Source organism: Cervus elaphus, chromosome 30, assembly GCF_910594005.1.
Source record: "Cervus elaphus chromosome 30, mCerEla1.1, whole genome shotgun sequence".
Classification (NCBI taxonomy): domain Eukaryota; kingdom Metazoa; phylum Chordata; class Mammalia; order Artiodactyla; family Cervidae; genus Cervus; species Cervus elaphus.
The window spans coordinates 30,414,868-30,703,225 of NC_057844.1; the positions used below are offsets into that span (position 1 = coordinate 30,414,868).

Sequence of the window (288,358 nt, forward strand, 5' to 3'; positions counted from 1 at the left end):
GGACCAGTGGTACAGACTAAGAAACAGCTTGACATCGTGGTATAAATTTGCTGCAGTTGAGACGTGCATAGGGTGCGATGGAGGGTCGGGGGCAACATTAGACCAATCTGGAGTTAGGGAAGACATCTTGGAAAAGGCAGTCTTCAGTTGTGTCCTGTTACTTTGTTTAGTGGTATTTATTTGCTCCTTAAAATTTTCCAAATAATATGCAAAAATATAAATAACAGAGTAAAAAACATATCCCAAATGTCTTCACCCAGAGATACTCCCAGTTGACCATTGGTGACCTTCCAGGAGCGTATGTATGTATGTGTGTGTGTGTGCGTGCGTGTGTGTGTGTGTGTGTGTGTGTGTGTGTGTAGATAGCATATTTTTTATTATCATCATTAAGGTTGAGGAAAACAGCCTAGTTATTCAACTGTAGCAATATACTCACCCAAAACTCAACCACCAGCCTCAAACATATGTCTGCATTTTATTTTAGGAAAACATAAACTGGGTCACAAAACTTCTCCAGAAAGCAGGATAAGTCACGAAACACACAGAAGGGATCTGCATTTGCAAATGTGGGGCCACAGCTGATGCGGGGCTGATGTGAACATTTCCTCTTCCAGGAAAAGTGAGGTTCACTCAAGCTGCAAAGCCCAGCAGGTCATTAGATTTACAGCCTCTTTTAAAGGGTTGAGTTATGATGGCTTCTAGGTATCGATTAGCTGAGCACACCCACCCGGAATTCAGCAGAGAGTCAAGGGATGAGAAGGAGAGGGGAGATGGTGGTGCTGATGGTCTTGATGTAGTTTTCAAAGTCACTTCCGAAAAGGGCGATGAGGAAATAGTTGAGTATCCCAGCGAGGGACATGACGAATAGGAACAGGATAATGCGTTTCCCGAATATGTAACCAGGCGTGCTGGAAAGGAAGCAGAGAGAAAACTGGAGAAGAGCACAAATGACACCAATTTAACAAAAAATATTATCGCTTTGAAATACATGGGGTTTAAAGGATACTTCCTCTGACTCAAGAATGCTCCATTTACTTCATATGAAGGATGGATGTGTCTTAGCTAGTGTTAGTCATTGAATCTAGTTCAGAACCAAGCAAAAAGAGCCTTAAACCCATCACCATCAGGGCTCTGCTCTCTGGCTTCTCTGCACCATGGGAATGCCAGCTCCCAGATGGCATGAAGGTGGTGCTTCCGCTGATAGCCGGGGTTCTGACCAGGGATTAGGAACCCATGGATTCACGAAGACCCTCTCAGGAGTGCCTGTAAGAGCCATGCTGGCAGCTGTGTGTAATGCAGGATTTTCAGGGCCTCTGTGTGAGAAAGGATGGTGTACATGAACCAAGAAGCCTGGTGGATTCTAAGAGATGCTCTTGCATCCGAGGGCTCAATCTAATCTCCTGAGGCTGGAGCTCAAGTTCCCACTAATGAGAGCTGGCCTCCAGGGCTGGAAGGCAGGCCTTTACATATGAAGCAAATCAAGGAAGGGAGACTTTTTAGTACTGGATGATTTTGTCTCCTTCTCTCACAGGCTCTAAATCCCATACTGCTTGCACAGAGCATCCACTGGGGTCAGGAGGCGTCTCTCCAGTGACACATGACCACACGGCTGTGCTTGGCAGCTGCCCTGGTTCCCCTCCTCTAGAACATCCTTCTGTGATGGCTCTGGATCGTCCACTCCTGCAGCACTGGTATGTTTTGAAAGTTCAGCCAAGTGGTCACCAAGTGAAAAGTGAAAGTGTTACTCACTCAGTCGTGTTGTACTCTTTGCAACCCGATGGACTGTAGCTCACCAGGCAAGAACACTGGAGTGGGTGCCATGCCCTCCTCCAGAGGATTCTTCCAGAACCAGGGATCAAACCCGGGTCTCCTGCATTTGCAGGCAGATTTTTTACTGTCTAAGCCACCAGGGAAGCCCCTTGGGTTGCCAAGGTTGTTAGTTGCTAAGGCTATTAGTAAAGACCCCAGCAAGGGGACTCCTTGGCACTCAGGAGGGCTCCCCAAGAACAGCCAACTCATCTAAACAGGTACCTTAAGGCTGCCAGGCCCTTGCTTGTTATAATCTAGAGAGTACAATGTGGTATCCATAGGTTCAATGTTAGAAATTTTATCTTATTGAAAGGGACCCCAAAGGTTCATGATGCAACTCCTAGCTTTCCAGTGTCAAGAGTTTGAAAATAGTTTCGCAGCTGAGTATCAACCTCCTCACTCCTCACAGTGATCCACGGACCAACAGCACCAGAGCTTGTTGGAAATGCAGACTCCCAGGTCCACTGGATCAGAACCCACACTGTGGACAAGCTCCCCATGGGACTCGCAGGCACAGCAGGATCTGAGAGGCACCCCCCAACTGACAGCTCCCTGCTCCTTGGCCAGTGTGTTCCTCTCTCCTTAGTTTCCTGCTCACAGTCCTGCTCACGAAGTGACCTATTCTAGCTCTTTGTTAGGAAAAAAAAGTATGGTCCCCAAAGAGAGCTTTCTGAGCTGAACTGCGCATGCGTCCCGCCCCCACATCCATATGGTGTAGTCCTAAACCCTGGTACCTTAGAATGACTGCATTTAGAAAGAGGGTCTTTAAAGAGGTGATAATGGTAAAATCAGAACACCAGGTAGACCCTAACTCACTATAACCGGAGTCCTTATAAAAAGAGAAGGTCAGGGACTCCCTGGTGGTCTAGTGGTTAAGACTTCGTGCTTTCCAATGAAGAAAACTATAAGCAAGGTGAAAAGACAGCCTTCAGAATGGGAGAAAATAATAGCAAATGAAGCAACTGACAAAGAATTAATCTCAAAAATATACAAGCAAATCCTGCAGCTCAATACCAGAAAAATAAGTGACCCAATTAAAAAATGGGCCAAAGAACTAAACAGACATTTCTCCAAAAAAGACATACAGATGGTTAGCAAACACGTGAAAAGATGCTCAACATCACTCATTATCAGAGAAATGCAAATCAAAACCACAATGAGGTACCATCTCATGCCGATCAGAATGGCTGCTATCAAAAAGTCTACAAACAATAAATGCTGGAGAAGGTGTAGAGAAAAGGGAACCCTCTTACACTGTTGGTGGGAATGCAAACTAGTACAGCCACTATGGAGAACAGTGTGGAGATTCCTTAAAAAACTGGAAATAGAACTGTCATATGACCCAGCAATGCCACTGCTGGGGATATACACTGAGGAAACCAGAATTTAAAGAGACATATGTACCCCAAAGTTCATCACAGCACTGTTTACAATAGCCAGGACATGGAAGCAACCTAGATGCCCATCAGCAGACAAATGGATAAGAAAGCTGTGGTACATATACACAATGGAATATTACTCAGCTATTAAAAAGAATGCATTTGAATCGGTTCTAATGAGGTGGATGAAACTGGAGCCCATTATACAGAGTGAAGTAAGTCAGAAAGAGAAACATCAATACAGTATATTAGCGCATATATATGGAATTTAGAAAGATTGTAACGATGACCCTATATGTGAGACAGCAAAAGAGACACAGATGTAAAGAACAGACTTTTGGACTCTGTGGGAGAAGGCGAGGGTGGGATGATTTGAGAGAATAGCATTGAAACATGTATATTATCAAGTGTGAAACAGATCGCCAGTCCAGGTTCGATGCATGAGACAGGGTGCTCAGGACTGGTGCACTGGGAAGACCCTGAGGGATGGGATGGGGAGGGAGGTGGGAGGGAGGGCCAGGATGGGGAACACATGTACACCCATGGCTGATTCATGTCAATGTATAGCAAAAACCACCACAATATTGTAAAGTAATTCACCTCCAATTAAAATAAATTAAAAAAAAAAAGACTTTGTGCTTTCAATGCAGGGGATGCAGGTTTGATCCCTGGTCAGGCGAGCTGGGATCTCACGCAGCCAAAAAAAGTTTTTTAAAATTTTTTTAAAGAGAAGGTTAGTGGGGTTTCCCTGGTAGCTCAGTGGTAAAGAATCCATCTGCCAGTGCAGGGGACATGGGTTCGATCCCTGATCTGGGAAGATCCCACACGCTGTGGCATAATTAACCCCATGTGTCACAACTATTGAAACCTGTGCTCTAGAGCCCAGGAGCCACAAGAACTGAGCCCAAGCACTGTACCTACTGAAGCCCACGCACCCCAGAGATGAACTGAGCTCCACAATAAGAGAAGGCATTGCAATGAGAAGCCCACGCACCACAGCTAGAGAGTAACCCCTGCTCCCTACAACTAGAGAAAAACCTGTGAAGCAACGAAGACTCAGCACAGCCAAAAATAAATAATGCATTTAAAAAAACATTTTACAGAGAAGGTTACGACATAGACACACACAGTGGGAAGACCCTTGAGGACAGACACAGGGAGAAGACGGCCAAGTACAAGCCAAGAAGAGAGGCCTCAGGAAAGAACAACCCTGCCATTGTCTTGATTTTGGACTGCCAGTCTCCAGAACGATAAGAAAATACATTCCTGTTATTTAAACCCCCTGGTCTGCATGGAGCACTTTGTTCCGGCAGCCTCAAAGACAAATACAGAGAATTACCTGCTAATGTTGGTAAAGAAGTGGAAAGAAAGTAAAGGAGTCTATTTTTTTTTCTGCCAGAGAATAGAGGCTTCAAAGAAATTAAATTGTTAAAAGTCAAATATTGTAGTGAGTCAGATTTATCACATGAATGAGGCCACCATATGCTCATTACAGAAAGGAGGGAAAGTGATTTGTGAAGCTATTTCAGAACCTGTTCAAGATAAATCTGTGGTGAAGGATGAAAGGAGTGCCTCCCAATGAAATAGTGGTGTTCTCGGTCTGGGCAGGATGTTTCTAAGGACTGGAGGTGTAGCGTCCCTCAAGGAGGTGGTTCTCTGGGGCTTTAAAGCTTCTCAGACAACTTCTCCAGGGAAGTCACTGCCTTTGTCGTCACTGAAGAGGGTTCTCTGATCACTTCTCAGCTTTCTGGCTAAGATCACGTGAAGGAGGAGCCTCTCTGAACTGGGCAGCCTTATCCACCAGAAAGTGAAAGTGTCTGACTCTTCTCAACCCCGTGGAATGCAGCCCACACGGCTCTTCTTCTGTCCGTGGGATTTTCTAGTCAAGAATACTGGAGTGGGTAGCCTTTCCCTTCTCCAGGGGATCTTCCCAACCCAGGGATCGAACCCAGGTCTCCCACATTGCAGGCAGATTCTTTACCAGCTGAGCCACAAGGGAAGCCCAAGAATCCGGGAGTGGGTAGCCTATCCCTTCTCCAGCAGATCTTTCCAATCCAGGAATCAAACGGGGAGTAGGGGGCGCTATTGTGAGACATGGAGAGGAACAAGAAGCAGAATGGGGGGGTGAGCGCGGGGGCAGCACGTGGGCAGCAGCCCCCACAGCATCTTCCCCACCCTTGGAACCCATCAGCGACTCTGATCGCTCCGGAACTGGCGGAAACTGCAACTCGAACCTTTCTTCTCTAAGTATCATCATTTACTTTACTAAAACCCGGCTTTCCCAACCCAGGACTAAGGAAAGGACACTTGTCGCCTACACTGTCTCTGTCTGCCACCGGTGATTGTGTTTGACTTTCTCAACATTCCTTCCGCGGGTCCCCGATGTCTGTTACTCAAGAGAACTTATCACAAGGCGCATGCTATAGTTCTCCTTCCCCCAGGCAGACAACAGCATGCTTCACTCTCGGCAGGCTTTGGGAAGCCAGAGAGGGGGACGTAATTCGAGGCCCAGATGCGGCAGGGTGGGAGTAGAGGCTGTGATTTTGCAAGGCATGCTTTTAAACATCCTTTTGGGAGCCCAGCACCACTTGGAGGAATGTTTTTTGTTTTTGTTTTTTTTTAATGGGAAAACTAGTCAAGGGCCCTGGCTGTATTTCCAGAACCAGCAAAGTTCAAGGAGGAAAAAGGATGAGGGACTGAGTCGCCCTCCCCCATCCGACACCTCGTGGTCTTGCCTGGTCAGTGGAATATCGTTGAATGACCGACCACTCTTCCTGCTGGAAAAGTGCCACTCCGTCCATGGTTCTTACACCGTCCCAGCGGCCTACCTCTGAGTTCTCTCCCCCAGGTAGCCAACGAAGTACTTCTGCCTCACGAACAGGTACATCAGTCCAGCAAAGGCAGCAGGAACTAAGAGGAGAAAGGACAATGCCCGTGTTAGTGTCCTAGACGCCAAAACTAAGTACTAAGTGAACCCAGTACTAACACAGCCATTAGGTAATCAGTGTTGGTCGCAAAATCAAGCAGAGGCCTCAGCTTCTGCCAGTCGGGGCTGACGTGAGTTCAGCAAAGAGCCGGGGACAGGAAGCCTCCTGAGCTCCTTAAGAATAGTCATGCTACCTTGCATTGGTATCACAGTGTCGTTTCATACAAAGTCTTTTCATACCCAGCATCTAATGGGAATCCTTTTCACATGACTGGTACCATCTTTTTCTGTTTTATGTATTTATTGTATTTTTGGCTGTGCTGGGTCTTCCTTGCTGTACCTGGACTTTCTCTAGTTGTGGCAAGTGGGGGCTACTCTCTGGTTGCAGTGAGTGGGCTTCTCATTGTGGTGACTTCTCATGTTTCAGGAGCACGGGTTCAGTAATTGAGGCACACAGTCTTACTTGTCCTGCAGCGTGCTGGATCTTCCTGGAACAGGGATCAAACCTGTGCCCCCTGCACTGGCAGGCGGATCCTTAGCCACTGAACCACCAGGGAAGTCTTGGTTTGGTCTTTTCTATTTCCAGATGCGGAAACATGGATTCCAGCAGTCAAGGGACTTGTGTAAGATTGTCAGCTGGTAGGTGCATGTACATGTGTCTGTGTTTGAGTGTGTGTGTATCTAGGAGGAAAGCTAGACTTGCTCCCGGAGCCCTACTCTGAAACTGGTCCTTACAAAGTACACCCTTCACCTGTGGATCTCCAGGAATCATGATGCTCAACCTTTTCTGAACAATTGCTATGGTTTAGGAAAGATCTCCAGGGAAAGAAATGCCCTTTGCATTCCAACCCTGTGAGGAAAACACACAAGCCAAACAACCCTATGGAGTCCTGAACGCTTGGAGCCAAGAGTTAGAAACCCAGCCCCATCAGGACTGTTACAATCAGGAGCTCATGCTTAACTCATTCTATTAATACATTTGACAAAGGGCTGATTACACTTTTTCTACCTATCAGGAATTACTATGAGGGTGAGACAGAATATGGGTATAAAAATTCTTCGAAACCCGCCCCCACCCCCAGCGTTATTCAAATACCAAATAAAGTGCATTAACAGAGCACTTGTTATGTGTCAGGTAGTGCTCCAGGCCCTCTGGGTACTCGGGTCTCCAATCCTCTCTTCTCTGATGGTTTCAAAGTTGTGACAATTCACAGCTGCCTTGGACAAGGTTTTTCCTGGTTGGTCCCTTTCAGATAGATGGCTTTGAACTAACTTACTGGCCCACCTTTCTGTTACCGGGAACTGAACTGAACACGAGCTGATAGAAATCAGGGGGCACAGTGACTGAACTCACTGTCCGTATTTGGGGATCGGTGCCTGCCTCTGGTGTGGACCTGAGCTGTTTGGAACACCAGGAGAGATGTCGTGTGTTCAAAACCAGGCTCTAAAATCCTCGGGTTTGAGCAGGTTCCCCTGAGGTTTGGGCTCCTGCTCTGTAATGTGATGGGTTTAGGCTGGTGTTCCTTTCACCTGAAAAATTACCCAATCTACCGTATTTATAGGAAATGACTATTACACCGAGCAGGAGTGACTGACAGTTTTGTCTCCCGGCAATGCCAACACTGGTTTTGGCAGAAAATGCTTACTTCCAGGCCCTGAAACCCTTTTCAACTCCCTTCATCCAACCAGAATAACTCCAGATTCATCTCTATCAAGTATCATCTAAGAAGACATAAAAGGAATCATAACTTCTACTCTAAGTGTAGTTTGACTTCATTTTTCAGGTGATGCCAGACATGTTTCTTATTTAACTGAGGATAGAAAGTGGGAGATTAAGACATGTTTCCTGACAGCCTTATGGATCATCTCGTGCTCCTGAAGTGGTTTCTGCTCCCGGCCTTCACCTCTCTCCTCTCTCATTGCACCTGATTCTCTTCCTTCATGGTGTGTCTCAGTCTTGGCAACGAATTAATCCATTCATTTATTTTCTGTGGTCCATCTTGCCAACTGCTGTGTGCTTCACCGCCATATCTGTCTTATTTACTGCTGTGTATTCAGGGAACAGGGCTTGGCACATAGTGGGTGTTCAGTGTATATTTTTATGGAAATGAATAAAGTAAGAGGACACATGAGAAAAACCCAGGATTTATCCTGAAACCCCTGGGAGTCCGTTCTGGCTCCGTGACCCACCAGCTGAGCAACCTTGAATAAGTTACTTATCTCCCTGAATCAAAAGATCCTCGAAAGTAACAACAGGGGGCAACAATGTCCACTTTACCTACTTTATTGCGTGAGTCACCACAATAAGGATGAAATCATCTATCACAGGACACTAGCAGCCTTTTCTCTCGCATGGCTGGGCCACAGCATGGAAGCCGGCCAGGTTACACCAAACCTTCACAGACACAAGGCCAGTCTCCAAAGTGGGCCAAAAATACCACTCGGTTTCCGTTTAATTTTAAATCAGTTTTGGGAATCCAACTTGCTGAAGTCAAGACTGTGGGCTGCTGAGGACCAGGGAGGCTGGAGACCTCGACCCGTGCCGGAAGGAGGAGCACCATGCAGAAGGCAATGAGCAAGCAGTCAGCCAGGTGACGGTCACCCAGAACAGACACCTCACGCTCTCATTCAGAATGCCCTTGTGTCTGAGCTCATGCTGCTTAAGGCTTCTGAGTCACATTTAGCCTGAAACCACCCTTGTCAGCGCAGCCGCTCTCAACCAGCCACCAGGGAGCCAGCATTAGCGATGCATTACCGCCGGGCCCACCCTGGCACCCCGCCCACCGGCAAACGACCTCTGGAGGGTCTCACCTCTCCGGGGCTTTGTGAATTGGAGCTGGAGAGCAGACAAAGTCTTTTCAACAAAAAAGCCTACACTCACACCTCCTGGTGACATACATTTTGGAGAGAGAACACACAAGGAGAAAAGCCCGGGTTACCTTGGCTGCAGAGAAGCCCGGCGCTCCAGAGCATGACAAGGAAGGTGGGGTAGGCATCCACACAATTCTGGCTGCAGAATAAATAAACAAGGGGAAAAAAATTAGAGGCCTCAGTTTAGTCTGAAAATTACCTGAAACCCTAAATAATAATCCCTGTCTTGCAAGGCGGGCTTCCCAGGTGGCCCCAGTGGTAAAGAACCCTCCTGCCAATGCGAGAGACATAAGAGATGTGGGTTCGATCCCTGGGAGGAAAGGCATGGCAACCCACTCTGGTATTCTTGCCTGGAGCCTGGTCGACATGGATAGAGGTGCCTGGTGGGCTGTAATCCATAGGGTCACACAGAGTCAGACACGACTGAGGCGACTTAGCACACACGCACGCACATCTCACAAGGCATGGACTCCATTCATAATTCCTCTGACCTCCAGAAACAGACAGCAGGGTAAAGCAGACACAAGCTTGGAATCCATCTACTGCCTTCCCCGGTGAAGCCATTTCTTGATGGATTCTCCTTGGCAGGGATCCTGCTCCTGGCTATGCCACAGCACTTCTTAGAATTGAAAAGTGAGTAACGCAGACAGCAGGGCTGGGTGGCAGTCAGGGTGGGGTCAAGAGAGGGACCTAAGTAGACCTTCAGGTCAGACATACAAGTCAGCTCAGACACGTGGGCCAAGCTGAGGAAGGACAGGCGAGCCCCCATGTTACAGGAGCCAGGGTGGCCCAGGCAAAGGCGGCACTTGGGGAGTTATCCTGCTGATGGCTTTGTCAGGGCGCAGTCCTGGCCCCCGCACTGGGGTCTGACACCCTTGGTCTCCTTTAAGCTCATGGCAATCCTGCCAGTGCATGTGGTGACTGCACGAGTTTCCTGTGGCTTCTGGGACAAGTAGCCACAAACTCAGAGGGTTAGGACAAATGTATTATATGCAGGTCAGAAGTCTGATGTCAGTCTCAATGGACCAAAATGAAGATGTCAGCATTGCTACATCCCTTCTGGAGATGCACTGCTTCTGTCTCTTTGCCTTTCCCAGCTTCTAGAGGCCACCTGTGTTCCTTAGCTCAAAGCCCCATCCAACCTGAAAGCCAGCCATGGCTGATGAAGTCTTTGCAACCTCAACTCTTCTGCCTTCTTCTTGCACATCTGATGGACCTTTGCAATGACATTGGGTCCCACCCAGATAACCCCAAATAGTCTCTTAATTTAAATTCATCTGCTTAGCAACCGTAATTGCCCCTTGCCACGTAACATAACCTATTCACGTGTTCCTGGGATCAGGATGTGAACATCTTTGGGGGTCATTCTTCTGCCTACCACAATTTTCTTATGTTTCAGATGAGAAACTGAATCTTGGAGAAGCTGAAGATAACTTACCCAGGGTCACCCAGATACAGAGTAGGAAAGCCAGAACTTAATACGACTCTAAAACCAGGACTATTACCTCTTCAACCCTACAGGCACACCTTGGAGATAGCGTGGGTTGAGCTCCAGACCACCACAATGAAGCAAACACTGCAATAACACAACTCACAGGAATGTTCTGGTTTCCCAGTGCACATAAAAGTTATGTTTATGCTACACTGCAGCCCAATAAGTGTGCCATAGCATGATGTCTAAAACACAAGGTACATTCCTTAATGAAAAATATTTTATTGCTAAAAAATGCTATCCATCATCTGATGATGCAGGGCCGCGACAAATTTTCAGCTGGTGAAAAACACAGTATCTGTGAAGTGTTATAAAACGAAGTCTGCCTGCACTCAATTAGTGAGTGTCCTCTTGAAAAGCTTCAGTTGAGATCAGGACAATCTATCCAGACATCCATGGAAACACAGCATAACAAGACACAGAAGGATGAACTGGGAAAGGTGATACAACACAGCGGGAGGGACACATGATGAGGATTGGTCCCCAACCTAACATTAACCAGCTGTTTGTCATTGGCAAAGCAATTTCTCTGGACTTGGTTTCCTTACTGGTAAAACCAAGAGACGAATGATGAATAACTCTGAGATCCACTTAAGCTCTAAGAGTCGATGGTCTAATGTACCAGTTCTCAAGGTGTGGTCCCTGGATCAGCTGTATCAGAATCACCAGGGACCTTCTTAAAAATGTAAATGTTAATGTCTTCCTTGGACCTACAGAATTTAAAATTCTGGGGGCTGCCCAGTAAGATTTTAAAGAGCCCTCCAGGTGATTCTGACACATGCTCAAGTTTGAGAACCACTGGTCTAAGGGAATTCAAACTACAGAGGTAAACTCAAAGATGCAATTTTCTTCAGACTTCCCTGGCAGTTCAGTGGTTAAAACTCTATGCTTCCAATACAAAGGTTGCAGATTCAAACCCTGGTCAGTCAACTAAGATCCCATGTGCTGTGCAGTGCAGCCAAAAAGGTATTTAAAAAATGCAGTCTTCAAAATACAGTTGGACTTTTATCCAAATTCCTTTCTTAGAGTCTTCCTCTGACAGCTTCTTGATGTGCTTCTCATGATTTTTCTCCTAAATATCAACCTTCAAATTGATGGGGTGTCATGATTCAGTTGGTACCACAGAGAACCCTGGAATAACCAGCCTTTAGTCTGTACCTTATAGAGCCCCCAAGGAGGCTGGGCTGTGTCCCTGGCCACAGCGGCCGTCATGTCTTTCTGATGGTCAGACATCCTTTACTGGAGAAGTTGACAAGTGGAAAAGACAAGAAACCAATGTATCCTGTCCTGGGATATGGGCATGGGGGAACCAACAAAGCCTGCTGACTCACTTGGTGTTCTGGACACCCAGAACTTCCACTGACCTATGGACACAGTAATAATTCCACAGGACAGGAGCCCCTTAAAGATCTACCATTTGGGGTGAAGCACTTACTGAATAAGAGCCTCTTGATTAGTGTGAAAGAAGAGAGTGAAAGAGTTGGCTTAAAGTTCAACATTCAAAAAACAAAAATCATGGCATCTGGTTGCATCACTTCATGGCAAGTAGATGGGGAAAAAGTGGAAATAGTGGCAGATTGTATTTTCTTGGGCACCAAAATCACTGTGGGTGGTGACTGCAGCTGTGAAATTAAAAGACGCTTGCTCCTTGGAAGAAAAGCTATGACAAACCTAGACAGTGTATTAAAAAGCAGAGACATCACTTTGCCAACAAAGGTCTGTCTAGTCAAACCTGTGGCTTTTCCAGTAGTCATGTGAGTTGGATGTGAGTTGGACCATAAAGAAGGCTGAGCACTGAAGAATTGATGTTTATGAACTGCAGTGCTAGAGAAAACTCTTGAAAGTCCCTTGGACAGCAAAGAAATCAAACCAGTCAATTCTAAAGGAAATCAACACTGAATATTCATTGGAAGGACTGATGTTGAAGCTGAAGCTCCAATACTTTGGCCACATGATGCAAAGAGCCAATTCACTGGAAAAGACCCCGAGGCTGGGAAAGAGTGAGGGCAAGAGGAGAAACGGGCAACAGAGGATGAAATGGCTAGATGGCATCGCAGACTCAATGGACATGAGTTTGAACAAACTCCAGGAGGTAGTGAAAGAAAAGTCTGATATGCTGCAGTCTACAGGGTCACAAAGAATCGGACACAACTTAGCAACTTAGAATGCATGCATGTAACTGAATCACTTTGCTGTATGCTTGAAACTAACACAACATTGTAAATCAACTCTGTCTCAATAAGACTTTAAATTAATTAATTAATGTAGCAAACATCATTAATAACAGTAATAGGATCAATACCAATCAATAGAACCAATGTAGATGGATCACGTTCAAATCATTGGACAAGTCCATGCCACTTAGAAGTGAGCCTAGGATGAGAGGTGCAAGGGAGGAGAAACCTTAGGGTGTCATTTACCAAAATGCATTTTTGTGAGACACCAAACCTTTGATACGCTTTTTTTTTTTTTAAGGAGGGTTTTCTGTAGTTCAATAAGACCTCCCCTTCTTGGAGAACCAAGCATCATAGTGTCTCTTAGCACTTTAAAGGGTCTCAAAAATCTTGCTGTGGGGAATCTGTTTCCCTGTCACACCTGTTAGTAGCCCACAAACTTGTAACCTAGGGGACCCATTTTGGAAAATTACACACCTCCAGAGACCCATCTTCTCTCCATAGTCTGTGCTCACCTGCACCCTTGGGGAAGAACCTTAGGTCCCTTAACTGAGACTTTTCTCCAAAAATCAAACTTTGACTCCTCTGCCTACACTCGCCAGCTGGGAACGGAGCTTCAACCTATGTGTGTTAAACACAAGATAAGACAGTCAAGGTCCTTTTCTCTCTCAAAATCAGACTCAGCTCTGCCCTCAAAGGAGATAGGAGGTAGAGCAGCTGATTAACTGAAGTCCAGTCTGAACTAATGGCATAACCTGGCTGGGATGTCTTGTTTATTGACAGCCCCCAAATCTTGAACGGTCTGTATCAGTCCACAGCCATATTTTATGCTGAAAAACATGCATTAGTCTTTTCAGTCCACCAGCATCATTTATTCTTTATGCTATCTTCCCTTTCTATGGTCTCTAAACATTTACGATCCCACACTCCATCAACCAAGACTTTTGATGGTATAAGCTTATGACAGGTACATTTATGTACAAATTATATACACATACTCTTCTCAATATGTATATTAAAACTGAGTGAAGCTTCATTTCCTATAGATAGCGACAGTAAATACATGTTCTCTTCTTCTTGCATCCCCATGGCTCATTTCACACCCCTCGAGTGCTTTTGGAGGCCCCCGGGGAAGCTCTCACTGGGGATGACTTTCTTCCCGGTGGTTTCCTGGCCGAGGCGCTCAGATTGGAGGCCCTGGGCGTGGCCAGTGGATGGTAACAACCACTGCGTTATCTGCAGAGCCTTCCACAACCCACCTCAGGCACACACAAGGTGCTGCAATCTGGCCAGGGAGGAAGTGGTTTTTGTAACAGAACCACGAGAGTGTCTGGATGACCTTTATCTTACAGAAAATTCTCCTCTACCCCCACCATAGATCCGAACTCTCCACAACTCACTGTCCTCCCCTCAGTCTCCTTCCCCTCTCTTGAAGGGTAAGTAGGAAAGTCAAGACCCCCAGGCAGCACTGATCACCCACCACTCTCCTCTAGCATCTTCTGACCTCAGGGACCGCATGCCATTGCAGAACTTCCAAACTGTCTTTCAAACGACAGCACAGCCAGCCGCATAAGGGCACTTCCACAATCCGGAGGCTGGCTGTGGGGACCAGGTCAGTGCGGTGGCTTCGCCATCTTCTTCTTTTTTTTAATTTTATTTTTATTTATTTGGTTGCTCCGGATCTTAGTTGCAGCATGTGGGATCTAGCTCCCTGACCAGGGACCGGATCCGGGCCCCTTGCATTGAGAGTGCCTAGTCTTAACCACCAGGGCAGTCCCATGGCAGCTTCTGAGAAGGAGAGCTGGTTCTCTCCTGGAAGAAAAGGCAGAAACCAGGCAGCCTGGCCTGCTGTGGCCCTTCCTCATTGCTGGCAAGATGGAAGCTTAGCTTCCCACTGGGTACAGAGAAATTCCCCTGCCCCCACTTCTCCAATACTGACCAGCTGTGTTCATGAGAGCACAGTGCTGCTGGTGAGAATGCAGTGATCTGGGTGGGAAGAAGCTTCCCATTCCAGTGGGTCTGCAGAACAGGATTCCTGGTTTTGGATTCCATTTTCAGGGAGGTTCTGGCATCATCCCAGATGGAGCACCCCATCTTTGCTCCTCTCCATCGCCCCCTGCACACAGCACAGAAGGGCTGGGGTTGCCCCACACACAGTTCCCCCCTCCTATAAGTGTGAACATCTTACATGGCTTAAAACCACATCTTTCGACATCTCCCTACCCTTCTAGAACTTTCCTTGTGTGGCCCTAAGCCCCGTTTTAGAAGGCTCTCTGGGGAACATCAAAGTCACCTCCAAGCCGAGACTGAAGGCCAGCTCCCTGTCAGCTTGGGGCTACAGCTGCCCTTCCTAACAAGCCTCCAGTCACAGGCATGGAGGAGCAGGTCACAGGCTGATAGCTGAACCCTGTGTCTAAATGCATTTGGCAGAGAGGAAAATGAGTGTTTGGATAACACTGTTCAGATTTGCATCCCAAATAGCATCCCTCCTCCTTCCCTGAGTTGTTCAGGTGTTTTCCAGCAATGTTTCCCTGCTAAAAGAAGTAAAGAAGGAGAGATAGAAAAGCAAGTGCATAGTACCCTCAATCTCTCTATCCTGGTCGCTCCAGGAGACCAGGCTTAGGTGCCCTCGGGGCAGCAGGCAGCCGCCTGCCAGTCCTGCTGGTTGCTTCTGATGCCAGCCGGTGAGTAATGGCTGGTTTGCATGGCGGCACCTGGGACTAACCCCCAGGAAATTGGTCAACTCCATGACCGAATGACTGGCTGAGAGCTTTCCTGACCGAGCAGGAGCTGTGAGGTCTACTCCCACACCCCCAACACCTTTGCTTCCTCTCTTCAAACACCAGCACCTTGCTAAGATGATGAAAAGTGTCCCCAAAGTCTCCCGGGTCAAGTTCAAGCTTCTCTGGAACCCACCCATCCCCCCGCCACACCCCAGCCTCCAGAAGGTTGTCCCAGGCACACTCTGGGTCAAGGAGCAGTGTCAGAGTTTGGACTCACTTGGCAGTGTAGACCCGCTCGAAGGCCAGCGTCCCCGTCCTCTGGAAGCTCCGCCCGTTGTGGGTCTTGCTTTCGTGCTCCACCTTGTGGGCAAAGAACCCTGCCAGAAGGAAAGGTTTGGATTTATAATGAGCACATATCCCAAGCCTGGCATCTTAATATTTTTCCTGGAATGTTAAATGTTTCCTTCTCTCGACCTCTAAACAGCCCTAACTGTCCTCCATCAAATGTCACTGAGCACAAAGGTATTCAGCAGCTACTCTCGACTAATTGCTACATTTGGTGTTGGTGAGGCAGTAGTGAGCAAGACACGCCCCCACTTTCAAGGATGCTACCACCAGAAGCAATAGACACTCAAGTAAAGAAAGACTCATGCTGAGACTGAGTGGGAACATGGAGCCATCGAGGGTCAAAGAGGGGCAACAATTCAGTGTTTGGGTCACAGAAGGATTCCTAGAGGGAGTGACGGGTATGATAAAACCTGAAGAACAAGCAGATGGAGGGGGCCGGGGACAGCTGAGGAGACCACTTCACTCTATCGGAATGGAATATGCAGAGGTCCAGCAGCAAGACCCTCTGGGGTTAGCACATCCAGTTTACTGGGAGATGGGAGGTGGGGAGAGCAGTAATGGGGAGCATTAACCTGGCAGAATTACAAATGAGGCTGAAGAGAGGCAGGCGGTGAATCGCTCTCTCAATGCCATTTCTCTGTTATCACTCGCCACGTTCCAGACACTCAGCTTGTATCAGAGAACAACATACATACACACAGCCTTGGCCTCAGGAGCTTATGTTCCAGCGAGGATACGAGGAGAGGAGACAGACCACACACAGCAAACAATATGTAAGAATTAAAATCACATGGTGTGCTGAGCTGTGGACAAACGCGAAGGCAGAGCAGGACAGGGGCCTCCAGGGGTGCTGGTCAGCGTGGCCAGAGGGAGCCTCAAGGAAAAGTGGTGAGTGAGCCAAGGCCGAGCAGATGGTGGCAGGGACGTAGCTCTCAAACCAGCAGCGTGACCATGACCTTGAGGAGAGCCACGTTAAGAACTTCTGCATTTATTGCCATCTTGAGGAAACTTGGAGAGACTGACAGGTGCAAGCTGATGAATGGCATAGCCAGAAAGCCACTCTGTCTTAGCGTGGTGAGGGCTTAGAGGGGTGAGACCCAGGACGGGAGCTGGTTAGGGTGATGGCTGTGGGATGAAGAGATGCTGGGGAGACAGAGTCTGTCTTGTCTACAGGCTGGATGGTGGGGAGGGGGGAACACGGTCTCTCCTTCCCTCTCTCTCTTTCCTCTTTTCTCTTTCTCACTCTCCCACCCCTCCTATTTTATTCCTTTCCTCCTATTTCAAGAGTGAAAAAAGAAAAGAAGGGTGACAGTCAGGGATCCCACTCACAGGATTTCTTTTTATCAACTTCACATTAGCCTCCTCGAAAAGAGCTGAAAAGGATGCCTGCCTCATCCATTGTGTCCGTGGATAAAAGCCTTTATGATTTGCTTTTTGGTGAAAGCACATTCTTCCCCTAGGACTGTACCCACACCAGGCAGAGCCTCAGGGCTGGCTTCATGATGGCACTCTGGCGGACGCTGGACACGTGCTCTATGAAGCGGGCGGTACATCTCCATGCATCGACAAGGGCACTGTGGATCAGAGAGGTTGAATAACCTTCTCAGTCCCTCCACTGGGGAGCAGGGAGGGGTGATGGGATTTGAGTCCAGCTGGGCATGCAAGAGTATGTTCATCCTCTTATTATCACATAGAAGCTCACTGCAGGGACTCCATCAGCAATTTGAGGTCTGAGTACCCAACTGTCTGCTCTGGACGTCTCTTCTCCCCACAGAACACAGTGGAAATTCTGATCACTGTCTTTCCAGAACCCAAGGTGACACCCGTGCCTCTGAACACAAAAGCAGGGACAGTATTAAGAAAGTCCGAGGTTACTTCTGCAACCAGCTGCATGGTGGGGCCCTTCTTCTCTCAGCCTGCCTCTCTTCTTCCTCTCCTTGCCCAAGAATAGCGCCTTCCTCTTTTTTAAGTCTTAGCCCTCTACCTGCGACCTTGACCCTGCTTTGGCCAGCCTCTTTGGGTTTTTGTTCATTGATGTTTGCCCTACTTTGTAAATCTTCGGTCTCTGTTTTTATCCTAATCTTTACCCTTGAAACATGCTCAAATCTCTCCTAACCTCAAAACAGAACAAAAACAAGCCTGCCTCTGTCCTGAACCCCCACTAGGGTCTACCTCTCTTTCCTTCCAAGCTAAACTTGAAAGAGTTGGGCCACGTTTGTCCACTCCTCCAAACACTGACACTCCATACTCCATATCCTTGACCATGTTACAGAAACTGTGCATGCAGAGAGCATTCACACACTGCTCTTGGCTGGCTGCTAACATCAGGCCAAACCAGAGGGACAGAGAGAGACCAGAGGAGAAGGCTGCAAACGGTCACCAAGAACCTACCACATGCTGGCCTCTGCCAGTGACTCGGGTATTATCTCAGGCAACACCTTCAGCCACCACATGTGGAAGGTTATTAGTAACTCCACCTCTCTCTTGAGGAAACTGTGGGTCAGAGAAGGTGAATAACTTTCTCAGGATCACATAAAAAGATTCTGAGATTTTCTTTTAGTATGAGTCAGCCCTGTGATACACAAGAATAGCTCACACCTCCATCATTTTAACAGAACTGGTGTCTGGATTTCGGGAACAGATTTCTTGCATGAAAAACACCCACCTGCATCTTAGAAAGAAGATGGCAAGTTGGTGGTGGGTGGGGTGGGAAGGAGTAATCCGATGACTAGGGACTTGAAACGAAGTCGGCTGAGAAATGATATGCTGAACCAGGGATGTTTCAGGTGACTTTGGAAACACAGATGCTGCAGGCACAGTCTAAGCTTTTCCAAAGAACAGACACACCAGTGGATAGAAATTAGAGGGCAGCAGTTTCAGTTCAATGTAACAGAGAACCCCAGCTGTGAGTGTTCGAATGAATGAATCCAAGACAACACACGTCATGTAAACTTCCACGTTTTGAAGTAGCTTTGAATCCCAGTTTCACCACTACTGACTCTGGAATCTCCAACTAACTCTCTAAGCTCTCTAAGCTCCACTTAGTTATTCTGTGAAATAAGAGTAATAAAGGTAGAATATTTCATAGGGGGCAAGGATTAAATGAGATCATGTTATGACCAGTGCAAAGCACCATACATGACACAAAGCAAATTCTCAATACATTTGACAATGGGAAGAGTGAGCCCAGTGCGTTGTGAGCTCTCCGTCCTGGGAGTGTTCAGTAGGGGCTGTTGAGGATGCGGTCTAGACTTCTGCTGTCACCATTCACAAGGTCTCCATGCACAAGGACCTGGGTCCCTCCCCTCAGCTCACTCTCCCCCCCTCCAACCTAATTAGTTTGGCTTCCCGTGGGAATCATTTTCTCCAAAGCCACGTTTCCCAGGTTTGCTCCATGTCAAAGCTGCTGGCACCCTGGCCGAGAAGTGGGAGGCCCTCTGGATGCTACGCAGAGGAAGTGCATCCGTCTACACGACCTGGGAAACCAGGCTTTGGTAGTTCTGGTGCAGGTCACTCAAACTTTAAATGTGGTCTGTGTTCCCAAACATGCATTATGCTGGATCAAGCTGGGAGGGGGCCTCAGGTTCAATGATCTTGATGACTCCAGAGCGTTTGGGAGGCAGGGGAGGAAATTCACTGGGCCGGTGGGCTCTGCCTCTCCTCTGGGGACTTGGGAGCCAGAGCGTGCCCCCCTCACCCCCAAACTGTCACAGACACAGGGCCCGAAACTCCTTGTCTTGGGACAAACACGAAGTACACAGTGCCTGGCAACAGCATGTAAATCATTCCTAAAGCTAACAGGAAGGGTTTCAAATGTAACTGGGGTGGGGGCAGAGTTTTTGTGTATTTTCTGCATTCAGTACGGTAGGTAGACCTTTGGCTGCAACCCCAAGGTTAATTAGAATTGCAAAGGGAGGTTCTGGACCTCGGTTGGACCTTTGCGTTTGCCTAAAAGCTCAAGGTTAAAACAGGTAGAGGTGTTATCTCCCGAGTCACTTGAATTTCTCTCATTCCCCTGCACCAGCACATTGAACAGAGTTAAAAGGTGGTCTCAGCATGACCAGCAAGCCTTGCTCTGTGCCTCAGAGATGAGCAGGGCTGATCCTAAGCCTTTGAAGGGAGCCAAGGACTCCTTCTGTGGCTTCAAAACTGCCCCAACCATTGCAAAATCACTCTGTCCACACGGTGCCCTTGCTGCTCAAGGGCCGGGGAAGGGGAGGAACAGAGGCCGTGACGTGGGTGCCGTGCTGTCCACACCGCCACAAATACAGCCCAATTGACAATGTGTCCAGGATGAAAAGTCTCCAGCCCAAAGCAGGAGCTGGTCCACTCCCGTCTCCCTCCCCCGCAGGAAGCATCATCAGCTCATGGGACTGTATCAGCAAGGCCACTGCGTCCCATTGTCACCTATCCAAGATGGCTGGCTGAAAGATTGCGGTTAGAGCTCAGACATGTGGCCATCGATCCTCTCTCCTCCTCACGACCTAATCTCATCTGCCAAAAATGATTAGAAATCTCATCGTCCACAATGAGCAAGTCTGCTCAGGGTTCCCTGTGCTTCTACAGAAAAGCCCAGGACTCACCGGACACTCCAGGGCCAGGTCCCGGGGCATCTCGGGGGAGGGGAAGAGACTCTGTTCTCACGGGGGGGTGGGACCACACAGCGTCCCCCTACTCAGCTCTGGACCCGGGGCCAGCAACTCAGGGTGGACGCGAACCTCTGCATGGGCAGCTGAGGGGACCCCGGCTCCCGTCCTGTCACCAATCCTGACGGGTGTCAGGGAGGGCCAGAGGGGGCACCCGAACAACCAGCACCCATGCAACTGCCTCCACGGGGACTCGAGGCTTCACAGCAGGCTTCCTGCTTCCTGCCCGCCATCATCTCTTGCTACCCTCCCGTTTCCTGGGGGCAGAAACCTGGTTTCCCTGTTTGCTGCTACATCCCCATGGATGCAGGACCCTTCCTGGACCAGGCAGAGTCCCTGTGGGAGCATGCAGGTTGAATAAATGGTCCTTTGGAGATTCACAGAGGCTGAGAGAGCCCCAACATGGCACCTGCATGAAACAGCAGTGGCCTGGGGCCACGGCAGCCTCACCCGGAGCCATTTGTCCCCTCTCAGAGCTGCGGCCCTGTTGTGTGACCCTTAACTATGAAAATGTTCGGGTCAGAAAGCTGCCAAGTGTTGTTCCACGGAGGAACCAGACTTGGAGTATGCAAAGTTGGTCTCTCTGATGCCAGGAGGCCATGGGGAGCCTTACTCTGTGCCCAGAAGGCTCATCACCAACCTAAGGCCACACTCAAGTTGGGGGAAAATATCGGGATATCTCAAATTGAGTGAATACCCACATTTCCAAAGTGTAACAGTATTTGAACATTCAGAAATTACCGTTAAGTTGCAGAGTAAGTCTTCCCCTTTTTCTCTCTGTCTTCATAAACTGCAAAGCCCAAAGACACTGGCCATGCTGATAAAAAGAGTCTGAGACAGTCCTGACTTAGGAATTTAAAGAGAAATTCCGCCCTGTCCTGCCTTTCTCAGTTCTAGGTCTTTTGCCTGGGTTAAGTGACAGCAGAGTTAATGGAAATCCCCTGGAAAAAGGATAGGCTACCCATTCCAGTATTCTTAGGCTTCGCTGGTGGCTCAGATGGTAAAGAATCCGCCTGCAATGCAGGAGAACTGGGTTTGATCCCTGGGTCAGGAAGACCCCCTGGAGGAGGGCACAACCCACTCCAGTATTCTTGCCTGGAGAATCCCCATGGACAGAGCAGCCTGGTGGGCTACAGTCCATGGGGTCGCAAAGAGTCAGACACGACTGAGCGACTAAGCACAGCACAGCACAGGGTTAATGGAAATGCAACCCGCAAACAAGGAAATCCTTCTGACCCTCTCTCCCTTTATGTAAGTACGTGATGTCTACCAAAGAATGCTTCAAAAATTACACATTGCTAGAGAAAAAGGAAGTATTGCAAAGAACATATTTCATCAAAAGAAATAAAAAAGCAATACAGAGGTAAAATAATGAAAAAGTAAAGTCCCCCCTCACACTGGCCAAATTTATTTTTTTTTTTTTAGCCTACAGGTAATAGGTAACTCCTACTGCACTGAAGTCAGCCTGCTGCACTGGGTATAACCCAGTGTCTGGGTGAACATATATCTGATTGTCACTTTCAGGCTTCCTGCCCTCCAACTGGCCACAGTAATTAATAGTTAAAGTGCTGATTGCAACACTTCAGTGATGGTTTCTATACAACCAACTTGCTGCTCCAGCTTTACAGACATGATTAATCATCCCCATTAAAGCCAAAGAAAGATGGGGAGAAGGAAAACTCCCAATTCACACAGAAGTGTATGCATCCCTATACAGTCAAATAAAGACACAAATACAGATAAGAAAAAAGTGTACACACATATACACACACAAACACACAAGTGTGTAAGCCTGACTCTCAAACACCGAGACATCAAGCCGACCCCGAGGGAGGGGCTTCCCTTACCATTTTGGACCACGCTGATGAGGGTGACAATGGCCAGCAGGACGATATTGCCCACGGCTTCTTGGTCCATGGCTGTTTCGGGTTCCTAGCAGGACCGCTCAGCTCCCTGGCACCCCACACCCGCACTGTACAGGAAGGGGAAGTAGGAGCCGGACTCTGCCTTTCATCATTAGCATTTCCGAAGGTCCCAGCACAATTACAGGCCTTCTTCTTCCTTTTTTTTTTTTTAAACTAGCCACCAAAGAGCCCTGGGCTCAGCCTCTCCTGCCAGAAGAAGCAGGGCTCAGGAGTAGAGAAGGAAGGGACTAAAAAGTGAAACTTGTTTTTATTCATGGAGCACCTAAAAGGTCTGTGTCCAGGAGTACCGTGTTTCTTTCTTTCTTTGAATTCCTAGGAAAATAAATAAATACTTGACACATGGCAGGGTTCAGAGTAGCAGCCGCATAAGCCCTGGATGAATGAATGAACGAGTGAAGGAATGATGATGTTTCTACAGGAAACAGGCAACAAGAGAATGAAAACTAAACCAAGGGGACCTCCCTGGTGGCTCAGTGATAAAGAGTCTGCCTGCTAATGCAGGAGACATGGGTTCGATCCCTGGTCTGGGAAGATTCCACATGCCACGGAGCAACAGAGCCTGTGCACCACAGCTACTGAGCTTGTGGTCTAGGGACCACTAGCCACAACTACTGAGCCCACACTCCCTAGATCTGTGTTCCACAAGAGAATCCACGGCAATGAGATGTCTGCACACCACAACTAGAGAGTAGCCCCTGCTCGCTGCAACTAGAGAAAAGCCCGAGCAGCAATGAAGACCCAGCACAGCTAAAAATAAAATAAGTAAACAAATAAAATTATTTTTAAAAAAATAAAAATAAGGAGCAGAAAGAGGGCCTGGTATTTTACAGGAGGTTTCTCCCTGTAAACAGCAACCACTCAGAAGTGATACAGAACATGTAAGATTCTGTGATCTTCATCCCAGATTCAACATCTATTTGGCAGCGCTGAAGAGAAGTGTTTATCAAAACCTCACTTTGACAGAGAATGCTAACCACTCTACTTGGTGGTGGTGGGGTTTTCATCCTGGTGAGGGAGAGGCCAGTGCAGGGAACAGATCACACAGGCCTTGTATTTGAGTGGCTGCAGCTGGTTGGAGGAAAGATGTCCTTGGAGGTGGTGTCTGGAGCTTGGATGCACAGAGGCCAATAACAAGGGCAGCCCTGAGCCAGTTTACAATGCTCCGAAGAACCAAGCGCCTGGAACACTTTGCACCATGTGGAGTCACTACATGATTGTCTAGGGGCTCAGCACTAGCAAGAGGCGTGTGTTCACCTCAATGGGATCTGATGTGTAAATTTCAGGGAACACGTGGGTCCCAGCCAACAAGGGGTCTGGCCCCCATAAAGTTGGCCCTTCTAAGACTCCTCCTATTTTAGTAACAGTGCATCAGAAGTGAAGGTCAGAGCCTTGAAAACTTCTCTAGTTGCAAACAATAGAAACTCAGCTTTAGCTAGCTTGAGCCAAAAGGGAAGTCTTTATTGACTTCAAAGACCCCACGGAACCGAACAGCCCAACATTGAAATGAGCAGAGATGAGACTGGGCCTCCCAGATGAAGTTTCCTGTCTCAGTCTCTCTCTCTCTCTCTCTCCACTTTCTTATACCTTACCAGCCTTCTTCGCTCTGCAAGACCAGTTTTCTCCACACAGTGGAAAATATCTCCACCTCCACCTCTGGAGTTTTATATCTTACAGCTCTGTCATCCGTAAAGGACTGACTTTTCTCAGTGAACCCACTCCAGTATTCTTGCTTGGAAAATCCCATGGACAGAGGAGCTTGGAAGGCTACAGTCCATGGGGTTGCTGGGACAACCAGCTGGCAGATAAATGAGAGAACCTGGGGGTTCCCACAGTCTCCTGTGGTTGAGGGAAACTGTTCCCTAAAGACAGACAGGCGTCGGTGAGGGGTGAGGAGTGCTGGGTATGTCTACTGTTCTGTTGAGACTGTTCAGGACTCATAATCCCACATTAAAATGGTCAGCTTTAAAGAAGTTTCTGTATCCTATAGTCTCCTGTATTTAAGACTTATTCTAATCTCCTTCCTGTTTGTGGTGGGTAAGTTTGCGCCAAGACCTGCAGGCACACAGACACGCTATCAACATAGTCCTACATGGTCTGCCCCGGGCGCTTGTGCAAACCTCATCAGACCCCAGGAATGCAGGAAGGAGCTGCCTCTGCCTCTGGTTTCCCAAGCCTCAGGAGCCCCACAAACAAGGTCAGGGCGGGGGATGCCCAGCCAGCCCCACTTTAGAAAGCTGAGAAGGCACCAGTAAGGAGGTTCCCTTGATGGGATCCCCCCCACCCCACATCTGAGCTCCTGGAGTTACCCTGCCTGGATGGGGCACACGCGTCCCTGGGGTGAGTCCACTTCACCCGGGAAGAGAGCGTTTGAACAGTCAGCCGAGATGGCCATTAAATTACAGCTGCACATTAGGATTCTGGCTGCAGCTGCAGAGGACCACTTACTCATCAGAGGTGAAGCCTCTGGAAATGCCATTCATCTCAATAGAGAGCTGCTGAGACAGAACAAAAAGGGAGGGGTGCCAGGGGCATGGGGTGGGGAGGGGGCGCGAGCCGGATTCTGGATTCCTAACAGGACAGTCTCCAGGCCTCCAGGGTGGGACAACAACCCGCCCTGGCCCAGCCAAAACCAGACCAGACCCAGTCCAGGACCCAAGGCACTGTGTAGCCATGTCCTGGGGACCTAGCTTGTGCATTTTCTCCTCAAAACACCCCTCTGGGGACAAACTATCCCTCCCATTGCCCAAAAGACGAGACAGAGGTGCAGGGGGGTTAAACCACAGGAAGTAAGGAACAGACCTGGGATTCAAATCCAGGCCTGTCTAGCTCCAACATCTGAGGTTCTAACCACCCTGAAATGCTGCTTCTGGAATAGTCTTCAAAGCTCAGGGCTCCTGGCCTTTCTGCATCCCTATTTGGCAACCCCTTCAGGGGTTAGTAAAGTGACCAACAGCTGCTCAATCCCTAAAGAGACGGTGTTTTTAAAGAAAAGAAAGGAAATCGTATACATTTTGCAGGAAATAGTGTATTACTTGGACACCTGACCGTTCAGTAAAGGTAATTTAACAGGAAACAGCCCTCCACTCCCCAGCTGTAAGCCCACCCCCTCTGCTCCCTGGACCCCTGTTCCCAGTGCCCTCAGCGCTCATGCAGATGCTGCACTTATCCTCGTGTGACAAGTTAGTTAGACAAATGTGCTCGGAGTAGGGAAGAATAATTAGCACGTTCATTAATTAGAGCATTGTTAGTAGTTTGACTGTGAAGGACAACCATTTGTCAACAGAGATCAGGACAGCCAGGGCCAAGCAGTGACTCAGGGGGGCAGCAATTCAGCGAAGGTGCTGGCACTGACCAGCTGCTATTAAAATCCACGGGAGCTGCTGCTCATCCACTTAGCGTCAGCGCCTCCGTCACCATGGCAACACGGGTCCACTACAGGCAAGAGCACTCTGGCATCCTTCATCTCACCTCGAGCGGCCTGTTGCCAGTTCATGACGTCTCTTCCTTTTGCTCTCTGGCCAAGGTTGCCTCAGCGTCCCTTAGGAGGAGGATTTCCCTGCATATAGATGTTGGGTGTGAGGGAGAGAATGAGGAATGCTCCCGGGGTGCGGGTCACCTCTAGACCAGCATGGAGATATAGCTCAGGTCTGTCTGTAGGCACACACTAGAAGTGGTTACAGAGCACTTCTTAAAAAACAGAAAGAAAGAAAGAAAGAAAACGCTTTTGTATTGGGTTGATTACAAAACAAGTGATAGTTTCAGATGAACATCAAAGGGACTCAGCCCTCTGTATACATGTACCCAACCCCCCACCCAGGCTGCCACATAACATTGAGCAGAGTTCCCAGTGCTCAACAGTAGGTCCTTCTTGGTCATCTATTTAAAATATAGCAATGTGTTCATGTTCATCCCAAATTCCCCGGCTACCTCTTTGTCCCATCCTTCCCCCAAGCAACCATAAGCCTATTCTCTAAGTCAAGCACCTTCTTTTAATTTCAGTTAATCTAAAGGATATCCAGACCAATATTGATCTGAACAATAAGTGATAGGAGCAAACACCAGACCACAGCCTGTTACAGATGTCATATGGCGATAGTTGCCAAGAGAACCAGCCAGCCTGGTCAAAGTGTCATGTCTTCTTCCCCAGCCACAACCTGACGGCCTTTCTTTACACGAACAGCCTGTGGTTCCACACTGAACTGAGATGGGTGGAGATGAACCCTCATGCCACTGAAAGGTGAGGAAACTGGGGGATGGTGCGTCTGCTGCAATCCCAGTGCTCCTGATGAAAGTCCACACGTTCTCAGGGCAACTGGGCGACATGGCTCACAAATCTAAATCACATGGACAGATATGATCTCAGTTCTCTAGAAGCTCAAGGTACAGGATGATAATATCAGTGCAAGGAAACAAGTAGAAGCAGAAGCTAAAAGTTAAAATTAAGCAAGTAACTCAGGACTGCCGCCATGAAATTAAAGACCCTTGCTCCTTGGAAGAAAAGCTATGACAAACCTAGACAGCATATTAAAAAGCAGAGATATCACTTTTCCAACAAAGGTCTGTATAGTCAAAGCTACGGTTTTCCCAGTAGTCACGTACAGATGTGAAAATTGGACCATAAAAAAGGCTGAGCACCAAATAATTGATGCTTTCAAGCTGTGGTGCTGGAGAAGATTCTTGACAGTCCCTTGGGCAGCAAGGAGATCAAACCAGTCAATCCTAAAGGAAATCAACCCTGAATATTCATTGGAAGGACTGATACTGAAGCTGAGGCTCTGATACTTCAGCCACCTAATGCAAAAAGGTGACTCATTGAAAAAGACCCTAATGCTGGGAAAGATTGAAGGCAGGAGGAGAAGGGGCAATAGAGGCTGAGATGGATGGATGGCATCACTGACTCAATGGACATGAGTTTGAGCAAGTTCCAGGAGATGGTGAAGGACAGGGAAGCCTGGCATGCTGCAGTCCATGGGGTCGCAAAGAGTCGGACACGACTGAGCTACTGAACAACAACCACCCATGAGAGCAGAAGATATGCTGTGTTCTGTGCACAAAAACAGATGTTAGACATAGGTTCTGCCACCCAAGCATCAGCTTGATCTGCCTTATAAACTCTCCAGGGAAAGGAGATCAAAAACAGTATGATCCAACTTGGAAATATTCAGTTCTAACTGCACTGAAAATTGTGATGCTCACATATGCTCAGCTGATTTTTGACAAAGTAATTCAATGAGGAAAGAAAAGTCTTTTCAACAAAGGGTACTAGAACAACTGGATATTCATATGTGGGGAAAAATGAACCCTGACCCCATCCCCAAATCACACAAAATATAACTAGAAATGAGTCTTTAACCTAAACATAAAAACTAAAATTATAAAACTTCTAAAAGAAAACATAGGAGAAAGTCTTTGTGACTGAGGAAGGCAAAGAATTTTTAGATAAAACAGAAAAATGGTGAACTAGATAAGGGGGGAAATAATCAGTAAATTAGATGTCATCAAGATTGAAAACTTCAGCACTTTAAAAGACCATTGAAGAAAATAAAAAGGCAAGCCACACAGAGACAGGGAGAAAATGTGTGTAATATATAAATCTGATGAAGGATCAGAATATATATTCAGAGTATTCAGAATATATAAGGAACTTATTTCAGTCAGTGATAAGAATATAAACAACTCATTTTTAAAAAGAGGAAATGACTCGAACAGATATATCACAGAGGAAGACAGACAAATAGTAAGTGCACGAAGAGGTGCTCAACACCATAGCCAGCAGGAGAGGTGGTGTGGAAGGTGCCTGGGGGACCACAAGGAAAAGGACCATGTCGGTGCCCTCAACAAGGTTTGAAATAATCCTGGAGGCAAAGAGAAGCCACTGGGGGATGTTAAAAAGACTGTCTCACGGCTGGATTTGCAGTTCGAATGATCACACTGGCCACAATGTAGAGAACAAGTTGGAGGAGCCAGCATTGACACGGGAAAGCAGCTGGGGTCCATTCCAGACATCTATGGAGAAGAGATGACGACCAGACTCCTGTGGTGGCAATGGAATCGGACATAAGTTGCTGGATTTGAGGGCTAATTATCAGATGGTAAAGGATTTGCCCGCATTGCAGGAGGCCTGGGTTCAATCCCTGGGTCAGGAAGATCCTCTGGAGAAAGGAATGACAATCCACTCCAGTATTCTTGCCCGGAGAATCCCATGGATAGAGGGGTCTGATGGGCTATAGTTCATGGGGTCGCAAAGAGTCAGACATGACTGAGTGACTAACACCGCTACTGCTATTAAACAGTATCTATAAGGTTTAGTGAGGGATGTGGGGGAGGGAAGAGAGGACAAGTGTGATTCGCAGATTTCTGACAACACTCTGGATCTGGACGAGTGGTGGACTCGACTCCTTGAGAAGTTCCTCTCGAGACCCTTTCACTATCATCATTCTTACGGTACCTCGTCAGGGGTCATTTGGGTGCATAGCTGAAGGCCCCAGTGCTTGGCTGACTTTGGCTATTTTTGAGTGAATTTTGATAAGCATCACAGCTCCCAAATGATCCACCTGACAGTATTATTGAGATGTAGCAAAAATTAGACTTGATGCAGATGTACATGTACTAAAAATGGATGCTCATCTCCTATGGTGTCCTGATAAAAGAAGGAGTGGGGGAGCTGTGCCCAGCTAGCAGAAGGAAGGCGTATGGAGTAGACTCAACAGAGTCCAAGAGCCTAGTGTGATGGCTGGAGAACTGAATTACAAGCTTCGTTTCCCCCCAGATACACAGCCACAGGGCATTCCTAGTTCTAGATTAGAGGTACAGCATCCACACCAAAATACACCCCCCATAACCAAACAGCATCTGTGCCAGCAGAGAAGTGGGGAGAGAAATCAGAAGATGTTTCTGCTCCCCGGAGGGGGCCCTCAGGATGCAGACACCCCCCTTCTATTAGGGAGCAGCAGACAGAAGAGAGAAAACCTCCTTTGTTTGTCGTTCTCTCTTTATTGACAGAATTATGCAACACACAAGTATATAGAACTCAAAATAAATGACTGGGTATTCAAAGATTCAAAAGTTAAGATTCTTCTTCTGGCAAAATTAGCCTGACCACATTAACAGAGTAGATATAGCATTAAAGTGTTTTTGTTCCTGTTTTTCTTTCTCATAAACTAGCTGAAAACATTACTGTTTGTGGTGTTAAATGGATTTCATAACTAATACAGGATGTGGCTAAATTCATATCACTGTGATCATTTTAATTGAATTTCCTGACTCCTACATGTTTAATTGTCAACTTTTAACACTGCATTAAACATAAGGTTCCAACATTATTGATAGAAAATGTTCACATTCCCCTACGACTGTGATTATATTTTGCTTATCATTCCTGAATGTTGCATTAAGTCTATTTAAAAGATATCCCAAGGGACCCCTTATATGTTTACTGCATTAGAAGAAAAACAGATGTTCTCACATATCCTGAGAGATATTACAATTTACATTGTAGATGAGGGGTAGATTGAGAACCACTTAGAAATCTTCTTAGGTGGCCAAGGCTTCAATAATCCTTAGCATCTGATTTTCTGTTGTATTATAAAGTTAGAAAAAAAATCTGTAATATAAAGTTAGAAAAAAATGCCAATCACATTTTGCAAGTGCAAGCACAAATTTTAAAAAGCATCCTTGAGAAAAATCAAAGCATCTGAACCACAGCGCTATTATTCTCTGACTGTGCTTGAATCACATTCTCAAGTTAGAACTGACAGGTGTTCATAAACAAAACATCCCAGTCACTCCTCACTAGCCTGGAACTTGCCCTTTAACCCCACAATGAACAACCCTGAGCCATTTGAGCAGGTTTAACAGAGAATACTCACTAAATGCCATTTGACTCTTTGAAATGCCCTAAAGAGCCTGGTCATTGTAATGCAGGATGGTAACACACTTCTTTTTCTCAAATCCACACCTACAGGGAGTGAACAGCCAGGAAGGAGTGTGAGGCTTTGGGAACAAAAGCGGCTAAGTGAAGCAATGGCAGCACATTGTCTAATCTTGACAAGAACCCTGTGAAGAGGCATTATTGTCCCATTTTAGAGCTGAGAACACTAAGGGTGAGAGAGGTCACACAAGCACATACTAAAGCTGAAATCCCAGCCTTAGGTTTCCTGGAGCCTAGAGAATCATGACAGTAATAACTGTCATTGCTAACATTTATTGGATGTTTTCTATGGGTGCCAGATACGGTCCCATGCACTTTATATCCATTATAACCCTTAATTCTTACAAGAGAACTTTAAGGGACCCTTCTTTATTGTAACCGTGTCACAGAGGAGGGAACGGAGGCTTGCAAAGTTTCAATCACTTTCCTACCATCACGCAAACAGTCAAGAGCAGAGATGGGCCTCAGATCCAGGACAACGTGACTCCAAGCCCATTGGGTTCCTGCACTGACCAGGAGGAGGGACAGCTGGAAGCAGTTACCATGGCAACAGTAAGGAGGGGCAACCTGATGGCAAGGGAGAATAAAGGAAAAAAAAAAAAAATCAAGAAGCAACCAGAACACAGAAATAAAGCTGCCCAGGCTGAGGGCTTCCAAAAAATGCTGCTGTCACTCAGGAAGAGGGCAGGAGCTTGGGGGAAGACAAGGCTGTGAAGCCCGTGGCCGCATGAGCAGTGAACTTGGGGGAGGAAGAGTTGGGAGGTCGGGGGCAGCCAGGAACATCGGAGGAGGGGACTGTCGTGACCTCAAAACCCAGGGATTTCACAGGAGGTCTGGAAGTTGCACTGGGAAGCCAGGGCCACCCTGACTCCCCCACCTCCTGTTGTGACTTCCAGCCCCCACTGTAGCCCCACAGGTCTACATATGGTTGGGAAACGTGAAAATGAGGCCAGGTCTTGTGAAACTGACCAAGGAGTGTGTCTCCATCTGGGGCTCCCCTGACCCCTGCCAACTGCTTGCCCCAGGCTGGTAGCTCCCATCACCCCAATGCCACACACCCAGTGACTCCGACCCCTGGAAGCACCTCGGCTTTGATGGGGCGGGGGGTTTGGGGGGAGAGGGCTCGATGTCATGAGTTGGTAGAAGTTGCTCCCAACTCAGCCTCACAGTGATGCTCAGGCCCTTTGATGCAGACATTCCTGTTTGACTGTGACCAAAGTTGTTTTTTGTTTTTTTTTTTTCTTATCACTGGATAAGAACATTGGATTTGATGGTCAGGAGGGGATCACCCTAGAAATCAAAGGGCCACTTGCCTGAGCCCTAGTTCCTGAAAAGAAGCCCAAGAGCAGAAAGGAATGCTAACGTCTGACAGAAGGAAGCTCGATGGGGAGCTTTTCAAATGTTCTGGGCTCTAAACACATCCTGATGGATGGGCCCTTCCCATTGTCAGGTGAGTGTATGCTCCTTGGTTTCTGTCTCATCACAACAAAGATTTGGAGTGATGGACATTAAAGCCCCCTTGGCGGGTCACAGCTCTTGGGCCTTGGACAGATCGTGTTATTGCTCTCAGGTCTCGAACGGACCATGTTATAGCTCTTAGACAAATCAGTGTTACAGCTCCGTGTTACAGCTCTATTTTATTTAGATAATAACAAGTAAATCCATCCTTGAGGCGTGAGGGTATGTCAACCCAAAGATGTGAAGAGAAGAGCGCCCCAGCACACTGGAGAGAGAGAGAGTATGCTTTGGCTCCTCTTTTTATATGTTTCTCCCCACCCCCACCCCGGGCCTGCCCTATGCAAATTGGCCCAGCCTGGAGAGCTGTTTGTTTTACCTGAGGTCCTCACTCTGGCCCTCAGACCTTCCTTTGTTCTATTTTCTCTTCCTTATCTTTTAGCCACCACCATTCTGGACTCCTTTTCCCTATTCTAACTACCTAACATTCCCCCTCAAGAGATGGGAGGCCCAATTCTTTGGGAATAGGGGCGTCGAGGTCTTTCTGGCTACTTTCTGCTGAGCTGGGATGGTGAGGGGCATTGGGCCTCCCCCTCTTGCTAATCTCAAACCTCAGAGTCCTTATAGCGGTGCCCATCTAAGGATGAGTGATACTTTTTGTGGTCGGCTGTAGTTTTATATCTTTGTTGAACTGGCACTGCATGTTGTAGCTTGTTGGCCTGGGCAGAGACAAAACAGGTTAGACAATGACAGTACATGGAACAATCATAAGCAGCATCAATATGGCATAACAAAGACTAGTAGGGGCATTAGTCAATTTCAAATTTACATCGCCAGGATGGCTCAAGTCCCTCCTTGTTTAGGGATCAGAAGATCTATCTCCTGTCTGTTTTGGAGTACTATCCCTGCCAAGCTGTGTTGGCTCTTTAGAGCTATCCTGAGAAAACTTATCCCCAGAAACCAGATTTTGGGGTTGTTCATTAGAATGGCACTCATTTGTAGTTCTGAATAGGTATCTGAGGTCTCCCAGGGGCTCACAGGTGTATTGAGTGTGAGTCCTCTTTTGTTTTCTTCCATGGCTTGACTCGTGAGTAGTGAATTCAGGAGTCATGTCCTGGTACCTTGACTGTTGTGGGGGTAGAAAGTATTACAGGGTAGGGGTCCTTTCATGTGGGCTAGAATTGAGTCTTTGTGGATCCATCTTTCCAGACTTTAATTAGGACTTGAGTCCCTGGAGCATATAGTGGTGACTCCTTAGAATCTTTTGGGTCCTGGTTCATATCCCACAAGCGTATATCCTGTTGGAATTGCCCAATGGCCATGGTATAAGACTGGAGGGTCTGAACCTCTGGATCTAGGAAGACGTCATTGACATAAACAAAAGGTCTCCCATATAGCATCTCATAAGGACTAAGACCAGCTTGTTCCTTAGGGGCAATACGGGTATGGAGGAGAGCTATTGGTAAAGCCTCCTTCCATCCCAGGGAGGTCTCCTGGGTTATCTTTTTTAACAGTGATTTTAAGAATTGGTTGGCTCTTTCTACTTTTCCTGAAGACTGAGGCCTCCAGGCACAATGGAGATAATAAGTAATGCCCAATGCTTTAGAGACCCCTTGGGTGACCTTAGAAGTAAATGATGTCCCATTGTCACTTTGTAATGACCTGGACAGGTCAAATCTTGGAATGATTTCATGGAGCGGGTTTTTTTTACCACCTCCTTAGCCTTCTCAGTCTGGGTGGGAAAGCCTTCAATCCATCCTGTGAATGTATCTATCATGAGTAATAGGTATTTATACCCTTGAGAAATTGGCATCTGGGTGAAGTCCATCTGCCAGTCCTCTCCTGGATAGGCACCACGTCTTTGGAGGCTGGGCCAGCTGGGGTCTTCGAGCTCCTTGGGGGTTGTTTAATTGGCAAGTGGGGCAAGAGGAGACCACTTGTCTTATAGTTGTTTGGAAGCCTGTTTCTCTGAAGGACCTTTCTAGTAATCTTTGGAGGGCCTTTTCCCCTAAATGAGTGGTGGCATGTCAGGAGTTAGCCAACTTCCATTGGAGGTTCCCAGGCAGAAAAAAAGGTCCCTCCTTTTGGAACCTCCCCATATGATCTTCTTGAAAGCCCTCACTCTAGCTTTAAGAGTCTCACCTTCAGTATATGAAGGTGTTTCTGGCAAATTAGTCTGTGGAACTAGGGTGGCAACCCCTATTAGGTCATTGTTCTGTAATGCTGCTCTCTTAGCTGCCTGGTCAGCTGCTTGGTTCCCTCGTGCCACTTCTGTGATCCCTTTTTGGTGTCCTTTACAATGGAGACTGAAACCTCAGTGGGCAGATGGACTGCCTCCAAGAGTCGAAGGATTTGATCACCATATTTGATTGGGGACCCTCGGGTGGTCAAGTGGCCCCTTTCTTTCCAAATAGCAGCATGTGCATGTAGCACCAGAAAGGCATACTTGGAGTCAGCGTAAATGGCTATTCTTTTTCCCTTTTCCAGCTCTAAAGCTCGAGTCAGGACTATGAGCTCAGCTAATTGGGCTGAAGTACCTGGTGGCAGAGGTTTAGCCTCTATGATCTCAAAATTGGAGACTACTGCATATCCAGCTCTTCTTTTTCCATCCAAGACAAACCTGCTTCCATCAGTGTACCAGATTTCCTCAGGATTTGTCAGAGGATCTTCTGACAATCCCGCTCGGGTTTTTGTCCAGTGGTCCAAAGTTTCTAGACAAGATTGAAAGGGGAGAGAGCCCTTGGGGGTAGGCAGGAGGGTGGCTGGGTTAAGAACCTCACAAGGGGATATAGCGAGGCCTGGATTTTCCATCAGCATTACTTGATATCTGAGGATTCTTTGATCAGACATCCATAAATGGCCTCTCCCATTTAGGAGTTGTTTTACTTGGTGGCTGGTAAAAAGAGTTAGTTTGCCCCCAAAGGAGAGTTTTAAAGCATCTTCTATCATGATTGCAATAGCTACAAGATTTCGAAGAAAGTGGGGCCAGCCTTGGGCGGTTGGATCAAGCCTCTTGGATAAGTAAGCTACAGGCTGGGGCTCAGATCCCAACCTTTGAGTTAATACTCCCAAGGCTATTCCCTCTCTTTCATGGACATAAAGTTGGAATGCTTTTTCTGGGTCTGGCAACCTCAAGGCAGGTGCCTGAGTTAAGGCCTGTTTTAGTGTAGCCTCTGTCTTCTTTTGAGGAGTTCCCCACATCAGTGGGATTGAATCAAGGAAGCTCAATGGGGAGCTTTTCAAATGTTCTGGCCTCTAAACACATCCTGATGGATGGGCCCTTCCCCTCATGAGGGCAGCTTCCACGGGGGCTCACACCAGGAGGGGACCCCAGGGCGGGGTGCCTGGACCACTTCTCACCCCATCAGCGTGACCCTGTCTCCCCGTTCTGCCGACAGGCCCAGGGGGTTCTGCTGCCTTTTCCTCTGTGTGTGCTGACAGGGAGGCCTTAGGCTCAGGAGATGTTCCCTGCCCTGAGTGCACACGGGGGCCTTTACCACCTTCGCTCTGGCCAGTGCCACGTGGGCAGCTATGTGGTCACAGGACACTCCTCATAATAACAGCTAACACACGCAAATGCACCAGATGCCTCACCGAGTGCTTTGCATCCAATGCCTCATTTAACACGGACAAAACCCTATTGTTACCGCCCTTTTTACAGAGGAGGAAATTAAGCTCAGAGAACCCGGTCACTTGGCTAGAGTGTGTTACTCGCTCAGTCCTGTCCAACTCTTCTGTCATCGCACTTCCTGTAGCTCCCCAGGCTCCTCTGTCCACGGGATTCTCCAGGCAAGAATACAGGAGTGGGTAGCCTGTCCCTTCTCCAGGGGATCTTCCAGTATGGGACGTGGCAACATCTTCTATGACCTACCTAGTGCGAGAGGCCATGTACTATCGCTTCTGCTATATTTAACTGGTCACACAGACCAACCTTCACACAGTGTTGGGGGGACTATTTAAGAGCATGAATGACTGTAAGCGAGGATCACTGGGAACCACCTTGGAGGCCGACTACCATGATCTCCCATCTTGACCCTCAGCCTCCGTCCTATGCACCCTGCATGGTAGCCACTCCAAATGACCCTCCTCCACTCCTGGCCGCCAAAATCATTCCGGTCCTGCCAGAACTCACTGTTCCATAAAGGCACCCAGAGCTCACCAGCTTTGATAAACTCCTGGTTCACGTGGCACTGTTCCTTCTGCTACAGGGCTTATCATGTTCTGCCTTGTATTACATGTGCTTGGATGTTCAGTTGCTCAGTCGTGTCCAACTCTTTGCGATCCCATGGACTGTAGCCCTCCAGGCTCCTCTGTCCATGGGATTCTCCAGGCAAGAACACTGGAGTGGGTTGCCATGCCCTCCTCCAGAGGATCTCCCCGACCCGGGGATCAAACCCACATCTCTTACAACTCCTGCATTGGCAGGCAGATTTTCTTTACCACTAGTGCTGCCCGGGAAGCTTCACCTTGTATTATAGTTGGGTACAAGTGTATCTACCGCCAAAAGATTGAAAACTCCTACAGAGAGAATCCATGACATTCACATTTTCACCTATCCTTGGCAAAACATCTGAAGAAGATGCTCCATACAAAACTGCGTGGCATTGAACTGAATGTGTCTTTCTTCCAGCAGGAAGAGACTATTTCATTTGACTTCGTACTATGTGCCTACGAGGTACCAGCTCTTGGGGACAGACATGGTTCTTGTTTCCTCAGAGTTTCCAGTCGAGTGGAATATTGATAAATTCTCACAAATGACCAGACAGGTGGCCCCACATTGGAAAATCTCTATTCTGTCCATTCAGTGCCTTAGAATATCACTGAAAGTATTTTAGAATAAGATTTTATAAAGATTTTATGCCCCAGTCCTTCCACTTTATTCTCAGGCTTTTTCTTTTTTTGGGGTGATGCTTCCTATTTGTTCATTCACTCATCCCTTCACCTACTTACCCATCTATGCACTCAAAAAGCGCTGAGAAAATCACTGTGGGGATTCAAAGATAAACAAGGGAGTTTCTCCTGTTAGGACCGTTGTAATCCAGCGGAGGAGACAAGAGTGTGCAGAGATGACCATGACACAGCCAGGAGCACCACAACAGCAAATTTCAGCAATGAGTCAAGAGATGGTCTTCTGCCAGCGTGCGCAAGGCAGGGCTCTGGCTTCGGCTATAGGAGCTGCTGAGAGCACAGTAACCTCCACAAACTCCGTCAGAGAGAAAGGCTGTGTCTTTTTCATCCAGCAAGATCTGGATCATTCCCTGATCCGCAGAACTAAATATCCGTGCCAATCTCTGCCTCTTTCTATGCAGGGAATTGAGAGCCAAGAAAGGAAATAGGATCAAAGATGCACTGAAGCTCTCTGGGTAAAAGTCAATCAGTGTGCTCTCTCTGGGAAAGCAAGCAGGCCAGTCCTCCCCTTGGATGGCCCACAGCTGGTTGTCCCCGCTCTGGACCATGCTGGCTGGCCTGGAGAGGACGGGCACACCAGTGATTCAATGCTAAGGGCTCCAAGGAATCTAGAACCTACCGATTTTCTAAGCAAAAAAAAAAAAAAAAGGAAAAAACAAAAACGTGCTCAAATTTATTCCCAGGGAATCAGGACTAATCTTATTGTTACCATATTTCTTTTGATCCCTGAATAAGAACACCTGGGCAGTCCTGCTGTTTGGCACATGGGTTAGTAATCAGGTGGAATATTTTCCTTCATAGCTGCCCTGGAACCCTGGGACGCATGATTGCTAAAGCAAACCTCATAAATGCTCATTTATTTTTAATGCGTGTGTTTTAATGTATGCAAAATATATGATACACATAAAAAGGATTCGTAAGATATATGCACAGTTTGAAGCTTAACAAAATGAACACCATGGACCCACTACCCTGCTGAAGAAATATATGTCAGATTATTAGTAATAAGAAGAGTTAATATTTCTGAGCCCTTATCATGTGCCAGGCGCTGCTCTAAGCACTTTACATATATTATCAGATGGGTCCTGACAATGGCCTCATCAGTCAGGTGGAGAGAGCAGTGTGGAGGAGGGGCAGGAGGAAATCCTCATTTCAGGCTCTGCAGCCGACAGAGAGAGGGATCTGGAGACGCATGGACACACCAGTGGTTAAACACAGGCTGAATCTCTTTCTCCCTTTCTTTTCATGGTCCCATCATAGATGCCAGAATTGTTTAGACTATGTCCTAATTCCCATGAAAAGGTAAGATCAGTATCTACTAGCTTGAAAAACCATCAAAATCATCCCCAGACCTTTCTGACTTCTGCCCCAAGAAATGCCCCCGACACCCTCCTCTTTGCACAGACGAGAGCATCACGCTGTCCTTCCCCAAGACATGTGAACAAGGGGCTTTCCAAGAGTCATAGGGTGAGTTGAAAGGAAATGAATTTTTGGCAACGTGGCCCATTCACCTCTGTATATTGGCGCCAACATACAATAGTTCAGTAAAACATCCATGCCAACATCTATTCTTTAACACATTCCCTTCCAGTAATTGGGTGGCATCCTGTGGGGGTAGTGGTAAAGAACCTGCCTGCCAGTGCAGGAGACCTAAGAGATGCAGGTTCGACCCCTGCATTGAGAAGATCCCCTGGAGAAGGAAATGGCAAAACACTCCAGTATTCCTGCCTGGAAAATCCCATGGACAAAGGAGCCTGGAGGACTATGGGTCCATAGGGTTACCAAGAGTCATGACTGAAGTGACGCAGGATGGATGGATTTCCAATAATTGAGCATAAAGATTAATTTTGGGGAACTTGGTCCTCTCTGTTCCCCCTTGCAGAAATCATCTTCACGGAAAAAGTCAAGTTCGAGTCCCTGGAATAGTTAACAGCATCCTTGGAATTAATGTCCACCCACTCTACGGCGTGGTGATGGGTTGTGAGAGCAAAGATTCATGACTTGGGTCTCATACCCCACCAGGGCCACTGGGGCAGCCTGAGGCAGGGAACTGGGAAGGGATCTCATCATTGAGCCCTGTTCAGTCTTCACGACAAGGATTTGGAGGGAAAGGTGCAATGTCTTGAGAACCCAGGGCCCAGCGGGAAGCCTTGTACAGGAAAGTGATGCCCTCCCTGTCACCAGGAGGTGGGACCCTCTTCTGTCACCAGGAGGTGGGACCAGACTGAGTGTCAGTGGAGCTGCATTCTTCTGTGACAGGACTCTCTGGATACGCAGAAGCCGCTGTCTGTCTGCAGGGATGATGAGCCTAGCACAAGAGGGAAGCTCTCCTCTGCAGCAGGGCACTGGAGAAGAGGAATGGCTGGCCAGTCAGGAAAGGAGGAAGGGATGATGAGAAATGGATGGGGATGGGGTGGCTGAGAGCCTTCCATCCAGGATCCAGGGGGTCGCAGAGAACTGTGTGTCTAGGGTCCTGGGCCATCTTTAGGAGAACTCAAAACACCTGCACATCTGATGGTGGAGGAGAGGGTGATAGAAGAGCTTATGGACTGTTTCCACTTTCAGAAAAATTTCCTTGGGGGCACATTTTGACAAATGAGGATCGGTGTTTAGGAAACATCCCAGAAAATCCTCATGTTTCTAGAGGGGGCTTGAACCAAGGGAAGAGCGGGTGGAGGTGATTCTTGCCCCAGGCAGGGCTGGTCCAGAGGTTACAACAGCAGCCTTCCCCTGAGCTGGCCCAGGGCCCCATCCCAGAGCCAAGAGCCAGTTCACTTCTCCCAGAAAACTCCTGGGAAACCAGATCCGGGCTGTGGTTGCCAAACACCAGCAAATGTAAAGGATGTGAAGGCAGAAACAACGGGGCAGAAGAAGATGTCAAAACTCAATACCCACGTGCGTGGCTGGGTAACGAGACAGGTACACACTCACGTGCATCATGGTGGCATGCTCAATCGCTCAGGTGTGTCTGACTCTTTGAGGCCCCATGGACTGAAGCCTGCCAGGCTCCTCGGTCCACTGGGGTGGGTTGCCATGTCCTCCAGGGGATCTTCCCAACCCAGGGATCAAACCCATGTCTCCTGGGTCTCCTGCATTGGCAGGCCAATTCCTTACCACTGTGCTACCCGGGAAGCCCTATGTCATGGTTATTTTGCATCAAATGGCAAACCTTATCCCTAAGAGTCAAAGATGATGTTAAAGTCAGAACAATCATGGGAATTTTTAATTCTACGAAAGAACTTTCAAGAAAGAAAAATTGTTCCCATTGATGTATTTATTTTCATCTTAGGGCCATGCAAGGGCCATGACCTCTTACTACCAAATATCGGAAGTCAGAGTATCGGTGGAACTCAAGCAAAAGATCTTCTTCAAGGACCCAGTGTTAGAATGACAGACCAAAGGCAGGATGGTCGGAGGCTAAGGTTTGCACGTCCACAGTAGGCGAGCTCGGGGTGGGGGTGGGGGGCGGGGGGAAGGGGTGAGTGTGGAGGCCGCTGCCCTGTGGTCTTGTGTCTCGGCTTCCTTCCCCTTTCTCTCCTCCCACTCGCTGTCCACCGGCTATATTTGTCATTCCTGCCACACCCATTCTTAGAATAACCTTCCATTGCCAACACCCAAGTCCCTCTTCTTTCCACCCTTTGGGACTCGAAGAGCTCATGGCAAACACTTCTGTGTTGACAGCTGTTTTCAAATTCCCAAGCATCCAATATCTGTGCCCTTACATAGGTGGGTGACATAAGGGTGTGAACGAGATGGGCACCTCCCAGCCTCGGAGAACGGCCAGGCCAGAGGAGGAAGCAGACAGAGGTCCGCATAACAGAAATCCAGGCTGAGCCCGCTAAGGTACTAGAAAGGTAGAGATAAAAATACTGGTGTGCAGGTGCAGTGAGGTGCCGAGATGAACTCTGCAAATAGACAGGGTGGTCCTGGAGCAGGCCTGGCGTGCTGCAGTCCATGGGGTCACAGAGAGTTGGACATGACTGAGCAACTAAACTGAAACTCCTGGGGAAGACAGAAACAGAGCAAAATGGCAGGGGTTGCATTTCCTAGCTCTGAGGTTCCCTGTGAGGATGCTAAACAGAAAAGTTAGAGAGCAGATGTGCGGATCTTCACAGAGGGTTGATGGAGAGTTTCAGCACCCACTTGCACAACTGCAGGGGCCCCAAGCTCTGCACACACCCCAGCTCACGCTCAGCTTCACGTTCTCCAGGATCTTCGTCTGGAGGTACAGCACCCAGCCCAAACATCCCCCTACAGCTCAGAGGGAGACGACCAGAAGGAGGGCAGAGATCTTAAAAGATCTCCCTTCCCTGACCTGGAATCGAGACTCGAACCTCACCTGGGAACCCTCCTGGGCTCTACGGCCACCCCAGGCCCATCGGGGTAGGGCTTCCAACCAGCCTGTCCATCAGAACTGACTCAGGACAGAAGGGGAGATGAGGAAGTGAAGAGAGAGAGAGAGAAGGGAGATGAGTCTTTCCAGGACCTGCCCTTGCACAAACCGCTTCCCCTCCCCGGGCCTCAGTTTCCTCATCGGTAAAATGAGAAAGGTGGCCCCTGCCGGCTCCCATGTGACAGCCTGAGTTCTGTTTCCTGCCCTCCCTCCTCCAGGATGTCCTTCTCTTCCGATAAGATGGGCTGTCTCCCAGTCTCTGGAGCCCTTCTCTCCATCTGCTGTCCTCCTCTCCACTCCTCCTCCCCTGCCCCCTCCTCTCCCACCTTCCCTTCCCTTTCGCTCCCTTCCTGGGGTCTCTGCTCTTTTCAATGCCCCCTCCTTTGCTCATTCTGTCTTGAAACACTGGCTTTTCTTCCCTTGCTTTGGCTTCACTGGGGAAGTAGCCACGACGGTGCACACAGCTGCTACTTTGGGGCCGGCTTTTCTGAGGTTTCCCTCCTTCCTCTCTGGCAGACTCGCGCGCGCGCACACACACACACACACACACACACACACACACACAGACACACACACACACACAAGACAGGAAGTGGGCCTTTCAAACTGTCTGCTCAGCACTTGCCAGACAGCCTTCGGATTTCTCAGTGGCGGCAAGCAAGAGCCATTAACCCCAGCCTGACTTGCAAAAGCGAATTTAGAACCTCTGAAAGCCCGGCAGACCTCGGTGGAGGAAAGAGCCTCCTTTCTTTAAAAAACAAAAACCACTCCTGGCAGAGACATGAGCCGTGCTTGTTGTGAGACGGAAGCCAGGAGGCACCTGGAACAGGGTCCGCTCAGCACATGCAGAGTGAGAGTTGCAGCCGTCTGCTGCAGAGCCCGCTTGCTCCCTTTTAGAACCGTTGTCAGAGAAATGGGCTTTTTTAGGAGACACTCCATCTGGGAAGACAGCGGAAACAATGCTATGCATGTAAAGTACATCTCCCTTTGGATCTTTTTGATCGGAGCTTTCTTCCTGCCGTCTTTGTCCTGGAGTGGATCCTGGAAGAATGCAGAATGAACCCTCACATTGGAAGGGCTCACACAAGAGAGGAGGTGGCCTGAGGTGACCATGTTCCCCTTCACTCCCACTGCCCTCCTCCCCATGACCACCCCCTCTTCTTCAGCCTCCCTGGAAACCAGTTTGAGGAGCCGCTGCTCCTCAGAGCCCCCATCTCCCATCCCCAGAGATATACCCCACCACACAGGAGTGGATGTTAAATGCATGCAATAAATTTAACTATTCATATCACTGAATAGATGATAGCTATGACAAACCTGCTTTAGCAGGCAGATTCTTTACCACTAGTGCCACCTAGCTCAGTGGTAAAGAAACCGCCTGCAATGCAGGAGATGAGGGTTTGATCCCTGGGTTGGGATGATCCCCTGGAGAAAGAAATGGCTACCGGCTCCAATATTCTTGCCTGGGAAATCCTATGGACAAAGGAACCTGGCAAAAGGAATTCATGGGATTGCAAGAGTTGGACACAACTTAGCTACTAAACCACAACCTTGACAAACCTAGGCAGAGTATTAAAAAGCAGAGACATAACTTTGCCAACAAAGATCCATACAAGCTATGGTTTTTCCAGTAGTCATGTGCAGACATGAGAATTGGATCCTAAAGAAGGCTGAGTACCAAAGAATTGATGATTTCGAACTGTGGTGGTGGAGAAGACTCTTGAGAGTCCATTGGATAGCAAGGAGATCAAACCAGTCAATCCTAAAGGAAATCAACCCTGAATAATCACTAAAAGGACTAATGCTGAAGCTGAAGCTCCAATACCTTCAATACTTGATGAGAAGAGCTGACTCATTGGAAAAGACCCTGATGCTGGGAAAGATTGAGGGCAGGAGGAGACAGGGACGACAGAGGATGAGATGGGTGGATGGCATCATCAACTCAATGGACATGAGTTTGAGTAAACTCCGGGAGATAATGAAGAACAGGGAAGCCTGGGGGACTATAGTCACAGGGTCACAAAGAGTCAGACACGACTGAGGGACTGAACAATAGTGACATTCCTATCACCTATGTTAGTCTTGAGTTCTCCCTGCAGGAAGCACCTTCAGCCTTTGTGCTCTGGGGCACTTACTCAGCATTTCATAAACACGTTTATTACTTTAATCCTTCTAAAGTGCACGTCCAGCCAAACTGCATACTGCTCAAGCCTGGGACTGCATCTCATCCACCTCTCTCATCCTGGTACCTATCAGCATGTCTAATTCATAGTCAGCGGATTCTGTGTTTATTTTTTATTTTGATCTATTACACAAATAAAACATGCTCACGGTAGGGTTGCATATTTATTGGCAGAGTAAATCATCACAGTACACAATTTGCAGGCTCCACAGCAATTAAAGAAATGCAAAGAGAAGATATTCTTATATGTGTATTGCATGGCTGTTGTTTAGTCGCTAAGTCATGTCTGACTCCTTGCGACCCCACAGACTGTAGCCTGCCAGGTTCCTTTGTCCATGGAATTCTCCAGGCAAGAATACTGGGGTGGGTTGCCATTTCCTTCTCCAGAGGATCTTCCTGACCCAGGGATCAAACCCGCATCTCCTGCAATGTCAGGGGGATTCTTTACCACAAGGCCAGCTGGGAAGCCTGTGTATTATATAAAGACAAATCAATAAAGGTGATAAAATACTATGTGGAGACGATCATAGGAAAGAAGTGTGCTTAGACAGCGTTGGAGGGATATTGTAATCTGGTTAAAGACTTTGGGTTACTACCTGGTGACATCTAACAGGATGTATAAAGCTCCTCGTGGTGAGACTTCCCTGGTGGTCTAGTGGTTAAGACTCCATGCTCTGAATGCAGGGGCCATGGGTTTGATCCCTAGTTGGAGAACTAAGATCCTACATGCCTTGTGAAACCAGCCACACTCCGGGAATCACCACCCGTGTCCAAGGCAAGGTGGCCGTCCGGTCCTCTTGGGAGTGAGCATGTGCAGCAAAACCCAGAGAGTCCTCACAGGCTGAGGCTGGCAGCTGCAGTGTAGACTACACCTTCCTACATAGTGAGGTGGTGCCAGGGAGGGCACCACTGGACGGCAGGAAGGGTGTGGCCTTGGGAGGAGAGACTTGGACTCAGTTTGTTAAATTAAAACTGATGTTTGCAATTTACTTTTCTGATAATGAAATTGTGCATGTTTATTACAGTAAAATTGGAAAGTAGATACAATCAATAAATAAACAAATCAACAAACACCTATCACACCCCTTGATTACCTCTGTTATTACCTCTGTTATCATCTCAGTATGGAGTTTCAGGATTTCTTCTGTATATATATAGGTGTTAGATGTGTGTGTCTCATACAACTCTACTAACCTGTACAATTAAAACTGGTTAAGATGGGGGACCTCCCTGGTGGTTCAGTGATTAAGACTCTATGCTCCCAATGCAGGGGGTGCAAGTTCGATCCCTGGTCAGGTAACTAGCTCCCACATGCCACAACTAAGAGTTTGCATGCTACAACTAAAGATCCTGAGGATCCTGTGTTCCACAATTAAGACTCGGTGCAGTCAAATAAATAAATACATATAAGTATTAAATATTGTTATGAAATATTTTAAACACAAAGATCAGTTAAAATAATAACAACCTACAGAATGGGAGAAGATATTAGAAAATCATATATCTGATAAAGGGCTAATATCCAGAATTTTTAAAGGGAACTCATACAGCTCAACAAAAACAATAAAGCACTGACATTACTTTGTCAACAAAGGTCCGTCTAGTCAAGGCTATGGTTTTTCCAGTGGTCATGTATGGATGTGAGAGTTGGACTATAAAGAAAGCTGAGCACAGAAGAATTGATCCTTTTGAACTGTGGTGTTGGAGAAGACTCTTGAGAGTCACTTGGACTGCAAGGAGATCCAACCAGTCCATCCTAAAGGATATCAGTCCTGGGTGTTCATTGGAAGGACTGATGTTGAAGCTGAAACTCCAATATTTTGGCCATCTGATGCAAAGAGCTGACTCACTTGAAAAGACCCTGATGTTGGGAAAGATTGAAAGCAGGAGGAGAAGGGGACAACAACAGAGGATGAGATGGTTAGATGACAAAACCGACTCAATGGACATGAGTTTGGGTAAACTCCAGAAGTTGGTGATGGACAGGGAGGCCTGGCGTGCTGCAGTTCATGGGGTCGCAAAGAGTCGGACACGACTGAGCAACTGAACTGAACTGAACTGAATGCAATTAAAAAGGGGGCAGGGACTTCCCTGATGGTGAAGTGGGTAAGAATCCACCTGGCCAGTGCAGGGGTCATGGGCTTGATCCCTAGTCCGGGAAGATTCCACATGCAGTGGAGCAACTAAGCCCATGGGCCACTACTACTGAGTCCAAGTTCTAGAGCCCGTGAGCTGCAACTACTGAAGCCTGAACACCTAGAGCCTGTGCTCTGCAACAAGAGAAGCCACCACAATGAGAAGCCCGTGCACCACATCTAGAGAGGAGCCCCCACTCACCGTAACTGGAGAAAACCTGCATGCGGCAACAAAGACCCCAGTGCAACCAAAAAAACCAAAATAACTAAATGAAAATTTCAAAGGGAGGGAGCAAAAGATTTCAGTAGACAGTTCTCCCAATGAGATATACAAATTGCCCAAAGAAGCATACGAAAAGATACTCAACATCATTAATTATCAGAGAAATGCAAATCAAAATCACAATGAGGTATTAGCTCACATTCAGGATGGTCACTATAAAAAGAACAAAAGATACCGAGTGTCTGCAAGGATGGAGAGAAATTGGAACCTTTGTACACTGTTGATAGGTACATAAAATGGTGCAGCCATTATGGAAAACAGTAGGGAACTTTCACAAAAAATTAAAAATAAAACTACCACATGACCCAACAACACCACTCCTGGGTATCTATCCAACAGAATTCAAAGCAGGATCTCAAAGAGATATCTGCACGTCCATTGCACATTATTCATTGCAGCACTATTCACAACAGCCAAGAAGTGGAAGCAAACTAAATATCTACTGACAGATGAATGGATAGAGAAAATGTGGTCTATACAGATATACATACATATATACATATAATGTGGCCTTAAAAAAAGAAGGAAACTCTGACATATGCTACAACATGGATGAATCTTGAGCACATTATGCTAAGTGAAATAAGCCAGTCACAGAAGGACAAATATTGTTATGATTCCACTCATATGAAGAGTCGGAAGCAAATTCATATAAACAGAAAGTAACGTGGTAGTTGCCAGGGATTGGGAGGGCTGGGGAATGAAGCGGTATTGTTTAATGGGTTTAGAGTTTGTTTTTCAAGATGAAAAAGTTTTGGAGCTGTTCACACAATAAGGCAAATATGCTTAACACTATTGAAAACAGAAATGGTTCAGATGATAAATTTTTTGTTGTATGTTTTTTCCCACAATAAAAAAGTAACAAAAATCTGTGTACCCATCCTGGAACATTATCAAATCCTAACATTTTACTATACATTCTTCAGACTTTATCCAGGAGCAAAAGGTGGCAGACAATGGTGTGTATGTGGGGCGGGGACTCCTGTCTCCATGACCTGTTTCCCTCTTCAGAGGTATCTGCTTTCCTGAACTTTTTTTTTTAATCTTTCCTGTGCATGTCTGATATTATGACCGCATGTAAATATATCTATAGACAATATATAGCATTGCTTTGTCTACGTACTACTTTTATATAAATGGTAACATAGATGGGAAGAAAATGGAAACAGTGACAGACTTTATTTTCTTGGGCTCCAAAATCACTGCGGACAGTAATAGCAGCTATGAAATTAGAAGACGCTTATCCTTGGAAGAAAAGCTATGACAAACCTAGAGAGCAGGTTAAAAAACAGACATCACTTTGCTGACAAAGGTCTGCATAGTCAAAGCTACAGTTTTTCCAGTAGTTGTGTACAGATATGAGAGTTGGACCGTAAAGAAGGCTAAGTTCTGAAGAATTGATGCTTCTAAACTGTGGTGCTGAAGAAGATTCTTGAGAGTTCCTTGGACTTCAAGAAGATCAAACCAGTCAATCCTAAAAGAAATCAACCCTGAATATTCATTGGAAGGACTGATGCCGAAGTTGAAGGTCCAATACTTTGGCCACCTGATGCGAAGAGCTGACTTATTAGAAAAGACCTTGATGTTGGGAAAGATTGAAGGCAGGAGGAGAAGGGGACAACAGAGGATGAGATGGTTGGATGGCATCACCGACTCAATGGACATGAGTTTGAGCAAACTCCAGGAGATAGTGAAGGACAGGGAAGCCTGGCGTGCTACAGCCCACAGGGTCACAAAGGGTCGGACACAACTGAGCAACGGAACAACAACCATGATGGACCTATCCTTTGTGCAACATCACATTTTAAAATTGATATACACTGATAAAGACCCAATTCATTATTAAAACTTCTGTACAGTATTGCAATGTTTAAATATACTGTGTTTACTTATCCACCATCCTTTTGGTGAGTAGTTGAGTCATTTCAAATGCTGCACTATTATGACAACTCAACAAAAAACAAACAACCCAATTGAAAAATGGGCAGAGGGTCTGAATAGACATGTTTCAAAAGAAGACATACAGATGGCCAACAAGCACATGAGAAGATGCTCAGTATCACTAATTACCAGGGAAATGCAAATCAAAATCACAGGTATCATCTTATACCTGCTAGAAGGACTGTTATCAAAAAGACAAGGAGGAACAGATGTTGCAGAAGATATGGAGAAAAGGGAACCCTCACGCATTGTTGGTAGGAATGTAAATTGGTGCAGCCACTATGGAAAACAGTATGGAGATTTCTCAAAGAATTAAAGATAGAACTACCATATGATCCAGATATTCTACCTCTGAGTATTTATACAAAGAACACAAAAACACTAGTTTGAAAAGATATATGCACCTCCGTGCATATATCCTCATTGCCACATTATTCACAACAGTCAAGATCCGGAAGCAACCTAAGTGTCCACTGATGGAAGAATAGACAAAGAAAATGTAAGACATATTCTCAGCAAAAGAAAAAAAAAAGAAAGAAAATGTAAGATATACACACACACGCACATACAACACAGCAGAAATACCACACAGCCATAAGAAGTAAAACCCTGCCATTTTCGACAACACAGGTTGACCTTGATGACATACGTGAAATACTAAGTGAAATAAGTCAGATGGAGAAAGATAAATACCTTATCATTTCTCATATGTAGATTTCACTCATATGTAGAATCTAAAATCATGAATAAATGAAATTAAATAAAAATAAACTCATAGAGAACAGATTCGGGGTTATCAGAGGGGAAGGGGTTGTGGGGTGGGCAAAATGGGTGAAGGGGGCCAAGCAAATGTGATGGAAGGTAACTAGACTCATGTGATCACTCTGGAGTGCATAGAGATGTTGAACTAAAATGATGTACACCAAGGAGTTATATGTACACCAAGGACTTATATGTATATCTTATATGTACACCTTATATGTACACTTATACATGCACTTGTACACCAAGGACTTATGTGATAAAATATTAATATTTAAATATATAAAATAATTTATTTAAATTTAAATTATTTAAATAAACAATAGTTTATTTAAACAAACAAAATTATTTAAATAAACAAAATAGTTCACTACTGTGAACAATACTGGATGGAGTTGTCTTGTGTACATCCTTGTCTATGCATCTCTAGGATGAAAAACTGTGCGCTGGAGGGAGTGAGTCTATCCAATATCACCAGGATACTGACAAACGGTTCTCCAGGACGTGTGCCCCCAACTTCCACCCACAGCAGACAAAAGCACCAAGCACTCCCACCACACCAACTGTGTCTGTCAGGCTCACTCAAGTCTGCCAATCTGCTGGGTGTGAAATAGCATCTCACTGTGATTCTATGTGTCCCAGGTCATTAGAAGAGCTGACTGTCTTCTCACAAGCTATTGATGATGGGTTTCCTCTCCACTGATGTTTTGCCTGTTTCTCTGTTTTGTTGTTTGTCTTATGCTAATTGGGAGGCATTTTTATGAATTCTGGATACTAAGGCTTTTCTAGTTACATGAGTTGCAAATTCTTTTCAGACCATGGTTTGTCTTTTACATTTATTTATTTTTTGCTTATTTGTTTAACAAAAGTTCTTCTGCATTTTAATCAGAATCAAATACATCAACTCTTTATTTTATGTTTATATTTATTGTGTTGTGTTAATGAAATCCTTTCTTACCCTAAGGAGACTTTTCTGTCTTCCCTGGGGAACACAGTAATGATTCAGTAAATATTGACTGAATAAGTGGATTATTTCTAGTTTCTTGGTCTCTAGAAAATTTCACAAATCCAACTTTTAATTTATTTTGTATAAGCCCTATGCTCATATAAGTAATCTTTTATTGCAAAATTGGGCTTACATGTAAAAGGTGGTGCTACCACTTGTCCTAATGAGGCCAAGTGGAAGCAAGCCTTTTTTTTTAACGGGCACAGAATCTGAATAAATATTTCCAAAGAATATAAACAAATGGCCAGCAGATATAGGAAAATGTGTTCCACATCACTTGTCATCAGGGAAATGCAAATCAAAAAGCACAATGGGATATCATTTCGAACCTATTAGAATGGCTATCATCAAAAAGATAAAACATAACAAGTGTTAGCAAAGATGTAGAGAAAAGAGAACCCTTGTGCACTGTTGGTGGGAACATACATTTGGGCAGTCACTTTGGAAAATAGTATGGAGATGCCTCAAAAAATTAAAAATACAAATACCATGAAAGTGAAAGTGTTAGTCACTCAGTTGTGTCTGACTCTTTGTGACCCCATGGACTGTAGTCCACCAGGCTTCTCTGTCCATGGGATTTTCCAGGCAAGAATACTGGAGTGGGTTGCCATGCCCTCCTCCAAGGGATCTTTCTGACCCAGGGGTTGAACCGGCGTCCCCTGTGTCTCCTGAACAGCAGGCAGATTCTTTACCAGCTGAGCCATCAAGGAAGCTACCATATAATCCAGCAAGTTCACTTCTAGGAATATATCCAAAGGATTTAAATACAGGGTCTCAAAGATATATCTACCCTCCCATGTTCACTGCAGCATTACTCCCAATAGACAAGTCATGAAAATAACTATGTGTCTGTCAACAGATGAATGGATATATATCTCTCTTATAGTTCAATAAAGCTAAAAATTTTTTTTAAATTTAACCAAAAAGTTTTTACTTCCTAGCTCCACTCCTGGAAGCTTGCCTTTTGTAATACACCAGCAAAAATAACCATTCTTCTTCACAAGAGATACAGTTGAGAAAGAGGATTCTTAAACATAGCAATATTTAGAAAGCAGAAAGTAAGCCTTGTTAGCGAGGGCTACAGCAATAGAACAAGGCACCTAGAACAGCCCACACAGTCAAAAATTGTGTTGAGCATCTATTATGTACATCAATTATGTAAGGAGAGTTGTAGAACTTCTTTCTTTAAAAAATGTAATCATTGGGTGTCGCGGCACAATAAAGTTCTTAACGCCAGAGTTATTGCCATCTATGGCACCAAGTCAATAACTCCAACTTATTAATGTCATCCCACTGCTTTCCCTTTGTAAAACCTTTATCGAGGAACTTCCCTGGTGGTCCAGGGATTAAGACTCCATGCTCCCAATTCAGGGGGCCTGGGTTGTATCCTTGCTTAGGGAACTAAGATCCTATATGCCACAACTAAGAGGTTGCATAATGCAAATGAAAGAAACTGCAGGCCACAAAGATCAAACATCCCACATGCCACGATGAAGACCTAGTGCACAGCCAAATAAATAAGTAATCAATATTTTAAAATCTCCTTTCCATTTTCCATCACCCCATCCCAACAAGGCCTCCTCATTTCACACCTGGTTTATCGAAATAGTCTCCTAACTAGGTTTCCCACTAGTTTCTCTCCTATTCTTTGAATGCCAGATTAATTTTCCTCATCTCCTTGTTATCCAATCTCTTTCATTCAAAATTTTCAGTTCATCCTCACTATATACATAGAACATACTGCTGCTGCTGCTGAGTCGCTTCAGTAGTGTCCGACTCTTAGGGACCCCGTGGACTGCAGCCTACCAGACTCCTCTGTCCATGGGATTTTCCAGGCCAGAGTACTGGAGTGGGTTGCCAGTGCCTTCTCCATAGAACATACTAGTTCAGACATTGTTCCTTTGATGAATATTTAAGTCATTTAAAATTTTCCACCATTATGAACAATACTCTTATGAACAATATTATTCATAATGCAAACTTTTGGAGGGAGGCTCTAGAGGGAGGGGACCCAAGTATGCATATAAGTGATTCATGTTGTACAGCAGAAGCTAACATACTTGTAAGGCAACCATACTCCAACAATAAAATTTTAAAAAATAATGCAAACTTTCTAACTGGGTATTTAAGGGCCTCCAGACTGGCATTTAGCTTTCTTCATGTCCTACCAAGGTCTGTGTAAACTTTCTTCTTTGATTGGGTCAATCATACATTCTCACAGTCCACACCCCCACTCCCTCTCCTCACCCTCTAAAGGATCCTGCCAAGGATCAACCCAGGACCCAGCTCCTCCCAAGGCTCTTTACTGATTGCTTGGTGGTTACCCTTGCCTCAGATGCCTTAAATACTTACCCCCAGTTCTCACTTACTGCCTTGAACCTTTTTAAAAGATCTCCTACTTGCCAAAGTAGATTAAAAGTGATCTGTGGGCAGGACTGGTGTCTTAGAAGGTCTCTGGAAGGAGAATCTTTGAAGCAACTAACCCGGTTCCTTATGAGATTCAATAAATAGCTGCTAACTTCCATGTAGCCCTAAATGCATTAAATATTTCATATTAAATTTACAAAATTTTAAAAGTCTTACTATTCTCCTATAAGTTGGATTATCCTTCCCAAATGAAATTAATTCATTATAAAAGAAGAAAAAAAATCAGTGCAAAAAAATTTTTTTAAGAATGTAAAAGTCATCTAAAATCTCAAGTGCATGCATGCTCAGTCGCTAAGTTGTATCCAACTCTTTGTGACTTCATGGTCTGTAGCCCACCAGGCTCCTCTGTCCATGAGATTTCCCAGGCAAGAATACTGGAATGGGTTGCCATTTCCTCCTGCTGGAGATTTCCCCAACCCAAGGATAGAACCTAGTCTCCTGTGTTGGCAGATAGATTCTTTACCACTGAAGTACCTGCAAAGACCCTGATGCTGGGAAAGACTGAAGGTGAAAGGAGAAGAAAGTGGCAGAGGCTAAGATGGTTACCTAGTATCACTGACTCAATGGACATGAATTTGAGCAAACTCTTGGAGATACTGAAGGACAGGGAAGCCTGGCATGCTGCAGTCCATGAGGTCACAAAGAGTCAGGCACAATTTAGCGACTGAACACCACCACCAGCACTTGGGAAGCCCAAAATTTCAGGGACCAGTTCTTCAATGAAAGCATATTCATTACTAAAGAGTTGCACATTGTAAAATTCCCCACAGGAATCTACATGTCCCTCAGACACTCTTTCTGAGGCAGGTGAAAGAGCTGGAGAAGAGAGACCAGCTGACGGGCATACGGGGCTTGGCAGAGACCCACGTGTGCAGACACGGGAACTTGCAAGTTACCACCTCACAGGCTGGCACTCCTCTGCCCCCAGATGGAGAAGATCAGCCAAGAATAACCACCTACCACCCTCTATCTGCAATTTAGGAAACTGCTTCTGCCACCTTTCATCACTGGCCCTTTATAAGTACTGCTTGCTGCAAATGCTTGAGGAAGTAATGGAAAGGGAAAAAGAGGAAAATTAAAATCACCATTCAGAGATAACCATAACTACTACTCATGTATAAACACACACACACAATTTGTGCTCATACTGTATAGGCAATGTGAGAGGCTGTGTGGGTCAAGTTACAAGTGTGACTGATGGAACGTGACTCTGGGTCTGGAACCCAGCTCTACACTCACAAGCTCTAGAACTCTGAACAGAAGCTCTGGGCTCCTGTTTCCCGCCTGCAAAATTAGAATAAGTAATGATGTCTGCCCCACAGGATTGCTATGGGCTAAAATGAGATGTTATATATAAGTGTGTTTAATAGCATGAGACACATAGAATATGCAGCTATGAATTATCACAATGACATTGTTCTTCATCTGACCTTTTCCCTTAACACTTCATCATAGCCTATTGTCAAACATTCTTTGAAAACACTATTCTTAGAATTATAGGGTTCTGTAGCTTTTTTTTTTTTTTTTAACATAACACTTTACCAAGACCATGTCCTTCCCCAGTGGTGCAGCAGTAAAGAACCGCCTGCAACTAAGGAGATGCAGGTTCGATCCCTGGGTCAGGAAGATCCCCTGGAGGAGGGCAATACTTCAGTATTCCTGCCTGGGAAATCCCATGGACAGAGGAGCCTGGCGGGCTACAGTCCGTGGGGTGACAGAGAGTCGGACATGGCCTATTGACTAAACAGCAACTTACCATGACATACCATATATTTCAAAATATTATTTTTAATGTCTATATATTTAATATTCTATTTTCTCAATATACTACAATTTATCATTTTTTCCTGTTGCTGGACATTTAAGTTGTTTCTTGTTTTGCTGTTGTTGAGTTGCCAAGTCATGTCCAACTCTTTTGTGAGCCCATGGACTGTAGCCTACCAAGCTACTCTGTCCATGGGATTTCCCAGGCGAGAATACTGGAGTGGGTTGCCACTTCCTTCCTATTTATCACTATTATAAATAATACTGTCATGATATATTTAAAACTTGGGTCATATTCCTGGTCACTTTTTTAGGATAGATTTCTAAATATAGAATTTCTAGAAAAAGAGGGTATAAACATTGTTCAATGTTCCTTTTACCAATCTACTATCCAGAAATAATAGCCCATGTTTACCTCATCAGTTCTGTATAACAGTGGACCCTAATGATGTCCTTGATAAATATTTTAGTAATATCTCTTTTTCTGCTTTGCTATTTGAGAAAAGGAAAATTTTTACTTCATTTAATTTTGATAACTTGTAAGTTCAGAATCTTCTGCTCATGTCTCAATTTTTGTTTGTCCCCCCCCAACCGCTTTTTTAAGTTGAGTTGTAAAGAGGTAGTTTTTGAGAATTCCCTGGTGGTCCAATGGTTAGGACTCTGAGCTCTCACTCCCAAAGACCCGGGTTCAATTACTGATTGGGGAACTAAGTTCCCACAGGCCACATGGTGTGGCCAGTAAATAAATACATTTTTAAAGAGGTATTTTTCCATATTAATTGATAAATCTTCTTTATATATTAGGAAGTTAATTTTTTCCTCATACTTTTTCCAGTTTCCTTTAGGCTTAAGTTTTCATTTACTCATCTCTTCTGCATGGAGTTACTGAGCATCTGCTGTGTGCTGAGCACTGTGGCAGGTGCTGGGATTCAGCAGAGAACAAAGTCAACTGAAGTCTCTGACCTTGGAGGCCCTACCTCTTAGTGGAAGCTTCTAGTTGAGGGTGTCATTTCAATGGACACAATCATCTACTTTCTAGAACACCTGTTTTCTAGTTAGATAAGTACTTATAATTACTTAAACATAATTGGTCCATTAATGCCACCTTCTCTTCAGAAAACCATTGTATTCACATGAATGTGAAGAAAGAGACACCCCAGAGCTCAGCCTAATAGAGAAAATTTGATAATATGTTCAAACAAGTATGACTGAAAGAAAACCTTTAAACTTTCAGCTGGGACTTGAGCACATTCAGTGGTTATTTCCTTGTTTCCCTTCTATGCAGGTGCCTCTAAAATTTTAAACCAAAAAAAAAATTTTTTTAAACCATTGTACATCCCACAGTCTGGGGTTGGAGACATGGGGGTGTGTAGGTGGGGCTGATGAGAAAAGAGAAGTTTGGGGTCTTGTCTTAGCTCAGCCTTCAGTATCAAAGTACCATAACCTGGGTGACTTACAGACAACACAAATGGACCTCTCACGATTGTGCAGCCTGCAAGTCCAAGATCAGGATGCCAGCAGGGTCAGGCTTTGGTGAGGGCCTTCCATATTGCAGACTGCTGATCTCTAGTTGTACGCTGACATGATGGAAAAAGATGGAGCTATCTTTCCAGCCTCTTAAAAGGGCACTAATCCCACTCATGACATCCCCACCCAAATACCTCCCAAAGGCCTGACCTCCAAATACCATCACAGTGGCAAATAGATTCCAACATGTGAACTTTGAGGCAACACAACATTTAGTCCATAACAGATCCCATAAGCAGACAAGAGTGCCAGGATTGTGCCAGGAGTGACTTTATGGAATGATGAAACAATCAGTTTCACAAGAGATTCTTTTCCCTCAATGGGGAAAGGAATGGGACCCTCAATAGTAGCAAAACTGCCTCTTCAGCAACCTGTGTGCACATGTGACTCAGGACCAAATGCAGACTGCCCACCAAATCCTCAGCATGTGGAAACAACTCCAGAGAAGGGGATAGAGGGAATCCTGAATTGACAGAGATTGTTTCTTAAGCAGCAGCAGAATAGGAAATCAAAAGAGAAATTTAATGGAATCATAGAAAGATAGAGTTCTAGTTCTTATACATCTGAAAGGTATCACTGTGTTTCTAAGAGGAATCACAAGGGGGTGGTGAGGGATAGGGATCATCGTTTAAACACTTAAATTAGAATTTCCCACAGTCCTGGGGATTCCCTGGAGGTCCAGTGGTTAGGACTGCAGGGGGCACAGGTTCAATCCCTGGTCAAGAAACTAAGATCCTTGTAAACACTACAGGGTGGCCAAAAAATGTCCCACAGTCCTTGAGGAGAAACTGAAAGTGCAAATGGAAAATTCCATTAAATTAGCCTAAGTTAAAGCTAACTTTTAAAGGTGCAGGTTGGAAAACCTAATCTGCTCCAATAATTCCAACATGGAGGTCATCAATTCCTTCTTCAACTGTAGGCCACACATAAGTACCATATACATAAATGAACTCCAGATTAAACATGACTGCTGGCAGTTATGTTTACCTAAACAGAACCAGATCAAACATAACTGACTCCAAAAGTTGCCCAACACAGACAAGCAAAACAAGGTCTCTAGACAGTCCTACTCAGCAGATTCCTCCTTCATTTCCTCTCCTTGCACAGCACAGGCTCAACTCTGCAGCTTCCCTTAGCCTTTCCCTACCCTCTTTATCAGAAGCCAGGCTCTATCACTCAGAGCTTTCTCCCAAGAGAAGCAAAGCTGGCTCTAGCTAGGAGGAAGCAAGCAGAAGAAGGGTCAGAGAACCCAAGAGAAGTATCAGAAAATATGCTCAACATCACTAATCACTAGGGAAATGCAAATCAAAACCACAATGAGAACACTTCACATCCATCAGGATGGCTATTACCGAAAGTAAGGAAGGGATGGAGGAAGGAAGGAAGAAGGAGAAAGGAAAGAGAAAGGAAGGAAGGAGGGAGGAAGAAGGAGGGGGGAGGAAAGAGGGAAAGAGAAAGGAAAAGAGAAAGGAAGAGGGAAAGAAAACAGCAAGTGTTGGCAAGGATGTGGAGAAATAGAAATCTCTGTGCATTGTTGGTGGACAAATATGAAATGTGCAGCTGCTGTGAAAAATGGTATGAAAAAATAAAAACAGAACTGCCGTATGATTCATTGATTGTATTTCTGGATATGTTACCCAAAAAGTGAGAGTATGGACTCAAAGAGATACATGCACATCTGTGTTCACTGTAGCATTATTCACAACAACAAAAATGTGGGAGCAACCCAGGCGTCCATCAACTGAGGAAGGGGTAAAGAAAATGTGGTGCATACACACAACAGAATATGATTCAGACTTAAAAAGGGTTAGGGTTGAATTCCGCCTTGAGAGGGAAATTTCAACTTATGCAACAAAGTGAATGAACTCTGAAGACATGCTAAGTGAAACAACACAGGACAAGTACTGTACAATTCCACCACATGAGGTACCTAGGGTAGCCATATTCCTAGACACAGAAAGTAGAATGGTCGTTGCCAGGTTCGGGCTTCCCAGGTGGCTCAGTGGTTTAAAAAAAAAAAAAAAAATCAACCAATTCAGGAGAATCAAGAGATGCAGTTTCAATCCAGGGATCAGGAAGATCCCCTGGAGCAGGAAAGGGCAAGCCACTCCAGTGTTCTTGCCTGGAGAATCCCATGGAAGGAGGGGCCTGGCGGGCTACAGTCCACAGGGTTGCAAAGAGTCAGACACGGCTGAGAACACACGTACTCCACAGGAGAGTTTATTGGGTGCAGAGTTTTAGTTTTGGAGATGGGTGATGGTAATGGTTGACAGCAGTGTGAGTGTATTGTTGTCGCTGAACTGTGTGTTTAAAAAAAAAAAAAAAACAAGCAAACACCGTTAAAATGATGAGAAAAGAAGAACTCGAGAAAGGAAGGAGGGATGGGAGGGGAAAGCAGGAGCCAGAGTTGGAGGAAGGCCCCTCCCAGGTAAACCGAACGGAAACAGGAACACACACTAGACTGGATTTGGCACGTGGAGAGCTAGAGTGAAATCTCCTTTTCTGAGGTCTGAGGGCACAGGGGAGCTGAGCCCAAAGGAGCTCGAGAGATCTGACTTCGGGCAAAAGTAGAATGAAAACCAGGCAGTTCTCAGGGTGTGGCACCAAACTAAGGCCCCCACTCCCCTCCTCCGTGGATCTGGGAGCGGAGGTGGCGGGTGGCCTTCCAAGGCCTCAGAGTAGAAGTCAGGGACAGCCGGGAGCCTGCAGTGACCACTTCAAGCATCGGGGCGTATCCGAATTGCCACTCCGTCCATAAAGGCCGTTCGGATGTCCCCCAAACCATGCATTCTCAGCGCGGGCCCTAGCCTCCCCCGCAACCCAAAGGGGGCAAACAGTGCTTCTTGCAGGTGGAAAAATCTTCTTTCCATGCACCAAGCACAGAAGTGCATATGGCAAATTCACACCGCGGATCTGTGGTGTCATAATTTGGGGGTGGGGGGGGGGGGATGGAGGTGATTGGGGGCAAAATGTCCCGTGAAGAGGGAGAGGGGCCGTGACACAAGCACGCCAAGGCTGAGAACCACGACACTAAAGTTAGGGGTGGGGCTGAGGGATGTGACCCCTCAATTCCCGGGGTCCGCACGGCCCTCCATGGTCCTCTCACAGCTCCGGCGAGGGAGCACGGGCGACCTCACCCGGTCCAGCCCCTGCGGCCGGGTGCCCTGTTGCCGGGGTCGCGGTCACGGCTACCGCGCGCGGCCGCCCCCTTCCCGCGGGCACAGGGAGAGGGAAGGGGGCGTGGCCGACCCCCGAGCTGCCGGGGCGGGGCCGGCCCGCGGGAGGGCGGGGCCGGCCCGCGAGAGGGCGGGGCCGGCTGCGGGAGGCGGGGTCCGCGGGCGGCGCCCTGCCCTCGAGGAGCCCCTGCGGCTCCGCCCGAACGTCCGCCTGTCGCCCGGCTCCTCCCGCCGCCTCCTCAGCGCGCTTCTCCGAGGTGCCCGCGCGGCGACGCCCGGGGCAGCCAGGGAGCCGCTGCGGCCGCGGAAATCTGTACACACCGCAGCGCAGCCCCAGTAGCTGGGTCTCTGTGGCGCAATCGGTTAGCGCGTTCGGCTGTTAACCGAAAGGTTGGTGGTTCGAGCCCACCCAGGGACGGCAGTGTTTTTCCTCTACGGGAAAATTCATTTTAAAACGGCAACCGGGAGATTTTTTAATGGAGCAATAGTACGATACTGCGACGCTTCTAGGACAGAGGAAGACAACGTCCAGTTAATGGTGTTCGGTGCCGGTGAATCTGAGAGCGACGCTGCTGCGGCGTGGTTTGCTCATTCTAGTTCAAACGAGTATGTGGGGGAAATGTGCACCCATGGTCCAGGAGACCTGCCCGACCTTGTTCATCAACAGCAGACACTGCAATGGCAAAAACAAACCCCAACACGCAATTGCTCATTGGCAGGTGAATGAATAAATAACCATTGGTTTCTCTAGGAAAACCTGATACCACCAGAAAGCCAATGTGGTTAATGCAATTTTGCCTTATGTGCAGCCAGAAAGATTGGAGGAGTCGTGCAGATGCAAACAGGCAAGAGGAGACATCTCGAGACTGTGGAGGCACAATTCATCCCAAGCCACTGTGGGCTGAATTAAGCTGTGTACTATCTAGCTTTTGGACCCAGCACTTCAATCTAGGCAAAGGCCTTAACTGTTCACTTTGTTTAGACTCCCAACAGAATTTTTCCAGAAATTAGAACGGGTAGAGGTTCCTGTTAAAAAATCTCAAACGACGTGTTTTCAACTCATCGCACAGAAGACACAAATATTTTTCAAGCAGACAATTCACACACGATTTCCTCTTTTTTCCTGATTTTATTGAGAAATAATTGACATTATATCACTGTATACATACGATTTTCTATAAAGATAGAAAACCACATGACAATATGATAACATGAGGCTGTAATTCATTCCTGCCAAGATTGAGGTCACCTGGTGTTCAGTAGGTAGGTGCTTTTTCTCTGGGATGTACCTACCATGAATAGACTTTAGAGACCCAGAAGAAGGAATCATTAAACTATCTCACTAGGGTGTCCCTTAGGGAATGCTTTGGCAAATGCTGGCTGACAACTATCTATCAAGTTACTGTTGATGATAAAATATCCTCTACTGCCTTGTTAGGAGCCCTCAGGAAGAAAACACAACATTGCACTTTTGGTGGAATTCCAGGCAGAATAACAGTAGCCCGTCCCCCCGCTCCCCGGCCCCTACCCCCACACCCAAATGTTCTTAGGTAGGAGCCTTTCTGAAGTTCCTGGAAATTCCAGACTTTCCACCTACACTTCAGGATAGCTTACAGTGGAAACCAGAGAATGGGGGGTGGAGGTGGAATTATGTCATAAGATCATTTACAGACTGTTCAAATTGAGTCTCACATTTTAAGATGAAGAAGCTGTAATATTTGCTGTTAACTGAAGTGACAGGTCCTTCCACTTTGAAGCTGAGTATATTTACACTAGGCTCTAAGCTTCTCAAAGGAAGAGACTATATTAATGATCATTTTAGGATCCAGAGGATTTCCTTCACCCTGTTTCCGCATGAAACCTTTTAGAGGTTATAAGCACTTACCAGGAGTTCTTCGAATGGCCCAGTCTGCCTTACACCCCTCTTCCTGACCAGATGTCTGTCCATCTGCCCAGCGTGCCCTCCATCTCTGCTTACCTGGGTCACATCTGCTGGAGAAGCCTCCCCTGACACTGCCTCCATCTGATATAGATGCCTGTCCTCCACGATTCATCATAGCACCCTGCAACCAGGGAGTTACTTGTCCCCTGAACGGGACCATGATCTCTTTAGAGTAGGAACCACACCTTCGTCAACGCTGCTTACTCACCTAGCACAGGCCTGTCCCATGGCACATACTCAGGACCAGAGCCATCCCTGCCTTCCGGCGTACGTGGTTCACACAGGCTGACAGTCACATAAAAATGCATATGAACAAGAGTCAGCATGAGGAACACAGAAAAATGTCCCCTGGTCCTGAAGAAAGAAGTCAACTTAGATGGGCTGAACTGTCTTCATGGAGGACTTGAAATGACCCTGCAAGATCTGGACAGGGCACAAGGCAGGGGAGGGACATTTTAGGCTGGGGAGATTTCAGGACAAGATGAGGGGGTGGCTGGGGTTGTGGGTAGGCTATGTGTACTTAGGGTGCAGTGAAAATGTTCTTAGCTTGCGAAAGGGCCCTGAAAACTGAGGGAAGAGGCTGGGCTTGACTTTGTAAAGGAGTCACTATTAAAGGTTTCTGTTTGAGGACAGAAGGAAATCTATTTTTGGTGGTCAGGCTGACAACAGCATCAATAAGAAATAAGAGATCAGAGGACAGTTGAGATGCAATTATATTTCAAAGGAGAAGCAGTGAGGCTCTGGGCTAAGGTGAGTAAAGGAAAGAGGGCATGGATGAATTCAAGGGAAGACTGGTTGAGACTTCGGGACTGAAACAGAAGGGAAGTGTGAGGGTGAAGCCCACATTTAAAGCTTGTTGTGTTCAGACCCTAAGTCATGTTTGACTTTTTGTGACACCATGGACTGCAGCACACCAGGCTTCCCTGTCCTTCACTATCTCCTGCAGTTTGCTCAGACTCATGTCCATTGAGTTGGTGATGCCATTCAACCATCTCATCCTCTGTCGTCCCCTTCTCCTCCTGCCTTCAATCTTTCCCAGCATCAAGGTCTTTTCCAGTGAGTCGGCTCTTTGCATCAGGTGGCCAAAGTATTGGAGCTTCAGCTTCAGCATCAGTCCTTCCAATGAATATTCAAAGTTGATTTCCTTTAGAATTAAAGCCTGGGGGACCCAGAAAAATGGTGATGCCTTTGCTTGATGTGGGACTTTGGAGGATTCTTAAAGAAATCTTGAAATTCAAAAAATTATAAATTGTCCATATTTTTAGCTTATCTAACCTGTGATCAGTTCTCAAATATGGGGTTCATTGAGAACCTAGTCTCAGAAACAGTCATTTTTTCTTTTAAAGTTTAACTTCATTTTAAGTTAAACTTCATTTATTTAAGATGGGCTTCCCTGTTGGCTCAGCTGGTAAAGAGTCCACCTGCAATGCGGGAGACCTCGGTTTGATCTCTGGGTTGGGAAGGTCCCAGGGAAAGGCTACCTGCTCCAGTATTCTCGCCTGGAGAATTCCATGGTCTGTATAGTTCATGGGGTCACAAAGAGTCAAAGGCGACTTTCACTTTCACTTTCATTTATTTAAGATCCTTTCCAGCAGACCACTTGGGGTTTCACAGAGCCCTGTGAAAATCTGAATGGGAAGCTAAAGTTCTTCTCCCCAGAATGTACACATTCACTGAGAAATTTTTGTTTACAGCGTCCAAAGGAGTCACAGAGCCTCTGGAGCAGGTTCTTGGCCCTGTTTTGTATTTTATTCAATTTGTATTCTAATTACTGATAAAAGTCATAAAGCCTGTCAAATCCAAAATGTTTAGGTATGGAAAAGTTACTAAACTGAAGATTTTAAGGTAACACAAAGAATTAGAAGAGTCTAATAGTATTGACAAGTCACAAAGCGAAGTCAGCTCCTTTATTTTTTCCTTGCTGAGAAATTTAAGTACATTTGTAAAATTAGTAATAAAGGACTTGAGACAAAAAGAGCTGCCTTGAGGTTTTAACACTTAATGTTTTATTGTTGGGGCTTCCCAGATGGCTCAGGGGTAAAGAATCTGCCTGCCAACACAGGAGATGCGGGTTTGATCCCAGGGTCAGGAAGATCCCTTGGAGGAGGGCATGGTGACCCACTCCAGTATTCTTGCTGGGGAAATTCCATGGACAGAGGAGCCTGGTGGGCTACCTACAGTCCATAGGGTCACAAAGAGTTGGACATGACTGAGCATGCTTGTTTTATTGTTAACACTCTGGAACCACTGGATGTACTCTGTGAAGGGCTTTAATATACTGACGCTTTCAGGGTCCCTTCTGTAGGAATTTACACCATCACCAGATACCAATTTACATTTCTTTCCTTGGGAGTTACTTTAATGACTCCCAACAAACTGTCATATTTACTGTAGAAATTGAACCTTTTTTTTTTTGGTAGTAAAAACAAACCAAAAACTATTGTCTGTCAAAGATGACTCAAACTAGTTATTCTGAAACAAGTAAATCAAATACACACTTTAAGGAGATCCTCAACTGCCTTAGTAATAAGCTGAAAAAGTAGAGCATAGATTATTATATGCACATGTTGAGTGTAATGATAGTTTGTATTTAATTATCTAATATATTCACTTGTACTAGCATATATAGGCCGACCTGATCATTGGAATTCACTATAATACTACTACAGAGGTGACAATCTGCAATGGATAAGAACTCAATACAGAATTAAAGTTTTAAAGATAGAATTTTTCTATTAATGACCATCCACAGAGATGCTTTATGGTAACGACAAGGTCTGTATCCAAGGGACTCCAGATTACAATTCAAACATTTTGCCATCCTTCTGAATAGGCCTGGCTTACGTCGCCTTGGACCTTGGGGGAGCTTTAAATATCAGGTGAGCTGTAGACACACTTGAACTTCTCAGCATATGTAGATCGTCTCTGCTTCCAAACCCAGTGGGAAGGTTATAATAAAGAGAAAACTGGCAAGAAGGGTGCTTGACCCAGTTATTAAGTGCCTGCAGTAACTAAACAGAAAATGATTTTCATTTTGAGATTTGAAGTATTTCATAGGAACCTCTTTTCTCCCAATGACCTCTTGCTTCTTGGTTACATTTAATCTCCTGATTAAACTTCTCCAATACCAGATTCCTTGTCACTTTGGCACTTGGCTGTTGTGAAGAAGTTATTTATATAACAATAAGTGCCTTTTGTGGGTCTGCTTTACTCAGAAATGTCTTGGTGTACCTGTCAGCCACCTGTGTCTCTTTTGTGCTTCTTGAGGGAACATGGATGGGAGAAAGGGGGGTGAGGATCTCCTGGAGGCAAAAAGCAAAAAGGGGGCCAGAAAGACAGTCTACCATTTAGATGCCTCTCCCAGCTACACAGACTATCCACACACCATCCTGGCCTCCTGGTTCCTGTGTCTCCTCACTTTTCCTCAGCTCCTCACCCAGCCTTGGCCTTGTACCTCCCTTGTCATCCTTCAGACCCTGTCATCACAGATCAGTGCGCGGTGTCTGAAAGCTCGGGTTCAAGCACACCACTTTCTAACCAGCTTACTTCGTCCATGAGTCCCACTCCGGCATTCTCTGAACCCACCTCCAGTCCATGGAGGTTTGCCACCACTTTTTGAATGACCATCCCTTATCCCATGTCCTTCCTAACCCTCCCTCCTTATCCTTTACTATAATCATGTTCTTGCCTAAAACCTGAACTCCTTTCTCTTCTGTGTCCAGTTTGTCTGACAAAGCCTCTAACTTCAGCTAACTCTTTAACTTCCCATCTACTCTCTCAGTCCTGCACCCGAGCCCCACACACAGTTGAAGAAAAATAAACAACCATGTTAGCTGGTCTCAGTAGAGTTTACAACCGTAGACTTCTGGAGGGTTCTGAGCACTGCCTAGCGAGCCTACTGCATGGGCCTGTTCATTTAGCACCGGAGACTCAAATCTTTTTCCATCTTCAACTCTTTCTCCCCTCAGGCCCGCAGCATTTACTGTCTCCTCGAGAAAAGAATCACAAGACCTTCCTCATCCCCGAATCTTCAAATCTTCTGATGACAGTACCTATATACTTTGTTTTCTCTGGTAATAAAATGGATAAACTCTTCTAGCTCTTAGGGTCACACCCTCTTCCGATCTTGGATCTCATCCCAGAGAAATCTGCTCCTGCAATTGTCCCTTCTCTCATTTACAACATCCATTTGTCTTTCTGGAGCACTCGGGCTCTCACTTAAACATGTGATAACATCTCCCACTTTAAAAACATGAAAAACCTTGACCTTGCATTTCCCCACCGGGTATCAAGCAAGTGGTTCAAAAGAATGGCATGTGTATCTGCCCTTTCTCACCGCCCCTTCTCGTTTGAACCCATTCACTCTTGTCCTCACAGCTGCACTGAACTGTCCTGGCTAAGTTACCAAGGGCGTCCCCGGTACCAAGGCCAATGTCAGGTCTTGGTCTTTATGTTTCTCTACTGCTCAGCAGCACCTGGCAAGTCAGCAGCCTTCCTTTGACAGTTCCTCCCTTGATTTTCAGGACACCACTCATCTGGTTTTCCTCTTAAATGCCCCTCTTCTTTCCCTGGAGCTGTTTTAACTCCCTAAATGACCCTACCCTCCAGGTGGTGCTGGTGGTAAAGAACCTGCCTGCCAATGCAGCAGACAGAAGAGATGCGGGTTCAGTCCCTGGGTTGGTTCCCTGGAGGAAGGCATGGCAACCCACTCCAGTATTCTTGCCTGGAGAATCCCATGGACAGAGGAGCCTGGCGGGCTGCAGTCCATAGGGTTGCAGAGTCGGACTTGACTGAAGCGGCTTAGCAGGCAGGCACTACATCATGGCATCAAATAGGATCCGTGCACTCATCATTCCTAGATGGGTATCTCCAGCGGTCCTCTCTCGAGCCCCAGTGCTGTAGATCCACTTTCCTATTCTCCCCACTTGGAAGTCTAATAGGAATCTTACACTTAACGCATCCCTTTTTTTTTTTTAGCATCCAAGATCTTTTTAATAACAAAGTAGAGTCAGGGGTTAGTTCTTATAGCCACGGTTGGCCTCTGCTGCGCTCCAACTTCCAGCCCTTGACGTGTACAAAGGGTTTGGTGTGGCTATGCAGGGTTCCTGGTGCCTTGCCGAAATGCCTGTACACCTCTCTCCGCCCTTGAGAGGACCAGGGAGGAGGACAGTGCCATAGCCCTTAGCGGAGTCCAGGGCCAGCCGGTTGAAGGTGAGGATCTTGCTCCCTGGCCTTGAGGATACGACTCCAGGTGCAGCTGCTCACTCGCAGAGCACACACCTTCAGTTTTGGCACTTCCTGGACATGCACATCAATGATTATAGTTCCCACGATCACAGATGTTTTGCCTTCCCAGCTAGAAGACCCTATCTTCTGATAACCCAGGAAAGGGAATGCATCCAAAATTGAATAAATTCTTTCCTTAAAAGGTTTTCCTTCCCGAGTCCGTCCCATCTCAGCAGACAGAACCACCCATGTGTTCAGGCAATGAAATCTGAGCTCCCGCTTTGCATCCTCTTTCTACCTCCCAGTTAACCATCAACTCCACCTGTTGGTTCCGCCTCTGAAATGCAACAGTGGTCCAGCTATTTATCACCTCCACAGCTGTCTGAACTGAGACAGTGCAAACTAGCACTTCCATTCTGACAACTGTAGTCAGTGATCTTTAAAAACCTCGACTAGATTGTGCCATTCCCTTGTCTGGAAACTTCTGGTGGCTTCCTGTTAGTCTCGGGGACCATTCGTGATCTGGTTTCTGCCAACCTCTTTAACCCGATGTTCTAATTTTCCTTCCCTTGCTCACTCTGTTCACACTGGCCCTGTTCTCAACCATGCTAAGCACCCTCACGCCTCAGGGCTTTTGTTCTTTCTGGATAACGCCCTTCGTTCAGTCACATGGTCAATTCCCTAACTTCACTTAAGGACCTGCTCAAATGTCACCCCCCTCCAAGTCCACCTGGTCTAAAAATAATCCTCTCATCACTCATCTCAGTTTTCTTCATAGCATTTAGTACTGACATTAATCAATTATTAGTCTGTATTTGTGAATTTGCCTACTTGATAAAATTTGTAACCCTAAAAATCAATACCTGCAGTGCTTTTGTGGTCATTTGTGGATGTGTACACAGCATTGAAAAATCTGAACAGATTTTGCAGAACATCTGGTCTGTGCCACAAGGTCCTCGATGTGTGGTACAGATCTCCTGGTGTGAACTGAACATGCTCATGGACATCTTGGATAGGACCAGACTTCAAGGACTGCTGGCATGGACTTAATGTCTTATGGACATTTTTTGTGCTTTTTGTTGGTTATTTTGTGGTTTAAAAGAGCCCTGAAGTGTGGTGCTCAAGTCCTATCTCCTGTTCCCAAGCTCAAAGAAGTTGTGATGTGCCTTATGGAGGAAAATATGTGTGTGGGACAAGCTCCATTCAGGCATGAGCTATAGCACTGCTGGCCCTGTGTTCAACGTTAGTGAAGCAATAATATCTATTACATAAGGTATCTTTAAACAGAAAGACACAAAAAACATCATTTGTTGATCAAATGATGAAGATGTTGTGAGCAGAGGTTCACAGGAACCTAACTGTATTCCCACCAGGAGCAGTGGTTCAGTAATTGTTAATGCAGTGTTCACGGCAACTTTACAGAACTACCAAATAACAAGAGTCAACCACATCTGTTTCCTATTGCCACCTAACATTATAGATTAACCTTCTTGTTTAAAAGGCAAATGACTGAAAGGCAAGAATTTCCTTTTATTATTTTTTTTATTGCTTTACATCTGAGGTTTACAAGAATGCTTGACATTCAGCAGAAACCTAGAAATATTTGAATGAATAATTAATAACAAGTAAAGGATGGATAAGCAATGCCTCAAAGACACTCAAATGGCTAAGAGTTACTGAAAATATTCAGCCTCACTAGTCATCATGGAAATGTAACCAAAATCAGTCAAGGTTCTCCCTCCCCCGCCCAATGCTACTTTCTAGAGCTGATGAGGATTCAGCAAAACGACTCAAGTCATTATTAAAAGGCCAAAAATAAAAGTGCATATGCTTCGACCCAGCAATTCCACTCCCAGAAAATAAAACCTGGACCTGTGAAAATTTTTGTCAATAAGTATAAACAACAATAATAAAAAAGTACAAATCACTTCAAAATATAAATTGATGAAACAGTGGTAATACAATGTAACATTATGTAGCTATCCGAAAGGTGTCAAAAACTAAAGATGGAAAAAAATGCTCATTAAACATGAACACAGATCATTAACAGGCACAACACAAGCTTTTATTTCTTAAAAGTCTAAATGCATAAAAACATGAAAATGTCTGCAGTAGTTATTATCACTAAATGTTAAGATGAATACTCTGAAATCTTGGTGTTTTCTTGTGTGTTCCCAGTTTCTCCTTATAATAAACACGTGTCACTTTTGCAATCAGAAAAAAGGGAAGGGAGGGAGGTTTGGAAGTAAATTTGACTAATCAATTCTGAAGTTCTAAGTCCCTAGCAAAGTATTCTTTCCCCAAGATGGCCACCCTTAAACCTTAGTAACTCTGCTACTAATTCAAATCAACACAGCAGAAGGTGTTGTTTGGGCACCCGAGTTTAAATGAAGCTACAGGTGGAACATGTAAGTTCTGCACCTTTTACTGCTATAGTGACCACTCTACTCATTCCCAGCTCTACAACTTACTAGCTCAATGGCGTTTCCTTAACTGTTAAAGGTGGTTAAGAGTACTCTGCTCATAGGAACGTTGAGGTTTAAATGAATTAACATTTCATTTATAATAGAACCCAACATATGCAAGCCTTACATGTACTGGCTATTTCTGCCAAAACATAACTATTAGATGGTGTGTTCCACTTTGGCTACAGAAATAAGTGTCTTAGGGGAGAAAGATGATACTTATAATCTCTTAGCACATCAACACAAATATACATTACTTTTTCCTTTTATAGATCATTTTCTGATCACAACATTATGCAACATTCTAGTTACGAGTTTCCTGCCATCTTTTCTAAGGACAGAAAGAGGTGACAAATTGTATGGGGGAGGGGGGGGGGGGGTTTACATTCTATGCCACTCTACTGGTACAAGAAACATGCTTAGGCTCTTATCTAAGACCACAGCACCACTAGCAAAAACAGTCACATGTTCACATACCATATACAGTCACTTAAGTTTGTATCAACTAGTGTTTATCCTGAACCAACGAAACTAAAATTTGAAATGTAGAAATTTAGTGTACCCAACTATACAAATTGCTAGAAACTATACACTACTTTTCATTTTTAACATTTTCAAATCCTCATTCACCTACAACCACAAAATGAAGCCAAAAAGGAGAACACATTCAGCATCTTTTAAACTTATAAAACAGATCACAGGTTTCATGGGCATGCCGCTACTACTGCTAAGTCGCTTCGGTCATGTCCGACTCTCTGCAACCCCATGACTGTAGCCCGCCAGGCTCCTCTGTCCATGGGATTCTCCAGGTAAGAATACTGGAGAGGTAAAACCTTCAGTAGCTTACATTTTGTTCGTGACAAGGCCAGTGTGTCAAACATTATCTAGAAATACAGTACATTTTTCCAAGAGTAGTAATAAATATTAAACTAAAAAGAGCCAAAAGCACTCAACAATTCTCAAACAAATATTCATCAAAATGAGGTAAGTCTAATGTATCATTTGCTAAAGAATTAAACGCTGAAGCAGAAAAAAACTCATCAAAAATATCAGTCTTCATGGGACTTTCCGAGTTCAATGTTCTAATACAGGCATTATTTGTGAGTGAATCTGGCTGAAGTTCACTCTGGTTTTTCTTGGTGGGGCTACAGTAATTATGCTCCTGCCTCAGATGTGTGTTGTGGGGAATACTGTTTAATCCATTGGGAACTGGTGCCGGGATGTGACTGTCTCCCATTTCTAAATATCTGAAGTCAGCCTCCCCGTTTTCTGAAAGCTCTGTTGAAACCACACTGGTCGGGGACAGTAATTCTGCTAGAATTTCTTCATGCGTCTGACCACCGTATGGGGAAACACCGGGAGCTGTGGCACACCCTGATTTATTATCGGCAATGTCAATTTGACGCTGCAGTTCTTGCAGCAAGCCTTCTATTGACTCACCATCATTTGGAGACCCACAATGGGATACCTGTTCTGAAGGTTCACTTGGAAGTGTTCCGTTTTGGGGGGAAGACATCAGAGCGGCTAATTTCTTCTTTTTTGCCTTAAGTTTTTTAAGAAGTTTTAGACGGAGTTTATGAATCTGACCCTCAACTGTGTCTCCATGGTTTGGTGAAGAAACACCATTTTCATTTCCATGAGAATTGTGGTTGAGGTGAGCTCCACAGGAGGCGCTTTCACATCTCTTCAAAACTTCCAAATCACCAGTGCCATCAGCACAGGGAGGGGAAGCTGTGCTGGCTGGTGACTGATGGCTTGGCGGAGAGTTACTCACCAGAGGCGGCTTAGCTGCCCTCCTGTGAGCTTTCCTGGAGGCCTGGCTGGCCTTTTGTCTCGAACCTTTAGTTTTAAAGCCACCAAAATTACTTGCCCCCTTAACTGAAGGCTGCAAATCAGTCACAGTGTTTCTGTTATAAGCTGAAACACAGGATGGCATAAAAGAAACACCCTTGCTTAATAAGCCTTTAACCCAACTTCCCACAAATGGTTTCTTATGATTCTCTTTCAGAGGTGGATTCTGTAACGGCTTAGCTATTACAGTTTGAGAAAATGCTGTGGTTTCTTTTTCCTTCCAATCAGATACCTGAGATGTAACATGCTGCTCTGGATGTAACTTCTCAGTTTCTGGTGCAAGAAACTGTTTCAAGGAAGCATTCCTCTCTAGGGCAACTGTACCCTCAGTGTCTACTGACTTTACTTGCTGTGTAAGGTCAGCAGCAGGCTGAGTAACTACAGTATCTTCTGTAGTCACCTGTACTGATGGCATAGTTAACAGTTGGGATGAAAAGCTTAAATCCATAGACTGGTTGTGGGTAAGCCTGTCCTCGGATGGGGCCACTAAAAAAGCTTTGAGTGGCTCCTCTGACTGCAAAGTGTTTGCTTCAACAACCCCTGTATTTTCTGCCACAGGTTTGTGTTCTAATAAAAAACCTTCAGAGTTGGACTGTACTTCTTTAAGTGTCAAAGGTAAGATCCTGCTGTCAACTGAACCTTTCAGATCTGGAAGGGAATCATGTCCAGGAGCTACAGCTTCATCCTGTGAGAGGGTATTAGGAACCATGGACACATCTGTGGGATGCATTCCTGAGGACGGTTCAGCTGAGGCAGCTTCGCCTGCAGAACACGCTGCTGGAGATGCTTGCTTCTCGTCGCCAAAAGTGTACTGGTCACTAGTCTTTTTAAGTGGATGGCAGGCAGATGCTCTATCTGTCATCTGGGATATTTTTCTTTCCCAAATAACAATATGTATCTCCGAAGCAGGAACCTGAAATGTCTCATGCCTTTCAGAACACAGGCCTTTTAAGTCATCACATTCTAGCCAACTTCCTGAGTAATTGGGAGTGAAAGTGAAAGAGGTTAGACATTCAAACAGACCACTATCCTAGGTTAACTTTCTTCTGGCCTTTTTAACTGCTATTATTACTGAATACCTACCAAAAGAGAACTTGAAAACATGGCCTTATCCTTATGTCACCATTTTTCTCTGCTGAATGTCAAGTCCTTGGATTTGGATAACAAAAGTTATGGACTAACACGCAGAAATGTGAAAAACTGAGGCAGTGTTTACTCTTTTCTAAAATGCTCATAAAAATCAAGACAGAAGTATCTTTAACTTCTGGAATTGAGAATGCAGTATCACCTGATATATCTAACAATATCAGAAAATAGATTTAAGTTTTTCATATATATGAATTTTCAAGATAAATGAAGCTTGTTACCTCAAGTACCAACATTTAATTTGATTATTTTATTGGTGGGGGGGAGCGGTTAGGAAAAAAATAAAAGCTTAGGTTTTTGGGTGTCTGCTCTTTAATTTCTGAGCTCCTGTTTTCTCATTTGTCAAGTAGGGATGAGGTGATCAATGACAGGGAAAGACATTAAATACCCCCTCTAAAACACCAAAAAATCCCAAACAAAACTATCTGCTAAATAAGTTTATGTCGATACAGTCTTATAAACAATCTGAACCCACTACTTCTTATCCTATACCCATTAAAACTTTGAGAATATTTTCTTTGCCTAGGTCAGTGGATCTCCACCACACACATATGTTAGAACCATCTGATTACTATTTGGGCTGAACCCTCAGAGACTGATTCACTGCTCTAGAAAAGAGCCAGGACATTTTTTATAAGCTGACCATACAATTTTTATATATTTGTCAAAGTTGGAAAACACCCAACCTCTTCTCTCTGAAGAGGATTTTTCATTCTGTAAAATGCAATTAGAAAACTAAAATTTTTTTTCAAAGTTTTTTTTAAGTTATTGAGAACTAATGTCCCCCTAAATTCTGAAGTAGGGTAAAACTTTAAGGTAATATCTATATTTATGAGTTCCCATTTGCCAAGTGCTTTATACGCATATTGTGATATGTATCCAAACTATCCCCAGGAAGAACATTCAGTGAAAAACAGCAAACTATAAACCAACAGTAGTCTCTCACCTCAATCTCTGTTTAAAAAAGCAATATGCATATGCATGTGCATACTCATAAACATGCTGATATAAACAAGCAAAGGCAGCCATGAGGAGTGATTCTAAAGCAGGGTGATAAGGTAGAGGGTGGGGTTGTAACAGGCAAGGACGAGAAGAGAGAAAAGAATGTCAAGGCAATGTTTGTCTTAACAACAAACTAGAGTTCAGTCCCTATGCCTATTATCATAAAAGAAAAATGTTTAAGCACTTACCATCAGCATCTAAAATCCATGTTATAAAATGATTATTTGCTTGATACTGAATTACAGAGGTTACTTCAAAAATACAGCCTTCAGAATGAAATGAATAGCGCTGCAAGTCATTATGGGGTAAGCCTTCCACAAAGTGCAACATGAATACGAGAGAGACTCTGTAGGGAAGAAAGGCAAGAGAAGTCAAATGAATGTGATGCCATGTGTCTGGCTGCACAAAAGACGGTCTGAGGCAAGTGAGTCACACGGAACACTCCCAAGGCCAATTGCACTGCTTTTTCTTGAGAACCTCCAGATGTGTGCCTTAATTAGAAATGGAGAACTCATTCGAAGACGTGTGTAACACTACACCCTTCTCAGAATGGTGTCACTGACAGTTGGAGGCCATCAAGCAGTAAAGCTCTAACACAGGCCATTAAACAAAACTTGCTCTGTAAGCCGCAACACCGCTTTGGCTTACAGAAGATCTCTTGAAAACTTCTTCACAGAATCAAAAGAAAAAAATCTAGACCTTTGAGAATTTTCTTTGGCACCAAGTGCCCAAATTAACTGCTTTTTTGTTAGATGGGACAGGTAATATGAGAAACAAAATAACAAACCTAAGATAGTCAAATAAACATTTTAAAAAATCAAATAAGCTAATATAATTTGGCCTATTTCTCTGTTTTCTCAGGAAATAGACAGACCCATCAAGTTAAAATTCTACTTACAAAAAGTTTACTTCTAAGGAAGTAGAAAAGATAACATACTGGTTGATTTACTATAAATTTCAAAACATCTGTAATTTCAAAAATACATTACTATAGTAACATGACAAACCAGAGAACAGAACCCAGAATAGGCCTTAAATAACTAAATTTAACAGAACTTTCAGGATTTACAAAAAATGTTGAATATCTCTTTCCCCAATATTTAAACAGATGTCAAAACTTACTTAGCTTATCAACATTTATTCAGCTGAAATAAACTTGAATCAGTGTCCAAAAATGTAGATTATCCAAAGTGACAAGGGATAATTTGGGATAATTTGTAAATTATCCCTTGTCAATCTTTCTATTAGAGAATAATCCAGTCTTTATATACCTATAAATAAAAAGTCCTGCAAAACTGTCTATGTCAATAAACTCTGTTTTTTGCCACATATTGATCTGCGATGACAAAAGTGGGGAGGATAACTTAAAAACTGTGAAGCATTTGAGTGTTTAGAAAATTAATGGGCATTTAAAGAATTTGGAGAAAATTCACAATGCATATATAACAAAGCAAATGAAAACACAGGCAATCAATAACTCTAGGAAGAGTAAAGAGCTATGAAAGAGATGAAACATAACCACATATACTCCTTGGCAGGAGAAGGAATGTAAGTATACTCCTAATAAAAAATGAAGTACTGATTTAATCAAAAAATGTAGTCATATTGGAAGGACAGGGAGAGGTTAAACACAGGTAGGGCCCAGGTGGTGGTGTGAGAGCCCCAGTTCTCAATTATTTTAAAAGGAGAAGACTGTACAAAGGTGGCAAAGGTACACTGTACTGAAATGTCAAAGTGAACGCTACCTTAAAGGTTTAAAGCAGGTGCCTGGAGATGGACTAGGAGGGGCGCTGTTCTTTTCTCCTTTTAGGTCTTGGCACTAGTAGATTACCTGAGATTTTGTTACTTAGATGAAAGCAAAACCTTTAGGAAAGGTTCTGAGAGATTTCTTGGCACATCCAAGGCCATCGGAAAAAGGGAGGAGAAGGTTAATGTCACTGGTTCTTTACCACATCAAATGAAACCTCAAAACATGTCCTTTATGTAGGGACAAAGTTACAGAGGAGGTACGTGTGTGAGTGTATTAACAAAAAGAGAGAAACTGCCTAACATGGAATTGCTGCTGCTGCTAAGTCACTTCAGTCGTGTCCGCCTCTGTGCGACTCCAGAGACGGTGGCCTACCAGACTCCTCTGTCCCTGGGATTCTCCAGGCAAGAACACTGGAGTGGGTTGCCATTTCCCTCTCCAATGCATGAGAGTGAAAAGTGAAAGTGAAGTCGTTCAGTCGTGTCTGACTCTTCGCGATCCCATGGACTGCAGCCCACCAGGCTCCTCCGTCCAGGCAAGAGTACTGGAGTGGGGTGCCACTGCCTTCTCCGAACGTGGAACTGATCTGTGAGTTTTTAGAGATGGGGCTTCTGATAACACTAAAAAAGAAAATTCTGATCAGTCCACCCACTGAGGAAAAACAGAAGGGTTGGTGATATACAATGAAGATACATCTGCTCAAGGGCAGCAGAAACCTTACAGAAGGATGAAGAATTAGCACGCTGAAGTCTGGGAGAAGATGGAAACTCAGACAGATGAGCCTATGGCTCATTTTGAATCATCTTAATTCTTGAAATCAGGTTAAGGAAATCCCAGAATTCTTATGACTCCAGGCACTTGATAGAGGTGAAGAAAATGGAAGTTTAATAAGCTTAAAAAGAGAGAGAAGACAAAGAAAAAAAGGAGGAGAGATAGTAGGTGTGGAGAAAGATAATTACCCTAAGTCAGCTCTGCAGTGGTGTGTCACTTGAACAGCTTACCAGAGCTCCTGACAGAGAGAAGCACTTTGGCAATTCATAAACCTATGTTAACTCAAACTTCTGAAAAGCAGGTTGCAGTCATCACTTTCAATACTACACACTGGAAAAAAAAAAAGTAAATCCACATTCACTTTGTTCTAAAAATAGTAAGGCAGTTTAAACTCACTTTTCTAATACCATTTTTCTTATTTGTGACTTATTGTTGCAATTGTTACACGGACCAAAATGGGCAGCCTTAAGTGGGTGCCACTCAGGGATGACATTTGTAAAGGTGACCAGATTCTTCATACATCTATTAAAAAAAAAAAAAAAAAAAAAGACATAATTTTGATTAAGTTAAATTCATTCATGTTACCTTAAATCAATGTCTAAAACAGAAGGCACTTTCCTTTATTTATTCATACTTTCCTATTCCCACAAATCGATGTAAATGTTCTTTCCTAACCCTACCCTAGTAAAGTTCTCTGTAAGAACTCTCCATATTAATTATCTATAGTTTCTCAGCTATGAGATGAAAATGTTAAAGGCAGGGTTTCTCAAGGGTAATACCGCTGCTATATATTTTGCACTGGGTTATTCTTTGCTGGAGGGCACTGACCTGTGCACTGGAGGATGTTGGGCCTCATTCCTGGCCTCTCTATACACGAGAGGCCATAAGAGCCTCCAGCTGCAGCAACTAGCTATCTCCAGACACTGCCAAATATCCCCATTGGGCAGGAAAGAGCCCCGAGTGAAGGGCCACTGCTTTAAGGCTTTCAAATGTTCATCCTTACTCAAAAAATTCACCATCTGGCTATCTGTTACTAACAACCAAAAATGAAAAGGGGCACTTACAAAAACATATTCGGGAATAGCAACAACTTAATTATTTTGATCCTTAAAAAATATAACAATATCAGTTGTGAAAACATTAGGTTTTCACAGTTTACATGAGTTCTAAATTTTGCACTTAAGCCTGAATATTTGATAGCAACAGCATCTGCAAACATGATGTTTACAGACGCACACTACAATTCAACTCGATTAACAGTATCTTTAAAAGAGCAATTATTTATTATCTAAGAGACACCACCTTCTTTTATAAATAACAACTTAAATAACTTATGTGTGAGGTAAGCACAGGCTGTTACAAAGAGATCAATTCTCAGGGAAGCTAACATTTTAAAGGCAAAGCCACATAAAGGTATCAACAAACGCACTGACTGTTATTTCTGCTATATTCTCAGTTTCCAAAGATAAATATTAAGTAAAGGCTCCTATTTTTCATTAATAAAAGGAGTTTGTCTCAGCAAATAAGCATTAATGCTCCACATGACATCTCACATTCCTTAGCACGTACTACACATAAGGCACTGAGCCAAACACTCATCTACCAAAACATCCCTGTGGCAGGTGCTCTTTTCATCCCCATTTTAGAGATGAGGCAAATGAGACACATCAGATAATAAACCCAACAGACATGAAATGAGTTCAGGGAGCCCAACTCCAAGGTCTTTAACTGCCTGCAGAAACTATCTTCTGAATCAAGTCAAAAGCTCTTAAACTAGCACTAAAAACAGCAGCACACAAATGAATGAGTTTGCTGATATTCTTCCACCAGATTAAGTGAAAGTAAGTTTCAGTGAAATGCCACTTCATTTTAAGCTTTCCCCCTTGAACTACTTTTACTTTTAGAGCAAAAAACTTTAACCAAAAAAAAAAGGGGGGGAGGGGGTAAGTGGTAGGATGATTCTTTCCCTTGAGCTCTCAGAGTTTTTCTATACAGCTCCAAAATGCACTTTTCACTTTGTATTCAAAGCCAACAGATCAAAATACCTGCTAAGTCACTGGCCCTCTCTTATGTTTCCATGTTACTTCCCTAACTAACTGTCTGAATTTGGCCAGAATAAAGATGATTTCTGCTGAGTCCCTGGCACAGAGAATATGCTCAGAGAAAAGCTGTCAAACAACGGAGATACAGATTCTGGAAAAGCTATCATCAAGTTGACTGTCATCTTCAGGCTTGTTTCTGTTATTTATATTATTTAAGACCCAGGTGGAGATTAGGCAGCATATCTCAGTGAGCAGGAAAAGTCTGAGGGAACAGAAAACCTAAGCCTGAGTTGTTCCACTTACTAGTCTGTCACCTCAGGCATCAATTTAACCCCTTACAAGTTTCAGTTTCCATACATGTCAAACGAGGAGAAAGTCAGATAATTTATAAAACTCAATGCCAGGAGACCTAGAAGCAGATGTTTGTTCTAATACTCACACAAAGTTACTTAAGTCCTAGGTATGAGTGAAATGCTAAGTCTTACTCTGTTCCCTGACAGACAGGGAAGTCTGGTGTGCTGCAGTCCACAGGGTCACAAAGAGTCGGATACAACTGAGTGACTGAACTGATTAAAGAAAAAAAATGCTTCCTGGTTCTACAGCTTGGATTTCCTAGAGCATTCTCTCACACTCAGCTCTCCTTGACTAATCCCTAAATAGTCTCAATTAAGATAATGAATATCTAAAGTAGTATTTTTTCATATACATTTATTCAATAACTTGGAGACTCCAAATTTTCTAGTTTACTAACAGGTGAATTCAAGAAAAGAGGAAAGGATTTACCTCTATTATAACAGTATAAATGACCAACAGAACCAGCATGGTCATATTTTAACTGCCAGCCAGCCAGTGACTTTCTCTTATGTGGACACAGCGAGGGTGTTGTGTCTGATAAATTTTCTCTCCCTGACTCCTCTTCCAAAACCTAATTTCTCTATTTTTTTTTAATATGGTAGCTGTATGGAAGCAAAATAACTTTGCAGCTTCTTTCTTCTCCATGTTTCGTCCTGAGTACCAATCTCAGGGTCATGTACAACAATCGTGATCTCTCTAATCCTCACCTAGAGGCAGCAGGGAAGTAGAAAGCATGGCTGAGACAGTTCACGTGTAGAAGGATTCTGGTGGTGGCTGGTCTTTCATAGGACTAAGGGAAGGAATGGGAGAGCATAAGTTACCTCTAAGATCTGCTGCCAGACTCTGGGAGCCTAAAATCAAGTTTCCACAATGTTGAAAACAAGCAAACAAAAGCCCTAGTCTCTAATATAGGAGTAAACAAAACACATATGGTTTTGCAAAGAATTCTAAGAGGTGTACTTACTCAGCAGGGAATCCAGGGGAAGTGGGGGAGGCAGGGGACTGTGCTACTTCACCATTAGTCCCCACTTCCCACTAAAGAACTTCTTAACAAAATTCCTTCTAGTAATCTATCAAACCATTTATTTATTATTATTATTGGTACTCTTTTAGTATGAAAAAGCAAGTAAATAATGCAGTTTCTGGGGCTCAACTGTTTCCTTTTAATCTTAGCAGTGGAGAAACTTCAATATACAAAAGGAAATTTTATCAAGGGTAAAGACAGCAATGCTACAAGTGGAAGCAAGTTTTCTTCATATTTCATTACTTGGAGACATTTTCAACAGAATGAATCCATTAAAGAAAATAGAAACACTAACCTGTTTTGATATTTGTGCCCACAGTGTGAACATTCAAAATTCCAAGAAAAAGAGTATGTGAAGAGCTGTTCAATGTGGGGTTCTATTTTTAAGAGCAGGGGAAATGCAAACACAGGGCTTTCCATATCACCTTGAAGAAGAAAAAGAAAAATTATTGCTCATAATGAACTGAAAAAAAATTACAAATCGTCATCTTTTCTCACTATATTCACAGTATGAATATATGGGAATATGTATATACGACAGAGTAAGTTATTCACAGTTAAGCAAGAGAAGTTTTCGAAGCACTTTCTAAAAATGTCCATCATTTTAATTAACACTCACTATCTTTCATTTGTCTTGGTGACACTTATGAAAACACCTAAGACAAAGATACAGAAGACTCATATGGCCCCCTAGATAAGCTTTCTTGGGGGAAAAAGAAATCCTCAGAACTGTGACAGTTCTAAAGCATCATAAAAACAAAGCAAAAATATATAGATTTGTTTGGTACAGATGCTAAAAATAATATAACTGGAGAAACACTGTAGGATAATAATTTCCGAGTTGGACAAAAGGCCAACTCTACTCTGACTCTCTTGTTCTACAAAGTGGTAAGGGCATGACACACCAGGCTCAGAGGACCAGACTCTGCAGCCACTACTCTTCTTAATCTTTTAACAATTAAACTTCAACAACTTTAAAACTAAAGAACATCTGAATTTTGTTGTCATCAAAACAAAAGCTGAACTGTGGATTCTGTCTTCTGACTTGGAGAGCAGCACGTTAGGAGGAGGATTTAGATTCTCCTCACATTCATCCTCCAATTGCTTTCCCTCCTTTCTATCCTCTGGGGAGCTTAGATGCTGCCTTACTGATTTGGCCCAAGGACTAATCCAAGCCCTGCCATTGCCTCCCTCCCCAGGGACAGCCTCACTTCCGAAGTTCACTTCTCCCCAATCCTGGACTACAGTTGTCTGGAACATAGTCGAGAAGAGTCATCTCGGCTGTACTGAAAGGCAGAATAGTGGGTCTTCCTGCCTAAGAATCAGTGGTCTTAGGCACCACTCTATCAGTATCAGTGGTCACAAAGGTTATTTTACAGTCCCACTGCTATTTTTGTAAAAAAAAAAAAAAAAAAAAAAAAAAAAGAAATCCAAAACAAAATGCTTTTCATAAACAGAAAGAAATAACAAATTAATCTCCTAAAAATGAACATCATATGCATAGTGTGTAGTATAGCATGAGTTTGTAATTAGTTATCAGCCTTTAAATGCTCACTCTGTTGAAACTAATATCAAGTGAAAAAGTAAGTAATTTATATTACATTATGACAACATAATCTTTAGCTCAAAAAACACATAGTTCTCAACAAATCAAAATATCACAAAAGAGCTCAAAACACAATTGAATAAGTTGTATGATTACAGACCATTTTAGATAATGTACATAGCTCCTAAAATGATCTTAATTATTTTTCCTTTGATTATCAGTTTTAGGTTTCTAAAGCATCCTACTAGAGAAACATAAAATACCAAAGCTTATTTCTAATTTTGATAACCTCCTGTCTAAATTAAGTGGTTTCTCTGTCTCTACTGCCTTAAGCCCAACTCCAGCTCAACTATAGATCTTCCTCAACTCATGACAGGGTTATGTTCCAATAAACCTATACATTGTAAGTGGAAAATATTATTAAGTTGAAAAGGCATTTAATCCTCCTAACCTACCAAATATCAAAGCTTAGCCCAACCTACCTTCAATGTGCTCAAAACACTTAACATTAGACTACCGTTGGGCAAAATCACTGAATACAATATCTATTTTATAATAAAGTACTGGATATCTCATGTATTTTATTGAACACTACACTGCAAGTGAAAAGCAGGATGCTGGTCTGGATCCAGAATGCTTGTAAGCATATTGGTTGTTTACCCTTGTGATCTCATGGCTGGCTGGGAGGGGCAGCTCACTCCCACTGTCTAGCATCACAAGTGAGTATCATAGGGCTTATCACTAGTCTAGGAAAAGATCACAATTCAAAACTCAAAGCACAGTTTCTACTGATTGCATTTCTCTCTTTAACACCATTGTAAACTGAAAAAAAATCAAAAGTCGGACCACCGAAAGATGGAGGCCATCTATATCTAGTTTGCCTATTTCCCTGAAGTATCTTGTTCATCAGGATGCAAACTTTCCAGTGACTCCTTGCTGTCTAGCTATTCAGGTTTTCTCTTCTGTTACTGGCTCATTAATGTGTCTGGCCACTTTTCTATCAGGTTTTTTCTTTTTTTAAAAAACTGATGTACAAGAATCCTTCATAAGATATCCTGGATATTATTTCTTTGTGCTATCTTTACACAGAGGTTTTAAACTTTGATGTAACTGTAGTCACCAATCTCTAGTAAAGTAGTGACCTATATTTTCTTCCAAAGTTTTACAACTCTGCTTTTCATGTTTAGGTCTTTAAATATGTGAATACTGGAAGTTTCTTTCTAATTATGCTGTGAAGAAGGGCTCTAATCCCACCCACACCCTCTCCACCCAATCAGGAACCAACCATCACCTAGGAAGAAACCAAACGCGGGAGGGGTGGGGGGCGGGCGGGTTTGGATCTGGACTTTCTATTCTGTTCTATTGGTCTGTCTATCCTGACACTGGTACACAACACTCAAAGACTAATTTACTCTCTACACTTACATAAATAAGTAGACACCATAAAATCCTGGCTTTTTCCTTAAAAAACAAAAAACATATATACAATGAAGGAAAAGAAATATCAAATTGAAGATAGCAGTTACCTTTGTGGTGAGGTAAGGAATAATTGGGAAAGAGCACAAAAAGGGTATTAGTTGTAATATTTCTTAAACTGTGAGGAGGGAGAGCAAAGAGGATAGCTTACAATGTGTTTTTTTTAAAAAAACAATAATGAAAATGATGAAGTGTCTGGCTGATCTTAAAAATGTAACCAACATTCCAAGCCAGTATGGGTTCTACTTCTCTTTCTTTAGTGGTTTAGAATACATGTTAATATTCAGAATGAGGACACACACACTGTAAGATTCCAACGTGCTCCCAGAAGCAAACGTCAGGTTTCATTAGTCAGACCTTAAGCACTAACGTAGCCCCTCTCACTGCTGACTGAGTAGTGCAGACACAATGAGAGGATGCTACTGTACCGGAAAAGCTACATCCCTGCCCAATTGCTAGGAGTGCACAGTTTTCAGACATCCCTTCGCTGTTATACAGAAATCCACATCCAAGGTAGCAGTAGACCAAGACACAATCTTCCAAATATTTATAATGAGCAGGGATAAGCAGGGTGGTGATTCAGACTGGGGAAGAAACCACTCTTTAAAATTCAACTGGGAACTGGAGTAGGGAACCTGAATAAAACATCTCAGGTCACTCTATGGGGGAACTGATAGCCGCAAAATGCAACACGGGAGCCCCTCAGTCTACACTCTGGCGATCTTATGGACAAGGCTCCTCTAGGATGAGTCCCCACTCAACAGATGAGTGGCTGGAGTAGTCTACTGGGGGAAAGGACAGGGAAAGGAGCCAATGGTGTAACCCCTGAGTGCTGACCTGGCTCTGAGAACTGCATCCACTCTGAAGGCATGGAACACACGTGTGCATATTTATATAAAACAACTCCATCCTTGAATGATTTAACCAGTGATATGTTTCTACCCAGATTCTCCCTTCCAAGAATCTGATCATTCCAAGTAATAAAACAGTGTTGTATTTCCTTATGATATAAGTATGTCTTTACAGTAGATGAGTAATACAATTAAATTCCACAAATTACTTACCTAATGTACATCTAAGCTGAGGTTGAAGTCTAATAAAAATTTCATCTCTGACTTCATTCAGACAGGTCTCTATCTTTGCAAATATTTCTGAAGGAAGCTTTTTACAATCTCCATCTAATAATAAAATATAGAACATTATTGATTTCTCATCAACCTGTATCTTTCTATAGACAACACATTATCAAAAATGAAAGTTTATCAGTCAAATTTTCCAGAGAAAATGGAAAACTACAAAATTCCTTAATTCTTCTTCTCTTTGTAGTATATCATGTGTGTAAGTGCTTAGTCAACTCACTTGTGTCTGACTCTTTGTGACCCCATGGACTGCAGCCCACCAGGGAGTGTCCATGGGATTCTTTAGGCAAGAATACTGGAGTGGGTAGCCAATTCCTTCTCCAGAGGATCTTCCCGACTAAGGGATTGAACCCAAGGTCTCCTGCACTGCAGGCAGATGCTTTACCATCTGAGCCACCAGGAAAGTCCTGTAGTATACCATACATTCCCTCAGTCTTTTTTAACAGCACGGTATCGTTAGTACTGACTGACTGGCTCAACATCATTCTACCCAAGTAAAATCTCAGTGAAAAGTTTTTCTCACTGAAATAATCACAGGCCTAGCTAAAGAGCTACACATTAATGTTCTGCCCATCTCTGAAACATCTGAGGCCATTTCTTTCAATGCAATTGTTCCTTATGCTAAGACAACTTCTAATCAGTTAATCTTCTCTGTATGACTTCTACTGAACTTAACTAGATCACAGAACAGATAAATTTATAAGGAGTGTTAATATTATGATTACTTCCCAAACAAACATTTGGTATGTTTCCCTCCTTCTACATCTTTTTTTGGGGGAGGGGAAGGAAGGAGGGCATGAGGGGTCTTCACTGACATCACTGCATTTTGTACAATTCCACATTCTGCTTTTTTTAACACAAATGTGCCTCAATAAAAATTCTGCAGGCTAGTTATTACACTCCAACTGAACCATAGTTTTATTGGCCATTCCCTATCGCTGGACATTTAAGATTTTTCTTTTTTTTTTTTTTACGATTATAAATACTATTATCATGAACATCTTTGGGCGCATACCTGTCCATGTTTTTGACATTCTTTAGGGCAAAAATCCTCAAAATTACTGACAGAAAACGAAGATTAACAAAATTATTTTGAGTAAAAGTCTCCATATGCACCTGAATCTAATTACTCTTAGGCTACTAGATTTTTTCATTTCAATCTCTTACAAGTAAATAATTCATATAGCCTGATCACACACTGCTTGTGCGCTTCACTATGAGAACATCTGGAGTATCCTATAATATGAAGTGAGCACTGACTAGAATTTTTGGTATCTGATCACACTGGGAAAAAAAGAGAAAACTTACAATCAACAGTAATGCAGCTGGAACAAATGTAATTACAACTATATGATAAAAGCGACAATTATCTTATAAAAAATAAATAAAATACTGAATAACCAAAGTCAAACTGCATAAAAGTAAGGATTCTCCCCTACCAGATACCAAGACCCAAAAGGCCATAATAATTAAAACAGCCTGGCACTGGTACAGCAACAGGAAAATATTCAAGGATGGGGAAACAATATATAAGATTTATATAAAAGATTGTAAGATCAAAGTCAAGCTGAGTAAAGATGAGGATAGCAAGACCTAAAAAGCCCTAATAATTAACATAGTGTGGTACTGGTGCAGAGATAAAGTGACTAAGAGGATAAAACTGGGTGCTAAGGAACTGCTTACACAGACTGTAATATGACAAAGGGGGCACAGCAGATCACTTGAGAAAAAAGGTGGAGCTAGAAAAACAGGCTATGCAATGGGAAAAAAATGAACCCTTACCACACACCATACCTAACTACCTCCCACTGAATTAAGAATTTCAAAGTAAAAAGCAAAGCTCTGTGACCTTTCAGTGAAAACAGGTGAATGACTTTCTCATCTTGGATAAAGAAAACATTTCTTTTTAAAGTCACAAACATTACTAGCTACAAAAAGAAAGATGAACAATTTCTGTACATCAAAAGACATCTTTAAAAAAGCAAAAGCACAAGATACAAACTGGGAGATGTAGCAAGCTATCTGACATAAATAAATAGAGCAACAAGGACATATAAAAGCTCAAATCAATAAGCACATGACAACAGAACAAAGAGATATAAGACACAAACAGGCTTCACAGAGAGAACAGAGGGTCAATCTATATAGGAAGAGCTGTTCAACCTTTCTAAAATTGGGGAAAAGCAAATCAGGACCATTTTATATCATTCAAATAGCAAAAATCTCCAAGTCTGAAAATAAACAAGGGAGGAAATATGGATGAGGAAGATCTCATCTACATTGCTAATGGGAGTATACACTGGTACAACCACTCTGGAAAACCATTAGCCTTTATCCAGTCTGTGTGAACTCAGAGTCTATCCTGAGATAGATCCAAGGGAAACTCTCGGGCCCCAAGAGATTGGCCTAAAAACAGTCACAGCAGCAGTATTTATGATGGCAAGAATCAACCCAATGATAGATGAATAAATGCACTGCTATATTTACAAACTGGTATTCTAACAAACTGGAAATATTACATAGCAATTAAAATTGGTGAGCCACAGATACAAGCAGCTTTACAGATAAATATTTATAGAAAAAAAGGTCCCAGAAAAAATATACTGTGTCTTTTTAAATAAAGTTCAAAACATTAAATTTGGCAATACCTTACTTAGCCATATATATGTAGGAAGAACTATTTAAAAAGAAGAAATGATAAAATACATTTTAGGATAATGATTACCTTCGGGGGGAGTAGAGGATGGCATGGGGAGGAATACATAGGTACATGTAAATCATTGCAAATATTTTATCTTGGGTTGGAGGTGGTTCCTGGGTATCCTATTTTATAAAAAAATAAAAATATATCCCTGTGAAGTGATTTTTGGAGAGTTGTGGGATTATGGGTGATCGATTTACTTGCTTTATTCCACTTTACAGCAACTCACAAACTTACAAAAGTTTTACTTTGATGGACTCTATGTTGACCACCATTGACCAAAAGATAAGATATAGCCACAGACTCTACTCTTTTTTTTTTTTTTTTTTTTTGTGAAAAAGACTGCCTTTCGGGCAGTCATAACACAACTGGTATTATCTCAAGCTTCATGATATGGTCCCTTTGGTCCCTGCTCCAAGGTCTTGATACAGAACAATGGGTATTAATGGTATCTTTTTCACGTGCTATGAGACAAGTTCAACATTAGTCTCTCTAAAAAGTAAAGAGAAATAAAATGTTATTACTAACCTTTAACCCCATCCAGCTGACTGGTGTGCAGAAGCATATTGGCGTGATTATACCTGGTAAACAACCACCTGAACATGGACTCCTCTTCAGAGCACAGGTCAGTCACAGTGCTTTTCAGCCCTTCCAAGTGCACCAGTGCTGCCAGGATACAGTCTAACCAACACAGAGCATGTGCATTTTTCCACTGGACACATGAAGTCTGGCAAAATGAGGTATGTTTGCTCTCCAGTGGCTTTTCCAGTTCAGATGCACATCTTTCATTTTGAGGATGAGTCCCTTCAGTTCCAGAAACATCAACCATGATAGCATCTTCCTCAGGAGCCATGTCAACAGTATCAGCTTCCAAAGCCTCATTCTGCTCCCAGGAATCAGCTGTCCTAACTGGATTCTGCTGTCCATTGTACAGTGAACCAGGTAAGCCTGGTGAGGTTCCATCATATTCTCCTCCATTATGGTTACTGTTTAAAACCTGTTCACTGTCAATATCTCGAAGATTTTTAGTCTTTTTGGAAACTGCTATAAGAGGTGACTCTTCACAGTTGGCTTCTAAGATCTTTCTTTTTTGAGGCTTATTTGGAGTGTGACAATTTTCCAAACCAGGAGAAATTAAGTTATTAAGTGATTTAGAGCCCAAAGGATAGATGCACTAGAAAGGAAAAATAAAAATTCAAATAAGCTCAAGCTTTACTTTACCATTACTATGTCATGAAAAGTATGTATAAAATGTTAGCATTAATTTGATATGAGAGGGTATATGATATTATCAATCTAAATTTGAAGGAACAAGGATAAACAACTAATCAAAAATTTAGTCCTCAAAAGAGTAATTTTTTCCTAGTTAATTTGAATAGTCAAGGGTTTAATCTAAACTACACCATGGTAAGCTTACAAGGAAAACATACATATTTTTGCTTTAACAAAGAATCCAATGTTGAATGAACCAAAAATTCTAAAATTTTATGATGAGTGTACTATTCTTTTGGGGATAGGTATACTGCGTGGAGAAGGAAATGGCAACCCACTCCAGTAGTCTTGCCTGGAGAATCCTATGGACGGAGGAGCCTGGTAGTCTACAGTCCACGGGGTCGCAAAGAGTCGGACACGACTGAGCGACTTCACCTTCACTTTATAATGCGTGGCTTTAAAAACTAAAAAAGTAGTTTCAATGTAAAAAGTTGCAAAGAGTAATGTCTGTTTCATAGTTTTTGAAACTGAGTGTTAACCTAAGAACACATCAGTGGATCAACTTTACAACCACACTGGTTCTCAAAATTAAACTGGTTGAATTTTAATGACTTCACCATGCATGAACACAATTACAGCCAAATAGCAAAAGTGTAAACAAATCACTAACATAACCAACGAATTTTCCCTAAGCTTGAACACTAGCAAAACATTTTATAAGACAGATGCAAGAAACCTACATCCTGTATGCCTTCACTTAAAACATGCCTTCTTCTATACATGTATGGTAGACAGCCACCTCAGTGGCCTCTAGTGAACTAAAGAACTCTATCTCCAGGTAGTCGGGCCCTAGAGTCAGCCCCCTGCCACAGCCTCGGGCTTGGCCATGTGACTAGCTGTGATGGGACATGAACAACCAGGATGCACACAGAGGCCTGATGCACTGGCTGACTGGACTTGTCCTCTCGCAGCCCTCTTTCTGGAAAACACTTTCTTAGTTTCAGTTATTGCACTGTAAGGATCCCAGTTAGCCTTATGGAGCCTTGTGGAAAAGAAGTGAGATCCTGGCTGACTACCTGAGTTGAGTTCCCAGTTGGGAGCTGGCATCCAAAGCCTGCCACACAGACTAAATTTAGCTGTACCAGCCAACAAAATGGGAACTTAAGAACTGCCTTGACAACCCACAGAGTCATGAATGAAGTTGTTAAATCACTTTGTCACTAAGTTTTGAGATTTCATTTTACAGCAATAACTAACCGAAATGCACTAAGAAAGAAAGAAAGAAAGATGTCCGACTCTTATGATCCCATGAACTGTTGCCTGCCAGGTTCCTCTGCTCATGGGATTCTCCAGGCAAGAATACTGGAGTGGACTGCCATTTCCTTCTCCAGGGGAACTTCCTGACCCAGGAATTGAACCCAGGGCTCACACACTGCAGGTAGATGCTTTACTGACTGAGCTACGTGGGAAGCCTGAAATGCACTAAATCCTCCATTTTAAAATACAGCATCTTCTATACAAGTGAACACTATATTCCTAATATTGCACTTATTTAGAAATTCTTTAGTTTAACAGGACAAGTTCTTCATTTTTCCATTACTAACTAGTTGTTTAGTCACCATTAACTAACAACTTGATCCTCAACTTTTATACCCTGAGATTACTTCCTTAATCCTACCACATGTCAGACGACATAGAACACTTTAAAATCAATAGTGGTAATTTTGTATTCAAAAAGTTCTCCAAAGAAATTGAAAGCAAGACCTTGAAGAGATATTTGCACACTCATACTCACTATAGCATTATTCACAATAGCCAAGAAGTAGAAGCAAAGCAAATGTCCATGTACAAACAAGTGGATAAAGAAATTGCGGTATATACATATTAACACAATAGAATGTTATGCAACCTTAAAAAAGGGAACTCCTTTCATATGGTACAATATGGATAAACTTTGAGGTCATTATACTACGCAAAATCACAAAAAGACAAATGCTGTATGATTCCACTTATATGACGTACCTAGAGATAGTCACATTCATAGACAAATAAGAATGGCAGTTGCCAGGGCTAAGGGGAGAAGTTGTTATTCAATGGTTACAGAATTTCAGTTTTGCAAGATGAAGAAGTTCTAGAGTTCTTAAGTACATAATATTTAGAGGTTAATAACTTTCTCAGTGAGTCCCAAAGTTAATAAACCAACAGATGAGAGTGACAACATCTAAAGGACCCTCAGGAGGTTTAAAAGAAAAAAATCTTGAAATATATTCCCTCCTCTAACAAGTCTAACATCTTCATGTAATAACTCAGGAAACTGAGTGGAAAAATAACAGGGAATATTGAAAATTGCATACCACACAGATCTAGAGACTTTGATTATCTATATATTAAAATACACACAGTCTAAAAACTACAAAATGAGCACAAATTTAAACAGTGAAGAAAAAAGCAAAACGTTAAAACTTTGATACCATCTAAGATTAATACTTTACCTGCAGATCCTCACACAAAAAGACAGATTCTTGAAAACTAATTCGGTAAGTCTTTAAGGCTTTTAACTTTCCCTTCGCCCTACAAGCAGGGCAATACTCATCTGACAAAACTTTAGCTGAATCATAATTCTAAAAGAGAAAAAAAAGTAAATTAAAATAGAGACACTCACAGATTTTATCAAATTACAAAAAGTAAAATGGAAAAGTAACCAGAAAATTTTTTTTATAATTTCCACCTAGAAGCATCCTGGCAAGATATCTTAAAAGACAGCAAATAAAAGAAATGCATACAGGCTTTAATACAGCTATTATTCCAAAAAGTATATATTCTAGTTTTAAATATTAAATTAGGTGTTAAGAATAGCATTAGTTTTATTTGCAAGAAAAAAAGTAATGTCGGTTACCACTGAAAATAAGTTCAATATTTTCAAACAGTAAACCATAAGGTCTATGTCTTCTTTCTACTTTCACATATCAATGAAACAGAGAGGTTAAACAGAAAACAGTCTTTCGCCATTACTGTAAGATTTCCGTGGAAGATACAATTTTTTAGAAATTAATTGGTAAAATTAAAACCAAATTTAAGTCTCAAAAACAGGAGGGAAAAAAACCAACTTTGCACTGAGGCAAAAAATAAGTGCACTAACTTTTCCCAAGTACCCCACCATGTGGAGTGAAGATTTCCCTATATCAGCCCCTGGTCCAATCACTGGCAAACCATTTCCACTCTTCGGGGAATCCGTCATTCCGAGTCATTGGCTAATTTATGTCCCTTGAAACATGTCAATAGCACTAAGGATTTCTCAATGAACCCTGGAAAAAAAAAAGTCAATAGACAATTAAACAAAAATCCTATTTACTTTGAAAAAGAGCTATGCTATCTTAAAAGATGGATATACATTAAGTATATTTTGAGAACTCTATATCCTAGGTTAAACAGTTTCTAAAATTGTTATTTTGAAGTGAAAGCAAAATACCTAAATTTATTTATAAATCTAGCAAATTTCTGGGAAGAGGGCATAAAGCAGCAATAGGACCAGTCTTCATAGTAGGCTCATTTAAAAGCAAACTTATCAAAGCTTGTAGTAGAGTAAGCTATTATTTAACTATATCGATCAGAGTTTGAAAATCTAAGTTTTTAGTCTATATACAATTTAAAACAAATATATATATAAACATTATATTAAGAAAGTACTTTACAAAACCCAGATACATTGTGCTATTACCTGACAAGGACAAAAGAACCCCTTACATTCCTATTGCTTTCAACTACCAAGAATACATCACCAGCAGAGAACAGTGCCACTTCTTAAAAGCTGACAATAATGTACTTTATTTTATATTAAATAATTTGTAACAGAACAAAAATATAAAGACTGTCATAGTACAAATTACACATGTAATGAGTGTTTTTTGAGTGTAGTCCCCTGGAGTAGAATCCCATTCAGTCAAGTCAAAATCATGAGACTGGAGCTCAGTGTAAGGGAAAGTAATTGTTAACAGTAGTTTAGATTTAAAATACAAGGAAAACTAGACAAAGGAGAACTCTGAGCAGAGTCTATCACCACTTCACAGGGATGTTGTAGAACACTTTCAAGAAAAAAAGTTTCTCCAAAATCTAAGAATCCATGATTCTATGACAACCACCTCCTGGGAAACTGGGGCTCACAGATTCACTTTAGAAACTCGTTATGCTATTCTGTTTCAGAGGAATATACTTTACACAGCTTTCAAGCCAAGGAATAATTCCAAAAATAAAAATGCTCTTTAGAAACGCATCCGTGGATCTCAAGTTGCTATTCCTAAAGAAACATCCATAAGCAGGGTTTCTCAACCACAAGATTATAGACATCATAGACCAGATCAATTTGTTGTGGAGGCTGTCCTGTGGGTTAAGGGGATGTTCAGCAGCATCATTGACCTCTAACTGCTAGATGCCAACAGTAACCCCTCAGTTGTGACCATGTCTCCAGATGTTGCCAAATGTCTGTCAAATGTTGCCAACCAAGGGGGTTGGGTGGGGGTAGGGGGCCAAATTCAGGCCACTGAGTATCACTACCAAAAGGGTAAAAAAACAAGCTTGGTGCTTTATCCTTTTAAGTTCCTCAGGGACAACACCAATTTGTTAACTCTGGCTGGTTCTGTTTATAATCTACTCACAGAAGAGAACTATACAGAAGAGTCAAACTTCTAGGATTCAAGAGTGGCTAAAAGCACGGGCTTTAGGTTCAAAACTGTATTTGGAAAATTAGATGATTCTAAGAATTAAATGCAATGCGTGTAATGTTTAGCAATGTTTAGCACCTGACACACAGCAAACTTTAACTACTATTTAGTGCTATTTTATACATTATGCAGAAAACAGGCAGCATAGCTTGGATCATTTTGCAGTATTCTCAAAAAAAAAGACTGGTAAGCCACGTATCTGGAACAAATCTTTCTTGTTGAAAATTTCCATCTGCCTGAGGGATTAAGGAAACTTTTCCGGCTAGTTCTCTCTCTCTCTACTAAAGTAAAACACGGTAAGAATTCAAATTTGCTCTCCTGATCCTATCACCCAACAATTTCAATGGAAGAACAGGTAGGTTGGTGGTTGAAATCCTGAATATGCAGAAGCCCCAAAAGAAAATTCATTAAAATAAATAAATAAATAAAAATACCAGAGATAGGCTATTCAAGTCTTTCAAATACAACTTACTTGGTCCTAGATAGGAAACGCTGGGGTAGTTCTTATAACTTAATTTGTCCCTGAATAGACTGCCTTCATTGTCCTCCCTTCAAAAAACCACCTGCTCCTGCTCTTTTTGCTTGTATTTCTCCTAGACTTTGGCACCTCTATGCTTACAAACACACATACTAGAAAATTTGAGTGGTTCTCTAGTCAAAGTCATCAAATTCTGAGGACAGTTCTTTGGAAGCATCTCAAACCCCCACCTCTGTCTTCATCTCCATCTCCACTCCCTATCACTGCCAAAGTGATGCTTTTATTAAAGAAAAACAAGTCTGAGTCTGTCGCTGCTCAGCTTAAAATCAAGTAATGACTCCAATCTGATTACAGTAAAGTCCAAACAGCTCCGTGCGTGCGTGTTCAGTCGTTCAGTGTTACCTGAGAGCAATGCTAAGACCTAAATACCACAGCACTGTGAGACCATTGGCTTTCCAGTCTTTCCGTCTACTCCATTTCACCCTCCGCATTTTTTTTCGGAGCCGCACCACATCCCCCTCGCCACCGTTTTCATTACTTCTGTGAGCCACTGACGCTCCAGAAGCCCAAGTGTCAAGTACTAACCCAGCACGGACCCAGTACAGCAACAAAGCGTCAAGTTGGACCTGGGGCTAGCGAAAGCAGCAATTAAGCTGAAATCACAGCCCAGCGCAAAATGGGGAAACCTAGAGAACCAACTGCTCGAAGAAGGCCGTTTAAGCTTTCCCTCCAAGGAAGCGGGCTCGGCACGCGAGCTGTCAAAGGTGAGGCCACAACAGACTTGAAGCTGAGAGCTGGGGCTGGCTTTCGGCGCCCAGCCCTGTCTGGTACCCAAGCCAGCCGTCCTGAATAACAGACGAGGAGACGTCAGTTTCAAAACCCAACCTTGGAAACCCGAGAAGGTGCAGTGTTCCGTTAATTCACGCTCCTTATGAAGGGGGGGTGAGGGGAAACCTCTGGTTTCTCTTCAGCATTTACCTCTCTGAGTCCCAGCGAATGAATCTGTGACTCTATTCTAATACCTTACTCACCAAGCCTTTCCCCCTCCCAACCTAGCCCCTCCTTTCAAACCAGCGGAGTACCCCCACAGATCACCCCAGCTCCGTCCCCTTTTCCTATTTCAGAAGCTGAAGGAAGCTACTCCGTCTTCTCTTACCTGCCGTCGGCCCGGCCTTTCCTCGCGTCCGGGTCGCTCAGAACTCCCGTTCCAACTGGAGCTCCCACGCCAGAGCGCGACGTTCAACCCACGTTCTCCTCGGCCCGCTCCTCCCCCCGAGCCCCTCTGCTAGGAAAGCAGCTTCCGGTTTGAGTCCTCGGCGAAACACTTCCCCTTCCGGCTCTGCGTGGGGGCCCTGACAGGGCGTAAGCCGGGCAGGGAAGTAGGCGATGGGAGCACTTCCGGTCGGCCTCCGCAGAGAGGCGTGGCTTTCCGCTCGGCCGCCGCAGCCGCAGTTGTAGCTGCGGCGACGACTAGGGGCGGGGCCGGTGGCTGCAAGAGCCCGCCATATGTGAGTGGCTGGGTTTGGGGAGGCGACGTTTCTGGAAGCTGCTGGAAAGCGCTCGGGTGGCGGAGGTGACGCCGGCGGCCAGGCGGGGGAAGGCGGGGGAGAGTGGGGCGTGATTAAAACTAGTGCGCGGCCCGCAGCGGAGGGATTACGCTGAGGAAAGAGCCCGCGCGCGTCTCGTTGCGCCTTGGCCGGGCGATCCTGGGTCGAAAGCCGACGCTCCCTGAGTGACTTGGGTGGGCCGGCGGGCGGGCGAGGAGCGAAGGCCCCCACAGCTGGCGGAGGGTGCGATGGAGGGGCTCTCGGCCGCGCCCGCCCGCAGCGCCGAGGTTTCAGCGTCGGGGCGGGCGGCGCGGGGCCCCGGTAGTCCGCGCTCACGAAAGCCTCGGTCAGAGCCGAGCTGCCACAGAGCGTGTTCACAAAGGGTCACCACACACGGGCCTGCCCCTCCCTGTCTCCCTAAACCCCCGTCTGCGAGGCAAGGGCCTTTTTCACCAGGATTCTGGGTGTTTCTCCTCCTTTCCTCCCTCCCAGATCTTCTCACGGTAAGGGGAGTAGCCGCAGCACTGGGACCCCATTCTTGACTAGTCAGGGGCCGAGATGTCCTTAGCGCGCTCCTGTCAGCTGCCCTGCCTTGTTGCAACTTCAGAAAAAGGGGGAGTTCTCCATGAGTCGATGAGTTTTCAGGCTCTGCTTTCGTAGGAAGGTCATGTGGCTTCAGGGACATCGTGACCGCGCGTGCTGTTTCTTGAGTCTTGCATCCTGAATCTTGGGAGCAGCATATTCCAGAAGTCCTTCGCTCGATTGATCCTGCGTCCTAGAATAACAACATGTTTCTGACCCATTTCCTTACAGAATAGTCACTACTGGCATTTTGGACTGTGGGGCTTTTTTTTTTTTTAAAGTGGTCTCAAGCTAAATAATTTAAATATTTAATGCTGATCGTTTTGAAAAGATAGTATAGAGGAAGTCAGTCCCCTGTACCAAGAAATCCAGTGAGAGGGATTTTAGATTTCGTTACTACTGAATGTAAACAGCTAAGAAATGGAACAGGGAGTTTGTTTTTCTCCAGACTGAAAAATAGTCTGGTTTTTGTTCACCTTTTTTGTTGTTGTACTAGGTAAGTAACGTGCTGCTATTATTTGTTGTTAAGATCTAGCTTATTAGGTTTTCTTTTTCTTATTTTAACGAATTAGGAAAATATGAGAAGGTAGTATTTCGTTCTGAAATAGTAGCCAAAACTCAAGAAGGTTTATTTCATTTTCACACTTGGTGTTTCCATTTTTAGAATGGAGTACACTTTTATGTAATAAACACTTGCTGAATGTTAATGTCATACATTAAACGAAGTAATTGATTCAGTTAAAATGTCCATACAATTTTAAGATTGAAAATCAACATCCCCAGACTGAATCGTATCAAACATTGTTGTCTGCAGAGTTGATTTGTAGTCTTATAGTGCAAATTGGGTATTTTGCTGAGGAAAAAAATCTAATAGTAACAGAAGCAAAGTGGAGGTGGGGCTTGAGAAAAGAAAATAATAAATTTTAGTGTGCTCTGTTTTGATTGCAGAGCTTTTTCCGTTTGTAAAAAGCAGAAAAAAACATGTAAGACTTTATATAAGGTTGCTAATTTTATAAAAGTCAATCAGGAGAGGTTGACTAGAAAATTTCCCTTGGTTTATATTAGAGTAATTATAATTAGAGAAAAGTGTGTACATTTCTGCTTATTTCTCACCATTATATTTGGAATCCTTCTTTCTATGAACATTGGTTCCCAAAGAGTGCAGTTATCTTCCCATGGAATTCAAAGCTGATTGCCTCCATACCCTTGTTAGCCATATGGGACAGGAGTTTTATTTACCCATTTTCATTAAAAAATAACTAACATCTAATCAAATGGAGCTTCCTTATTAAATTAATAATTAGTGAGCAGCTCCGATAAGAGTACAGTATTGTACAATTAGGATTCCCCCCACACACACACACATTGTCATCTTTTGATCCCCTCTGCTAGGTTGGATTCCTTAGTGATAAAAACAAGTCTCTCCAAACATGGGATATAAAAGCTGCCTGGTATAACTGCTTGTTCTGGTCTCATCAAAAAGATGAGAGTCGAAGTGATTAATTGCATCTTCCAGCAGCACTATTGTGAATACAGTCCATAATATCTCTAATACCAACATTCAAAAGGCTTTGAAAAGCAAAAACATTTTAGGCTTGGAGATAGAATTCATTTGGGAGCAAAATGCAACCTGAACTAATGAAAAGGTATATATTGACTTCATTTATCCATTATGTTTTGCTGAAGAAATAATATGCTTGATTATGAGGTGCTGCTCTTGGCCACTGGTATGTAAGGTGTTTTGAAATGGTTTGTGTGCCTTGTGACATTTTTTAATTCACAGAAATTCTTGTTTCTAAAACACATCCACCCCCTGGGTTTGGTTAAGCAATGTGAACGTATATTAATATTTTTGGCAGTACACTTGGGCCAGGTATTTGCATATTTAAAAACATAAGAAATTTTAGTTCTTGCACTCAGTGAATTCAGTTAGGAGGATAGTTAGCATACTGTAATATGTGCAGTGATAGAGACGTACACAACCTATTTGTGAATACTGCCATATAGTGATCACACAAGAAAATAGTATGAAAGTTTGATGTTATTTTGTACTTTTAGACTATAATTTAGACAGAAGGTGACAGCCCATTATGTAACCTAAACGTAACTTGGCTCTGATTTTCACTCACAAAATGAGAAGACAGAAGATAAGGAAGAGCCCTAGAACAGATGCTGAAATTTCGGATTTCTAATCTTAATTCTTCTGCTATGTGACCTTATATTCCAAAGCAACTTACAGTTGCAAAAGCCAGCAGTGCGTTTTTTCTGATGACAGAATAACATTCTATAAGTAATTGTTGAAGTAATCATACAACACGTTGATTAGCAATCAGGAGGGCTTCAAATCAAAAAATGAAAGCTGATATAGAGGAAACACTCTTTCCTAATTGGGAAAGAGTTGTCACTTTGAGGTGAATTTAATAGTCATAAGGACTGAAAGGAAATTAGTATTATTTGGAAGAAATCTTGCATTCCTCAGAGTTAATGCTGTCATATAATTTAGGCAAGAGAATCTGCCTAAATTTAATTTAGGCGGGAGAATTCTTATCAGATAAGAAGTGTTGGTAGAAACAACAGCAAAAGAATTGAAAAATAGAAGGTTGGGGAATGTGCTATAACTTTTCCCCTGAGGCTGGCATTGCAGCACGTGACCCACACACATCTTTAGGCCCTTCAATTCAGTTCAGTCGCGTCTCACTGTGCGACCCCATGGACTGCAGCACGCCCAGTTTCCCTGTCCATCACCAATTCCAGGAGCTTACTCAAACTTAGGTCCATTGAGTTGGTGATGCTCTCCAACCATCTCATTCTCTATCGTCCCCTTCTCCTCCCACATTCAGTCTTTCCTAGCATCAGGGTGTTTTCCAAGGAGTCAGTTCTTCACATCAGGTGACCAAAGGTGGAATGTCAGCTTCAGCATCAGTCTTTGCAGTGAATATTCAGGACTGATTTTCTTTAGGATTGACTGGTTGGATCTCCTTGCAGTCCAGGGGAGTCTCACGAGTTCTCCAACATCACAGTTCAAAAGCATCAGTTCTTCAGCACTCAGCTTTGTAGTCCAACTCTCACATCCATACATGACTACTGGGGAAACCATAGCTTTGACTGGATGGACCTTTGTTGGCATTGTAATGTGTCTGCTTTTTAATATGCTGTCTAGGTTGGTCACAGCTTTTCTTCCAAGGAGCAAGCATCTTTTAATTTCATGGCTGCAGTCACCGTGTACAGTGATTTTGGAGCCCCAAAAAATAAATCTGTCACTGTTTCCATTGTTTCCCCATCTATTTGCCATGAAGTCTTGGGACCGGATGCCATGATCTTAGTTTTCTGAATGTTGTATTTTAAACCAACTTTTTCACTCTCCTCTTTCACTTTCATCGAGTTCTTTCATCACTTTCTTTAGTTCTCTTTCTGCCATAAGGGTGCTGTCATCTGCGTATCTGAGGTTATTGACATTTGTCCTGATTTCAGCTTGTGCTTTGTCCAGCCCGGCATTTCTCATGATGTACTCTGCATATAAGTTAAATAAGCAGGGTAAGAATATACAGCCTTGATGTACTCCTTTCCCGATTTGGAACCAGCCTGTTATTCCATGTCTGATTCTAATTGTTGCTTCTTGACCTGCATACAGATTTCTCAGGAGGCAGGTAAGGTGGTCTGATATTCCCATCTCTTTAAGAATTTTCCACAGTTTGTTGTGATCCACGCAGTCAAAGGCTTTGGAGTAGTCAAAAGCAGAAATAGATGTTTTTTGGAACTCTCTAGCCTTTTCGATGATCCAACGGATGTTGGCAATCTGATCTCTGGTTCCTCTGCCTTTTCTAAATCCAGCTTGAACATCTGGAAGTTCACGGTTCATGTACTGTTGAAGCCTGGCTTGGAGAATTTTGAGCATTACTTTGCTACTGTTTGAAACTGCTGACTATTCTCCTCTTTGCATAACTGGTTCTCACCCTTCAATTTCAGCTTAAATTTCACTTGTCAGGCTGTGCACCTATGTAAGCTGCCCTCACCCTCCACCCTTACTCTTAATTCCTCATTTCACCTACTGTTTGTTTTCTTAGTAACATATATTTATATGTCATTGTCTGTCTTCCTACTAGGTGTAAGCTTTGTGAGGGCAAGAACTATATCTGTTGTTTTTTTTTTCCCCATTGTTGTATATACATTGCATGGTACATACTGCATATTTGTTGATAAGTAAATTATATTTTGGTGGTTCCCAGTTCTCAAATTACATGGCTGACCAAACCTGCTTAAAAATGGAAATGTTTTCAACAGTGTATTCCCCCGTGTTCCTCTATTTGTTAGTTCAAGGTTGATAGAGGAAATGTGTTGATATATGTAATTTATGCACTCATCTTCTTGAGCTTTTATTGCTCAAGTGTGCACAGTGTGCAAGGCACTGTGCTAAATGCTAGGTGAACACAGAGGTGGATAATGCATAGTCCTCCCTAAAGAGAAGTAGAAACGTTTTTAAACAAACAGCTTTAATGCAAAGCAAAATGAAATAAATGCTAAATTTGAACAAGCAATGATGTATAGCAGCAATGAAGGAAGAAATGATTAATTTTAATTACAGGAAGGGCCTTACAGAGTTGAATTTTTATTTTGGTCTTGAGATAGAAAAGAGGAGCTGAAATCCCTATAGAGATAAATATTTTAAGGACTTATCTTCACTCCCTTTCACTTTAAAAGTCCTTAAAATTGTAACATGGACCACAACGCATTCTTATAAAACATTGTCATAAAGCAATCTTTGAACTGCAAGGAATCAAACCAGTCAGTCCCAAAGTAAATCAACCCTGAATATTCATTGAAAGGACGGATGCCAAAGCTCCAATATTTTGGCCACCTGATGTGAAGAGCCGACTCATTGGAAAAGACTGATGCTGGGAAAGATTGAAGGCAAGAAGTGGGTGACAGGGGATGAGATGGTTGGGTGGCATCACTGACTTAATGGACATGAGTTTGAGCAAACTCCAGGAGATAGTGAAGGACAGGGAAGCCTGGAGTGCTGCAGTCCATGGGGATCGCAAAGAGTTGGACATAGTGACTGAACAACAACAACAAAGCAATTTTTAATCAAATTATTCTGGCCTTAAAGTTATACTTCTAAAGTTAAGGCTAGCTATACAAGTAGTTTGACTGTTTTGACTAGTTTGGTGCTTTCCAACTCGTTGATAAGTCATCAGTCTTAACAGTTGGTTCCTGACTGACTGCTAATGGCAGTTAGTAATTATTTAGAAAACTAAACGATTGAGACAAAACCGTAATGATTAAACAGTTATTTTTTGAGTGCTTTTTCAGCCATTGGTGGCCTTTAATGTATGATTTTCTGGCTGTATTACAAGTTAAAATGTCTGTTTTGCAATGGTTTAATCTTTTTTTAAGTCTGATTTGCTTTCCTTCTTTGTGTGTTTTCCTAAGCAAGATAGACCTTCTTCCCCACTTACTAAAAAAAAAGAAGCAGCAATAGCAGATCCTTTTAGATTCACAGACTTGATTTCAGCTTGGCCACTTCACTTCTTTATCACAATTCTGCCCCTTTACAATTTTGTTACTTCTGACACGTTTTACCCCCTTGAGGCTTAATTTCGTCTTCAGAATGAAAATTTCTGCTAATCTCATTCTGCCATTTAACTAGTTTCATGAGTTCAGGCAAATTATTTAATCTGTCTGGGCCTCAGTTTTTCCATATATGAAGTGAAATTGTCTTAAACGAGGTAATATGTAGGAGAGTGTCTGCAGTTAAGAAACCCTCAGCAGATGTTTTCCCCTCATCCTATTCCATCTCATCTAAACTCTGTATATCTTTCAAAGTTTGCTTCAAGTTTTGTTTGCTATCATTTCCTTTGCTATTCATAGCAGGCTCCTTTTTTTCCAAAGTCATTGCACCTGCCACGTATATCTTGGGTTGGGGCTTCCCTGGTGGCTCAGACGGTAAAGAATCTACCTGCAACACAGCAGACCCAGGTTCAATTCTTGGGTTGAGAAAATCCCCTGGAGAAGGGAATGGTAACCTATTCCAGTATTCTTGCCTGGAGAATCCCACGGACAAAGGAGCCTGGAGGGCTACTAGTCCATGGCATCACAAAGAGTTGGGCACAACTGAGCAACTGACTTTCACTTTGACTAGATCCGTATGGATCAGCATTGTTTTGAGAACTTATTAAAAGCGCAGTTATTTAGGTCCCATTCCTGAGTTTATAGGTTTGGCATGAGGTGAAGTGAGTGAAGTTGCTCAGTCGTGTCCAATTCTTTGTGACCCCCATGGACTGTAGCCTACCAGGATCCTCAGTCCATGGGATTTTCCAGGCAAGGATACTGAAGTGGGTTGCCATTTCCTTCTCCAGGGGATCTTCCTGACCCAGGGATCAAACCTGGGTCTCCCACATTGTAGGCAGATGCTTTACCATCTGAGCCACCAGGGAAGCCCTGGCATGAGATAGGTCTATGTTTTTACCTTTCTCTTTCAGATGTTCTGGTTCTCACAGGTGATCATAATTTCTCACATGTTTGGTGGTAATTACATGTTTCTTAAAGTTTATATTTGTTAGGTAATTCTTGTATTATTTTGTAACCTTTCAGGTGTTCTAGTTTATATGCCAAATAGACTAGAAACTGCACAAGGGCACAAAATACCTCTAATAGTAGTTTGTGTTTAGTTTAGAAGTTGATAAGTTGCCCCCTCCCCTTTGTTTCCCTTACTGAAGTTTGGATCCAGTTTAGAAATAGGACACAGAAGTCAGGTAGATGAAGATTCAGATATAAGTTAATTACTGAAAAAGTTGTTTGGAAAATGTGACTGAGGTTTGCAGAAACAATGAACTCCCCAGTGTGGTACTCCAAAATTACACAGATTTAAACCTCGTGTTTCTCTGTCTACAAGAGCAGAGCTTGTCCCACTATATTTACTGTGTGACAGAGGGCAGACCAGAACAAACAGCTTTCTTCGTTCAGACACGTCCCAAGTGGAAAGGAGACAAGTAGGTGAGATTAGACAAGTAGGCTTCCCTAATAGCTCAGTTGGTAAAGAATCCGCCTGCAATGCAGGAGACCCCGGTTCAATTCCTGGGTCGGGAAGATCTGCTGGAGAAGGGATAGGTTACCCACTCCAGTATTCTTGGACGTCCCTTGTGGCTCAGCTGGTAAAGAATCTGCCTGCAATGTGGGAGAGTTGGGTTGATCCCTGGGTTGGAAAGATCCCATGGAGAAGGGAAAGGCTACCCACTCCAGTATTCTGGCCTAGAGAATTCCATGGACTATACAGTTCATGGGGTCGTAAAGAGTCAGACACGACTGAGTGACTTTCACTTTCACTTCACTTTTAGGTGAGCCTCAGAATTCCTTCTCTCAAACTTGTTATCAGACCAGTTACTCTCTCCTACCTAGGGAGGAATTAGCAAGAAGTTAGAGGTCAGCATGATTACCCTAATGAAGTTTCACGTGGAGTATGAGAGAGCTTTTTTGCCCTCAGTGGTACTCAGTAGGTATTTGTTAGTGAGTTGTGTTTTTTTTTTAACTACCTTACATTGCATCAGCATAATGTGATTTTTAATACCTAAATGAGAAGTTAGAGACTTAAAACTTCAACTAGTTAAATCAATACATTTTATTATATATTATCCTTGGCTCTGTAAGAAATTTTCCCAAAACTGCTTAAAAGACAGCATTTATTATTTCATGCAGTTTTTGATGGTCAGGAAATTGGGAGTGGTTTAGCTGGGGGTTCTAATTCAGGGTCTCGTGTGGTTGCTTGAGTGTCCTCCCAACATGGAAGCTGGCTTTCCTCCAGAGCAGGTGTCTGAGAAAAAGGCAGAAACCACAATATCTTTGATAATACAGCCTTAGGAGTGACATCCCATCACTCTGTTGCACAGACCCACCTTGATATAATGGGAGGGATGAACACAGGGTGTAAACAGCAGGAGATCGGGCCCACTGGAGCCCACCTCATACCAGCTACTACAAATATGTAACATGTTAGTTTGATTTTGTTGCCTCACATTGCTTCATATGAGAGCAAGTAATTCAGTAATGTTTAATATCCCATTAAAATTATTAAAGTACTAAGGGAGTTGTGTGGAGGAGTTGTATTTTTTTATATATTACTGTATAATAGCCTAGCTGGAGAATTGAGAGGATGATTTTCTACTGGTTGGTCCTGCCCTCCTGTCTAGCTCTGTCTAAAGTTTACTTAGTATGATCATGGTCTTCCTGCTAGTCTGTGAAAGTTCCAGTGATCTACAGGCTGACTTACTATATGATAATAATAGCTACAATTTTTATCTTTATATGATTCGATAGTTCTGGTCTTAGGAAAAGTGCTTCTTGAAGTCTGATTCCCAACTTCTGATTTATTCAAGTGAAGGTTTTTTGCAGTGGTAATCTGGGTGAGGTGGACTAGATGACTAGTGAAGGTCATTTACCTCACTGAAATAGTCTGTAGGCCCAAAGGAATTGAAAACCACTCCAAAGTGTCGGTGATTTGATTAATATTCCAGTGTCAAAGCACTAAAGTCCAAGTAAATGAAATAAAACCGTTAAAAATCATTAACCATTCTGTTTTACTCATTTCATCATAATTTAAATCGCATATAACATGCTAAATAGTTTCAGTTTTGTAAGCTAACAGAATTGCAATGCAAGGTAGAGGGAATTTATGTTCATTGAATTAAAGAGTATAAAATTCATTTGTATAAAAAATTCTTTTAATGCTTTCTGACACTATGAAAAAGATGATAATTTGAAGATTATGGCAGAAAATGTTTTAAGATGAATTGACAGAACACCAAAGAATTGATGCCTTCGAACTGTGGTGCTGGAGAAGACTCCTGAAAGTTCTTGGACAGCAAGGAGATTGAACCAGCCAATCTTAAGAGAGATCAACCCTGAATATTCACTGGCAGGACTGATGCTGAAACTGAAGCCTCCAGTATTTTAGTCATCTGATATGAACAGACGACTCATTGGAAAAGTCCCTGATGCTGGGAAAGATTGAAGGTAGAAGAAGGCGGGGTCAGAGGATGAGTTGGCTGGACGGCATCACTGCTGCAATAAACATGAACTTGGACAAACTCCAGAAGATGGTAAGGAACAGGGAGGCCTGACATGCTGCAGTCCATGGGGTCGCAGGTCACAAAGAGTCAGACACAACTGGGTGACTGAACAACAGCAACAACAAATGTTCCTTGAAATTCTAGCTGTAAACATTGTTGTGTCAATTTGCATTTTAAGTTGCTTAAAGAACATTCATTAAGTTATTTAAAGAATCTGTACATAAATGACCAGTTAAAGAAGCCAAATATTATTATTATCAAATTTTTCATCTGTATTTAACCTGTTTACTACTTCAACAGAGGAACATACAGAACATAGCAGCACCAACCCAGTAAACTCATCTGGCTATTAAAATTTCCAGTCATGTAGGCATTATTTGACAGCAGCTTTCACCCTCAAGTATAAGGAGGCACTATTTTGCTAATCAGCAAAGAAATTTCAGAGACTTCATTTTACTTTCCAAATGTAATTTGTCATGATTAATCAATAAAATGATATTTGGTTTGGGTACTGATTAGCTTTAAGATGAGATCTCCCATGAATTTTTACAGTAAATGGAGATGATAGTATATTTTTTCTGAATATGGAGTATATAAGCCCTGAAATTTGCTCAGTTGAGTGTGAAAAAAATCTTGGAATAAATTGAGAATTTTCTGAAACTAAAATACTTTATAGAGAGAGATCAGAAAGTTGGGAAATGTTAATTTTAGGATATTGTGCCAAAAATAATAAATACACTTACTGCCCTCAAAACCTTCCCTTCCAGGGCAGAACAAGTTAAATGTCATAACGGAATCATCCAATCCATTCTGTAAAATAGATCTTTTCAAAAAGTCTTTGAGAGAGACCAAAGAAACCTGATACCCAATTGCAGTGCATGGACTTGGATTAAATGTTGGTTTGGGGGTGGAAAAACCTGGTATAAAACACATTGGAAAATTCAAGTATGCCTAGCTATAGAATATATTTTGGGAATATATTTTTCTGAATGTGTTTATGGTTATTAAAAGAGCCTCTTGATGAAAATGAAAGAGGAGAGTGAAAAAGTTGGCTTAAAGCTCAACATTCAGAAAACTAAGATCATGGCATCCAGTCCCATCACTTCATGGCAAATAGATGGGGAAACAGTGTCAGACTTTATTTTTCTTGGCTCCAAAATCACTGCAGATGGTGATTGCAGCCATGAAATTAAAAGATGCTTACTCCTTGGAAGGAAAGTTATGACCAACCTAGACAGCATATTAAAAAGCAGACACATTATTTTGCCAACAAAGGTCCGTCTAGTCAAGGCTATGGTTTTTCCGGTGGTCATGTATGGATGTGAGAGTTGGACTATAAAGAAAGCTGAGCGCCGAAGAATTGATGCTTTTGAACTGTGGTGTTGGAGAAGACTCTTGAGAGTCCGTTGGACTGCAAGGAGATCCAACCAGTCCCTCCTAAAGGAGATCAGTCCTGGGTGTTCATTGGAAGGACTGATGTTGAAGCTGAAACTCCAATACTTTACTTTGGCCACCTGATGCAAAGAGCTGACTCATTTGAAAAGACCCTGATGCTGGGAAAGATTGAGGGCAGGAGGAGAAGGAGACGACAGAGGATGAGATGGTTGGGTGGTATCACCAACTCAATGGACATGGGTTTGGGTGGACTTTGGGAGTTAATGGACAGGGAGCCCTGGTGTGCTGCGATTCATGGGGTCACAGAGTCGGACACTACTGAGCGACTGAACTGAATTTATGGTTATTACTTTTGCAGGAGAAAGGCCTTTTGTAAGGAGGTGTGTCTGAAGTATATTTAGAGGTGAAGTTATCTTCAATATTCAGATGTATGTATTTGTGTGTATATGTGTATGTATATATATGTATATAGGGAAAACTAATGTGAAAGTGGTAAAATTTGAATCTCTGTGGCAGATATAAGGGAATTGTCACACTATAGACTTTTCTATGCATGTGCATATATAAAATAAATTGGTAGAAAAGAAAATCCCTTCCAGATATTATTGTTTCTTTACTCAGCTTTACAAAGGCTTCAAAAGAGTGGATCATTGTTGATAGCTAGTATCGAGTCCAGGCCACTCAGATTTTCATTCCTACAGCCCCACCAAAACTGTTCATTTCCACACCAGTGTTGGCTTCCTTGTGACTGGATTTGATCGTTTCTTAGCCCTCATTTTTCTTTTGACGTCTGAGCAGCATTTGACACTGTTGATCATTGTTTTCTCTCCTCCTCTTACCTCAAGTTGTCTTCTTTATCTTATTAGTATCTTTTACTGGTTCCTCCTCTTGACATTTGAATGCCTCAGAGCTCAGATCTTGTCTCAGTTTACATTTGCTCTCTAAATAATACTAGCCTGTCCCATAGCTGTAAATACTGTACAGATGCTAAGAGTTCCAGGTTTATTTCTCCAACCCCAGCCTTGCCCCTGAACTTCAGACACATATCCATTTGCCTGCTTGATAATTTTATTCACTTGGTGCCAAGTGGATAGGTATTTCAAATTTAGTTTGTCCAAAATTTGATGCTTGCATTTCCATCTGTTACTTCTCACTCCCAAATAAAAACAAAGCTCTTGTTCCCCTAGTTGCTGCTCCCACCACCCTCCTCATCTTAGTACGAGGCACTTCATCCTTTTAATAGCTCAGGTGAGAAACTTTGGTGTCATCATTGATGCCTGTTTTTTCTTCTACTGTCCATTTAATCTCTCAGCAAATATGGTCAGCTCTACTTTAAAAATACTTAAAAATACATCCAGAATCTCAGCACTTGTCCACCTCTCCCCGCTACCATCTTAATCCTAGCCACCATTCCATTACAGATAACTGAGTTTCAACCTCAGTGCTATTAACATTTGAAACCGGAATCCTTTTGGGGAGGAGTGGGCCTTCCTGTGCATGGTAGGATGCTTAAGTGTCTCTAGCCTCTGTTGTACTCTGTGGATTTCCAGAATGCCTTATCATTTGTGCTAATTCTGTAGGTGACTGAAGTTCTCTTGGTCTCATCTGGGTCCGCTTGTGCAGGCGCTGTGAGTTGGCAGCTGGCCTGGGGTGAAGGATCTGAGGCCAAGGTGCTCTGTGTCAGCTGGGCCTTCATCTCTGTCTCCAGGCTATCTCTCCTCATTCGTAGTCTCCCTTGGACTTTTTAACAAGGCAGCGGAAGTGTTCAGGGGGATACAGCAGAAGGTGACAAGGTCTAGTCTCAGAAGCTGCACATCAGTTCTGCTGCCTTCCACCACACTGTTTTATGTGCACATCAACTCACATAAACCTCACAACAGTGCTATGAAAAGTAGGGTTATCTACTGTTATCACCTTTATTTTTAAAAGGAGGAAACTAGAGCTCAGCACTAGTAGCTTGACCACATGTACCCACCAAACAAGCCACAGAACCAGACATGGGTTTTAATCTCTCCTTACCTATCAGCAAACTCTGATGTTACTTTATCTGAGCCCATTTCCTCATCTGTAAATGCGGTTAATACTACTGTATAGAATTATTTTTAAGAGTGAATAATTTGCTTTCTAAAATTTATAACAGTACCTGATACAGAGCAGGTACTCAAAAATGTTAATTTCATCACCTTCCTCTTACTCTTCTCAGGTTTCTTTATTAGGTGAGGGAATGTTTTTATACAGATTTGTCTCAGTGTCTTTAAAAAAAAAATCATGAATGGCCTAGACTAGAATTATCATTAAAGAAGACTGTTAACATTCCAGTAGCAGAGCAGTAACAAAATTCCATTTGATGGAATTCATAATATTTTAAGACTGCAGTCTTAGTTGTTCTACCCTAAGATGTTAGTGGCTGATGATCAGTTAACATATTACTCTTCCAGAGATTATTTACATTTTCAGAGGAAACAAAGTGCCACTGAACGAATAGAAGGATTTTAGGATTTGTGCAAGCCAGTGAGGAAGCTTCGATTAGGAAAGAGATCTTTGGTGCTCCTTGTGGTCCACCCACCACCTTGGGCTGGTCAGCCCTGGCACGTTATCAAGTAAATCACCACACTTTGTGTGCAGTTTATAGATTTGGGTTTCTGCAGAAAAGAGATGCTTTTTAATAAATTCAGATCATCATGCTGTGTTACTTTATTTACATATGTGACATGTAAATAAATAGAGATGCAGTCAGTGCACTATAAATGCAAACAACAGTGCTGACGATGTGTGGGCCTGTTAAGAGCTGAATTGGGCTCCCCACCTCTGCCAGAATTCATATGTTGACACTTTTCACCCCCAGTACTTCAGAATGTGCCTGCATGTGAATATAAGTTCTTTAAAGGCGTGATTAGGTTAAAATGAAATCTTTAGGGTGGATCCTAATCCATTATGACTGGTGTTCTTATTCTTATAAGAAGAGATAAGGAAACAGATGTGCAATGTACAGACGAAAGGCCATGTGAGGACCCAGTGAGAAAGCAACTCTCTGTAAACCAAGGAGAAAGGCCTCAGGAAACCAGCCTGCTGATACCTTCATTTTGGACTTCTAGCTGTGAAGAAATAAATCACTGATGTGGTATTTTGTTACTGCAGCTCACATAAACTGATACAGGGCCCTTTTCCCACTTTTATAGATGCTGTTTTTAACATTTCAAAATCAAAAAATTTTTGCTATGGGAGAAATCAGGAATGGGTTATAGGAATCTTTTCTTAGTAAGATTTTCCTTCCACTTTTCAATCCTTTTCATCCAACCCTACATTACTCTATGCCATTTCAGCACTCACAAATACCAGATAACTGGCTTCTTTCATGTTGTATTAGTAGGTACATTCTCTAAACAAGCTTTAGTTATTTTTCCTAAGCAACAGGAAAATCTTCCATTTTGTTTTTCTGTCTTCATAAAACAGGAGAAGTCCAGTTGAAAAAGAAGAGAGGGCCTTAGCATTTATGGAACACCTGTTTTATGCTAGGTACTACTATGTTGTTCACTTTGCAGAAGCCAGCTCCTTTAGTGAGGAAACAGCAGTGGCCCAATTTAGAAAAAGAGAAGGAAAAGCAATAGCCTGTGACATAATTTTGGAACTTTGTATCTGTTGCCTTTGCCCTGCTTTTTTTTTTTTTTTTTTTGCCCTGCTTTTTATAGACTTAGTCCTGCTATCAGATCCACAATGCCTGTGATGCCTGGTGATTATGTAAAGTACCTTAACTATTTAACACTGGATGTAAATCATTTTGTGAAAAGCAGCATATCCTTGGGGGTATTCACGGGGAATGTCCCAGGAAATAACATGGGAGGCACTAGTGCTTCTGAGAGTACTGAATTGCCAGTCACAGGTAATCTGCATGTGCATGCCTCCTCCTCGAAAGTGAAAGTCACTCAGTTACATCTGACTCTTTGCGACCCCATGGAATTCTCCAGGCCAAAATACTGGAGTGGGTAGCTATTCCCTTCTTCAGAAGATCTCAACCTAGGAATCGAACCCATGTCTCCCACATTGCAGGCGGATTCTTTACCATCTGAGCCACCAGGGAAGCCCCCTCCTCTTTAATGGAGAGTAACTGAAGGAAAAACGGGGAAAGATGGCGCTAACCCATCTACAATCAATTGTGTTCTATGATGTAATGAGGTTCATATCAAGTATAGTACTTGTTTATGCTAGCTGCGTTATTCCAGTCATCTTTTATGTGCCTTCTACTGATCACAGAACAATAAATTGTAGGTGGATCAGACTTAATCCAACATTTCCGTTAGAAAAACAAGCACATGATGCACTATTTTGGGTTGAAGCTGCCTTTGTACATTTGGCGGGGAAACAGTTTGCTAAAGGTCAGTGGTTACTAGAGAGAATGGAAGCGTATGTGTTCAGTATGCCTTCATGGTGGTGGTTGGAACCTCATGGGGACGTGCCTTGGTCTGGATCTCTGTTGCCTGTTTCAGTAGCATTTATGGGCAGGTGATGCATCCTGCAGTTCTCATCACAACTCTTCTGCAAGTCTCACTCCCTCTTTACCATTGACAATCCACTTTTTAATGTTTTCATCCCATTTCTTTAAAAGAAGAGATGAAGTTTTCTAAAATCTGTTGTGGAACTTCCGCCAGTGATCCAGTAGTCCAGGACTCCATGCTCCAAATGCAAGAGACCCAGGTTTGATCCCTGGTCAGGGAACTAGATTCCACCTATGCCGCAACTAAGAGTTCACATGCTGCAGCTAGTGATTCCACACAAAGTGCTCCAGCAAAGGTCAGAGAACCTGTGTGCTGCAACTAAGACCTGGTGCAGGTTAATGAATAAATATATAATTTTTAAACAGTAAAATCCCCCGTAATTCTAGGATTCTGAGCTTCTAATTCTGTGAATGGGATAAGATTCTCTTGCATTTGAGGTATCTGTTGGTTGGGGGCAGTTCTATATTTAACTTCATACTAAGGAGTATGTAGCAAACATCTGTACAGGCTGAGACCAAGATGTGCAGGTCTGGAGTGGAACCCACTGGGTGGTGGGTTCCCAGTACCTGAGTATAACAACTGAGAAGCTTTCTTTGCATACATTCTACCATGTGCCCAGTTAAAAGAGGGAGGAATATTGCCAGACTGTCACATTCTCTGTCACAGTTGCGGCGTACTTTCTGAGTGAAGAACTAAACTTAAAAGACTATACCCCAGAGATAATCACCTAATAGTTTTTTGTCATTGGCAGCCAAGGGAATGGAGTTATTTGCACCTTCTCTGTCCTCCCTTGGTATCTTCTATCTTTTGTGGCAGTTAGTGTCCAAGACAGCCCCCAGTGACCCCTGCCCCGTGTTACTCATGCCCTGGTGAAGTCCCCTCGTGTACAAAGTAGGGTTGACCTGTATAACCAGTAGGACACTGGAAATGTCAGTGTGTGACTTCTGAAGCTAGGTCCTAAGAGACATAGTGGTTCCTCTTGTGCGCTCTTGAATCGCTCACTCCCAGGGAAGCCAGCTGCCATGTCCTGCGTGCACTGGAGCAGCGCTGTGGAGAGTCCATCAGATGCGGAACTCAGGCTTCCTTCCCACGAACTGGTCTGCGTGTGTGAGCCACCCAGGCAGTGGACCTTGCAGCCCCAGTCAAGCCCTGGGAGGACTGGAGGCCCCACCTACGTCTTGTCTGCCACTGAGTCCTCTTGGGTTCTTGGCCACAGAAGCACAATGAAACAATAAATGTTTGTTGTTTTAGGCTCCCAAGTTTGGGGAAGTATGTTATGCAGCAGCAGAAATACCAGCTTTGTTGTTTCTGACTCTTTTCAGATCATAGTTTATATCTTTGTCTCCCATTAGATTTTAATCTACCAAATGAGAAAGATAGGTCTTACTCCACTTTTGTAGGCCTTACAGAGGTGATTACAGTTTTCTGAAAATATTTTTAATTATATATTATGAACTTAAAACCTAGAACACCTGGGTTGTACCTGTTTTTTCTGTTCAGAAAGGTTGTAAATTATCTCTGCTATTTTATTTTGGAGTAAATGCAGTATTTTCAATAGGTTTCCCTAGAAAAGAAGTTAGATCGCTTGAACAGTGAAAATAAAAACACAATTATTTATGAGAGAATTGACATCTTAACAAGTGTCTAAACAAACAGGAGAGGAGACTCACAGCAGAACCAGGAAGGACCTTTGGAGTTGGCTACCTTGAAAGAATATACTGAGAAAAAGAGAATGCCCTTTTCTGATTACCTGTTCTTAGTCATTTGAAGGTAATTTCAAACTTATAAGTTGATAAGTTGAAAAAACACACCTGTATACTTTTTACCTCAATTTGTCTATTAAGATTTTTGTCTCATTAGCCTTATCGTTTATCTTTGATGCTCCCATGTGTTCACTCTTGGTGCACATGTATGGGTCTCTACAATGTTGTCTCTAAATCATTCAAGGGTAGTTCATTCATCATAGCCCTCTATCCCTAAATTCTTAAGTGTGTAATTCCTGAGAATTACAGTTAACTTGAGTCAATGTAACCTTGATATTTCACTGTTTTTATTCCAGTTTTATCAGTTGGTCCAGTAACATCTTTTATGCCATTTTGCCCCTTCCCAGTATGGGATTGAGTGTAGGTTTATGCAGTTAGTTGTGTATCTTTAGTCTCTTTTGTAACATGTCCATAGTCTTTGTCTTTTGTGACATTGAAATTTTGGAAGAACACAGGCCTTCCCTTTTTTTAGAAGAATGATCCTTGTTTGGGATTTGTCTGGTGTTTCCTTGTGATTAGATTCAGTATCCTTTTACATTTTCTAAAGTGAGCAAACAGTATTCCATTCAGGGGATCAACTCAAAGCAAAATTTAGGTTAAACTTAGTTGAAAGGAATTATTAGAAGCCGAAATGGAAAAGCAAAACATGTTGTAGAATCTTAGAAAATGTTTACAATAAGAGTTTTCTATCTTTCATGTTACTGTAAATAGTATTGATTGACTCAACACCTGGATTTTAAAAGTAAAGAAATGTCTTGGCCTTGGGATGACCTTAGATGGTTTTGTTTAGCTTCATCATGAACTTGCCTCCCCCAGAAAAGCCAGTGGTATCTTTCCCTGGAAACAAAGGATTTTTTTTCACCTATTGCTAAATTTATTTAACAAACACTATTAAATTCTTATTATCTGCCAGACACTGGAGTGAGTCCTGGGAATACAAAGAAGAATATAACAGACTTTTTATGCCCTGTTGTATATTAAAAGATGATCACAGAGGCTGGCATGCCATAGAGGTCAGGAGGAGCCTCTGCCTGGGGATAGTTGTAACCACACCAGAGTGGGAAAGCCTAAATGCCCTTTTCTGTTCAAAAGGAAATTGCTGTTGCTCCTGTAAGAGTCACATCCACCTGCTAGAAGAACTTATCTTGCTATTGTGAGACATTTTTACCTATTCTGGTGTATTGAAAATGACTAGATCATGTTGAATAATTTAGTGCAAGTAATCCCTTTAAGAGACTCGGGGATAAGCTAGATTATTTCTTCTAATGCTTAAAATATTGAATTGTTGCACTTTGTTTTGTACTATATAAAATGCCTGGGAATTCACTTTTTTAAAAAACAATAGCACTAAATTTTTTATTGTATATCTGTTTTTGCATGTGTTATTCCCAACAGTATCACAAGTATAAAGGCTTAAAACATTACTCTGAGATGAAAACTGTTTTTAAAATTTGAAGATAAAACAACGTTTAACCTTCTGATGCTGTGATCATAGTTATGGTTTTGTTCCTGACTCTTCCCATGTGGCAGTGTCCTAGGCAGTTCATTTCATCTGAAGACTAACACATTCTCAGCCACTCAACTTTGTGATTCTGGTGTAGGGAAATATCATTATACATGGCTGCCTAAAATACTGTAATTTAAACTTGGAAATAAAGTGCTGATATGCTGAAACTGGCATAACTTCTAACAAGAGTACCGCTGAAGATAATTCCTTACCTCAAAGATAACATAGGATAATGGATATGGCTGTACTATTGTAGAAGATGTTCTTTAAATTATATTACCTGAAAGATTGATATTTTCATGTAATTCTTAATATAAAAATAAAGAAAAATGTATTCTAAATTCTGTATTATATTTTGCTAGGACAGTAACTAAATACCAGGCTAAAACAAAGGAGCTATGATTTTATTTTGTCAGAAATGAGGTTTTTTAAAAGGCACCTAGAGATCAGAAAGGAATTCAAGAAAATCAGGAAATCTAATAAAAGATGGGGAAAGATTTTTTAAGTCATTGTATATATTGCCTGACATCTGTATGGGTGAATATTGACCAAAGAGAAATATTTTATCGATAAATACGTATTTTAATCAGAATAATTCTCTGATGTGACATTCAAATAAGCTAACCAATTTTGGCAATATTTCTTCTCTTAAAATTGAGAGGAGGGAATTCTCTAGCCATCCAGTGGTTAGGACTCTACCTTCACTGCCAAGGGTCCAGGTTCAATACCTGGTCAGGGAACTAAGAGCTCACAAGTGTGGCAAAAATAATAAAATTTTAAAAATTGAGAGGAAAAGAACACAGATGCTTTTCACCAATGCAGTTTAAATACAGCTAACTTTAGTATATAAATATAATTGATCTTTCAAACTACCTTAGTTATTAGGCTGCCCACAGTAGAACCATATTGTGAAGCATAAGGTAAGCTCTGAATCTGATTATAAGTGGAACATAGATTACCTCGAGGTTACTTCTTGTTTATATTTTTAGTATCAATTAGTAATTGACTAGGTTGTCTTAAATTTGAAAATCCCTGTTGCTTTTTACAGAGTTTAGAAAGCGTTTTAAATTCCGTAACACATTATAGTATATAAAATTGAAAATCAAAACTGGTCAAATACTGGAAATTTTATGATTCAGCTTTAAAACGGATTTCTTTGTTATATGGCTTCTGCCTCCCTTTCTAACCTCCTGTTCTGCCTCAGTTCACCTTGAACTTTATCTTCTTTCTAACAGCATTTAGCAGTCTTTCATTTGCTTGCTCACATCTAACTTTCACAGAGGTGCACTGTCCTGCCTGATAGCCAGTACTTGCATGTAGCCATTTAAATTTAACTTCAAATTCACTGAAATGAAATTAAAAATCCAACTCTTGCTTCATTGGTCACATGTCGAGTCCTCAGTAATCTACCTTACCGGACAGTGCATGTATCAGGTGTTCCCATCATTGCAAACTTGGTGTTTGCATGTTTTAGAAGCTATCTAGTTGCTAAAAATAAAACACTTTCTAATGCAATGCCTCTGAGTGACCAAAATAGTAACTATTTTATTTAAATAATTGGAAAATACTTACCAAATAGCAGTGTTTGATTAATTACATTTCAAAGCATATGGGCTTTGCTGAGAAAGAGATGATCTGTCGAATGTTTTGTAGCTAATCAATAAAATTACATTAAGCACTTGTATGTTCCAGACACTGTTCCCAGTACTGATAATACAGAACTGAAATGATGTCTGCCCTCAAGGAATGCTTACATTTTAGAAGGTGAGGGGAAGACAGCAAGCACATACTACTTAGTATAGTCGTATGCGCTGATACTAGTATAGTACTGCTTATTACTTCCCATAGTATGAGCAAATACTGTGAGGAAAATGTAGCAGAGGGTGACTGAGAAAACTGCTTTTGAGGTAACTGGAATTAAGACTGAATAATAGGTGGAGGAGATTAGAGTCAGAGAAAAGAGCAAGTTATAAGTGTCTTGAGGCAAGATTCTGTTTGGCCAGCAACAGGAAGGTAAGGTTCCTATGACCAGAATGTGAACTCATTTTGGAATAGAATGGTAGGAGATGTTCAGAGAGTTAGTTCAGATTATTTGAGTCTTGTTAACTAGGAGGTAAGGAACTTGGATATGGGTTTTTTCCATAATAGGAATCCATCAAGGTGGTCCAGTGGGCTAAGACTGCGCTCCCAATGCAGGGGCCTGGGTTCTAGTTCTCTGGTAGGGAACTAGATTCCCACATGCCGCAACTAAGGGTTTGTATGCCACAATGAAGATTAAAGATGCCATAGCAAAGACCTGGTGCAGCCAATTTTTTTTTTTTTTTTGGTAAGGAACCCACTGAAAGGTTTTAACCAGGGAAAGAACATGATCAGATTTGTGCTTAGGAAGGTCATTCTGAATGCTTTTGTGGAACAGAGGCAGGGACGCTCAGGTTGAGGCATCTGCCATCCAAGGGAGACACTGGTAGTTCAGATTCTATCTCAGCCAGAGGTGGTAGGAAATGGCTGGAGTCAGAGTGTACTGGTGGATTGGATATGGGGTGTAAGGGAAAGAGAATCAGAATATTCAGCAGTGCCATGTTAGACAATAAACATTGATTTAAGCAGTTACGTCCCTTCCTTCCTGGATAGTAATTCTTCATCATTTCTTCCCATTTTGGTTTGTGTGTTTTTTTTTTTTTTTCACTAAATGATATCATAAAATTAGTTTCCTTCCTACTTGAAAAATAGTGTATTTTTCAAACACTTTTCAAGAGTTTTGATTACAAAATGAAAGAAACAAAGATAAGTTATACTAACTCCAACAGAGGCCATTGTGTTACTGATATTCATGTATGTCTTACATGTCCAGCTTCTCATGTATTGAAACACATCAAAGTTCCATTGTTCTAAATAAACACCTCACTTGTCTTGCTCATGTCTTGTTTTACTCTACCTTCTTGCTGTGTTGGCTCCAGCTGTGATGCCCACTTGTTCTGGCGTGATATGGCGGTTCTGTTACAAATCATAAAATGCTCCCTTTGGGAAGTCCTGAGACATTATTTCTCCCAGAAGTTCTTGTGGCTTACTGAAAAAAGCAGTCTTTGCCAGAGAGAACCATCTGTAGAAGCATGGTTAACAGATTAAATACATAACTGAGCACTTGTTCATGTGTTGAACTCAAAACTTTTTCCTGCAGAAAATTCTGACTTTGCCTGCAGGTGTCTCCCTCCTCGTTGAGTTAAGCTGGTCTATCAAAGCAGGAGTCCTGATTAGGAACCTCAATTCCCATTATAGTTTAGTAACCGTATCACTTGCTCATTGGCTTCTAATACATGTAGCTATGCTCTTAGCAACATACAGTACTAGTACTCTCTATGGGTCGGCAAAGTATCTGTAAAGGATCTGTTGTGGACTGGATGTTTTGTGTCCTCCAAACCCACATGTTGAAACCCCTACCCTGCACATGATGGAATTAGGAGGTAGGGCCTTTGGAAATGAATTAGGATTAGTTGAGGTCATGAAGATTGAGCTCTCATGAATGGGATTAGTGCCCTTGTAAGGGTCAAAAGAGCCTTCCTTGGTGGCTCAGTGGTAGAGAATCTGCCTGCCAGTGCAGTAGACATGGGTTCAATCCCGGGGTTGGGAAGATCCCCTAGAGAAGGACTTGGCGATCTACTCCAGTATTCTTACCTGGAGAATCCCTGTGGACAGAGGAGCTTGGCAGGCTACAGTCCATGGAGTTGCAAAGACTGGGACATGACTGGGCAACTAAACAACAACAAAGGGTCAAAGAGCCTTCTCCCTCTCTCTGCTCTCTACCATGTGAGGTTACAGCAAGAAGTCAGCGGTCTGCCCCCTGGGGCAAGGGCTCTCCCCAGAGCTGGCACCCAGAGCTCAGACTTCCAGCCTCCAGAACCGTGAAAAATAAGTTCCAGTTGTTTATAAGCCATCCAGTCTATGGTAGTATTTTGTTATAGTGGTCTGAGCTGACTAATAACAGGACTAGTTGATAAATATTTTAGTCTTTATAGGCCATGCAGTTTCTGCCATTAACTATCCAGCTCTGCTGTTGTTGTGTCCAAGCAGTCACTGACAATAGAAAAATGACTGGGAATGGTTGTGTACTGATAAAACTTTATAAAAACCAGCAGCAGGCAAGATTTTGCCCATGGGCCTTTGCTGAACCTTTCTCTAGGCCTTTGTAAGACTAACTTGTTACACTATTCAGCTCTCATGAGAGCTGGGCTATGCTATTTATGGAATATGATCAGAAAGAGTCACCAAATATCCACTCCTCTAAGTAAATTATAAGATTGATTTAATTCTCTCTTTTGTTTGTTTAAAAAGTTTTTTTGTTGTTAGGCAGGTAGACATCCTTCTTTAAGTGCGTCATCTGCCGCAAAAAGGAGGAAGAGTGTCTTTAGGTAGTCTGTAGTTTCTGGGGAAAGGATGTCTCAATTATGATGACCAGTGGTGATTAACCACAGGGAAAAAATAGGAAATAGATAAAAACCTATCATTGTCTCTCCAACTTAACCCTCTTTCTTGCCTCTGGGTGTCATTCTAATCTCTAATTTTATTCAGCTAAGAGATGTTAAGTGTTGCTCTGAGGTGCCAGGCATAGTGCTAGGCAGTGTCTTCTGGGAAAGTCCTTCTACTAGGAAAGGATACCTAACATAAATCACTAGCATCCATTTTCCTGCATATGTACCTCATTTCCTGTCGTGAATGAGATACTTCATAAATCTTTATGGTGGAATTAGTATCTCCTATTATAAATCAATAAATTGGTATTGTTTATAAATTTACTGTCTTATGGATTCAGTTAACTTGAATCAGTGGATGAATTGATAAATAAAACAAGCCAAAGCTAATGTCCAAACATGAACCCAAGGTGATTCTAAATATCTTGTGATATCTAAAAAGATCAAACGTGTCAGTCCTATAGAATATCAACCCTGAATGTGCATTGGAAGGACTGATGCTGAAGCTCCAGTACTTTGGCCACCTGATGGGAAGAGCCAACTCATTGGAAAAGACCCTGATGCTGGCAAAGATTGAAGGCAAAAGGAGAAGGGAGTGGCAGAGGATGAGATGGCTAGATAGCATCACCGACTCAATGGATGTGAATCTGAGCAAATTCCGGGAGATAGTGGAGGACAGGGAAGCCTGGCATGCAATAGTCCATAGGGTTGCCGAGTTGGACATGAGTTAGCGACTGAACAACGATGGCAATCTGAGGATTTTAACAAGGTTACTGAACTATCTCTTCTTACACTGCCACATAAAACACTGAAATACATAAAAGGAAGTAATTAAACTAAATACAGTATTTTTTTTAGGAAAAGTTTTATAAGGTATCACCATGAGCTGTGCTATGAACCCACTCTGCCTGACATTTTCATATCTTATTGAATGGTCTTCAAACTCCATCATGAGCATTATATTAGAGTTGGGGTCAACACAAAAAATAAATCATACTAAACTAAGACATGGTCATGTGCAGTTTTCCAAGCTGATTTTTAAAACCACACTCCACAGTGGCAAAAGCATTTACATTTCAACCGTGTATACATACACACATGTAACTGAAACAAAGTTGTGTGAATGAGTAACCAGCCCTGTTGCATGTAATGTCTTCTGTTTTCAGTTATTTGAAGTCTTCTCATAATGCATCATGACCTACAGTTTGAAAAATAGTGATCTAATACGATTTTACTCAGTATGTATTCTTAGTATGACAGTATGACACTCTATAAGCCATCTCATTTTTTCTAGTCATTTTGTTCATTTATTTTTAAATGTTTGTACATACTGAGTTCTTGAGTGAGTGAGTGAAAGTCACTCAATCGTGTCCAACTCTTTGTGACCCCATGGACTAAACAGCCTATGGAATTCTCCAGGCCAGGGTACTGGAGTGGGTCACCTATCCCTTCTACAGGGGATCTTCCCAACCCAGGAATCAAACTGGGGTCTCCAGCATTGCAGGTGGATTCTTTACCAACTGAGCTATCAGGGAAGCCCATGGCGTTCTTACTGTAGGTCAGAGGCAGTTCTAGGTCCTAGGCTATTCAGACATGAGTATGACTCAGTCCTTGCCCTTGAGCTCAAAGGGTAAGACAAAGTTACAACTTTTAGTAAGTGTCATGTCAGAAGAAAAAATATACCGTGGGAACAGAGAGAAGAAAGCAACTAATTCTCCCAGCAGAAATCCAAAAGACTTGGTACAAGAGGTGACATAAAATATTAGGTTATGTTAAATGAATTTGAGTTTTGCAGGTGTAAGAGAGAAGGTCACTCCTGGCAAGGGGACCTGTGTATGCACAGGCAGGAGGTTTGAAAAGGTGGAACTTCTAGCAACAGTAAGAGGTTCGGTGTAGCAAGAGTTCAGAAGCATAAAGAGATGAGGCAGAGAAGTATTGATAGATTGAAGGATCTGTGTGCCTTGTTAAGGAAGAGACTTTGTTCTTTTGTAGTGAGAAGCCCAGAGGTTTTGAATCTAGAATCTATAGGATAAGATACTTGTGTTTTGATAAGTTCTGTCAGCTGTTTAAAGGATGGTAAAGAGAAAAGAGATTAAAGACAGGAAATTCTTTACATTGTTTCAAATGGGAAATAACTTGAACTAGATAGAAATGGTAAGTATGGGAAAGATGGTCCAAATTCCAGAGTTCAGTTCCATTCATTTATTGAATGTTAAACATCTATTGAATGTTAACTGTGTGTCAGGTTTTTATTAATAAATACTGTGGTACAAAAAAGAATAAAATCTGCTCTCTGATCTTCAGTTTTCTGTCTAGTGGAAAACAAAGACAACAAGTTGGTCAGCTTGGTATTATAATGGTGAAGTGTTGTGACAAAGCCTTGTGTAAAGTATGAAAAGAACAAAGAAAGGTTCGAAACTCAGACTGAGTTTGTGAAGGCTTCCTGTGTTGAGGAGGGAACATCCAAGTGGAATCCAGAAGAATGAGTAGGAGTTGCCCAGGTGAAGTGAAGGCCAAGGAGCATTACGGCAGAGGAAATTAGTCCTGAGAATTAAGGAACTAAGGGGAACTATGGAATTCAGTACTGCTGGAGTACAGGTGGTGAGGAACGATGTGAGTGAGCCCAGAGTAGGAGTGGAAGGTTCACCCGAGTTGCTGTGGTGGGGCTTGCAAGTTTGTATGGAGCCCCTCAATTGTGCTGTGGTGTCTGGGCTTCATCCTGTCACTGGTGGGGAGCCTGTGGACTGACATGGGACGCTTTGTGGTTGAGGTGGCTTATTCTGGTAATGCAGAGGATGGTAACAGCTAACTTCCATTGAATGCATTTAATATGCCAAGCACTGTTGTAAGCATTTTACATGTATCACATGTTGAACCATCCTACTCTTAATAGTATCATGTTACTGACACACAGATTAAGTAGCGTGCTCAAGTTTACACAGTCAAATGGCACAGCCAGGACTCAATCCCAGTAACCTGACTCTAACCCACAGTGAGATGCTGCTGAGTAGGTGAGAACATGGCCAGACCATAGGGAAGAGATGAGCTGCCCTGGGTACAGGTAGCCAATGGAGGGAAGTCTGCTTGGGCTGCCATAACCCAGCACCATAGACTGAGTTGCCTCACAGCAGAGACTTATTTTCTCACAGCCCTGGAGACTGGAAGTAGAAGACCTTCATGCTGTCAGATTTGGGGTCTGGGTTCTTGCTTGCAATTGACAGAGGGCTGCCTTTTTGGTTTGCCTTCACTTAGCCTTTCCTCTGTGTGTTTGTGTGCAGAGAGCCAGCTCTTTGGGGTCTCTTAGGAGGACACTACCTTATCAAACAGGGCCCCACCCTTGTGACCTCATTGAACCTTAACTACTTCCCTAAAGGCACTCTGTCTCCAAAGACAGTCATCCTGAGAGTTAGGGCTTCAACATGGTGAGGTGGGGTGGGGTTCCAGGGACGGGGCACAAAACACTCCAGCCTTAACAATTCCAGAAAATGTTTAGGAGATAAAATGAGCACAAAAGTTGGTGATGGAGTTGATGCGGAAAGCAAAGGAGAAGTGGGGGTTTAGGATGACTCAGGTTTCTCACAGAGGACACAGGAAAAGCACATTTGGGGGAATGGCGGTTCAGTTGGGATTCTGGTAAACTAGAAGCACCTGGGAAGCATCCAAGAGGTGTCGGCAGTACTGACGTGAGGAGGGGTATCAGCATCTGAGGGGAGTTGAAGCCACAGTTTGGGTCAAACCACCTAGAGAAACGTGGAGTGAAAAGAGGTAGTTTAAAACAAAAAACGGGAAAATACTTACACTTAAGAGGTAAGCAGACAGAGTGAAGGGAGAGGCAAAAAAGTAGGAGACATCCAACCCTGAAGCCAAAGGAGGAGAGAATTTCAAGCAGCAAGGGATCCTTAACACTCAGGTTCTTTAGCCTCTTGTGCATCGGATTTGTGTTTGATAGAATCATCGTGTTCTATCGCCTACTAGGACCAGAGAGCAGAGAAGGCAATGGCACCCCACTCCAGTACTCTTGCCTGGAAAATCCCATGAATGGAGGAGCCTGGTAGGCTGCGGTCCATGGAGTTTGCTAAGAGTCGGACAGGACTGAGCGACTTCATTTTCACTTTTCACTTTACGCATCAGAGAAGGAAATGGCAACCCACTCCAGTATTCTTGCCTGGAGAATCCCAGGGACGGAGGAGCCTGGTGGGCTGCCGTCTACGGGGTTGCACAAGGTTGGACACGACTGAAGTGACTTAGCAGCAGTAGCAGGACCAGAGAGAATATTTTCCAATCCCCTCATTCTGAAACAAGTAAGCTGAAACCTCACAAAGCCTAGAGTTTGTCTCTCTCATGGTGCAGACGGAGCTATAATTTAGGTCTCCCAAGCCTCTTGACTTGAATCCAGTGCTTTTTACGATGTATCAAGTTAAATCAATTTGTGGGATTTGAAAAATGGCTTTAAGTTGTTAAAAAAGTTACACTAAATAAAATGGAGAAAGAAGCATCAGGATTTTATTGTATGAATTGGGGCAAAGGAAGAAGTGGTAAATGCCTAAAACTTTATTTTTTTGGTCATGCTGAGTGGCACATGGGAATCGTAGTTCACCAACCAGGGATTGAACCTGCACTCCCTGCATTGGACGCACAGTTTTAACCACTGGACCACCAAGGGAATTCCCTAAAATGCCAGATTCTTTACCAACTGAGCCACTGCGGAAGCCCAGGAATACTAGAGTGGGTAGCCTATCCCTTCTCCAAGGGATCTTCCTGACCCAGGAATTGAACCACGGCCTCCTGCATTGCAGGTGGAGTCTTTACCAACTGAGCTATTGGGGAAGCCCCTTAAAATCTGAAAAAGAGAGACCAATTGTGTTGGCCTTGAATCCTGATAAGTAAATTGACTGGGGCCTAGGGGCAGGGATTCTGTTTCTACTCTATTTAGAGTGGAAATGGTATACATTACCAGGGTCACGTATTAGGCCCTGGGCACACATTTATGAATGTGACTCCTTTTTATGTTTTTACTATCATTGACTAACCCCATATTAGGATTTAGCAATACCGTATTATTAGAAAATTAGTATTAAGTCAGTATCTTATTACAGGCTTCAAACTGTCAGACTTCATTACTTTCGGAGAGAAATAGCTGACTCTTTTACAGTATTTCAAAGTTGCCTTCAGCCTAATGGACTCCCCTAAGTGAAAATTTCTGTTGGTAACATGCATCTTATAATTCAGTTAATGAAATTTCTGTTGAGTATTAATTATAAGTAAAGCACTATGCTAAGTACTTCAGTTTTGTAGGTTGATCTGCAAGATATGTTCAATCTGTTGTAGGTACAAATAATGTCATGTAAACCTTTAGATTCACAAATATTTCAGTGGGGTCAGTGGGGTCAATAGTGCTGGTGTGTCCTCATCAGCACTTATTATTGAAAATATGATTTGCCTTTGGTTTGTACTTAACTACTTTCAAAATTTTAAAAACAAAACTAAAGCAGGTTTAGTCACTGTCTTGGCTTTTTTTGTTTTAATCATCAACTAAGCAAGCATGAATTTGATTTAGTTATACAATGTATACTCAGTTGTGTCTGACTCTTTGCAACCCCGTGGCCTGTTGACCTCCAGGCTCCTCTGTCCATGGGATTCTCCAGGCCAGAATACTGAAGTGAGTTGCCCATTTCCTACTCTAGGGGAGCCTTCTGACCTAGGTATCAAGTCTGCGTCTCCTGCGTTGGCCAGAGGATTCTTAACCACCGAGCCACATGTCATATGAAGAGTTAGATGCAAATTCTAAATTCTAATTGAGTAACACAATAGAAAGACTATTTTTCCCACTTTATAACTCTATAGTTTGAAATCGTGTAAGCCAGCATTCAAAATAATAAATATATACATACCATGAAGATACTCTTGTTCTGTGTTTGTATTTTTGGTAGGTTTTAGCGTGTCAATTAAGGTAGAATTGTATAGAAAATAAGTGATTGACTGACCAGCAGAGACAACTTTGGTACTTGGCCATTAACAGAACTTTTATATGGGATATGCATATTACAGAGAAAACACTTTGTGGAAAATAAACCAACCTGGGTGTATGTAAGCATTACGTAAAAGGACTAGGTAACCTGCAGTTCGCGTCATGAAAATAATGTGTTTGCTACAGAAGGGTAAGGGCCTGCCTAGGACGGCTGCTGCTGCTGCTAAGTCACTTCAGTCGTGTCCGACCCTGTGCGGCCTCACAGACAGCAGCCCACCAGGCTCCCCGTCCCCTGCAAAGGACAGCCCGCAGCCAAAGTGTGAACTAGGCAGAGCTCGGCTTCAGAGGGGTCAGAATCCTGGCACAACAGATCTTACTACTGAAGGCATCTAATGAAAAGTTTATAACGCTACACTATTCAAGACTTTCAGTAGAATGAGGAGCTTATCGTATTCATCCTAATAGTCTGATCCTAGCATGGTTCTTGGGAATTAATGTTCAGTAAATGTTTATTAAATAATTGCATTCTGTTCATTAAGCGACACATTAAGAAATTTTGACTAGGGGTTATATTAACATTGTGCTCTCATCAGAAGAGGATGCATTTAACAGTTGTTTATTGTGCATCATCTGTAACGCCAACACAGGGTTGACTCTCACTGGGTTGGCATTAGGAATACGAAAACAAATAAAATGGGCCTTCAAGAAGTGAGATTGGGGAAGAACTTGTAAAAAGCTCTGATAAAAATGACTGGTGCCCCAGGAGAAACATGAAGACAAATAACTATAAAATAGTACAATCCTAAAAATATCTACAAACAAAATATGATATTATCAAAACACAAAGTGCTCTGTGATCCCAGAAGAGAAATTAATTCCATTTGGAGGCGGGAGTATTCAGCAAGGTTTCATAGGGAAAGTGACCTGTGAGTGGAACTTTGAAGAATATCCCACTGGCCTCTTGAATATCTCAAATCCATTGTGTCTGTTGCTATATTCATTATTTTCCCATTCCACACATCTCATCTGTCCCAGACCCACATATCTGACAGTCTTGAACATAATAACTGATTTTACCATTCATCCTTGAGTTGTTCCCTATGGAAAATGCTAGAATCACTTGACTCCCTTTCTTTCCCCTTCACTATTAAATTTGGTCACTGTGGTTGCTTGAAGTTTTGAATAGTTGAGTTTTTAAATATAAGTATCATACTTTGTTCATAATCAAAATTTGTATCTGAGCATATCAGTCTGATAATTGCATATTTTAATTTTGTTGAATTATATCCAGAGATGTCGTATTTTGAAACAATTCACTTTTTTCCCCATTGGAAAATATAATTCTACTATCTAAGTAATATACTGAAAATCCTAAAGAACTTAATTGTTCTAAAGAGGTTACCCTGGCAAGCAGTCATGACAGCATTTTTATTTTAAATAATAATATTATTCTAAGAATATCTTTCTTTAATTTGTCCTTATCTCTACAGAACCATAAAACGTTAGCACCATCCTAGAATCTGTAGACAGTAATACATTTCTGCTGCCATTTGGAGGAGCCTGCACCACAGAATCAGGAGGAGGAGTTGAGTCTGACATGCCTTCATTTGAATTCAGACCTCCCCCCCAGAAGAATTCTTAGTCAAATTTCATGGTTAGTGAATTGTGTCTTCCAGACTTCTCTAGTACTAAATTTAATGGAAGGCACAGTTATAACTAATTATTTTGTAGAGGTTCTGATGATGTTCTTATACCACTAAAACAATAGATACTCTGAAAACTGAAAGTGAAACTGTCAGACCTTGGCATCTGTAGTGAACAAGTACTTAGAGATCTGTTGATGGATATCTAGGTAATTGTGAGATTAGACCACGAGTGTGGAAGGCCCCTGTGCTTTTCTGATGAAACTGTTTTAAGTTTTGATAAAATTCATGACGCAAGTCCCAGTCTCTTTCAATCCAAATTTTTTTAAAAAATCCATAAATACTTATTCTCTAGAGTGGTCTTAGGAGTTAGGGAAAGCAGAAGTTTATGAAAATGTCATTGTCTTTCTTGTAAACCTTATGCCAGAGTTACTAAGAATTAGCAGAGTTCTTTGATACAAGATATATCCTTCTGATAACTTGCTTTGGTGAAATACTAGAAAAATGTTTTGAGAAATGAAAGACATGTGAGAGTTAAAGGAAATTTTAGTTAATTAACAGAGTTGCATTAAAATAATCTTACCATGATTGTGAAGTCTTAAATTCTAAATTTGCATGTGCTAGTATAAATGCTAATTATATATTTTACTTAATTTCAAAAATTTTATAGTAAATAGCCAATTTCTATCAATATATAAGATGGAAAATTTGCATTTAGAATTGCCTTCAGAATTAAATTCTTAATGCTTATACAAAATGTAGCTGAAAGGTCTCTAAAGGCCAAGGTGAACACTTTATTTCTGATATGTCCTTGTGGTCTGTTGCTGATGTGTATGAGGAAAGAAAGGTATTCAGTACTTCCTAACTGGAGTATTTATCAGCACCACCTACCGCTAATACTCATGAACAGTCCTGGAATCGTTTCATGCCTAGTGACATCACCTTCATCCTTTAAGTATTAACTCAGGGTCAGTTCTTGAAGTCATGCTTACTCTCACATCATAAGACTGCAGAACTAGACCTGAAGCTATTTTCTTTCCTCCAAAGTAACACCTGCTACCCAGGAACATATGAACACAGGAATGGCCTCAGGCGTAGTCTCTTGGTCCATACTGCTAGACTTGGTCCATACTGCTAGACTTCTGTTACACTAAATTTGATGAGAGCCAATAGAAGCTCTTTTCCATTAATTTTTAAATATTATATAAGCTCACTAAAATGGGTAAATGTAAATATTAACTATTACTATAATATAAAAAATACATAAAGTAATACTTGTAAAATACTCAAAATTTATTAATTTTTCTTAACTGATCTTAAGCTGTTTTTATTCTCTGCTTTGACAATCCTGTTTTTCTCCAAACTTGATTAGACTTATGTTTTCCATTAATCTGCTGTGGCTTCATAACCACAAGACTGTACCATGTATTAAAAGTTGAATTTCATTCTTGTGCTTGTTATCTTTAAAAAGAACTCAGTCATTTTTGCTAATCATGTAAGAGTGCTTCCCTACTGTAATAAAATGAAAAACAATACAGAATAAAATGTCTATCTACATATGCCAAAAATTTCCTTATGACTGTGCATTTCTAGTCAGAATAGAATCTTTCCACCACTTTCCAGCTATTCTTGCTCTTTTACATATGACTTTATGAAAATATAATTTATAATGAATCCACACATTCATGAGGCTGACTTTTGAACAAGACTTGAACTAAAGGATCCATGATACTATTTATTGAGAATTAATTTATTTGAAAGATGTTATGAGGATATGAAAATGCAAATTTGCCTTTAAGAAGAGAGAATTACATGAGATCAGCACTCAGGAAAACATGAACTGTCTCTTTGGAGAATGGGCCTTTCCTCTTTGATATGTCTTGGTAGAATACCTAACACAGTTGCACAGAAAGATGGGCATTTAACGAAAAGCTTTTAATAATCAGGGAATGAATTTCCTTACATAAGAAGTAACCAAAGCTGCTTTTATTCTCATTGTCCGTAAACGTGTAGGAAGCAGAACATTTTAATACAGAGCTTGGACAAGAAAGCCGCACACAAAATCAGAAGTATACCATGTAGAAGGATCAAGATTTACAGAGGCCCAGTTATCTGAAGGATATGTTAGTAGAGCCACATGTGTCATTGTGTGGCTGTAAACTGATTAAGTTAAGCACTTACTGAAATTGCTTTCTGAAAACTTAAATGATCATAAAATAAGATGCAGAAGTGCAAAGTGGGAAAGTTGCCTTAGACTAAGAGTAAAATGAGAACCCAATTATGTACCAAAGCAGTTTTGCAATACTTAGAAGTTTTCACTAACAGCTAGAAATTCACAGGTGATTTTTTTTTTTAAAGAATGAGAATTATCTTTGGTTTTACAAAGTAGCTTGTATTTTCAGTATTTTCTACATAATATGGTAAAATGTAGAGCAATTGCAATGCATCAATAAAATGGGTAAATTTTCTGAAAAAAAAAAAAAAAAGAATGAGAATTGAATCATCTGTTGCTTGTATTATTAGTGTACTTGTTTAAGCAGAAGTCTTGTTTCTATGCAGTGCTTGAGACTTCTTTTTCACTCCTACTCTCTCTGCTTGTGAGTCATCAAGACCAGAGTGCTTTTTTCCTCCATACAGAAAGAAATGCTGTTGACCCATTGTCTTGGTCTGCTCAGGCTGCTGTAATAAATTACCACTGGCTTAACCAACAAACACTGATTTTTCATGGTTCCAGCAGCTGCTGGTGGCTGGAAGTCTATCAGGGTGTCAGTGTGGTCAGGTTCTGGCGAAGGCCTTCTTCCTGGTTTATAGACCACTGTCTTGCCATTTCCTCATATAGCAGTGAGAAAGAGACCATCTCTTGTGTCTTTCTGGTAACGGCACTAATCTCATCTGTGAAGGCTCCACCTTCATGACCCAGTTACCTCCCAAAGGTATGTCCATGGGTTCTCAGTCATGTCCAACTAGTTGCAACTCCATGGACTGTAGCCCACCAGGCTTCTCTGTCCATGGGGTTCTCCAGGCAAGAATACTGGAGTGGGTTGCCATTTCCTACTCCAGGGGATCTCCAAATCTCACGTTGGGCATTAGGGCTTCAACATACGAATTTGGAAGAGGGGAACACAAACACCCGTCATCAGGGAGTGCAGTGCATCTGTAATCATCCATGTTCTGCCCTATTCATATTCCTCCTATTGAAGGCCATGCATTTGTGAACCCTTGGTGGCTTGTTAGAGAGCTGTGGATGGCTACAGACTCTGCTTAGACAATCTAAGCTTTCTCTGGACTTGAGCAAGGCTAAAACATGCAGAGGTGAAAGGCATGACCTTTGGCCTCATTAACACAAGAACTGATTCACGTTCTAAAGTATCAGTACAGAGATTTGGTTTTGGTGTCAGAACCTTTCTTCTATTTCTCATCCTCTTTCCCTCTCCACTCCACATTCCTTCCCTGTCTTGTGACCTGTGCTTTTTCTGCTCTTTATCCATCAAACCACACTCTGGAGGCAAAATAGGAAAGGCATTATAGTAATTAATGACAGAGGCTTGGGGAACCAGACTCAGAACCTCAGCCTGGCTCTGCCACTTAATAAATATACCATTTCAGACAAGTGAGATCCTGAACGACATTGTTTTCTCGGTTTCCTCATCTGTAAAATAGGAATAGCACCTTCTTCACAGAATACTGTTGAGGTTTAACAAAGTAATGCACTTAAGGTGCTTAGTACACTGCCAAGCACATAGAAATGCGTACTAAACAGCTAAAATGAAAGAGGAACTGGATTTCTTTACAGTGAGCCTGATGGATTTAACATAAGATAATGTGTGACTTCTCTCAGAAAAATTAGCTTTTTCAACAGGGAGTAAGGAAATAATCTCTAAATATGAAATTAGGAATGCAACACAGCTGGTGGGAAAGGCTTTATTTTAAAAGAGCTAATTCCAGCTCCTATAACCATAGGCACATGCTTGTTGTGCTGAATACAGGAATACAGACCTTTATCTACCTCTTTTTGCTACTTTAAGCTTGGCTGTGTCCCAGGATGAACCATTTTTGCTTTTTTTATGCATGAATTAGTTTCCTAATGTTGCCATGACAAATTACCCACAAAATTGGTGTATTAAAACAACATAAGTTTATTCTCCACAGCCTGGAGGCCACAAGTCCAAAACCAAGGTGTCAGCAGGTTGGTCCCTCTGGTGGCTTGAGGGAAGAACGTCCCATGTGTCTCTCCTAGCTTCCAGGGTTGCCAGGATTTCTTGACTTGTAGCTGCATCACTCCCATCTCTGCCCGTCTTTCACATTCCCTTCCCCATGTCTACCTCAGATCTCCCTCTCCCTGTCTCTTATAAGGACACCTGCTGTTGGATTTAGGGCCCACTCTAAATTGAGGATTATCTCATTCAAGATTTTTAATTATATCTTCAAAGACCATTTTGCCAAACAAGGTCACATTCACAAATTCCAGGGTTAGAACATGGACCACCTTTTTGGAAAAGGAAATGGCAACCCACTCCAGTACTCTTACCTGGGAAATCCCATGGACAGAGGAGCCTGGCGGGCTACAGTCCATGGGGTCGCAAGAGTTGGACACAACTTAGCGACTGAACCACCACCACCATACATTTTTGGAGAACCACCATGCAACCACTGCGTACTGTGTAAGAGAACCAGACTCGGGAGAAGGGGAGAATGAACTGGGGAGGGAAAACCATACTTCCTGAAGATTCCACAGAGGGAAAATACTGGAGCCTCCCTGCCAGTGTGGGCATGGGACCGCAGATTAATTTTCTAGGTAAAGAAAACCTCTGCTCCCCTGGTAGGTCTTCATCTTCAGCTGCAGTGGACTGCTAAATGGGTGTGTCCAGTTTCCCTTTCTTTTCCAAGTATGTCAGTGCTATCTAATTTCCAAAGCCTATTAACTCTGTTTGGGTAAAGAACAAGCAGGGGCGCTAGAAGTGCATGCCTGTGATTTGGGCTTGAGAGCCATGGTGGAATGTTCTAAGAGCACCAGCTGAAGAATATATCCACAGGCCTCAGTATGTATTAGCCCCTTCAGTCACTTCACTACCATCAACCCATTTGTAGCAGGAATATACCAGACCCCGAGTGTGCTAAGTCACTTCAGTCGTGTCAGACTTGGCGACCCTATGAGGAGCTGGGCTCCTCTGTCCATAGAATTTCCCAGGAAAGATTACTGGAGTGGGTTACCATTTCCTTCTCCAGGGGATCTTCCCAACCCAGGAATGGAACCTGTGTCTCTTACATCTCCTGCATTGGCAGGCTGGTTCTTTACCACTAGTGCCACCTACCATATCTCAGGTGTATGGAATTGGAAATTTGGTTAACAAGTAAGTAAGTGGAAAAGATTAGTATTCTCGACATTTTTTGTTTTGGTCTGAATGGAGCACTGGAAATTGACTGCAAGGGCTGAGTAGGGAAAGATAAGGAAGTCACCTAATTTTATGCACCACAGGAGTGTGACTTGTGACTTACAAAAGGACATTGTTAAAACTCTTTACCTGAGACTTAGAATTTGATCCCAGTAGTTCCACCTAAAATGATGATTAGTTCAAGAAAACCCCCTGCTGGTAGAGGGTCATAACTGTATGTGATAAAATTTCCCACCAATATGCATAGCAGGCTGCCCAACAAAGGGGCATTGCATGTCTGTGGTTCCTATTCCAGGGCCTCTTTAGGGGATGTTTAATCAGCCAGCTGCTCAGTCCATCACTGCTCACCTTTTAAGTTGCTGTTACTGATTTCCATGAAGATCAAAATACTGAGAAAGGAAGCAGTATCACCTAAATGCTGGATTGTATAGATACTAACTTCCTGTTTTATTAGTAAAAATAAATACACTGTTGCAAGGAGAAAAAATTTGTTGGTATAAATTGGATCAAGTTACTACTGCTTCAAAACGTTGGGAATCAAACGGCGGCCTGTGGGCCAAACCTGTTTTTGTATGCCCTGCAGGCTAAAAATGGTGGTTACCTTTTTAAATGATTGGATGGAAATCAAGAGAAAAATAATATTTCACAACACATGAGTAGTATATGAAATTTCCACAAATAAAGTTTTATTGGCACATAGCTCACTTGTTTATCTATTGTCCATGGCTACTTATGCCCTCCAATGGCAGAGCTGAGTAGTTGCAATAGGGTCCATTTATGGCCAAGAAAGCCTGAAACGTTTACTCTCAGGCTCTTTCCAGAAAAAGTATGTTGACTCCTGCTATACTGCAGTGTTTATCAAAATGCTGAGTTTTGGAATTCAGAATATCGATAACTTGAGCTTCTCCCCCCAGTCTGTATTGTGACCCGAGGAAAGCAGGAATGTCCTATATAGCTGCCCAGCTTTCCTCCTATGGGCTGAAGGCAATGTCCAGGCACATGTAACTGGCAGATACTCCACAGTGTTCAGGAAATGACCAGACAGAGTGAGGCAGGCAAGCCAAGAAGCAGTCTGCACGGGACACTGCCCCTGACACCACAGACACTGAACTCTCAGCGTCACTCTTGCTGGGAATTATCTCTAAACTGTCTAAACTGCATCTTTGCAGTGTGGCCTCAGTGAGGATCATGAATCTGGAAAAAAGTTTCTGGTTGTCTGGACCCAAGCCACATGCTCACATCTAATAGGGTACAGGAGAGCGAGGTCCTCCTCCTAATTTGCTAATTTCCAACTCATCCCTCCCACTATTATGTACAAAGCGGAGGTTTAGACTGAGGCACCATGGCAGGCATCCAGAGAATGTAAATCAAACATCTTTTACATCAGGGGTCCCCTGACCTCCAGGATCTAATGCCTGATGATCTGAGGTGAAGCTGATGCAATAATAATAGAAATAAAGTGCATAAATAAATGTAATGCCCTTGAATCGTCTCAAAACCATGTCCCCCTCACAGTCTGTTGGAAAACTGTCTTCCACAAAACTGGTCCCTGGTGCCAAAAAGGTTGGGAACTTCAGTTCTACATTTTTACTGTTCTAAGTGTGGTCCTAGGCCCAGCAGCACAAACATAAACCTGGGAGCTTGTTTGAAACACAATCTCTTGGGCTCATCTCCTGACCTACTGAATCAGATTCTGAATTTTAACAAGATCCCCAGGTGTTCTGGGCTTCCCAGGTGGCACTAATGGTAAAGAATCCACCTGCTGATGCAGGGGATGCAAGAGACACGGGTTCGATCCCTCGGTCAGGAGATCCCCTGGCGAAGGGCATGGCAACCCACTCCAGTATTCTTGCCTAGAGAATCCCATGGACAGAGGAGCCTGGCAGGCTACAGCCAATGGGGTCGCAAAGAGTTGGACTTGACTGAGCAACTTAAGCACACACGCACAGCAGGTGATTTGCATGTACGTTAGAAATTGAGATGATGCCCAAATAAAGTCCTAATTTGGCAGAATTTCACACAGTATTATGAAGTGAAAGGAAATATTCTGGCAGTTTAAGGGACATGTATTTGGGGCCCTGGGAGATTACCTGGGAACCTACTGCCCTAGGCTCTGCCTGCTTCTCAGTTTCTTGCTTTCTCAAGCCCTCAAATTTAAAACCTCTTAAGTGTATAACATTTCCCATGGCCACATACTAGAAACCTCAACAGTAACAGTGGACAGTGGGGGAGCAGGCATTTAAACGCGTGGTAGGTTTGTGAATCTTGCCTGTGTAGGTCACAGGGCCAAGTAATATTTTAAAGGGCCAAAGGTGAGTTTATTGACCTAATATAAACTCAGAAATGGAAGCTTAGTATGAACCCATTCATATCTGGATTTAGGTTCCAGACCATCACGTATTTTTTGTGATTTTTGTATAATTTAGGTTACCATCCTGAGCCACAATTTTCTCATCTCTAAGGTGAGGTTAATAATGTGACTACGAGATAATCTTTGTAAAGGGATGCCACAGTGCCCAGCAAGAACTGTGTACTGCATTTATTACAGCTATCATTATTCATTTTAATTTGCTTCATTCAGAGACTTTATACTTTAGTTAAGCAGGGTGTTAGAGCTTAGTGACTCATTTTGCCATAGAATTGCTACAACTACTGACACTGAATGATCTATGCTGAGTTTTAGGATTATAGATTTAGGCATTCAGCTTCTATTTCTGCCTCCAGTTTCTGTCACCAAGAGGCATCATAGAGTAGAGTTGTTTATACCATCAGGACAATTTGATAAATTGCTATCATGAATATTAGAGGGATGAAAGTACATATTTGAAAAACTGCTGAGTGTACTAAGGATATTTTTAAAATATGACTTCTGGAATATTGCCCCTACTGACCACAGTTGAAAAATCTCAGCAGAACCTTTCTGTAGGGCAAAAATGATTACTCTTAGTTATCATAAACCTACTGAAATTTACTACCAGCCATCTTTGGATTGGAAGAAAAACATCTTCATAAGCACAGGGAAGTGGTTAGCATCTTAAGCACGTGCTGTCCCTGATCACTTTGTCTACATTTCCTTTGAGAAGCTATCACTTTAGTAAAATTGATTCTTTTTTTTTTTAAGTGAATTGAATTTATTTCCACAGCTAAAACGTTTTGGGCACAATGCCCCTGAAGTTATTAAAATAAACTCTTTATTGAAAAGCAAGATAGGTTTTCCAGGTACTATTTTAACTTTTACTGGCTTGTAAATTAAGGAAGAGTACAGTTATAGAGTCAAAAACCAGCTAATAAAGTGTGAACAAGTTGTTACTAAATGAACTGGATACATAAAATTCTTAAACCATATCTCAGGCTTTATCCTCAATTGATTAATATATTTCTCCCATGTACACTTGTTTTAAAGACACCTCTAACACAGAAAGTCCCAGGTTACTTTTGACTAGAATCTAAATGTAAGTTTGCAGAAAAATAGCCCCTGGGCTTTGAAGCACATGGCTAAAAGGTACCAAATGAAAGAAAATGTTGCATTATTTAATATCCAGGCAATATTATTAATATTGGCCAGGCAGTGTAGGGAGAAGGCAATGGCAACCCACGCCAGTACTCTTGCCTGGAAAATCCCACGTACAGAGGAGCCTGGTAGGCTGCAGTCCATGGGGTCGCTATGAGTCGGACACGACTAAGCGTCTTCACTTTCACTTTTCACTTTCACGAATTGGAGAAGGAAATGGCAACCCACTCCAGTGTTCTTGCCTGGAGAATCCCAGGGACGGGGAATCCTGGTGGGCTGCCTATGGGGTCGCACAGAGTCGGACACGACTGAAGCGACTTAGCAGCGGCAGGAGCAGCAACAGCAGCAGGCAGTGTAGGGGACACTCCACCAGAATGAAATGTGTGGGAATTTCTACCTAGTCTTTAAACAAGAGAACTTCTAGATGCTTCTGTAAATGCAGGAGTCAGTTTGATCTTGCATCAAATCTTCCTTGTTCTAGTATATTTGCTTGAGTAGTTGCCCTCAGAATGCAAGGCCAGGAGACTTCTGCTCCCACTGCTACATGGAGCCCGAAGCATTGGGCACTGAGCTGACTCCAGACTGGAACATCCACCCCAGTTCCAGCTCAGATGCAGGGCATCATCAACGCCTAATTGACTTCCTTTTCTCTTCTGGAGCTCATCTCATGATCTTAAGCCTTCTATAAACCTTTTTAACCATAACCCTTTGAAATCCCGTAGTTTAGATGCTAACAGAAGAAAGCAGAAATTCTCCCTGTCATCAGGGCTAAGCCCCTCCTTTTGCAATAGTGGCACCTCCTCCAGCCAACCCCAGGAGCCGTTCTATCCTCTTTAAACATATTGGTCATATCCTGGCCTCACTGTCACCAGGAACGAGGTCTCCCTTCAGATCTATAAATCTGTCCCACCAACATTTCAACATGCTTAAGTATCTTCTCCCTGAAGAAGGAAATGGCAACCCACCCCAGTACTCTTGCCTGGAAAATCCCATGGACAGAGGAGCCTGGTAGGCTACAGTCCATGGGGTTGCAAAAGGTCGGACATGACTGAGCGACTTTACCTTACCTTACCGTAAGTATCTTCTGCCGGATAAAAAGAAAATCTTCCTCAGCCATGTGTTCCTTTCTGGCTACTCTCCTTTCTTCTTTCTAATTGCAGTTCTTAAAGGTCTTAGAAGACAGTCCACTCTGTACGTGTACACACACACACACACACACACACACATAAACTTCTCACTCTTCTCCATCTTCATCCAGTGTAATCTGTCTTCTTTTCTACAACTTCACTGACTTCACTTTCAGCGGGGTCCTCAGAGGTTTCCTTGTCACCAGTGTTTGGCAGCAATCTCAGTGTCACTGATTCATTCTTCCTTCTGGAAACCTCTTCTGTTAGCTTCCCTGAGTCCGGTGCCACCTCTCTGGTGACCGTTGCCCAGTCTCCTTTGAAGCTTTTCTTGTATTCCCACCACTGCCCCATATGATGTCCAGAGCATTAAGGAGCCCCTCCTGGTCCCTTTCCTCATTCAACATACCCAGGCTGGATAATAATCCTACCTCTAGGATTTAATACCACCAGATTAGTGTGGCCTCCTCATTCTGAGCTCCAGACAAGGAGGTCTTTGGCCATTTCCACCTTCATGAAATGCTCTTTTCTCTTGGCTCCTCTGGTTCCAGAATGCCTTGGTTTTCTTTCTTTTTTTTTGGCAAATATTTCTCAGTCTTCTTAAATCTGTCACTTCCCTACTTAAAGCGCTTCAGTTCTTTGAATTCAGTGTGAACTAATAAACCCAGTCATTCCTCCTCCCTCCTTGTCTAGATGCATCCCTCCTGTCACACCAGCTCTAGCTATCCTCAACTTATAAATCTTTCATTTCTTTCAACGCCTTGCTGTCCTGTCTCTTGTTCCACATGTGTAACTGTGACCTGAAGCCAGTTCCAATTTATGAATTCCAACCTCTGCTGGTCTAAGTAGTTACTCCAAATTTTTAGCACTTTTCTAATCCTTTTATATTTGTAGTCCTCTCTCCTAGCTATTGGAGAAGGCTATGGCACCCCACTCCAGTACTTTTGCCTGGAAAATCCCATGGATGGAGGAGCCTTGTAGGCTGCGGTCCATGGGGTCGCTAGGAGTCGGACACGACTAAGCGTCTTCACTTTCACTTTTCACTCTCACGCTTTGGAGAAGGAAATGGCAACCCACTCCAGTGTTCTTGCCTAGAGAATCCCAGGGACGGGTAGCCTGGTGGGCTGCCATCTATGGGATCACACAGAGTCGGACACGACTGAAACGACTTAGCAGCAGCAGCTCCTAGCTATTGACTTTGCAACCTGTTTTACATTAATAAAGAGGGGTGGGGGAATTCCCTGGTAGTCCAGTGTTAGGATTCCGAACTCTCGCTGCTGAGCACCACGGTTCAATCCCTGGTCGAGGAACTAAGATCCTGCAAGTGCAAGGCTCGACCAAAATTGAGAAAAAAATTTTTTTTGGAAGGAGGATAGAGATTGGGGAATGAGGGCATCATGCTGGAACTTTCTGAGCCTCCTCCTCAACACTTAACAATTTATCTATATGAGAACCCACCCAGTCTTCCTTATTTTCTGTTTTAGGGGAAGAAATGTACCTCCACCTCTTTAAGCCCAATCCAGTTCCTTCCGAGCTTTTCAGGAATGTGTTGTAACTATTTTGTTGATACTGGCTTTTATCTTAACTAGTTTCACCCAGTGTTACACTCTTACGCTCTTTAGAAAAGACAGTGCCTGACTTCACCTCTTATTATAGCCATGGACTCAGCTCTACTTCCCTTCAGGTTCAAGTTTCTTGAAAGAGTGGCCAATAATTGACTATCCCCACTTCTTGTCCTCAGTCCATTACCATTAACTTCTCTTCCCAAAACTGATAAAATAGTTCTTGCTGACTTGCCAACAAGCTTCATGTTTGCCAAAACCAATCAACGGTTTGTCGTCTTTATCTTTCAGTGAGCCCTTGTGACATTAGACACTGCTGATCACCCTCCTTAGATTTTTCTCTCCTTTGATCTACCTGATTCGAATTTGCCCCAAGTATTTCTCCCATCTTTCTAGCTTTTTCCTTTGCAGCTTCTTTGCCCTCCCCCCTTTCCTCATTTAGTCATTCAACAAACATTTCTTGAGCTACATACACCCTGGAGCTGCAGTGATGAGTAGAATATAATCGCTGCCCTCATGGGGTTTCCAGGGTTCAAGGAAAAGAGAGACAATCAAATAATCACACAAATAACTCTTAAGTCCTTTGGAATTCTGGTGAATGCTGTGAGAGCCTGTGTTAGGGGCCTGCTCTTAGGGCACCTGAGATCTTAACACGTAAATGAGTCATCCATCAGACTGCACTGCCTGCCTTTTTGAATGTGAGACTTTGGTGAACGAATGCATACACATCTTAGTCATGCTCTTAATATTTAATATCTGTCAGTCATACTCTTTCACAATCTGCTATTTCCAAATGGAGATAAATTTTTAGCCTTTTTATATACAGTCTCCTTCTCAGCCTCCTGTTAGTAGTGATATAGAATCTTGGGCTTAAATGCATTTTTGTAAAATTTCTTCAGTTTTGCCTTACTCAAGCAGCAGCAGAACTTCACAGCATTCCAGGTGCCCATCTTTTTGAAACGGAATTCCATTTCACTGTCTTAAAGATCATATTTTTCACATGTAGCTATCTAAATTTAGATCTCATGTGTTAAGAGTAGGCATTCTACCACAAGCACGTTGATGAGTACTCCTCTTTGGTGTGCCATGTTGTGGAAGAGTACACAGTTGGTTTGAGTCTGACCATCATTTCATATTTTTAAAAAATATATATGTTTATTTGGCTGCACTGGGTGTTTGTTTCGGCACTCGGGAGCTTTGATCTTCATTGTGGCATGCAGGATCCTTAGTTGTGGCACACAAACTCTTAGCTGCAGCAGGTGGGATCTAGTTCCCTGACCACGGATGGAACCCAGACCCCTGCATTGAGAGCTCGGAATCTTAGCCACTGGACCACCAGGGGAGTCTTCATCATTTCATAATTTTGACAGATGATTTGTATTTGTTCTTTGAGAAAGCACTGAAAATCAGCATTGAAACTCTGGCCATCTGGGATAGGGCCTTAACCTGTAAAACTGTCCATTGTTTTGTAAATGACTGTTGTCAAGGTGAGAAACCACGCCCCCCCCCCGCCCCACCCACCCCTGTGTGCTTCCCTAGCCATTCTAAGAGCACAGGAAGAGACCATCCCTGGGGTAAGGTGAGTACCTCATCCCCGTTGGGACAGAATGATCTAAGGCAGTCGTTCTCAACAGGGAATAGCTTTGTCCCCAAACCCTGGGGACATCTGGCAATGTGTGGGGACTTTTTTGATTCTCACAATTGAGTAGGTGCTACCGGCATCTAGTGAGCCAAGGATGTTGCCAAATATCACACAGACCCCCATAACAGAGAATGATCTGGTCTAAATGCTAATAGTATCAAAGTTGAGAAATCCTAATCTAAGAGATAATGGAAACATAACAATTTAGTCACCTCTGTGGCATAATCATAAGGGATTTGATTTAGGTCTTACCTGAATGGTCTACTGGTTTTCCCTACTTTCTTCAGTTTAAGCCTGAGTTTTGCAATAAGGAACTGACAATCAATCAATTCTAAAGGAAATCAACCCTGAATATTCATTGGAAAGACTGATGCTGAAGCTGAAGTTCCAATACTTGGGCCACCTGTTGTGAAGAGCCGACTCATTGGAAAAGACCCTGCTGCTGGGAAAGACTGAGGGCAGGAGGAGAAGAGGGCAACAGAGGATGAAATGGTTGGATGGCATCACCGACTGAATGGACATGAGCTTGAGCAAGCTCCGGGAGATAGTGAAGGACAGGGAAGCCTGGCGTGCTGTGGTTCATGGGGTCACAAAGAGTCAGACACAACTTGGTGACTGAAGAACAGCAACAACAATTTAGTGACTGCACCTAGGAGAGGTGCCAGAAACAGATTCACCTATTTCTAGTGAAGTACTCAAAAGATATTTTTAATTTTAAAACATAATGATGGATTCGAGTTTTCTGGGGAAATGCGTAGGCTATTCATGTATTCAACAATGAGCCCGTGTGTCACGATTTCAACTTTCAACAAGTCTTGGTCCCTATCCTCAAGGACATAATCCAGTCTGCAGTGGTGATCTTTAAACTTGAATGATGCAGCAGAATCTTCTGAAGGCTTATTAAAATCCACTGTGGGGCTCCACTGCCAGCTTCCGATTCAGTAAGTAGGTCTGAGGTGGGGCCTGAGAATCTGCATTTCTACAAATTTCCCAGTGCTGCCAGTGAAGCCAGTCCAAGGTAACACTTTGGGAACCATTGCTCTGGGGCACGCAGAGAAGAGAACGCCTGTGGTTCTGCAGTGGACACCCATAATGCATAGGTTGAAACCTTACTTAATGTGATAGTAGTAGGTGGTAATTAGGTCAGGAGGTGGAGCCCTCATTAATGGGGTTAGTGCCCTTATAAGACGAGGGAGCTTGCTTCGTCTCTCTCTCTCTCTCTCTCTGCTCTTCTCTTCATAAGCATGGGTACACGATGACCAGCTGTTACCAGGAAGAGAGCTTTTGCCAGAAATTTATCATGCCAACACACTGATCTTGGGCTTCCAGCCTCCAGAACTGTGAAAAATAAGTGTTTGTTGTCTAAACCACCCAGGCTATGGTAATTTGGTATAGCAGCTAGGATAAAACAAGTTTTGAGGATTAACATTGGGAGTATGTGTGGGACACTAAGATTTGATTGTATCTGTCAGATATCTTTGGAGGAAGAATTCATAGCCCATGGCTGCTGGAAATAGACTTGATGTTTCACTGAGAACTAGTATTATTGCTCAAAGCCCAGTTGTTTTAATTTATGTTTCTCTGGAGCTAGCAAGAGCTTCCCTGGTGGTTCAGTGGTAGAGAATCTGCCTGCCAATGCAGGAGACTTGGGTTCCATCCCTGGGTCAGAAAGATCCCCTGGAGGAGGGCATGGCAACCCACTCCAGTATTCTTGCCTGGAGAATCCCACGGACAGAGGAGCCTGGCAGGCTTCAGTCTAAGGGGTCGCAAAGAGTCAGACATGACTTACCGACTAAACAACAATAAGAAATAATTACGGGGACATCCCTTAGGTCCAGTGCCTAAGACTTTGAGCTCCCAATGCAGGGGGCCTGGGTTCAGTTCTTAGCCAGAGAACTAGATCCTGTGTGCCCCAACTAAAGATCCCGAATGCTGCAAGGAAGGTCAAAGATCCTCTGTGCCGAAACTAAAACCCAGCACAGCCAATAAATAAATACATATCTTTTAAAAGAAATAATTATGTACCAATTAGCTTTGTCATGGTTAATGAAGTTGTTTATACTGGCATCGAGGCATTCTTTCCCCTAGAAGTGTTTTTGCAAAGGCTGGCTGTTGATAAAGTAGGATGGTAGTGGATTGGGCTAGTAGGATGGTAGTGGATTGGGCTAGATGACCTCCAAAGCCCTTGTAATTTCAAGGTGATTCTGTAAACCCAGGATTCTTTGATCAACTTGGCATTGGACACATACAGGAGATATAAAGCATGATCTTTGCCCTTCAGATTCAACGCACACATAAAAAATAAATAACAGCACAAAATAATACAGACTAGGCATTAGCTTTATAGCCCTGGAACTTGTGTTGAGGATCACTATGATTTTATTTAGAATTAAATTCCTAGAGATTATTTAGGCTGATGTTCAGCAACCAAAGGATTTTTTTTTTTAATTATTAAGGTTGGGGGACATTTCCATTAGAACACTGCCTGTATAAAAATAAAGATGAAAATGTGGGGAAAAGGTAAACTGGCAAAGTGTGAAATTCAATGGAAATTTTATTAGCCTATAAAGTCATGTTCTATAATTATTACTCTCCCCTACTATGCATGTTTAAAATATTTACATGAAATCATTAAAAGCTATGATGTTAAAAACATTAGAATATGAATTTGTTTTTAATCTGTTGTGTAAGTAAATTAATTTAACTGCCTTAAGAATTCAATAAATTGTTTTAATGAATTATCTCTGAAGACTTGCTAGTGCCTCCTGATTTTTGACAAGTGTGGTAGCTCTTTCTAAAAGTTGCTCTTTTTCTGAGGTCTTTGCAACTTTCCCACACTTCTCCTGTTGAGAAAGTAGAATTTTTCTTCTGAATAATTCTCATTTCCCACTAGGTGTATAAGCAACCTGGAGTATTTTGTGAGATACAGATAAATATTTCAAGCATAGTAATCCCTATACTTTCTGGTTTGACTATGGTTGTATGATAATGAACAGAGGGGTTTTTTTTCTTTAATATTTATTTATTTGGCTGTGTCGGGTCTAGTAGCTCTGTGGCATGTGGGATCTTAGTTCCCTGACCAGGGGCTGAAGCTGCATCCCCTGCATTGCAAGGTGGGTTCTTAACCACTGGGCCACCAGGGAAGTCCCTGAATAGAGGTTTTGATTAGGACTACATCTGAGGTCCCAAGGCTTTGAAAATCTTAAGACAACATATTCCTATGAGATATCGATGCTATACTTCTTCAGTTTCTCACCTCCAGATTGAGATTTTCTTCCTAAAATTTAGATTTACTAAGTTAACGGGCTTCTCAGGTGGCGGCAGTGTTAAAAAATCAACCTACCAATGCAGGCAAGAGACCCAAGAGACTCGAGTTTGATCCCTGAGTTGGGAATATCCCCTGGAGTAGGAAATGGCAACCTGCTCTAGTATTTTTGCCTGAAAAATTGCATGAACAGAGGAGCCTGGAGGGCTACAGTCCATGGGGTCACAAAAAGTCAAATGCAACTGAGCACTCACACACAGGTTACATTATATTGTGAAATGTGGTTTGCCTTTTCCTGAATTTTGGATGGTTATTTTCAAAAATGATCTTATACATTGTTTATTTCGGGTATTAGTATATTTGGTGCATTCATTAAAACTTTGGTTGCTAATAAGCCTAACTAACTAAAATTAGCCAATGCAAAAAAAGAGATGTAAGCAGAAGAATATAGCCGGGCCTCAAGAAGGGCATGGACGCTGGAACTGGGAGCCATCAAGACTCCGGGAAGCTCTGAGTCCTGTCTGTTGCTTGTTTCTGCTGCTTCATGACATACCATAATGAAGCACTATGCTTCACATTTGCTCCTTTAAAAAAAAAAAAAAAACAAAACCTGTTCTCTGTTTTTAAAAAGTATTTATTTATTTACTTGGCTGTGCTGGGTCTTAGTTTTGGCACACAGGGGTCATTTTTAGTTGCGGCACTCGAACTGTTAGTGGCAGCTTGTGGAACCTAGTTCCCTGACCAGGAATTGAACCTGAGTCTTAGCCACTGGACTACTAGGGAAGTCCTGCCTCTTTCTGTAGACTAGATTTTTGTGCTTCTTCATCCACATGGCTGAGTATGACCAATTCACACAGCCTGGGTTTATATTTTATAGCTAAAGCCACATGAGAAGTTAACTACCTTTTTTTTTTTTAATCTGAATTTCAGTTTCCTGAAATAGAGAATCTACTCACAGTCCAATCAGCTCTAGTTAGAGGGGAGGATCACGAAGTTTCCCAGTAAAAATGTGAGCACATGAGCCCACACCCAAGAAACTGAGGCGGGGGAGGAGTGTTAAGTTTTAAGAGAAATGGAAAGCAAGAAGATGGTTCCTAGGCTGAACAGATATCCAGCATGGTTTTTTATGTTTGTTATTAGTCTACAGATTTATGTATATATACACACACACTATATGTGAGGAAGGGAAGGAATTTTTTTTTTTTTTTTTAGCCATGCCACACGGTATGTGGGATCTTAGTTGTGGGATCACAAACCCAGGCTGTGTGCTCAGTCGCTTCAGTCAAGTCTGACTCTTTGCGACCATATGGACTGAGCCAGGCTCCTCTCTCCATAGGATTGTCCTGGCAAGAATACTGGAGTGGGTTGCCGTGCCCTTCTTCAAGGAATCTTCCTGACCCAAGGATCAAACCTGCGTCTCTTACATCTCCTGCACTGGCAGGCGGATTCTTTACCACTAGTGCCAGCAGACCAGGATCAAACCCTTCCCTTCTGCAGTGGAAGCACAGAGTCCTTATCACTGGACTGTCAGGGAAGTCCCAGGAAGAAATTTTTAATTTCTAATTATCACAATCCTACAAATCCTCATTATAAGCTGAAGAAAGTCAGACTGAGAGAAGTTTAATTACCAGCTCCAGATCGTAGCTGGTGAATGACCAAATTTGGGTTCAAATCTGTCTGATTCCCAAACCTGTGTTCCTGTCTTTTTACCAAAACAGTGCTGATCTGGATTCCCCTGAAAGCAGACTGTCCCAAAGACTTGAGTGTAAGTAGTTTGTTTGAGAATTGACCCCAGGGAACAAACTGTGAGAGACAAGGGGAATGACCCCAGCAAGGAGGGAAAGCCCATCCATGGATCCTCTTCAAATGGCAACCATTATCTACATCTACTGGGCTTCCCAGGTGGTACTAGTGGTAAAGAATTGGCCTGCCAATGCAGGAAACATAAGAGATGTGGGTTCAGTCGCTGGGTTGGAAAGATCCCCGGGAGGAGGAAATGGCAACCCACTCCAGTATTCTTGCTGGGAGAATCCCATGGACAAAGGAGCCTGGTAGGCCTCAGTCCATGGGGTCACAAAGAGTTGGACACAACTGAAGCTACTGAGCATGCACGCTACTGGATCCTGTAGGAGTTTTTGACTCACCTTACAGAATAGGCCTCAGAATGAGCCACCCTGGGGTCAGAAGTGGGGGAAGCATTTTTCCATGAGCTCCTGTCTCTCAATGGACAAGGGTGGCCCTAGAGAGCTCCACAGCCTGGTTTCCAGATTGCGCGTGCCAGATTGAAGGCCAAATGGTTCTCACTGGGATCCTTTGCTCCCACTCCAGCATAACCCTGGGGCCAGAACCAGGAGTTCACAGCACAGGCTCAAAGCAAGGTGCTGTCAGGTCATATCTGCACAAGGCTGGTAAAAGCCTGTGCAGGACAGGCACCAGTGGCAGCCTTTGAAATAAGAGGTGAAATTGAGGAGACATGAGTGGCGCCCGGAGGCTGTGAGACACATTGACCAGTTAAAATGAGAGAGTGGAATGAGCATATTGAATGTTCATTCATTCATTCATTCATCCGAATGCCAGGTACTCATGGTGTGCAAGAGATAGTTGAAATGAGTCTAGGTGAGCTTCAGATACTGCAGAAAGGAAAGACACAGTGTGATAGTGTTTTATGGAGTTGCTTCCATAAAAGTATGCAAAGGGCAATAAAAACAAGGAATAGAGACACCTGATGCATTGTGTGTATGTGAAGAGGGCATGTCCTTCTTCTAGAGCTTAGTCATTTTTTAAAAAACTTTTTTTTTGGGAGTATACTTTTTAAAAAATAATTATCTGGCTGTGCCATAGGATCCTGTCATGGCACACAGGATCTTTAGTTGCAGCCTGTGAACTCTTACTTGTGGTCTGTAGGAGCTAGTTCCCTGACCAGGGATCAAACCCTGGACATCTGTGTTGGGAGCATGGAGTTTTAGCCACTGAACCAGGGAAGTCCCCCTTATTGGAATGTAGTTGATTTGAGCTCAGTCTTGAATGATGAATGATAGCCAGTTGGGGAACTGGGAGAAATCTGAATATTGACTGCATATTCCAATTAAACTTTAGTATTTTGATGTTAATTTTCCTGAGTGTGCTCATTGTGTTGTGGTTATGTAAGAGAATGCTTTCTTTTTAGGACTTAACACACTGAGCAGTTTAAGAATATCATTTCAGTTCAGTCGCTTAGTCCTGTCTGACTCTTTACGACCTCATAAACTATGGCACACCATGCTCCCATCACCAACTCCCGGAGCTTGCTCAGACTCATATCCATCGAGTCAGTGATGCCATCCAACCATCTCATCCTCTGTCATCCCCTTTTCCTCCTGACTTCAGTGTTTCCCAGCATCAGGGTCTTTTCCAGTGAGTCAGTTCTCTGCATCAGGTGGCCAAAGTATTGGAGCTTCAGCATCAGTCCTTCCAATGAATATTCAGAGTCAGTTTCCTTTAGGATTGACTGATTTGATCTCCTTGCAGTCCAAGGGACTCTCAAGAGTCTTCTCCAGCACCACAGTTCAAAAGCATCAATTCTTCAGCTCTCAGCTTTCTTTATGGTCCAACTTTCACATCCATTCATGACTACTGGAAAAGCCATAACTTTGACTAGACAGACCTTTGTCGGCAAAATAATGTCTCTAATTTTTAATACACTGTCTAGGTTGGTCATAGCTTTTCTTCCAAGGAGCAAGCGTCTTTTAATTTCATGACTGAAGTTTTGCAGCGGTTTGGGAACCCAAGAAAATAAAGTCTGCCACTGTTTAAGAGTATAAAGTGTCCTAATGTCTGCAACTTCCTCTCAAATGATTCGGCAAAAGTAAACCCCTGTGGGTGGAGGCACTGAGGGGAAAGGAACACAAATGTGGCAGAATGTAAACAATCCATGAATGTAAGTGAAGGATGTATAGGTGTGTTTATTGTACTAAACTTTTTGAAATTTTTCAAATAAAAAAATTGGAGGGGAAAGTTAATCAATTGGGGGCTGTGGGAAGAGATTGGGAGAATGTGAGGAAATCTGAGATTGTGACAGAGACACCAAGGCAGGAGGAAACTTGGGGCTTTTCAAAAATTGTGATGCCATAGTGTAGCCAAAAAAAAAAAAAAAAATATATATATATATATATATATAGAGAGAGAGAGAGAGAGAGAAAGGAGGTAAATAATGTATTTCCCTGGCATTCCCGTGGTTAAGAGCCCACCTTCCAATGCAGGGGATGAAGGTTCTATCCCAGGTTTGGAAACTAAGATTCTATATGCCACTTGGCATGGCAAAAATAAACACACACACACACACTAAATTTTTTTTTTTTTTTTTTTGACTGGGAGCAGTTAGGTGTGACTGGAACACAGAATGTTTACGGGAGAGGAATGACAAGTGAGGCCAGAGAAGCTGGGAGCCGTGTGGGACTGTCTGGGCTGCGTCCTGAAGGCATCAGGGTGACACTGAAAGCTGGCACCCACCGTCTATGTTTTATGTGATCACATTAGCGGCTGGTTAACAAAAATGAATTAGAACGGGGCAGAATTTTGGCAGAAATATGAGTTCATAAGAAATCAAGAACTAGTTCAGATGACAAAATTCTGTAGGCCTGAAGGAAAATAGTGCCAAAGATAAAGGGGAGAAGACCACTTTGAGACCCCATAGGGCAGCAGAATCACTGGGCTTGGTAATCAATTTCAGTAAGTTCATGAGAAAGCCAACTTGGTTCAGTTCTATGAATCTTTTAAACCCAAGGAAAAAGCAAAATTTGTGAAGGATAAAATTAGTTCTAGAACTTCTTTAGCCATGACGGATAAATTTAGGAGATTGATTTATACATCAGGGTTTATTTATCTTTCAACAGCATATCTGATAGTGCTTGGCATGTAGTAAGGATTCAACAAATTTTTGAAGTTGTTTTTAGAAATCAGGACAGTGGATAGTAAAATGCTTTCTTCAGTTGCTGATACTCAGGGGGCATGTGCTCTATATTTTGTTCATGTTTTCTCCCTGAGGGCTAAGCATTTGGTGAACATCTGTCTCCTAACACCTGTTAGGCTGGTTTACATGCAATCTAAACTGAGCACATGCCAGGGTAGTGCCACTTAAAGTACCTGCACTTTTTAAAATCTAGCAGCTGTGTCTAGACTTGTGACTTGTCTTCCACAAACTAGTTTATTGTCTCAGTTTAAAAAGTACAGGTATTTCTACTTCTTAGTAAGCTTAATACATGAAATGTGTGTTTACATATGACTTGCAAAGTAGGAAACCTTTGTATTTCACATAACATGAACTCGCCATGTAAAATTTCCTCTCAGAAGCGATACTTATGCTTGAGAAGCGGTGACAGAATAAATGTGGTACTGAAGCCAAGCTCACCTAGACATTGCTCATACACTCTGGCAACAGGAGAGGTGGCCTGGGTGTAACCCCAGAGGGTCCCTAGAAGAGAGAGCAGTCCTTTGGTGGGTTCTGAGCTGAACAAATGCAGGCTAAGGCACTTCAGTCATGTCTGACTCTGTGTGACCCCATGGGCTGCAGCCTACCAGACTCCTCTATCCTTGGGATTCTCCAGCAAGAATACTACCCCCCTTCCAGGGTATCTTCCCGACCCAGGGATATAGCCCGCGTCTCTTATGTCTCCTGCATTGGCAGGTGGGTTCTTTACCACTAGCGCCACCTGGGAAGCCCCAAACTGAACAGAGGAAGTGGGTAAATGAGAGGCAGTTACTGAAAGAGACTCCCTAAGCCAGGGAAACAGGGAAGAAGCCAGGACTCAATCTAGATTTTCTGGCCCTGACGTCCCTACCCCGTCCTGTTAGGAAAGCATGTGCTCTCCTCCCGCTCAGCCACAGACCTATTACACTTGTCTATCTGCTCTCCTCCTCTGACTTTACACAAGCCCTGTGAGAGCCATCCCCTTGTGTCCCTAGCATTTAGCACAGTCTAGTGCGAGGCCAGAACTCCATAGCTTTTACATACATGAATGAAATATAGACCAGTGAACATGTACAACTTCCCACAAGGGTCACAGGTCCCTGCAGTGGTGATAGGACTGGTGTTAACCCTTTTCTTTGTAACCAGTTTCCCTTTAGTGTTTTAAAGAAAACATGAAATTTTTAAATAGTATTCACACATATTCCATTTGGAGTCTTTCCAGTAAATGTGAATATTAACTTGTCGAACCATCTAAGCTCACATGCTCTACAAGTTAGTGTTTATTAGGTGTTTTGAGCTTCCCGGTGGCTCATTGGTAAAGAATCTGCCTTCAGTGCAGGAGCTGCAGGACGCTGGAGTTCCATCCCTGAGTTGGGAAGACACCCTGGAGAAGGGCATGGCAACTCACTCCAGTATTCTGGCCTGGAGAATCCCATGGACAGAGGAGCATGGAGGGCTACAATCCACAGGGTCACAAAGAGTCAGACACGACTGAAATGACTGATCATGCATGCATTCAAGTGTTGTTTAGGATCTGCCAGATACAAGGATACAGCCCCAGTCTGACCAGATCTTGCTCTAGGTCTTTTGATTTCAGTAAAACTAAAATTCTGGGATACCGAAAGAGAAAGCATTGAAAGGGGCTCACACTGTCCCCTTTATTTACTATTAGGGACTCTTAATAGTGACCGCTTCCAGCTCTCTGCACAATGGCCATGGCTGTCCAAGGTCAGCACTTCCAAAACAGTGGTTCATTCAGTCTCGGGGACCCTGAGGAGTTAGTCCACGATCACAGCACGGCTCTGCGGGCAGCTGCTTCCCTGGAAGAAGTGTTCTGACTTTTATATGTCCCCTGGGGCAACAACCCCAGGTCCTGAGTGACACCTCCTCACAAGTCGGTGGAAACACTGAGAAGCAAGCAAGCGTAATTCTGGGCAAGGAACGACTTCTCTCATAAGAATTATGCAAACAATACATAATAGTCTCTTTTTGTTACAATGCGTATAATTTATCTTTGGGGAAAGAGGTACACAGATCTTCAGATCTTCATGTAATTTGCATACTAGTCACTGCTTATTAAAATATCCTTCTTAGTGGAAAGAAAAGAATATTTGTGATGTCCTGGTATTCCATGACTGGTGCTTATGTCACAACTTAGAAACCTGAAACCTAATGGTGCTCCTCTGGCAAATTCTGTTAGGAGAACGCCTTGAGATAAAATACAACAAATGATGAGAAAAGGGTTTTCCATTGTTGAGTGAGAATTTTTACTTTTTATTAAACACAAATACTTTATTTTTCTTCTAGATGCTTAAATCCTGCTTGTAAAGACTCTTTTCTCGTGATATTAGGCAGCTATTGCAATAATAATGCCTTGTAATAAATCACCCCAAGCACAGTGATTTACATCAATATCTATTTATTCTCATACAACTCTTAAGGTTGACCAGGGTCTAACTTGTATAGGTGGGCTCAACTGGTTTGCTCTGCTTCAGGCTGTGGGTAAAGGATGTTAACATTTAGTCAACTGAAAATAACCTTGCCTTATGTTGCTGTTATTTAGTCGTGTCTGACTCTTTGTGACCCCATGAACTGCAGGCCACCTAGCTTCTCTCTCTATGGGATTTCCAAGGCAAGAATGCTAGAGTGGTTGCCATTTCCTTCTCCAGGGGAATCTTCCCGACCCAGGGGTTACACCTGCATGTCCTGCTGGGGAGGTGGATTCTTTACCACTGAGCGACCTGGGAAACCCTAACCCTGCCCTATACATAATTATTAAACTTGCACTAAGAAAGTTCAGCAGCAATATTTTTCATGAAATGAAAAGATACAGTAAGAAAATAAATGAGTGTCTTACCTGCAGAAAGGTCTCAAATAATATTTAGAGAAAGAATAAAACAATAGACTATTTAAAAAATCAGAGATGATAAAATTTTGTGAAAACTGTAACATTTAGAAGTAAATCTTGGGGAAATTCTGCTTGACAAAGCTTAACAACAGACTGCTTTTTACCCACTCACTGTGTTGTTAGTCACATTAAGAATGTTCTCAGGAGGACTTCCGGTGTAACATAGCAGTTAGAACATGTTTATTTCTGCTCTCTGCCTAAAACCCATTGTAAAGGAATAGACCAGTATAGTAAATAGATAGTAAAGGAATAGAATAGGTATAAATACATTTTGGAAGATGGAAGACAGATGGATATGTGGTAATTAACAGTAGAAAGCTGAAACCTACTGCCTACAAGTGTGTTTGCTGCAGTGGGGATTGTTGTTGTTGTTCAGTCACTAAGTCTTGCCCAACTCTTTACACCCCATGAACTGCAGCGTGCCAGGCTTCCCTGTCCTTCACCATCTCCCGGGCTTTGCTCAAACTCATGTCCATTGAGTTGATGATGCCATCCAACCATCTCATCCTCTGTCATCTCCTTCCCCCAGCATCAGGGTCTTTTTCAGTGAGTTGGCTCTTCACATCAGGTGGCCAAAGTATTGGCCAAGTGAAAGCAAAAGTCACTCAGTTGTGTCCAACTCTTGGCGACCCCATGGTCTATATAGTCCATGGAATTCTCCAGGCCAGAATATGGAGTGGGTAGCCTATCCCTTCTTTGACGGATTCTCCTCACCCAGGAATCAAACTGGGGTCTCCTGCGTTGCAGGCAGATTCTTAGTATTGGTTAAGTCAAATTTCAAGAAATGGGGATCTTCGAGTACCTCTGAAACTGGGTTTTTGGTGAGATTGAAAATTAAAGAATTACTGTAAATTAAAAGATTACATAAAAAGTAATCAAATTTTTAGACCCTTTATCCAGCAGTATAGTTAGGAAACTACTTCTCCCCAAACATGAAACATTGGGCTCACTCTCCAGCACTGCCTAATTGATTTTCTGTGGTGATGGAAATGTTTTATATCAGAGTCATCCATCATCAAATGGCTAAACAGTCAATGTGAGGAGCTGTATTTCTCATTTAATTTCAGTTAATTTGAATTTAACTCGCTGTACGTGGCTAGTGGCTACCATATTGGACAGCGCTCTAGACTCATGGATACCGAACATTGCTGAGAACAAGGATGATGTATCTTGCTGAGAAACATGGAAAATAAGAAAACTTCATCCTGAATAGTGAGATCTCTCAACCCTTTCTATTGGTTGGAACCCGGAGTGAAGGCTTTCTTTCTGAGGAAATACCTGCCAAAGAGGAAACGTCTATAAATTGACATTTTATTGTCCACCTACAGCATATCTGGCAATCTCATGACCGTACAAGAAGTGCTCCCTCACACACAGATCTCTCTGGTTTTAAGTGCCTCACTCTTAAATATGATGAGGCAGTCAAGGAAAAGCTGCCCAGCCAAAAAGGATGAACACAAACAGGAAGACATGAACTGAAACCAAACAGTACAGAGAACATAAGAAAAAAATTTCTCTAAACTGAAAAGGCAAATATTCAGATTGAAAAGGTTCACAGAGTCACCAGGCAAAAAGTGAAAAAGAGGATCCCGCCAGCCGACAGAGGTGCCTCCATCTGTCCATCAAAGGCCAGGTTTAGCTTTGTAACAACATCATGTGTGATGGCCAAAGACTGAAGAGGATCACACCAGCCGACAGAAGTACCTCCATCTGTCCATCAAAGGCCAGGTTTAGCTTTGTAACAACATCATGTGTGATGGCCAAAGACTGAAAACAAGCAAGAGCCCATCAACGTTAAAGTTGTATAAATGAACTTTAGTATGCTATATAGTGGAACAAGAATGAATGAATTACCGCTACATAGAGTACATGTTGTCTGATTTCATATATACAAAAATTCAAATAGGCAAACTCTGATGTATGATGTTAGAAATTAGGAGAGTGGTGGGACTTCCCTGGTGGTCCATTGGCTAAGACTCTGTACTCCCAATCAACACAGGGGGCCCAAGTTCGATCCCTGGTCAGGGCACTAGATCCCACATGCCACAACTGAAAATCCTGCCTGCTGCAACTAAGACCCAGCACAGTCAAATAAATAAAATAAAAATAAATGTGAAAAAGGAAAAGAAAAAATCCTTAACATCCTCAGTTCAGTTATTTCAGTTGCTCAGTCGTGTCTGACTCTTTGCGACCCCATGAATCGCAGCACGCCAGGCCTCCCTGTCCATCACCAACTCCCGGATATTACTCAAACTCATGTCCATCGAGTTGGTGATGCCATCCAGCCATCTCATCCTCTGTCATCCCCTTCTCCTCCTGCCCCCAATCCTTCCCAGTATCAGGGTCTTTTCCAATGAGTCAACTCTTTGCATGAGGTGGCCAAAGTATTGGAGTTTCAGCTTCAGCATCAGTTCCTCCAATGAACACCCAGGACTGATCTCCTTTAGGATGGACTGGTTGGATCTCCTTGCAGTCCAACGGACTCTCAAGAGTCTTCTCCAACACCACAGTTCAAAAGCATCAATTCTTTGGCACTCAGCTTTCTTCACAGTCCAACTCTCACATCCATACATGACCACTGGAAAAACCATAGCCTTGACCAGACGGACCTTTGTTGGCAAAATAATGTCTCTGCTTTTTAATATGTTATCTATGTTGGTCATAACTTTCCTTCCAAGGAGTAAGCGTCTTTTAATTTCATAGCTGCAATCACCATCTGCAGTGATTTTGGAGCCCCAAAAAATAGTCAGCCACTATTTCCACTGTTTCCCCATCTATTTCCATGAAATGATGGGACCAGATGCCATGATCTTAGTTTTCTGAATGTTGAACTTTAAGCCAACTTTTTCACTCTCCTCTTTCACTTTCATCAAGAGGCTTTTTAGTTCCTCTTCACTTTCTGCCATATGGGTGGTGTCATCTGCATATCTGAGATTATTGATATTTCTCCTGGCAGTCTTGATTCCAGCTTGTGCTTCTTCCAGCCCAGCATTTCTCATGATGTACTCTGCATATAAGTTAAATAAGCAGGGTGACAATATACAGCCTTGATGTACTCCTTTTCCTACTTGGAACCAGTCTGTTGTCCAATGTCTAGTTCTAACTATTGCTTCCTGACCTGCATATAGGTTTCTCAAGAGGCAGGTCAGGTGGTCTGGTATTCCCATCTCTTTCAGAATTTTCCACAGCTTATTGTGATCCACACAGTCAAAGGCTTTGGCAAAGTGAATAAGGCAGAAATAGATGTTTTTCTGGAACTCTCTTGCTTTCTCAATGATCCAGCGGATGTTGGCGATTTGACCTCTGCCTTTTTCTAAAACCAGCTTGAACATCTGGAAGTTCACGGTTCATGTATTGCTGAAGCCTGGCTTGGAGAATTTTGAGCAGTACTTTACTAGCGTGTGAGATGAGTGCAATTGTGCAGTAGTTTGAGCATTCTTTGGGATTGCCTTTCTTTGGGATTGGAATGAAAAGTGACCTTTTCCAGTTCTGTGGCCACTGCTGAGGTTTCCAAATTTGCTGGCATATTGAGTGCAGCACTTTCATAGCATCATCTTTCAGGATTTAAATAGCTCAACTGGAATTCCATCACCTCCACTAGCTTTGTTCGTAATGGTGCTTTCTAAGGCCCACTTGACTTCACATCCCAGGAAGTCTGGTTCTAGGTGAGTGATCATACCATCGTGATTATCTGGGTTGTGAAGATCTTTTTTGTGTAGTTCTTTTGTGTATTCTTGCCACCTCTTCTTAATATCTTCTGCTTCTGTTAGGTCCATACCATTTCTGTCCTTTATTGAACCCATCTTTTCATGAAATGTTCCCTTGGTATCTCCAATTTTCTTGAAGAGATCTCTAGTCTTTCCCATTCTGTTGTTTTCCTCTATTTCTTTGCACTGATTGCTAGGAAGGCTTTCTTATCTCTCCTTGCTATTCTTTGAAACTCTGCATTCAAATGGGAATATCTTTCCTTTTCTCTTTCGCTTTCGCGTCTCTTCTTATCACAGCTATTTGTAAGGCCTTCTCAGACAGCCATTTTGCTTTTTGCATTTCATTTCCATGGGGATGGTCTTAATCCCTGTCTCCTGTACAATGTCATGAACCTCCGTCCATTGTTCATCAGGCACTCTATCAGATCTAGTCCCTTAAATCTATTTCTCACTTCCACTGTATAGTCATAAGGGATTTGATTTAGGTCATACCTGAATGGTCTAGTGGTTTTCCCTACTTTCTTTAAGTCTGAATAAGGAGTTCATGATCTGAGTCACAGTCAGCTCCCGGTCTTGTTTTTGCTGACTGTATAGAGTTTCTCCATCTTTGGCTGCAAAGAATATAATCAGTCTGATTTCGGTGTTGACCATCTGGTGATGTCCATGTGTAGAGTCTTCTCTTGTGTTGTTGGAAAAGGGTGTTTGCTATGACCAGTGTGTTCTCTTGACAAAACTCTATTAGCCTTTGCCCTGCTTCATTCCGTACTCCAAGGCCAAATTTGCCTGTTACTCCAGGTGTTTCTTGACTTCCTACTTTTGCATTTCAATCCCCTATAATGAAAAGAACATCCTTTTTGGGTGTTAGTTCTAAAAGGTCTTGTAGGTCTTCATAGAACCATTCAACTTCAGCTTCTTCAACATTACTGGTTGGGGCATAGGCTTGGATTACCGTGATATTGAATGGTTTGCCTTGGAAACAAACAGAGATCATTCTGTCATTTTTGAGATTGCATCCAAGTACTGCATTTTGGACTCTTTTGTTGACCGTGATGGCTACTCCATTTCTTCTAAGGGATTCCTGCCCACAGTAGTAGATATAATGGTCATCTGAGTTAAATTCACCCATTCCAGCCCATTTTAGTTCGCTGATTCCCAGAATGTTGACGTTCACTCTTGCCATCTCCTGTTTGACCACTTCCAATTTGCCTTGATTCATGAACCTAACATTCCAGGTTCCTATGCAATATTGCTCTTTACTGCATCGGACCTTGCTTCTATCACCAGTCACATCTACAGCTGTGTATTGTTTTTGCTTTGGCTCCATCCCTGCATTCTTTCTGGAGTTATTTCTCCACTGATCTACAGTAGCATATTGGGCATCTACCGACCTGGGGAGTTCCTCTTTCAGTATCCTATCACTCTGCCTTTTCATACTGTTCATGGGGTTCTCAAGGCAAGAATACTGAAATGGTTTGCCATTCCCTTCTCCAGTGGACCACATTCTGTCAAACCTCTCCACCATGACCCATCCGTCTTGGGTGGCCCCACACGGCACGGCTTAGTTTCATTGAGTTAGACAAGGCTGTGGTCCTGTGATCAGATTGGCTAGTTTTCTGTGATTATGGTTTCAGTGTGTCTGCCCTCTGATGCCCTCTCGGAACACCTACCGTCTTACTTGGGTTTCTCTTACCTTGGACGTGGGGTATCTCTTCACGGCTGCTCCAGCAAAGCGCAGCTGCTTCTTACCTTGGACAAGGGATATCTCCTCACGGTCACCCCTCCTGACCTTGAACGTGGAGTAGCTCCTCTCGGCCCTCCTGCAACCACGCAGCTGCTGCGGCACCTTGGACAGGGGGTTGCTCCTGTCAGCCGCCGCCTCTGACATCGGGCCTAAAATAGAAAGAAAAGAAATGAAAGCGGTTACCCCTAGGGCAAGAAGTAGTGGCTGGAACCATGCTCTTGGTAGTAGTCTGTTTCTTAATCTTAAGTACTACTTATACAGTGTGCATGCCTGTTCAGTTGTGTCTGACTCTTTGTAACCCCATGGACCTCAGCTTACCAGGCTCTTCTGGAATTTTCCAGGCAAGAATACTGGAGTGGGTTACTATTTCCTCCTCCAGAGGAATCACAGGAATCGAACTTGTGTCTTCTGTGTCTCTTGCATTGACAGGCGGATTCTTTACCACTGAGTCACCTGGAAGCCTCAGTTACACAGTATATTTGTTCATTTTGTAAAAATTCATCAAATTGATCTTTATGATCTATGCTCTCTTCTATACGTGTGTTATTCTTCAGTAAAAAGCTTACATTTCTGAAAGTTCCATGACCGAGCACATCATAATGAAATTTAGACCAGAAAGATAGGAGATGCTAAAAGCTTTGAGTATAACTTGGTAGAAGTGAGGAGATGAAAAGGATCAGACAGAAAATAATTCCACTTCTTTAAAGTAATGTTGGAAACCACAAGACGACAGACAAATACATGATGGACATAACATTCTGAGGGAAGATTATTTCCAGCATGTCAATCAAATTCCACCAAAGCACAGTGTCAAAAAATTTACCACCCATGCACCCTTCCATAGGAGGTTTCTAGAAAATACACTTCACAAACAGAACAGGGAAGACAGAGGATCCAGGAGGCAGAAAAGAAGGAGATGATGGTTTTAAAAAAAAGAAAAAGCCCAAAACCATAGTCAGTAGCAGGCTTGGCAGTGAATCTGGACCATGGACAGCAGTCCAAAACGAACAAGAGTAGCCTGAGATGTGGGAGCAGGTTTACTTTCTTGGAGAACAGAGTGAAAAATTATGACAGACACATAGAAATCGAAGCAAACGAAAGCAGAAGATGTACAAGGAAGGAGATGTCATGATGGTACACCACAGAGAACGTTATTTACATAGACACTTAAGAATATAAATGTATAAAATAAAATATGTATAGTAACTAAAAATAAATAAAATAGTAAATCAGGCATGATGAATGAAAATAAAAGTTCTGCATCTAAGAAAAGAATCTAAATAACGAATATTGACTTAATTTTTTAAAACCTTCTTACTTGGAGATTAGAAAGATGTGCCTTGTACTAAGAGGAAGAAGTTGGGAAAAAAGGTTGAGTCCTAATATCCTGTGATAGGAAGTCAATACTATATATGCACTACACACATACATTACTTTGATAATTAATTTTTAAAAATACTGATTATGACAAGAAAAATAATTGGTCCATCTGCAACACAGTGAAATTTTATTGCCATAACTTCTGTTTAGCTGGAGAATATAGTTTTCCTTCGGAAAGGAAACTTTTGAGTGCACTTTTTTTGGTCCAGTTCAATGTGAAAGCACAATGTGAGAAAATCAAATTTTAAACATGCTTCTGTTTTCTAAATTGTTATTTGTAATAATTGCAAGAGTAGATTTAGGCTGAGTGTGTTGCATAGATTCTGCCCATAGTATATTCCTAGTCATAATTGTGGGGGTGGGGAATAGAAAAAAAGTGTATAGTAATTCTAACAAGGGAGAGGATAAGATTGAGTAAGCTTGGTACCCAGATGAGAACATCTTTGTGGTTTTCCTGCTGAAGCAGTTAATCCTGTTTTTCCAAAGTCCCAAATGATTGAAATAATCATGAAGGGAAACTGTTCATGTTCCTCTTTTGTGACTAGCGTTTCTCTTCTTTCCGGCTTAGAGAAAGTAGGAACACACAGACACACACCTTCTTTCAATGAAGTCTTTGATTCCTCAGAGTATTGAATTTCAGAAGAAATTCCCTATCCTTTTCAGGATATGCACTTTATTTTCCAAATCTTGACAGTTCTGAACCTTCAGAATGAACTACATAAACATGGAAGATGCCCCTGATCTTGCCTGCGTGCTGACAAAGCGCCGGTTCGGATGAACTCCACCAAATCCTGCCAGAACCTTCTCAAGGCCGAGGGTCTAAAGTTTGTGATCGTTCTGTGAGAGGACAGAAGGAGAAAGCCCAAAGGGGAAAGGTGGTACAGAGGAGTCTCTTTATCCAAGCTGTCATCATCGGAGTCCCTACAGGAAAAACTGGTGAACAATGGAATGCTGATTTGGGAAGTCAGTCCTCATTTAGACATCTCTCTGCTCTCAACACACAGAAGCCACTGAACAGCCTCAACAGTGCTGTGAGCGTTAGACGGTGTACATCAAGTCAGCAGCAGAGCAAAAATGCAAGTCTTTGAAAAGATAGAGAAGTATCATGGAGTTTATGAAAGTGATGTTAGAAAACAGCTTGAATCACTGGTAAGAGTAGACTAACAGTTATAAAAGAAAAGACTTGATAAAGATGATAACATGCTTCAAAAATGAACGGTGGAAATATTTTAAAATTTGGGAGGCGCTGGGAAAATTGATCAGCTTCCCTTTGTGAAAAACTGATCATTTCGATGATCAAGCTGTGCAATTCAAAAAATATGAAGTAGAGAGTGCTATATCGTGCTAGCAAACATTTCATTAGAAAAAATACACCCTTGAAAGTCAATAATTTATTCACCTTGTTTATTCTGAGAACTGGCATGTTTTTTGAATTAAATACAAATTTTGATCAACTTGAAATAAACATTTTCATTATATTTAGGTTATTAAACTTTTTTTCCCTGAAAGATTTATTACAAAATTTAGCCCTGATTCAAGTGAATTCATTTTAAGTGGCATTTTCTGGTATCAGTTTTTTTCTTAGGTATAAGCATCTCCTCTAGTACTTTAAAAATGTATTTTATAAGTGTTTTTGTTATTTTTCACATCAATTAATGTTTATGCTTAATAAGTGTACAGCATGACTCAATCAGTTCAGTTCAGTCGCTCAGTCATGTCCAACTCTTTGCAACCCCATGAGCCACAGCACGCCAGGCCTCCCTGTCCGTCACCAACTGCTGGAGTCAACCCAAACCCATGTCCATTGAGTTGGTGATACCACCCAACCATCTCATCCTCTGTCCTCCCCTTCTCCTCCTGCCGTCAATCTTTCCCAGCATCAGGGTCTTTTCAAATGAGTCAGCTCTTTGCATCAGGTGGCCAAAGGATTGGAGTTTCATCTTCAACATCAGTCCTTCCAATGAATATTCAGGATTGATTTCCTTTAGGATGGACTGGTTGGATCTCCTTGCAGTCCAAGGGTCTCTCGAAAGTCTTCTCCAACACCACAGTTCAAAAGCATCAATTCTTCGGCACTCAGCTTTCTTTATAGTCCAATTCTCACATCCATACATGACTCAATAGTGCAGCCTATAATAAAATTAACACTTTTTATATAAAGAGCGCAGCCAACACTAAGCATACACTTTTATTTACTTAATATTAGAGATGTAGAGGTGAATAAGATATATTTCCTGTCCTCATGAAGCTCACAGTCTAGCAGGGAAAACAAAATGATACAAACAGCAGCAATGCAAGAACTCAATAAAATGCACAGAGAGGTCACAGGAGGAGAGGTTATCTCAGGGCTTACAGGAAGTGTTTTCCTTAGAGAAGAGGGACTTTAAAACACAAATCTTTGCATATTATTTTGACCCACCAAAGAATTATCCTCACTGCTGATTTGCATTTTGATATTCTGCCCTTGGCTTTAATTAAAGGGCATTGTCTAGTGGCTCAGACAGTAAAGAATCTGCCTGCAATGTGGGAAACCCGGGTTCGATCCCTGGGTCAGGAAGATCCCCTGGAGAAGGGAATGGCTACCCACTCCAGTATTCTTGCCTGGAGAATCCATTTCATGGACAGAGGAGCCTGGTGAGCTATGGTCCGTGGGGTCTCAAAAGAGTCAGACATGACCTAGCAGCCAACACTAACCCTATGAGAAATAAATTATGTATGTTTATTTTATATTTAATTATATAGAATAAATTATATATATTCATTAATTAATAGATGTATATTTATTAATAAATATACTATATCATGTAATTTTATTAAATTTATTACATAATTTTATATAAATGTATTATATAAATGTCTACTAATATGTAAATTATATATATTTATTTTATATATAACAACAGAGGATGAGATGGTTGAATGGCATCACCAACTCAGTGGACATGAGTTTAAGCAAGCTCCAGGAGACGGTGAAGGACATGGAAGCCTGGCATGCTGTAGTCCATGGGGTCACAAAGACTTGGACATGACTAAGTGACTGAACAACAACTATATATTTATATATATATAAACCATGTTCCTACAGCAATTATATATATATATATATCAGATAGAATCAGACACTTTCTGTATATATATATATACACACATATATATGTATGTATTGCTATATATATATACATATATATACACATATATGTATATATGTGTATATATATAGAGAGAGACCATGTTCCTTCAGCAATTATATATTTATTATATATAATAATTATATATTATTATATATATAATTGCTGTAGGAACATGGTCTAGAACATTGTTTTCTCTGTCACTTTTATGAAACCTGCCTCATGCATGTAGGATCCCAGACTTGGGCACCTTGCCCAGAGCTATGTGGACAGGGAAGCCAGGCTGAATGCAGGAGCGAATGTCACTAGTCCTAAGGCTAAGGAAAGGATGAATACACTATCAAGCCAAGGAGGGACTGATAAGGAAACCCAGAGAAGAGTTAAAAAGTTTTCACAAAGTGTTGGAGACCAGTGAGAACAAGTTTCTCAGCTAAGGAGGTAACTGCGGCTGCTTCTCCTATGGGTGATTGTAGCTGTAGACCAGATGGGAAGGGACAATAGCTCACTGCCTATGATTCTTTACAATTTAGCATTAGGAAAAACCTTATACCCTTGAGGAAAGTGTCTGATTCTATCTGATAAGAAAATTATGTATCTGACCAAGTTTCACCTCTTAACTTTCTTTTTTCAATTGTAAAATACACATAACAGAATTTACCATCTTAATCATTTTCAAGTGTACAATTTAAGTAGCATTGAGCATATTCATGTTGCTCTGCAGTGACTTCTTCAGAACTTTTTCATCTTGCAGAACCAAAACTTTGTGATCTCTGTGTCAACAACTGCCCATTTCCCCCACACCAGCCCCTGGCAGCCACTGTTCTGCTTTCTATTTCAGTGATTTCGACTATATTAGATACCTTATTATATTTTAGATGAGTGGAATTATGCAGTATTTGTTGTTTTGTGATTGACCTATTTCATTTAGTGTAATGTCCTCAAGGTTCATCCATGTGGTAGCAGGTGTCAGTAAACCTCCCTTTTTAAGGTTGAATAATGTTCCATTGTATAAACATTTTGTTTATGGACATTTGGGTTGCTTCCACCTTTTGGTGGTTGTGAATAATTCTGTTATGAACATGGGAATGAAAGTATTTCTTTGACGTAGTGCTTTCAGTTCTTTTGGATGTATAAACAGAAGTGGGATTGCTGAGTCATATGTTTTCCATGGCGAGTGCACCATTTTACATTTTCACCAGCAGTGCACAAACATTCCAGTTTCTCCACATCAACACTTGATATTTTCTGTTTTGGGTTTTTTGGGGGTTTGTTTGTTTGCATAGTAGTCATTCTCTTGGTGGGAGGTGATATCTCATTGTGGTTTGGATTAGCATTTCTCTGATGATTAATAATGGTGAGAATCTGAGCGTCTTTTCATATGCTTGTTGGCCATTTGTAAATTATCTTTGGAGAAATGTCTATTTAAATCTTTCGGCTATTTTTAAGTCAGGTTATTTGATTTTTAGTGTGGTTGTGTTGTAGGGGCTCATGTATTCTGAATATTGACCTCTTACAAATTATATGATTTGCAAATTTTATTGATTGTGACCTTTGATGTACAGAACTTTATAAGTTTGATGATATATTTTTGCTTTTTTGGCCTGTGCTTTTTTTTTTTTTGGTGGCATATCCAAGAAATCCAATGTTATGAAGCTTTTCCCTTGTGTTTTTCTCTAGGAGCTTTGTAGTCTTAAGTCTTACATTTAGGTCTTTAATCCATTTGAGTTGATTTTTGTATACAGCATAAGGTAAGGGTCCAGTTTTATTATTTTGCATGTGAATATTGTTTTCCTGACACCATTTTTTGAAGGTACTGTTTTTTCCCCGTTAAGTAGTCTTGAGTCCCTTGTTCAAGATCATTTAACCATTGATGCAAGGGTTTATTTCTGGGCTTTCTATCCTTTTCCCTTGGTCCATATGTCTGTCCCTAATCCCCTTTTGCCTTTGATGGTCAGGAGGCTTTCAGGCTAAATTTAGGGTTTTACTGCAACATTTCTGTGGACCTTCATGATTTGAAAGTTTATGTTCTTTGTTCCTTGCCTCCCCCTTGAACTTCTTCTCTTATTTAAGTTTTCTCTGGCCCAGAATCTTGCTTTATTTTTCTTTTTATTAATATGTGCCGGAGCCTGCCGGCAAACGAACTGGTCAAGGACGCAATTACCAGAGTACCTAGGAAAAAGAAGACTCAGAAAGAGAAAGATGGGGTTGAGAGGGACGGAGTCCGCTTGCGTCTGACTCCGCCAACTTTATTGAAGAATACCACGCCTATATATACGCTAACAGGAGTTACTAAGAATAGATTGAGGGTTTGCATACGTGCAGAGCTACAGATGTTTTAAATTCCCACACTCAAGATCAGTAAAGCATTAATTACCCTAGCGCCCAACATGATTAAGATCATTAGAACATTAGATAGAAAACAGGCTTCATCAATAGAACATTAGATGGAAAACAGGTTTCAGGCATGATGAGCTTATCAGCACCAGTAAAACAGGCAAAAAGGTCACCGGTGTGTTTTTTCCCTGAAGGAGACAAATGCCAGTCTATACTTTAACAAGAAGGGGTGGCAGGACAAAGAGAGACCTTTTGATCTCTCTTAGAGCCGTAAGGGGCCTGTACATTCAGGCCGGCTCCCTGCAAATATGCTGTGATAAGTTCTTGTTTTAAATATTTATTTTGGCTGCACTGGGTCTTAGTTGAGGCTCTTGGTCAGGATCTTCGTTGTGGCATGCAGATTTCTTAGTTGTGACATATAGGATCTAGTTCCCTGACCAGGGATCAAACCCAGGCTCTCTGCATTGGGAGCACCGAGTCTTAGCCACTGGACCACCAGGAAAGTCCCCTGTGAGAAGTTCTTACCATGAAGTTCGTATCCTTTTCAGATAGAATAAAGCATCATATCAGTCATGTTAATCAATCTGTCGGTCAGACATGGCCACCAGAATGCTCACAAACTCCTCGAAGAGGCCTGGCCTCTCACATGGGAGAGCACAGGACAGGACTTATGTCACAACACAACATTAAGGCCTAAGGGACAGAAAAGGAAGAGGTCTGTGTAGGGCAGAATGTCCAAGGCAGGTTGCACTTCAACTGGGCCTGTAAGGAATGCTATCCTGTGCACTGATAACCTAGAGGTTACAATGAACAGAGCTTTCACGTAAAGATGTGAGCCCTGTGAAGGTACAATGAGAGGCGGGACTGAACCTAGGCTGTAGGGTAGGATTTGACTGAAGACTTGTGAAGTGGCTGAGACTGAGTGGGTGAAAGGGGAGCAGCTCATGAAGGAACTTGAATACAGAGTAAGGCATTTGGATGGACTTTGATCTTTTTTTCTGGCCCCACACCTGAGGGTATGAAGATGATCTTATCCAGGATATAGTGCAGAGTTTTCATACTGGGGTTTTGATGGCATTATTTTTTTATGAAAGAGAAAATTTCACAATGTTTTGCATGTAGCAAACATTTAAGTATTGTGTCACCGCCCTACTGTTTTCAGTGGCAAATGTGTGCATGCATGCCGGGTCACAAGATGAAATGTTTTTCTTACTGAGAATTAGGTAATCAAAGACACTAGTATAGAAGAAACTCATTGTTCTGTTATGGATTTTTTTCTTGGCCATGCCTTGTGTCAAGTAGGGTCTTAGTTCCCTGACCAGGGATCAAACCCACACTCCCTGCAATGGAAAAAAGTGAAAGTGTTTGTCCCTCAGTCATGTCTGACTCTGTATGACTCCATGGACTGTAGCCTGCCAGGCTCCTCTGTCCATGGAATTCTCCAGGCAAGAATACTGGAGTGGGTTGCCATTCCCTTCTCCAGGGGATCCTCCCAATCCAGGGATCCAACCGGGGTCTCCTGCATTGCAGGAAGATTCTTCACCATTGAGCCACCAGGGGATGCAAAGTCTTAAGCACTGGACTGCCAGGGAAGTCCCCTGTTTCTCTTCTTTTTTAAGTCGTATTGAAATATGTATATGACTGCACATGGGGCTTCTGGTCAACCTTTGGCATCTAGTGTTACCTCATCAGTTTTTGGAAACTCACCAGCATGGGAAGGTAATGTGTTAGTACTTCTGTGGGTAAACATGATCTGACTCTCCCCCCACCACAGTAGTTAATTTCTTTATATTTCTAAAAAGGAGAGGGCTCTGGTCTGGGAACCCCTTAATTTATCCCTTCTAAATGGTGTGGTATCTTTACCCCAGCCCTCTGGCTTTCCTGGTTAGTCAGTGGCTGGTCTTGAAAGAGGATAAGGGGTTCAAGACCACCCATCTCGTTCCCCCACGTTCACACTTGGCGAGTGATGGAGCCCTGAGTCCAAAGTTTTATGCAGAACACAGCCTCGGAAGTGAGTTGCCTGGTTACTGGTGTCGCAGCACATGGAGTTCTCTGCTTGGGATCAGGTTGTTAAGATCACAGGGGCATGGGATGCTGTAAAAATGTCTGCCGTCTCCATTTAGTTTTACTAGAGTCCATAAATTCTCTGACAGTTTCTGTAAACTGTTCTTCTCAACCTTAAATAAAGTTGTTGTTTTTTTTAGTTAACACCTGGTTTGCTTTTTAAAAATTTTTGCTGTGTGAGGTAGGGCAGGGGGAGAGTGTAGGTCTGGGGGCTTCAGAAGGTGTTCCAGTGTGAGGGGAAGAACATGAGGTTTTCATCAGTAGACGTGTCTGACTTTGAACCCTGACTTCACCAAATATTTGGCTGTTGTGTAATTTTTTACACAACAAAAGTAACTTAAAAGTTACTTTTAAGTCTTGATTCACACACAGGTGAATGGAATACTACTACGTTGTAGGCTCGTTGTGAGCATTAAATCCTAACAGCACAGCACCCGGCACAGGTCCTGACTCAGTATAGGGTACCTGCTTATCTCCTGTCCCGTGTCTTTGTATATCACAATGAATCGGAGCCGCTTTTCCAGCAGTATTTAAGGGCACTCTGGATGTTACATGGTGATGGTGGCCCTGAAGGGACTGTCCATGTGGGAGAAGGAGCTAGAAGACAGTCGTGTTTCACCCATAGAGCCAAGTCACCTCTGAGCCATCTCAGACTCATGGACCCCTGGAGAGGGTGAATAGAGGCCCAGTGGTGGGAGCTCTTGCTCAGTATTCAGGCTTCACTCCCCCAACTGCTCTCCTCTGGAGCCCCATCAGCTCCTAGACGGAAGGGGAGCAGCTCCATCCTGCATTAGCTGAAGGGCAAGGTGGAAGGAGGGTTTCCCCAGTGGCTAAGGGGTAAAGAACCTTCCTGCCAATGCAAGAGATGTAGGTTCGATCCCTGGGATGGAAAGATCCCCTGGAGGAGGGCATGGCAACCCACTCCAGTATTCTTGCCCGGAGAATCCCATAGACAGAGGAGCCTGATGGGCTACAGTCCATAGGGTCCCAAAGAGTCAGACATGACTGAGGCAACCGAGCACCCAAGATGAGAGGAGGCCGAAGGCTTTGTCCACCTCCCATCTCTGCCAGTGCTCCCTGTCCTCAAAGTCTCTCAGAACCAAAGCTTCAGTTCTAGCACACAGGAGCCCGTGGGGCTAAGTCCGGGGCCCCAGCACGAGGATCACCACCCCCCCAAGTCAGGGTCCTGTTGTTTCCTGTCTGGGGTAACTGCCCCTTCCTTCCCTCTCCCCTGCCTCCTTGGAGAGGGGCAGGCACCACATCTGGTCCACAACCGCAGTGGATCCTGTTCTACACAGATCCTCTGAGTACTCAGGCTGCTTGCTGGAAACACAGGCCCTGGGGCCCTTGGTGATCTCTCCAGCCGAGGAGACTGCGTCGCTGTGGGAGGCAAAGCAGAGGACCATCAGCAAGAGGTGTTGGAAATGCTGAGATCCAGCGGCTCATGGAAGTGAAGACTTCAAGACTGATCGTGATCAGAGAAGCTGGGGCAGAACGGGACCAGGTGTTTCTGAATTGTTGGAACACTTGTGAAAATGGCAAGAGAATAAAGGCCTCCTCTGACCCAGCCCTCCTGCGGGGAGGCGTATGAGGTATAGCAGCGGCCGGTGGGGTGGGGGAGGCATGAGCTCTGGTGTCAGACAGACCAGCCCCCTTTCTGGGTATTTGTCTTGTGACGTGAGCCGTGACAGCCGCAGGAAGGCCGGGACAGTAGTTGTTGCTGCTCAGGAGAGTTGAGACCTCTGTATGTCAAGCTCTTTAGGTGCTTTGTAGCCGCTGTCTTCCAACATCCCTGTGAGGTTGTTACTATTGTTATCTCTGTTCTGTTTGGTTGGTTTTGGGTTTTTTGTCACTGTTCTTTGTTTTTTGGCCACACCATGTGGCATGTGGGATCTTAGTTCCCTAATCAGGGATTGAACACATGTTGCCTGCATTGGAAGTGCAGAGTCTTAACCACTGGACCACCAGGAAAGATCAGTTATCTCTGTTTTATAGATGAGGAATCTGATACATGCAAATTGGATGTCCATAGGTAGAACTAGTATCACTGTTCTCTTATCCACCTTCTCTCAACCTTCACTTCTTGCCAAAAGTCCCCCAAGCCATCACAGACTTTAGCAGGACCTGCTAAATGGGAATTTAATAGAGTGGGAGAAATAATGAATAATTCACATCAAATGTGTGGTGTACAGTGGGTGTTCAGTAACTGTAAATTTTTCTCCATGAGAATGACTCCTAATAAAATAATTTTAAAAAAAAAAGAAGGGAGCAAAAGGCATTCGGTACAAGGATATAACCTGGAAGCCAACTTCATGTCCAACAATAGGAAAAGGTTTAGCACTTTATGACTGAATATCATACAGCAGATAAAACATTTATGAAAACAATATAAAGTAGAAAGTTTTATAATGTTATATTAATAAAGAGATACAAAATAGTATATGCATGTTGATTAAAACAATATAAAAAACAGACTACATAAAGTAAAGTAAAGGGTTTGGAAGAAAAATATAATAATAAAGTTGTTAGACATAGGCTATTTGGAGTTGTTATGTTGTTGTTCAGTCACTAAGTCAAGTCTGATTCTTTGCAGCCCCATGAACTGCAGAACACCAGGCTTCTCTGTCATTCACTATTTCTCGGAGCTTGCTCAAACTCAAATCCATTGACTCGATGATGCCATCCAACCATCTCGTCCTCTGTCATCCCCTTCTCCTACCTTCAGTCTTTCCCAGCATCAAGGTCTTTTCCAGTGAATCAGCTCTTCACATCAGGTGGCCAAAGGATTGGAACTTATGTACGGCCTTCCTATTGAAAAAACAACAGAAACAGAGGAGTGCCAGGAGCTACGAGTACCAGCCACCGTCAGCGTGGTCAGGATAACCTCGGTGATGTGCAAAGGACACCAGTCCTCTTTTTAAAAATTAATTAATTTTTGGCTTCATTGCCTCTCAGGCTTTCTCTTGTTGCAGGGAGTGGGGCCCACTCTTCACTGCCGTGTGTGGGCTTCTCGTTGCGGTGTGCAGACTTCAGTAGTTGCAGTGTGTGGGCTCAGTAGTTGTGGCACTTGGGCTTAGCTGTTCCAAAGCATGTGGTATCTTCCAAGACCAGGGTTCGAACCTGTGTCTCCTGCGTTGGCAGACAGACTCTTAACCATGGACTACCAGGGAAGTTCTACACCAGTCCTTTTCAACAGTCCAGCATCTGCAGAGTGGGCCCTGTCAATAGCATCATTTTGTTGTTTTTATACTAAAAATGTAACACATCTTTGGGAAGAATTGTGAAAAAAAACCCCTTGGCTTCAGTAGACACACCACATGCTAGTCAACCTGCTGCACGGTGTAACTCCAGTAATGTTTCATGGTCCAGTGACTGGAAGTAGACTCCTAGTGAGGAAGGAAAGCTTCGTTTAAAGGCCTTTTCTCTTCAGTAACGTGCAGATTTTCTCTAACTGGAAAAGAGCGCTGCTGTAGCACTTAACCTCCAAGGAGATTATTTCATAAAATATTGATTTTTTTTTACACATAAGGGAGATAGTTCATGAATAGAAAATGTAAGCATAAGCAAAAATTCTTCTAGTCTCTCAGTTTTATGAACACTAAAAATTATGTATCCACCTTACCAACCAAAGCTGCCATCTACTATACCTATTGGGAGGCAGACAAACCTAGAATATTATTCTTCCTTAGTGTTACAATTCCAAAAACAGATGTGCTGAGAAGCAACTAACCAGGACTGCACAGCCTTTTGCTATAAGCAGTGAAGGCAAATCTATAGACTTCATTGCAAATTATAGACTTTTTTTTTTTTTTTTTTTTTTTGCCTCTGTACTTCCCAAGCTGCAACTGGGCCTTTTCCCAAAATCAGACTCATTTTACTGAGCTGTCTCAGGTCAATAAGTTTCCCTAGCTATTACTGTTTTATGAAAACCAGTAATGTCACATCACCAAAAAGGATATGGCAGTACTACATGCTATACCAGACTCCTCCCACCCTCTGTATTTTACCAGTAATCTACCATCATTCTTGACCTTACTCTGTAGTGGATAGCTATGTTGAAGTTAGACTAGCCTTGTGTGTAGAAGAGCCATGGTCCCAGAATCTAAAATAGAAGCATATTAGTTCACCTGCCTGTCCTCTGCATTGACAGTGGATTCTCAACCACTGGACCACCAGGGAGATCCTAGAATTCTGTACTAAATGAGTAAATACAGTATGTAATTTTGTCTCAAGTTATTATGGGGGAAAAATAGGTGCAATGCAAAGGCTGTTAGTAATAATACTACTACGTTTTCTACAAATGAAACCAGACAGAGCTGGACTCTAGCAAGGACCAGCTCAGACCTTAGCTGACTTACTACCAACATCTACGAAATCAAGAAGCTTCTTATAAAATGAAGATTCTCACAGTCTGTTGGCCAGGCTACAGTTGTCACTGCATACTTATCCACGAACATCAAAAACACCAGTGTCCAGACTTGAAAAATGGGTGTCAGTTGCTGGCAATAAAATCCCCGAAGGAAGAGTGAAGCACTCTTTTAATCCCTCGGAACCAAATGTTTATGGGAAAGGGAGTGGGGGAAATGATAAATCACCACGTGCTTGGCAGTATTCTTGAAGTAGAAATCAAAAATAGGCAAGCCAAGAGGCCAGCCCCAAGAGCTTTCAGTACTTTCAGATTCTGTTAAGAAATGCCACATTGCCAGTGTCCTTGATGGTACAAAGGATGACATTGAGTGAATAGGCAGTGACAGGACTCTGAGTCAAGCAAGCATTCAGAAGCCTGGGACGCTGAATGTGGCGATGACTTAGGAACGTTAGAAATCAGTTTGTTTGGCCAGTATTCTTCCTTTCTGTGTCTGCAAGAGAATGATAGATATTTTAAAAATCTATGTCTAAGGACAGCTTCATAAAGTAGAAAATAAAAATTGTAAATGATAAGAAAGCATCATATCATAGTTTAGTTGGTAGCCTTTTTTTCTTTCTGAGTGCTGTATAATACAATGTTGCATCTTAGAATCAGAGGTCTTATACTTGGTACTATTTGGTACTTACTAAAGGCAGTTCTTGGGAATTCCCTAGCAGGCCAACAGTCAGTGGTTTGTACTCTGCATGCTCACTGCTGAGGGCCCAGGTTCAGTCCCTGGTTGAGGAATTAAGAGCCCACAAGCTGTATGGCTCAGCCAAAAAAAAAAAAAAAGGTAGTTCCTGAGAGTGGCAGGAAGTTCTATGTAGAAAGTGACATATCTGTTTCAGTGAAAAATATTACGGTGATTCCAGCCATGTGGGACCAGGGCCCAGCCCTGCCGACCTTGTCACCCATCAGAAAAAGGAAAGGAGGGGAAGGGAGGAAGGAAGGAAAATATTCAATATAATTCTTGTTTCTCAAGATTGAAACTGATACGTGTTCTAGGACTCTCATAGAATTTTTGCTAGTAATAGGAGTTGTGTGCTATCGCCCCCTTACTCTGTGCCAGGCACTGGCTAAGTGCTTATCATGCATTTTCCCATTGGCTTCTAATAACAATAATGTGAAAGATTTCCTGTTTTATAGAAAAAGAAACTAAGGTTAGGAAATCTTAAATAACTCTTCCAGAATCCTTCAGCAACTAACCGACAGAGCCAGGACTGGAATCCAGCTGACTCTTGATCGCTCTACTGGAATACCTTTATCTAAATTGTCTTAAAATCACAGAAAACAAATGCAAAGCGAAATGGGAAAAGGAAGACGGATATAGAGGTTACACGGTAGTTGCAGACTTTTAGGCGTTCTCGGATTACACTAATGGTCAGCTCGGTCAGCCCTACTACATCTTCCAGATTATGGGTAGGAGGTCAGAGCAAAGAGAAGTAAGAATTCATAGTTATGTGTTCTCACTTTCTCCTCCCGTAAATTCTGCCGATCAACTGTAAAACTGATGATGTCTCTGTCTTCCACCTTTACTCTCCAAGCATTCTGCCTTTACTTCTGTGTGCTGAAATACCCATGGAGAGACTACAGAGAATTTGAAGTGCAGAACCGGAATATGGATATCCTAAACCGAAATCCCCAGACACCAGGACTTCAGAGCTAAAAAGAATCTCTCAGATGAGCATACACCAAAACCACGCAGGAAGCTTTTTCCAGATCTTTTGAGTGGAATCTCAAGGGAGTGGGTACAAGAACTAGATTCTCAGTGGTTCTCAAAATAGGCCTCCTGGACCAGCAGCATCAGCATCACCTGCATCACTTGTTAGACATGCAAATTCTTGGGCTCCGCCCCCACGCCTCTGGACCAGGGACTCTGAGGATGGGCCCAGTGGTCTGTGCTGGACAGAGCCTTCTGTATGTAGTTCCTGAAGCCTGATAAAGTCTGAGAACCCCTGAACTAGAGCAAAAATGTGGGTAGAATTCTAAGCTTATTCCTCTTTTTTGGAAGTCCATCACAATTCTATTTCAAATTCAATAAAAAAAATATTTTCGTATTGTGTACTTGAAATCTCTTTTAGCATTTATAGTATTTCAAAGCGTGAGAATCCTAGCCCCAAAATCTGAACGTATGCCAGCGGGGAAGGATGAGGGGAAGGGCTAGTTAGGGAGTTTGATATATATATGTCCATATACACATATATATATATATACACAAATATATATGTCCATATACACAGCTATGTTTAAAATGGATAACTAACAAGGTCCTATTTATTGTAGAACACAGGGAACTCTGCTCAATGTTATGTGGCAGCCTGGATGGGAGGGGAGTTTGAGGAAGAATGGATGCATGTATATGTATGGCTGAGTCCCTTGACTGTCCACCTGAAACTGTCACAGCATTGTTAACTGGCTGTGCTCCAATATAAAATAAAAAAGTCTTTAAAAAAAATCTGAACCTATTCTTCTCTCCTCCTTAGCAATGAACATTGGCTAAACATTGACTGAAAACAGCTTTTGTTAAGGTATTTGTCAGTAGCGTTGTCTGCATTAAATTGTAGGGTATTTGATGACAGAAACCACCTTGTTTCAATTACTTCTGGAATGTATCCACTTTGGTAATGCACAAATAGATAAAGGATATCACTTAAACTATTCTAGAAAATTCACTGGCACATTTCTTTTGCTGAATAGGTATTTTGTTAATAGAGTTGTTAAGAGTCACTTTTCCAGTGTATTAACTCTAGGAAAAAAAGTGACAAGTTGCTAGAGCCAATAGGGAAAGAGGGAAGACACCTTTCTGGCTCCTGAATATCTTTTATAAATTCAATCTCTGAAACATTTCTTCCCCTATTAATATTTTGATATGATGTTTTGTCTGGGGAAGTGAAAATTTTGTTTAGGTCAGCATTTCCCAAATGGGGTTCCTGAAAAATGTCAGGTTGTTTCTCAAAGCAAAGGTTCTGTGGTAAATACATCTGGAGGATGGTGTATTTTTTTTTTTTTTTTTAATTAGGAGGGCTTCCCTGGCAGTCCAGTGTTTAAGACTCCGTGTTTGCATTGTAGGGCATACAGGTTTGATTGATCCCCAGTTGGAGAACTAAAATCCCGCAAGTTGCAAAGAAAAAAAAATTAAATAGGTAGATTCCCTTCATGACTTCTTTAAGTTGTTAGTATGGTAATACATACTGTGAATCTCCAGGGGGTATGCATTTGCCAGATTTTTTAATAAAAACTGGGGAGAAACAAATTCATAAAGCATTGTTTCCAAGGACCTTCCACATTGACACGGAAATATTTGTTATATAGAATTCTTTAAAATGGTAATTTATGCAGAGAAATTTTGCCTGTGCCTTCTTTTGATGATTACCTTAGTTTGCAAAATAATCCTACCAGTTGATTTTTGAGGTCCTCAAGCCACAGTGTAATCTATGGGTATATGCACTGTGTCTCTGGGTGCATCTCTGCTTTAAGTAATTCTTTTCAGGTTTTATAAAAACACTGCTTCTGGAATATAATGTGTTTTAAGCAATTTAATAAATATAAAATGAACATGACAAATATTCAAATTAAGATCTTTGTTAAAATTTTTTTTATGTTGATAAAAGAGAAATCCTGTTGACATTTTGACCTTGTGATAGTTATTTCAATTATTAATGTTTTCTCAATGAATATTTATTGAATATAATGTTAAATAATGTTTTGCTCAATAATTAAGGCATTTAAAAGAAGTATTCACTTTCTATTGCTGCATAATAAACATTTTCTCAGCGGCTTCAAACACACCCAGCTCATAGTTCTATAACAACACCCAACGTATCAACTCATAGTTCTATAGATCCAAAGTCTAGCTAGGCACAGCTGAGTTCTCTGCTCAGGGTTTCACAAAGCTGAAATCCAGGTATTGGCCAACGTGAGTGCTTGTCTGGAGGCTCTGAGATTTCACTTTCAGACTTATTCAGGTCATTGGCAGAATCCAGTTTCTTGAGGCTGGATGACAAAGGTCCTTTTTTCTTGCCGGTTGTTAGTAGGGTGTTGCTCTGTGGACCCCAAGGCTGGTTCCAGGTCTATGTGGCCCCCTCCACCTTCAAGCCAGTAAGGACATGTCCAGTCCTTCCTTGTGCTTTGAATCTCTGCCTCTTCTGCCTCTAGCCAGAGAAAACTCTCTGCTTTTTATGATTTGATAGGATTAAATCAGGCCCACCAGGTAAGCTTCCTTTGTTAAAGGCAGCAGCTGTTATCTGACATAACTCATCATGGTGGTAACCCCACATTCATGGATTCCACCCACATCTGTAGGGGAGAGGATCCCACAGAGATGAGAGTCACATGGAATTATCTTAGAATTCTACCTACACAAAGTATAAAGACATATTCCAGTTTTCCCCAAAGCTTAACAATTAGCCAGGAGCTAGATATACAAATATGAGCAGAATATAAACATTAAAATGACTGCTCCAATTAATGTCACAGCAGTTTATAGAAGTGTGACATCAGGACTTCCCTGGCAGTCCAGCGATTAAGACTTCACTCTCCCAATGCAAGGAGCTCAGTTTTGATCCCTGGTCCAAGAAGATCCTATATGCCTTGTGGTGAGATTTAAAAAAAAAAAAAAAGGCATCAGTGGAATCAACTGGTTAGAAAAGTCACTTTGAGGGCTTCTCCCATGGCTCAGTGGTGCAGAATCCTCCTGCCAGTACAAGAGACATGAGTTCAGTCCCTTTTCTGGGAAGATCCCACATGCCTTGGAGCAGCTAAGCCCATGCATCACAACTACTGAGCCTGTGCTCTGGAGCCTGGGAGCCACAGTTGCTGAGCCCACGGGCCACTATTACTGAAGGCCCAGCACCCTGGAGCCCGAGCTCCACAGTAAAGGAAGCCGCCGAGATGGGGGACCTGTGCACTGTGAGAGAGCAGCCGCCATTTGCCACAACTCGAGAAAGCCTGGAGGCAGCAGTGAAGACCCAGCACAACCAAAAATGAAACTAAGTAATAATGAAAAAATAATGAATAAATGAATAAAAGGTCACTTAGAGGTTTGTTTGTTTTTTAAATTGTACTAGCCCCTGAGGGGTACTAAGAGCAATGGCTAACATTTATTGAGTTATGAGCCCAAGTTCTGTGCTGTTTACCTGTACTATATTATTCCGTCTTTACAAAAATCCTGTAATTATTCCCATTTTACAGTTGAGGAAACAGAATTTAGAGAGGTGAACTCGCTGGCCAGAGACACCAGGACCAGTGTCAAGCCAGTGGACCCCTCAGTATTCAGTGTAACAGATCTTTGTTAGCTGTGCCGGGTGCTTTGCTAGGTCCTTCTGAAACAAAGTGAAAGTGAAAGTCACTCATTCGTGTCTGACTCTGTGTGACCCCATGGACTATACAGTCCATGGAATTCTCCAGGCCAGAATACTGGAGAGGTAGCCTTTCCCTTCTCCAGGGGATCTTCCCAACCCAGGATCAAACCCAGGTCTCCCACATTGCAGGCGGATTCTTTACCAGCTGAGCCACAAGGGAAGCTCAGGAATACTGGAGTAGGTAACCTATCCCTTCTCCAGCAGATCTTTCTGACACAGGAAGCGAACCAGGGTCCCCTGCACTGCAGGCAAATTCTTTACCAACTGAGCTTCAGGGAAACCAAAAGTAAGATACAATCCCTGCCCTCAGGACTTCACAATAAGAGGGAGCAGAGAGGAAATAAATCATTGCCGTAGGGTAGGAAAGGGCTTTCCAGGCAGCTGAGTTAGTAAAAGAATCATACATGAAACCCCGGTTCGATTCTTAGGTTGAAAAGATTCCCTGGAGAAGAGAACGGCTCCCACTCCAGTGTTCTGGCCTGGAGAATTTCATGGACAGAATAGTCCATGGGGTCACAAAGAGTCGGACACAACTGAGCGACTTTCACTTTCACTTTGGAGTTATCCCGTATGTAGGGAATCTATTGACTCTTCTTCGTTTTAAAATTTCCTTATTTATTATTATCTTTTAAATATTTATTTATTTGGCCATGCCAGGCCTTAGTTGCATCATGTGGAATCTGGTTCCCTGACCAGGATCAAAACTGGGCCCCTGCATTGGGAGTGCTGAGTCTTAGCCATGGGACCACCAAAGAAGTCCCCATTGACTATTTTAAGCTGGAGAATAATATGGACAGAGTTGTACTCCCAAAAAAGATAACCTTAACATTCAAGTGGAAGATGAGAAGACCAAGAAGAGAGCAGGGATACCAGTTGTTCATAGAAGACCACATCACAGCCTAGATGAGTGATATCAAGGGCCTGGGATGAGAGGCAGAGCAGACAGCGTGAAGGCACAGTGGATGGAGGAGACCTGCTGACCGATGAGACCTAGAGCATGAACAAGAGGAGATTTTGAATGACTTCTGGGTCTGGTTCAGTTTGTTGGGATGATGTTACCACTGATTGCCATCGGGAGGGAGGGAAAATTCAGTATTGTCCAAATCAGGGTTGAATTGTCTGTATTACATCCACATATGGAGAGACATCCAAACACATGCGCAGACCTAGCGATGTTGTGATGGACACATGTGTGATGTACCCCTGGGGCGACTCCCTCAGCAGATGATTCTAGGGAATTCGGAGTAAAACCAGGAAGGAACAATGAAAGAGATCCTCTGTAGAGCAAATGACAAATGCCTAGAGAGCCAACAGGTGGGGTAGCTAGAGAGAAAATGGAATCCAGATGAAGACAGTGTCATATTTGGCCATGTGGTTTTCCAGTGGTGCACTCAGCACGGAGCAAAGAGGGGACTGTGCCCACAAGGGGAGCAGAGTGACCACCACAAGGCCTTCCCAGGGCACATTTACCTTGGTGACTTCCATGTGATCCCGACGTGCTTCCTCAGCCTCAGAAATCTGCTTTATGTTGCTCACTGTTGTTGTTGTTTAGTCGCTAAGTTGTGTCCGACTCTTTGTGACCCCATGGACTGTAGCCCACCAGGCTTCTCTGTCCATGGGATTCTCCAGGCAGGAATACTGGAGTGGGTTGCCATTCTCTTCTTCAGGGGTTCTTCCCCACCCAGGGACTGAACCTGCATATCTTGTGTCTCCTACATTGGCAAGTGGATTCTTTACCACTGAGCCACCATGAAAGCTCAAATAAATATTATTATTATTTTTAAAAAGTGGCTGCTGCTCAACAAGCAGGAGCAAACAGTAAGCCTGATTTAGAAACAGAGTGTGATCAGAGGTACGAGCAAGGGGGCCTGGGGAGCAAAAAGCAGACAACATCCACCCGCTCAGCCCACCAGAATGATCTCCTGCGTCCACATGCAAAACCCAACAAGTTTGAGGTTTGCAAAAAACAGCAAAATTCCGTAAAGCAATTATCTTTCAATTAAAAAAAAAAAAAGAAAGCAATGATTCCAGCACAATGAACAGCCTGTCAGAGTCTGGCACTCCCACCCTGGTTCACTGTGTACATTTAACAAAGTAAAGAGTGAGCAACTTCCTTAAAATTCCAACCTGTAGGCTCATCTAGACTCTTTTCCTTTCTTGGATCTCTTAGGAAGAAATGTTCCTGATAGAGGCAGGGAGTTTTGAAGATTAAAGAATAGAATGCTGAGAGAAACTCTGGATAGTGGGAAGGAGGGAAGGGTGTGGAGGAGAACAACTCTCTGCATCAACAAGCATTTACTAAGCACTTCCTTAGGGCTTCCCAGGTGGCGCTAGTGCTGAAGAACCCTGGGTTGGGAAGATCCCCTGGAGGAGGAAATGGCAACCAACCCACTGCAGTATCCTTGCCTGGAGAATCCCATGGACAGAGGAGCTTGGTGGGCTATAGTCCACGGGATTGCAGAGTTGGACACAACTGAAGTGACAGAGCAGTTAGCACGTGTGCCTGAGGTTGTGTGAGGAGTAGAGGCTACAAAAGCTATGGAATGAGGAGCCAGATTTTACTGTAAGAAATAACCAGAAGCAAGTAACATAGAAGAGTGTATGGCTGAGCTGCTAAGCCCGTGTGTAGAGATCAGCAGTATTTAGGTTACAGACTGAGCAGTGGGCCTGTGGAAGCCGCAGCAAAGAAAACAACGGGGTCAGGAGGGCAGAAAAAGCTTAGCTTGAAAGGAATAGGCAAACTGGAGCCAGTAAGTTTAGTAACAGCTTCCAGAAGGATTTATCCTTCCCCACCCCCACCCCCCAGAGGTTTATTCTTTGCAAAACACTTTCATGTGTATTAATCTCATTTTCGCCCTGACACAATCCAGCAGGGGAGGCAAGGTGGGGATTCTAAAGGGGGAAAGAATTTGAGAGAGATTTATGATGTAAAAATGGCAGGATTTGATGACCAATTAATCTTCTGGTTGAGGGTGAGGGAAGAGCCATGATGACCCACCCTCCCCGCTCACTCATTCACTCACAGAAGCGTGCAGACAACAAATCCTCCTTGGGGATTGGTGGTGCGCCCCGTCCAGGCACTGATGCTGGGTTTCCAGCTTCCTACTGGGGCTGCCACATAGATTCTGGTGCCTCAGCCTACGTAAGAAGAGCGCCCGATGCTGGTTGTGAATTCAGGTTGCCTGTGGATACCTGGGTGCAACTGACAAGTAGGCAATTTTGCAGAGAAGTTTGGCTCTTTTGGGGGAAAGGCCTTGGATATGAAACCCATTTGGAATCATTAGCTATATGTTATAGGTTAATAATTAGCTGCTGCTGCTGCTGCTAAGTCGCTTCAGTCGTGTCCGACTCTGTGCGATCCCGTAGACGGCAGCCCACCAGGCTCCCCTGTCCCTGGGATTCTCCAGGCAAGAACACTGGAGTGGGTTGCCATTTCCTTCTCTAATGCATGAAAGTGAAAAGTGAAAGTGAAGTCGCTCAGTCGTGTCCGACTCTGTGCGACCCCACGGACCACAGCCTACCAGGCTCCTCCGTCCATGGGATTTTCCAGGCAAGAGTACTGGAGTGGGGTGCCATTGCCTTCTCCTAATAATTGGCTATAGGTTAACAATTATTATTATAGGTGAGAGTTAAAACTGAGAGCAGATTAGTTGACCGGAGAGACCTTGGTTAAGACATTTAGCAACGATGAGCTTCCGTTTCTATGGGAAATGAGGAAGAGCGTGTCTACCGCGCAGTCTTATAGATCAAATGAACGTGGAGACAGCAAAGCATTACATAAACTGAAAATATTATTGGGACTTGCCTGGTAGTCCAGCGGTTAGGACTCGGCACTCTCATCTAAGAGGTCAATCCCTGGCTGGGGAGCTAAGATCCCGCAAGCTGAGAGGTGTGTGGCCAAAAACAAAAAGAATGTATTATTACTGATGTCTCATTACTCTAGCATCAGCATCTTCTCTAACAAATTCTTCAGAGAAGACCAGACTTTTGCACTAATATTCCTCTATTATCTCATCATCATCACACACACATACCCCCCACCCCAGGCAGAGGTCAAGAGCTAAATAAGAATAGGTCTTGATATCCGGGACTTTGAATAGAAACTAAGAATATTAGACTAATTCATAAGTGTATCTTAGGTATGAAAAGCGCATCTGATCAGGAACCGAGAAGCAGGAAGATAATGCAGAGCAGAATGGTTGTGCTGCTGCTCAGCCTGATTTCTGAAAAACAAAACTAATGAATCATTCATGGGCAAAAAATACTTTCAGATATTCTGACCGTTGAAAAGTGAGGGGGAGGGGAAATTTAGAGAAATTTGAGAGGAAAATTCAAGTTCTGACCCCTGATCGTTAAAATGAAAGATCGAGGGGAAGTCAGGATCCCTTTAGAAAATATTCAGAGCAAAATTGGAGGAGCACTGTTAGCACTCCTAAAATTTAGGAGCACTGTTTTGACTGAGTACAAGGATGTAATAGGTGTCAAAGAGGTTCTTTTTTTTTTTTAAAGAAAAAATACCTTTTGGTCATTTGCAGCTCCTTGAGACTATGGATTAAAAACAACTTTCACAGATTAACCTTTATTTTTGTGGATGACGTTAGTATAACTAATTCCATGGGTTAGGAGCTGACTGGGAATAGGAAGGGGACACATTTAGATTCAATTTAAAATTTTTCGTACTGTAGGATATGGGAACAGTGGCTCAGTGCCACATCCAATGAGTCATTGAGTTTTCTGGCTCATGTTAGTTGTTGTGTAGGTACATCCACCGTGCTGATACCCCCATGTCTCAGAGGTTAAACAAGGGGAGAAAGATGGATCACCTTCTGCTAGAAATTTGCTTAATCTACTCTTTGCAAAGCAAGGTGGGGTTGTTTCCTGAAATTTTAATTCTTAAAGCCTCAAAAATTCAAACTGCAATAGTAGTCTTCCCCAGTCCACAGTCACTGGTATGAAGAGTCAATTTGTGTTTCTGCAATGACAGAAACTGAAGGAATCAGCGCCTTTTTCCCCCTTTCAGTCATTTATCAAACGTTTATTGAGGCCTCTGGATGTGCCAGACTTTGTGCTCACGACTAGGGAGAGGGCATAGATGAAGAAATAGTCTTTGTTCCCAGGAATCTTCCAGTCCAGTGGTGACACCAGGGTCAGGGCCAGAGCACGCTTCCCACAGGTGGCGACATTGCACCTGAGTTTTCCAGGGTCAGCAGCAAGTGGCCAGTGGGGTTAAGAGTTGATATCTCAGGCAATGGAGAGAACTGCAAGAGAGAACTCAGCAGGCACTAAGAGAAGTTCATGTTGTAGTGGGAGGTGGCGCCCGTCTGAGCCCTGCTTGAGCGCCGCTGAGGCCAGGACGGCATCGTACATCCTGCTGAAGAATCTGGAGTTCTTCGGTGAATGTGACTGGAAGTCTCCTGAAGAACAGGAAGTAGGCAGGCACTCTGACCCCTCACCTTTGGGGAATGGCCTCTGTATAGATGGAACTACCCCAAGAAATCAAACCAGTCAATCCTAAGGGAAATCAATGCTGGATATTCATTGGAAAAACTGATACTGAAGCTCCAATACTTTGGCCACCTGATATGAAGAGCCAACTCATTTGAAAAGATCCTGATGCTGAGAAAGATTGAAGGCAGGAGGAAAAGGAGATGACAGAGGATGAGATGGTTGGATGGCGTCACCGATTCGATGGATATGAGTTTGAGTAAACTCCAGGAGACAGTGAAGGACAGGGAGCCTGGCATGCTGCAGTCCATGGGGTCGCAAAGAGTCGGACACAACTGAGCAGCTGAACAACCACACCAAGAGCAGGGATGGATTTGCTCATCTGTGAGTCCCCCTTGTCTTCCTGCAAACACTTCTGAGCATCTTCTGAGTGAGCACCGAGAGCCAGGGCTGCAGGATAAAGACCTGGCCTTTGGCCTCAGGCCTCAGCCCCATTGGGAGAGAAATGCACCCCCACACTGCACCCAGTGGGGGGTACACTTGGCACCCAGAGAGGGTGCACACGGATGCTGCCCGGTCCATCCACACAGGGAGGTGTGAACGGGGCAATTCCCAGAAGGTTTCCTGAAGATGGTGAGGCTTTGGACAAGTGCGAGCCGGGGAAGCAGTTGAGTGTGGAGGGCGGGAGGAGGACAGCTGGAATGAGAGTGGATGGATGGGTGGCCCTTGGCGGGCCCGCAGAAGACGTGCCTGTTGAGAGGCAGAATGGCCCCTGGGCGAGCCTGGAGGATGTGGCAGGAGGGCGAAGGGTAAAAGGAGACACGCTGACCAGGAGCCAAAATGACTCAACCTCCTGCCAGATGAGAGGAAAGGAGTCAGGGGGGATGAGCCGGCAGGTTGGTGGAAGGAGGGGTGGGGACACACAGGGTTTCATGAAAGGTTGGTTCGGTCAGTCGGCTCCTAGTACTGTGTGTCCTGCAGGACACTTGGGTGGTTCTGGGAACGCAGCTGACCTGTCCTCGGGCAGTGCTGGCTTCCTCTCCTTCTAAAGCCCTCCACGATGAGCAGTGTGTGCTTTTCAGTCCAGAGGCCAGAGTGGAAGTCAGCAGACCTTGGGCTTCCCTGGTGGCTCAGCTGGTGAAGAATCCGCCTGCCAGTGCAGGAGACACGTGTTCAATCCCTGGTCCAGGAAGACCCCACATGCCTCAGAGCAACTGAGTCTGAGAGCCACAACTATCAAGTTCTGCGCTCCAGAGCCTGGGAGCTGCAACTACTGAAGCCCATGCGCCCTGGAGCCTGTGCTCTGCAAGAGAACTCACTGCAATGAGAAGCCCGTGCACCACAACTCGAGAGTAGCCCCTGCTCTCCACAACTAGAGAAAACCCTCGCATCAACGAAGACCCAGGATAGCCAAAAATAAAATAAATAAATAATTTTAAAAAGGAAAGTCAGCAGATCTTCGAGGCTCTGCCTTTCAAAGGCCCCACTCCAGCTCCTGGAGGCCCCACGCCCCCACCTGGGAAGGCGCCGGGGAAGGGCCTGGCTCCATCTCCTTCTGATCTTTTCCTGATTCAGAGCTCTTTCTCCCTCTCTCCCTTTGGGACAGTTGGGTATTTCTATGGGGACTTTTCTTCTCTCCTCAAATCAGTCCCCTTGTCCTCAGATTACTGCCTAGAGTAGACGGGAGTGAAGAGAAAGGTAGGATTGAAAAGCAGGCTTGACTGTAGAATGACAGGGACTTCCCTGGTGGTCCAGTGGTTAGGACTCCATGCTTTCACTGCCTGGGGGCACAGGTTTGATCCCTGGTTGGGGATCTGAGATCCTGCATGCCATGTGATGTGCAGCCTTTTTTTTTTTTTTTTTTTAAAAAAAAGCAAACAACCAAATCCAAAACAGACTATGAAATGATTGTGCTCACTGAGGGAATTACAGATGAAATGATGGCTTGAAAATAATCCAATAAACAGAGTGCAGATGAAAACAGGATCAGCCGTGTGTTAGTTAAAGCTGGACAGTGGGTACACTATGTTTTATTACACTCTCCTTGCTCTTTTTGCATGGTTGCAACTTTCCATAATAAAAGTTGAGTTATACTAAATATAATAAAATACTTGGTACTTGGAAATATTGTGAATTTACAGCAATACTTCATTTTTGCCAGTTCATGTGAATAAGCTTATATTATTTACCAATGTAAAAAAAAAATGCAGGAACTCTCTTAAGAGAACATTGCTGGTTTGTATCTCTCCTTTGGGCTTCCCTAGTGGCTCAGAGGTTAAAGCATCTGCCTGCAGTGTGGGAGACCTGGGTTCGATCCCTGGGTCAGGAAGATCCCCTGGAGAAGGAAATGGCAACCCACTCCAGTATTCTTGCCTAGAGAATCCCACGGACGGAGGAGCCTGGTGGGCTATAGTCCATGGGGTCTCCAAGAGTCAGACACGACTGAGTGACTTAACTTCCCTCTCTCACTGTAAGCTCTGGCCCTTGACTCTGTGTTGAGCTGCTATTTTCCCTCCTTGGTTTTAATCAGAATTCAATCCTTCTGTTTGTGCATACTTGCAAAAGGGCATCTTCCTTTATCTCTGTTGTGTTTTGAAAGGCTTACCCTGATAGTAAGGAAGTTGCCTGTAAACCTAACCCAGACCTTCCCCTGGACTTAGCTCTTCTTTCCACCCAGGTCTAACTTTGATGTGATAGGGCGTTGCTGGTTGTCATACTTGTTTTTAAATTACTCCCTTGGGTGTCTCTAAAATCCATTTTTTGTCCAGCTTTCTCATAGGTCTCTGATGTTTTTAAAAGGGAAGTTCTCCAGCATGACAAGATACTTCAATAGTAAGCACAAACCCAAGATAGAAGAGATTATTTTCAGCAGTGACCACAATGTGATTGAGAAACTCAAAGACAAGTAACTTTATGAGTCAAAAAGATAAGGAGCCCCCTGGAAATGGCAGCAGATGTTTTGGGTGGAGCCTGCGTCCCGGCTGGAGGCGGAGTCATTCACATCCAGCCTCCAAAGCAGCCCCTCCAGGCCTCCCTGCTCCCTTCCATCTTCAGCAACTCTGCATTTTCTTCAGGATAAAACCCAGTTTCTTCAGTTCAGTTCGGTTGCTCAGTCATGTCTGATTCTGTGCAACCCCATGGACTGCAGCGCACCAGGCCTCCCTGTCTATCACCAACTCCCGGAGTTTACTCAAACTCATGCCTATCGAGTCGGTGATGCCATCTAACCATCTCATCCTCTATCGTCCCCTTCTCCTCCTCCTTTCAGTCTTTCCCAACATCAGGGTCTTTTCAAATGAGTCAGTTCTTCCCATCAGGTGGCCAAAGTATTGGAGTTTCAGCTTCAGCATCAGTCCTTCCAATGAATATTCAGGACTGATCTCCTTTAGGATGGACTGGTTGGATATCCTTGCAGTCCAAGGGACTCTCAAGAGTCTTCTCCAACCCCATAGTTCAAAAACATCAATTCTTTAGCGCTCAGCTTTCTTTATAGTCCAACTCTCACATGCATATATGACTACTGGAAAAACCATAGCTTTGACTAGATGGACCTTTGTTGGCAAAGTAATGTCTCTGCTTTTTAATATGCTGTCTAGGTTGATCATAACTTTTCTTCCAAGGAGCAAGCATTTTTTAATTTCATGGCTGCAGTCACCATCTGCAGTGATTTTGGAGCCCCCCAAAATAAAGTCTGTCACTGTTTCCATTGGTTCCTCATCTATTTGCCATGAAGGGATGGGACCAGATGCCATGATCTTAGTTTTCTGAATTTTGAGTTTTAAGCCAACTTTTTCACTCTCTGCTTTTTCACTTTCATCCGACCCACCTCTCACTCTTATCTCAAGGCTTCCTTACTGCCTCAGTCATTCTGATTTCTCCATTGGTGGCTCCCACAGCATCAGTCTCCAGAGCACCTCAACTGTCGTTTTCCCTCCTACAAGCTCCCTGGGCTCAGCTTCTTTAGCTTCACAGTACCTGTGCATCATACCTGGGGGGGCTCCCCAAGAAAGCCTGAGTCATCCGTCACCCTGCAGAATGGTAGCAGCTCGAGATGTTGACTAAGTCGTATCTGACCCTTTGCAACCCCATGGACTGTAGCCCACCAGGCTCCTCTGTACACAGGATTCTCCAGGCAAGAATACTGCAGTGGATTGCTATTTCTTTTTCCAGGGGATCATCCCGACGCAGGGATTGAACCTGTATCTCCCACATTGCAGGCAGATTCTTTACCACTGAGCCACCAGGCAGCTAATTAAGCAAACCCTTAGACTGGTTATAGAAAGGTTACTTTTCTAATTGTGGAGGAACAGTCTCCCCAACAGAGCACAGAATATAATAGTTATTTTTAAAATTTTATTTTGTTTGTTCTTATTGTGTGCTCACTAGGAGCCCTTTAAAGAGGAAATAGCAACCCACTCCAGTATTCCTGCCTGGAAAACCCCATGGACAGAGGAGCCTGGCAGGCTACAGTCCATGGGGTCACAAAAGAGTCAGACAGGACTTAGCAGCTGAGCCCTAGGAACCAGCCCCTCTGCTAAACCCTTTTCCTGCTTTATCTCACTTTTATCCTAAACCACTCCCTGTCCTACACTAACCATCTCCCTCCCCTACATTCCATCAAATCAGTTAAGAGTATGGACTCTGAATCCAGTCTGTCTGGATGTGAAGCCCTAGGCAGCCTCTTTTCAGCTTGCTTAGTGGAGAGATGATCTCTTGTGCCTTAGTCTCCACATCTGTAAAGTGGGTATCATAACAGTACCTACTTCATGGAATTGTGAGGACTTAAAGAGTGTGTGTGTGTTAGCTATTAATGTTGTTATTACTTGAGGATACTCAAAATAGCCAGCTTTCTGTGTGTTTTACATTATTTTCTATACCTTTTTTTTTCCAGTTCATTTTTGGACTCTCAAGACATTCTGTGTATTGACTAACTTCTCTCCATCTGTTGAAATCATAGGATTTCCATTCTCAGTTATATCTAATTGCCATTGTCAGCAACCTTTTTCTAAGAAATCTGACAAGGGAGATGGAGAGAGGACACATTCCTCTCTTTGCAGAAAATAATCACAAAATTTGTCTATGCCGATATTGAGAGAACACGTTCAAGGTTTAGTCCTAAGTGAAAAATTGTTGCTGTTCAGTTTCTAAGTCGTGTCTGACTCTTTGCAGCCCCATGGACTGCAGCACGCCAGACTTCCCTGTCCTTCATCATCTCTTGGAGCTTGCTCAAACTCATGTCCATTGAGTCGGTGATGCCATCCAGCCATCTCATCCTCTGTTGCTCTCTTCTCCTCCTGCCCTCAGTATTTCCCAGCATCAGGGTCTTTTCCAGTGAGTCATCTCTTCCCACCAGGTGGCCAATGTATTGGAGCTTCAACTTCAGCATCAATCCTTCCGATGAATATTCAGGGTTGATTTCCTTTAGGATTGACTGGCTTGATCTCCTTGCTCATATACATTTATACCTGTATGACACCGTAATCTAGGTAAGTGGATTTTAAAATAAATTATAATACAATTCATGTATTTATAATTTTAAAATCCACTTACCTAGATTATTGATAATGGTTCCACAAAACTACAAATATACTCAAAATCATTGAATTGTACACTTTACACAAGTGGTCTTTTTGTTTGTTTTTGCTGCACCGCATAGCTTGCTAGCTCTTAGGGATCTTAGTTCCCCAAGCAGGAATCAAACCCTGAAAGCAGCAAGTCCTAACTCCTGGAGCACCAGGGAATTCCCACTGTGTGTATACATATATACAGTAAAGCTGTTCTACCACCTAAGATATTCTATGTAAATAAAAAGTCTGGAGAAAGTACTGTTAGTAGTAGTTATTGCAGAAGAAGAACTGAGATGGAGCAGGCCTCCAGGAGGACAACTTTGATTTTTTTAATCCTATGAGCTTATGTATCTGAATGTTTTCTAATGAAGATATGTTTATGTATTATTATATATTTTTGGACTGGGTTGTTCACTGCTATAACTCTGTCACCTTGAGCAGTACCTGCATATAGCAGAGGTTCAATAAATATTTGTTGAATGACTGGATAAATAAGTTACATTTCAAATGTATAAAAAACAATGTATACAATAACTTGATAGGTTTGCTCTTGCAAACGTGCTAATTTTAAAAATCCATTTCCAAGATACATTTATGAAATTGATGCTTTTCAGTAGTTGAAGAATTACTCTTGGAATACTTTGAATGGGACCTGGGTTAAAAAACTGGGGCTCCGAATTTGGGTTTTGGCTGCAGAAATTGACTATGAAAGGAGTTTCCACAGTGTATCTTTTAATCAATCTTTTATAAAGCAGGTACAATAATTTATCTTTCTTATCCAGTGTAAGAAAATAGATGCTGTAACTGAGGAACTATTTAAATTCTGATTTTATTTGTATTTATATTGCCTTTAAATTACCTGATTAAAGTTTTTTTAAACAATAGTGGAAATAAGTCTATTGGTAGTTTTCAATCTAGGTTAAAATCTGTATATGAACTTCCCTCTTCCTGATAAACTTGTTTTATGTATATTCAGGTAAATACTTGTCGACAGATAAAATGCTAGAATAATATTGTCTATATTAGTGTTTAAACATAGTTACTAATCATATTGTGATTATTTACAATATTAACTTTTTTTTGCTGTTTGCTGAAAAGGAAGTTATTTGCTATTTTTATGTATTACATTTAGAAATACATGAAATAATAATATTGTGATTTTAATCTTATCTTTCCCCTAACTTAAAGGTTCCTAAACCTATGGAGGCCACAAACCCTTTAAGGAGCTGATGAAAGTGATGAACCTTTGCACTAGAAAAATGTACACATTCGAAGAGGATTTCAAGCCTCAGGTTAATAACTCTAAGTCATTAAAACGCATGGAGATCTTCATAGATATTTTCACATCCATATGTTTAACTTAAAACCATGTAATTTGACCAAGGCTTTTGACAAAGCTTTTGTACTGATGGAGACTTTCATGTTTATCCTGTGGCTCTTTAAGCCATCAAATTCCTTTATTAGAGTATCATTCTTGCTTCTCAAGGTATAAGGTACTCAGGTGATGCTAGCATGATTGGCACATGGACTGTAGGTTCACATTAACCAAACCCCAGTGGCTTGGGGCAGAATTCTGAGTTCTTCGGATAAACTCACTACAGAATTATTTAAAGGTGATATAACTAAAGGATTGGGCATCCCTAGTGGCACAGTGGTAAAGAATCCACCTGCCAATGCAAGAGACCCAGCTCGATTCCTGGGTCGGGAAGATCCCCTGGAGAAGGAAATGGCTACCCACTCCAGTGTTCTTGCCTGGGAAGTCCTATGGACAGAGGAGCCTGGCAGGCTGTAGTCCATGGGATCACATGGACTGAGCAACTGAACAAGAACTAAAGGACTGACTTCTCAAAATTCCATTCCACTGAGAAGTTCAAGATTAGCAATGATGGCTTTTAAAGAAGAGGGAGTCTCCAATTAATTAAAGCTGATTTCTCTACTTAGTGCCTCTGTGAGGGCAAGAGAAGGGAATTGTGGTTTCTGAGTGTGGTTTGGGGGATGCTCCTTGTAATGGAAAGGTCAGTCCCAGGACAGACCGTGAGGCTGCGTGAAAGACAGCGATACTGAGAGAAACTCAGTGTGAAACAAGAAAAGAGAACGGGAGAAGATACTGAATTAAGGATTGAGGATGGGTGAGAGCTGCAATTCTTGCTCACGAGAGACCTCCTGGTGAAGAGCCACCCAGAGTGGAGATCAGAAACTCGATGGGCCCCTCTCAGACCTAAGCACCTGCCATTCAGTTATAATTAGTGGGAAGAGGTTGGGGTGATTTTTGGCCCCAAGTTCAGGGCAAAGAATTTGCTGGTTTCCTACACTAAGAAATTGTCCCTAAGGGGATAGAGTGAGCAATGACAGTCTCACAGAGGAAACCGCACCAGCAACCTCCACAGTTCCCCCAACAGGTACTACTCCTCTCCAGTCTCTCCCACCCCTGCTGGATCCCAATACTATAAGGAACACTACGATGATGCGTGCTCAGTCCTGTCCAACTCTTTGTCACCCCAGGGACTGTAGCCCTCCAGGCTCCTCTGTCCATGGGATTCTCCAGGAAGAATACTGGAGTGGGTTGCCATTTCCTCCTCCAGAAGATCTTCCTGACCCAAAGATTACACCCATGTCTCCTGCATTGGCAGGCAGATTCGTTACCACTGAGCCACCTGGGAAGCCCCAAGGAGCAGTATACGAGAAGATAAATTCCCAATGAAGATGATTAAATCTGTTCAACTTAAAAGTCATTATTGACCTTAGGAGGATATAATTTTTCAGATTAATAAAAACAGCATTAAGAGGTGAATCCAAGGAAGGAAAAAATGTTGAATAATCATTTGAGGTGTTCAGATGGGAGTGAAAAAAGAGATGGATTGTTAGAGTGGTATTGAACAAATATATTTTCCATATTGGAGGGTCCTGGTTGTATGTAAAGGAGGAGAGGGAAAAGCCAATGGAAACAGCCTGAGGATAATTTTGGAAAAAGAAGAGGTGACTGAGGACCTCATAGGCCCTGTCTAGGATTGAAGGGAGATAAGGCTGAATGACCCAGAGGGGATGATTTTCCCACGTGGAGGAATATTAGCTCTGAATTGCTAAGAGGAGGCTCTGAGAATGACAAGAGTGCTGGTGGTGTGTATGTTAAGAGGGTGAGGGTCTCTGATCTGATGGAAGGAATGTCTATGTGGAGGAGTGTTCAATGACCATCAGCCTGAAGTTGACTATAGAAGAAAAAAGTACCAAAACTTGTTCAGCTGTCTTTCCTTTTAAATGACTTGAAGTTTTAAGGAAAGTGCCTGGAAAAACAATCCTTGTCCTCACCCATTGAATATATTGTACTTTACTTTAGAAAATCTAACAACAAACATGCAACGTTTCTTGTATGAAGAATCTACATGGAAAAAGGCAAGATAAGAAACTGGTTTCTTTTTTCTTTTTCTTTTCTTTTTGGCCACACTGCACAGAGTACAGAATCTTAGTTCCCTGACCAGGGATGGAACCCATGCCCCCTGCAGTGGAAGCCCAGAGTTTTAACCACTGAACTACCAGGGAAGTCCCCAAGAGACTGGTTTCTTGATCCATTTCCCTGCATATTTTTTTTTTTTCCCCTGCATATTTTTTGGTAAAACTTTTACTTGATGTCAGCATCTGAACTGCCAGGAACTTTAACATAAATGCATTTCCTGGATATATGTGTTCTACAGCAATTGCCAAAATGCCCTGCTTCTAATCACTCGCCACAAGTGCCCAGTAGTTATCAGGGGTAGAACTGATGGGAGGAGGAGGAGACCGGGTGTCAGATTGTGTGTCAAGGCAGATTGTTGAACAGGCGGTTACTCATTAGGGAATGGAGTTGGTAGGTAGCTGATAGGAGGCCTTGAAGGGAGGAGTGGGTGCGGAGATGGCCTCCATTTGCTATCAGGGGCGGTAAACACTTAATAACTTGGCAGAATCTACAAGGACTTAATTCTCTCCTATCTTCCTCTCTCACCCTCCTCCTTCTTTTAGCCACCCCTTCTTCAGATGCCTGATGGTGTCATTAGAATTTGTTGTTGTCATTCAGCCACTCAGTCATGTCGAACTCTTTGCATGGACTGCAGCATGCTAGGCTTCCCTGTCCATTACCAACTCCTGGAGCTTGCTCAAACTCATGTCCATTGAGTCAGTGATGCCATCCAACCATCTCATACTCTCTCATTCCCTTCGCCTCCTGCCTTCTATCTTTCCCAGCATCAGGATCTTTTCCAGTGAGTCCTTAGAATTTACATGGGGACAAAACCTCTAAATATTTGAATATACTACAAGTTAATATACATCAGCTTTGGAGCTAAAAAGGTTAGTGGCACATCAGGTTACATTACAGTAGTAGAGGCATAGAAGAAAGGAGCCAGTAGCTGATCTTCCATCTATATGGAAGACCATATACTGTCCTAGGCATCCCATTTAAGAGGGACAATGACCACTTTTGGATCACAAGCAGAAAAGAATAGCTAGGACCACTATATTTTTGAAAATATTTTATTTATTTATTTGGCTGTGCCGGGTCTTAGTTGGAACACGTGGGGAATCTTCGGTCTTCACTGCAGCATTTGGTATCTTCAGTTGAGGCATGTGGGCTCTAGTTCCCTGACCAGGGATCAACCCCAGGGCCCCTACATTGAGATCATGGAGTCGTTGCCACTGGACCTCCAGCGAAGCCCCAGTATAATGATTTTGACACCCACTCATGTTACCTCATGGGCTTCCCTGGTAAAGAATTCACCTGCAATGCAGGAGACCTGGGTTCGATCCCTGGGTTGGGAAGATTCCCTGGAGAAGGGAACGACTGGAGAATCCCATGGACTGTATTATCCATGGGGTCACAAACAGCTGGACGTGACTGCAACTTTCACTTCATGTGTTATATGATACAGATACAGATCCTCTCGTGTCTGTATCAGTAGTTATTCCTTTTTATTACTAACGGATCCTCCACTGTATAGATATTTCACAACTTGTTTATCCATTTATTAGTTATTCGACATTTGGGTTGTTTCTATTCTTTGGCTATTACAAATAAAGCTACTGTGAATATTCCAGTGAAGTCTTTGTGTAGATACAGATTTTTGTTTCTTTTGGGAATTTACCTAGGAATGGAATAACAAGGTTGAATGGTAGGTATGCATTTACTGTTTTAAGAAACTCTTATTTGGGTACTTCCTTGGTGGTCCAGTGGCTAAGACTCTGCACTCCCAATGCAGGGGGCCCAGGTTCCTTCCCTGGTCAGGGAACTAGATCCCACATGCCACAACTAAGAGTTCACATGCCACAACTAAAGATCTTGCATGCCGCAGCTAAGACCCAGCATAGCCAAAGAAATAAATAAAAATAAAAATATTTTTTAAAAAAAGAAACTCTTAGTTTTCCAAAGTGATGTACCAGCAGTTGTTCCATATCTTCATCAACACTTGGAATTGTCAGTTTTTCAACATTAGCCATTCTAATTGCATGTAGTGGTATCTCACTGTGGTTTTAATTTGTACTTACCTGATGACTCAAGATGTGAACCACCTTTTCACATGCTTGTGAGACATTCAGATAATTTCTTTTGTGACGTGTCTGTTCAAATCTTTGCCCACTTTAAAAATTGCCTTGGTTGTCTTCTTACTGAGCTGTAATAGTTTTTTGTATATTTTGGACACAAGTCCTTTATCAAATGTATGTATTATAAATATTTTCCCAATCTGTGCCTTATCTTTTCATTTTTCTTAACAGTATCTTTCTAAGAGCAAATTTTAAAGTTTTGATGAAGTTCAACTTATCGTATGAATGTTTTTGCATCCTCTCTAAGTCACTGTTGCCTCCTTCAATAAGGAATAGATTTTTTTTCCCTCTGATTAAGCTTTTTCTAGTTTTGTTGTTATTTAGTCACTAAGTCATATCAGACTCTTCTGTGACCCCATGAGTTTTGCATTTAGGTTTATCATTCATTTTGAGTTAATTCTTATGTATTATGTGACATAAGGGTCAGTGTCCATTTTCCCCCCAATGGGTTTGGAGTTGTTCCAGCAGAATCTGTTGAAAAGATTTTCCTTTCTCCCTTTGAATTGTCTCACCGCCCTTGTTGGAAATCAGTTAACCGTATACAAACACGTGGGTCTATTTCTGGAGTCTGTTCTGTTCAAGGTGGAGGTATCTAATGAGATGTTTGAAATAGAAAATCGAAGCTATTTCATTTTTTTTTCTTTTTTCTTTTTTTTTGCTGAATATCAGCAATATATCTTTGCCCTGCACGTGGAAAAAAATCATTTCTCGTCAGGAAAGCCTACCTGCCACCATCTAGTTTGCTCATCCATTCTTAAATTCTGGATTGAAATACATATTTCTCATAGACATAGGGCCAGAGTCATAGAAAAGTCCTACAGTTATAAAGCAAAGGAAAATATGAAAACTTGGGTTTAGACTTGGACAAATGCACAGTGGCACCAAGTATTTGGGTTCCCTAATTGTATGCTAAACTTATTCATGTATTATTTCTGTGGGGAAAAAATTACAGGAGAAAGAACTGAAAATTCTGGAAGGCAGTTTAAGAGTCTGGGAGCTGTCTCTGCAAAGACAACAGGAAATCTGTATGTCAGCAGACCACTCAGCTTTTTCTTGCTCTTATTCATGCCTTATTGGAGAAGGAACTGGCAACCCACTCCAGTATTCTTGCCTGGAGAATCCCATGGGCGGAGGAGCCTGGTGGGCTACAGTCCACAGGGTCGCAGAGAGTCGGACATGACTGAGCAACTTCACTTCACATCATTCATGCCTTATAGAGTCACCTTCCAGGGAGCCAGTGTCGCTGGCCATGTGTTCCTGGCATTGGCCCAAGTGTGTGGGCCTTTCTGTCTCTAGAGTCCAAGAAAAGCAAATTCTTCACAGAGATGGAATCAACCACCATCTGAGAATGGTGCTCATCCCACCTCCTAGAGGTTCAAGAAATACTTTTTGTTATCCAGAGGTTCTGTCTTATTTCCTTCTGTTTATCTAGGTATCAAGACCTGAGCAAAGAAGGAAATGGTCCAAAATATTAAATTCATTGTAAACAAGAATTTTAAATAAATATGAGGGCAATAGTGAAGACAGAAGAGACTATGAAATTCAGTGTTAGTGGCTCATTTACAAGGAGAGAAGGAGTTGTTGAAGAACATGGATCCAGAAGTGAGTGAGCCAATGGATGCTGGGGATGTAAGTTCATATTCTGATTTTGACACACACCTTAGAAATGTTCACCTCTGTCCCTTAATGAGAGCTACAGGTGCTATTATGAGAATGACATAATATCTGCTTCAGTTCAGTCGCTCAGTCGTGTATGACTCTTTCCTACCCCGTGGACTGCAGCATGCCAGGCTTTCCTGTCCATCACTAACTCCCGGAGCTTGCTCAAACTCATATCCATCAAGTCAGTAATCCTATAGAACCATCTCATCCTCTGTTGTCACCTTCTCCTCCTGCCCTCGATCTTTCCCAGCATCAGGGTCTTTTCCACTGAGTCAATTCTTCACATCCAGTGGCCAAAGTGTTGGAGCTTCAGCTTCGGCATCAGTCCTTCCAATGAATATTCAGGACTGATTTCCTTTAGGATTGACTGGTTTGATCTCCTTGCAGTCCAAGGGACTCTCAAGAGTCTTCTCTGACACCACAGTTCAAAAGCATCAATTCTTCGTCACTCAGCTTTCTTTATGGTCCAACTCTCACATCTACTCACGACTACTAGAAAAATTATAGGTTTTACTATATGGACCTTTGTCAGCAAAGTAATGTCTCTGCTTTTTAATATGCTGTCTATGTTGGTCATATCTTTTCTTCCAAGGAGCAAGCGTCTTTTAATTTCATGGCTGCAGTCACCTCCTGCGGTGATTTTTGGAGCCCAGGAAAATAAAGCCTCTCACTGTTTCCATTGTTTCCCCACCTATATGCCATGAAGTGATGGGACCAGATGCCATGATCTTCGTTTTTTTAATATTGAGTTTTAAGCCAGCTTTTTCACTCTTCTCTTTCACTTTCATCTTTAGTTCCTCTTCGCTTTCTGCCATAAGGGTGCTGTCATCTGCATATCTAAGGTTATTGATATTTCTCTCTGCAGTCTTGATTCTAACTTATGCTTCATCTAGTCCAGCATTTCGCATCATGTACTCTGCCTAAAAGTTAAATAATCAGGGTGACAATATACAGCCTTGATGTACTCCTTTCCTGATTTGGAACCAGTCTGTTGTTCTATGTCCAGTTCTAACTGTTGCTTCTTGACCTGCATACAGATTTCTCAGGAGGCAGGTCAGGTGGTCTGGTATTCCCATCTCTTGAAGAATTTTCCACAGTTTGTTGTGATCCACACAGTCAAAGGCTTTGGCATAGTCAATAAAGCAGAAGTAGATGTTTTCCTGGAACTCTTGCTTTTTGTTGATCCAACGGATGTTGGCAATTTGATCTCTGGTTCCTCTGCCTTTTCTAATCCAGCTTGAACATCTGGAAGCTCTCGGTTCACATACTATTGAAGCCTGGCTTGGAGAATTTTGAGCATTACTTTACTAGAGTGTGAGATGGGTGCACTTTACTGCAGATGGCATTGTCTTTCTTTGGGATTGGAATGAAAACTGACCTTTTCCAGTCCTGTGGCCACTGCTGGTTTCCAAATTTGCTGGCATATTGAGTGCAGCACTTTCACAGCATCATCTTTTAGGATTTGAAATAGCTCAACTGGAATTCCATCTCCTACACTAGCTTCGTTTATAGTGATGCGTGCCAAGGCCCATTTGACTTCACACTCCAGTATGTCTGGCTCTAGGTAAGTGATCACACGATCGTGGTTATCTGGGTCATTAAGATCTTTTTTGTATAGTTCTTCTGTGTATTCTTGCCAGCTCTTCTTAATATCTTCTGCTTCTATTAGGTCCATACCATTTCTGTCCTTTATTGTGCCCATATTTGCATGAAATGTTCCCTTGGTATCTCTAATTTTCTTGAAGAGATCTCTAGTCTTTCCCATTCTTTTGTTTTCCTCTATTTCTTTGCATTGACCCCTTAGGAAGGCTTTCTTATCTCTCCTTGCTGTTCTTTGGAACTCTGTGTTCAGATGGATATATCTTTCCTTTTCTCCTTTGTCTTCCACTTCTCTTCTTTTTTCAGCAATTTGTAAGGCCTCCTCAGACAACCAGTTAGCCTTTTTGCATTTCTTTTACTTGGGGATGGTTTTGATCATGGCCTCCTGTACAATGTCACTAACCTCCAACCATAGTTCTTCAGGCACTCTGTCAGATCTAATTCCGTGAATCTATTTGTCACTTCCACTGTATAATCCTAAGGGATTTGATTTAGGGCATACCTGAGTGGTCTGAGAAGAAGGGGACGACAGAGGATGAGACGGTTGCATGGCATCACCCACTCAACGGACATGAGTTTGAGTAAACTCCAGGAGTTGGTGATGGGCAGGGATGCCTGGTGTGCTGCAGTCCATGGGGTTGCAAAGAGTTGGACAGGACTGAACAACTGAACTGAACTGAACTGAATGGTCTAGTGGTTTTCCCTACTTTCTTCAATTTAAGTCTGAATTTGGCAATAAGGAGTTCATAATCTGAGCCACAGTCAGCTCCCGGTTTTGTTTTGCGCTGACTACTTAATATCTGCTTAACTATGTTTATATAATAATAAGTAAATTAAAAAACATATTCCAGGGGCTTCCCTAGTGGCTCAGTGGTAAAGAATGCCCTTGCCAATGCAGGAGACATGGGTTCAATCCCTGATCTGGAACAATCACACATGCGGTGGAGCAACTTAAGCCCATATGCCACAACTACTGAGCCTATGTGCTCTGGAGCCAGGAAGCCACATCTGCTGAGCCCACGTGCCGCAACTACTGAAGCCAGAGCACCCTAAAGCCCGTGCTCCACAATAAGAGAAGCCACCGCAATGAGAAGCCCACACACCACAAGTAGAGAGCAGCCTCCACTCACCACAACTAGAGAAAAACCTGCGCAGCAATGAAGACCCAGCACAGCAAAAATAAATGCATAAAATTAATATATATTCTAGACAAATCCTTTTCCACTTATACATGCAGTGTTTTTTGCTTTTACAACTTAAAATTTTGACCCTGTTTCCACCAGTACAAACCACACCTTCTTGGTAAGAAAAATAAAGTCAGTTACCTCAAGAACTAATCTTACGTTCTTCAACAGGAGTTTTTGAAAGTGCCTGAAATTTAAGTTATAGGGTTTTGAACTGCTGAGTTAATGATCTTGTTGAAGGAAGAGTGTCAAATGCACCAGTCGCTAAGCCTGCTCCCTAAAGTCTCTCAGAAATGTATTCAAACTCCACGGCAATAATCAGAAAGAAAAACAAGATTTTCCCCCAAATTTTGTGTTTTTAAGTACTTGCTGTGGCAAATATTTGCTCTGAATATTCATGTTTAACCTCCAGTATAATTATTTGAATTCAGGTTCTCAGGCTATTTATTTATCTATAGATGTGTGTTTGTGTGTGTGTGTGTGTGTGTGTGTATGCATGTGTAAGATGGCACAAGTCAAGTTTAAATTTTCTATAACTAAGAAAGTTGTTGGCTGTCTGAAATCATGTTAAGCCAGTGGATGCCTTTTAAACACTGTCTACTCACTATTAGTTCTTGATTTTACTACTTAAGTAGGTCCTTTTGAGTCTGAAACTTTTTATAGTCTTCACCAGAGCAGCAATTCTGATCCATTTCTTAGTGATGTTGCAATAATTAGCTTAGCATGGCAACCCACTCTAGTATTCTTGCCTGGAAATCCCACGGACAGATGAGCCTGGCGGACTACAATCTGTGGGGTCACAAAAGAGTTGGATATGACTTAGTGACTGAACAACTAAATTAGAAAATAAAAATAATGCGTTAAACGTTTGTCTTTGTTTTGTTTAGAGTGATATTTTCCATTTTTATTGCGTTTTTATTAGTTTAAGTTTACCAGCAGTCGATGTAATTGCTTCTATCTTGGACACCAACTAATATATAAATACAAAGTTTGTATGACCACCTGGTATATTTGTTTGGGTCCAAGGTCTGGGTCCAACAATTCTGTAGCTCTTTAAAGACTTTGGCAAACTGCTTTTCCTCTTGATTTTAAATCATTATTTTGTAAGGAAAATTTAATTAGAAAAAAATGTTTCTTTTTTAAGTGCAGGCCAGTCTATTGAGCCAATAAAGAATTTGTTTGAAAATAATTCCCTGCTTCTAGAACTAAGAGAATAATTTTTTTCCTTTAATTAGTATTTTAGATTTTTTTTTTAACGAATGCCAAATGCAATGTGAGCTCAAGTTTTTTAGTTCAGTTCTAAACTTAGAACCCGTGATTTTCAAGTGGGTTCTAAATTTGGCAAAAATGTCTTCTCTCTGCCATAGTAGCTGGTGTTTTCCCATTCTTAACGGTTCATACATCTTATTTTCTAAGCAAGCAGTGCTGTCTTTCTTCACTTTTTAATAATTTTTTCCATTTCCTCTTTGTGGAATACCAAATGTGATGCAACCTTTTTAGACCATTAAATAAAATAGATATGGCAACTTTTGGAAAGAAAAACAGAGCGGGAGAGGGAATGCTAAGGAGGGAAAAGGTAATTTAACTTCTTTCTTACAATGAAAAGATAAATACCTTATGTCTCAGATATTGCATTACACAAAGTTTATATATAGGTTGTTAGAAATCACCAAGTCAGAATTCAATTGGAATACTTATTTTTTTTTTCTGCAAATGTCTGCATAAATCCACGTGAGTCTCTGCCCCTCCCAGAGAAAAATGTGGGATGAAAGAGCATTCCTATTTGGTCATCACCCCCAGAAGCGTGTCCAGCAAAGCCAACTCCTGTGGTCTGCTGTTTGCTGATTATTTAATCCCACTCCTTGCAGGTTAAGACACAGAGGTAAAATGCTAAACTCAAATCTCACTGTGGGCCTGGCGAGCCAGTAGTGCTGGCCTCTGGGAGGCAGAGGTTATTAGTGGACAGGTACATTGTTGAAAAGGGCTTACCCAGTGGCTCAGTGGTAAAAAAAATCCACCTGCAATGCAGGAGACATAGGAGATGAGGTTTCGATTCCTGGGTCAGGAAGATCCCCTGGAGGAGGGCATGGCAACCCACTCCAGTATTCTTGCCTGGAGAATCCATGGACAGAAAGAGTCTGGCGGGCTACAGTCCACAGGGTCTCAGGGTTGGACACGACTAAGCACGCACACATGCACATGGTTGAAAACAGTCACTTCCTCGTCCTGCAAGGTGTTAGAGGGAAGAATGCCATGATCTCTCCCCCCACACAGGCGCCCACATATCTCTCACTCACCTGCATTTATCTGTCCTCCAGCTTCATGCTCAGATCTTTCTCCTTCATCATTCCTGGTATGCCTTACTTCTCCCATTAGAACTTCTTTTCGTTAACATAAGATGGACTAGGAGAGGAAGGCCAGCTTGAATAAGAAGGTGAAACGTTTGGGGTTCTCTTTTTCTCTGCTGAGACAAACTTTTGGAAACATCCCTCAGCTGCATACCTCTGCCAAAGAAATATGTATCTGTTCAAGCAGCTTCCTTTTCTTCCCACAAGCATGTTGTTTGCGCACTTGTACACATCACCTCAGGCTTCCATGGTGGCTCAGTGGTAAAGAATCCGCCTGCCAATGCAGGAGACATGAATTCGATTCCTAGGTCAGGAAGATCCCCTGGAAGAGGAAACGGCAACCCATTCCAGTGTTCTTGCTTGGGAAAATCCCATGGACAGAGGAGCCTGGCAGGCAACCGTCCATGGGGTTGCAAAGAATCAGACATGACCTAGCGACTAAGCAACAACAAAGGCGTCACCTCAGCCCGGAAGGACTAGGTTGAAGCTTGCTCCTTCACACCTCCCAGGTCTTCCCTACACATCTTGGCAAACAGGCATCTCGCTCTCTCAGATCCCTCTGGTCCTCACGTCTTCTCTGCTAGGAAGGAAAAACCATCAGATCCCTTCTAGCAGGAGGCAGCCACCAACTTCAGGACAGCAGCCCTGACGGTCTAGTCCAACAGGTTTCCCCGCTTTATTTTCTCTTGCTTCCGAAGTGCCAAGAGGGGAGGACTGGAATACCTGAGATACTTCCCGCTCCCAGCCTTCCTGGGTTCCAAGCATTCTGACCACCAGGCTCCCGGCAGACGCAGCAGCCGGATTTCCTGGGATGTTTGGCCCTCGTATCCTCCATACCACTTCCACTGGCACCTGTCTGCCCTCCCCACCCGGCAAGTGCTGGTAGAATTCCACTGACCTCAGCATTCCTGGAGGGGGCTGCAGTTGGCCTGGACGTCCAACCTTGACGGGAATGCAGCAGTAGGAAGCAGCCTGGGCGCTTCCCCGGTGGACTGTGTCGTCGTTCAAGTTCAGAGGATAGGTGCTCTGAGCGAGGCAGCCAGATGCGTTTAGCTCAGCAGGTCACCCAGGCCAGTCTCCTGCCTCCAACAGTGGCACAAAGGGCTATTTTGTGAGAAAACATTGTTGCACTCTACCATGTCAGCCTCCAAGGTTGAGGGTTACTGCACCCGCGATTCTGGTTTTCCTTAACAGTACATTATTTACCAGGCCTTGTCTCCAACTTCTCTAATACTTTGTGTCTCAATCATCCGTCACAGTCTTTTTGTATTAAATCAAGAAAAGAGCATGAACTAGGCTGAGAGTCAGGAGGCGTGGGTTCTTTCTGTTGCTCTGCCATAATGGAATGTTAAGACCTTGGCCTTCTCTGAACCTTCATTTAAAACACTGGGGGCTGATTACAACCATGTCCTCAAACTCCATGACTCTTCTTTAAACTACTACTTAATAGTATAGTAAGTAGAAAACAGCACTTAAAATAATATCGTATGACACTTTCCACCCACAATTGTCCCTACCTCTCACTTTGATTCAACCTTAAGGCAATACCGCTGTTTCTAGGTGTGGAGGGTTACCCTACGGTGAGTTTTTGACTGAATTTCCTACATCGTACTCCCCCTTTACTCTTTAGCTCTACTAATTACACATCTGCTGTCTTTTCTTCTCTTTATAAGTCCACCTTTATAAATTTGAAGTGCTCTTGATTATTTTTGTTACCCATCTCCAGACAGACCTCAGCCCTGAAGGAAGTAGTGTATACTCAAGGCAGGGTAACAGTGTTTTCTCTTTACCTTACAGTCTGGTGGCTTTGTGATGGCCACAGCACACTGAGTTTGTGTCTTTGGGAGGCTGCCCACAGTCTACCCCAAGATTCCTTTCCTGTATTATAAATAGGAGTTCAGAGCCCATCACCTTATAAATACATTTGAAACCTTGCCCCCTGATATTTTCCTCTTTGCCACATGAATACATATCTCCCACTTTTTGCACAGTTGTGAGGTTCATGAGATCTTTTGACTATTTAATCCTCTTGGATCTTTATCACCTGGAAGAAGAGTCTTCTACAGAATCAAAGGTCATATCATATATTTCCACCTCCATGTCAGTTTTTTAAATATTGAAAAAAAAAATAAAAAACACCCTCTCATATTTATCCTGATCCCTGGGAGAGGGTTGTAGGGCTGGGGATGGAGAGTGAGGGGTGAGATGCAGATCCCACCTGAAGGATGGGAAAACTTAGTATTTCATGTGTGTGTGTGTGTGTGTGTGTGTGTGTGTGTGTGAGAGAGAGAGAGAGAGAGAGAGAGATTCAAAGTTTTAATAGATTGTACTCCATTTATAGTGATTAAAAAGTATTGGCTGCATTCTCTGTGCTATACAATAGATTCTTGTAGCTTACTATTTTATACAGAGTAGTTTGTGTCATTAGCATTTTGTTTTCATGTGAGTTTTGTAATTGTTTAGTCGCTAAGTTGTGTTCTACTCTTTGTGACCCATGGACTGTAGCCCATCAGGCTTCTTTGTCCATGGGATCTCCCAGGCAAGAATACTGGAGTGGGTTGCCATTTTCTCCTCCAGGGGATCTTCCCAACTCAGGGATCGAACACAAGTCTTCTGTGTCTCCTGCACTGGCAGGCAGATTCTTTACCCACTGAGCACCAGGGAAGCCTGAACGATACAGGAATTAGTAGCAAAGTCATGATTAGACCCATGGCTCTTCATTACTTTCCCCACTCTGTTTAAGCATTTACTCATGGATTGAGTGGCTCCTCTAGGCCAAGCGCTCAGCTTGATGCCAAGAAACGGTGAATAAAGCTCACCCTGTGCTTGAGGGGTTTGTAGACTAGAAGACCACACGTGTGGGCAGTTACAGGCCTGGTGAGGATGCCAGAAGTGGTGTGGGCTCAGCGTGGGTGCTAAGGGGAGGCTTCTGAGAGCAAGAGATGCCTAAGCTGAAAGTCAGGCAGGAGGTGGGCAGGTGGAGGTCATCCTGATTGAGGGAATGGCGAGTGCCCGGGGACCAGTGGGAGCTTGGAGCATCCGGCAGGAGGGAGCAGCAGACGCTGACTGTGACACTCTGCTAAGATGTTTGAAGTCTCTCTTGAAGGGCAGTGGGAAGTCATAGAAGGAGTTTTTTTTTAAGTCAGGGAATACCATGATTGTATTATTGTAATTACTTTAGAAAAATCACTTGGAGTTTTCTGAGGCTGAGACCCAGAGACGTTAGGTAGTTAGAAACTGTTGGAATAAACCCAGCAGGAGACCATAGCTTGAACTAAGATGGTGGTCTTCCAAAAGAGGGAAGGGGGTGGACCGGAGGGAGACATAGATGAAAGAGGTGGAGACCATGGGACTTGATGATTTGTTGATTGTTGGGAGTTAGGGAGAGGGAAGAACCAAGGAGGAAATGGGTCTTTTTTGAGATCATTGGGTTTGGGGTGCCAAAGCAGAGACTGTAAGGAGACATCCACGCAGGACGTCATGTACAAGACTTGGACTTTGGAGCCAGAGGGGCTAACTGGGTCAGCCTAGGAGACCTTACCTCCTCCTTTGTAAAATAAGGAAGTAGCAACCACTCCAAGGAGCAGAGAATTATAAGGAGATAAACCCATGGACAGAGGAGCCTGGAGGGCTACAGTCCAGGGGGTTGCAAAGAGTCAGACATGACTGAGCCACTTTCACATGCTACATAGAAAGCATTTATGGTGCCTAGCAGATGTAAACGCCCAATAAATATTAGTTTCTGCCCCCTTCGCCCCCCTACCATCCACAGACACTTTCAGCTGAACAACATGCCTTCTCACCCTGGTGGAAGAAGCTCCATGCTGCCCTTCCCTTTATTCTCTAACGAATGGATGGGTCCTTTTTTTTTTTTTTTTTAATTTCTTAGACAACAGAGAGTAAAGGAGAGATCAGAGGAAGGAGAAGGGATCTAATTAAACTTGGAAACTTTTCTAAGTGAAAGTTTTGCCTAAAAGAGCTCTTTCAAGTGTTTCACGTGGATTCTTTCTCAGCTACAGATGTTAACCAATCACTGTGACAATCGTATGTCTTTGGTAGCACATTTAAGACTAAGAATACTTGAACTGAGCTGGAACAGAGTAAGACAGGGGTTTCCTTTCCTTCACAGGCTCCCTTGGCTCCACTTGTCTGGTCTGTCCTTGAATCTTAAGAGTTCCAAGCAATGATGTGGTCGACATCTCAGTTTAGAAGAATGCAGGTCTTCTGCCTTGGGTCCTCTTCCAATCTTTTTGCTTTGGAGATAGGCATGTACATTCTTTCTTATTGCTCTGTGTGGATTTAGATAGCATCTAACCCATACATTTAGGGCTCACAATCTGCCTTGGGCCACGTTTCTTAGATGTTGGATAGATTCAGAAACATTTTAGAGTGGAACACTCTGGCACTGGCTTCTGCTCTGGTAGGCTTCTCCCTTCCCCTCTTTGGCATTCTTCTGTTGCTCTGGCAGTTCTTCCTCTAATTTCATTTGTGTTCTTTTGCTCCATTAAAAAAAAAAAAAACTTTAAAAAAGATAAGAGGCTCACTTTTAAACATCAAGGAATATATAGCCACGTAAAGATATTCTTTGAGTCTTCTAATTATCTTTAAGAAACATATAGCTTTTGAAGACACCTTATTACCACATAATATTTAGGTCAGGATGTATGTTTCTGAGCTTCCCTGGTGGCTCAGACGGTAAAGAATCTGCCTGCAATGAGGGAGACCCAGGGTCGATCCCTGGGTTGGGAAGATCTGCTGGAGGAGGAAATAGCTCCTAGGAAATCACATGGACAGAGGAGCATGGTGGGCTACAGTCTATGGGGTCACAAAGAGTCAGACAGGACTGAGCGATTAACAGTTCACATAACGTTTCTACCTGTAAAAAGTTTACATTTCTTTAGGTTAGGTAAGAAAACACAAGATCTTTAGGTTAGGTAAGAAAACACAAGCGGAAAAAAGATTCAAGAGACTAATATTACACTTTTTTTAAAAGATGGGCAGGAAACCATAGAGATGGCCTCACAAAAATCCATTCTCCTGCTTGGGATGAGATTATTGATTTTCTTAGTTACTATTTTTCCCTCAAGTGTTGAAATAGTGCCTTTTGATTCCTGGGCTTGAGAAAAACTTGTTCCCCACAGCACTTGGCAAGTATAAATCCCAGGAACTAGGTGCTTTAAGCACTGTGTTTGTGAAGCAGGGGCCATTGTTGAGAAAGAACAGGGTGGGAGGAGTGAGGTGGGGGGAGGGAGGAGGTGGAGGGAGGGGGAGCAGAGCCTGTACCAGGAGCCCTAGCAGTGTGGGAGGGACCAAAAGACGGAGGGGAGGGTCGGTCCTTGCTGGGGCCTTGCAGGTCTGGTCCACCTTGCTCCATTTCTGTTCTACCACTGCTGGGTCCACACAGGGAACCCTCATCACCCACACTGCTCCCAGTAACTCTGGAGTCGTTTCATGCAAATGTAACCTGGTTTTACCCAAATCTAAAACCTGGATTGAATTTGTTGAACTATTCAGTGGCACACATTTTGGTGCCCAAATGAATTTGCTACACAGGAAGGACTTATTTTGGGGGAGCTTATGAATTTTTGTGATAACTGGCAATATGCAGGAAAAAAAAAAACTGCATTAACCTCAAAATTTGCTGCATGCATACAATCCATTGGGTTCCCCTGGTGGCTCGGTGGTGAAAAATCCAAGTGACAATGCAGGAGACACAGGTTCAGTCCCTAAGTTAGGGAGATCCCCTGAAGGAGGAAATGGCAACTGGCTCCAGTAATCTTGCCTGGGAAATCCCATGGATAGAGTAGACTGGCGGGCTACCATCTGTAGTGTCACAAAAGAGTTGGACACAACTGAGCATGCACACGGACATATAAAATCAATTAGTATTAGTTATTGTTTTGACTTTGAGGACTTTTAATAAGATCCGGGAATTTAAAAAAATAAATATATCTGCAAGCTTCTCAACTATAACAACACCTCCCACAGTAAAAACCAAACAAAAAAAATCTGTTAAAACACTAGTTCATAAAAACCATTGCCCCAGACCATCAGAATAGGGACCAACCTGAATAGAATTTAACCATATAAAGCTGCCAGTATCCACAGATTTTGAACAACCAAGATGACAACACAACACTAGGTTTTGCTCCACATACCTTGAGTCAGCATACTAGAGTATAATTTATTCTACAAAGGGAAGGAAATTGTAGGCACAGTTTATTAAATTTGAGTATCAGCATTATGATAGATGTGGACAGAAAATTGAACCTCACCTGACATTCAGCTATCATTTACTAAATACCTGTGATGGGCAAAGAGTGCTGAGAAACAAAGATGAGTAAGGCAACATAATGTGTAATATATTTATATAGGTTATAAAATATGTAATAATCTATGGTCATTCTATTTATAACACTGTAAAAGCCATTAGAAACGTACAACCAAAAGTGACAAGAGTTCACAAATGAAAAAGCTCAAGTTGAGGACTGTAAACAGTTGGGGAAGTTTTAAAGGACAGGTTGGATTTATCAGTGGAGGCTGGGGGAAGGACACTCCAAAGCAAAAGAAACAGTGTGACCAGAAGCTCGAAGGTGGGAGAGTACAAGTCCAATTTGATTGGAAATTAGGAGAGCTGTGGCAGAGAGAAGGGGGCAAGTTTTGCCTGATTCCGGAAGGCCTTGAAGGCCCAGTGAGGATTTGGCAGTTAATTGGGAAGAAAATGTAATTAAATGGAAAGTTTTTAAGCAGTGGAGTTTTATGCGTTAGGAAAATATTAATAATACCAGTTTTTTAAATAATCTAAAATAAACAGCCAACATCTGGTGCTCATTTACAGAATTCTAAGAAATTTGCATACTAGGCTCAGCTCTTTATGTATATGAGCTAATTTAAACTCACAACTTCCCTTTGAAAGGGGCATTATCATTTTACCAAAGCAACTGAAGTTCAGAGAGGTTAATTCACTGTGCCCAAAGCAATACAGCTGGTTAGTGCCAAGGCTGGGATTTTAACCTTTGGAGTGTCTGGTTCCAAAGCCTCCATGCTTATCCACAAAATAATAAAGGCCAGAACTACAGTTGGGGGCAACAGAAATGGAAAAAAAAAAAATTGGGATGGGGGATGATTCAAAAGTACTGTGACATGAATGTTACAGAATTTGATGTGAGGGAAGCAGAAGGGAGGAATGAGACTCTTAGAATTGGAGCTGGTGTAGGAAGTTGGCAAATAGAGAAATGAGACTGGAGTGTGGCTTTGGGAGCAGACATATAGGCTTGAGACACTGGGACCCGGTGCGATCCTGGACAGAACCAAAGGCTGAAAGGGAAACGGGGTCATTTACATAGAATTGGAGGTTAAAACTCCACGTGGAGTTGGTCCCTGGGGTCTCTAAGAGAGCAGAGAAGCAAAGAGAAGATGACTTAGGACTGAATTATGGGAAACAAACAAATAGTCATTAAAAAAAAATAGTCATTAAAGAAGACACATCAGTGGTGAGGCAAAAGTTTTTCCATGTAAACACTGATAGTTTTCCTTCTAGCAGATACCTGATTCTGATCTGTGTTAACAGGCTGGTCAGATTTAGATGACAGTGGAGACACCTTAACTTTTATTTATTTTTTTAGTTAGAGTATAATTGCTTTACAATACTGGTGTGCAACAATGTGAATCAGCTATATGCATACATAATCCCCTCCCTCTAACCTCCCTCCCATCCACCCCCTGCCAAGACAGCTTAACTTTAGAGCTATGATAAATGTACATGATTTTTATATATTATAGATTGTATATTTGTTTTGGGGGAAGAATTTCTAGAGTAATGAGGTCTAACTCATTTTTAATGATTTAAATCTTTGAGTCTTCTTTAGCACATTTCTTCTCTTAAGAAATTAGAGGTTTTTTGCTCTTAATTTTTTTGGGGGGTGAAGGGGGTGCACTACATGGCATGTGGAACTTCCCCAACCAGGAATTGAACCTGTGCCCCTTGCAGTGAAAATGTAACAGGGCACAACTTTTGAAAGAATAACATAGCCCAAGGACACAACCGCATAAACCAATTAGAATCAACCCTGCTTGGGACTTGAACCCAGCCAAAACCCTCTGGTACCTGGTTTCAGAACCTAATGAAGCTCAGATTCTTGATGTCTCATCCCAGAAAGAATTCACTGAGAGACAAAGTGATAGGTAAGATGTGGATTTGTTCAGATTCGGAGAGAGGCACACTCCACAGATAGAGTGTGGGCCATTGCAGAGGGCAAGTGTGGCCCCAAAATGTGGCCCAGTTAGTTTTGTATAGGTTGGGTAATTTCATATGCTAGTGAGTGGGAGGATTATTCCAACTATTTTGGGGAAGGGGTGGAGATTTTCAGGTTTTGGGCTACCTCCCACTCCTTGGTGTTTTGACAGTGCCTTGGAACTGTCATGGCACCTCTGGGTGTGTCATTTCACTTGCTGATTGAGGATCAAGGCCTAGTCTTGTCTGCCATCTTGGTCTCATTTGATTCTAATTGGTTTATGTGGTTTATGTTGTGTCCTTGGGCTATGTTATTCTTTCAAAAGTTGTGCCCTGCCCCTTTCCCTCATATTACATAAGAATGTGATTGTAGCCTAGTAATAAACTGTCTTGAGGATGGCCAACAGTTTACCAAGTCAAGCCACTCATTGAACGCCTAGGTTGTTGACACATTATGGGTAATTCTGCAATTAATATTCAAATTTTCATGCTTTTTACTTGTTTCTGATTACTTTCCGAGTATTTTTGGAAGCAAAATCACTGGTCAAATGCCATGAATTTTTTCAGGCAGAGTTCTGTTTCAGAATGTGACTATCAATTTGCTGGTAGTATGTATGTTAGAATATATTAAATTATGCTATCTCCTTCCTACTTGCTTATTTCTGTTCTTGGAAATCAAAAGGATGCCTTAGAAGAAGGATCTACAGCAACCTTTGGGGGAAAAAAAAAGCACACAGGTTTTCTGTTGTTGATTTTTTTTTAACACCTTCATGAACAACAGGTATGGATTGGTGGTCACCTTCTATTTAGCCCCACAAGCCATTTTGGGTGCTGTTTTTTTTTCCAACAAAAAAGCTGTCCTGTGGGGAGGTGAGGCTATCTTCTGCTCGAAGAGAGACTCTGCCTGGCCTCGGACAGAGACAGATCCAAAGTGATGAACCCCATATTTATTGGCTCTGCTAGGATTTCTCTCCTAGGCCTCGGGGATGTTCAAGCATCTTTGCTTCTCCCAAAGGCCTGGAACGCCTGCTTTTGTCTTGATCTTCCAGGGAGAGCAAGGCACTCTTCCTTCTTGTCTCCTATCTTTCTCTGCCCCACAGATTTGGCAGCAGCCTCCTTGGCTATGTGGGGGTCTCTGGCTGCAGGTACCCGGATGCAGCAGCTGCCGTGGAGTTTCTTCCCTTCAGTCCCATCCCATCAGTAGGCAGCATCCACACTTGCCTCTTAGAGCTGTTGTTACCCTTGATGGAAGACGGACTTCTTGACTCCCACCTTTATTACAGTGTTCTGCAAACTGTAGGGCCTATTTGTGGGTTGCAAAGTAAATTTAGAATTTTAAGGGAAAAGAAGTCAGACTCCATCACAACGGTAGGTATTGTTTCATGAAACTTTTTTCAAGATTTATATATGCAGAATGTATGGGCCCTATTCAAAAACCTTGAAAGTCAAGGCTGTAAACTCACATCAAATCCCCATGAGGATATGGGGTATATTTAGGTGGGAAAATGTGATTGTCTTTAAAATTTTATTAGCTGGGCTAGTAACTGAAAGGCCATGAGGCTTAGTGGAGAAAACTTCAGCTTTGGAGTCAGAACTGGGTCAATATTGTTACTTTCTCACTAGCTGTGTGACCTTGGATAACTGAAGGGACCTCTCTAACCCTCCTTCGAATTATTTGTACAATTATTTTCATCCTGTGCGGATAAGATGAAATCATCTCTGTATAGCCCAGCACACAGGAGAGATCAGTGTATAAAGCTCAATTTCTAGTCTTTTGTCCCGGCTGTAGGACAGCCTCTGACAAATAGCCAGCCAGACTCCCTGTTTCTCATCAGGAGTACCTGCTACTTGTGATAGTGCCAAACATGGTTCTGTTCCTCACCCGAGGGACCTCTCTGGCTCAGTTTCCCACTCTCTGTTCTGTGTGACAATAGTGTTTCTCAGGAGAAGAACCTCTGAGCAAAGAACATTTCAGAATCACAGGTTGTAGTCCTGAAATCCTAAGGACCCAACTCAGGACTTGCCAACCCAGGAGTCCACAGGGGCCAGCCAGGTGAGAAGGCAGCTCAGGTGCTTTGGAACCGTGGGGCTGCGGCAGACGACAGAACACCCACCTCCTTCGAGGGGGTCGACCACAGGATCATCACCTGCCTACATGTGGAGCCAAGCTGATCAGATCTCAGATTGTTCAAAATCTAGATTTTTTTTTAATATGAAAAAAAATCCACCTTTTTTGAAACACTGTGCTGACCAGATGGAACATCTGCGTGTCATGGAAGCCAGAGAGTCCTGCCAGTTTGCACAGTCTGACCCTATGCTTTGTGGCTCAGCCGACAGTACAGTCATCTCAGGAGCTCAAGGAAAACCTCCCAAGGCATCCCAGAAGAGTGCTCTTTTAACATTATTTTGTAGCAAAAATACACTTTAACCGCAGAATATATAATGCCACCAATAGAAGAAATTTCCACTGAATGAAGAGGAAAGTGCTGGACAGGATTGACAAGTGGGTTGTGATCCGTCGTCTCTTTCTGTGTTTGTTTCATAAAATATAAATTCTGTTTTTAAAAATCCACTTTATCGAGACAGAATTCACATACATACAATTTGATGACTTTTGGTATCATCAGAGTCGCACAAACATTGTTATAATAAAATTTTCATCTTCTTAAAAGAAAACCTACTAGCCATCACCCCCCTTCCCCACAGGCCTCCACACCTGGTTACCCCTAATCTACTTCCTGTCTTTATAAATTTCCTATTCTAGACATTTTATATAAATGGAATTGTACAATAGGTGGGGTTTTATGTGTGTGGTTTCTTTCACTTAGCATAATGTATTCCAGGTTCATCCATGTTGTGACGTTTGTCAGTACTCTATTCTCTATCAATTAATAATATTCAATCATAAAGATATACTACATTTTATTTATCCTCTCATCAGTTGATGGACCTTTGGACCGTTCTTTGATTATTACAAATAATGCTGCTATGAACAATCATATGCAGTTTTTTGTGTGGATGTTTTTGTTTCTCTTAGGTACATACCTAGGAGTGGAATTGCTGGGTCATATGGTAACTCTAGGTATATTATTGGGAGGAACTGTCAGACTGTTTTGCAAAGCAGCTGCACTGTTTTACATTCCCACCACCAGTATATGATGGTGCCAGTTTCTCCACATTTTCACTCACACTTGCCATGTCTGTCTTTTTTATTATAAGCCATCCTAGCAGGTGTGCCAAGACATTTGTTCTCAAGGTTTATGGCACTTCTAATAGGGCAGTTGAATTTGGCCTGTTGACATGGTTCTTGAGATCAAGACCTAAAGGAGTGATCTTTTCTGGATTTAGATCACCATTTTATAGAAACTTACTAATGAGTTTCCCCTCTTCACGTATACCATTCTTTGGCTAACCAGAAAAGAGGCACCTTATCTTTAAAAAGGTGTAATTTTTCTTCCTTATTCACCAGTGAAATATTCCAATTCTAGAAATATTGTTGGTATAAATTTGTGTCCAGGACTTCCCTGGCAGCCCAGTGGTTAGGACTCCATTGCTTTCACTGCCGAGGGCCTGGGCCGAGGGCCTGGGTTCAATCCTGGTTGGGGAACTAGGATCCTGCAAGCTGCCCAGCATGCCCCCCTAACACACAAAAATTTGCTTACATACCGTTTTGTTTTGTTGTTGTTGGGTTTTTTTTCTTTGCGTAGCCATCTATCTGCCCACAGCTGAAACCACTAATTTCCCCACCTATAAGCCACATTGGGACAGAAGGACTTGGGCCAAGGCAGAAGTAGTTAAGCAGCCGAAGTTTCCCTTCTATGCTTGCCAACAGATAGAGTAACACCGCTCCTCTGCCTTTCCTGGGTCTTTCTTGTGGCCCATGTGTTTAATCCTCTAACATCCCCACACGTGAGATAAGGCATCACCGTCCCTCAGCAAGGGTTGGGGAAATAAGCACACCTTCCTGGCTGCCAGGGGCCACACAGGGTGGGACTCAGTGTCCTAGTGCACGGTCTGTGCTGTTTTCTCTTCCTGAATTCTCCCCTTTATTGTCAGCATCCAAAAAAAAAAAAAAAAAAAGGTTTTAAGTGTACAGGATCCTTAGTATGGTTGACCTCCTCAGACATTTTGGTTTACTGTTTCTCCTCCTTTTCAGAAACCGGCCCTTTTTGAGAAGGACAGACAACAGGAGAATTCATATAGCTTGACTTTAGGATTCATTGTATGGGGAGGAATCAATATCCTGCAGCCAAACATCCAGAGCCCCCGTCTGCTTTTTGTATTTTTTTTTTTTACATTAGAGTTAAGTTTCAAATGCCCATTGGAAGCAACCTTTGGGCAGACATTCTTGCAGTTTTCTGTGATAAATTCTTATTTGGCTTGCCATAGTTCATTGTATCCAACTAGGAATAACCTTGGCCTAGTTGGGAGCTGGTAAATAGTACAAATACATGTGTCTGTCTATATTTGCAATTCCCTCCAGCCCCCAACTCTATCTTCCTCTTTTTAAGTTATAAGAACGAGGTGCCATTGACATCTATCCTCAATATTAGTATCCTAACATGTGCTTATTACTGATTATTCTATTTTCCTGCCTTCTGATTTAGAAATACCCCAATGTTTATCTCCAATGATGGAAGAGGAAGATTAAAACAATAATCTGCAGTAAGTACTCTTTCAGGTATTAATTCATTTCTTCAGTAGATGTTATTTAGTGCCTGCTATATGGCAGGCACCCTGCTAGGTGCTTGGGATGCAAAAATAAAATTCCTGCCTATGAGGGGTGCTGTGCAGTGGGACAAACAGACACATAACTGGATAATTACAATTGTGAGCATAGTAGTTAATGTACAGAATATTATGGGATCCCCAAAGAGAGGCACTTCACCTATCTTAGAGGCTGACTCCAGGAAGGGCATAAATTACGTTAATGAAGATATGAAATTCAGTTGCCTAAATTGGGCATGGAGAGAGTGATCAAGCTTTTTAAATTAGGTAACTCTGTAAGTTAGGATAAAAGCCTCAATAACCCTAAAGTAAAATATATGCCAGTTTGTAACTGATGATTCACATTGAAGGAGAGGGTCTAATATCATAAATAAGTGAACGTTAAAGTTGCAGGGCTAGAGCTGGAAGTTGTAGGGTTTACTCGAAAGTTTTTCTCCTTTTTATGTTCCTCCCTTTGTATCACAGAAAACAAATATGAGAAATGTGCCTGTAAGTGGAGGTCTTAATATCCTTCTTTGTGACATGGCCCCTGATATACTTGGGAGTAAATGAAGCAACCATCACTAGACTGAATGAAGAATAATACTGTTTGAGGATAGAATTTTTTTTTTAAAGCTTAAATTGCAACCATTGTCTTCATATAAAATTAAAATATGAAGAAAACTCAAGGCTAATTGCATTTGAGTTTTTCTAAGTCATGAATTTAAAGAGGTCAGCATAATCTCAAATCTTCGAAAAATAAGTTTAATCTTTACAACCACTTAGTGATAACTTCCATTTTATAGCTGAAAGATTTGAAGCACAAAGTTTAAAAAAAAAAAAAAACTTGTCTGAGATTATAGAGCTAGTAAGTAGCAGAGCAAGGATTTGAACCCAGGTCTATTGATATTTAAATCCAGTGCCTGTTACTTAACCATAGCATCCTGCTGAAATAGAAACCTGTGTTGGGCCCATTGTTCTCTTGTTGTTTTGTGACCATAAACTGACCCTGGAAGGAGTAAGCTATTAGAAATAACTGGTAAAAGTATCTAAAAAAGTGGTTGATCCAGAGCAAACCCAACATTGCTCCTGGAAAATACTGATAGTACAATTTTCAAGTAATAGTCAAATTTTGATATCATGGATGCCATTTAAAGTGTAATCATTCTCATGAATATTTTGTAATATAGTCACTGAGAAGATAAAACAGAATTAAAATAACCTAGATTTAAATAAAGCATAAAATTAGATTAATAGAGGGAAGTGAAGAGCATATATGTATGAAAACAGTATAAAAGTTAACTTTAGATGTTTGCTTTTTTAAACACCAATGACTTTAAGAATATTATATTAGTTTATATATTTTTAATATTATTTCATGTTCATATAGCATGCATTGTCCACTCACCAAGACTATAAACCCTGATACCAATTATGTTGTTTTGTTTTTTTTTTAAGGAGTAAGCATTAAAATCACAGTCAGGAGAGGTTATCTCTCTGTCTGTTCTCATGTAGCTTAATAAATTTGAGAAAACATGTTGTGGATGTTTACATGGGATATATGAAAAAAAATTAACAATAAATTGATTTAACTTTGGTCTGTTAAATTTGGAGGAATTGGCTGGTGGGTTTAGAAGTGTATAAACATACCACTAGAGAGTGAAAAAAAGGGAAGTCTGTTGTAACTGAATAGGGGTGTGGTCTGCTCAGGCTAGAGAGCAATAGATAATAGTTTCATAAAGGGCTGATATAACCGTATGGTCTCCAGAACTGGCTATTAGAGCCCGCACATTTTCCTCACAGACATAATATAAGTTTGTCTGTTAAAACCAGGCAACTTGGTGGGTTAGGGAAGCCATAGCCTATGGATTTGGGCATGGGCACTCTCTGCCTCCATCTAATCCTCCGGGTAACAATATACCTACAACTCCTGTAACCCGAGAGCAGTTACATGGATGCACTAAGTGGTTCGATGGGAAGGAAAGATAGCATCACAAGGATTCGTTTGATTATCACCGTAATCCACACCAAGTCAAATAAAACAGCCCAACAGTTAAAAATGTGGTCTCTAATGAATTTGCTAATTCTAGCAGGCCCTCCCAAACATTTCCTGCTCGAGTACCCCGTATCGAAATGAAGTGGCTGTACTTTAATTTCATGGAAGAATCATTTGATTTCCAGGAAGTTAAGACAGGGCTTTGTATTTAAATAAAAAGTTCCAGACAAGCTGTGAAATTCGAGCAAACCAAGAAAAAGGATGAAACTAAATGCCTGTTGGGTTACTCAAGATTTCAGCGGCTCTGCAAACCTGACAGTACGGGCTTAAGAACCCAGAAAAGGGGTGTTTTAAAAGTGGCTGACTGGATCATTGTCACTTTCTTATAGGAAAAGCCCTGACTTTCCAGAGATCTAAAGTGTAATGCAACCGTATGTGGTTGAGAAGTTCGAATCTTGGCTGCCTTCGCCCCTCTGCACAAACAGAAACCCCGGTTTTCGGGGACCGTGATCTCATCGTGTCGCTCTCACTTTTGAAGGTCTGTTAAAAGTCTGGGGCCTCTTATCTCAACGGCTGTGGAAGTGAGTTTGGGGTGAGAAAGGGGGGGGAGGTCTGTGGGTGTCTCTTTTGCCTGAGGAGTTGGAGACACTTGTGGAAAAGTCAGGCCCTTTTCGCTCCGGCGGCCGCTCGGGTGTGGGGCTGGCTTGGGTTAGACACATGCACACATACACCATAGAGCTCTGCTTTCCCGTAGCAGCTGCTGCCTCTGCCTCTGCCTCTCCCGCCTCAGCCTCTCTGCCCGGCACACACACACATTCAGATTTGCGCGCTGTTTCAATCCTTGATGACGTGTCCCCGGAGACAGCCAATAGCAGGCGGGCTCTGGTCAGGACAATGGGAGGTATCGGGCCAATGAGCGAGCCCCGTGAGTTGGCGGTAGCCAATAGGCGCGGCGCTGGCTGGAGAGTAATGTTACAGAGCGGAGAGAGTGAGGAGGCTGCGTCTGGCTCCCGCTCTCACAGCCATTGCAGTACATTGAGCTCCATAGAGACAGCGCCGGGGCAAGTGAGAGCCGGACGGGCACTGGGCGACTCTGTGCCTCGCGGAGGGTGAGTCCGGGGCAGCGCCGCGGCGGGGAGAGCGCCTCCGGCAGCTCCTCAGCCCGCGCGGCGGCCGGATCCCCGCGGCCGGGAGCCGGCGGGTCAGGATCCACACAAAGGCAAATGAGGGGGGACCGTGGGGGGAAACTGCGCACGGAGCGAGCCTCCCCTCGGGCGCCGGGAGCCCTGCCCCGCGCCGAAGCCCCGGCCCCCGGGGCCGCCTGAGGCGCCGCGAGCCCCGAGCCCCGCGAGTTTCCACCCCCGGCGGCGTCCGCGCTGACTGGCGCAAAAAAAAAAAAAAAAAAAAATTTTTTTTCCATTAAAAAAATTTTTTAACGTGTTTTCGAACCCCCGGGGCCGAGCTTTCGGGCGGCCGGCGTGCGCGGGGGGCGGCGGGCCGCCGGGCGGGCGGGCGGCGCTTCACGGCTGCATTGGCCGCCGCAGAGCCGGGCGCCGGCGGCGAGCGAGCGAGCGAGCGCGGGCGGGCGGGCGCTGCGGGCGGGCGGCGGCGCGGGGCCGGGGCCGGGGGCGGCGGCGCGGGGCCGGGCCCGCTGGCCTGAGCCCGAGCCCGGGGCCGGGCGCGGCGGCCGGGCGGCCGGGCGGCGGGGGGGAGCGGCGCCGCGGCGCTCGCTGGATAACATGGCTGACTCGGCCCGGCGCTGCTGGCTGGAGAGAAAACAAGGCGGGCGGGCGGGCGCGGGCGGGGGGGAAGCTGGGCGCAGCAGTTCCGAGGCAACTTTTTTTTTTTCCTCTTCTGCCAGCCCCGCGTCCCCCCGTGTGCGGGGGCGGCGGGCCGCGCGGAGGGAGACGGGGAGCGGCGGGCCGGGGGCGCCTCCCGAGGCGGAGGCCCCCCCTCACACACAGGCACCGCGGTCGGGGGAGGGGGAGGGTCCGGCCGCGCGCCCCCCGCCCCTCCCCCCGGCCGTCATGGCCGAGTGTGTGCGCCAGAGCGCGCCGCGCACCCCGCCCGCCGGCGCTCGCACTCACACTCTCGCACACTCACTCTCGCGCACACACTCACACACATACACACACAAAGGGAAGGAGCCATATTCTCTCGCTCGCCCTCGCGGCGGCGGCGGCGCAGGCGGGGAAGACGCGCAGCGGCCATTCCGTGCGCGCCGGCCCCGGCGGCCGCGGGCGGAGCCAGCCCCCATTTCGAGCGGGGCTGCTCCCTCCGCCGAGCCGACAAAATGGGGGAGGCCGGCGGGCCTGCGCGGGGCGCGGGCGCACGTGGCGGGCCCCGCGCACGGGGAGCCGGGCCTGGAGGCCCGGTCGCCACCCCCCCCCTCGGGGGGGGGCGGCCTCCCCGCGCGCGGCCCCGAAGTTGGCGGGCGAGCGGGAGTAGGGGGGCCCCGGTGGCGGGAAGGGGTGCGGAACCCGCCCCGCGCGGCGCCCCAACTTTTCAGGGCTTAAAAAATAAGTATATGTATATATATATACACACTCTCCGAGTGGGGGCGGGGGGCAGCCCGAGCCACGAGCAGGAGTGGCTTTTGTCCCTCATCCTTGTTTACTCGAAGAAACTTCAGACCGGACGTGTTTAGTCAGAACCGAAATACATCTCGGGGCCAAAACGATAGGAAGCGAGGCTGCCTGGCGGTGGCAGCCGCGCAAATAGCACCGCCACCCCCCCACCCCACCCCCAGCCTGGGTCCGAGCAGCCGCTTCCACGGCTCCCTCCTCCCGGCAAAGTTTTGTGCCGAGAAGAGAATATTTTAAAGCAATCATGGGGAAAACTTTAGACGAGTGGGGAATCTGGCCCGTAATCCGGAAAGGTCTACTCAACTTTGGCTCTTACCTACTCCTTACGTAGCTGCATGAATCGGCAGCGTTCCTTTCTGACCTTTGGGTTTGTTGATTAATAATGGTTTTTTACATGAAAAAAAATTTTTTTAATGACCGCTTGGGTATTACATTCAAAACAGATGCAGGGAGATAAGTGACAAATACGGTATGAGTGTACCATTGTGTCCACACTTTTTTTGAGATCCCACTGAAGGACCATTTATTGGGTTGGTGCAGACTCTTCTAGGAATTTGTTGATCCCTGATATTTTATTTGATATTGTGAGGGGTTAATGCCAATGCCGTGTTTAATAACCAGTGCCATGCTGTTCATTGACTCCCCAAGAAGTTAGAGTGCACTTCGGTGCCATAAATTTCACTGTTAACATTAAACTTGTGTTTTTTTATTTTTTTAGATAAATAATTAAACATGGGCAAAGGAGATCCTAAGAAGCCGAGAGGCAAAATGTCATCATATGCATTCTTTGTGCAAACTTGCCGGGAGGAGCACAAGAAGAAGCACCCGGATGCTTCAGTCAACTTCTCAGAGTTTTCTAAGAAGTGCTCAGAAAGGTGGAAGGTAAGAGGGCTGAAAACCTACTGAGTAGGTAATAAAGGCTGAATTCCAAATTGGGATTTTTTTTTTTTTTAAGCCTCGGTACAATTTGCATAATGTGGGTGTTGATATTGGAACAGGTTACTAAATATTTTGCAAAGGATACTGATTTTATTCATTTCCATACTTCACAACTGGTTAAAATTTTGTTAACTGATTTAAGTTTACAAATTTTTTTTTATAGACCATGTCTGCTAAAGAGAAAGGAAAATTTGAAGACATGGCAAAGGCGGACAAGGCCCGTTATGAAAGAGAAATGAAAACTTATATCCCTCCTAAAGGGGAAACAAAAAAGAAGTTCAAGGATCCCAATGCACCCAAGAGGCCTCCGTAAGTATCTTGCCTGTTTTGATTTTTCAAGAAGTATTTTATAGTAGACAAATTTAGCAAGTCACCCTGTGGATCTCCATTCTGTAATCAAAGTTTCTTAGCTAACTGGTATTGGTATATTTAAAATTTTTTCTGTTGGGTGGCAGTTTTAGTTAGAGCAATGGAATTAGAGATACTAACCTCACCCAATATGTCTCCTAAATGTCGTTTTGATTCTTGTTTCTTGAGAAATCATAAGAGTAATTGCAGAATGTTCATTTGGAACACTAATAAATAGTATATGTTCAACTAGTAATGTTGTAAGTTAAAATAATTGTGTAAATTAAGTTTAGTGAGGGATATTTGGCATTTTTTAACATTATATTCTGTCAAATATGTGGTAGAAATTAGAAGCTGCTTTTATATAGCAGTACAACACAGTTGTTGGTAAACTTGCAATTCTAAACTTAATCTTTGCTTTTAGTTCGGCCTTTTTCTTGTTTTGTTCTGAGTATCGTCCAAAAATCAAAGGCGAACATCCTGGCCTGTCCATTGGTGATGTTGCAAAGAAACTGGGAGAGATGTGGAATAACACTGCTGCGGATGACAAGCAGCCTTATGAGAAGAAGGCTGCTAAGCTGAAGGAAAAGTATGAAAAGGTAAGCAGTGCGGGTTTGGTGTAGTGGTGAAAGAGTACGTTAGATGAACAACTGTACTTGGTACTGTATCTTAATTTACTATTTTATGATTTCCAATAGGTGTGATGCAGTTTTGAGTATAGCAACTATTCAGTGCACCATTAGCTGTAGTCTGCAAGTCCCTTTCCATCTTTCAAAGAATGTAGATCAAATAAAGTTGTTAAAGTTGTTTGACTTAACATAATTTGTCTTGGGCAAGGGCCATATACACTTAAGCTGGTTTTGTTATTCTCCAACATGTGAATTTTTGAAAATTCTGGTAGTCACTTTGAGTCAGATAATGTCATTATTTTAAATGATCAGGCACACAGCATAAAAATAGGCTGGCCCAAGTAATACAGATCTATATTGTTCATAAACACCCTGAAACACTTAGGTTCTCTCCCTTATATTAAAAAAAAAAACTTGACTAAGTTAGAAAGTTTAAAATATTTTAATCTGTACAGTAAATTGATACAAGAAAAAGCTATAACACCCCCCCTTATACTTTTAATTGAAATACTAAGTAAAGTTAGATTTTAGGTTATTTAGTCATTCTGGAGAAATATATCCATTTCTAGATGTTTCTGAACCTAATTGCATGCTTGGTGGCAGATAACTTTTTTTTTTTTTTTTTTAAGGAAAGATTTCCTGTTATGGATTAGGGTCTGTCAGTATAAACCTGTAGAATGCTTTTTTGCATTCAGAAGGTGGCAGTGTCTACCCTTTAATCAGTCTCTACATTCTAGTTTTAATAAACTAAAGTTTGGATGTGGTACATAGTTGTACTTCAGTGAGGCATAGCAATGCAAATATTAGTGTCATACCATGAGCTCTGGATTATTTATAGTTATCTCATAATATTTTTATGACTGTTTGTGAAAGTCCAAGTTGGTGTGAATCTGCAGGTATATTTTAGTGTATCTGAGTCCTTGTTTTTTCCATAAAGCTTTGCCATGTTACTTTTATTTCTCCCGTTACTTAACTGTTTTGTCTTTCGTCCCATTTTCTTCCTGCCTTTATTTTGGAAGGATATTGCTGCATACCGAGCTAAAGGGAAGCCTGATGCAGCAAAAAAGGGAGTTGTTAAGGCCGAAAAAAGCAAGAAAAAGAAGGAAGAGGAGGAAGACGAGGAAGATGAAGAGGATGAGGAGGAGGAAGAAGATGAAGAGGATGAGGAGGAGGAAGAAGATGATGATGATGAATAAGTTGGTTCTAGCGCAGTTTTTTTTTTTTCTTGTCTATAAAGCATTTAACCCCCCTGTACACAACTCACTCCTTTTAAAGAAAAAAAATTGAAATGTAAGGCTGTGTAAGATTTGTTTTTAAACTGTACAGTGTCTTTTTTTGTATAGTTAACACACTACCGAATGTGTCTTTAGATAGCCCTGTCCTGGTGGTATTTTCAATAGCCACTAACCTTGCCTGGTACAGTATGGGGGTTGTAAATTGGCATGGAAATTTAAAGCAGGTTCTTGTTGGTGCACAGCACAAATTAGTTATATATGGGGATGGTAGTTTTTTCATCTTCAGTTGTCTCTGATGCAGCTTATACGAATAATTGTTGTTCTGTTAACTGAATACCACTCTGTAATTGCAAAAGAAAAAGAAAAAAAGTTGCAGCTGTTTTGTTGACATTCTGAATGCTTCTAAGTAAATACAATTTTTTTTATTAGTATTGTTGTCCTTTTCATAGGTCTGAAAATTTTTCTTAAGGGGAAGCTAGTCTTTTGCTTTTGCCCATTTTGGATCACACGAATTATTACACTGTTTATCTTTCATATAGTTAGCTGATAATAAAAAGCTTTTGTCTGCGCACCCTGCATACCCATGATGAGGGTAATAAAAGTTGAATTGAGACAGTTTTCATCCATAACTGAAACTTAAATCTTGACCAGTTGATAGCGGATTTCACATAGCCCAGTTACATTTACCAAGTGAAGAGTAACCAATCTACTCACAGCACGGGATTATTAGAATCAAACATTTTGAAAGTCTGTCCTTGAAGGACTAATAGAAAAGTATGTTCTAATCTTTACATGAGGACTCTACACTCTTTTAACTCCCATTACCATGTAATGGCAGTTATATTTGCAGTTCCCACGTTAAAGACCCGAGAATGTATCCCCAAAAGCGTGAGCATAAAATACAAGACTGCCATGTTGTTTTTTTGTCTATGATTGTCCCAGCAAAGGCTCTGGGAAAAAAGTGCTGGCTGTAAATGTCTTCTCCTATTTATCCAAGTAGAGATTGTTTAGGAAACTTGAGACCCTTGGTTAAAGGTATTTTTAATTAATTGGGCCAACTTTTAAAGTTATATACCACATTTTAAATCAGGTATATATCTTCCTGTATTATGGTTTGCCCCTTTATAAATTAAGTAGACGAGGGAGGAAGACGCTTTGTATCTCAGTATGAATTAACTGATTTATTTGAATTTGACTTTTACAAAACTCCAGCTCATTCATTAGGGTCATATGTTTATCTGCTTAGCAGTTATAGGGAACAATTTGGCAATTTTGTGGTTTTTGAGATTATTGTTCTCTTAAAGTGCCAGTGTTTTAAAATAGCGTTCTTGTAATTTTACACGCTTTTGTGATGGAGTGCTGTTTTGTTATATAATTTTGACTTGGATTCTTTCCATTTGCATTTGTTTATGTAATTTCAGGAGGAATACTGAACATCTGAGTCCTGGATGATACTAATAAACTAATAATTGCAGAGGTTTTAAATATTAGTTAAATGGCTTTCACTTAAGATTTTTGTTACATACATATTTTATCTTAATACCTCTTAGCAACATCCTTTAAGTGTAAGGGCTTCCAAAGTTTATCCCTTTAAAAATACTCACTTCACCCTTATAAATAGGTTAATGGGCTGATAAAAAAAGATTTTCATGAGACATTCCATATGTTCTCAGGCTGCTATATCTATACATTAGGAAAAAACATTTTGCTTTCAGACTATTGAATTAATAGTTTTACAAAGCAAGGCACATGTAAGTAAAAAGCAGAATAGTGATTATAAATTTACCCTTTTCTAAGCTAAAGGAGAGGACAACAAAGGAAGACTGAAATTGTCGAAATTTATCAAATTTTTGGTCAAGAGGAACAAGGCATTATCTCTGATTTACATGCAAGTTTCCTTTAGCTATAGAAATTGTTGCTACTGGTGATCCTAAATGGATAAATTCTGCCCTGAGGAACTTCAGTGGGTGTTAGGTGGCAGAAGATGTTGAGAATGGGAACACAGATTTTTTTCAGGTTAACTAACAATTCAGGTCTTGACAGGAAGACATGGACAAAAACCCTCTTCAATCTTCAGACATACTAACTCTTCAGTATTCGAAAGTACACCCTGAAGCTTGGGTATCCAAAACTCAAGTAAATGAAGGTAGGAAGCAATTTAGATAATTTAGTGGAAAACCCTTGTTTAACTGGAGATGGTTTTTAAAAGTTAATGCAGAGGAACTATTTCAGTGTTTAGAAATAGAGCACTATGAGCTATAAAGATTTTCTTCACATCAGATTAAACAGTATAGTATTTTTTGCATTTTAAAAATCGATGACAAAATTGGCATACTGATTTAAAAAGTAATTGTTTTCCTGAAGGTTGGGAGCTGTTGGCTGGTTAGTTACTATAATTGTCCTGGTTTTGCTATCAGTTACTGATACCTGCTGTATTAATTTTCTTAATCTGGAAATTGTGTCCTGTGCACCACAGGGGTAAGACTCAAATGATAAAGATGAAAAGTGCCTGAGTGACAGATGTTCAGCAAACACTTCATGGCCTGGGGGATTTTCTCAGTATTGTTAGACCTTAGGGTAGTATCCAGCTATATTGAAGATGCACTGGAAATACAAGATGGAAATCTCTGAATGGAAAGTGTGGGCAACTTCCTTGCTTGGCATCATATAAACCATGACAAGTTCAAATTTAGGTCTGTTCAGTCTAACGCCTTCTGAAAGGGCCTGAAATACCTCTTTCAATACCTGCCAGGTACTTTTTGCATAGGATGGTATCACTATAGCACAAATCCATTACAGTTGAAATTTTGGGATTAACTGCTGCTCAAGTGTGAACCATTGGCTACTAACTAGCCTGGTAAGTGATAAGTTATGTAAAAATTTTTTTCACATTGATGCACTGTCATTTTCTATAAATTGACTCTTGAAATGCTTTTAAAACAAAAGCTAGGAAACTGGATACCTATGCAACAAGAGATGCAAGCTAGTTCACTTGCCCGCTTGTTACAGTGGAGACATGAACAGTGCTAACACTTGCCAGAACTTGGGAAGTTCCCTGGGTCTAAGCCAAGTTGCTCCCTGGAGTAACAAGGCAAAACGTGGCTCTGCTCTAGGAACACTGCTATTTAACAATACACCCTGGCGCAGGACATGGGATGACAGGCATAATTTAATGGGCCATACTCGAGAATATGCCCCCACCTTCTAGTAGATTTTGGTCTGGAATCAAAGCTACCAGTAAAAGTGAACGTCACTCAGTGTCTGACTCTTTGCGACCCCTGAACTGTAGCCCACTAGGCTCCTCTGTCCATAGGTTTCTCCAGGCAAGAAAACTGGAATGAGTAGCCATTCCCTTTTCCAGGGGAGCTTCCCAACCCAAGGATCAAATCCGGGTCTCCATTGTAGGCAGATTCTTTACTATCTGAGCCACCAGGGAAACCTGGGTCATGTCATTGGTTTGGACTGTGTATGTAACTGGCTGAAAAGGAGGAAGTAGTAGTACAGATCCAGAATAATATGAGGAATTACGGCAGCTTGAACAATGGCAGGATCTAGGATGCAGAGAATGAAAGCCAATCAACAGTGGTGAGAAAATCAGTGAAAAAGGGTTAAAGAGACTCTTGTACTTTTTTTTTTTCTCTTCAGGCACACAATTCAAACACACAAGTGACATTCCATGGTATGATGTTTCCATAATACATTTGATAATTACTGATGGTCATTCATGTTGTTCGATATTTTTTGCTATTCCTAACTACCACAGTGAACACCTTGAAGTAGAATTGCTGAGTCAAGATACGTGCATTTAAAATTTGACAGAAACTGACAAAATGACCCTTTCCCCAAGGCTATCCTTACAGTGAAAGTTTTTAGCAATGATTTCTAAGATAAATCAGGATTTTTTTTACTGATTATTCTTTGGCTCTGTGAAATGACTTTTTTTGTTGCTTTATTTTTTAAATTGAAGGATAATTGATTTACAGGCTCTCCATTTTTAAAAGATGAGAAATTAAAATACTGAAATACTGTCGTTTGTTCAGAGCCACCCAAACACAAGGAGGTAGAATCAGACATGAGAGATCCTTGGGTTGACTATTTAGACTGTTTAAACTACTGAACAAATTATCTCTCTATAAAGTTACTGCAATAATGAATTCATTGTGTGAAAATGAGGAGCTTCTATTTTGGCATTTTGGATCCAGGAGCTTTACCTGGGGAGGGATTTTTCTAGCAGAGATTGTGTGTCAATCTTTACAGAAGCTGCAATCAATAGTTTTGGAGAAAAGTATAGTCAAGGATTGTGTGGGCCAGATTCTGGGCATTAGGAGATGACAGGTTATTTGGAAAACAGGAATGGATATTGAGGATCTGCCTTAATTGGGATAAAATGACCACTGCTTCACCTCCTTGCAGGAGATGGTACTTTAGGAAAACAGCATACTGCAAATGCATTTATAAGTGCAATTGTATTAATAGACTTTAAAGTGGAATTAAACCTAGTTCCTTAGAATTACATAGAATCTCTAATTACAAGCTTTATCATACTTTTCCTTCACTGGGTTTCAACTAGGGATCATCCTATAAAGTGTTCTGAACATAAGCAGGTAAGAAAAGTCCTAAAGCAAATAAGCATGGGCTGGGGGTGAGCTGTACGTAAGAACTTCGGGCTGTTCAGAGCAAGGACATGGCAGTCCCCTCCCTACTCACCAGCCTAAATTTCAGGGAACCTCAAGTCTTGCTCTGCCACTTGGAGCCCACCTGGCTGGGATTTGGGCATGGTGAGTGGACTAGACACACACGGGCCGAGAAGTCTTTTTTTTTTTTTTTACAAGAGGAACAAGAGGTGTCATTGCTTTGGGAATGCAAAGAGATCAAACCAGTCAGTCCTACAGGAAATCAACTCTGAAAATTCATTGGAAGAACTGGTGCTGAAGCTCCAATACTTCGGCCACCTGATGTGAAGAACCAACTCATTGGAAAAGACCCTGACGTTGGGAAAGAGTGAAGACAAAAGGAGAAGAGGTCGACAGAGGATGAGATGATTGGATAGCATCACTGACTCAATGGACATGAATCTGAGCAAACTCTGGGAAATGGTAAAGGACAGGGGAGCCTGGTGGGCTACAGTACATGGGGTTGCAGAGTCAGGCACGACTTACCGACTGAATGACAACAAACAGTAAAGCATAGTGCCAGTGTAGGGTCCTAGCACATTAGAAGTGAAAGGCTCTAGGCTCTTGGAGTCCAGCCGATGCATTTGCACAGAGCAGTGAGTCGGTAGAGGCCCACCAAAATTCAAAGGCTGGCTCAGGGACCAAAAGCAGTGTCAAAACAATCTAGCATCACCAGACTAAGAGCAGGTGCAAAAAAATTTACGCGTTTCTTCCCCTTCCCTGTAAGGACAGTAACGGGGCGGGGCGGGGGTGGGGGTTGCCACAGCTGGAAGCCTTCCTCCCTAACTCTCCTTTTTCTGTCTGGGTTCCCCTGTCTTGGCTACGATTGTGGATTGTGGATGTTCCAGCAAGTCAGCATACTGCTGTGATTCCTCTCTGGTCTTCCTCCTTCTGTTTACTTGGACTCAGGAAACTTGCAGGCAAAACAAAACTAAAATACTGTCAGTCATGTAGAAAGTGATAAGCTGCCTGATTCTAAAAGGCTGGGAAGCCCTAGAAGAATGTGTGCTGCTTGTGAGTCCTTAGAACTGCAGCCTGAGCTCCAGAAGAAGGAAGGATTGCAATGCACTGCAATCTCTTTTGAAAAACTGTTATTGTGAATGAAATTTGCATTCACTGAAAGAAAACAACCAAGAAACCAAAAATCTACAATTCTAGAAATTCCAGAAAATTCTACAATTCTACAATTCCAGAAAAACAATTAACATATTATTTGCCCTTCTAGTTTTATATATATAACATGATATATACACGTATATTGGTGCTAAGTCGCTTCAGTCGTGTCTGACTCTTCTCGACCCTATGGACCATAGCCACCAGGCTCCTCTGTCCGTGGGATTCTCCAGGCAAGAATACTGGAGCCGGTTGCCAATTCCTCCTCCAGGGGATCTTTCTGACCCAGCGTTCAAACCTGCATCTCTTGCATCTCCTGCATTGGCAGGCAGATTCTTTACCACTCGAACCACTTGGGAAATGCAACACATATACATGTGACTAATAAATAAAATACATGTGTATATATTTATTTTTTTAATCTGAGATGAGATTCTCATAAGATAAAATTAACAATTCAGTGGCACTTAGTACATTCACATTGTTGTGCAACACCACCACTAGTTCCAAACATTTTCATCACCCCAAAAGGAAATCCTGTACCATCAATTCCCCCCTCCCCCTTGACAAAAACCAATCTGCATTGTCTCCATGGATTTACCTATTGTGGGTATTTCATATAAATGGAACTGGAACTGTACAATATGTGACCTTTTGTGTCTAGCTTCTTTCACTGAGCATTGCTTCTCAAGGTTCATCCACATAGTGGTATATATCAGTATTTCATTCCTTTTTGTGGCTGAATAATATTCCATTGCCAGTATATATCACAATTCATTTATTCATTCATCCATTGATAGACACTTGACCAGTGCTGCTATGAACATGCATGTTCATGTATTGTTTTGAATACCTATTTTCAATTTTCCATGTTCATATGTAAGAGTGGAATTACTGAATCACGTGATGATTCTATGTTTAATCTTTTGAGGGACCACGATGGCTAAGATGACTCTTCTACAGCAGCTGAACCATTTTACATTCCCTCTAGCAAAGGATAAGCATTCCAATTTCTCCACAACCTCACCAACACTTCCTGTTTTCCATATATATCTATGATAGCCATCCTAGTGGGTGTATCTCCTTGTGGTATTGATTTGTATTACTTGCCTGGAAAATTCCATGGATAGAGGAGCCTGGTAGGCTACAGTCCACAGGGTTGCAAAGAGTCAGACACGACTGAGCAACTTCACTTTCTTTCTTTCTTGATGACTAATGATACTAAGCATCTTTTCATGTTCTTATTGGCCATTTGCATACCTCTTTGGAGAACTAATTTAAGTCCTTTGCCAATTTTTTAAAAAATTACTTATTTTTTGGTTGCCCTGGGTTTTTGTTGCTGTGCTTAGGCTTTTTCTCTAGTCGCAGAGTGGGGCTACTCTTCACTGTGGTGCATGGGCTTCCCATTGCCATGGCTTCTCCTGTTGCAGAGCACAGGCTCAGGAGGTGTGGATGCACAGACTTAATTGCTCCGCAGCATGTGAAATCTTCCTGAGCCAGGGATCGAACCTATGTCCCCTGCATTGGCAGGTGGATGCTTATCCACTATACTACCAGGGAAGTCCCCTTTGCCCACTTTCAAATTGGGTTGTTGTATATATATTTGTTTTACAAAAAAAAAAAAAAAGCAACATATTTACAAACATTCTATTTGAAAATGACTTTTACTGAAAACAATCTTTCTTAAACTAACTTTGTCATCATATATTCTTATTGTGCTCTGCATTGCGTCATTTCTACTGCCTCCATGGTTTTCCACTGAGTAAATGTAAACTATCATACATTCTGGGCCAAATATATTTTAAATTGATGTTGCTAGAGGACTTCCCTGATGGGGTCCAGTGGCCAAGACTCTGAGCTCCCAATGCAGGGGGCCCAGCTTCAATCCCTGATCAGGGAACTAGATCCTATGTACTACAACTAAAGGTTGAAGACTTCATGTGCCACAACTAAGGCCTGGCACAGCCAAATAAATTAATTTTTAAAAATACCATAAATTATCTAGCAATCCCATCTTATTACACATTTGTGTGGTTTCTGATTTTTTAGTTTTATTGAAGTATAGTTGATTTACAATGTTGTATTAATTTCTTCTGTGCAGCAAAGTGATGCGTACATACATATAGATTCTTTTTCACATTCTTTTCCATTATGGTTTATCACGAGATATTGAATAAAGTTCCCTGTGCTTCCCTTCTGTAGGAAGGACCTTGTTTATTGATTTTTTAAGTATTTTGAATAAGGCTAAGATGACTCATCTTTTCTTATACCCATACTTTTGTGTCCATGATTATTTTGTTAGGTTATACATATTCCTCAAAGTTAAATGGATGAATTTGAAGTCAGTTTTTGAATGAAGTGAAATGATTAATTTGGTTTTACCAAGCTGCCTTGAGCAAGTTTGCACCCAAATGTAATAACTTTTTAAAAGGCTATTGAGACAATTTTACATATAAGAGATATGTAGGTTCATGATTTCTAAGATTCTATAAAGCAGTGGGGGAAATTGTGAAAGGGGTAAGCCTTCAAAAGCAAGCAGATTAAAAGCCTGAAAAACCTGGAGAGCCATTGGGTTGAAATGTCCATTCCCCTTTATGCTTCTGTTATTTTACTACTTTTCAGGTTGAAGATTAACAGAAAGTGCTTTTATATTCAAGTAATTGCAGGACTGCAAAAAGAGAACGTGTGGATCAATTGGAATGGGTGAAAAAACTTTGAAATTTTTGTAAAACCAGTAGCGCGTCTTGCTTTTCGTTTCATTGGATCCAATTGTATTCTTCATAAAAATCTACATGATTTCCAAAACTTACTAGTCACTTGTATCAGAATTATTTTCTTTAAATACAGTTAACTGTGTTTTCACATGTGATTTAACACTGAGACACAGGTCAACAATTCTTCTAGGAAGTACACGTCTTATCAAAGAGTGGTCAACAGGTCAACATAAAATTGGATTAATTATAAAAAAAAATTATCTTCTAGTCAGTCCCATAGAAATTTATTTCATACATTGCTAAGTATTGGATTTTACACTATATGGATCAAACCTGAAAAGTAATATAAATTTTTTACTTCTTTTAAGGACCAAAACTTCAGAGATCAACATTGCAAGACTTTATATCATGAATTTATATATACTGAGCTTCTACAGATAATTATAATGAACCATTAGAAGTAATATTGATTTTATTTTTAAAAATTAGATAAGAGATAGGTTATTATAAATCTAATATTTGAAGGGTTGGTTTTTTTTAATGTTAAGGTCTTGAGAATTTTTAAAGAATAACAGTTAAGAATCAAGCTGATTTGGAAAAAACAACAGGTATAGTTTTATTATTATTGTTTTTTTGCTATGTATTCATTTTAAGGCCCAATAAAACTTTTTCTCACCTTTAAAACCAAGGAGTCTTAGTAGGCTGTTATTAATAATATTTAAAACGTCACTTTAAAAAAAATCATAAAAATGGGACTTCCTTGATGGTCCAGTGGTTGGGACTCTGTGCTCCCTGTGCAGGGGACACAGTTCTTGATCGGGGAACCAAGATCCCACATGCCTCGTGATGCAGCCAAAAACAACAATAATAACAAATTTTAAAACATCATTAAAAACATTTCTCTTTTGTTTTACTATAAATATATTTTCTAAATGGGAAAATTATTTAGAAACCGCTAGAACAAATAGAAGTTAACCTCAAAATATATCTTTATTAGCTTTCATGCCTCCACCATCAAATAGGATGAAAGGATAACCCACAAAATGAATAAATGCTGATGACAGAGTTAAATATGTGCTTTAGTTCTTTTTATGTAAAGCTGTAAACCAAGAGGAAAGCATGCGATAAATAAGTGGACTTGCCCGGGAGCTTGGGATAGTGTTTGGGAGTCTGATGCTGTTCCAGTCACTTGTTGGCGGCAAGTTAGCAGACAACACTTGGGCCAAGGGTGGCAGCCTCCACGGTAGCAGGGTAACCGGCCGAAAACTTAAACAGGAGCTCCTGTTAATGGGTATGGAGGGCCTATACTCTCCATAGTTCTAGGGAACTTTGCTTACAACCATTGACATTGCCTTATTGAGGGACCTGCTGAGCACCCAGTCAAAGCACCTTCTTTGCAATGAAACAGCCTCTTTGGAGCCACATTCCAGGGAAAGGAAATCTGGAAACTTTTTTCCTAGAGATATGCAGGCTTTTGTGATTGCACTGCAATCCACTTACAAGGAATAGCTATTACTAATTTTTGGAAACACAGAACTGTTATTCTTCCTCCCAAAGGTTTGAGGATGCAGGTCTCCATAAAGTTTCTGGTTTCTTTTAAATCCAGGGAGGGAGTCAGTTAGGTAAGAAATGGAAACTGTCAGATGACAGTCATCTTCTTACATCTACACTAGATTCTTTCCCAGGATCCAATTTTAGCTAAAAACAAAATAAAACCCATCTGGTATCACTTTAGAGAGTGAAGAGGAGAGAGCCTGAGAAAGATTTTTAAGGAACAAACTCACAAAATGTATTCATGATAAAGCTGATCAAAATTAGGTTTGAAATCTAAGTTTTCACCCAGTATAAAGAAGTCTTTCAATTTTTTTTATAAAAGAATTTTAAAAGAAATTTTATTCATTGAAATGTGGTTGCTAACAGTATAAGATACTGTACCATTCAACATATGATTTTACTGTGTGTAGGTGGCCCACTACCTAATTAGTTAGCATGACTTCTAACATATGATAAAATGATAAAAATAGGGCAGACACTCAAATGTCCTTTCCTTGAGAAAGAGTCCAAGGTATTGAAGAACCCCTTGGGGATCTTTACGCCTGATCTGTAAAAGCTGTGATGAGACATCCCAAGTTTCTCCTTTTCTCCCAGGTGGATTCTGCCCATCCCGCTAGTTCCTTCCTTTCCTGACCCAAATCTCCAGTGAAACAGGGTACCTGTGGCCCCTGGAGGGGGCTACTCAGGACCTCCAACACCTCTAGGGTGAGTGCACATCCCCAGTGGGACTATGGCAGCCTCCCCCCAGATCTGCAGGCAGGGGTGCTGGATTCCCAGTTCCCTATGTCTAGACACGTGACCTTCAAGTCAAGTTCTTTTGCACAAGATTTCTATTTCCCACTTTCCATTAAAAAGAGAGGCAGTCAGAATGCAACTCAAATTAAACAATTGTTTGTCACTCCGTTCAAACGATGGGGTGATGGTTTTCTACTAAGGCTGAGGAGGGTGGGGGATGCTCCTTTGACTGCTGGATCACATCTGTAATCTTAAATAAGTGCTTCGGGAGTGAATTCATTTTCTCCCCTGTGGCAAACTACAAATTCTAACATGTAGGTTCTAATACCAAATAGGATACAATTTCTAGAAATTTAGGTTGACATACCCTACCTCCCAGTTGCCTAGAGGGATCTGGGATAAAGCTTGCAAAAAAATGGGGACATTTCACTATAAGTATAAAAAATAAGTTATGAACTCTGAGACCTTGAGAAGAATGGACACTAATTTGTCCACTGCATAAAGTAATTTTCACAGTATCTCCAGATGTGGATACCATTATCAGATAGAACCTATCACTTTCGACAAGTTTTTTCTCAGCTGATTTTCTTGAGTATCAAATATTTAGGTTTAAAGAACATTCGGTTTTAGAGTTAAGACTCCTTCGGTTCCATTAATACATAAAGGCAATTTCATTAATGTCATTAAATCTTCTTTTATGGGCAGGAATTCTTATTAAATACAACAGACTATGTTGGAGCTGTCACAAAGTAAAATTTGTGCAATGAATTTAACAGTGTCTGTCTCAAATGTATTTTAACCAAATTTTAGGGTGGAAATCTTCCTCTAAATGATAGTGCTTAAATTATATTATTGTCGCTCTCTAGTTACCCTATAATTTAACCTTCTTTAAATGACATAGGTTACATTAAATAAATACTGACAAGTGGTATACATCACATAAAGACACTAAAGACCACTAACATTTAACAGTGGGTTGGAAAATATATATAAAGCCAGGGAGAATGAACTTCCTTACCCCCCAAATCAATCCAGTTTCTCTCTAAAGGTTGATGACAACGCCTCCTCGGAATGGAAAGGTGAGAAATCCGGCTCGTTGATGGTTCAGCAGGCCGCCTCTCTTTCCGGATCCCTTCATTCTCTTACAAAGGAGCCAGGCACCCCTCCTTGGCCCTGGAGACCGGCGAGCAGCGGAACAGACAGTCGTCTTCCACAGGACTTTCTAGGAGCCTGCACGTTCCTGGAGGAGGCCAACAATGAACAAGTAAACAAACAACGTAAGAAAGAGCACTTCGGATGCCGCTCAGGATATGCTGATAAAGGTGAGTGATGGAAGTGGGAGAACGGGGCCGGGGCGGGGGGACCGTCTGGAAAGGCCTCTCTGGGGCGTTGCAGCGGGAAGTTCGCTCATTTTCCAGCTGGGTTGGTCACCCACCTGCTGACCCTCATTCTGGGGCTCTGACGAGGCGTGGGGGCGGCTGAGGCTCAGGACTCCCCCGGGCAGCCCCAGCAGAAGCCCCTGCGGACCCTGCAGGTCGCTATTTCCGAACTGCCTGCCCCCTACTCCTGATTCAGGAAGGCCCCGCCTGGCCTCCCACTTCCCAGTCGCCCCGGGGAGCGGCCTGGTCTCGGCTCTCAGGATGTGGAGGCTGCAAATAGCTCGGCAGCTGCAGCCGGGAGCCGCCGGGAAGCGCGCCAGCCGCCGCCTCGCGGGCCCGGAGCCGCCGCGCCGAGCGCCCAGAGCCCACCGAGGCCGCCTTGCCTGCGCGGAGCCCCCTGCACCGTGCGCCCCGGGGCTATGGAGGAGCCCGATCGCTGCCCGCCTCCACGACGGCCAGCACCAGGGATCCCCGGTTCTGCACGAAGTGAGGGGGGACGGGCCCCCTCTCTGCGCAGAGCTGACTCCACCTCTCGGGGGTCTCGGTGCCTGGCCTGACCCCAGAGAGTCGTTCAGCCTTTTGACATCATCGCCTTAAAATATTTTTTCTCTTGAGTTTCCTGCTAGTGACAAGACTCACATTCTCCTCTGGCCACACTCCTAAAACTTGAAAACCTAAGTCTTATTTAGACAGCACCATGGAAAGTTTCTTTTTATATCTTTTTGTTTGATTGTTTTGTTTTTTTGACCGTGAGTCTTGCAAGATCTTAGTTCCCCGACCAAGGATCGAACGCACGGCCGGAGTGAGAGCTCCGGGTCCTATTAACCACTGGACTTCCAGGGGATTCCCACAACTTCAGTCTTTTAAGAAGGAGGCTTGGAAGGAAATTTAAACGGACCCCTTGCTCTGCCCACAAGCGGTTGAAACAGGGATGGGTCCTGGTCGCCCCCAGCCCTGGGCTCTTCTCCCCCAAAGGAGAGTGGGAGGTGACACTTGGGGGCGCAGAGCGTTGTTGGAGCCCAGGGTCCTCCCGTTTCTCGAAGTTGGGTACAGTTGCCTTCCAAGGGACAGGTCGCTTCCCCCCAGCCCCTCCCTGGTGCCTGCTGCCAGAAGAACTTCCGGTCCCTTCCAAGGTCAAGGTCAAGTTGCCCTGTCTTGGGTGGCAGGAGCCCGGCCGGTCCCACCCAGGCAGTGAGCCTGGGGGCTGCTGGCAGAGCCCGAACCCCACCCAGACATTGCTGGGGGTGGGCGGGTCCTTGGAAGGAGACAAACTGCTCTCCTGAGGTAAGTGGGCGGAAGAAAAAAAACACAACTGCTCAGATTGGCCCAGATTCTGCTCTGACGATTGGCCTTGGTCCTGGGGGAACTTCTGGGGGTAGTTTCAGCTCCTCTCTCAGCTTTTATGTGCAAAGGACTGAGAAGACACCATTAAGAAATGAGTGTACAGTGCCATAATTGTCACAGGAAATGGCTGCCAATGACCGTGACATTAGATTTTCATCTTTCTTCTTTTTGTTTTTCATTGTGCAACCAAAAACTGTCAACGTTTATCAGCTAAATGTTAAGATTTCAGCTGGTACTGAGTGGATGTTATTTGATGTTATTTAGGAGGCCTCAAAAACAAAACAAACAAAGCTCAAAAAACTTGAAACAAACTCATCCAGGTTGACAGGTCAACAGTGAAGATTTTGTGAAATAACCAGATTTGCAGTGAATGGGAAGCCCCATTATATTGTTAATCTTTTTAGATTAAAATTTAAACATGCTTTAGCAAATACGTTCATTTCCTTGAGGTGGAGGTTTTGTTTCAGGTTCCCTTTCTGTGGCCTGAGAGAGCTTTAAGTCTGCTAGAAACTCCCCTGAGAGGAGCTCTAAGGTGGAATATTAACTCCTCTGCCTATTATATGCATAAAGTCAGGCTACCTCCCTCCCCGGGGGCATCAGAAATTGCTTTTGTGCACTGTTTGGAAACGCCTTTGCATCCAGAAACAAAGAAAAGTGAAAAACACAACAAAATCCCAAAGCAATGACCGCAAAGAAATAAGAATGTGAAGTTCAAAGACCTACAGAGCCCGGAGTTTCAAGTCACCAGTTTTAAAAAATCATTTAAGTACAGGCTTTGAACTCATACTGCTTTGTGCCAGCCCTCACCTGACAACTGGCTAGATGTATGTCTTTCGGCAAGTATTTAACCTCTGGTGCCTCAATTTCTCCATTTGTGAAATGGGTAAAATAATCAGCTTCATAAGGCTTCTCGGTCACGTGTGAGAATTTAATAAAACAATCCATGTAAAATCCGGCACCATGTTTGGCACTCGGTGAGAACTCAGTAAATAGTGAGCAATTTTTTACATAACAATAACAAATTGTATAATAAATGATTTGCTTGTTATTAATATAATTACTGTATGTTACTACAAAGTCTTTTCTCCTCCAACTTGGGCTTTCACTTTAAAACATATTATGGTGGCTTCACCCCTAATTATTTGAACTTGATGCCAGTGGTTCCAGTCACCTGGAGAACTTACAAAGGGACTGATGCGCGAGTCTCACCCACAAGGATTCTGATTTAACAGTCTGTGGTGTGGCCTGGGCTTTGGACGTTTTGAAAGCTCCCCAGGTGATTCTAATGTAGATCAGCCAAGTTTGGAAACTAGTGCTTTTTGGTGTTGTCCCAATCAAAAGGCAAACAGATGTCTACAGTTTAAATCAAATTAAAGCAGTCTTTATTCTGAGCTTCTAATCTGACTTATTTTGCTGCATTAGCCATTCAAATCAGCCAATCCCCTGACACATTTTCACTGAATTTATAAGTTTTGGCTGATTTGACCAATTAATTCCATTAAAAAGTTTGATTCATTAAAATCACATGACCACAGCCTCAAGTAAATTGAATTTATTGGAAATCAGCTAGGATTGTGTATGTATTTGGAAGTTTTTAGGTTACACATTACCATAGAAGTCCACATTATTTAATTCCATTCTGTACATTTACTAAGAATCTGGATATTAAATTAAAATGCTGATAGTTTTGAATTGATTTGTCCAATTCATTTAGTAAAAATAAAAAAATGGATTTCTCAAAGTCCTATAACTACAGGTTAAAGAAATTGAATTTGTTGGGGACCAACTAGGATTTTAAGTGTAATTGGGAGTATAAACTATTACAGAAGTACACATTATTGAATTCCATCCTGCACATTTGCTAACCCACTGGATGTTAAATCAAAATGCTGAGTTGGAATGAGGTTAATGTTGTCTCGTCCCTTTGATCTCATCTCGGGTACTTTGGATGGCATGTAGGTTGCTATCAGATTTGACACCACTATCTGTGTATTATTAACCTCTTTAAAAAATTAATGAGCGTGTTGGTCCACTTAGCACTTGGGTCACAGTGATCCATCAGAGGAACCATGAGTGAGGTGGCACGCACAGCCTCTATCAACTTGCTTTCTATCAACATTCTCCATTAGAGGCACACAATACCAGGTTAGAAAAAGCCCCCGAATCTTGTTTTCCAGAAGTTCTGGATCTGGTCATGGATCCAAGGCATCACAAGCTACCTTTTTTTTTTTTGAGGGAGGCTGCGCCGTGTGGCTTTTGGGATCTTTGTTCCCCGACTGGGGATTGAACCGAGGCCGCGCAGTGAAAGCACTGAGTCTGAACCACTGGACCGCCAGGATCTCCTATCTCAGGGTGCTTTAGCTGGCTGGGCACAGCAGACCTTCCTGGGATGTATCCGTAATTGGACAAAACAGAATTCAACCACCGCTTGTCTCCAGGTGTTTATGTTTAAAATATAGAACAGTTATCAAATTGAAAAACAGGCAATTTTGCATGGGTGGGCTACTTTCCCCACTGCCGTACAAATTATTTGTTTATTTGGGTATTTATATGTAAGGGGCAAAGAAACAACATCATTAGAAAATAGAGGGCATAGAACAGTATTTTAAAATTTCCCTTCTGATAATTTTATGGAAAAATGAATTTTGGCTAAAGATTGGGGAAAAAAAAAGATTGGGTAAAAATATTAGCTGATAATCATCTGAAGGGTAGGAAGGGAATGAATATTTAATAAGTGCCTATTCTGTGCTGGACTCTTTCTGTGTATAATGTCCTTTAATCTTTACAATTTCTCCCCAGAATAGAATCAGTTCACAGATAGGGTAGTTGAGGTTCAGAGAGGTTAAGTAACTTACTCAAAGCTACACAGCATAAAGTCACAGAAGTGGGATTTGACCCCGTCAGTCTGCCCCAGACCCTGTACACTGTTCACTACATGTCAGGGTGGTTGACTGTCCTGGTTTGCCCAGAACAAGGGGCTTAGTTTGAAAACCAAGACAATTCCCAGAAAACCAGGACAAGTTGGTTACTGTCCTTGGTAACTGGAGGTTACTGTTCCCTTAGCCAGCCAACCAGACTTCAGGCCCCAGGTCTACCCCTGGTAAGAAGGAAGGGAGGTGTGAATCCCTCACTTATTTCAGAAAATAATCTATCCAACCATATTACACTCCCACTGGAGAAAGCAAGTTAATGGCACTTCTGATCAAATTACTATATCCTTAGATCACGTAGGTCAAGCACCTGCAAACTTTTCCCCTGAAGGGCCATTTTTTAGTTTGTGGATCACAGGGTCTCTGTCACAGCTACTCAGCCAGGTCCTTACGGTGGGAACCAGCCATGGACAACACAAAAATGAAGGGCTGCGCTGTGTTCCATTCAGAGATGGGAGGTGGGCTGGATTTGGCCCATGGAGAGTCTGCCAAACCCTGATGTAGATTATTAATAAAGAATCTTTTGAGGGACTTCCCTGGTGGTCTGGTGGCTAAGACTCCAGGTTCCCAATGAGGGGGCCCTTGAACCCTGGTCAAGGAACTAGATTCCACATGCCACAACTAAGACCCAACGCAGTCAGATAAATAAATAAATAATAAAGAAAATTTTAAAAAAATCATTTGCACAGATAATTCAATCTGAAGAAGAATTATTTCTGGAAGTTACTTTAATTGGGGGTAGGGCCGGTGGGCCATTGGGAGTTGTCTTTTGGATTAGCCTATTAATCAGTTAGTCGTGCCTCCTCTTTTGGCTTACAGAATCAGGCTTTTCTAATCCTACTCAAAGATCGCATCATGTGTGGGTGTGTGAAGGCGGCGGTATGGTATCTCCCATCACAAATTTATATCCCCTCCTTGTCTGTTGGGAAATATTAGTCACATTCATTTCTCCACTGTCTTTTCAGCTTCTTCTATTTCCAAACATCATTTAGAGAGCAATTCCTATTGCACTCTACAAAATCTTAAGAAATATTCATTTGCTTCAATACAGCATTTTCTTTATTGCGTGCTGGAAAAATATTGCTAGCTTTTTCTATGCTGAAAAGCAATGTCACTTTAGCACCAGAGCAGCCTCTGCCATTCCAATATTCATTCACGTGTACTTTGATCCACTCACTGGGTGCTTATTCACCCTTCAAGGGGGATGGAGAGGGGCCTCTCAAGACCTCATGCCCCCATCGCAGATACTCCCCCCACTGGCGAGGGTGCAAACCAGCCTAGTAAGATGCAAAAGGAACAATGGGCGTGGCTTAAGGACACAGTGTGTTGAGGGGAGGAAATGCAAATTTTCCAGGATGGGGGAAATAGCAATTGGTAAGACTTGGGCTCAGGATTTATTTATAATCCAAGCACAGAGGGAGATAATAAATAGATTAGCTCAGGAATAGAAAAGGTGCTCAGCCTTTGGAGACAGCGAGGGGTCAGGCGGAGGGCACAGTTGCTAAAGCAAGCAGAAGCCACTGTATATTCTGAACAGGAGGTGGGCAGTGATCAAAATGGCCATGCAGGCAGGATGTCCTCTTGGTGGTCAGGGAAGGTAGAACTGGGAGGCTGGGTTAGAGAGTGGTAGCTGAAATGGACAGTAAGGGACAGAGTCCAAAAAAATTCCCCAGGCATCAGGAGGATGACATTAGTGTCACTAATTCCAGAAAACATAGGAAGAGGTGATGCTCATTTATGAAGATGGCTGAAAAAACTGAAAAACTTCAGGTATTTTCATACTCCTTGAATCAAGATGGGCTTCCCTTGTGGCTCAGCTGGTAAGGAATCCGCCTGCAATGTGGGAGACCTGGGTTCAATTCCTGGGTTGGGAAGACCCCCTGGAGAAGGGAAAGGCTACCCACTCCAGTATTCTGACCTAGAGAATTCCCTGGACTGTATAGTCCATGGGGTTGCAAAGAGTGGTACATGACTGAGCAACTTTCACTTTCTTTGAATCAAGATGTTCACTGGCTGAGCAGTTGAGAAATCAGGGTTACCTGTGCAGATTTTATGTGGAATGCCCTACAGAAGTGATAGCTGAAACAGGCAATGAATCTCCTATACTCTTTTTGTTGATTCATTTGCCTAATGATCTCTGCCTAAACTCTTTCTTGTTTGGCTGAAAAGAAACATATCAGAACTAGTGTCTTCTGAGTTACTCTGGCTGCCCAGTGGCCCAGCTCCCAGACAACATCCACATCGGACACGTCTCTACTAGCCATAGTTTGGGGGTTTTTTTTTGGTAAATATATCTTTTTAAAAAACTGTATTACTTTTTAAAATTTTTTTGGCTGCACCATGAAGCATGTGGGATATTAATTCCCTGACCAGGGATTGAACCTGTGCCCCTCGCAAAGGAAGCACGGTCTTAATCACTAGACCACCAGGGAAGCCCCTCTACTAACCATACATTTTGAGTTAACCTATAAACTGCCCAGTTTACCAGCTCCAGGCAAGGTGCAGTTCTTACCACTGGTTTTCCATTACTGTAGGGCACTGCTGAATCCTGACAGTCTTGCCCACACTACAGTAGTCGCTGAATTCGTGGTGGGTAAGGCTGCACTGATATACTCTTGCCTGGGAAATCCCATGGACGGTGGAGCCTGGTAGGCTACAGTCCATGGGGTCGCGAAGAGTCAGACACGACTGAGCGACTTCACTTTCACTTTTCACTTTCATGCATTGGAGAAGGAAATGGCAACCCACTCCAGTGTTCTTGCCTGGAGAATCCCAGGGATGGCGGAGCCTGGTGGGTTGCCGTCTATGGGGTCGCACAGAGTCGGACACAACTGACCTGACTTAGCAGCAGCAGCGGCAAGGCTGCACTGATTCCTAAAATGTTGATGTTCACTCTTGCCATCTCCTGTTTGACCACTTCCAGTTAACCTTGATTCATGGACCTAACATTCCAGGTTCCTATGCAATATTTCTCTTTATGGCATCGGACTTTACTTTCATCACCAGTCACATCCACAGCTGGGTGTTATTTTTGCTTTGGCTCTGTCTCTTCATTCTTTCTGAAGTTATTTCTCCACTGATCTCCAGTAGCATATTGGGCACCTACCGACCTGGGGAGTTTATCTTTCAGTGTCCTATCTTTTTGCCTTTTCATGCTATTCATGGGGTTCTCAAGGCAAGAATACTGAAGTGGTTTGCCATTCCCTTCTCTAGTGGACCACGTTTTGTCAGAAGGATGAGACAGAGGATGAGATGGTTGGATGGCATCACTGACTCGATGGACATGAGTTTGAGTAAGCTCTGGGAGTTGGTGATGGACAGGGAAGCCTGGCATGCTGCGGTCCATGGGGTCATGAAGCTGGACACAACTGAGCGACTGAACTGAACTGAAGCTTGCACTTGATTTAGGAAAACTGAATCATGCTGTGTATAACTCTCAAAGCAAATCATTTAAAGAAGACTACAATAATTGGGCTTCCCAGGTGGTGCTAATGGTAAAGAACCCGCCTGCCAATGCAGGAGATATAAGAGACTTGGGTTTGATCCCTGGGTCGGGAAGATCCTCTGGAGGAGGGCACGGCCACTGACTCCAGTATTCTTGCCTGGAGAATCTCATGGACAGAGGAGCCTGGTGGGCTACAGTCCATGGGGTTGCAAAAGAGTAGGACACTACTGAAGCAACTTAGCATGCACGAATGCACTACAACAGTTAAGAATATATCAATACATGTTAGATAAATATTTAGATAATGCATGCAGGAAACGAGGCAGTCTTTTTGTTTGATGATAAAATCAACTATTTACCTGAAAACATTTCATAACTGTTTAATTTATCAATTTAACCCCTTGACTTCAATTTGCTAACTATATACTTGTAAGGAAGGCATTACTATTGAAGATTATTACGATGTCCAGGAGAGGAGACTACTGTAATAAATAATTTAGCTTCTTTATGCTTCAGTTGCTTTCCTAAATTACTTATGAAACAGCAACAACTACTACTGCTGCTATTGGGAAAGTTGACATTATCCATTTCTTATTTAACAATGCAGTCATTAAAAGAGAGAGATACTTGGAGTAAGAAACTCATTACTGGATTAAATGCAGATTCTGGTATCTTGAGAAGCTATGTGTTTGGTTTGGCTGAAGGAACTCAAAAGCCACCAAGCAAGAGAATGACATTTGTTGTAGCCAGAGTAAACAATTTTTATTTCTGTTTTCCATATGCAAGCATATGAGTAGAACATAGCACATTTTATATTTGTACATTTTGGGAAAACATGTAGAATTATAATCATCATAATATGAAACACGTCCCTTATGCTACTGAATGTTTCATCACTGCTTGGGTGCTCTGCCTGGGCAGACAGAAAGGAAAATAGTGATCCCATGAAGTTTCAGTCCTAGTATGGATTGTGTATGATCCAGCAAGAAAGACCCACACCTGAATTGTCTCAGATCTGTAAAAATTTATTTTATAATCTGTGTCCAGACGCTGTGATTCAAATATCATAGTAAGTTATCAAATATAACCCTCAGTGCCAGGAAAATTTTCCTTGAACCTTAGTGAGATTTTTTTTTTCCCCTGATCTCAGTAGAGATGAAAATATTTCCCACTCTCCATAAACTCCAAGATTCTCTCTCTCTCTCTCAAAGAGAGTTATTTAGAGGCAGAACCGCCACCGCTGGACATAAACACCATCAAATTTGTGCTTGTCCAGCAAGGCTTTGCCCAAAAGTTCAGAAAAATTGGAGGCCTTTTTATGAAATATCGTTTCTCTACGCTCAAAGAGTTATGCCTGCCAGCTGAGATGTTTGCAATAAACTTTATGAACTTCCATATTTTGATAAATCAACTGTGGGTGTTAAGACTGGAAACAGAAGAAATTAATGAAAAGAAGTTATTGACAGGGTTTCCTTAGTGTCCAGTGGTTAAGAATCTGCCTTGCAATGCAAGGGACATGGGTTTGATCTCTGATCCCGGAAGATCCTACATGCTACAGAGCAACTAAGCTAGTGTGCGCCCCAAATGCTGAGCTGGTGCCCTAGAGCACGTGTGCCGCAACTACTGAAGGCCACGCACCCTACAGCCCATGCTCCACGACAAGAGAAGCCACTGCAATAAGAAGCCCACGCACGACAACTAGAGAGTAGCCCCTGCTCGCTGCAACTAGAGAAAACGTGGGTAGCAGCGAAGACCCAGCACAGCCAAAAATAAATAAGTAAATATTATTTAAGAAGTTATTGACAATGTAAATAAATTCTTCAACAGTGCATGGCACATAACATGTGCTCAATAAATATAACACATACTATTATAATTTTATTATTTATAAATTTTGGGGAAACATCACATTTAATGACAAATGGGAGCATAGAGATACACAGTTATAAATGTATACACCTATTTACGTATGTAATGGGTATATGTAAATAGAAGCGTCTGACTCTTCTAATTGCCAAAAATAATCTTTGCTTGTGAATTAATTCATCACTGTTTGCTGTTTGTTCTCCTGTTGAGAGTTGAAAGGAGATCACTGGCAGAGGTGTGAATGGCTCATTTATTTTAGTTAATCATTAACCTCGAAGCCTCACTACAATTATTCTAATCTCAGCTATTCTAATCTCAGCATTGAAGCAACTTCAATCATTGATGGACTGCCCAATCAACGAATTAAAATTGCAAAACACCCTGCCTGGTGCCCCCTTTTGCACAGATGCTAGAAGGTTCGAATGAGAAGGGCTGTGAGGCGTCATCCACCACGAAGCTCTCGTTTTACAAGTGAGGACAACGCAGCCCAGAGCCATAAGGTGACTGGCCAGAGCCCACGGCCAATCCCAGAGAGGTCATCTCAAGACTGGACTTTGACCTCCGCATCCAGGCTCTGGCTAGTCTCGTTATCTGTGAGGCTTTTTCTCCTGTGAAAAAACCAGTCTATCTGCTTACACTATGAGAAGCCATAACAGCTGGATTTGCCTCTGTGGCCTTTCGTGGGTGGTGGCCTCCTAAGCCTCTCATAGGTGGAGAAGCGGGATTATGATTCTAAGATGATGAACTGAGGACCCCAGCAGGGCTCTCCTCTGCCTCCCCTTTTCTGTTCTGCTGTAGCAGATACCCTAAAAGAGACAGGTACCCAAGAACACACCTCATTTTAGAATTAAAAAGTCTGCTGTTTTACTTTTTGTTTTCCAAATGTATTTAAAAATTTATTTATTTATTTAATTTATTATTATTCTTTTGGATGCACGGGCTTTCTTGAATTGCCGAGAGCAGGGCTGCTCTCTAGTTGTGATGCGAGGGCTTCTCACTGTGGTGCCTTCTCTTGTCGTAGAGCCCAGGCCCTAGGCATGCGGGCTTCAGTAGTGGTGGCACATTGGCTTAGCTGCCCCCAGGCAGGTGGACTCTTCCCAGACCAGGGATCGAACTCATGTCCCCTGCATTGGCAGGTGGATTCTTAACCACTGGACCACCAGGGAGATCCTCCAAGTGTATTTTTATTTATTTATTTTTCCAAGTGTATTTCTAAATGAAGTCTTTGAAAATAGGTCACTGGAATCTCTTATATCTAGACAGCATTGTGGGTGAGAATAGGTTGTTGATGAGTTTAAGAAATCAGTGTTCTCTGATTCTGATATTCAGAATGGGTAAATTCGCCTGGAACCACAAGTGCAGAACCTGCATGGAGAACGGGCCAGAGGCTGCCTAGGCCAGGATTAGGGTCTCCATGAGGCTGTCTCCAGCAGTAAGCCAAGTGCCTTGGGACATCATAGGTGCTCTGTGAAGTTGGTTGGATAAACTAATGAAAGCATAATAAGCAAATTAAATGTCTACTTCTCCAAAGCTTCCATGGGAATCTAAGAGTACCTTAATCTGGAGGCAGGCCTTGGTGCTTTCAAAATTATGTTTCTCAAACCAGATGGCTACTTTGGCAAGATCAAAACACCAACCAACCAGCGAAACATAACCCCAAACAAACCTTTAAACTTTTCCTTCCACCTCTGATAGCTACTGCAAAGCACATTCCCACATCTGAGGGGCAGACTTAAACTCTAAAGGGTGACTTGGGAATACACTCCCACACCCCACCACCTCCTTTTTTTAAGTATCTTTTATTTATTTGACTGAACTGGGTCTTAGTTGCAGCATATGAACTGTTAGTTGTGGCAGGTGGGGTCTAGTTCCCTGACCAGGGATTGAACCCGGGCCCCTTGCATTGGAAGCCAGAGTCTTAGCCACTGGACCACGAGGGAAGTCCCCCTTCCACTTCCTTCTGTTTTCCATGAAGACCAGCTGGCTAGCCGCCTGCAGGACCTTAATCACCTCTTTAAGGTGCATCCATGGCAAAGCCCATTTCCCATTTTCTTACCTCTGTGGGGTTTTGTGTATAGCATGGTGTTCCCATCAAGAAGAAATGAACACTTAAGTTTTGCCTGCTCCCTTTTAGATAATTCCTCCTTGACGAAGGCTTGGTCTCTCTGTGGCTAGAATTCTAGCCAGGCCGACTTCAGATTAAGCATGTCTGTGAAGTGGTGGAAGGTGCTTCCAACTGGCTCATCAGACAACTGTGTGTCATCAAAGGACTGGTGCTCCGGGACAGGTGCTCCAGCCCAGAGTATGCACGCACATGTCCCACCAGCAAGAGACCTCACCTGGCATGAGTGTGCATGTTTTAGAGAAGGAGCAACAGGTGAGAAGGACAAAAGATGAAGCCAGACTCCCCTCCCAAAGCCTGTAATGACATGTAGCCAAAGCCTCCTTTAGAAGTGCTCACTTTTTGAGGTGAAATTGCATCTGAAAACACGTTTTTGCCATGTGAACTCCGAGTTCTCTTTCTGGCAGCATCAGCAATAAGACATCTTTATGTGGACCACAGTTTCTTTCCAGAGACATCAGAAAAGAACAGCATTTGCCTCATGGGTCTAAAAAGGACACCCTGTGTCCTTTCTTAAAACCTTCCACTGTGTTGTTCCTACCTTTGGTTTTGAATTCTAGGAAGTCGGATCTGTGTGTCCCTGAGCCAAGAAGACAGCGTGCCCTGGGTCTTTCACATGGCAGCTACATTTCACAAAAGATGAGTGCTTCTTACCTGGTTTTTCCTGTAGCATTTAAAAATTCTGCACTGGACTTTGTCATATCTATTTTTTTTCTTCTCTCAAGGCACCACCACGAGCTAATGGGAGGGAGAAACATTAACTTCCCTTTGGCCTGAAGAAAGGTCAGCGCCACGTCTAGAATCACACAGGGACTCAGAATACCTGCCTGGGTGGTTTCTGAATCAGTTTGAAGGTTGGCTATTTAAATAGCAGTAGGTGTTTATTCATTTTGGAAGTCTCTTAAGCTCTGTTACCAAATGGTCCACAATCTAGATGAAGGGGGGAAATCATTCAGTGTTTACTCACTGTTCCCAAGCCAACAAAGTGAAAATAAAAATATACTCAGGGGACTTCCCTGGTGGTCCAGTGGTTAGGAATTTGCCTGCCAATACAGGGGGACACGGGTTTGACCCCTGGTCCAGGAAGATGGCAACGAGAGAAAAACCTGCACAGCAACAAAGACCCAGCACAGCCAAAAATAAATAAATAAAAAATTTAAATATATATATATTTGGGAAAGCTTGTAGAAAATTTTTCTCATGATAAATCTACAGTCCAGTTACTAGGAAGCAGAAAAGTCTATTTGAAAGATAGCTCTAGCTTTCGAGGTGAAATTCATGAAGCAGATTTGTGCCCCTCTGACCACCCCCACCTCCATCCTAACTATGAAAAAAAAATGCCCGTAAGTGGCAAGACCCACATCTAAGCCCACTTGACATTTGAAATTTTTTTCTTATGTTTGAGTGAAAGCTGACTTTCCAAGTATTCACTTTTTCTGTCTTTACTTAGATGTTCATACTGGAAACAAAATGGTAGAGAAGGAAGGGAGTAGAGTGGGTGATTGAACAAGCTTGTTCCACACACTGGCAGCCTGGGATGCACCCTTATACCAGCTAATGCTAGTAATCACTGCATGGCAATGATTGGTTCTAAACAAAAGTTTCCCCTTAGCCATAGTCTCTCCAATTCAATAAAATAATCATAGAAGTTGGTTGGAACCACCTTAGTTCTTGCCCCTGCTTTATGCTTTGCATGTGAAACAATTGTAGTTCCTTTAACAACCCAATCTCCTTTAAGCTCCTTTTTCAGCTAGAGCTGTGTCTTTTCTGATTAGGTTCTCCCATTTTCTCGGGCAGTTTGGAAATTTACCTATACCAGTAGCCCTCACCATAAAAACAAAAACAAAGCAGCTCACACAAACACATCCCCAGACTAACAGGAGGATTGGCCCACCTGTTACACTCAGCCTGTATCATTGACAAATACATTCACAGGTATTTGTACATATGGTCACCCATATGTACAAATATGGATCCTTTGGCCACTTTATTGAGCCAATTAAATTCTAAGTCCAAAGTTTACCAAATTGACCAGAAAATTCTTAGCCACCTAATATGGCAATGAAATGAAGACACATTTTTCAAGAAGATGTTGGCAGGGCTTCCGTGGTGGTCCTGTGGCTGAGACTCTGAGCTCCCAGTGCAGGGGGCCCAGGTTCAACTCCTGGTCAGGGAACAAGATCCCACATGTCAAAACTAAGACCCAGTGCGGCCTCCCAAAAAAGGCATTGGCTGTGACAATGACTAGGGAAGAAAGAAAATCCCTAGAATTCTTGGCAACTTGGTGAGTTCATGTTGCCCTCTGTGGTGTATGGGTTTCCTCCAACTGATGATAATCACAAGAGCTGGTCCTACCGGATGTGAAAAAGACAGCTGAAGAAGAAGGAAAACTTTCTCTACGAGTTGAAAGTAAAAGAAGCTAGCGAGGCTGATAATAGTGTCTATAGATTTTAGATATGAAAAATTATAGACACTGGTTTCAGTTATTAAAAACCATGAGCTAGAGCTTTTTGATCGCTTAATTAAAGTTCTTGTTCAAAAAGTGTTCAAACACAACCTTGAACAGCTCAGTTTCTAGAACAACATCATAAGAGTGGGAGAGTGAAGAAATCTATGCACATCTGTACTACAGGAGAAATCCTATCATCAGTCCCTAACAGCGAGTGCAGGAGTCCCAGCGTGCTTGTTAATGATCTTACTGAAAAGGTGGTGGGGAGCCCTTGACGTTATTAAGGGGGATGAAAGCCTAGACTTACTAGGCTTACTCCAGAGCAGCTCAGCATAGTCTAAAACTGGAAAAGCTACCTTGTTTTGCCTGTGAAATTTGCATCTGTTTTGTTCCCTTTACAAGTGTCAGCTGAGGCCCTTGTACCTCACCTTCTCCTGTCTCAACCTTTAGCCTAAAGACAGCCAAGTTATAGTGTGCGTTCCAGATATTTCAATCACTAAATGTCAGTTCACCGAGGGGAAATGTCAGTTAAAATAAAAGCAGATTTCTCACAATTATTATCGTGGCTTGCATGGCCTAGGTTCAAAATTTTCACCCTTGGGGACTTTCCTGGTGGTCCAGTAGCTAAGACTGAACTCCCAAAGCAAGGGGCTTGGGTTCCACACCTGGTCAGGGAACTAGATCCCACATGCCGCAACTAAGAGTTCACATGCCACAATGGGAGATCTAGCGTGCCTTAAAGAAGATCCTGCATGCTGCAACAAAGACCTGGCATGATAAATAAACAGATACGTGTTAAAAAAATTTTCACTCTTATTCCATCTGCCCTCTCAACCCACACTCCCAGGTGGGAGAAAAGGGGACTAGAAAGGAACAGAGCATGTAATTTCTTTCCTTTCAGGTTCTCCTAGTAAACTTTGGGTTCTGGTTTGGACCATGTGTTAATATCCTGATATGAGAATTCTGATAACCTGAGTTCTGATATCAGAGTAGCCACATCTTATGGTTTTAACATTCCAGTGGCTCTGATGGTAGTTGAATCTATTAATGGCCACTTTCAATAGTGCACATATATAGACTTTCAAATTCAGTTCTGACTGAGCAGTCTGAAATTGTGCGAAGCGCAGCAACTGGCCACTCGCTAGATGATCATCCATGATCCAACACATTTTAATTCTACCTGCTTATTCACCGGTTGCCAGACTAAAGACTGATATTATGTCCAAATCAAAATTGTTTATTTTGCATTTCATAGCATAAAGGAAATCCTAGGTGTCTGAGTTGGCTTCCCAAAGAATTTCCACTGACCCAGTTCATATTTCTCAACAGGAAGTCTTACAGACTCGGGAAATGATAAAATGTATGCAATTGAGAGCCAAAGATGATCCCAGATAGAGGTCAAATATAAAAATATACAGGGACTTCCCTGGCAGCCCAGTGGTTAAGGCTCTGTTCTTCCACTGTTGGGGGCGTGGTTCAATCCCTGTTTGGGGAACTAAGATCCAGTACGTCACATAGTGCGGGGGTTGGGGGGGCAGAATAAAATAAAAAATATACACATTCGGAGAGATAGAAATAATACATTTGGGGGCATTTTCACAAAAAGTTGCCTCTTTAGAGAAGAAATGAAAATTATACTTCTTTACCTGAATTTTCAGATGTAACTCACTTGATAGAATACTGAAATCCTCTCTCATTTTTATGACAAAATTGGACTTGTATTTCTCTATAATAAGTGTCAGACCCAGAAAAATACAAAGAGCTCAGCAAGAATGCAGCAAAATGTTCTCTGCAAAATCACATATCTAAAGGTAAGATTACCTTTTACTGATAAATTATTAAAAGTCTACTCAAATTAAGCTACAGAATATGAATGCAAAGTAGTCAGAGTTACTTTTATATTTGGCATAATAGCTAATAAGGGCTTCCCTGGTGGTTTAGATGGTGAAAAACCCACCTATAATGCAGGAGACCCAGATTCAATCCCTGGGTCAGGAAGATCCCCTGGAGAAGGGAATGGCTACCCACTCCAGTATTCTTGCCTTGAGAATTCCATGGACAGAGAAGCCTGATGGGTCCATGGGGTTGCAAAGAGCCAGACCTGACTGAGGGACTAACACTTTTACTAATAGCTAAGAAGCTTAAAAAGAAAAGCAATATTATAACAGGACCAAACAATGGAACAGCAGAGTCACCAGGCTTCTATCAAGCCTTCTTCTTAAGACTTTGTAAGAGAATATACAAGTTTCACTTTTTGTGGAAGCTTCTGGCATGTGGGAACGAATGGCTGAACTTGGTTCACGCCTAGAGGAGATACGCAGACACTTTGATTCAAGACGCAATAAAATAACCGGTTTGCTCTTTGGCCTCAGACAGAATTGCCGCCGAGTAAGGGTTGTGTAGACTGGGATTGGGAAAGAAGGCCACTTGGCAGGGAACGGAGGTATTAGTGAGAGCAAACAAGATTGCAGCAAATGTCAGGGTACAGACCACAACCCCCAACACCAGCATGCAAAGTCACTTGTTTATGTGGCCTTTCTTCCCCAACTCGAAAGGAAGTTCCACGTGGGCAGGGGTTTTACATTTGGCTCATGGCTATTATCCCCAGTTTCTGTAAGAGTTCCTGGCTCATAAATATTTGATGAGTGAATTAACATCAACCAGCTTTCAGAAGACAGATTTGTCCAAGAAGTTAGCTTCCATGAATATCCAATAAGCACCTAAGCAGGGCTGTGCTGTGTCCTCGGAAGGCAGAAGTGACTCTGTCGTGGTGAGTGCCGTGCTGGGGGGCGGTGGTGCTGATGGTGTTGGGGAGCATCTTGCAGAACACCATCACTTGGAACAGTGTGTGTTACACGCTGGGCCGTAGAAGAAGAAGAAGTGGAAATGTTAGTTCCTCAGTCCTGTCTAACTCATTGCAACCCCATGGACTGTAGCCCGCCAGGCCCCTCTGTCCATGGGATTCTCCAGCCAAGAATACTGGAGTAGGTTGCCATTCCCTTCTTCAGGGGATCTTCCTGACCCAGGAATCGAACCCAGGTCTCCTGCCTTGCAGGCAGATTTTTCACTGGCTGAGCCACCAGGGAAAGGCAGAAACTGGGACCCAAATGCCAGGCCTGACTGTGGAATTTAGTGCCCTGGGCTCCCTGTGGATAGGAACCGCTTCATTTGTTTTGCGTGCTTGATGCCAGCCCAGGGTGCTTCCAGCAGCTGCTCAGTAAATGCCTGGGAGTCCAGAAGCTGGCAGGAGGGATCCAGAGAGGGATCCAGTCTAGCTGCAGGACCAGAAGGCAGGCCGGGATAGCCTGGGACTCGGCCCAGGCCTCCATCGCCACTTCTCTCCCTCCAAAGTCAAGGGCAAGTCCAGGACAGGGACTGTCAGACTGAGGGCTGAGAACTTGTGCCCCAGAATTAAATGTTAGTATGTAAGACCCCAGGGCCCTATTTGAGACTTCCTATATCGAAATCTTAGGAGCAGGACCCTGAAACTAGCATAAATGAGTTTCCAGATAAATCTCCTGCAGGTACCAAAGGCTGAATTCTACTTAAGTAGAATCTAGTAATAATTCTCTCTCAAGAACCTGCATTAGTAACTGAAATCCCAAGGGCAGGAGAAATTAATATTTGGGGTGGTTCCTATGGACCGGGGGCTGTTCAAAATTCTTTCACATATAATAACTCAATATTCAATCTTTCAAAGGGGGTAGTTTTAGTATGTATTTTTTATTTTAAATTTACTTTTTTTAATTGAAGGATAATTTCTTTATAGAATCGTGCTGGTGTGTTAGTTGCTCAGTTGTGTCCGACTCTTTGAGACCCCCATGGACTGTAGCCCCCAAGGCCCCCTGTCCGTGGATGGGATTCTCCAGGCAAGAATACTGGAGTGGGTAGCCATGCCCTTCTCCAGGGATCTTCCTGACAAAGGGATCAAACCTGGGTCTCCTGCACTGCAGACAGATTCTTTACCATCTGAGCCACCAGGGAAGTAAGGATAGTAAATAACTTGTGCTGGTTAGGATAGTAAATAACTTGCCTAACACTGCCTAGCAGGTATGTAGTTTAATTGCTGAGACCACATGCTCCCCTGTGTCTTGCTGCATTTTGGGGAAATGCCCCATGGAGGAGTCAGGACATTCTGTTGTGTCTGTCTTTATTCAGTTTCTGATTTGCTGAATCTGTCAAGATGAATTTCTGGAAGTCAAGATTTGAGGTTTTAATCATACATGCATTACATCTAGACAGTGTCGAAACCACCTATGGCTTTAATGATCCTTATAAAACGGCTGAACAATAGATGAAGTAGTTTGTCTGGGGTCAGAAAACTTGGGGTACAGGGCAAACAACTATCTTAAGAGGACAACAGTGGTGTGTGTGTGTGTCTGTGTGTGCGCGTGCTCATGGGCACACAAATGGTCACTTCTGACACTGCCACTCTGCTCCAGGTCTTCTCAGATTTCAGAGAAGCCAAAAGTCCAGCTTTCCCTGTGAAATATCCTGATTTTTAATACAGATAACGAATTCAAAAGTTTAAAACACACTTCAAAGGGCAAACAAACAGGCCTGGAAAACGAGGAGGAGTGATGGATGGAGCGCCAGCCTACAACCTACCTCCCAGGGACTTTTCTGCATGCATTAGCTGGGATGTGGTTCAGTGAAACCTCTGTCTGGGCATCCTGTTCCCATGAACATCCATCCTTTCACTACTGCTGTTCAATGTGATAAAACACACATCACCGTGTCTTTGATTTTATGCAGGTGAATGAGTCCTGGCCCAAAGACATTTTTGTAAACTGAATTGGGCCTATTAACCTACCATGGAAAAGATGCCCCATTCTGATTTTGGAGCGATCGTCAATCCTCATTGGCCAACTGAAAATGAATGATTTCCAGGCTCATTTGAAAGGAAAATGGAGTGCCTTTTTTGGGAGAAGGGCTTTCAGTTTTAGTAAGCACCCCCTACTGCATCTGTTTCATATTAATTGATTGTATTTGGAAATTTCCTAAGAAGCACTTCTTGGCACTTAAGCATTCAAGCTGCTCTATTTCAGAGCAGAAATTCTTTCTCACATACAGACCTGATAATGTGATTCAGCACATATGATGTAATGACACCTTTTCTAAAACTGTAAATTTATAACAAGGAATAGGATTTTTGTCCCTTTTATTTAATGATTTACAATGTTAACTTATGGAGAATGACTACGAAGGAGCCAATGCATAATTGTTGTTTTTAACCCTTCATTCTTTCAGTGCTGGCAGCGCCTTAGGGCTTCTCATCTACTTTAAGCCAAAGTTAAAAAGATAACTGCTCCTTCTGTGCCTTTCTTTTTGCAACGTGTATGCGTTCACGTCGTGTTATCAAGTGAAGCAAGGTAACCGGACCAAAGCAAAAATCATCACCAAATCAACTTCACACGATGTCACCACGTCACCGTCACCCAGTGTTAAACACAGCAGAGACGCACACGCTTCAGTGTGGATTGGTTAGAAAGGCGCTCACAAGGCTCACCCGCAATGACTCCGAATTTCAAGACTCAACAGAACGCCTCCATGGACGTGAAGACGGCGGGTTCTTCTCTCACTTATTTTCATGGCTATGTTTTTTTGTTTTTTGTAGTTTTCCACTGTTAAGAAAAGCGCATCAGAGGAGTCTGGTGGATTTTGGAGAAGAGCAGCCTCCTGCCTCCCGGAAGTCTGACGGAGCCCAGTTCCCGGACTGTGCGGCCGCGGACCCCGGGGAGCGCCCCCCGCGCCCCGAGGGCCACGGTCCCCGCTCCCCGATGTCCCCGCTGCTGCCGCCGAGACCCGGGCGGGGTGGGGCGGGGCGGCTTGCGCTTGGTTGGGTTGTTGTTGGTTTTTGCTTTTTTGTTTTGTTTTTGCTTGTTCCAGAAAAGCCCCGCCGTGCTACCCTACTGTTCCAAAGTGGGTCCGCTGTCCCAGAGCAGTGCTCGCGGTCGGCATCCACCGGTCCTTCGGAGCCGGGGAGGGGTCCGCGCCCTCCCCCTCCTCTGACCCCCACTTCCTCCTTCCTCCCCCACGCCCCTCCTCCACCCTGCTCCCTCCCTTCCCCCTCTCTCCCCCTCCACTCTCCCCGCCTCCTCCCCGCAAGCGCCTGCGGGCCCCGCACCGTCTCCTCCTCCCACCCCCTCCTCCCCTCCCCCCCCCCCCCCCCCCTCCCCTCCCTCGTACTGCCTCCTCCCCCCACTTCCTCCCTCCCCCACCCCGACCTCCCTTTCTCCAACTTCCTAGCCTCTTCCCCTCCCCTCCTCCTCTCACCTCCCCCCTCCTCCTTCCTCCACGTCCTCCCTCCCCATCTTCTTTCCCACCCCTCCTCCCGGATCTCCGCGCCCCCGGCCCCCCAGGGCTGCGGGCGGCTCCCGGGTGTCGGCCGGGGCTAACACGCTCGGGCAGAGGGTGTTCCCCAGGCTCCGAATCTGGAATTCGGCTGGGCAAAGGGGGCTGGCCCCGCCCGCTGCCCGGGACCGCCCTCGAGCCCTGCCCGTCCGCGCCCGGAAAGCCGGGCTGCTCACTTTCGTGACGATTCTGCCCTTGACGTAGAGCACGGATTAAAGGGCGGTAGTACTTTCTGTTTTAGAAAGTGTTGTGAGAGCGCCAGATGGGAGAGAGAGGGAGGCAAGAGAGAGCCGGGAGCAAGTTGGTGCGGTGGGCCGGGGTTGGAGGGTCCTTTAGGGCTGAATTGCGCTGCAGGGGCCGGTCGGTGTACCGGCCAGGTGGCCCAGACCTCGAAACCCCAAGGAAAGAAGTGTGTGGTATTTCTGTTTGCAGAAATGAGGCCGCACGTACTCGTTTCCAGCTTCTTCAGACTCAGTAGCTCCTGATCGTGTGAGTCTGTTTTATTCCCATTTGCACACGAGGACATTGAGGCAGGGGACAGGCTGCGTGTCTTGGGTGCGGTCACACAGCTCTTGGTAGCCCACCCAGGGTTCACACCTAGATGTCTGTGACTCCTAACCCATATTCTCCTGTGACCTAGTACTGGCTGGTTCAGACAAACGATTAGGCTTTAGCACACCTTGTTTGCAGGACAGGCAGGTAGATTTGCAGGTAGGTATGTGCTCAGAATTCTTTGCAGATTCCTGTTTCACAGTGGAGGTAATCGGTTCATCTTTAGCCCCAGGATGTTGAGCAGACCTTTCATTAGCAGGAGTCTCTGGATTCCTAGCCCCTCTGCAGAGTTGAGTGCTGGAGGAGCTGTGCCTGCCTTCAGTTAACCCAAGCCTCCCTGGGGTTCATGAGGGAATTTCCCTCGGCCCCAGGCTGGTGTACCGGTACAAAATTGCTAGACTACCCAATAAGAGTTCTTCAATCCCCCACAGTTCCCGTTCTCTTGCAAAGGAAATCTACAGTAGAAGGAAACCAGCCAAGATGAATTAAACTTGAAGGTTTAATGGGACTCAAGCAACATACCCAGAAACCTCTGCTGGACCATGGAGAACCCCTGGGAATAACTGGAATTTTGGCCCTTTGGGTACTTTACAAGATGTTTGCTCTGGAGACTAAGGAGAAAGGTGGTGATGGAATGCTTGTGGTCCTCCATTCATGTGTGTTCCTTTCCTGTTTATCCACAGGAAATAGAAAACACACCTGATTCTCTCGGGCTCTTCCACATTTTCAGAAGATTGCAAGACACTGCTAAGGATGGTTTTTGCTTCAGTTGCTGTTTTTACTTCTACTTAATATCTACACGCACATAAATTACCAGAACACACCTTAATCCTCACTCACAAATGAGATAAAGATTTGACAAGCCTAGCCTTCTAAGAAAGTCCATGGGAAGCTTGGTTCTCTAATGTAATGTGTGACATCTGTTCCAATACAGTGCAGGGGAATCCGTGTTTAAGATACTGTGTCGAAGAATAATACCTCAGGGTGCTATCTGATGGCTCATTTATTCCTAAACCTCATACAGCTCCCATACTGATAAATAAATCCCCCCATAGGAGCAGTAGGAAGTTCTCTTCCTGGTTATCCTTTCTCCTTTTTTATGGTTTAAGAGCTGAAGCCTCCAGAAATGGGGATTAGTACAACCTGACACACAAGGCCCCCCCCCCCCCCCCGCTTTTTTTTAACTTATTTTTGTGCATTTATTTGACTGTGCCGGGTTATAGTTGAGGCACGTGAACTCTTAGTTGCAGCTTGCAGGATCTAGTTAGTTCCCTGACCAGGAATGGAACCCGGGACTCCTGGATTGTTAGCGCAGAGTCTTAGCCACTGGACTGCCAGCGATGTTCTACCCAAGCCTTGTCTTTGGGGTGGGCGGGTGCCATAGTGGGCTGTGTCTTCTTAGACAGATAGCCAGGAAAGGAAGGAAGCTGGTGCCACCGGGCCAGCGGGCAGCAGCTGTGAAGCCCTGCAATGCAAGGGGCACCTGTGGTTCTCTGGGCAACTGCGCCACAGCAGAATCAGGCCACTGTCTCCAGGGTGGTCACCTTCCCTCATCTTGTTGTCAGGATGATCTCTGAGGGCCTAAGGGCAGGCGTTCCCTGACTGGAGGAGGGACCTGTGGAGGGTGATCGGAGACTCTTCTACTTCCCACTGGGCACCCTGAAGAGGAGAAGAGACTCAGGCGAGAGAAATGGACCTGACTACCCTCCTGTCTCGGTCAGTGGCTAGTGCAGTTGACTCAGAGCTACTTCCTCATCTACCCTTGGAGCCTTCTGCAGATCCCCCTGCACACTCAACCACCCAGGCAGGCTTGCAACCCCCATGCCCTAGGCCCCAGACCCTTCTGGCCACGGCGCCTCTGCCGAATCCCATTCTCAGTGCCATTTCTAGGGAATCCAGAGGGGAGTCCAGGCTAATATGCTCCATGAGACACAATGGGGAATGTAGGTATCTGTCTTTCGATGGGGACCATCAACAGATCCAAATAAAAGACGCTTGCTCCTTGGAAGAAAAGCTGTGACCAGCCTACACAGCATATTAAAAAGCAGAGATATTACTTTGCCCACAAAGGTCTGCATAGTCAAAGCTACGGTTTTTCCAATAGTCATGTATGGATGTGAGAGTTGGACTGTAAAGAAAGGCGAGCACCGAAGAATTGATGCTTTTGAACTGTGGTGTTGGAGAAGACTCTTGAGATCAAACCAGTCAATCCTAAAGGAAATCAACCCTGAATATTCCTTGGAAGGACTGATGCTAAAGCTGAAGCTCCAATACTTTGGCCACCTGATGCAAAGAGCTGACTCATTGGAAAAGACCCTGATGCTGGGAAAAGTTGAGGGCAGGAGGAGAAGGGAACAACAGAGGATGAGATGGTTGGATGGCATCACCAACTCAAAGGACATGAGTTTGAGTAGGCTCCGGGAGATGCTGAAGGACAGGGAAGCCAGGCGTGCTGCAGTCCATGGGATCGCAAAGAGTTGGACACAACTGAGTGACTGAACAACAATTGACAGACTGTGCTCGGATCCCAGGGCTAGCTCTGGGATGGGCAAGCTTTGGGCCTGGGCTGTGACAGAATGTGAGGAAGGTGCTTGGGGTTGTCAGCGCCTCTTAAATCATCCTGGAAGAGAGAGCCACTTACTTCTGCACAGGCTGCTGCTAGCTCTGTCAGAGGAAGATGAACTATGAGTAATAAAAGCAAGATGAAGTTCTGTGTAAATCTCTCCAGCGCACAAAGATTGTAGAAAGTTGAGGATGAAAAGGATATTAAAGACAGTCTACATCTACCTCCTCATTCTGCAGCTGTAAAACCTAAGGCCTAGGGAGCTGTGTGGACTAACTGACTGTCACACAGCCGCTCCAGCTGCACCAGCTTTGCGTGGCTGTTGTGTTACATCCTTGGAATGGATCCCTGGTCCTAGAGCATCTTTTGAGAACGGGTAAAGAGAAATCCCTGGTGGCCTTGCTCTGAAGAAGCCTCCTGCAATGCAGGAGATGTGGAAGTCGTGGGCTCAATCCCTGGGTTGGGAAGATCCCCAGGAGGAGGAAATGGCAACCCACTCCAGTGTTCTTGGCTGGAAAATCCCATGAACAGAGGAGCCTGGCGAACTATATCCCATGGGGCCACAGAGAGTCAGACATGACTGAAGTGGCTTAGCATGCACACACACAGAGAAATCCTTCCGCTGGCATCTTCACCTCCCTCTATGTTTGTTGTTTCCAGCTGCTAAAAATTGGCACTTTTAAGTGGGTCATCCTACCGATCATGGTGGGTTGGGGCTCCGCTGAGTGATGACTTACAGGAGGGAGGACAGGCCAGTGGTTGGAAGCATAATGGGCCAGCCTCCTGCCTGGCACCTGGGGATTTCTGTCGCTTAAGTCCCTGGGTGTGTGCCCTCAGTAAATGCTAACCCACAGAGTCAATTGCCAACTGCAGTCATTTGTACCTTTGCCCTCGGGGGATGGAAAGCTGGAGGAAATGCTATTTCCTAATCTCGTTGGCCTTAGATTGGAAAGATGTTTTTGTCTGGTGGAGTCTTCAGAGAGTAAATGTGTATCTAGGGCTGCAGAGCTCTCCAGAATCCTTTAAGGCACCTGGCTTTCGGGAAAGACCCATGGATGCTTCTGGCTCTGTCTTTGCCTCCGTTAAGGCCTTTGGGTTGCAAGTCACCAACCTAAACTGGCTGAAGCGGGAAGGGAAGTACATAGATAAAGTCATGTCTCATTGAGGCCCAGGACAGGTGGCTGCCACCCAGCCAGGCAGACCTCTCTCAAGCTTTGTCCCTGATGCCTGTCTCTCTCTCTGCAGTTGACTTTGCAAGAGGAAATTTCTTCCTCTTGGTGGGCAGCTGGGCCGGGTGGGAGATGATCCCTCTATGATGACCACTATTATGACCACTAATATCTCCTACAGAGATGATTAGCCAAGCAACTGATTGTCCTCAGCCCAGTACCAAATTCCCAGGAGGGAGGATGCAATTTGCCCAGCCTGGATCAGGTACACAACCTGATCCAAGCAAGGTGGCCACAGGTAGGCCAGTGAGCAGGCTGAGGGTCCCAAACAGGAGAATGAAGTGCAGTGAAGAGTCACTTCCCAAGGTGACTTTCCTAGGAATCGTTCCAATTAACTGTTCTTATAGAAAAGTGGTCGGTGCAGGTATGAGTCAGGGTTACTCTAGAGGCTGAATTTGCCCAAATTCTTGAGTGACAAATTCCCTATCATTGATAGTGCCACCTGGGAAGCCCAAAATATTGATGGGTGTGTCCTGTATAAGCAAAAATTCTGGGGTTCTTGATAATTTTTAATAGCGTAAAGGTGTACTGAGACCAAAATGGTGGCGCTAGTGGTAAAGAACCCACCTGCCAATGCAGGAGACATAAGAGACTCGGGTTTGATCCCTGGGTTGGTTGGGAAGATCCCCTGGAGGAGGGCATGGCAACCCTCTCCAGTATTCTTTGTCTGGAGAATCCCATGGTCAGAGGAGTCTGGTGGGCTGCAGTCCATAGGGTTGCAAAGAGTAGGACACAACTGAAGTGACCTAGCATGCACACACTTTGAGATTATTGTTATTATTTATCTATCTGAGATGGTGATTTTTGCCCCCAGATTTCCCTGTTAGAAGGCATTGGGCATGTCTCTATTTGATTCTGGGCAAAACTGTGAATGACTACTATTTTTGTACACAAACTTTCATTTATTGCTCATTTTATCAGTTCAGGAAACATGTATTGAGCCCCTATTATATATGTTCCAGGTGTTGGACTCTGTGATGGTGTAAGGGTAAGACTAGTGTGACCTCTGCCCTCCTCAAGATTTGTGATCTAACACCCATCATTTAAAAGTGGACACTTAATTTCTAATTACATAGGATTTTGTTTAAAGTATCTTTAATATTAATTTCTCATTTGGATACTAATTTCTCACTTAAAGTCTTTCTTCTCTGCAGTCACCCTATGTGTTTTTTTCAGTCTGACTTTATTGAAGTTTTTGATGGCTAAGTCAAAGATCTTTCTTGGTAAATGTCATTTGAAAATATGTGGGTTATTTTAAAACATCTTTTGATAGTGATTTCTAACAGTTCCACGGTGACAAGAGAACAGATTCTGTATGATTTCAATACCTTTAGACCACAAAATTTTTGCACCTTGCTTTATGTCCCTCAATATGTTCCAGTGTCTCCTAGTTTACAGTCTATGGGAACTTGAATAGAATTTGTATCCTCCTGTTCTGTGAAAATGTGTAAATCTTAATTATGTTGAACTGGTTCATACTGCTTTTCAGGTCTACTGTATCTGCCTACTTCTCTGTATATTCATTCTATTAATTTTTGGGAGTTTGATATTGAAACTCCCAACTAAAAATCTTAATTTATCTACTTAAAAAAAATAATTGTAATACATAGTAGAACTGTATGTAACCTTGTTCTATATTTTCCAAGTCTGCTGTGATTGTTGTCATACTTTCATAATTAAAAAAAATTAAAATTAAAATATAAAAGATTAGATATAGCCAATTAAAGAGACTAAAAGGCCTTTGCTTTTTTTTTTTTAAAAAGAGAGATCCTTAATCACACCAACAAAGGCCATTGCTCCTTATAAAGTAACATTTACAAGATTTAGGAATTAGGACCAGATATCTTTAGGTGGTCATCATTCAGCTGACTACAGAGAGCTACCAAGAAAATCTGATATACTTATGCTTTTAATGTATATTTTGATATGTTTAAACTTCTAATCATAGTATGAAAGTTTAGGGAATTATATTTTTGATTTATTGTTTGGAGAAGTATGTGAATATTTAAAGAAACGTTGCTTGTTTTTAAAAGTTAACTTTTATTTTAAATAAATCAATCAGACTTTTAAGTGATAAAAATAAAAGATTTGTGATCTAGTTTGAAAAGGGGGCAGAGTGATGATTTGAAAATAATTCAGGATCAATGTTAAACCAGATGGAAATTGCTTTTGTTTATTTTCACTGAACTACCAATTAAAAAAAAATACTATTTATTTTACTGAGTCTGAAGATCTGAGGTTAAAGAATTTCCTGGCAGGAGGACATCACGTGCCAGATATTGAATCACATCATGTGTTTCAAGTTAAAGCAGCTTTGGCCTGTTATTATTGTGTTTGAAGCTATTACACATTTTGAGAAAATTGAGTATAGGTAAATAAAAATCTAAATTAGTATTATACTTGTATTTCATTTTTTGTTTTTGTTTCTTTCGTTTTTATACTTGTATTTCAAAAAGAGTTTTCAATCTAGAAATGTTAGACTTTTCAAGGAAATGATCAATACCTTTATTGATTGGGCTTCCCTGGTGGCTCAGATGGTAAAGAGTCTACCTGCAATGCAGGAGACTTCAGTTCAGTCCCTGAGTTGGGAAGATCCCCTGGAGAAGGGAACAGCTACCCACTCCAGTATTCCTGCCTGGAGGATCCCATGGACAGAGGAGCCTAGGGGGCTACAGTCCATAGCGTTGCAAAGTGTCAGACACGACTGAGCAACTAACACTTTTTTTTTACTGATGGAATGAAAAGTTCACATCAAGGCTGTATGTTGTCATCCTGCTTATTTAACTTATATGCAGAGTTTATCATGAGAAATACTGGGCTGGAGGAAGCACAAGCTGGAATCAAGACTGCCAGGAGAAATATCAATAACCTCAGATATGCAGATGATACCACCCTTATGGCAGAAAGTGAAAAACTAAACAGCCTCTTGATGAAAGTGAAAGAGGAGAGTGAAAAAGTTGGCTTAAAGCTCAGCATTCAGAAAACTAAGATCATGGCATCTGGTCCCATCACTTCATGGCAAATAGATGGGGAAACAGTGGAAACAGTGGCTGACTTTATTTTTGGGGCTCCAAAATCACTGCAGAGGGTGATTGCAACCATGAAATTAAAAGAAGCTTACTCCTTGGAAGGAAAATTATGACCTAGACATCATATAAAAAAGCAGAGACATTACTTTGTCAACAAAGGTCTGTCTAGTCAAGGCTATGCTTTTTACAGTAGTCATGTATGGATGTGAGAGTTGGACTATAAAGAAAGCTGAGCACAGAAGAATTGATGCTTTTGAACTGTGGTGTTGGAGAAGACTCTTGAGAGTCCCTTGGACTGCAAGGAGATCCAGTCAGTCCATCCTAAAGGAGATCAGTCCTGGGTGTTCACTGGAAGGACTGATGTTGAAGCTGAAACTCCAATACTTTGGCCACCTGCGAAGAGCTGACTCATTTGAAAAGACCCTGATGCTGGGAAAGACTGAGGACAGGAGGAGAGGGGGACAATAGAGGATGAGATGGTTGGATGGCATCACCGACTCAATGGACATGGGTTTGGGTGGACTCCAGGAGTTGGTGATGGACAGAGTTCTGGCGTGCTCTGGTTCATGGGGTCGCAAAGAGTCAGACACTACTGAGTGACTGAACTGAACTGAACTGATACTTAAAACATGATTCAAGTTAGCACAACTTTTCAGTGCATGTATAATGCATTTAGGAAGACAAAACTACATTGTACAATTACAGTAATGAAGGAAGCAAGCTTCTAGGTATGGCCACTATCTGATGTTAGGGGAGCCTTAGGCCAGGAGGGAAAGTCCAGAGTTGGCAAAAGAGAGATGCCAAAGAAAATACAAATGTGACATGTATGTAGGACTTCATTACTTTGTTTTACAGCAGGGTTGGGTTGGAAGGTCAAGGTGGTGGGTGCGTGTACATCTCAGTATCTTAGACAAGAATCTTTTAGTGTCCTTGTTGAGTAATGAAGAGATGTAGGGTAGACATAGGGCCAATTAGATTGATTTGCAGCTGGTTGAACAATCATTTCCCAAAAGTCTTGGTAATGGATACATTCCAACTCTGACAGAGGTCTCTATTGACTCGACACAGGGCTCTGTCTCAGCCTCCTGCAATACAGTCTTCAAAGTGACATCCTGAAGAAATGTGGAAAGGATAGCTTATACATTAAGATGCTATCACTTTAGGGTCCAAAACTATGTTTAAAAACTAAAACTAGATGCCAAGTCTTAGAAGATAGAATTTAGTAGAGAAGTAATCCCATCGTTGGACCCCCGCCCCCAAAGCCATCCAAACAAACCTAGGGTGTTTGGAACCTGGCATGTTAAAATGGAACCAGGATGAGGCAAATACAAAAATGTGTCTGTAAAGACAGTGCTCTGAGTAGGCTACCACTTGGGTTCTAGGATGTTCCCTGAAGCTCCATGATATTGGAAGGTATTGGGCCAAGGTAGATGAGGGTGAGAATGAGGAAGATACTCAGATGGGGCGTGTGCTTTATGAGTGCAGTATACAAAAAAAAATAAAAGAGTGGAAGGTGCAAAGAAAATAGCAAATTCAATAAATGGCTTCCTAAAATGCAATCTGAGAGGTCTTAGATGTCCAGAATTAAAGAGGGTTAGCCCTGCTCTATTCTTCAAGTCAGGCTTCACCTGGAACATTGGAGACAAGTCTGGGTTACTGCCTCTGACAGAGACTTTGACCAACCAGAAAAAGAGAAGGCAGCAGCAACTAAGATGGGTGAGGGCTTGAGATCAGATCACATCCCTGCTCTCAGTCCTGCAGGACGAGGCCCGTTCAAGACCACAGAACTCCTAGCTACCCCCAGACCTCACTTCCTACCCCTCTCCCCTGACTGCACTGCAGCCTCTCTGACCTCCTTGACACTCCTCACACATCACACATTTATCATTGCAGGGCCTGTGCTCTCTCCCCTCCCCCACTCACACGGCTCATCCCCTCAGTTCAGTCAGGCCTGTGTCAAATGTCACCTCCTCATGGGGGCTCCCTTGCCTCCCAACCTAAAGAAGCTCTCCCCTTCCCCAGTCTTGGAACTTGTTTTTCCATCAGTGCTTTTATTGTTACCTGCCACAATATTATGCATTCACTTGTTTAACTGTGTATCTTGTCTTCCTCAGTAGAAGACAAGTCCCAGGAGGGCTAGGGACTTGTCTGGTTCCCAATTCCATCCCTCTCTCCTGATAAACCTCAATGAGCAATCTGTAACAGACTCAGTGAATAAAAAGGGTTTCCCAGATGGCTCAGAGGGGAAAGAATCTGCCTGCCAATGCAGGAGACACAGCAGACACAGGTTCAGTCCCTGGGTCGGGAAGATCCCCTGAAGAAGGAAATGACAACCCACCTCAGTATTCCTGGCTGAAAAATACCCCATGGACAGAGGAGCCTGGAGAGCTATAGTCCGGGTGGTTGAAAAAGGTTGGACACCACTGAGCGACTAAGCACACGTGCAATGAAGAACGCAAGGCCTTAATGGAAACCTGAGCGGCTGAGCACGCACCGTAAGCCTGAAAGAGTAGAGCCTCTGAGAGCTACTCACACACTGAAGGAGCTACTTCATCGGCAAGGCTTTCCCCACGTGGCCGGGCTGGAGAGGTGAGGGGGTGCAGAGGAGAGGAGCTTCCAGAATCTCAGGCTCCAGGGAAGAACTGTTGCCAAAGACTTTGCCTCTGGAAGTGTACGGCCACCTCTTCACACTCTGGGGTGAGGAGGCCACTTGCCAGAGATATTGTCTGGAAGTTGTATTCGCTAATGCTGAAGCCCTGGTTTCCACTCCAAAATTTCGGGAGGTGGTCACAGGTTGGCCTGTCATTGAAAACAACTTTGAATTTAGTCTACTGAAATAGCTTTTTCTATGTGAACACCTTCTCCATGTTACAGGTGATACAGGTGATAATGGGATTCAATCTGTAGAACGACGCTCATTTTCTGAAACATGGAAGGGAACACATGAGATTTAGAGGAGAGGGCTTTGATGTCGTGGGAAATGTGTGTCATTCTCTGAGGGCATCCTAAGAATGAGCAAAACGTACCTAATTTTTCTTATTCACGTGTCTGATGTGCTTACCACCCTTGTAAATAATCATAAATGTTGCTTCCAGAGTATGTTTCTAGATAAGTCATGGCATCTGTTTTAAGGGGAATGATTTTAGCACTCAACAGCTGAGAAAGGAAATGAATAATCCCTTTGTAACTGCTCGGGCACTTTAGGTAGTCAGTCAGGAATTGTTATCCTGGTATGAACAGACAGACAAAAGAGTAAACAAGACTCTGGTATGCTCCTTTAACGAGCCAAAGTTTTCCTTTTTTTACAGCACTAAATGTTGAATATTAACACAGCGCTAAGAGAATGGGAACATAGAGGTCTGTGTATTTTTATAAAATCAAACAAACAAAAAAACACATAACAGTGTTTGTAGAGGACTCTGTGTTTCTCACTCAAGGGGAGAAGGCACAAAATATCAGTGTGGAGGGATTCCAAGTGACTCCCAGCTGATCTCGGGAGCACTGCCTCTCCTCCCACAGCCCTGCAGCAGGCCAAGAGCAGAGATACGGCCTGAAAGTGTGTCATGGGAATTTGTGACTGTTTCTCTGGCTATGTGATGAGATTTCTGCTGCCTAGAAACGTTGGAGGTTGGAACCCCACAGCTAGTGTTCTGTTAACCTAATATGTAGAAAAAGAGAGTCTTTCCTGGAAGTCTGGATTTTTAAAACGTATCTCAAAAGGCGAACAAGAGAGCCCAAAGATAATTTCAGCACAGGAAAACAGCCAAAACTGAGCCATATAAAAGCTATATAAAGAATGAACCTTGAGAATTCCCTGATGGTCCAGTGGTTAGGACTCCACAGCTCTTAATGCTGAGGGCCTGGGTTCAGTCCCTGGTTGGGGAGATAAGATCCCACAGACTGCAGGATGCAGCTAAAAAAAAAAGAAATAGTGAAACTTCTTTCTCTTCCTCCATCAGCCAGCTTCATGAGTTTCATGAGAAGGGAAGCCAAGTATGTGGCTGCTGAACACTAGTTTCTTAGGAACTTCCCAGGGAATGAATGAAGGGAAACAAGTTGAATGAAGCCAGAGCAAACCCAGGATCAGGAATTAGGATGCTCTTGTTACTTGGTCCTGGGATACAGGACAACTGATGTGTCCCTGGGTATCAGCACCAGATGGTGGCTTTTCTGTGGGACTCCACATCACTGGGGTTGGTCTGTGGGTCTGACTCACCTGGTAATGCCTCCCTCTTCTGGGTCCTCTTGTGCTTATGTAATAAATCAGTAGCATCCATGTAACCAGTGGACCAGGGTCCCAGCCACACTGAAATTTTTTTTAAAATTTCAATTATTTATTTTAAATTATTTTTAGCTGTGCTGGGTCTATATTGTTGCAAGAGGACTTAGTTGCTCCATGACATAGGGGATCTTCCCTGACCAGGGATGGACCATGTGTGCCCTGCATTGCAAGGCAGATTCTTAACCGCTGGACCAGGAGGCAAGCCGGCCATTTCTTGTTTATGCTTTACCCACCCGCTGCTGTGTCGTGGGTTGCAGGCACGGACACATCTTATTTACCATTATATCCCCAGCACCTAGCATGGCCCAGCCCCTAAGTCAGCCGTCAGTCGAGGTGTTACTTGTTTTTTTACTATTAGATGAAGTGAAAGGTCCGAAAGGTTAACGCAAGCCTGCACTAACCGGCTTCTAACGGTGGCACAGACTGCGCACTTTATATTCTAGGCTGGAATTTCTTCCTCCATGTGGTCCGGATGCTTAAAGTAATAGGCACCAGAAGTCCATCTGGTTTCCTGAAAACTCAGTTCTTTGGCTTTCCGAGTAGTGAAGACACGGTCTGAGTCCTTGCTCACTCAGGATACTGTGCCTGGCACCTGGAGATGACCAACGGGCACTTGTTAGATGAAGGAATAAAGTGATTGCTCCTGGCCCAACCTGCGCCTCCTCGGCCGCGGTCATTACCCAACAAATGGACCTCTTTCACAAGAGGCAGGTTAGGAAACAGAACTTCCCCGAAGGGCACAGATGTCAGGTCCCGGCCACTCTCTGGGAAGATGGATGAGGCGAGACCCGGGATGCAGCTTGCCAGGCTCACGGTCCTGTGCGGACCGCCGGCCTTGGGTTGTCGGGTCTCGCTCGTCAGGCCCGTAGAGCCCCGGAACCGGAGCCGGCAGGTCGGGAGGCAAGAAGGCACGTCCTCCCCCACGTGACAAGGTCACTGCACCACCACCACCCCACACACACCCCCGCCCCTCGCCCCCCGCCCCTCGCCCCGCTCCCGTCAGACCCGTGCGGCCATCAAGTGTCTCAAAGGTGAGGACGGAAGCGCCGAGGGCGCGCTCGCTCCGCCCCGGGAGCCTCCATTTGGCGAGTTCACAGCGGGCTCGGGACAGAGACCCCTGCCGGCCGGGCGCGGCACTGCGGCCTCCACGCCCCACGCCGGCCGGCGGGGAGGGGGCGGGAGCCCCCGACGCTCCTGTCCTTTGCGATCCTGTCCTTGGTCCCACTTCCAAGGGCTCGGCGTGATCTCTTGCGGAAGATTTTAAAAGACGTGTGTGCCCGCGTAGGGCGGCCCGGGGGACTCCCTGCCTGCCCCCTCCCCCCCCAACTCGCGCCACCCAGGGCCCCCCACCCCGCACCCCGCACCGACGGCTGGGCCCAGAGTACCCGAGAGCCGCTGTCCTCACTCAGCGAGTCCCTGAAAGACAGGGCGAGGTCTCACTCGGTTTCTTTCAAGTTTACGGAGGCTCACCAGATGGCTCTTGGGCAAAGAGTTGCAGGCAAAGCCGTAAACTAGTGCTTGTACCAGTGTGTGTGCGCGTGCGCGCATGTGCCTGAGCATGTCTGGGAGGGTGTGCAAGGTGAAGACGGAAGGTACTAGAAATCAGAGTGAAAAGAAGCGTGCAAAGGGCGGTGAGCACAGAGTAAAAACAGCTTCTTATGAGCCTGGGACTTCCTGAGCATGTCTAGTTGGCAGACGCAGGACTAATAACCTTGCAGTTGTAATCACCCCTTTCCTACCACCAAGCACTAGGAGAAACAGCTGCATGCAGGCTGGAGAAGAACAAAGCCTTGGGGGCTGGTGATCTGGAGCGAGTCCCTGTGGAGTGGGGGAGACGGGAGTCCTTGGAAGGCAAGGGGATGGCCTGGGCTCTCCATGACGAGGAAACCCTGACTTACTATGAGCCGCTCCTGGCCGGGTTGGGGAGGTGGAATAGTGCCTGCCGCCGGGTCCCATAAGTGCTCAGAAGTCTGGAATTACTATCTGGGGTGGTAAGAGCAGTGGCATTACCCTCTCCTGGGAACTCGCTAGAAACGCCAATCTGAGGGTCCCACCCTAGACATCCCAAATTACAGTCTCTGGGGGGTGGGCCCCAGCTATCAGTTTCTAACAAGCCCCCTAGGTGATTGTGGTGTTCTCTAAATTGAGAATGCCCTGATTAGAACATGGATAGTAAAGGAACCAGCCTGGTGGCATTCCCAGTTGCTAGACTGTGAAAGCCAGGCTTGTGGCCAAAATAAGACAGGAGGAATAGGAGTGTAATGCTGACAGGCATAGGATGGAGGAAAGGCAATCCAGTTGGTGAAGATCAGAGGGGTAGAGCCCTGAATAAATGTTATTTTGGTCTTGTTGAAAGGAGGGCAGGGCACCCATCTGGGAATTCCTAGAGGCAGCAGGAAGGCAGAGTCTGGGTGGGAGAGCAGAGGTGGGGTCACCTGTGTGGAGCCAGAATGGAAGGAGTGGGTCAACTCACCAAGAAAATACGTCTAGCAGGGTATCATCAGATAGAACATTTGCAGTGTTTACCCCCATCACCACCATGTAGAACATGGGGTGGGGGTGGGGCAAAAAGGCCAAAATTTACAGGGAAGAGCTCTTCAGAGACTAAGAAAGAAAACCTGGTCAGTGCAGTGCCACTGAGTCTCAGAGAGGAAAGATATTTAAGAAAGAACCGGCAGGAGGAGGAGAAGGCCTCAAACATAAGCTGGCCTAGGGCAGTGTTTTCTGACCCATTAGATGGCTGTGAAGCAATATGGTTGTGAAACCAGCATTTCAAACAGTAACAGAAAAATCTCAGCATGTATTTAACATGGCAAAGATATAGTTCCGTGGAATTTCTGTTTGAAATTTATGTTCTTTGGAAATTTATGTTTTTTGGGGTGGGAGCACAACATCATTCCTGTGTCATTCTTGCCAAAAATGTATAACCTCAAGGCAACCTGAATAAACAGAGAAACCAAAATTGAGGGACATTTGACAAAAAACTCATCCATACTATTCAAATGCCTTAAGATCTTAAAAGTCAAGAAAAGGTGGAGGCGCTGTCACAGAGTCACGGGACTGAGGAGAAACAACTAAATGCCAAGTGGGATCCTTCATAGGATCCCGGAACAGAAAAGGGACATTAGTGGAAAACTGGGGACTTCTTGTTGTTGTGTTATTCACTCAGTTGTATCCGACTCTTCGAGACCCTGTAGACTGTAGCCAGCAGGCTCCTCTGTCCATGGAATTCTCCAGGCAAGACTACTGGAATGGGTTGCCACTTCCTTCTCCAGGGTATCTTTCCCATCCAGGGATGGAACCTGGGTCTCCTGCATTGCAGGTGGATTTTTTAACTGTTTGAGACACCAGGGCCTTTGGTTTAGTTAACAGTATTGCACAGATGTTAATTTCCTGGTTTTGTTACCTACTGTTTCCCAAGTCCGTCCACACCAAGAGTCCTCCTAGCCCAAGGGTCCTGACTGGGTCATTCCAGCCAATAGAACACCACCAAGTTCATCTCAGAAGCCAAGGAGGAAACCCCGCCCCCTCAGTATCACATTGTTGAGAATTAACTTTGTTGAAATAAAAATTGGTCTTGGTATTAAAAAAAAAAAAGAAGAAGCCAAGGAGTTTTATCCTTTGATCAGGGGATGGGAAGGTGGGAACTTGGGCTCTAGAGGATGTACTCTGCAGGCAGGCCATGGGGTGGGGCTTCTTTATAGGGTAGGGCTGCTTTATAGGGTCTCTAGGAGGGGTGGGGGAGAAGGCAATGGCACCCCACTCCAGCACTCTTGCCTGGAGAATCCCATGGATGGAGGAGCCTGGTAGGCTGTGGTCCATGGGGTCGCTAAGAGTCAGACACAACTGAGCGACTTCATTTTCACTTTTCACTTTCACGCGTTGGAGAAGGAAATGGCAACCCACTCCAGTGTTCTTGCCTGGAGAATCCCAGGGATGGAGGAGCCTGGTGGGCTGCCGTCTATGGGGTCGCACAGAGTCGGACATGACTGAAGCGACTTAGCAGCAGCAGCAGCAGCAGGGTGGGGGGGGGGTGGTTGGGGTTGGGGGAGTTTGCACATGTGCAGCTGTGCCCTGTAGCCTCTGCCCAAGGCCACCTCCACCATCTTGAATCATGGTAGCTTTCCGGGTGCTTCTGCACGTGGCCAAGAGCAGAGGTGTCTGACAGCAGCCGGCCTTCACTAGGAACCCTTGCGCAACTCTTCAGGTGCGAGCCCTCTGCAGATGGCCGGACACAGGCAAGTGAAACTACATTAAGCATGAAAGAAGAGGTTAGGCCTTATTATGTAGATTCCATCTTATTTTCCCCCAGGACCCCAGCGGGCTTTGCAGGTGACAGTTTTGACAATTGTAGTGTGGTTCGATTAGATGTTAACACTTGGAGAAGCTGGGTGACGATCTTTTCCAGGGGGAGCCAGTCTGTTCTGGCTGGCTTGTAAACAACAGACATGTATTTCTGACCATTCTGGAGGTTGGAAATCCAAAATCATGGTGCTGACAGATTGTGTGTCTGGTGATAGCCTGCTTCCTGGTTCACAGATGCTGCCTTTTTGCTGTGTCTTGGGGGCCAGGGAGCTCTCCAGCCTCTTTTCAGTTTAGTTCAGTTCAGTTCAGTTGCTCAGTCGTGTCTGACTTTTTGTGACCCCATGAATCACAGCACACCAGGCCTCCCTGTCCATCACCAACTCCCGGAGTTTACTCAAACTCATGTCCATCGAGTCGGTGTTGCCATCCAGCCATCTCATCCTCTGTCATCCCCTTCTCCTCCTGCCTCCAATCCCACCCAGCATCAGGGTCTTTTCTAAGGTACTGATTTCATTCATGAGGCCCCCACCCTCATGACCTGATCACCTCCCAAAGCCTCACCCCCTAATATCATCACATTGGGCAGAGGGTTTCAACACATGAAGTTGGTGGTGGGGGTGGGGGTGGGAGCACAACATTCAGATCATAGCAAGGGATATATGGAAATCTACTATTTTCGCAACTTTTCTGTAAGTTTAAAATTAGTTCAAGATAGAAAGTTTAAGAAATATGAAATATATTTTTGTAGACATGAGCTGGGAGAGGGTTCATGATACAGACTCTTGGGTTGGCCAAAAAAACCATTTGGTTTTAAGTAAAAAGGAAAGGCATTTATTATTTAGGGAACAATAGAATCCCTAACCCAATGAACTCTTTGGCCAACCCAATACAATGAGAAGGTTTGAGGTCCCCACTGTCTGGGGTGTGGAGGGCATGCAGACCAGGCGGTGAGGGAGCCCTCCTGGAGCTTAGGTCCCAGGAGGTTTTGTGGGTGCCATGGGGTTATATGAGGAGCCCCAGCCAGGAGTCTTGGTCAGAGAGGGGGCTGGTGTTATCACAGTGTCTTCAGGTGATTGGATGCAGGCGCAATTCTGCAACTTGACAGAGACTGTGGATTCCAGGAGGGAGGGGATCTGTGATCCTAGGAAGTTTGAGAGCTGGGTGGGAGCTGTGGGGGTCTGGACGTTGGAGCACTATCCTGTTATAACCTACAACACACAGCCCTTTGGGGGAAATCACATGTCAGGAAGAGGTCCCCTGCTATTCAGGGGAGGGTGCATTTGATAGTCTAGGGTTGTGTATTTTCTTTAATTTGAAGGGGGGATGGGAGACCTAATTTCAAGTCCCTGTTTCATAATCAAAGTCCTGTTTTATAATTCAAGTTTCTCTGAATCCTAAAAGCAAGTGAGAGTCTCTCTTCCACAAGGAATCCTTCAAGCAGTCTGTGGGAATGGAAGGTCCTGGTAATTCAGGAGCTTCTAACCTCCCTTGCAAATGTATTGACTTAGAACAGTGTGGTTCTTAACTGAGGGTGATTTCATCCCCCGGAGATATTTGGCAATGTCTGACTTCCACGATGGCTCAGCGGGTAAAGAATCCCCCCTGTGATGCTGGAGACTTCCATGATGGCTCAGTGGGTAAAGAATCCCCCTGTGATGCTGGAGACAAGTTTCCTGTGAAACTCGGGTTCGATCCATGGGTCGAGAAGATTCCCTGGAGGAGGGCATGGCAACCCATTCCAGTATTCTTTCCTGGAGAATCCCATGGACAGAGGAGCCTGGCGTGCTACAGTCCAAAGAGTTGCAAGGAGTTGGACATGACTGAGTGACTGTACATGCGTGCATGGAGACATAGTCAGTTGTCACAACTGTGTGTGTGTGTGTGTTACTGGCATCCAGTGGGCAGAGGCCAGGGATACTGCTAAACCCCTACAGTGCCCAACGCCACTTCACCCCACAACAGAAACTGATCCGATCCCAGAGGTCAATAGTGCCGAGGCTAAGAAAACTGAAGTTAGAGGAGATGAAGATTTGAGGTCTGTTTATGGTCAGGAAAGCTGCCTGGGTGCTTTTCACAAAAGAAGAGTATTAAACGTCATTTCTTGGCCTGAGTTACAGTGGATAATTATAACCTGCCTACCTAAAATTTACACTTTAATGTTCAGTGGGTATCTTTCTTCATGCTTAAACAGGCTTAGTGTCCCTGTCTTCTCGACAGTGGGGCAGTATTCTATGCCTGAGTCGGTTACAGGCCAACAGGAGGTGAAACAATTGGTCTGTGAAGTGATTTGAAACCTTAGGGAGATTGTTGTTGTTCAGTCTCTAAGCCGTGTCTGTCTCTCTGCGACCCCATGGACTGCAGCACGCCGGTCTCCTCCGTCCTCCACTGTCTCCCGGAGTTTGCTCAAATTCATATCCACTGAGTCGGTGAAGCTATCTAACCATCTTAACCTCTGGCCCTCCCTCTCCTTTTGCCTTCAGTCTTTCCCAGCATCTGTTTGGGAGATAGAAAGCACTCACACAAGAAACTTGGGACATTATCATCATTATTAGTTATATTATAGCACTTATTCAGCCACTCTCAGGATTCCCATGAGAGTCCAATGAGCACTGAGGTCAAAATCAGATTCTTGACCTTCCTTCTAACCAGACACCACCTGGAATTAATATGTTACAGTTAAAAGCAGGGAGCTCTCCCTCTGCAGGGCCCAGCTGCCTGCTCCCAGCATTTGGGGAAGGCTCTGCACTGGCAACATCAGCTTCAAAGCAATCTTCAATCTTCTGTTTGTACTCGCTGTTCCCATATTTAGAACAGAGCGGCACATACTTGTCTATTGCTTCAAGGCAAGAGCAAATGCTGAAGGTATTAAATAGAGCCTCACTGCCAGCAAACAAGGGCAAGGGAGCCCAGAAAAAGTTCAGGATTTGTCTCAACTTTTCCTTCCATGTTAATGATAATTATTCAGAGGAGCAACATTTAAAATTGGAAGTCCGGCTGCTCACTGATAAACTGAATGATTGCCTTTTTATAAACCACGAAGACTAGTTCATGAAACCTGATTTGGCTTTTTTTTTTTCTTAAACAGTACTTCAATGTTAAGCAAGCCTGGACAGCTATGAACAGGTAGAGAAAGAGCTGGGTTTTCCTTTGTAAGGAGGTTTTTTTTGTTGCTGTTGTTGTTCATTTTTTTCCCCTGGGATTTCTATTTTTAAAAAGATAGTATCAATCTTGTCCTTAGCAATTTGAAGTTTCAGCAAAGGGTGACTTAAAATAATTTTTTTTGTTTGTTTTTAGTTCCTTATCTTTGGCCATGCTGGGTCTTCCTTGCTGTGTGGGCTTTTCTCCAGTTGCAGCGAATGGGGGTGACTCTCCACTCTCTAGTTGGGGTGTGCAGGCTTCTCATTGCAGTGGCTTCTCTTATTATGGAGCCCTGGCTCCAGGGTGTGTGGGCTTCAGTGCTTGTGAAGCCTGGTCTCTTCAGTTGTGGCTTAGTTGCTCCGTGGCACGTGGGATCTTCCCAGATCACGGATCGAACCCCTGTCTCCTGCATTGGCAGGCGGATTCTTTACCACTGAGCCAACAGGGAAACCCAAAGTGTGACTTTGGGGATTTTGAATGGTGATGTATGTTGCGTCTCCGCTTGACAAATCTTTATTAAAGTCGGTTTGGAATGATCCTGGCATGGTTCTTCCTTAAGAATCCGTATTATTTCATAGTACAAGTGCTACTTTTTAAATATGGAGAAGCTGCCCCTGATTTAATTTGAGGTTTGGTAGCTGACTCATCCTCACCCTCTTGCTGAGGCCCTTAGAAACATGCATTTAAAGGTGCTAGCTGAGGTGAGAGGCAGAAATTTTAGCTACATGGCAGAAGTATGTCTTTGCAAAGCAAACTGGCATGTCCCAGGCAGGACCCGAGACTCTGACTCCTGGTGGAAATAATCAAACCATGGTAAGTGTTAATATTTATTGGCTATTTAGTATGTGCCAATATAAGTCCTGAATTTTCCTGTGGAATGACTCACTTAACCCTTACCACAGTCTTTTTTTTTTTTTTAATATTTATTTATTTATTTGGCATGCAAACTCTTAGCTGCATGGGATCTAGTTCCCAGACCAGGGACTGTACCTGGGTCCCCTGCATTGGGAATCTTAGCCACTGGACCACCAGAGAAGGGGTAGGTGCTACTTACCACCTCTGTTTTACAGCCGAGGAAACAGAGGCTTAGAGAGGTCAGTTACTTTACCCAAGGTCATGGAACAGAAAGACTCCACTAGAATTTGCAACAAGTCATCTGTCTCTAGGGTTCTGACCCTTAACTTTTCCCCAAAAGACATGATCTAAGAAACATGAATATCAGTGTGTGAGTATTACATGAAAGTTGTTCAGTCATGTCCAACTCTTTGTGACCCCATGGACTGTAGCCCACCAGGCTCCTCTGTCCATGGGATTTCCCAGGCAAGAATATTGGAGTGGGTTGCCATTCTCTTCTCCAGAGGATCTTCTGGAACTTGGGTCTCCTGCATTGCAGGCAAATTCTTGTTTTTCTTAAATGTTTCAGTATCTTTTCTGCCCTGGAGGTGTGATGGTAACTAGAATCCTGAGTGCTGTCTTGTTTGCAAAGAGTAGATTTGGACATGGCTAGACGCAAGTTCACACACTCCCTTCCCAGCGTAATGTGAACAGACAGCCTCCTAGAACAAACGTGGTGCCCCATGAAACCCCCTCCGTTTCTCCTCCTCCCTAAGATGAATTTGGGTGGTGGGGTGTTTCAGATTTTCTTTTAGAGATGCTTTTCTTTTTCTACACTTTTCCTAACATGATGCAGTTGATCCCCTTTGGAAGTTCGATCGCGCCTCTGGCATTGCAGGGCATGAAGTCTTTTCCTCACAGCTGTGTTTCTGGAAGCTTAGTGCATGGCAGGAAAGACATATTTATCTTGGAACTGAGACTTGAGAAGCGAGTTCCGCCCTTGAACAAGACCTCCCCACCTGGGATTTCAACCTAGGTACATAAGGGAGCCAAAGGTAAAATTTAAGAGTCAAGGGAACAAGAAACCCTTTTCTATGAGTTTGGATGAAAGCTGATGAAGTCATGTACAACAGTCTTTCCTTTCTGTGGGGTTTTAGTAACAGTGTGTCCACCGCTGCCTCCCTGTGCACCTCTGGGGGTGGGTAGGGGGTCCGGGGGAGAGGTTGGCAAATCACTTTCAACAATGAGTATTCAGGCGTGAATATGTCCTTTTTGCATCAAGCTGAAAATGGAACATTTTGATAACATACAGACAGTTCTTTCTTATGAGACATGTAGCAACCTGTTGGCATGGCCTAGGAGGCTCTCTGAAATTGTCCCCAACTCTCCGCTCCAGCGCTGGCACCTGCCACGCTGTCCTTTGTAGCTACAGAGTATTCCAGATGGGGTGAAAGGTGAGTTTTGGCCACATTATCAGCATCCCAGGGACTTCGGAGGCTGCAACTTTGAGACTTACCAACACGATTAGGGTGGGTGATGTGGTCTCAGAATGACTTGCTTGGCAGACCATACCAAGTTCAGTGTCATAATTTAAGGTGTGTTGACTGAAAGAAAAAAAAAAAGCACAACATGAAGGTTGAGAATTATGTGGGTTTAAAATTTTTTTTACTTATTTATTTATTAATGTTTTGGCTGCACTGGGTCTTGGTTGCTGCTTCTGGGACAACTCTTCTAGTGGTGAGGAGCACGGGCCCTGGGGCACTCGAGTTCAGTAGCTGTGGCTCACGGGCTTAGTGGCCCCATGGCATGTAGAATCTTCCAGGTCCCCTGCCTTGGCAGATGGATTCTTAACCACTGGACCACCAGGGAAATCCCTGTGGTTTCTTTTTTGTTTTGTTTTTTTCAATTGACATGTAGTTGATTGACTGCGTTGTGTAGAGAATTCTGTTTTACCTGGTGACCCTACCGAGGACTGCAGCCTGGGATGGGAGCCTCTCAACCCTGTAGGACTGCCAATGCCTGGTGTACCCACGTGGATGCCTCATCCTGGGCTGCTGTCCTTCACTTCATCTTGTGAATTGCACTCGTCCTTCAACATCCAGTCGTCTTCCAGCCAGCAGCTTTCCCTGGCCCAGCCCCCTGATTGAGATGCCCCCTCGCTGCCACCATAATACCCTGGGCTTCCCCTGGTGCCTGTACACACCCCAGGAGGCCTCAAGAGGATTGTGTTAGCTGGATGACCCATTCCCTTCACATACCCCTAAAGATACGGGAACCTGGGTAAGTTTCATCGTTGAGTCAGAGTGTCTGTCAATGGAAGGGCTACACAGCCTGGAATTTTCCCGACAGTTGGGATTGAAATAATCTATCTTGTTCTCTGCCTGAGTAAACCATACAAATCTTACCCCAGAGTTCCTAATTTGGGACATGGAAAATGTGACTTCTGTATCAGTGGGCTATCTAGAATAGCAATAATAGTAATAATGGCACCCAGGAAATCAAACATTTGTTAATGACAAGCACAGAACTAAGTAAGCACTCTTGCTTGACAGAGAAATGGGGCCGGTATGTGAGGGGTGTTAAGGTAGTGTCCTTATTTACGGTTTGGTCATCTCAGTTTTTTCTAATGAAGTTCAGCCTCCTTGAGGCCTGACTTGTTGAAAGAGGAAACAGGGGCTGAGTTTGCTGGGGCGCTGCAGTAGAAAGCTCCCATTCCTGACCCATTGGTAAGTTTATGAATTATTGATGGTGACTGTCAGCTGTCAATCCAGACAGCGGTTCTTGGCCATTTTAACCACCAGCTTAACTTCTTCCGAGGAGGCCTGTGGCTTTTCCAAATGAGGGCTATCCCTTTCAAGCAGCTCAAAAGACCCTGTTGATTTAGAATTATTAAGTACAAGCTTTATGTGTGTGTGCTGTGTGCTAAGTCACCTCAGTCACATCTGACTCTTTGCGACCGTATGGACCGTAGCCCACCAGGCTCCTCTGTCCATGGGATTCTCCAGGCAAGAATACTTTTCAACCCACATGGAGTGGGTTGCTGTGCCCTCCTTCAGGGGATCTTCCTGACCCAGGGATCAAACCCGCGTCTTTTATGTCCCTGCACTCACAGGTAGGTTCTTTACCACTAGTGCCAACTGATAAGCTTTATAGAAGGATAGAATATATATATATATATATATTTTAACATTTATTTATTTGGCTGCACCGGGTCTTGGTTGTGGCATGCAGCATCTTTAGTTGTAGTTTGTGAACTCTTAGTTTCGGCATGTGGGATCTAGTTCCCCTGCCAGGGACGGAATCCAGGCCCCCTGCACTAAGAGTGTGGAGTCTTGGCCACTGGGTCACCAGGGAAGTCTGGAGTTTGTGTGTATGTGTGTGTGAGTATTTGGGATCCACAGTTGGTTAGGTCCAAGGATGTGGAACCTGCAGATACAGAGGGTGACTGTCCAGTTCTAGAGAAGAGTGCTCACTGAGTGCCCATAAGAGTCCAATCAAGATTTTGCTAAGAACGTAATAGCTCATCCTTTCCCTCAGGTTCTCCCACCTGTTCCCCAGCCAGTTCTTCTTCAGGATGTTGGAAGCTCTGCCACTTCCAGAACACACTTTGGGGCCCAGATCCACCTCGGGTCTGACAAGTCGGGAGGCTCATACCCATCTCTCAAGGAGGAATACCAGCAGTGTTGGCATCCTGTCCTTTGGAAGGCTACCCGAGGCCGCGCCTTGGCCCTGGGCACTCTGGACCGGCTGGATGCTCAGGTGCCCTCTGAAGGAGGGCTGTGGAGAAGCAAAGAGGGGAAGGTTTTGAGGCTTGCCTGGCTGTCCATGCAGTGCTTTGATTACAGCTCGGGGAGCCATCACTCCCCAGAAACCCTGTTTTATTTGTAGTCCTGCTTCAAGCCATTGAGACGTCTACACAGACTCTTGACCACCAGGATCAGAAACTGAGCAAAGATTCCTCAGTGCAGGCTTGGAAGGTGTCTAGGAAACAGGATCACACCAACCTGTCGGTAAACATACAGCTCTGATTTCCAAAGTATCCGTTGGCAGGGTTTCTGATGGTCCCAGCCCTGGCGGAGCAGCAGGAGGCCCCACCAGCACTCCTGGGTTTGACCTCTGGGAGACCACCTGCCCTCACTGGGGCCAGGCTCCAGGCAGCAGGGATCTGTCTGCCTGCTCACTCCTGCTTTCTCAGCATCTGGAATAGTGCCAGGCGGAGGAGTCACCCCATCCACATCAGTAGAATGAATGAATGCATCACTGAAGTCTGGCCTGAGCTGGGGAAGGGCTTGCCTCTTGTTCCAGAACAGGCCTGGGTGGGAAAGTGACTGTGGTTCTCCTCTGCGGCTAAAGTAGCGCTATTCCGGGAAGCCCTTGGGTTGGCGAGAACCAAGGTTATTGTTCCTCCCTTATCTCTCTCTCCTGTAACTGAGTCATCACTGAAAGACTACCCTAGAGATGAGAGAGAGCAAAATATTGCAGGGAATCTTCAGATAGGGGCATCCTGGGAGAACAGTAGGAGATGGGCACAGTCAGGGCGGCAGCTTCCGGGCGGGGGCAGGGGCAGGGCCCTTTGGAGGCAAGTTGCATATATTTGCATCCAGGCCCACCTACAGCCGACCAGCAAAGGGCGCCCCCAGCTCTTCCCATCTATAGAAAGACCAATTTTTCTTGGGCTCTCTCCTTCGCAGGATGTGCTGAACCAAAATTTAACTGCTAAGGTTCTAGCAATCTTCAGGGCGGGGGCGGGGGTAGGGGTGGGGGATGCGAAATGAACACATTATTTAAAATTTAAATTTCCAAATGTCATTTCTAGTTTTTATTCTTTATAAATGCTGTGCTTAGTCTCGTTCAACTCTTTGTGACCCCGTGGACTATAGCCCCCACCCCCATCCCCTCAGGCTCCTCTGTCCGTGGAATTCTCCAGGCTAGAATACTGGAGTGGGTAGCCGTTCCCTTCTCCAGGGAATCTTCCCAACCCAGGGAATCTTCCCAACCCAGGGAATCTTCCCAACCCAGGGATCGAACACAGGTCTCCCGCATTGCAGGCGGATTCTTTACCTTGTAAGCCACCAGGAAAGCCCTGTATAAATAGAGGAGAGAGTATTTTGAAGACTTTCCAGGAGGGAGAAAGGCAACTTAAGTCAATCCTGAATCTTCACTTGAGAAGGGGACTGGGTTTCCTCTTTTCCTGCGTTATCTGTGTGCCCCGCGGTCCTCCTGCCTCATCCCAGTAAAGGACAAATGTAGCTCGGAAGAAACTGGGTGCATTCCTGCTTCAGGCTCACCCTACATTTTCCAAGCAGAAAATGGACTCTCGCTGCTCTGGAAACCATAAAATGCGTGTTTGTCCTGTGTTCTTTAGAAAACGCCTCCCAGCGCGGCCGCGTGTTGTGTAACCCGCCCGGGCATCACATTGCCCCGATGAGCTGCCCAGGCTTTTTCGTGCAATAATAAGCTTGATCTTTTTTTTAAATTCAACTGCAAGGAACCACCACCGCTGCCCGCTCCAAGTCACGTGCCCCAGTCACGTGGTGCTGAGACACAGAAGCCGGCTGGCCATCATTAACTAATGCTTACTACCGGGGAGAGGAAAAAAAAAAAAAAAAAAGAAGGTTTTAAAGACACAAACTCTGTTTTTATTAAAAAAATAAAAAAGAAAGAAAAAACAAGCAGGACTGCAACGGAAGGTATACAGGGCGGGTGGGATGTCTTGCTAAGCTCTTTCCAAGGAAAAGAGAGCCGAAAAGCACCCGCTGGCTTTGCTTTGCTCCCAGGACTCAGCCCGCGGAGCCGCGGGGTGGGAGGTGCAGGCCATTTGGCGCTGGTCCCCAGCGCTGGAGGTGGAGGACCACATCCTTTAGGAAATCCCCCCCTCTTCTGTTCCTTCTGGAATTCTTGCTCCTGGGTGGGTGGAGTTCGGGGAGGGGTGGAGGCTAGGGAGGGGCCCGGGGAGCCCCGGGGTGCTCCTGGAGTTTTCAGTAATGTGCCAGCCAGCATCCCCAGCGTGGCTCCTTTAAATCTTCCTGCGGTTGCAACACACACTGCAAGGACTCTTGCCCACCTGAATGTTTCCTTGTTCAGTCGTTCGAATTTAGAAAGAAGTTCTTTCACTTTCTGGAGCTTGTCTCGTGTTACTTTCGCTCTCAGAAACTGGAATTATCAAGCTGAGTTTGTTTGATTTTCACCTACAGGCGACAATGGTGGGAGTGAATGAAGAGTTTAGGATCTTGGCTGGAGGGAAAGCTAAATACAGATAAAAGGCCCCAGCAGAAACTGACAACACTTTAAACAACAACAACAAAACTACCTGTTTTATTTCACATTATATATAAAGTAATTTCTGAAACACTGTGTAATACAGACTCAGCCCTGAAGGAAAATCCACTGATGTAATCTGGAGCCTTAAATTAGGTATTTTACTTAACTCTCTTCAGAAGGAACAAATACACAAGGAAATGTCCAGTGCTCTAGAGCCGCTGTATCACTGGAATACAGAACATTTACTTAACTCCCTCTTCACTTTTCCTTCACTCTGCTCTCTTCAAAAAAGATGAAAGTGTGTGATCTAAATGGATGGATCCAGGTTTTGTAGGGCCTGAAGCTTTTACAGTTTGAGAGGCCCTTTTGAAGAGAATAGAAAATTAGAAAACTAGGGGTACCACAGGATCAGAGGGGACTTCCCTGGTGGTCCAGTGGTTAAGACTCCAGGCTCCCAATGCAAGAGGCCTGGGTTTGACCCAGGTCAGGGATCTAGATCCCATGTTCTGCCATGAAGATCAAAGACCCTGCCTGCTGCAACTAAGACTGGGCCCAGCCAAATATTAACAGTAAACATATATATTTTTTAAGTATCACAAAATTCAGAAAAATACTTGTTGCTTGCTTGACACACCTCTAAAATCCTTTAAACTCGCATTTTGAGGGTGTATATTCTTTGATAGACTCATCTTGAAAGGAGAGAACTGTATTGTTGAGCACGTAATCAGCGTTAAGTGTGCCTACAATTGTACAGGCTTGATGATTGAAACGATTTCCTCCAGATGAGCTTCGGACTGGTCTCTTCTGGCTCTGTTTTGCATCTTGTTTCTCCTCCCCACCCAGAATACTTCGGGTGCCAGACCCCACAGGACACGCTTGAATTGTGACCCGCCCTCTGGATCTGAGCCTTCCCATCTCCATGCCGGGTGGGGGGCTGGGGGAGGGGAGGGAGCCGTAGGAACATTCCTGGAGACCTTCTCTACTCCAGAGCAGCTTTCAGTAACTCAACTATAAATATAGTTTGTAAATTTATGAATCTATCTTAAGCCAAAGCAAAGGTATCTTTAGCTCAGTTTCCTCTTTGCCAGACCCAGAATATCCGTGGCCACTTCAGAGTCACCCAAAAAGAGGAGGAATATGGCCAAAGAGCAGTCAGAGTAGAAAGAAGCAGCTATCTTAAGCGATTAAGGTCATAGTATCTCACCACTGCCAAGTTTACAGAAGCAAATGACCATGAATGTGTGGCTGGGGCTGCTGCCTGGGCCTCCACTGGGGGCTGGAAAGTGAGAGGCCTGAAGTTTCATTTTCATTAGCTTCAGACTCTATCTGCTTTTGGGTCCATTGTAAGTGTATCTCAAGGAGTCATTTTCTGGGTCCTAGATTCACAAATACTTGTTAGAGACAAGCTTGCTTATTTGGACATCTTGCATGGAATGATTCATCGAGGTAAATTCCATTTAATAAAAGGCCTTGGCCAGGGTCTCTTCTCCCAGTCACACTCAGGGGAAAACAATCCCCGTCACATGTACCAGTGCAGGGAGCAGGTAGGGAGGGCAGAACACGGTACTTCCTCTGCACTGCGCCCAGCACTACCGCATGCCTTGTTCCACACGTCACACCTCAGGAGTGGCTGATAATTAGTCCTGCTGCAGACAAGAGACCCAGGAGGCCCAGAGAGATTGTTTCCTGGCCTCAATCACATGGTGAGAGCATCTCAAGGCTGGAACTCAGAACCAGCGTGTTGGACTGTAGACTGGTTCCTTCCTGGCAGAAGTAAAGTTGCCATTGACTGTAGCCTACCAGGCTCCTCTGTCCATGGCATTTTCCAGGCAAGAATACTGGAGTGGGTTGCCATTTCCTTCTCTAGGGGATCTTCCCGACCCGGGATTCAAACCCAGGTCTCCTGCATTGCAGGCAGATGCTTTACCCTCTGAGCCACCAGGGAAGCCCCTGGCAAAACTCTGACCTTCAGCTTCTCGTGAAGTGAGTGTTAATACGTCTCGTTTTAGTTCCTCGAGTGCAGCTCTGTTTGCAGTGGTGTCGGGTTGTACCTTCACCCGCCTTCACCTCCCTCCCTCATGCAGAGTGTCATCACCTGTTCTGCTCACGGAAGTGGGGACCAGGATTCCTGACCAGCCTTCAGGGCCCCTCTCCTCCTCTGACGGTAACGTTCTTCCCTGGTGTTGTCACCTGCCGGGGCGCCTGTGACCTTGTTGATGCCACCTCTCTCTCTCCCATGGACCCCCCTGAGATACACCGCCGCACAGCAGAAAGTCGCCTGGTCAGATCGTGCACCTAGGAAAGGCTTTTAACATGCTGTTTATTGGGGAGAGGAGGCTGGCAGTTCTGACGATCGGTAGATGCACGAATTAGCCGGGTCAAAGGGGCCTGAGTGGGAGTGGTCACCTCCTCCCCCCAACCCTCCACCAGTGAACTGCCATTTGACCCGGCTTCCAGCTTCCTGACGACAGTAGTGGGGACCCTTCATCCTCCCCCACTGGACAACGGCTCAGGAGCATTGCTGCTCCTTTCGCTGGGGCCCCACCTCCCCCAGACCATTGTCATTGAGGGCTGGACGCGGGTAGGGCAGTGGGGACTCCCCCCCGTCCCCCCACCCCCCGGCCCTGTGCTCTGTAGAATTGATTATTAGCCTCTTGACTGCTCCACAGTGGTTCCCACTCCGCAACGGACACACCAGTCAGGCAATCAACAGTACCCTCCGACGTTACCAAAATGTCCCCTGGGGGCCACATCGCCCCTGGTTGAGGGTCGCCATCAGTTTCCAGTTGTGTGGGTTCTTTTTCTTTCTTCTATCCTTTTGTTTGTCAGCAAATGTGTTCTGATATTTTTGTTTTTTTTAGTATGTGAGGCTTCTTCAGGTGTGGGGTCTGGCTGCCTAGAGACGTGACCACAGGGCGGGGACCCAGGGCTCCCAGGCCGGCACTCCTGGTGAGATTGTCGTGAGGAAAAGGGTCATGCTCCTAATGAGAGAAACATGATCATTTCTCCACTATTTATTTATTTGTTTGTTTGTTTTTAATCCTGTCGTATTGTCTATGATGCATATTAGTGGCTTTGGCGCACAGAAGAGAATGTTTCTTTCTTTTTTTTTTTTTGGCTGTGCCGAGGTGGCTCCTGGGATCTTGGTTCCTCAACTAGGGATTGAACCCAAGGCCCCTGAGTCTGAGGGGCCTTGGTGGTTGAGTTCTGCAGTCAGAGACCCAGGTTTGAGTCTCAGTGTTGCCCCTAATTAACCGTGTGACTCTGGAGAAGTTCCTTTACCTCTCAGTGTCTTAGTTTCCTAGTCTGTCCTCTGGGAACAATAACATCTGTATCGTGGCATCCTTCTCAGAATTCAATGAGGTGATGCGTGTGCTTGACACAGAGTAAACATCTAAACAATGCAACCCTTTTAAAAATTTCTGAACCAATCTTTGATTATTTCTATTTTTTCTATTATTTCTATTTTTTTAAAAATATTTTTTAACTTATTGGCTGGGCTGCGCAGCATATGGGATCTTAGTTCCCGGACTAGGAATTGAAGCCAGACCCCCTGCACTGGGGAGACATAAGAGACTTTGGTTCAGTCCCTGGGTTGGGAAAGATCCCCTGGAGTAGGACATGGCAACTCACTCCAGTATTCTTGCCTGGAGAATCCCATGGACAGAGGAGCCTGGCTGACTACAGTCCATGGGGTTGCTGAAGCGACTCAGCATGCACGCATGCCTCTGCATTGGAAGCGTAGAGTATAAACCACTGGGCTGCTGGGGAAGCCCCTGATTATTTTTTTAAATTATGTAGATAGATAGATTTCTGCCCAAACTTTCCACATCACTGTGTCCACCTCCTGCTACTGTTGATTCTGGAAACAGTGTACCAAGCACCAGCTTTGCAATCTCCTTGTTCTTCGTGGGAGATACAGATGCCCTATCTGTGGTTACAACAGAGCTGTGCTCTCCCGAGAAGTCTCTGCTTGCCACCAGTGACCAGGGTCAGGGTCTTGGCTGCAGTCACCTTAGTTGGCAGTGTGCCCGCTCATGCTGAGGCGGAGGTATCTAACGAACATTTGTAACCCCACGTCATGTCCATGAGCGGTTTACGAGTGTGAATTACAAACGAGAGGTAATTTTTAAAAAAGGGAAAGCAGTGAAAAAATCCTGAATGTCGTTGGCTTTGGGCGTGGACCAAGTCATTCAGCGTCAGGAAAGGTTCTAAAAGGCAGTGTTTGAAGCTGCCTCGGCTCAACAGCCAACGATTACCAGCAAGAGACGGGTCGAGTGATGGACGAAACCCAAAGGACTGGGAGCGTCTGGGCTGGGAGGTTCCACATGGACAGCCTCCCAGCCTCCCCCCAGGAGCCTGCCAGGACTTTGTTTGAAGACTCGGAGGCTGGAGTGATGAAGCATTGGCCCCTAGCCACGGATACTTCCTCCGTACGAGGCCCCTTTGAATTTCCCTGACTTCAAAGTGGGGTGGGGTGGTGGCTGTGAAACAGCTGGGGAGAGTCTTATAGTCCTTGCAGATGGCCTCTCTCTCAACGCACTGCAGCCGGGAAATGTGCTGGGAAAATATGCCTGGGAGGACAGACGCCAGCTCAGAGGAGCAGCACAGGCTTGGTTTTGAAACCCTTCGGTTTGGTGGAAGTATATAAACCTGAGGGCTGCAAACGGTAAACCCCTCCCAGGCAACTGGAAGGACAAACAGTGCTCTTAAGAAAACCTTTCAGGACTTAATGTGCTGCTTGCGCGGAGGAGCTTCTGAACATGAAGAGTCTTGCTACCGGCTGGCAGTTGCTTGCTTATTTCCCCACAACTGTGATATAAAAGCTCAGATTTGTAAGCATGGAGATGGTTTGAAAAGTTCTGAGGGCATAAACAGGCGTCTCCCGTCCAACCTACACTCTATCATCCTGTAGTCTTCTGGACACGGTGAAAGAGTAGCTTCCTTGGGGGGTCGGGAGCTGGAGAGCCGGAGCAGAAAGGAGCTTAGAGGAGCACAGGAAGACAGCTTCCACCTCAGAGGCTGTTCGCGTCCCCTTCCTCTTCCTTTTTCTAGTTCAACAAGGCCCAAGGCCTGGGAATTGTAGCCAAACCTACTGGCTGATGTAGAAAAATGGGCAAGAGGATCCCGGCCACCAACTCACACGTCCACTAGGGTTGAGCTCTCGTGTGATTTATAAATCCATGTTGTTACTGCGGCTCCCCTGATGGCTCAGTGGGTAAAGAATCCACCTGCAGTGCAGGAGACACAGGAGTTGCAGGTTCGATTCTTGGGTCGGGAAGATCCCCTGGAGGAGGGCATGGCAACCCACTCCAGTGTTTTTGCCTGGAAAATCCCATGGCGGGATTTTCTGAGCCTGGCGGGTTAGAGCCCAAAGGGTTGCAAAGAATCGGACATGACTGAGAGACTTGGCACTCACGCATGTCGTTCCTGGGTGAACCTAAGCAGTTATCTGGGACAGAGCAGCTTTGGATGTAAGATGACATTTTAACATAGTACATACTTAAAACAATAGCAACAACAATGCCTTTTTGGGGAATTCCCTGGAGGGGTTAGGACTCCACGCTTTAACTATGGAGGGCCAGGGTTCAATCCCTGGTTGGGGAATGAAGATCCCGCAAGCCACGTGGTCCAAACAAACAAACCAAAAAAACCCTTTTATTTTGCAATAATTTGAAACAGAAAACTGAAAATAGTGTGGAGGGTTTTCATATTCCCTCACCCAGCTTCCCCTAATGTTTATGTCGTACATAATCATAGTATAATAATCAAAACCAGGACATTAACTTTGGTGTAAAACTTCAAACTATGGATTGATTATTTGCAGCTCATCAGTTTTTCTACTAAATGCCCCCTTTTCTGTCCCAGGAGCCCACATCATGTTTAGACGTTACTTCTGCTTAATTTTTCCCAGTCTGTGACAGTTCCTCAGGGTTTTACCTGTTCACCTTCATGATTTTATCACTACTGAAAAACACCAATCTGTTATTTTGTAGAATATCCCTCTACTTGAGTTGGTGTGTCTGTTCATGATGAGTTTTTAGCAAGGATACAACAGAAAGGATGTGCCCTTCTCAGTGTATCATGACCAGAGATTCATGATGTTGAGAATTCTCATTACTGGTGAGGTTTACCTTCCTCCTTTGCCTAATAGACTAGGTAAAGATACTATTTTTCCTTTTTCCGTTAATACATATCCTGAGCTGGTGGGGGTGGGGGTGGGGGAATGCTGTCTTAAACTTGAAACTACCCTGCTAAAGACTGTCTTCAAAGCTCCAAAGTTTTTTCTTCACTCCTTTCCTCTGTGGTTTTATTATTCATTGTTAACATTTAGGTTAATTTGTTACCACTTACATTTTGGGGGGGTGGGTTTCTTCCACATCCTGGTTTGTTTTTTTTTAATTTACACGTAGCAAATTTCATTCTTTGTGATATACAGGTCTACCTATGGGTTTTGACAAATGCAAGGAGCAGTTACGATGCAGAATAATTCTCTCACGAAAATGCCCTGAAGCTTCCTCTTTATGGTCATCCCCTCCCAGTACTTTGTCACCTAGTGATCACTGACCTGTTTTCCGTCCCTACACCAAGTGTGTCCTTTTCCAGAATGTTAAATAAATGGAAACATATAATAGTCTTTTGGATGCGGTTTGTTTCATTTGGCCAAAGGCATCTAAGAGTCATCCATTCTATTGCATGGATCAATAATTTGTTCCTTTTTATTGCTGAATGATATTCCATCCTTGGCACCTCCGGCTGCGGCTGCCACAACTGTCACGCTGCTGCAAGTCAAAGCCGGATATTGCAGAGGGAAAAAGGATGCCTGCACCTCTGGTTCGGTGGTACTTCGGATTCTGGTCTTCATCAGTCTGTCTGCTCCTGTTTATTTTTCGAATTCCTCAGACTGCCGCTGTGTCCTTCTGTCCAGGTTTTATAAGGGCAGTCCACAGGAGAGTCTGGGTGGAGGATCCGCTTACCATCTTACCTACAACTGGACCCTCTGTCCATTGTCTTTCTGCTCTTAAAAGTCTGAGGTCAGTGTGTTTCCTGATCCTGGTGTTTGACCTGTTTTATCTTTATGGAAAACCCGTTGGGTCTTTTTTGGTCCCTGTGTCTAGACGCTCCCCCGTGATGGTCCTCAGTCTGTCTTCACCCATTGTGTTGGGTACTTGGTGGACAGTTTGATACTGGAATCTCATGTACTTCTGTTCTGGGAAAGCTTCTTGAATAGTTTTGTTGCCTCTTTTCTATTTCTCTTTCCTCTATTTCGTAGACTTCCATTATTTAAACATCACGCTTACTGGACTTACCCTCTGTTTTTCTTTTCTCTAACGTTTTAGGTTTTTTTGCTTTAGTTTCTGAGATACTTCCCACCAACGTTTCTTTCCTGCTTATTTAATTTGTCATCTGTGCGTTTATGTTTTTAATTCCCAAAGCTCTCTCTGCTGTTGTTCTCTACATGTTTCTTTTTAAAATAGCTCTGTTTCTTTTGCATACATCCTCTCTCATGTCTCTGAGGATACTAATTATTTGGGGGAAAGTTCTCTTCTCCCTGTGTAATCTCCCAGTTGCTTTTTTCTCTTGTTTTATATATCTGTCTTCATGATAGAGTTAGAACTGAAAAATCTAACTGGAAACTCTGAGCTCCAGGCTGGATTGGTGGAGAGTGAGCTTTTCTGTAGGGTGAGCTGGCTGCGCACATTCCCTAATTTCAGTATCTTTGGCTCGTTTCTCGTGGCCTGGTCAGATTCTCCATGGCAGAACTTGAGTCTCCCGCCTGGAAGCTTAAGCTCTGTGTTCTGGAGCTAAGCTGGGGGAGTAGGGTGGGAAGTCTCAGCGCTCCATGGTCAGTGAGTGAACAGTCATTTGCGCTTCTTGGTTTTGACATGACACTTTCAGCTTCTATCTTTCACTTCTAAGAGAGGGAAATCTCTAGAGTCTGATCAGATAGGGGGAAAGCTGTCTGCCAGGGGCCCTGAGTAGGGGGAGCAATCTAGAGATCTGTATCTCTGGGGTTTTCACCCAGTCCTTCCTTTAGCCACCCTCTTTGCATCTCCATCTCCAGAGGCACCGGTGCTGTTGGTGCATGAGCTCTGTGAGGGTCCCGGCGTGTGAAGGGCACTCACCCTCAGCTTTATCTCCTGCCAGCTGCAGGCCTGTCAGGCCTTCGTCACTCGCTCATCTGCCTCCCTGCACTTGTCATTTTATTGCTGTGATCTCCTGTCTTGTCCCGCCTGTCCTTTGGGGTGTGTGTCATTAAAACATCTCTTTACGATAGTTTTAGTGTGTTTTGGGAGGGAGCAAGTTAGATGTATATATATTCTTGCATCCAAAAGTGGAGGTCTAGAATTTTTTTTTTTTTCCGTAGTCAAGATTTAAAATCTCTTTCATTTACAGTGAGACAGGCCTGGGAAATCCAAAGTGTTAGTTTTACAGTTTACTAATTAGCAGTTATTTCAACAATTATTTCAACAAGGTGAAAGGAAAAAAATATCAACCAACTATAATTAATCAGAACAACCAAAAATCATCTCTGCAGTCAGTGCAACTTCTGTGCCAGTGTTTTATAGAAGAAAGAAAATAGGTTTGTACCCAGTCATCAAGAGTTCAAATCCCAACCTGGTCACTTAATAACTTCTGTAGAACATATAAATATACATATGTATATATATATTTAATAACAGAAATTACTATTCAGGGCTCACATGGGACTTGGACACCATCTGGACTTTTCCAGGCCTCAGTTGGACATGGGACTCCTGCAGAGCCACTCGGAGCAGTTGTTGAAGGTCAGCTTTAGAACCTGGGACCCAGGTTCTCTTTGTTCTTTTGTACACCACAGTGTCCCTTATCATCATTGCCAAGTAACGTTTTTAAAACACTTTTATTTTGAGCTCGATTAAGGTTCATAAAAAGTTGCAAAATATTACAGAGAATTCCCGTGTACACGTCACTCAGTTTCGCCTGCAATCTGTATATAACAACAGTTCATTGTCAAAACCAGGAGCCTGATGTTGGTACAATATCTTAAATCAGATACAGAGCTTCAAGTCACATTTTACAGACACAAATTTGTGTACTCTGCTAAACCAAAGCCAGAAAAAGACCCATTCTTTCTGTATTAAGGACCTTGTGTTCTGAATAGACATACAAAGATAACTCACCAAATAACAGCAGTCAGATACAATCCCAAATATGTTTCAGGGCCTTTTTTCAGAAAAGCGAGGAGGGGTGGAGAAGCAAGAGTGGGCTTTTAAATCAGACAAATCTTGATCTGAATTCAGCTTTGCTGCTTCAGATTTGTGAGCCCCTGGGCAAGGAATTTCCCCCAACCTCATTTTACTGACATAAAAATGGTAACTATTATTATTTACTTCTTACTGTGGTGAGAATTAACTTATATATATATTGTAGTCTACAACAGTGCTTGACATGTGGTAGATAATCAATAAATGGTCACCATAATAATTATGGAAAAAAATCATAATCCTTTAATAATCATGATTTTCTAGTTGCCCTCTCGATTTTGAGTCCAGCTCAGATACCGTGTAGGTCTTCCTCCCTCTTGATTTACTCTTTGAGGCTTTCGGTGGAAATCAAAGAATCAGCAGCAGTTCCTCGTGAAGAAAGGGACACCCGGAGAGGACAAAATGACTTCCCCAAATCAACAATACGGGTGGTTCCTTGGATCTTCCACCTCCCACCTCAGCATTGAAATAATGTATGGGAGGTTGTCAAGCATGTAACTAAATGCAAGTCATTTACCTATTCTTTTCAAGAAACCTCTGGAAAAGGGACTGTGATTCTTTCAGGTGTAGTACAAGGCTGGGGTGCGTATCTGACAGCCACAGGAACGACGCTTAGGTCACACTCACATTATCAGTTTATACCCAGTTCCCCTCAAGCCTGAGGTAAGATATTTGCTCCTCTGGGGCTTCCCTTGTGGCTCAGATGGTAAAGAATCCTCCTGCAATGCTGGAGACCTGGGTTCAATCCCTGGGTTGGGACGATCCCCTGGAGAAGGAGCAGCTACCCACTCCAGTATTCTTGTCTGGAGAAGTCCATGGACAGAGAAGCCTGCTGGGCTAGATCCCTGGTCTGGGAAGATCCTACATGCTGTGGAGCAACTAAGCACCACAACTGGTGAAACCTGTGCCCTAGAGCCCAGGAGCCACAACTACTGAAGCCGCCTGTCCTAGAGCCCATGTTCTGTAACAAGAGAAGCCACTGCAGTGAGAAGCCCATGCCCCGTAACTGGAGAGTAGCCCCCGCTTGCCGCAACTAGAGAAAAGCCCAGGCAGCAGTGAAGACCCAGCACAGTAAAAAATAAAGAAAATTTAAAAAAAGGTCTTTGCTCCCCAGTTGCACATAAAAGTCCAAGAGACTCACCCCAAAGGGGATATTTTCATCACAGGCCCAGTAAGAATGCTTTGGAATCTAGAAACCCGGGCACATTTCTAAAGTGAACTTTATTACATTGTCTGAACAAAAACACAAAGGCCTCACTTGGCAGGTGCTTATCCGCCAAGCATCCTGCTTCCCACCACACCTGAGCTCCCCACCTGCCTGACTCTGGCTTGAATTTCCTGCCCTTGGCAGCTACAGAAAGAGGGGCTCACAAATGCAGCAGCTGCTGGTTTGGCCTCAGAGCAAGGAAGGAGCTCTGCCTGGAAATGTGCTCATTTAAGTTGTAAAGTCATGAATTTCTTTTGGGGGTTGGGGTATTTCTCCAGTGACCCGGGACTAATAGGTCTCAGACCCGGCTGGACAAAAACTTCATGTGGGTTCATCCAGGCAGGCAGATGGTAAGACAGGACCTGAGCTAAAGAGAAAGCAACTCTGTGATCCTGTTTCTTTTCTCTTTCCTACTGGATGTCATCGGAAGGAATGACTTCCAGGCCTTCTTTCTGTCTCCAACCCTGTCTCCCCCAACTCTCAACCCTCTTAATCTCCCGAAAGATCATACTTCCTCCCTCCTGTTTATCTCTTGTCTGTGTGGGGTTTTTTCAAAACCAAAAGCTCAAGTATGGCTTTTGGTAGCTTAATAGAAATGCTAATTCAGGAAGATCTCTTGGGACTTCCCTGGTATTCAGTCCACTGGTTAAAATTTCACCTTCCAAAGCAGAGGGTGCTAGTTCGATCCTTGGTTGGGGAACTAAGACCCCACCAAAACATCAAACAGAAGCAGCATTGTAACAAACTCAATAAAGGCTTGAAAAAAAAAAAAAGAAAGAAAGACAATCTCTCTTTTTGAATCATGCAATTCACATAACCAGAATATCCTAAAAGAAATTAGGCTGTGTCTAAATAAACTGTGTGGTAAGTGCTGTAATATATGCAGAGACATGGTTTGTTATGGGCTGAATTGCACCTTATTCCCCAATTCCTGTGTTGAAGCCTTAACTCCCAGAACCTCAAAACGTGGCTGCATTTGAAGACAGAGTCTTTAAACAGGTGATTAAATGAAAATGAGGCCATTAGGCAGGGCCATAATCACATATGACTCATGTCCTCATGAGAACAGGTGATTAAGACACAGACATCAACATACACAGAGAGAAGACTATGTGAGGACACGGGGAGAAAGTGCCATCTACATGCCAAAAGGGAGCGGCCTCGGAAGCTGACACTGTGACCTTGGACTTCTAGCCTTCAGACTGGAAGACAATACAATTCTATTGTTTAAGCCACCAGGTCTGTGGTTCTTTGTTATGGGAGCAGCAGACCAATCCAGGCTTTAATCATAGCTGCACTGTGATTTTAATCAATCAATTTGCAAAGGTTATTGTGAATAACTTTTTTTAAATTGCCATGTAAATTAAGTGTGCTTTTTGTTTTATTTTTTCAACAGCTTAATTGAGGGGTATTTACCATACAATTATCTGTGTATATTGACACTTTAAATATACAATCTGATACAACTTGACATATATCTTCTCTCATGGAACCATCATCATGGTCAAGATAATGAACATATCTGTCATCTTCAAAAGTTTCCTCAAGCTCCTTTGCTGTCCGTCTCTCCCTCCCTTTTTCTCCCCTTATTCCTAGGCCATCACTCAATCTCCTTTCTGTCACTATAGATTAATTTGCCATTTCTAGGGTTTTATAGAAATGGAATCATATAGTATGATTCTTTTTTTCTTTAACTTATTACACTTTGCATAATGATTTGGAAATTCATCCAGGTCATTGTGTGTATCAATAATCCATTCCTTTTTCATGGCTGAGTAATATTCCTTGGGATGGACCACTACCGTTTATCCATTTATTTGCAAAAGGACTCACTAAGGCTTGTTTATAGTTTCTTTCTAATAAAATGTTTTCACTTACTAATAGGAGTATAAGGTGATTAAGTGCTGCATTGTTTTTACTGTCTTATCCATGTTATTTTATTTAAAAAATATGAAAATAATTATAATAGCTCTGCCACTTACTAGGTAGGAGACTGTTGAGCCTCAATTTCCCAGCCTGAAAAATGGAGATAATAAATCTACTTCATGGGGTTGCTTTCAGAGCTAAATGACCATGTTAGTTGCTCAATAATGTTATTTATTGTCATCATCATCATTGTCATCTCTGGTTATCCCCCTCCTTCTTTCTAGTCACTGTTGCCTACTTAGTTCCGTAAATGCATCATGCACTGTCTTTTAAATTTCTTTGATTCTGCTTTCTGCTGGAAGGTTTTCCTACATACTAGACCAGTGATCACTAAAAGTGTCACCCATAGAGGTGCAGGATGAAAACATTAGAATTTTTGTTTATTTCGACTATTAATATTTGCTCATTTAAAAATCTCATCTGCTGGGGGTCTCTTTATATGTGTTTTATGATATATTAATAGAGTATTTATAAAATTTAAGAATAAGTGTTTATAAAATTTAGGAATAAGTATAACTATTGAGGGTAGATGTTCAAAAACTTTGAGATGGATATATAGTAAAAATAGTTGAGGGATCACCATTTTTGGCTGGATGAAGTGCCCCTATTTTGTTCTTCTCCAGAACATCCTGCTGTTTTGTCATCATCGATTATGTTCCTCATAGACAGCATGAGAGCAGGGACTGTGATTCAGTCAGGGTTAAGTTGCAGACAACAGACTCTGCTTCAGTTAGTTTTAGCCTAAGTGGACTTACTGTAGGCTGTTGGCTTGTAGCACAGATTCCTAAACTTTAGCGTGCATCAGAATCACCAGGAAGCCTTGTTAAAGCCAAGATTCCTGGGCCACACTGCCAGAGGCAATAGGTCTGGGGTGAGGCCCAGGAATTTACATTTTTAACAGGTTCCCAGGTCCTGCCCATACTGCTGGTCCAGTGACCCCCGTCTTTGAGAACCACTGGGTTACAGGATGGTGGTGAGCGCTGGAGAGGGAAGCTGCGGACAGGGCCTCCAGGTCCAGCTGCAAAACTGGCCTGGGCAGGTAGTTGCTGCCCAAACGACGCTTCGTCTGCTGCCGACGGGAAGGCTGCTGAACAGGAAGCTGTGCTGGGCTGCTCGGCACTTGTGAGGTTGGAGACTGACC

The 288,358-nt window shown here is 43.4% G+C and overlaps 5 protein-coding genes, 2 long non-coding RNA genes, 1 other non-coding gene and 1 pseudogene across 12 annotated transcripts; 5 read left to right on the forward strand and 4 right to left on the reverse strand.

The window, feature by feature from the left end:
* Nucleotides 1-456: 456 nt before the first annotated feature.
* On the reverse strand, nt 457-22,357 carry LOC122687000 (arachidonate 5-lipoxygenase activating protein). The gene is made up of 5 exons (XM_043892418.1): nt 22,216-22,357; nt 15,652-15,751; nt 9,054-9,124; nt 6,017-6,098; nt 457-908 (listed from the first exon to the last, which is right to left on the reverse strand). Exons 1-5 carry the CDS (start codon nt 22,283-22,285, stop codon nt 746-748), a joined length of 486 nt encoding a protein of 161 aa, XP_043748353.1. The 5' UTR covers nt 22,286-22,357; the 3' UTR covers nt 457-745.
* Nucleotides 22,358-58,526: 36,169 nt separating this feature from the next.
* On the forward strand, nt 58,527-58,600 carry TRNAN-GUU. The gene has a single exon. It is a non-coding gene; the product is annotated as a tRNA-Asn (tRNA).
* Nucleotides 58,601-65,139: 6,539 nt separating this feature from the next.
* Nucleotides 65,140-66,737, reverse strand: LOC122686459 (annotated as a pseudogene).
* Nucleotides 66,738-66,873: 136 nt separating this feature from the next.
* On the reverse strand, nt 66,874-92,323 carry USPL1 (ubiquitin specific peptidase like 1). 2 transcript variants are annotated; one of them, XM_043891527.1, is made up of 9 exons: nt 92,179-92,313; nt 88,966-89,131; nt 88,319-88,447; nt 85,143-85,788; nt 81,839-81,952; nt 78,048-78,177; nt 74,729-74,854; nt 72,003-72,160; nt 66,874-70,641 (listed from the first exon to the last, which is right to left on the reverse strand). In XM_043891527.1, the coding sequence occupies exons 2-9, from the start codon at nt 89,062-89,064 to the stop codon at nt 68,765-68,767; spliced, it is 3,279 nt and encodes a 1,092-aa protein (XP_043747462.1). In that variant the 5' UTR covers nt 89,065-89,131; nt 92,179-92,313; the 3' UTR covers nt 66,874-68,764. The 2 variants fall into 2 exon arrangements, with proteins under 2 accessions (XP_043747462.1, XP_043747463.1); XM_043891528.1 differs by lacking the exon at nt 88,966-89,131 and having other exon boundaries at nt 92,179-92,323.
* A 104-nt stretch (nt 92,324-92,427) lies between these two features.
* Nucleotides 92,428-210,799, forward strand: LOC122686460. Its single transcript, XR_006338780.1, has 4 exons — nt 92,428-92,530; nt 184,121-184,224; nt 208,134-208,191; nt 210,619-210,799. It is a non-coding gene; the product is annotated as an uncharacterized LOC122686460 (long non-coding RNA).
* Nucleotides 210,800-211,180: 381 nt separating this feature from the next.
* HMGB1 (high mobility group box 1) lies at nt 211,181-217,450 on the forward strand. Its single transcript, XM_043891529.1, has 5 exons — nt 211,181-211,338; nt 213,533-213,696; nt 213,917-214,062; nt 214,526-214,700; nt 215,750-217,450. Exons 2-5 carry the CDS (start codon nt 213,547-213,549, stop codon nt 215,924-215,926), a joined length of 648 nt encoding a protein of 215 aa, XP_043747464.1. The 5' UTR covers nt 211,181-211,338; nt 213,533-213,546; the 3' UTR covers nt 215,927-217,450.
* A 7,831-nt stretch (nt 217,451-225,281) lies between these two features.
* Nucleotides 225,282-228,333, reverse strand: LOC122686879. 2 transcript variants are annotated; one of them, XR_006338936.1, is made up of 3 exons: nt 228,190-228,333; nt 227,773-227,994; nt 225,282-225,746 (listed from the first exon to the last, which is right to left on the reverse strand). It is a non-coding gene; the product is annotated as an uncharacterized LOC122686879 (long non-coding RNA). The 2 variants fall into 2 exon arrangements; XR_006338935.1 differs by lacking the exon at nt 225,282-225,746 and having other exon boundaries at nt 227,523-227,994.
* LOC122686878 lies at nt 227,854-238,545 on the forward strand. The gene is made up of 3 exons (XM_043892224.1): nt 227,854-228,076; nt 228,330-229,417; nt 238,038-238,545. The coding sequence occupies exons 1-2, from the start codon at nt 227,854-227,856 to the stop codon at nt 228,728-228,730; spliced, it is 624 nt and encodes a 207-aa protein (XP_043748159.1). The 3' UTR covers nt 228,731-229,417; nt 238,038-238,545.
* A 7,682-nt stretch (nt 238,546-246,227) lies between these two features.
* On the forward strand, nt 246,228-251,304 carry LOC122686877 (vegetative cell wall protein gp1-like). 3 transcript variants are annotated; one of them, XM_043892221.1, is made up of 2 exons: nt 246,228-249,778; nt 249,879-251,304. In XM_043892221.1, the coding sequence occupies exon 1, from the start codon at nt 247,707-247,709 to the stop codon at nt 248,685-248,687; it is 981 nt and encodes a 326-aa protein (XP_043748156.1). In that variant the 5' UTR covers nt 246,228-247,706; the 3' UTR covers nt 248,688-249,778; nt 249,879-251,304. The 3 variants fall into 3 exon arrangements, with proteins under 3 accessions (XP_043748156.1, XP_043748157.1, XP_043748158.1); XM_043892222.1 differs by having other exon boundaries at nt 246,228-249,132; nt 249,627-251,304; XM_043892223.1 differs by having other exon boundaries at nt 246,228-249,132.
* The last annotated feature ends 37,054 nt before the right edge of the window (nt 251,305-288,358 follow it).

Bases quoted from the DNA above. Each gene is read 5' to 3' on its own strand.
- LOC122687000 (XM_043892418.1), bottom strand. From the start codon at position 22,285: ATGGACCAAGAAGCCGTGGGCAATATCGTCCTGCTGGCCATTGTCACC. The intron at 9,125-15,651 runs GTGAGTCCAAAC...TTTATTCTGCAG, and splicing joins GAGCGGGTCTACACTGCCAA to CCAGAATTGTGTGGATGCCT. The intron at 6,099-9,053 runs GTAACCCGGGCT...TTCTCCTCTTAG, and splicing joins CGGGCTTCTCTGCAGCCAAG to TTCCTGCTGCCTTTGCTGGA.
- USPL1 (XM_043891527.1), bottom strand. From the start codon at position 89,064: ATGACGGATTCCCCGAAGAGTGGAAATGGTTTGCCAGTGATTGGACCA. The intron at 78,178-81,838 runs GTAAGTAATTTG...TTCTTCTTCAAG, and splicing joins TCAGCTTAGATGTACATTAG to GTGATATGGAAAGCCCTGTG. The intron at 72,161-74,728 runs GTGAGTTTAAAC...TCTTCCCTACAG, and splicing joins AGAAAAATGGTATTAGAAAA to AGTCTCTCTCGTATTCATGT.
- HMGB1 (XM_043891529.1), top strand. From the start codon at position 213,547: ATGGGCAAAGGAGATCCTAAGAAGCCGAGAGGCAAAATGTCATCATAT. The intron at 213,697-213,916 runs GTAAGAGGGCTG...TTTTTTTTATAG, and splicing joins AGTGCTCAGAAAGGTGGAAG to ACCATGTCTGCTAAAGAGAA. The intron at 214,063-214,525 runs GTAAGTATCTTG...CTTTGCTTTTAG, and splicing joins AATGCACCCAAGAGGCCTCC to TTCGGCCTTTTTCTTGTTTT.
- LOC122686878 (XM_043892224.1), top strand. From the start codon at position 227,854: ATGGTTCAGCAGGCCGCCTCTCTTTCCGGATCCCTTCATTCTCTTACA. The intron at 228,077-228,329 runs GTGAGTGATGGA...CTCCTGATTCAG, and splicing joins CTCAGGATATGCTGATAAAG to GAAGGCCCCGCCTGGCCTCC.
- LOC122686877 (XM_043892221.1), top strand. From the start codon at position 247,707: ATGTCACCACGTCACCGTCACCCAGTGTTAAACACAGCAGAGACGCAC.